This window comes from Schistocerca cancellata, chromosome 4 (genome assembly GCF_023864275.1).
Source record: "Schistocerca cancellata isolate TAMUIC-IGC-003103 chromosome 4, iqSchCanc2.1, whole genome shotgun sequence".
NCBI classification, from domain to species: domain Eukaryota; kingdom Metazoa; phylum Arthropoda; class Insecta; order Orthoptera; family Acrididae; genus Schistocerca; species Schistocerca cancellata.
In genome coordinates, this window is record NC_064629.1 from 799,918,783 (window position 1) to 800,207,140 (window position 288,358).

At 42.9% G+C, this 288,358-nt stretch overlaps 1 protein-coding gene across 1 annotated transcript; it reads right to left on the reverse strand.

Moving 5' to 3' along the window:
* Positions 1 to 3,669: 3,669 nt before the first annotated feature.
* On the reverse strand, positions 3,670 to 224,496 carry LOC126184438 (uncharacterized). Its single transcript, XM_049926830.1, has 6 exons — positions 223,797 to 224,496; positions 92,445 to 92,566; positions 79,862 to 79,950; positions 76,028 to 76,442; positions 3,991 to 4,127; positions 3,670 to 3,801 (listed from the first exon to the last, which is right to left on the reverse strand). Exons 2-6 carry the CDS (start codon positions 92,539 to 92,541, stop codon positions 3,670 to 3,672), a joined length of 870 nt encoding a protein of 289 aa, XP_049782787.1. The 5' UTR covers positions 92,542 to 92,566; positions 223,797 to 224,496.
* Between the last annotated feature and the right edge of the window lie 63,862 nt (positions 224,497 to 288,358).

The window sequence follows — 288,358 nt, forward strand, 5'->3', positions numbered from 1 at the left end:
TAATGAGGGCAAACAAGGTCAATAAGATATACCGTTAGGCAGCGGCGCTCGCATCCACGTACAACTGGGCCGTCGCGAAAAGCGCCTTCCGCAGACCGCTAGCTCCTGCAGGCTCTTTTTTATCGCACCTCTCCCACAATACCCGCGAATGCCGAACCTGAGCTGCAGTTGGCGCTATATTGTTGAAACTGAACTACAGAAGTCGTGAGTTGTTGAGGCCTACGAGAACAGTCTCTCTCGGCTTACGTATTAATATTCTGAAAGTCACTGATCACGTACGAACTTCGAGAAATTTTAGGAAAAAGTCTTGATAACAGAGTTTTCGTATTTATGAGTCCACTCCAGCACCTCTCTCGTATACGAGTCACTGCCTAAAGCGGTAGTGATTGCTGCGAAGTTCAGTTTTCCTGCTCGACAGTAAGATAGAAGAATAGTACATTGTAGCCATCAACACACGATAAAACCCAATTACAGCACGTAACTCTCGATATAGACGAGAGACGCGACGATTGAAATTTCAAATAACTTACTTTCTCAATACAATCAGCCATTTTTGAGATTTCACTTACGATAAACTTGACAACTCAGGCTGTCAAGTAACAAGTAAAGACTCGAGAGAAGTCCTGTTTAAGGACCAGTTAACACTGTTTCTCAAATTCTTGGGAAACGTGATAAATCTAATTCGGAACAGGCCGAGTGGATCATGTAACCAACTGCTCTCGTGTAAGAGTCGGTGCTACGCTATTATCCTCGGTTTCTTCCTGAGGAATCCTAAAACATCGTCACTATGACACCAAAGGAATTCAAACCTCATTCTGACCTTCTCCATCTCTCCCTCAGACGAGCGATACACACTAAAACCGCCCGGGAACCGGTCTTGGCACTGTTCTTTTGTGTGTGCAGTTCTTCAAAACAATACCTGTAAGGCGTTGTCGTGGAGAAACAACATTCCAATGGAACAGGCTCATATCGGCAGTCTAGGTAACAATGCAGCAACGCGCCTACTTTTCTCGGAATAGCACACTTCAGGACTGGATCGTCAGGAGCATGAAAGTCTGTAACTAAGACAAATGTAGCTGCAAGACTGGGTGTGTCTTTCTGAATGACAGTTGTCAGTTTGTGAATAGTAACGGTAGGTGACCTATTGCCATCACAACTATACCAACAATTTTGCAACAGTGCCAATGCTTCTAGTATTTCACACAAACGAGTTTGAAACAAGGTAAATTCGAAATACGTACAATTATTCACTAACGACACTGTGGTATGCAATAAAAGGTACTGGGAATGATACTCATTTTTTTTTCTTGAGGGTTATAGTTTCTACTTTGATAATCGTTATAGGAGGCAAATATTCTCGTTAAAAATAGGTAAAAGACAGTGTTTTGACGCTATCCACAATTAGCATACTCACTTGAGTCTTGGGTGCTTAAAAGAAAGATTTCTCAATCTGATTTGTTGTCATTGTTATCTTTATGTTTCATTTTCCTGTTATTCCAACGGTAAATGGAGCTTCAACGACAATACAAAGAACTGTTTGGGGACTGTGAGAAAGAAATAGAAGTGCTGACAGCATACACCATTGAAGTGTCGTGTGGCTCACGAAGTCTTCCAATCTGAAGACACTTTTGATAGGTTGTGTGTCGTCGTTGCGTATCGTATACGTGGTATCCTACACCTTTACGGCCAAAATTATATAGGTGGTAGGGAATCCTGAACAGAAAACTTTGAGATAAGAAAGTAATGGCTGATAACGGATATATAGCAAAGGCCTTTTGCGAGGTATTGGACTCAAAATGTCCATTGCATGCAGTTCCCTCCGCAATGTTCGTTCGGAAACTGTTTGAGGAGAAGGGCCTGTGTGCAGCAACAGCAACAATAATTCCTGTAGTGTCTGAAGCTGATAATCGTTGACAAGGCGTGACACTCGTCTCAAGTCCCTGTCAACTATATGGCTGCGAGTGCTACACCATTCCTTGTAGACACGTTGGATAGTGCATAAAGAAATCAGGCAACTTCATTCACGGTGTGGTCATGGGTACATCAAAACACGACAGTTTGTTTCTGGCATTCTGCCAATACTCTACTTTGACCCAGCTTACTGAGTTGATTCCACACAACCAACTAGCACATACACATCACTTCACCGCCTTGACTGACGTCAGTGTTGGAGGCTCAGACGACCTCCTGGTACCAGTTCCACACCACCCACAACGCTCCAAATTGGCCAGTATGCTCTTTTAAAGACGTCGGTAATATCTCTTGCGGTCAGCTTACTGGCGGTAACCATGATTTTTTAATTGTCACCATGAAAAAACAAAATTACTGTTCTTTGTGGAGGTAAATGTCTGCAGCACTGGTGCATTTGATAATTAAAACTTGATGACCACCCTTCGTACACGATCACCATAAGCTGTGACTGGTTTATCGACACTTCGGTGTTCAAGCACCCCAATGTCTCGCATCACAGATCAAGTACCAATCATCTCATTACAACTGCAACACTAGCTTCAAAAATGGGTTCAAATGGCTCTGAGCACTATGGGACTTAACATTTGAGGTCATCAGTCCCCTAGGACTTAGAACTACTTAAACCTAACGAAGCTAAGGACATCATACACATCCATGCCCGAGGCAGGATTCGAACCTGCAACACTAGCTCCCACTTATCTAGTATCCTAGCTGTGGCCATCAATACAACTAAAACATTTAGAAACTCTTTATCCATTGCTGGCGGTCGACTGTAGCATTTTAAGACAAAGATGAAGCACTTCGTTTGGGCAGTCTCTCGATTTTTCATTAAAAAAGAAACATACGAGCGGGCCGGCCGCTGTGGCCGAGTGGTTCTAGGAGCTTCAGTCTGGAACCGCGCGACCGCTACGGTCGCAGGTTCGAATCGTGCCTCGGGCATGGATGTGTGTGATGTCCTTAGGTTAGTTAGGTTTAAGTAGTTCTAAGTTCTAGGGGACTGATGACCTCAGATGTTAAGTACCATAGTGCTCAGAGCCATTTGAACCATACGAGCGGCGTTGAATAATTAATGGTACATATTTTTTTCTCGTCCAATTCCGGTTAAAAAAAGTGAGGAATCTATTGTGGGACATCGTCCAACATTCCTGCTTCAGGCCCAATAGTTTCATGGAGTTGCGATAGGTTGCGGGGCTATACGTAGGCTTCAAATGGCATCTGTAACGGAGGTGCGTCCCAAGCAGAGAGCTGTTCTTGAGTTTCTTTTCGTAGATATTCATAAACGCTTGCAGAACGTCTACGGAGACCTGGCACTGAATGGCAGTGAACAAAAGCACGGCGAGCTGTCGGGCGAGGCGTCTGGCATCATCGCAATAAGGTCGCGCAAACCTGTCCGATCTGCCGCGTGCACGCTGGCCGCACACAGCTGTGGCTCCTGCAGCGTTGGAACGTGCGGACACTCTCGTTAGAGGTGGCCGACGGATCACAAACACCTCGCTGTACAACTGGACATCTGTGCTGGTAGTGCTGACACACTCGTCCACCAGCAAAGGATACTCAAAGGTGTATGCCCGCTGGACTCCTCGCCGCCTAACCGACGATCAAAAATAGGGGTTTGTAGCCAAAAGAGTAGGGAATAATTGGTGTACTGGAATCGTGAATAAAAGCAACCTGCTTTTAGGGAAAAATGTGTTGCCTTAGTTATTTTGAACGCTCGGCTATACTGACCTGGGGCACGTGGTGGGCGTTGTTGGAGAGGCGCGGCTGCTGCAGCAGCGCCGCCTTGTGGCGCAGCGTGTCGAGCAGCGGGTGCGAGCCGGCGCCGGGCTGCTGCTGCGGCGGCTGCTGCTGCTGCGGAGGCGGCGCCTGCGGCTGCTGGCCCTGCGGCTGGCCCGCCGCCTGCGGGAGGTGCGCCGCCGCCGGCGCTGCCGTCGCTGCTGCCGCCGCCGCCGCTGCCGCCGCCGCCGCCGCCGCCTCGGCCGCCGGCTCCACTTTGCGCTGCCCGCAGCTGGACGCCGACGCCGACGACGAGGACGCAGACGACGCGGAGGTGGAGGCGGAGGCGGCCGGCGGCGGCGAGAAGGGCGTGCGCGGCGGCGTCGGCGGGCTCGCCTGCTGCGGCGCGGGCTGTTTCAGCGACAGTGTCTCCAGGATCTTGCCTGAAACACCACACGGCGCTGATATCAAGGCGTCGTCAAAACACTTCCCCGAGACTCCAAATCTCCCTGAAACAATTTTTGCTGTATCTGAGAGCAAATTTTACTTTCCTTGTTTTTTACGGCTGCGAATGAAATGTTTTGAGCTGCCACGTCTCTTACTACTGATTATTCCTAGTTCAGATAGGATTTACAGTTTTATGAGCAATTCTATAAGTTAATAAACTCTCCCCACTCGTGGAAATTCCTTTCTTGCTATCTTCGTCATTATTCCACACCATTATGCGACAACTTAAAGGATAAATCCTCACAGCAATACGCTTTGAGGCGCCATGTCACGGACTGCGCGGCTGCTCCCGCCGGAGGTTCGAGTCCTCCCTCGGGCATGTGTGTGTGTGTGTGTGTGTGTTTCTTAGCTTAAGTTAGTTTAAGTACTGTGTAAGTCTAGGAACCAATGACCTCAGCAGTTTGGTCCCTTATTAATTCACACACACACACACACACACACACACACACACACACAAATACGCTTCGAGCTGTCCTCACTGGAATATAATATCAATGGACTTCCATAGCGGCGACGCATTGTGTTTCAGATGGGATGCTCTTCGCACTACGGTCACTGTTCTTGAATCGATGGCGCTAGAATTCGATTTGAACGTTGCTCCTCTTAGTGGAATGTACATACGCCACTTCGCTCAGATAAGGTTACAGGCCTCCGTTAAACAAACTCAGCGCATTCGATACGATCCTGTGGAACATTCACAAGATGAAAAAATAGAGACGAAAAAATTGAGAGGAAATCGATTAAAATCAGCGCGTTAGAAGTGGACCTTCACTGAGTGCGAAGTCCTGTCGGAGAGCAGAACTCGAAAACGATCTCAGACCGCCTCCAACATGGGCGATTAAAATTGCTCTTCGGGGAAAACCGTACGCGCTTGTGCAACGTACTCTTAATGCTCGATTTCCGTTGTTCAGGATGAACATGAAGTGAGAAGTAGGGCAATGTGAAATCCGTCGCATAACCGTCAATTGGGTATGATTTCTCAACTCTATAAAATTCTTTAGTGAATTTTGGAGCCGGCCGGAGTGGCCGAGAGGTTCTAGGCGCTACAGTATGGAACCGAGCGACCGCTACGGCCGCAGGTTCGAATCCTGCCTCGGGCATGGATGTGTGTGATGTCCTTAGGTTAGCTAGGTTTAAGTAGTTCTAAGTTCTAGGCGACTCAGAGCCATTTGAACCATTTTTTGAAGTTTGGAATTTAACTGGGGCCACTGCTGCAGAATTCGGTCATCTGGAACTGATGATCTCTCTTTTCCAGTCAAGTTATGCTGATGAAAATTTCTTTTTCCCTCCGGGTTTCAATCCGGCGCGCTCTGGATCGAGAGCCTCCGAGATACGCCAGTGTGGCGACGTCAGCCACGAAAGCGGCTACAGAAATTTAAATTACAAAATTCTTTAAATGTATCCTTAAAAATGGAGGGCAGCGAATTGTTCCCAACTTCTTCTGGCTGTAAGTTACAGTTGATGCGATGCAAAACATACTACCTACGACGGCCTGTATCTGTATCGTGATGTGGTCTCAGCGGGGATAAGTTGTTAGCTGTTTTCTTCGGCTAGATCTCCACTTTACATCCACTAATTCAGAATCACGTATATGCTTGATGAATGCATTGACACCCAACTGGATTTAACTGTATGCAGTGAGGCTGATCCTCAGAAGGGCGCAAATGAACAGCATCTCGCTGTTTCATTAGCACAAAGCGCTGCGTCACGTGGAAACCTACTGTGACCTCCAGCTGCTTGCAGCGTTCCTTCCAGTCCCAGCTATCGCGACGAAAACGAGACGTAAACTAATTGAATAAGTGCGACACCGACAGGTTTGGAGCCGCTTCAGCAAATGCGAATTTCAGAAACAACGCTCTCTACCGAGGATTGCATTCGGTCGCAATTGCCAGCTGCCTCGCTACGAATTTGTTTATCGCCACGATATCTTGGGAGGGGCTCGCTGTTTATACTGCTAGGATAGGTACCCATTTCAAGAAAATTAACTCGTTTCTAGAATTATTTATGGGTGGGATTAGAACTACCTGAAAGTAAAGCTCGTAATAAAATCAACTTCCGTTACTGACACAAAACATGACCTGCCGTATCAGAAGAATAAAATAAGTAGAAGTTATAGCATCCTAAGAAGGAAAAGACGGAGACTACTCTTTCAGTTTAAGAAGATATTTTTTACAATGTAAAAAATAACGACAGATTTCTCCTCATGTGTCAATACGATGTTAAAGAAGTGTCCGAACGTGCAATGGGGGAGATTTGGCTCGATGTTGCAATATTTATATGTGATTTCCTTACACCACTCAATGGAAATGGTCGCACAACTCTTTTCCAAAAGCCATAACGGAAGATTCTATACAAATACTAACAAATTAAGCCATAACAACGTCGTATTTGTAATTACTTCTGCTGTGTGAAAGCAAACGTATTTGTAATTACCTCTCCTTTCGAAGGAGACATTACCTGACGGCTCTAGTGTAACTACACATGGATGTGCTTATCACTTTTACTGTTCGTTTCAGGCTGTTTTCCGCTGTGTTCAGCTCAGCTCTAATTTTCATATCAGCTAGTTAGTTTACAGATATACGTCATAACATGAGTATAAAAAAGACAACAAACCTGTACCTCATTAAGTTAAATTCGACAGAAGTCACTGTAAAAGCCTTGGTGCTATTATGTGTGCAGGGAATTGTCCTCCGAACCGCGTCGGCTACTTCATTCGTCGTTACACGGCGGTACGGGACTGGCAGGTGGTCAGCACACTGCTCCCTTTGCCAATGACGTAGCCTTTCGAAACACGTTACGATACGCGCTACGTCTCCTCAGTTGTTCTTACGAGGCTGCGTGCACCCCGTTCCAGTGCTTCGAGCAAGGAACCACCCTGCAGTACCGAGAATCGATCCCTGGTCCTCCACCAGGCAAGTCAAGTATCCTGTCAGTTCAGTTACCAAAGGCTTCCAATTTAAACTGACGGGAAAAAAATCGCAACACCTAGAAGGAGCTGTGCGACATAAACGGAAATTGGTAGGCGTGTTTCTACATCTGAAAGATGTCTATCCAAATTTCGTGTCAGTCAGTTAAGAGTGGTGCTAGTGGCGCTACTACCAGGATGCAAATCAGATTTGCTTTAAATACCCGATGTAACGGTAGTGAGCATTAGTTACGTATGAGATTGGACGTAGTGAGTTAGTGTTAGTCATGAATGCCTTTAAGATGACAAACACTCAATTATCATCACTTCACTGAGTTTGAAATAGCTCGTGTAAGGGCTATAAGAAGCTGGATGTTCCTTCTGCGATAATGCAAAAAGACTTGGAAGGAATGTAGCCATTGTACATGGCAGCGGTGGTTGCGGGAATGTACTGTCGTATGAAGACTGGGCTTCGGACGGCCACGTGGCACTACAGAGAGTGAAGACCATCATGTTCGGCGTATGGCTCTGGCGCATCGTTCTGCATCTGCAGCAGTAATTTGAGCAGCAGTTGGCACCAAAGTGACCCAACGAACTGTACAAATCGGTTACTTCAACGACAGCTCCGAACCAGACGCCCTACTGCGCGCATTCCACTGACCCCGAACCACCGCCGTCTGTGACTTCGGCGGTATCAAGCGAGAGCTCACGTGAGAGCTGGGTGGAGGTCTGTTAACATGTCTGCGTGCTAGACACAGTGATTTTACATATGATGTTGTGGTCTGTGGCGCGGTTACCTACAACAGCAAGAGTACTCTCGTGGTTATCCTGCAAACTTGTACGTCAATCTGGTGATTTGAAATGTTATGCTGCCGTTCATGAAAAGCATTCCAGTGGTGTTTTCCAAAAGGATAACGCTCGCCCACATACGGCTGTGGTAACCCAACATGCTCTACAGAGTACGTTGCCCTAGCCTGCCCGATCACCAGATCTGTCTCTAATCGAGCACATTTGGGACATCATCGGACGACAACTCCAGTGTCATCCACAATGCGTATTAACCGTCCCTATATTGACCGACCAAGTGCAATACGCATGTAAATCCGTCCCACAAACAGTCACCTGGCACCTGAACAACACGTTTGCATGCTTGCATTCAATATTCTGGTGGTTACATCCGTTATTAACGTACCAGCACTTCACATTTGCAATGGCTTATCTGTGATCTTACAGTCTTAATCACAAAAATATGTTACCTAGACAAGTGTATTCCCGAAATAGCGTTACTCTATATTAATTATATTTTTTGCGTTGTGATTTTTTTCCGTCACTGTATTTACTGAACATCTAACACACACTGAAGCGCCAAAGAAACTGATATAGGCATGTGTACTCAAATACAGAGCTATGTAAATAGGCATAATACGGCGCTGCGGTCGGCAACGCCTATATAATACAACAAGTGTCTGGCGCAGTTGTTAGATCGGTTACTGCTACTACAACGGTAGTTATCGAGATTTAAGTGAGTTTGAACGTGGTGTTGTAGTCGGCGCACGAGTGATGGGGCACAGCATCTCCGAGGTAGCGATAAAGTGGTGATTCTCCGAACGACCATTTCACGAGTATATCGTGAATATCAGGAATCCGGTAAAACATCAAATCTCCGACATCGCTGCGGCCGGAAAAGGATGCTGCAAGAACGGGACCAACGAAGACTGAAAAGAATCGTTGAACGTGAGAGAAGTGCAACCTTTCCGCAAATTGCGGCAGATTTCAATGCTGGACAATCAACAAGTGTCAGCGTGCGAACCGTTCACCGAAACGTCATCGATATGGGATTTCGGAGCCGGAGACCCACACGTATGCGCTTGATGGCAGCACGAACACAAAGCTTTACGCCTCAACTGGGCCCGTCAACACCGACACTGGACTGTTGATGACTGGAAACATACTGCCTGGTCGGACGAGTCTCGTTTCAAATTGTATCGAGAGGATGGGCGTGAACGGGTATGGAGACAACCTTATGAATCCATGGACCCTGCATGTAAGCAAGGGACTGTTCAAGCTGGTGGAGGCTCTGTAAATGGTGTGAGGCGTGTGCAGTTGGAGTGATACGAGACCCCTGATGGTCTGTATACGACTCTCACAGGTGACGCTTATGTAAGCATCCTGTCTGATCACCTGCATCAATTCATGTCCATTCCGAAGGACTTGGCCAATTCCAGCAGGACAATGCAATACCCCACACGTCCAGAATTGCTACAGTGTGGCTCCAAGAACACTCTTCTGAGTTTAAACACTTCCGCTGCCCACCAGACTTCCCAGACATGAACATTACTGAGCATATCTGGGATGCCTTGCAATGTGCTGTTCAGAAGAGTGTTCCACCCCCTCGTACTCTTAGGGACAGCCCTGCAGGATTCATCGTGTCAATTCCCTCCAGCACTACTTTAGACATTAATCAAGTCCCCACGTCGTGATGCGGAGGACCTAGACGATATTAGTCAGGTGTACCAGTTTCTTTGGCTCTTCAGTGTATATAACTATGCAGAGAGAGGGGGAGGGGAGATGTGAGATTTATGATACAGATGATACATATTATTCGAATGAATCATCTCGAATTATTAGTCCGGGAAGCTCGTTTTGCACAAGAACTTTTCTGCATCTTCTGTTATACCCGGATAGATTATCAGATGTTTTGGGCACTAATGAGTGCGTAACGTCAAATACGACAACCTCTGATTACTTGATAATGTCGACGGCAATGGTCAGACTGAAGCCTGTTCCACGGCACGAAATAGTGGGGTGACTACAGGTGGAGAATAATCATGCACGGCTTTCATTGTCGGCGCCCCGCCTCGAAAACCGACGACAGCGTGCCGGCAGCCGTTTTTGCTCACACACACACACACACACACACACACACCGTGCGGAGCGGCTGTTAACCTACTTGTAATATTCCGTAACGAAATCGAGCGAGGCACGCGGCACAGAAATGCTGCCGTATATTTCACAGTGGCGAGAAGATGTCTACTTTCTAGCGTGCACCCATTGAACTTGAGGAGAGGGAAGTAGGTTGCGAGCTCCGGCGGCGCATGCGCGCTGCACGGCCCCTCCGAATTCGCTCTTAAGGTGTTCCGCCGTCACCGTCGACTCCATTAATTTCTTTTGTTGCTACAGCTGATAAAAGAGAGAGCTGACTAATGCGTACCCGCCTACGAGGCCAGGGACGCTAACGCGGTGGCGATTGATACAGAGCTAGCTGGTTCGAATATTGGTGATAGAAGAAATTTTCACCCCCCCCCCCGCCCCCGCCACCCTCTGGTGAGGTAGGGGAGGATATATAACTATGTAAAGTCCATGATTAATTTATTTCTTGCAGTTTCTAAAGCATCACACCCATTTCGTCCATGTTATAGTCGTCTTTGAATACACATATTATACCTATTTTGCTCATTAGTAATGATCTTCCTTATCATCATTTCATATTCCATACCTATTTAGGACACACACAGCAATGTATCATTTAAAGCTAACAATCATGCCCCTGTTGGGACTCGACTCCACGACCTCCGCTTTACTTCACCACGGGCTGCGTTTCATAATGGTAAACAGGTCTTCCATTAGGAACCTCCACCCAACGTCGCTAAATATAATAGGTCAACGAGTGGAACTAACGTACGGTGTATAAAGTGTGTTTCATAGTCCAGGCGCCCGAAGCCGGAAATCCGGCTTATTGCCAGCGGATTAACACTTGTCATACAACCACCCCTTTCTTCTGAATGAGAACTAGCATGTTTTTCGGAACATCGAGAAATAGGTTTGATATGTATTGAAAACGAGTTTGCCGTTTCGTCTCGGTACGTTCCAGTCCCTAATGCCTTTCTAAAGCTACAGTAACGAACAATTTATCTTCACAGCACTATGACAACTTTGTCGTCCGAAAATATTCGTATTCCTCTTGGTGAGTAATAACAAAATATCTACTAGACGTTTTACTAACATTTTTTAAAGCAGAAGAGTTACAGGAGATCGAAATCAATGTGCGAACCTTCACTGACTCTGATTGTATGGAGCCTGGACTTCACAGTTTTTACTTTTTTGCATCTTTAGTACTATCTCCGTCTACAAGACATAAATCGCCCTAAGTACGTTAAATTTTCATGTCCTGGCATGTGGTCAGTGACCAGCAATTCAATGTAAATGAGCGCGGATTCTGTGTCAGACTTTATACAAACGTTTTTTGTCTTGTCAGATGGCAACGTGGCATATGGTATTAATCGACATATCGGCCAAAGACATTTAGGTTCAAAGAACTAATTTTCATTCCGGAGATCAGAAGCGAAGCAAAGGCCAGTCATCTTACTGTCGATGGTATGAGACACTTGCAGTGAAGGGCTAGAAAGACTGTCTACTGCTGCAGGTTCTTAAACGAAGAAATTTCCTGGATAAACTGCACTGCGCGTTGTCTGGAACGACGAGCCTGGTAAGTTTCAGCTCGCAGGCCAAGCTGTTACAGGATTAACAACGTTTCGGTGCGACCCCAGACGGATCTTGACAGCTAACCACCACCTGCCTTAGCTATCTGCCATAAGAGTTCCCACGGGCGCGGGAAGGCACGGAGCTTATTCGTGGGTTTGGTGTCTGGCCTCCTCTAAAACTCGAGGTCTTACATCGGACATGGACACTTGCATGACACTGAAGTAACAACACCGACATTCGCATGAATCATTTCGAGGAACATCGAAATCATAAGGAATGCGTTGGAAAATTGTCTCGGGGTGAATGACAATACACAATGATTCAGTTAACTCCGTAGCTTACATTTAGCTGAGCCAAATTATTGGAGTGCGCTCCTAAATGCTTGTAGAAAATCTCCTCTGTAGGAATATGTATTCCGACAACAAAGATCGTGTAACACAGCTTGCTCTGTTCGTCCATGAGACCCTGAAAGCGATAGATACGGCGCCCAGATGGATGCCACGTTCCTTGACAGTTCCGCACTGACGCCTAATGAACGAAGTACGAGCGTACGGAATATGAGACCAACTATGCGACTGGAATGAAGAGTTTCTAGCAAACAGAACACAGCATGTCATTCTCAATGGAGAGAAGTCTTCAGACGTAAAAGTCACTTCGGGCGTACCCCAAGGAAAAGTCATAGGCCATTACTTTTCAAAATACATATATAAATGACACAGTAGACAACATCGGAAGCTCCATGCAGCGAAATGCAGCAAGACCTGCAGGGGATCGACGCTTTCCGCAGCGAGTGACATTTCACCCTCAACATAAATAAATGTAACGTGTTGCGTATACATAGGAAGAAAGACTCGTATTGTACTATTCCACGATTGCAGAAGAATCACTGGAAGCAACTACTCCCATAAAATATCTAGGAGCAATTTTAAGAGGAACGACCACATAAAACTAATCGCAGGAAAGGCAGATGCCAAACTGAGATTCACTGGAAGAAACATCTGGAAACGTAGTTCATGACCAAAGGAAGTAGCTTACAAAACACTGATTCGAATAATACTTGAATATCGTTCGTAAGTATGGGATAGGCACCAGATAGGATTAGCCGCGGAGTCTGAGGCGCCTTGCCAAGGTTCGCGCGGCTCCCCCCCCCCATCCCCCTCCCCCCGTCGGAGGTTCGAGTCCTCCCGCGGGCATGGGTGGGTAGTGTGTAAGCCTACCTCAGCAGTTTGGTCCCATAGGAACATACCACAAATTTCCAGATAGGATTAATAGAGGAAATAGAGAAGATCCAAAGACGAGCAGCGCGTTTCGTTACAGGTTCATTTAATAAGCACGAAGACTTCACAGAGATGATCAACCAATTCAAGTGGTAGTCGCTGCAAGAGAGGCCATCTGCATCACAGTGTGGTTTACTGTTAAAGTTCCGAGAGCAAGCGTTCCTAGAAGACTCAATAAATACATTTCTTCCTGCGACGTATATCTCGGGAAAAGACAACGAAGACAAACTTAGAGAGATTTGGGTGCACACGGAGGCTCACCGGCAATCGTTCTTCCTGCGCAGCATTCGCGACTGGAACAGAAAAGGGAGAAGTGACAGTCGTACACAAAGTACCCTTCGTCACACACCGCAAGGTGGCTTACAGAATGTAGATGTAGAACAGGTGGTAATAACTTATAGTCTCGTCAAAGCAGGCGATACTTTAGATGGAATACCTGGTCATTTGGATACGAATGATATCACGTATTGTAGTGCCTCGAGAATTTCGGGGTAAATTCTAGAGACCCTCGTATTTCCACTGTCTCGAACAAGCGTTATTTTAGAGATGAGTGTGGTAAAGTAGAACTGTGTCTACTGCCCCACAATTACGTGTGCGCAGGACGGAGGTGTATCGGACGAATGATCGGCGCGGGCAGGTAGTCGCCGAGCCTGCCTAAGAAGTTACACGTTCAGCTCAAGGAATAAACGGGCCGTACTCTGTGCGACGTCAGGCATTATTGTGTGAATATCTGAATGTTGTTGACAGAAGAGAAGAGACAATTACTTATTCATTCATTCACTTACTTTCGTAAGGTCCGGATAGTTGCCTTGTTAAACTTGGAGAGATTTGCAGACTGTATTTATGGAAAAATGAATGTGATAGTTTCTGACGGACCGGAAGGTGTCGAGCTTACGAGAAATGTTTTGGTTGTATGAAAACTGTTATGTGTGATGAAAATACAGTGGTACTGAGTTCAAAGTATTCTCGAGTGTACGGAGTAGAAAATTCCTCCAAAACAGCATATTATCTTCGGAGAAAAAGTTGGGCAAAACATCGCAGCCGGCTATCCTGAAAAGAAGATCGGCGAAGTAACTACAAGTAAGTTCGATGGCCAAGGGGGAGTGTGAGTCTTGCACACCAGCACCATACTGCCACCCTTAATCACCGGAAACCACTACAGTATCAATAAACCCAAGCTCTTGCCTATTAATAATCGTTCTCTTCGTCTTACCACTGACAACAGTCTCCTTCTGTGACAAACGTGTTGCGATTATATTTTATCTGAACAGATAGCATAATCAGGAGCAAACGTTTGCCCTAGTACATGGAAGAGCCGGCCGGGGTGGCCGAGCGGTTCTAGGCGCTACAGTCTGGAGCCGCGCGACCGCTACGGTCGCAGGTTCGAATCCTGCCTCGGGCATGGATGTGTGTGATGTCCTTAGGTTAGCTAGGTTTAAGTAGTTCTAAGTTCTAGGGGACTGATGACCTCAGAAGTTAAGTCCCATAGTGCTCAGAGCCATTTGAACATCGAAGAGGCGATGTTTACGAGTAAATCCTGGTCTGACAAATCTGCTTGAGATGTTCCTCCATTTTCCTGAATCATTCTCCGCGGATAGTAGTTCACTTACGCTGCCAAATCTAAACTGGTCACTCCTAGTACTCTGTCACCGATACGTGAGATACTGACGGTTCTTCTACCGGGTACTTACTGTCGTTTACAGCTTTCGTCCAACAAAGTGGCCATACGAGAGTTGGCACTGGGACATTCCACTTAAGTATTTGTTCTGCATCTTCCTTGTGAAGCCAGACTGGATGTGAGTGGAAGCCTGAGCAGCGAGGGCAGCGGGCCACTGGAGGCTGGCTGATGGTACATAGGAGGCGCCGGCGGGCCCGCAACCGGTCCGTACCGCCCAATGAATGAACAGCCGGCCGATGACCCGGCTAATGCATATGTAATGCAGCCGCCAGCCCGCGCTCGCCTTATCGTCCCAACGGCGATAATGTGTCGCGAGAATTTCGCAAAACGCTCCGCCACCATTAAAGTGTCCCGGCGAGCTGATTTTGCGGCATTTCAGGTCGGACCCCTTATTAAGACGGTGATTGTCGTAAAGCTCGTGTGTATTGCTTCCGTACCCAGGTATTCAGATGTCCGTGGATTTGGACTTAAGAGTTTGTTTAAGGGTATACAGGGTGTTACAAAAAGATATGGCCAAACTTTCAGGAAATATTCCTCACACACAAAGAAAGAAAATATGTTAGGTGGACATGTGTCCGGAAACGCTTACTTCCCATGTTAGAGCTCATTTTATTATTTCTCTTCAAATCACATTAATCATGTAATGGAAACACAAAGCAACAGAACGTACCAGCGTGACTTCAAACCCTTTGTTACAGGAAATGTTCAAAATGTCCTCCGTTAGCGAGGATACACGCATCCACCCTCCGTCGCATGGAATCCCTGATGTGCTGATGCAGCCCTGGAGATTGGCGTATTGTATCACAGCCGTCCACAATACGAGCACGAAGAGTCTCTACATTTGGTACCGGGGTTGCGTAGACAAGAGCTTTCAAATGCCTCCATAAATGAAAGTCAAGAGGGTTGAGGTCAGGAGAGCGTGGAGGCTATGGAATTGGTCCGCCTCTACCAATCCATCGGTCACCGAATTTGTTGTTGAGAAGCGTACGAACACTTCGACTGAAATGTGCAAGAGCTCCATCGTGCATGAACCACATGTTGTGTCGTACTTGTAAAGGCACATGTTCTAGCAGCACAGGTAGAGTATCCCGTATGAAATCATGATAACGTGCTCCACTGAGCGTAGGTGGACGAAACTAAAATGAGCTCTAACATGGAAATTAAGCGTTTCCGGACACATGTCCACATAACATCTTTTCTTTATTTGTGTGTGAGGAATGTTTCCTGAAAGTTTGGACGTACCTTTTTGTAACACCCTCTATTAGTACAATTTCATCTATTCTAAGGTGCCCGCGCGCCGCCTTCATCTAATCAAAGCGAAACTGTCCACAACCAGTAGGCTGATTTGAACACCACAGCGCTTTACTTCGTGCGGCCTTACTGGTCGTCATATGATGTTGTCTTCTTCCGACCTTGGACTGAGTTACCCATCCACCTATAGGGGAGACTTCTCACAAATATTTATTATATAATTTAGCTACATGAGGAAGAGGCATTTTTTTAAAAAAAATGTGAACTCGTATCTGCAAACAGTCACTTTCAATTTTTGTTCGAACGTTCTGGTACAGGTTTTCAGTGTATTAACTTAATCACTTGTGATGAACGGTAGTATACTTTGTTGAAAAAAACTTTGTCGGAATCCTTGAAAAGTTTTTCTAAATATGCAAAACAGAATTTGATTTTAATCTGCTATGATCTTGGTGTCGATGTCATAACAAATAGCCCAAACAATTCTGACTAATAAAACTAACATTGTTTCCAGCTCCTAAGATTGCTTGCAATAGATATACTGTAATTTAAGCCAAATGAAAAAGAAAACTATAATACAGTTTCACTCCTCACAAAAAAAACAACTACAAAAATTAAATTGGAATTATGATTATCTCGCTTCAATTGAAAGAACATTTAACTTAATAGCAAACCTGGTGACGCGGTATCTAGATTCTGAATATTTATACTGACCTTACTGAAAATTGCAACACACGAAAGGAATGACCCGAAAGAATCACCGAGAGAGTTAGCGTAGTGTCTTAGACACTAGAATCGCAATGGGAGGGATGCGCTTCAATTCCTGGTAGCAAAATGTAGTGCATTCGAACGAGTCCCATTTTCACCCGATAGTCATGGTAGCGTAAAAGGGTTGCCATGGCATAGCAGACACAGGTATTCCCGAAGGGATCACTGGATTCAAGTTATGATCTCCACTAAGACGTATTTAGGGCAATCTTAACAGTAACGGGAAATTTCTAGTCAGAGGTTCATCCCTTCCTCCAGTGAACTCTTAGATGTCACATTACTGCAGGAAAATGCCAGGCGATGTACGTTCAGGAATATGCTAGCATACTACAGATACGTCCTGTATCTTACCTGGCCAGTGCACGGCAGGCATGACGCCAATCGAAAATGCTCCTTGTTTGCTCCTTGCTCCTTGTTTGCAAACTACGACTTTTAGTCTCCAATTTCAATACGTGCAGCTTCACTTTACATGCGAATATTTTAGGTTAGGCTTTACCGTGACTGTTATGACAGTATACATGTGATGTGTTACGACAGTGAAAGGAATCTGTGACCACTGGAGACAGTGCCATTAAGTTCCTCCAAAAAATCATAACACAACACAACACACACACACACACGCCATACTAAAAAATGTTAATCCACTTGATGATGGAGGTTTAAATCTTTGAAACGTGTCTTGGAGATAAATAAACAGTGACTGGTAACAGAAAACTTGTTGTTTCATTTGACGCGAAGCTTCATTATACTGACTGATCGACGTGTGAGATCATGTATAGTTACGTAATTCCCATCCTTAGTGTAACTGTCGTGTATGTAATCAATCTCGTGTAACTGTGTCGTGTATGTGATCAATCTGTGGTATTAAGTTCATTTCATTCACACGTATTCTCCTTGGTGCAGCAATTTCCACAAACTTAAGTATATTTTTATTATATCAGCTCCGTATGTGGCATGACAAAAGCCAGGGCCAGTCATGCTGTTTAGGATATATGATTACTTCTTCATGAAACTTTTACTCCATATCCGTATTCCGTCCGACAAACTACTGTGTTCCTATAGAATTACAAACTGATAGACATCGAAAGCTATTCAAACTTTGTTTTCACGGTGAGGTCAAGCTAAGAAAAATGAAAGATTTTTCATCGGCTATGCTATGCGTTTGACATGTTTATGGCACCTGGAATTTTAAAAGGTTACTTCTTCCTGGAAGCAACTTTAATGTGCTTCACACGTGGCTCTAACAGAGGGAACACTTACTTGAATCTCCCTACAGCTACTCCGGTGTATCCTTCGTGCTATTTTACGAAAAACTCATCCAGATGGTCAGTCCTTTCCCTCATTAAAGTCAGGGCCGACTTCTTCTGCATTTCTCGGTGAATTGTTCACAATGCAGATGGAGAGTTAACGCCAATCCACTCTCACCACGCCGTAAAACATGTTGTTTACTGCATGTCACGGCACGTATTTCGCACTTTTACGACAAAATGAATTGATGTAGCTACATACAGCGCACACACAGATGATGTTGCAACGTTGAAGGTCATCTGGACACGCGGAAATGAACCAGCGGCAGTTAAGTGCAACAACTGTGTGTCGCTATTCGAGACTGTTTGATATTCCATTTACTCTGACCTAGGCGGTTAAATGTTCGACGTTTTCTGTATAAGAAAATTGAGACAGATCAGACTTTATGTTGTGAAAACGATGTGAGAACTTTCAACCTTCAGTGGCATAAACTTTAGAATGCAAATAACACCGTGCTTGAACTTTCTTATAGATTAAATCTGTGTGTTTCAGAGGCACTCAAACACACTCCGTTTTCTTTCACTTGTAATGTTCTTACTAACAGGGCTTTGTAAGTACGTCGCACTGACTCACTCAAAACTTCAATTTGTTAAAACCTCACCCGAATTCTTCAAACTTCACAGAGGTTCTCCTACATATCTTACGGGTCTGTCCGCGTACACGGCGAAGTCTGGCACAACCTATGTGTAGCTTCGAGAGTGAATATTTGACTCTACAGCGGAGTATACTCCATAATTAAAGACTTATTATAGAGTAGATACCACTATAGAGTGAAAGATTCATTTTGGAAACACGGTATAAAAAAATGGCTCTGAGCACTATGCGACTTTATCTGAGGTCATCAGTCCCCTAGAACTTAGAACTACTTAAACCTAACTAACCTAAGGACATCACACACAACCATGCCCGAGGCAGGATTCGAACCTGCGACCGTAGTGCTCGCGCGGTTCCAGACTGAAGCGCCTAGAACCGCTCGGCCACAGTGGCCAGCAACACGGTACAGAAGTCGCCCTTCCTGTACGCGATGGGCAAAACCTCCACGAAAATGCCGATTAAAAGTAACTGTATTTATCCACTTAGAATGTGATCAAGAAACACTGTCTGGGTCACTCTGTACGTTTTATTTGGATAACCGGTTCCAACCTTTGATATAGGTCATCTTCGGAGCCACACATTTAATTGCTGCGTATCGCAGCGTGTCAGCAGGGTGAAGATTAATTTAGAATTGTCGTGACAGTCTGCGGTTGTAAAGCAATAGTTTCGTGTTAATCTTTTGATGATAAAGACGAAACAAATTGCAGGCAAATAATCCTACGGAAGCTGTGCTGTTGTAATTGCGGTGGCAGGCAGGAGCGGGCAGTGGCCAGCGGTAGCGCGGGGGAAGTGCGGCGAGGCAGCGGCGGCGGCGGCAACAGGTAGGGCTGTTTTTTTGCGGGCGACGGGGTCGCGACCGGTATCTGGCGCACCCCAGCCGGAGGGATGCGGCGATTTATTAATGCGGACCTCTAGCCCCACAGGGGAGGAGTTAGGTTTTTGGGGTGAAAAGTGGGAAAAATAGAAGCGTAACCCTCTTTTTCACGGGCGTTTGACTCACAATGCTAAATGAGTCAATGAAGGGTATCAACTGCGGACGCTCGATACCTGTTCCACAACAAATACGGAAGCGCACTATGTGTGCGTAAGGCCCCGATTGTCGGCGCACACGCTCCCGTGCTCGCGTTCTGTGCCGACTCAATCGTGCGGCGAGCGTCTTCAACCCTTCTGAAAGCGCCGTGAGAAAGAAACGTAACGTCTACCCAGCGGCACCTGATCAACCGCACCTAACGTGCCGACCGACTCCCCGCCGCTCTTCCCGAACGCCAGTTCTGATCAGCAACCCTTCGCTGAGTCCTTGTTACCCCAACAGCGAAACTCAAGAATAACGGTCACCTGTATGTTCTACGAAGCGACGGGCTTATGGCGTCGTCAACGCTGCGAAGGGTTCCCACCGCACAGGAAAAAGTAGCTACTCTGTGCACTCCGTCAGTGGACTTCCCACGTATTTCATCTGAGCGATTCGTGGAACTGAAGCTGCTCTACTGTGTACCTAATCCTTATCTGTAGTATATATATATCTAAAATTAATCGCAAAACTTGGACCGTGTACTTACTTAAGCAGTTCGTTAATTTCGGCTATTACTCGCACCGAGCAGCTCTGTGAATGTCACACTATTTCAAAGTGCGAAAAAACAACAATGGGACACTTGGAAAGAAACATGAGGACCACGCACCGTATTAATAGACCCCACTGATGTACACAGTGAACATATCACAACGGAAAAAGTCTACGAAACACTAATCGGAATTCGACCCATCTTAAACGGCAAGGGTTGCACATTTTAGAACCTCTTGATATTTTTCGTAGATAGGGTTTCCATAATTGGCGAGTCGATCTCTTCACGAGTTGCGGACTTCTGATTAGACACCATGTGGGGAAAAATATCTCAGCACCTCACAGGGAAAAATACGGTTCATGCGAGACATTTACGGAAAAAGTGGGAGAAATAAATAGCATATATGTAAAGATATTACTTAACCGGTCGTTCGGATATAAAAGCCTTAAACTCAGTCTAACAGCTAGTCAATACCACATGTTTAGTTAAACGCAAGTGCACTCAAGAAGAATAGTGAGAAACAGTTACAGAACGTAGCCTTAGGTAGCGGAAGTAATACAAAAGAGAAAGAAGACACAGAACGCACACTTACTGCTCCCCGGATATCGTGTAAAGGCGCAAGAACTAGGCTTCTAAAAGTGTACGTAGTTCGTTCAGTGCTCTTACTCTCCGGAAGGCACTCTCATCTACGGTATGCTTCGTAAAAACACGCCAGAAACTGCCAGGAAACCATTAGCTAGAGTTTGCGTTCGTAATGAATTGAGTTTCTCTCCTTGGCCGCGGCTGTCGTCTTTTTTTCTGCGCCGCAGTGACGAAGAGCAGGCGGCCCAGAGTAAGCACAGCGGCCGACCAGCACAAAACGGAATTCATGAAAAATTAACGCCGCCGCGGCAAAAACCGTTGAGTGCATTGCTGTGTGCGCCTGCGTACTAACCCTTTTTTCCTCGTTTTAGCCCCTTTGCTCCCCACATATCGCCGGACGTCCGTGAGATATTCTCTCGACGACCCCTCTAATTTATTCGTTTCGTGGCATTAAGATGTGTGATATCTGTAATATGGCTGCTTGAAACAAATTTTCAAATCTCGCCCGGACCCAGCGAGCGCTAGAAAGCCCTCTTTTTATACTCGAGTAATGGCTCGGAACGCCGGTGGAAAGAACGCGTAGAATAGTTCCCGATGTGAACATTCTGGCAGGGCAAAAAGCGGCCGACTAGAATATTTATACGGTCTTTCGCCCAAACTCTCGAAAAAGATCTGTTTTGTGTCGTACTGGTGTAATCCGGAGGTGGCGGAAAGCCGGCCACATGTTGCACAGACCACTTCTACGAGGCCAGGTGGAGCCCCTGCCTGTGCCAATACGGTCGTACTGCTTGCCGCCCAGTAACAACGATAACATTTCTGAAGATAAAATTGGGTTAAATTTCGTTGACAAAACTCGACTGATATTTTTCAACGATGTCAGTTCAATCATTAAACGGTGGACGCACGCCAAACTCCACCGTCTTAGCGTTTACCAGGTTTCTCACGGTCCGCTTCTTCAGATCCTGGAACGCCACTTAACCCATACTGCGTCCTCTGGGCAAAGGTCAACTATCTTACTGGATTTGAAGTGCGATTTTCAGCCTAAGAATATTATGAACTTGACCTTGGCACATATGAAGAACTTCTCGCTTGTCCTGGTGCCTTTTACGATCTTTGTCGACATGCATGTAAAGTATGATGTCTCGGGAAAATAAAATCGTGGTAATAATTGACGTATTGTCAAATGGAAGCATGCGACCTTATATGTGTTCATATAATAATTTGACAAAATAAATTATTAAATGAAATCGTACGTGAGCCCTGGTGTGCGTTCGTTGCCATGGACTTCCTCCCACGAGAAGTGTTACAAGATACGGGTGAACGCGTCTTATAGTAGAGGAGAGAGCTGTACCTTCGAACACTTTTCAAACTTTCGCCTCTATCCAGCCCTGTAATAGAAGTTTAACGTATCTTCTTAGTTCATTTTGAAATGATAGGATTCACTATGTGTATGTTGCAGTCTTTTTTCTGAAATTACAAAAGTAACTCCGGAGAAGTAGGGTTTTTCCGTATGTGAAAAACTGTTCCAACGTAAAAAGTGGTCATTTATCTATGAACAATGAATTCGATTCAAATTTAGTGCTTCAATCGAAAAAATCGTATCAGCACTGTATTTAATTGGCAACTAACACATATTTGCGCTTTCAAGATAGGAGTCCGCAGCTCGTAGTCGTGCGGTAGCGTTCTTGCTTCCCACGCCCGGGTTCCCGGCTTCGATTCCCGGCGGGGTCAGGGATTTTCTCTGCCTTGTGATGACTGGGTGTTGTGTGATGTCCTTAGGTTAGTTAGGTTTAAGTAGTTCTACGTTCTAGCGGACTGATGACCATAGCTGTTAAGTCCCATAGAGCTCAGAGCCATTTTTTTTCAAGACAGGAAAAATTGTTAATACATTAATGAAATTAATTTCATTTTCTGCCAATATTACGCGTTCCACGGTAAAACGACCTTCCGTTTCAAGGTACAAAATGGTGCATGACTGACGAAGCATGACTTAACTGTTCATACGTTATGTATCTTATTTTTAAAATAGTCAGAATTTTACCTATCATAAAACTCTGTAACTGAAGAATTAACAATATCCTCGAAATATTTTTAATATATTACACAGCACTTAAACATTTAGAACGGGGAATATTTACAAGCGCTGCACAAAACACAACGCTTCTCACAACAACAAATACAGTAGAAGATGCCGTAAACTGCTTTTGGTGGCCTCTAGAGCACGTTGCTTCAATGTAATTCTAAAATTCGGCACCAGACTGAAACACCAACCACGAAACAACATATGGTCCCAGGTACACTCTCTCCCCCAACTATACAGAAAATTTCAACCATAAAATGAACCCACAGCACATAAACCTCTTCTGAAATGGCGTTCTTAGCACAATAGCGCTGAATATATTTTGAAGCGTTTATGGCGTAGAAAGTAAAAAGTACTGTATACTGTAATGTGGTAAACCGCATATACGCCACACTTCAGGTTTTATGGTTCATAAGGAGGGCAGCGTGGCGGGTAAAAATCGTAGAGGGAGACCAAGAGATGAATACACCAAGCAGATTCAGAAGGATGTAGGTTGCAGTAGGTACTGGGAGATGAAGAAGCTTGCGCAGGATAGAGTAGCATGGAGAGCTGCATCAAACCAGTCTCAGGACTGAAGACCACAATAACAACACGAAAATTCAGCATCCCGGTTCCCTTTCTACACTAGAAAACTGCTCTGGATGATCTTTAATAGTAATCTGATCTCACTAGCTGTCGTGGGAAGAAAACAGATAGCAACAGGTTAGGAGTATATTCGTCTGCCTCATTGCTACTGAAGTTGACCGTTAACAAACCACACACATGAATAGAATACTTTTGGGCAATAGGGCGCATCATTCTGCAAAACTACATAGGAACTACTTTTTTAGAAACAACTTCCCAGTTTTGGACTGCTTGAAGTGGTCCTTCTTCAAGAGAAAATAAAGAACTAATGCTCAATTCGATTTCATTCAGTACCCGCGAAAGTCTACTAACTTAGAACAGTCATTGTCAGTATCAACTGGGAATAAAATGAATTTGCGACCACGCTAGCTCTTCGTTGATTTATTAGAGGATTATTTTCTGCAATAGATGTATTGGTTTGTGTTTTATCTCAGGGAAAACCAACTCTTAATTTATCGCAAATTCGTTGTAAGAAGCACACTAAATATTGCCGCTCGGAGACGATACTAATAGGAAGACTGCATGAAGATACTGAGGTCGACATACGTTTCACAGGAATAAGTGGGGGCATAAAAGTGAGCTGTTGTGCGTGGGGAAAACTGATAGTGAAAAGACACGCTGCGCTTAGCATTCGTGCCTAATCGCCAATGAAAGAATCGTGCTTGGCACGTATTCAACCTGCTTACTGGGAACGGCGACATGACGTCGCCACGAATCCACATTTGCTGCAACTCAAGCGGAAAGAATCTCGAAACTTACGTCATTTAAGTCTCTTCTTATGACAGATCTAAGATGATCGAAGGTCAAATATTCCACAGCGCTGCTAGTTTCACTTACGTTGAAATAATAAAGAATCGACTTCAAATGCACAGAAATTTGTTTTAGAGGCAATGACTTCTTTCAGTGACTTGAAGGTCAAAGCAAAATTCATTTACTAAATAGTAAGTGAACGATGGAAGTATAACCTTTACCTTGCTCTGAAAGACGAAGTACACATGCAGCTCTAACTAAACAGGCAAGGTATCAACAAATTTAAACGGAATTTTCTACACCACTCCAATAAAAATGGATGTTAATCCCGAAATTCTTATCCAAAGGGAGAGGCATATTATTGCTTCGGCGCGGCGTGAGGCGGTGAAGTTAACGAAGAAGCACACTTCGCTGTGAGCCTCAGTATCGCCGCTGACCTGATTAAGATCGTGACAATTGTTCAAGGCCGCAACTAATCGCCTCTGGGCCCAGAGTTAGCATGCGGCTCTGCGACGCATCGCGGGCAGCGCTCGAGCCTCTTCGGCGCCTGCGACCCCCCCCCCCTCCCCCTCCCCCCCCCCTCGGCCACCACCACGCCACGAGAAATAGTAACTTGACGAGATGTTCGCGACAGCAAGCCTTCTATAAATGCGAATGCTCGTTCTTTTTCTTTATTTCCATATTTCCATCTATGAAATGGGGGAATAAAAGGGCCCAGTGACCGAGCAAGTCCAGGGCCGCAGCACAGCCCACACCCCCCACGCCGCAGCTCACAACTCGTTTCGACATCCAGTTTCTGCTGATCAAAACGCTGAAAAGAATCCGCCGATTAATAACAAATTCTTCCGGCTGTTTTACTCGGATTTTTAATTAAAACGCGACGCGCCTCCAATTACTTACAATTAATAAAATTCAAAGCTCAAATTGCATCCGGCGCAATACAACGGAGGAAAGGGGGACCAATAACCAGCATTTCTTTGTTTCGGTGCCGAACTATTTCGCGTTACCCGAACACAGAGGGCAGGTCCGGCCGGCCTGCGTGGTATCTACAAGCTGACTATCGAAAGAGCCAAGTTGTTTATGTAACACAAAGGTCGATACAAACTTACTTGCCAGCAACATACACCTTCATTTAGTTAGACACCATCTTGGAAGAATAGGGAGTACGGTCGGTTTAGCTAGAATAAAACAATCCAGAAAAAATTAGCTTAGAGAGTTGCTTCTGGAATGTTGAATGGCTCTGAGCACTATGGGACTTAACATTTGTGGTCATCAGTCCCCTACAACTTAGAACTACTTAAACCTAACTAACTTAAGGACATCACACACATCCATGCTCGAGGCAGGATTCGAACCTGCGACCGTAGCAGTCGCGCGGTTCCGGACTGAGCGCCTAGAACCGCTAGACCACCGCGGCCGGCGGAATGTTGAAGCACAAGCGTATAAAAAGAAGTGAAATGAAGGAAAAGGGTGCCCTGACTTAGTTGTGCTTAAAGGAACGAAAAAGGAGCTTAGAGTTTAACGTGTCGTCGACGTCGAGGTCATTTGAGACGAAGAATCAGCACAGTTGTACAAGGACGACGGAGGTAATCGGCCCGGGCCTTGCTGAAGAATCATGTCGAGATTCCCTTGAAGTCATTTACAGAAACCTGGATAAGATGGCTGGGTGGAAACCTGAACCCCATCCCTTGTGATTAGGAGATTCGTGTCTTATGCACTGTATCGCGTCGTTCGGTACATTTTAAACGAGAATATTACAAGGGTGTACCGAAAAGTAATGCCTCTAAATTTATTATTCTGCGCTCAATATCAGCCTGGGTATTAGATGAATGTATACTACTCAGTCGACTTTCCCGCCTGGCTGACGTAAGTTGCAGTCCTCTGCCGGTAGATAGGTCGAATTACAGCGTGTAACACGACGTTTTTTAACGTACCTATGTTGATGCCTCAGGAACAGCACGCTGTAATCGATTATCACGAATTCGAAGAGTTCGTCCACATATGGAGCACCTGTTCTTCAGCATAACAGTACCAGACCACACAAAAGCGCTGCGACATCTGCAGTAATCCGACGCCTCGGGGCTCACTGTCATCGGTCATTCTCCATACAGTCGCAACTTGGCCACCCCCGATTTTCATCTGCTTCCAGAACTTAAAGTACACCTTCGAGGACTTCTCTTTGGTAGCGATGAAGCGGCGCAAGCACAGGTGACAGTACCAAATGGTCACTCGTTGGGAGAATTGTGTTCGTCGCCAGGCTTACTATGTAATAAATATGAAATATGGAATAAATATTAGGCATGAAAATAAAGATGTAGAATGTTATAAAGTTTATTTCATTTAAAAATCTCAAATAGTTTCCTATTAAAAGATTTGGAGGCATTACTTTTCAGCACGCCCTCGTACAGTGAAACTGAAACACTCGTGATAGTTGTCCAGTACACTACTACAAGCCGACGCTAAGTATCTCGGCAAACTAGAGAATATTCTACTGCACACCAAATACTGAGCGCCGTTATAATGAATGTATGTACTTGCTTGGATACGCCATCGAATAGCAACGAACTATTTTTTTTTAAATTGACAATATCAATTTTTTATTTTTTTAAAATTGAGATATTGTCAGACTGAAAGATGCGAACTTATAAATTTTTATGTAATAATTTATTGTCAGGTTCGTCGAGTTACTATAGTATTCACATTAGCGGGTTTCGGCAATTTATTTCCGCTGTCAGATGTGATAATGAATCCACTAACAACTTCTTAATGACACATAAAAATCAAGTTATGTAATATGTTAATGACATATACCATTTCAATTTGTTCGGAGTGAATAACTTGCATTTTTATATATCATGACGGAGCTGTTAGTGGATTAATTATCACAGTTGAAGGTGGCAATACATTAGCGAAGCTGGTATTGTGAGTATTGTAGTAATTAGGTGATCCTGACGTAATAAATTATTGAACGAGGGCTGTTGGGAAAGTAAGGTCCAATCGGTCGCGAAATAAAAGCCACAGTGAAAATCAAAACATTTTTATTCGCAACAGTTAGTCACACATTCCAGCTACCTCTCTAAATAGTCACCGGTCCGACTTAAGACATTTGTCGTGGTGTTGTACAAACGTTCCACTACCCTCGTCACAGAAATCAGTCGCCTGTGCTTTCCGCCAATTCTCTACGATGTTCTGCCATCTGTTGTTTGTACCAAAATGTCGTCTTCGTAGCCAGCGGTTCATGTGAGCAGAGATGAACAACGGAGGGAGCCAATTAAGGGCTGTATTGTGGGTGATCAAACACTATCCATCGAAAACGCTGCAGGAGCGTCTCCATTGCCCCTGCAGAATGCGACCGAAAATTGTCTTGAAGAAAGAATCGCATGACATTTATATTTTGTGGGGTGCATAGCTTCAGGCGAAATCTCTCACCAGATCCACATACTTCGCGGGAGATACTGTTGTTTTAGGCATTTCAACGTGATCACTTTGCGCTCTGAACTGAAAAGAGCGACGTCAAGCGATCGAAAGGCACACTAAAGACACTGCCCAACATATCTGTGCAAAGTTGCATCATATTTTCACAGCAGCTTCCATTTCGCGCCTAATCGGACCTTACTTTTCGAATGCGACTCGTAATAGCGATCTATGTCGGTATCAAAGCTGTCGCCCAGAACATAGACTTTTACCACGAAATATATGCCTCACGGGAATGTTACTACTCTGTCTACTTTATCTATATTTGAGAGTTGGATCAATCCATTCGTCACCTTCTCCCTAAAATTTATTAGTGAGATTCTACTCTTCTACCCACCCACTGAAAGCAGTGAATTTAATAGTGGGTACATGGTAATACTTCTGAACCGTAAAACTCATTCCACTTGTACTTCAGTCCGTAAGCGAATTCATGGGACAAGAACGGAGAGCAGCGACGGCTTACAACATGATGCCGTCTGGGTACTGTCATGTCGAGGAGGCACCGACAGTTAGCCGGACGATCCGATGCAGAACTACGAGTAGTCCTTGTTCGGTCAACAGTAGACGAGGCACTGGGCACGTACGCTACTCGTCGTGCGCTGCGCTCCCTGTTTCCAACGTAAATGAGGTTCAGAAGAACGGGGCGAGTCATGAAGAAGAGCGAGTGCTGGGGATTATTTTTACGGAGGTAATGAAAGGCTGTCATTAAATCCCGGATATTGGGCGAGTGTGTGGCCGCCATATGTTGGGGAAGTGGGCTGCCCCAGCGCCCAGCGCCTGCTGCTCCTATAGCCTCGCCACGCACTTCCAGCATGCAGCCTGCCACGAAAAATAACACACTACGTCTCATTTCAGTGTAGTCTCATCCTGCACACAAATGATGCGTGTTTTACGGTGAAAAACGAACTCCTGCTAAATTCAGTCAATGAACAGAGGCTATCGTGAGTTCGTCATGAGAAATTTCTCTGGTGAATTTCGCCACCGCCTCTCTCCGACAGACACTGAATAAATAACATCCAACGAAACTTCCTGGCAGATTAAAACTGTGTGCCAGACCGAGACTCGAACTCGGGACCTTTGCCTTTCGCGGGCAAGTGCTCTACCAACTGAGCTACCCAAGCACGACTTACACCCCGTCCTCATAGCTTTAATTCCGTCAGAACCTCGTCTCCTACCTTCCAAACTTCACAGAAGCTCTCCTGCGAACCTTGCAGAACTAGCACTCCTGGAAGAAAGAATATTGCGGAGACATGGCTTAGCCACAGCCTTGGGGATGTTTCTAGAATGAAATTTTCACTCTGCAGCGGAGTGTGCGCTGATATCTACAGATCACATTTAAGTGCCTGGCAGAGGGTTCACCGAACCACCTTCACCATAATTCTCTATTATTCCAATTTCCTACAGCACGCGGAAAATACGGACACCTGTATCTTTCGATGCGAGCTCTGATTTCCCTATTTTGTTATCGTGATCGTTTCTCCCTGTGTAGGTCGGCGCCAACACAATATTTTCGCACTCGGAAGAGAAAGTTGATAATTGACATTCCGTGAGAAGATTTCACCGCAACGGAAAAGGCCTTTGTTTTAATGATGTCCACCCTAAATCCTGTATCATTTCGATGGCTCTCCCCTATTTCGCGATAATACAAACCATGCTGCCCCTCTTTAAACTTTCTCGATGTACTCCGTCAATCCTATCTGGTAAGAATCCCACACCGTGCAACAGTCTCCTAAAAGAGGACGGACGGACAAGCGAAGTGTAGGCAGTCTTTGGTTAGCCTAGGTGTTTAGTTGAATTTACGGCCTTTAGATTTGACTGATTTATCGTGTAACCGAAGGTTAACGGATTCAAGTGATTTACGCAGACAGATGGGGTACACAGATTCAAGATTCCAAGATTCGATCCTGTGGGTGGCAAGGGGGGGGGGGGGAGGGGTTGAATAAGAGCCTGATGACCTTAGATGTTTAGTCTCTTTAAACCCATACTGGTTTCCACGTGATTCGTCACATGTGAATCTAATTTAGATGCGAGGATGTTACCACGTTCCTTTTAACGGACAGAATAAGAAGCCTGATATGAAAATAATACCATCTGCTAAGTTGTTAATGTATAGTATGATCACCACATATTACGTATCGATGGAGCTCGTATTAATGAGCATCATCAATAACATCAGAGAAGTTTTCTCCTAGCTTTATGTCTGTACAGCTGACGTGATTTTTCTCAGATGACTGCAAAGTATACTTAAGCTCAGAATTTATTATCTGCATCTTCGCAAGTACTCGGCAAATCACTAGTGGAAGTGTAACTGAGGGAACACTGTGAATAAAAGTCCGCAGTCCACCTTCCAATGTTTTCGTTAACTGTGCGTAGGAAGAAATATCTATGTAAATGTTTTTTAATTTACCGCTACCAGTCACAAACTTTGTTAACTATTGTACTATTTATTTATTTTGCTACATGTTTCGAGGGAATACCTCATCTTCAGGCTAAATGGCATTACAAAAACAATTTCACGATAAGATTATACTGATGTTACATAGTCTTTTCATAAATGCTGTGGTTATCCTCAGAAAAAGAGGGGAATATAAAATTAAAATAAATTTGATATTTGCGATTACAGAAAGAAATAACCTAAATAGGTTCCGTGCTGTGACAGAGCTAATTTATTAATTTTTGACCGACTTCAGAATGGTTCTGTGCAGGTGACACGCAAAGGAAATACAGTTGGAGCTGGATGCAATATTGGCAACTTGCACTCAAGTGTCCACCAGTGCCCTTCGCGCGGTCCGGGTTCAATAACCTGGTATTTACTCAGGCTACTCAACAGACAGACGACGTACGAGCAGCAAAAACCAAATACCGCATGCGTCTTGCCCGTACGCTCGCATACCGACCGCTTATTCGCCAGCTCACTCCACTATAGGGCAAGGCACAATCTTTTTTCCAAAACTTTAATGAATGATCTGTCACATGCATCAGACCGAGCCGGTCAATGTGGCGACTTCCTTCCAAACTGGACTAGCGCCAGTATTTTGGGTGACCGCTTATAGAATCAGACGCAAGTTTGATTCGATACTAAAGTGTGGAAACGCGTACCAGCTACGTCGCTTAGTGCTCTTTACGGCTTTCCGTCCCTGCAGCAAAGAACAAAAAAGTAGTCAGTCTACAGTGATTCTGAGACCTCATTGCGATTTGTGTGCTCCCGAAGTCATCCTGCCGAACCCAAGTCTGCATGATAATATGCATCTACTAGAGACAGAGTAGGCATTAGTAAGAGCTATACAAGCACAACGTTAGTACGGTCCTCATCCTCAATTTTATAACTGAGATACACGTATTAACTGTCTTAACATTTTACAATTTTGGTAGAATCAGTTCTAATTTCGATTTCATGTGTATTAGTGAAATGTTCTTCGCCAATCACAGATGTTGCGGTCATTTGGAGCTAAGTTTGACTCGTATCCACTGTACACTTATGAGACGCATATGCCCAACACTGCGAATTTCTGCCATGGTGGTGCGGTTTCTATGTAACTGACTTACTTTGTCGTTCAGTGACCTTTTAATCAAATCACAACAGATCAATTTTTCCCACGATTATGTACTTTGGTGAGGCTGTGGTGCTCTAGCTTGTAGGACACTGCACTCTGACACTGAAGGCCCCGGGTTCGTCGTTATTGGGGTGGAGATTTCTCCACGTTTCACTCCCTAAAGGTTGATGACATCTCTATTCAGCCTCCTACAGAATTAGTACCGGGAATCTTTGCCACGGGTAAAAGGCGGCCGGGGCAATGGGCCCGCCACCCTCCCCCTCCTGTACTCTAGATAGGGTCAGGCCAGTGACCCGGCCATGGGCTGTACGCCGCAGAATTCAGCTTTTACTTTACTTTTTATATGTACTTCAAAATGCAATATACACGTAAACTGACAAATTAATGTAACATCCCTCAGAGCATGTATCTGTAAATAAACATATACAGGCAGATGAATTTCCACAGCAAGCACGACGCTGTATTAACAAGAGAAAAGTAGCAGCATTCATTATATCGTCTCAGACCACGACCATGTTTAAAGCGTCTGTTGTCCCGCCACTGTTTAGTTCACACAATGTCGCCATGGCGCAACGTTTTTGCAAGGGTCACGAAGATCCATCAACTTATGGGCACGAGTGTGCATTCAGCCTCTGAGAACCAGTGCAGAACTACAATTATAAGTGTGGCTACCAGCATATCCCCCTCTTCTCCCTTTTCACTCACTCACTCACTTACCCACTCCATTCAGTGATGCTTTGCGGGAAGAATGATTCCCTTAGAGTCTCCACACATCGTAATCTCTCTAATTTTAATAATGTAACCTCTGCACGATGCGTAAATTGTAATGGGGAGCATGTTTTGTACAACCACGTTCGTTGATGTTGAACTATTCTTCGTGTACCTCTCTTGTGCGCTATACCACTACAGCTTTACTGAGTATTTCTGTAACGCAATCATACCACCGAAACAAACTCATCATAACTCTGCAGCTCTTCTTCGAACAACGCCTTGACGTAACGTTTCTATAACGTGTTGCTTTGAACTCAGCTTTCAATCTGCTAAAAGAAGAATGGTATTTCGACCTTCGACCACAGTTTCATTTGATTTCGGTGTCTATCGCCAACTGTAGCGAACGTGGACCGGTTTCGTTATGCAGTGTCACTCATCATGTTCCACCTTTCAATAAAACGAACAGTTTTCATTAACGTACTGCGTTACATACTTTTCCTACTTCAAGCGTTGTCGAACCTTGGTTTATTCCGTTTATAATTATCTCTATCTTGATGGAAGGATTTTGGATTAGAATCTGACGTAAAGTCAATGTGAAAATAATTAGACGGAACTCTACCTCTATTGAACATATAATAAAGGAACACTCGACTGGCATATGTGAAATGATTTAGGGTACACAGTAAAAATAAATCAACGAGGCCGCGTGGGATTCGAACTTCGGCCCTCCTGAATACGATTCCCGTGTCTGAACCACTGTACCACCTCGCTCGACAGGTGCTGACAGTGCAGCAAAGCAATCGACAGCAGGTAACAAATATGCTTCGTTTGTGTTTGGTCTTTGACCTATAACGATAGCTATTAAAATCGGAATGAACTGTGTTCCGAAAATGAAGCTAAGACACTCCGGGTGCCAGGTGCTGGCAAGACTACTTTAAGGGAAGATACTCTCGCAGACGTGAGAGTTGTTTGGGGAGGGACGGAAGATGGAAGACGGCGTATAGCGCCGGCTGCTCCCTAACCCTTCCCAACAGCTGCCCATCAAAACACACAAATCCCCTCAACGCGACTGGCGCGCAGGCTTTAATCAGGAAGTGCTTCCTCACTCGCTCCCAGAAGCACAAAAAAAAATCTCTACAAATAAAGGGGGCGCGCGGCTACACAAACGAGCGCCATTTACTTTGCTTTTTGAGGTTCCCAGATAAAATTTCTGTAAGTGACGTCCACGAACAGTCGCCTGCGCCGTGCGAGGGTGAAAACCCGTGGGTCGCGCCGTCATAAGAACCCGAGGGGAGTAAGACTAGAATCGTCCGAAGGGTCGTGCGTTCGAGTACCAGAGAGTGCATTCACGTTCTTGTGAATCAGCTTTTTTCATACAGCGGCCGAGATGTGTAGCTCTGGAACATTATCTAAATCCTACTAAGGGAACATTAGTCAAGAGTGAGGAAAAATCCTCTCAATGGTAATTATTGTGGATTTTGAAATCGTCGGTCATGAGAAGGCCAATTTGTGCTTACCACTTTTACTTTTTCTGTACCTTTGTGAATTGTACTCGCTTTCATATTTCTTTTGCAACCAAGCCCTTCGTCAGTTATCTGGTAATTGTTCAGCATTCTGGAATTCCATTTTTTTCTGTCAGGCTTCTAATATGGTCATATTATACGCCGAAAGAACTAGATCTTGGCAGTTCGTTCATTCTGTGAGAGTGGCATGCTTTCTGACCTGTTTTGTGAAGGGAAAGAAACCTGAGCACGGAGTTAGCGATAAAGCGTGTAGTCTGATATAGATGACCAAACCTGTGATCGCTACAAACGTATTTTATAAATCATTCTTGATGACTGTATGGCAGCCATTCCTTGAGAATTAACACCCTTTGGGCCCCTCTATGTGCTACGCAGCAACTTTTACAACACTTTTTTTTTTGCTAATGATGACTTACGTAAACCACCAAAAATTCGATTTTACTGTACACTTTTCGGTGCAGTGAGATGTATTCATTTCCACAAACAATTATTATTTTAATAATTGTGATCTCGTAATTAGGGCGTGGGGTTCTCATAAGTATTTTTTGTCAAATGGCACGAGCCAGGTGTTTCGAATTAACTTCACATGCTGATAGCAAATTTACTGCTCTTCTCTGAAACTTCGACCTTTCTTACGAATTGCATAAGGCCTCTGCTTTAATTGATCACCGATCAGCAGATATATATTGGGCGCATTTGGCAACTTTATTTTGACAGATTATCAGGTACGGTGGTCATGTGCGTCAGCGGAGCTGAGAGGGTTAAAAGAACGACGGATATACGTTCTTGTGACGACTGGCGACCATCTGCTAGCCGAATTAAGCTGCACAGGACGTCGGCAAAACTCTAAGGCTTCCCACTGCCGCCCTGATTGGCTTCGGCGGTTTCAATGCAGTTAAGCATGAATAACCAAATCCAACATCGAAGCTGTCAGCAATTACATAAACGCAACATTGGAAGACTAGTACATCAGAGACGGTGACCTCAATTTCTTCTTGGTTTATCCATTCATTATTACATGTCGTCTTGTCTTACAGGTGTGACACTTCTGGCATACACAATCCTGGTACAGATATTTATTAGATATCACGAGTAAACTGCTACCATATATCTTACCGACTCTTGGCTCACAGGGTAAATACTGTGTCACGTCTCTTTGACTGCCAGTAGTCCTGAAGTTACACCGCGAGATGTCTGCCTAGCGCACCAGTTACACTGAACAAGTAACAACTCTATGCACTATCAGGGCAAAAGTTGACAGTTTTTGCGGGAAAACGTGAAGGTAAGTCTCCAGAACGAGATATTCCTGGAAGTCCCAGAGGAACACAACAGACGCGACTGCCAGCGGCGCTTGCGTAAACACGTATTATTGCGAAAACGTCTCTCACGGCAGCGTGCTCCGCTTTCAAGTTTTACGCGGCAGTTTATTAAAGATCGCATCCTACACAAGATAGTAATCACACAATTACCTGAGGAGTATATTCGCAGTCAAAATGTGAGCAAATACACGGCACTCAAATGGACTACGCAGATCCACAGTTTTCGATTTATTTCAGGAAGTTTCTGAAGGGAGAAAGAAAGATTGACGAAGTAACGTGCCGATAATTTCGGAGTCTCTACAGGTTCTCTTGACGCAATATCTTACTTCCATACCCTAAACTTATATCAATATGGTGCGCAACAATAGTTACACTTTCTTGCCAAAACCTTTGTAATTACTGATTCCTACCGCTTCAGCTGTGCACGGCAGGAACAACTTTTGTCAAAGTGAGTTGACCAGACTAATTTGTTCTTCGCGGGAATACTTCCCACCTGCCAAGTCACTAACATAAATCTCGTATTTGATCTCAAATTATACAGTAATGTTCCGTACAACGTCTCGTGTAACAATTCCTACGAGATACATCTCTGCGGCAGAAAGCAAAGATGGAGCTGTACACGCGACGTTAATCGACGTCCCGAACTACATCAGAAAGTAAATGTGCGCCGTCACTGGAACTGTACTCCGCATACGAAGTACCAGTCACGTAGCGCTAAAGAAATACCCAAGTAATGTTTCCGCGCGACACAAGACAGCCACGAAATCTGGAAACGCATCTATCTTCTCGACCGGCCGAGAAAGAAACTTGTATAAAATAAAACGGGGGACACGTAATTTCTGTTTGAGGCACAAAAGGTGATAAATAGGTAGCACGGCGATAGCATCTGAGCACGCTGGAAAGAGTACAGCCCGTTATTTCCTGAGATGAGATGAGCTGGTAGCGTCCAAGCGGTGCTTGTGCTTGTAGCCACTTCGTTGCCTCACTGCCTGACCGTCACAACAGACCAAGTGCTCGAGCGGCGTTCTTACTTTGTTATTCTGAAATCGTACTTTTCTAAGGTCGGACTACTCTACTTCTTGCTACAAATGAATGCAGTCGTATGTTTTGGCTCCTCTATTTAATATCTACAAGGTCACTGTAGACTTTTCTTCATAGTTGCCTTTTCATTTCGTCACACTTTGCCAAAGATTTTTCCACTAAGTACATTCAGTCACTCGACAGTCAGCAAAACAACAATCCTAGGTTGTCACAGCCTTTTCATTAGACTCGTAAATGTTTTCCAATGACAGATTTCAAAAATTGTTAAAATGGCTCTGAGCACTATGGGACTTAACTTCTGAGGTCACCAGTCCCCTAGAACTTAGAACTACTTAAACCTAACTAACCTAAGGACATCACACACATCCATACCCGAGGCTGAATTCGAACCTGCGACCGTAGCGGTCGCGCGGTTCCAGACTGTAGCGCCTAGAACCGCTCGGCCACCTCGGCCGGCGACAGATTTCTTCTGATAATAATAATAATAATAATGGCGTGTGACGAGGGCCTCCCGTCGGGTAGACCACTCGCCTGGTTCAAGTCTTTCAATTTGACGCCACTTCGGCGACTTGCGCGTCGATGGGGAGGAAATGATGATGATTAGGACAACACAACACCCAGTCCCTGAGCGGAGAAAGTTTCCGACCCTTCCGGGAATCGAACCCGGGCCCTTAGGACTGACAGTCTGTCGCGCTGACCACTTTTTTTTTTTCATTTTGTTCGTTTTCGTTCGTTTCATCTGCTCGGTGCGGACGTCGCAAGACACCCGTTTCAGTTCGTTGTTGATCTATTAACTCAGTTTTTTTATTCCAGAGGGCAGCTAACCCTCTGACCGAACACGCTGAGTTACCGTGCCGGCAAACCACTCAGCTACCGGGGACGGACAGTTCTTCTGATGTAGAAATAGGCAATAATCTGAGGCGTGTGCTGGTTGTTCGAGCAGTTTGTACTTGATATCCCTTACTTTTACCTATATCAAATCAAGTTTTTGGAAACATGTAATAACCTGAAGAAAGATTACTTTTTCTTGTTTAATTCACGCTTCTTCTCACGAATATTTTCTTCATACAGTTGGTCCATAACACTTGCGCACTATTTGACAGTTACTGTTTGACCCTGTACAAGGTAGTTCATAAGGAGAATACCTTTGTCATATCAAAAAACACTGCCTCTACGGCAGACGAAATCGATTTAGCATTTTTTAGTAGATGGATATTGTCTTCTGTCGACTGGCTTCATGTTTGTTTCTTTGCGGCATGAAGTGCTGTACATACGTCTTATACATAGTAATAAATCAGGCAGTTGGGTTCTTCAAATATCGTCCAAACGCTGCTGATCAATCCATTTTGGAATGTTATTACGCCACTGGCTTAATCGAGTACTTGCAAATTGTGAAACTGACGTTTGCGTAAATTTTACTTAACAGTTTTTTGAATTTCAACAGCAAAAAATAAACAATTACATCGCCGTGTTCGTCAGGCCTTCCGACAACGAAAATACTGTGTTTGTACTGATTAAGTTTCGATCGAATTGTCAACGTAATTAATTTTAAGTTGTTTTTCTTTCACTACCTCACGGGCACTTTTAAATTAACAATGTTAACAAAAGAGCCGACTATGCTGGGATATGTCAATCAACAGAGACCAAAAAAGATCGAATATCGAGAATAGTTCGTGTTGTACTGTGGTAGGAGGGAGCGCCAAGAAAAACCTACTAGAAATCCCGACTAGTGACGGATGAGTGTGCGTTGGAGGTGCGTTTGAAAAGTCATTTTTGGACATTTCTCTCGAATAATTCGAAAACTAAGCCTCAAGCGAAAACGTATCCCAGTACAAAATTTAACTACATAAAATTTCCTACTAAAACGTCTCGTTCACTTTTACTGTAGGACTAATAGTTTGCACGTAGCAAGCCAGAAGTCAGGGAATATGAAAATCTCGCGCTGGGCTTTTGAAGGTCAGATATAACATTGCTGGTTGGGGCTGCTGAATCACCATGTATGTGCAAATAAATACGATTCTCAAGCACTTGTTGCGTTAAATTTCAAGTTGTTTCTCCTAGAAATATGTTGGAGTTTCAGAAAATTAATATTCAGAAATTTACGAAAGCTCTTCCTTTACACAAAGAATGAGACTGAAGCGGGAAATACACCGTTTTGAGATGAGGGCGCGACCGGCGTGCACAAAGTAGGCGCCTAGTGCGACTGAATGCCAGAGGCTCGCGTCACATTCCTCCGGCCGTCACTGCGGCAAAAGGTGGCACTAACGTGGCTAGCGACGTTTTTTTGAGATAAGAGGTTGGCGAGTGCCCCCTCCATTAACGCGGTCCAGCCGACAGCGAGAATTTACCACCTTGTCTCCGAGCTTCCTGCTACGCTTCGACGCCTAAAGTGTGTCGCTGTCTACACGATCGCCTTTACTAAGGTCTAAAAAAGAGCTCTAAATCCTCAATATTTATAGCCGCAAAATGAATGTGGGTTGAACTGTTAGTTTTGCCACTGCTACAGCCGTTGACGCCTGTATATACCGAAATCCGTTAGAAAGGCAGGTATTCTGTAAACACAGCGGTTACGAGCAGCACAGCAATTTTTACTATAGGCTTGCTACCATCCGGGTGAGAGAAAAAACTTATTCTATGTCTGAAATTATTTGTACTTCAACGAAGAATCGACATTAAATGATATGAACGATTGAAGGAAACGACACACTTGTGGAGCAAGCAACTAATCTGTACGTGTACGATACTTTTCTACGATGATTGCAGTTTTCATGGTACTAGCCATACTTGGTTAAAGTCATTTCTTCTGCTTAGGGTATTTTATTCTAGGAGCCGAGCTATGTGGGGCAGCTGTTAAGACACTATAGTTCGATTTGGGAGGGACTATTCAAATACCCTTCCAACAACCCTGATTTTGCTTGCCTGCGGTTTTCCTAACATCACATCCATAACGCTCTTCAGACGAATGCCGACGTGGTTCCCTCTACAACGTCACGTTTAATTCCCTCCCCTACCACTTGTCCGACTTAACTAATGAAGTGCTTCTAATGAGCTCGATGTCGCTGACCTGGTAAACTCTATCCTTCCATCCCCAGTAATTATTCAGAAAGGATAATTAGGGTTGAACGTCCCATCGATGAAGAGGTCATTATTAGAGACTGAGTAAACAGTCGAACACGGAAAAGATGGGGAAGGCAGTCGGGCGCATCCTGTCCAAAAGAAACCGTCCAGGCTTTTGACTTATACTTTTTAGGAAAACCACTGTAAACTTAAACCCGGATTACCTTACGAAGAACTGCACCATGGTCCTCTGTCGAGTGAGTCGAGTGTCTCACCACTTCATCACTTCACTCGGTTGTAATAGTAGGGCGCAATTCACACAGAAATGGCGTGGCGCGGACGCCTGGCGGCGGCGAAACTGGGATGTGGCGTGGGCGGGACGTGAGCAATGCACACTAAGGAGTCACTGTCAAAGAGACCCACGACTGTCGTGTTACCATTTCCGAACCATAAAATTCTTTGTTGCGGCTAAGAACAAGCGGAGCGCAAAAGCGTTTGAATAAAGCTAGAAAATATGAAGTTAACATTTGTGAGTGGAAAGCACAGAAACATGGTCGATGCCTTTATATACCGAGCAGATATGATCCTGTTCCGGAGAAATGGCCACCTGATAACGTGAGTGGAACAATGTTATAACTGCAGCTGGTAATGGAAAAGACGTTTCTCATGGTGCACATAAATAGATTATATCTAGTTGTTAAATATTTGTAGAATTAAAATGCATTAGTGTAACATCCATGGAAAACTGAAACGTTTTGATCTAATTCCTATTGTTCATATGGTTTTCATTTGAAAGTAAGGCAAAATATTGCAGATTTTGTGTGAGATGTTCAAAATATTAGGACACTTTTGCAAAATCTGACCGTCCGTAAACATTTCACTTCTGTAGACCAGAAATTCATCGATACAGGGTATAATTTCCTAACATGTGATAGAGATTTTACCCTTATAAAGAGGAACGAAACGTCCTTTAATGTGTATCACCCAGCCGACATGATTCCAGTCATTTCCAAAGCCAAGCACAACGGATTCCCTGTCTGCAAGATGAAACCAGAGGATTTCAGGAATCTTAGCGCACTAGATCAAGGTTTATACAGAAGCTCACTCAAAATATCTGAGTATGTCTGGCTACACAGTTCATCTGACAACCCTTCTACACTAAGGGAGAGGAACATTTATAACATGCTGAAAATAATATTTCAGTTTTGCTATATTGTATGATAAACTACTGTCAATAAAAAGTGTCAAGAAGAAAGCCCTACTTGGCATGTGGCAGTATACCCCAGCTTAGAAACGGAATTTCTGTTATCAACTACTACGCGGTAGTGGATTCTCACGTCTATCTGACAAAACGTACTGATTTAGGACAGAAAATCTAATGCTGACTGTAGGGGCTGAGTGTAATTGCAACAGGAATAGTGTTCAATTTTTCCATGTCTTCTGCTGTTCTTGTGCACACTTGTACTGCAATAAAGATTGTATTTTGACCTGTGTTTTTATACTTTCTCAAAATAAGCTTTCTACTTCTGCAATACGTAACACAGGAAAACCAGTGTATTTCAGAAGTGCCACGTTGTTACTCTGCAGATACAACACTGTTCGTCCAGGAAAAAGAAAAAAATAGTGCTAATTTGTTCAAAGATAACATAAGCAACTGTGTAATAACTGTTACAAAAAATATTCGTTTAATTCTCCAGCGATGCGGTGTCCATACGGTTTTTGTCTTGCACACTACGATTGCAATGGTCTGCACGAATATGATGGTATAATTTAGAATAGTTTTCTAGCATTTCACAAAACTTTACGTTAAATTCAATCATCTCGTATTTTAACACTTCTGATTAATGTAAACGCGTCACTTTAACGTCTCCGCCACACTTCGCATCTTTACGGTAGTCGCTGCTACAAACGAACGCCGTGCCACTTCTGTGTGAACTGCTTCCGGACCGAATCCGTGTAGCACCGTGAGGTGGTGCACCGATCATCCTGATGGAGGTTTCTAAGCAATATGCCGCGCTCCTTTACAGAAATTTCCGCCTCAGAAAATACGATACACAAACAGTTAAAATACGATCACACACGGACAGGGCATCTGAAACTGATTCCGTATTTCTGGATTCCCAGAAGGCTTCGGATACCGTTCCCCACAAGAGGCTTCTAATAAAATCGCGTGCCTGTGGAGTATTGCTTCAGTTGCGTGACGGGATTCCAGATTTCCTGTCAGAAAGGTCACAGTGCGTACTAATCGACAGGAAATTATCGAATAAAACAGAAGTGATATCCGGCGTTCCCCAAGGAAGTGTTGCAGGCTCTCTGCTGTTCCTAATCTACATAAAAGATTTAGGAGACAATATAAATAGCCTTCTTAAATTGTTTGTACATGACGCTGTCATGTACCGTCTAGTAAAGTCATCTGAAGATCAAAACCAATTGCAAAACGACTTGAGAAACGATAGTTGTATGGTGCGAAAAGCAGCAGTTGTCTCTCAATCAGAAAAACTGTGAGGTCATCCACATGAGCACAAAAAGAAATCAGTTAAATGTCAGTTACACCATAAATCACAAAGGCTGTCAATTCTACTAAATACACAGGTATTATACTTACGAACAACTTAAATCGGAAACATTACATAAATAATGTTGTGGTGGAGGCAAACCAAAGACTACGTTTTATTGGCAGAACGCCTAGAAACTGCAACAGATGTACTAAAGACACTGCCCACTACGCTTGTTCGTCCTCTGCTAGAGTACTGCTGTGCTGTATGGGATACCACATAGTACTTACAAAGGACATCGAAAAAGTGCAAAGAAGGGCAGCTCGTTTTCTATTATCGCGAAATAGGGGAGATAGAGTCACGGATATGAAAAGCGAGTTGGGATGGCTATCATTAAAACAAACGCGTTTTTCGTTGCCACGAGATCTTTTGACGTAATTTCAACTTCCTCCTCTGAATTTGAAAATATTTTGTTGTAGTCATCGTACGTAGGGGGATATGATCATCGTAATAAAGTAAGAGAAATCAGACCTTGTACAGAAAGATTTGAGTGTTCATTCTTTCCACGCGCTGTTAGGGAGTGGAACGGTACACAAATATACAGAAATGTAGTGTCTGTTCTGTCGGACATGCCCGACAACACATTTCTGCCGCGCGGGCGGTACAGCGGCTGTAGGTGGTAGAAAAATAGTCTGAAGGTGGTTCGAAGAACACTCTGCCAGGCACGTAAGTGTGCATTGCAGACTAGTCATGTAGATGTAGAGGAACAAAGATTACACAATTCACAAGCAGGTGGCCCACACAGCTTCCCTCCCTCTGGTAACTGAGGGCTGTGGCATCAGGCTGCAAGGTTAAATAAAATAAACTTGTCAAATCTTGCTGTGCACCCCGTACTACACGAGAGTAACGGGAAGAAGATTAAAATTTGTTTTTATTGAAACACCTTTACGATACGAATAACCTGTCGTATTCTCGCTACCGTAACGAGGACGACGTTTACCTGCAGGGATACAAAAATCACCGAAAAGGTAGATCGCCGGCTGGCTGTGAACGATGTACCTTGCTGAGGGCGTGGTACGAACTGAAAAGCAGATTTGCTCAAAGTACGAGTCATTGGTGCACGCGGCGCGATGGCAAGAAGGCAGAGGGCCGTCCGAAGAAAATCGACTGCGCGGAGCGGCCGCTCAAGTTCCCCCAGGGGACCGCATCCCATGTACGGCTTCTATAATCGCGCTTAACGAGAAAATCAATTGCGCAGATTGCGAATCTAAAAATCGTTGTCTTTTCATTCCCCACGGCAGCCGACGTATCCGAGACCGATTCGCGTCGTGCAAAAAATGACGTTCGAGATAAATTACAAAAGACGGTATCTGACAAGCGATATTCCGCTTTCTATAGCGAAGGCGGAGCGCCGAAGCAGCTACAGGGCTTTTTAAGAGAGTTTCTCGCAGTCATTGTGTGACGAGAGCGGTAATGAGAGCGCTGCGGGCCAAATCGGACCGATACGCCGCTGCGCGCCCAGGCCTGTCTCCATTCTGCCCGGCCCATGCCAAGTTATTTACGGAATGTAATATGAAAATAAAGCCTGCCGTATTGGCAGAGGCTCCAGGCGTCCTGTTCAAACTATGCCAAATTACAAAGGTATTCCCAAACAAAAAGGACGCGCTCCTCTTTCTTTTCCTCGTGTTTTTGAGCGCAGTCACGCGATCCTTTGCGCAGTTTCGTCGTTAAATGAAACGCCCCACTAGCTCGTTCGGCCGGAAGCTGTCTCCGCGGCTGCGTGCGTCACGAGAAATGTTCGCATAAAGGACGTTATCTGACAGACGCGCGTTGCCGATCCAATTCCTGATAGCTCGCGCTTTCGGTCCTAAATTAAAAGATAAAGCGAACAGAAGTTAGGTATTTTACAGCAACACACCAGCTATCTTGTGGCCACAGAGAGGCGTCACCGCCGGACACTAATAGCTCTTTAGTGCTTTTGATTAACTGAAAACCAATGACCGAACGAAACGATGTGGTTCACCGTACTTCGTTTATTTTCATTCCCTGAACTCGATTTCCATTGCGACGGCTATCCTTTAAATATTACCCACGCTTTCTGAAATACTCCGCCCTAAAGCCACAAATTACTTCCCTACACAGCAAACGATGTCACTTATACGAAGGTCATTATGGGCATTTGCGAGAAAAAGGAATAATCGCACAGGAAGCCGAAACAGCCGATTAGGATCCAGCTAATATGCTTAGAACGGAATAATAATGCTGCGTGGAACAACACAGTCCCATACAAAGAATGGTTATCTTACGTTACTTATGTGCAGAAGACAAAAACTATAAACAGCAAAGATGCCAAGGCCGAACTATATCATTCGCAAACGCCAAGATTTGTGCCCTGAATAAATGAATGAATGAACAAATAAATAAATCTATGAAGAAAAACACCGCTTAATGCCTTCGTATAGGCGCCACTTCTGCTTATTCCATTTTTATAAAGGCCTCAGACCACACATAATCAGGTTATTATGACATAACCCTAAACCAGCAGAAAATTACGTGTGAATGCTTGTAGCCAATGTAGTGAACGAAAAACAAATTATTCAAAATCCGGTAAGAAGTATCCCAAGGAGAAAAAGAAGGAACAGTCAGCGACTTTGGAACTAGAGACGGACCACAAACTAGGGAGGGAGCACAAAATAGTCTGTTTTGAATGAATTATCCTGTCGTTCACTTTAGTGATTCAGGGCAACCACGGTAAACACAAATCTCGGTGGCCAGATGGGGATTTATACCCCGCTCTTCCATTTTCTAGTCTGCAAAGGAGAGCCACGATGGCACTTTCAAATCATCTTTTTTCACGTCCATTATCTGCAGTTAAATACTGTTTGTTCACCGAATGTAGGGCATTATATAACTAAGAAAGTAGATCTCGTCATTTCTTTCAACAGCTGATCTTTGCATCGGTTGTGAAAATATAAACTATTTTATTTCTGAAATTAAACTGTACGGCACCTGCTGTGTATAACAGGGGAGATAGCTGTTTCCAGATGTTCGATCACTCTTTCGGAACGGCGAAGTGGTTCAAATGGTTCAAATGGCTCTGAGCACTATGGGACTTAACTTCTGAGGTCATCAGTCCCCTAGAACTTCGAACTACTTGAACCTAACTAACCTAAGGACATCACACACATCCATGCCCGAGGCAGGATTCGAACCTGCGACCGTAGCGGTCGCGCGTTTCCAGTCTGTAGCGCCTAGAACCGCTCGGCCACCCCGGCCGGTGGCGAAGTAGTTTTTATAAAAGAATGTGTAGACAGGAATAGCACCTTTTGGTACGGCTGTGTTATTATTTTAGGCTCTATCCTTGTTATATCATGAAGTCTCACATTTCTCGAAATTTCCTCAAACCACTCGTAAAAACTAGAAAATTTCCAGTAATGCGCCGGGACGTATTCCTTGCTCCAAAGTGAACTCTGGTGCTGACTCCAGTAACCTATTCGTCGAAGGTGCGGACGCGAGAGCTCGGCTTTCACTCATCTTGCGAGTATGTTTCTTGTATTCCGAAACGAGTGCGTGTTTATTAGCCATATGAAATCACCGCTTAATGCAGGCGCAGCTGGCAGCTGCTGCTGTGTCAGCAAATTGCTCTCGTATTTGTCGGCGCAGCAGCGCCATCTCTTCCGCGTCGCACCTGCCAGCTTTTAACGGAGTTTCAACATCCATCTGCTAGTTTTATTCCTGTGTCGCGACGATTCAGAAAGAGCCTGGAGACCAGGCACGAAATACTTGTGGGGGGGGGGGGGGGGGGATATACCATAATGTGACCGATAGCTCTGACGCTATTTGCTGTTCTCTATTGTCTTGTTATTCAGCGTCAGCCTGCGTAAATTGTGTCGTGTGAGCGTCACAGTTTTCAGCAAAGTGACACTGTCTTAGGCACGACTAAATGGAAATGACTTACGAATCAATTGGGTCACCACAGACGTCAGTATATGGAGGCCACTGACAAACTGAAGCACGAGCACTCAGACATCGTCCTGCCAACATGCGACTAGATGTACCATGAAACGCTACAGGAACATTTCTTTGACAGTACTCACTTAATGAACTGGGTTCAGTGAAGGTCATTGCTTGAAAATAAGTTGCAGGAAATTATTTTATTTTACTTTATATTTGATTATTATGAACTAACGATCAGTGGTTTCGACCACTTTATTCTAGCCATTTCCTCCACTTCGACGGGCAACCTACAAATGATGTAAAAATTTTTACTCTTTGTTTTGAATCTCATGTTTACTTCTGGAGATATTTGCAAAAATAGGCAATTATGCTGAATCAAACATAAGAAACAAAGCATCTCGAAATAAGTGATTCAAGTGGCTCTGAGCACTATGAGACTTAACATCTATGGTCATCAGTCCCCTAGAACTTAGAACTACTTAAACCTAACTAACCTAAGGACATCACACACATCCATGCCCGAGGCAGGTTCGAACTTGCGACCGTAGCGGTCACGCGGTTCCAGACTGAAGCGCCTAGAACCGCACGGCCACACCGGCCGGCTTCGAAATAAATGTTCCGGCAAGAAGTACTATCAAAGCTTTTGCACTAAATTTGTAACTAAAGATGTACAGACTTTAGATACTATTAATATGACTTACAAGTTAATCTTTTATGAGCAGCTGAGGCATTATATGTGCAGCTGAGGCATTATATGTGCCAGCACCATGATAAAACCCTCTGGGCTTTTACTCCACTGAGTGACCCGAATTCAAAACAAGTGAACAAAGGAAAAGTACAGACAGCAGCACAAAGCAATTATCAGAGAAACACGTAACATTGTATCAGCAATTACGACGAAATGTTGATAGAATATTTACTTTCCCATTGACAAGTAGTTTGTAGCAGTTCCAAAGTTATTGGCTCTGAGCACCATGGGACTTAACATCTGAGGTCATCAGTCCCCTAGAACTAGGGCTACTTAAACCAAACTAACCTAAGGACATCACACACATCCATGCCCGAGGCAGGATTCGAACCTGCGACCGTATCGGTCACGCGGTTTCAGATTGAAGAGCCTAGAACCGCTCGGCCACCCCGGCCGGCTAGGGGACGTTCACTTAATGTAAGAGGAAATGTTGACAACTGTAAGCATGTATTTCTATGAAATCCGCATCACATTGCACGCAACATTTCTCGGATCATTGTACTGTCATTCTTGGCTCTAACGGTAAGAGATCCAAGTACGAATCTCGATATGGCACTTTGTCGTTGTCGTAAATCAACAAGGGACAATGCCAGGGGACTTCAACGAGTTTACAGCTAATCACTGCCCCAATCTCAATCAAAATCGAATTATAACTTTTTATGGGGACAAACGCTGTAGCTTCGAGCAACACGGGTGGCTCACAAAGGCCTTCACTATTCCAATTACTGCTAGCGCGTGTACTCGGAACGAAAGATTTGGGGAGCCGCTGGCTGGGTGTCGTTAGCCTGGTGCTGAGTGGTGCAGCGCTGAGGCGGCGAACTCGCACGTTTCCGGCTTTCGTTTCAGCTGCGACAGAATTCACGGAATCTGCGGTAGCCGGGCCCCGTGCAAGCTGCGCCAGTTGCGAAACCAGCACACAATTGTCAGCCGGCCCATGTCGCAACGGTCGTTCGCATCCGACCATTAAACCCGGCGATCCGAGCAATGCGCGCAACATCCCCCCTTTTTTCCCCTTACAGTTTCTGTTAACATCGCTGGCCTTAAAGACTCTTGACCCTTGTTTCGTAAGGTCTGATTGGCCAAAGGCTTCGCCACGTGAGTATCGAGCGTACAGTTTTCACGTGGATTCTTGCGATCCTTGCCACTTGCGGGGCGTACAGGATGAGGAGAAGGGGACTGAAAGAAATACCTAACACTCCCTGCTGTGTGCATTCATCAGCGGTTTCACATGAATGATGGGATGTTTCAGGTTTGCTATTCACTGGATGCACGAATCGACGTGCCAGGCATGGCGAGTATGAATTTTAGGAATTCTGGGTATGTTCCCCAAATTTTATCTTATTCATAAACATATACAGGGTAATTTATATTTCACGGAAACCACCGTTAAGCAACAAAGCAGCAATATGAAATTTTTGTGACCTTAGCTTGGTACTGTTCATTTAAATTCTTACAAGTAACAGGCCATCATCTTTATCTACATTTACTCTCACCAAACGACCATGCATTACATGGTAAAGGTAAAAATCAGTCTTAAGTGGAAAGATCACATAAAACAAATAGTAGGAAAAGCAGAACCGGACTGAGATTCGTACGAACAGTAAGGAAATGTAACTCATCCACCCAGCATGTGGCTTACATGGCGATTGTTCGACCGATTCTTGGGTATTGTTCATCAATCAGGAATCTTTACCAAGTAGGAGTGATAGACGAGATAGAGAAGATCGAATGCAGAGCGACACTTTTCGTCACGGGTTCGTTTAGTCGGCGCGAGAGCGTTACAGAGATGCTAAACAAACTCCTTTGGCAGGCGTTACAAGAGAAGCGTTGTGCATCAGGGAGAGATTTACTATTGAAATTTCGAGTGAGCACTTCCCGCGAATCGTCGGATTACATACTACCGCCTCCCACATACATCTCATGAAATGACCAAGACGCGAAAATTCGAGAAATTAGAGCTAATTCAGAGGTTTACCCACAATTATTCTTCTCACGCGCTATTCGCGAGAGCAACAGGGAATGTAGGATCAGGTAGTGGTACCAGAAGTACCCTGAGCCACACGCTGTTTGGTGGTTTGCGGAATGTGATGTAGGTGAGTCTCTGGTAACAATGTCCTCGCAACGCTTAACTATAACCCACATTTCTTATTGAATTTCGAACGATAATACATAGAAGTTGTCTCTAAAAAGCCTAATGGTTGTTTAGTATACGTGCTTAGCGACATCAAAGTAAGTTTAAAGTCCCGTCGGCATCGAGGCTATTAGGAACGGAGCACAAGCTCTTACTGGGGAACGATGACGACAGATATCTGTCGTGTCCTTTACAGAGGAACCATAGTGCGTTCATCTTAAGCGATTTAAGGAAATGCGTATGGCCGAAAATGGATTTGAACCCCGTCCTCCAGAACGTATGTGTACTGTCTTACCACTGCGCTCGATAACAATGAACACAACTAAGGACTGTTTATCTGACGGTTACAACAGCATAATAAATTGTAATTTGGAGAGTACAGGTATTTCGAATTTCGAGAGAACTGATTAAGCCAATGGAAAACAAATTATATTCGAAGCAACCCCCAAATCCGCTGCCTCACTGTAATCTTAATGGTACTTCAGTAGTACAACTATACTGCTGAGAGCTGTTGGTGGTGGATTATTTCAGCTTATTGAATAAGTGAGGGGCAGAGTGGCTTGTAAGACTCATATCGTTACAATACGGCCTACATGTAATGCATCAAACCACTCTCTGGATTGAAGACCACAACAACATGTAATACTCCGTGAAGCCGAGAGAAATATTGGCCACACCGAACGGAATACATATGAAACGTGGATGCGACTTCCCAAAAGCGACCAATATCTCAAAAAAATATACAGAAAGGGTTAAAGGTTTTAACTAAGAGTTGTTTCTAGATAACCTTCACTGTGTTGAATTTTTTAAGCCACGCTGATGTAGCGTACAGATTATGAAGACTACAACTGATTCGAACAAAAAAAAAAAAGTACTTAGGTCGTTAAACTTGACTAAGGTAATGACGTTCTGCTAACTTTCTAGCATTTCCAAATTTAAGGCAGATCAAGTGTGCCGAAATCTGCAATCTCTAGCCCGTTCTGTAAACGCAGTCAAGCAGCGTAACTTCAAACACAACGCACGGGTTTTGCAGTCGATGTCGAAGGTCACCGATCCCCCCAGCTATCTCACAAATTAAGGCACAGACGGAAAACACCACAGATGGGGGGAAACGATTTCGTGCAATGACTTGCATCTAGAAGACGAAATTCGTTTTCATTGAGGATGTGAAAAAAGATAAATACTCGCCGCCTTATAAATAAAGATAGCATTGTCTGGGAGGAAACCTACGTTATTTTTTCTCCGTTGCCTAAGCGAAAACGTCTGGGCATGTACGGTCGCGCACAAGAATTCTGCAATCGATATGCGTAGTCGGCAATTAACTGCCGCCTGATGTTTGTTTCTGTGGTGTTACGCAGAAACTGTTATATCTGAGAAAGAAAGATAATATTCTTTCTAACGTAATTCTCGATATCGTTTCGCCTGCTTAAAATACTGAGCGCAGAATACTTTCCCGGTCTAGATACATCAAGGCGTAGGGCGAAAACAGATTCACGCAATGAACAAGATATGACTAGGAAAACATTAACTTCCCCGCATAAATAAGAATGAAACTACTGAAAGTGTATAGCGAATTTCTTTCTAAGGGTTACTCAGTTACGGAAGTCTCCGAGATGAAGCACTTGTGCTCGGATTTCATACGGCTTCGGGACGGAAATGTGAGATGGTGTGCCCCAAACGGAGGGGTGTCTTTCCTCTGGATGGGAGTGCAGTTTCGCTTCGGCGTACTGGCAATACATCCTCTACCATATTTATAAAAGGCTATTATTTTCACAAATGACAAGAGATTATTCTGTTCTCGCGAAATAAACTCTGCAAGCAGCGGTGCCGTGTCCCTTATACTTCTTAACACCACAAAAAAGAAATTATACAGTACTCTTTCTCGGTAAGATCTGCCAGACCTGTCAGATGTGTTAAGTAATCTGTTCCCGAAGCACTGCAGGGGAGAACTTCGCGTCGCATACTGGGTGCCTTACATGTCTACTTATGAGTAGGCATACGTTGAATTTGCTTCTACTTCCTTCTGCAGCAAGTCTTCACAAATTATACTGAGGCAGTTAATATTATCAGGGAATTTTGTGGCGCTGTGTCTTTCTATTTAGTACATAAGTTATGAGTTTCACTACACGACGTAACACATGACAGCAGTGTAATCTGCATCACATAATCATGAAGAAGATACAACTGCCACACACACTTACACAGTCACAAAAAAAAGCAAAATGAATTAAGAATCCTTGTGACATTGTACTTTCTAAAATTTCCTTTATATGTACACTATCTATCCGGACACTTATGATTGGACATTAATATGGGGTATGTCGACCCTTCGCCAATATGACAGCTTGAACTTTGCTGGGGCACTTTTAGTGAGGTGTCTGAACGGCTGTGTAGAAATGGCAGCCCATATTCCTCGAAAGCCAAACCAGAGAAGATAGCGATGTTGGGAGTGGCGGTCTGGAGCGAAGTCGACGTTCTAACTCGTTCCAAAGGTGTTGACTCTCCGGGCAGGCTAGTCCATTTCAGAAATGTTATCGTCCTTAAGTCATCGCCTCACAGACGCTGCTTTATGACAGGCTACAACGTCATGCCGATATAAACAGTCATCGTGTCCGAATTGTTCCTGTACTGTTACGCAGTGCATAACGCTGTAAGATGTGTTCGTATCCTTCCGCATTTAGCGCTTTCTTGAGAGCAATGAGGCGACCACATCCTAACTACGAATGACACCTCCACGCTGTATCACCACCTGCTCCTTTCTTAATTGTTGGTACTACACATGATGGCAGGTAACGTTATGCAGGCATTTTCCAAACCCGTCCCTCTGCCACAGGATATAGTGTGCCTTATCTCTCCAAATCACTCGTTTCCAGTCATCCACTCCTCAGTGGTGTCGCTCTTTACACCACCTCACGCTTCTTTAGCAATGATTGCACAAATGATTAACTGGACTGCCGGTAGCACTTTGGAACTCACGCGTGATTCCTTGGGCTGATTTTTTACATCCATCCTCCGATATGCTCGACGGTTCATGTCCGTCAGTACATAAGGTCTGTCCGTTTTTAATGTAGCTGTTGTTGTTACTTCGCGTTTCCACTTTACAATCACATCGCCAAGAGTCGACTTGATCAGCTTCAGAAGGCTTGAAATGTCCCTGACGAATTTGTCGCTCAGGTGACATCCACGTTCGAAGCGACTGAGCTCTCCTGGCCGACGCAGTCTGCCGTTACTGCTTCTCTACTGACAACAGAATACTCCCCGCCTCTCGTGATACCTAGTGCTCAATTCCGCATTACCTACAACTGTCGGGATACTTTTGATCAGGTACTGTATATCACGTCCGTGTAAATGGATCAATGCTCTTGTAGTTTAATTTTTGTCCTGAGTGTGTTTGAAGTACTTAAACTAATTTTTGTAACATTTGGAGAAACGAGAAGAATTGCAGTCGAAGGTGAACCACTGGCAAAGCAGAACACAATGTTTTCTGACAGAGGAATGAAGGCTCTCCAGTGGGACGCGAATACTAAATCTCCCCTCGTGTCTGGAAGGAACGTGCTGGCGACCCGAAGAAGGATAGTACCGAATATCGCCGCTATGCGTCGCATGCCGTCAAGTTGTTAGCCAGCCAGGAGAAAAGTTCAGAGTTTGGAAACGGCTCGAGTTGAGGGATCACGGCCGCTCGAGAGGGCTTTGACGTCAGTAGGCCAACTTGGGAGAATTGGTTTTAATGGTCAAATTTCGCTCGCTTGTCATTTTTCAAACACTTAGCGTGAATAACGGGGCAAAATGCGGAGCGGCGCCAGTGCGTCTGGCGCGCGGGCCGGCCTGTGGGCGGCGCAAAACCGCAACAAAGCCCGCCATGGGGGCGATGACGCCGCCTGTTAAGAATATCGGCCGAGATAAACTGAGCGTGCGTGGAGATGAGGCGCAAGACGAGCGCAATAAATCACGCCAGCGGGGGAGGGGCTCGCGGCGCGGGGGCGGGGGCGCAGCGAAATCGATACCTGCAACGCTCACCGCCAACCAAATAAACCACATCTCACTTACTCGCCCTCTAAATTAAACGAGAGTCAAGCGCAAACCATCACCTACGCCCCGAAACGCGATGTTTTCAAGTTGTGCAACACCGACTTCCTTCTCACAGGGATTCAAGCAGGTAGTTGGCCCCTACTTTGTTTATAGCACGTAATGCTCGGCTCTGAGCACTATGGGACTTAACATCGATGGTCATCAGTCCCCCAGAACGTAGAACTACTTAAACCTAACTAACCTAAGGACATCACACACATCCATGCCCGAGGCAGGATTCGAACCTGCGACCGTAGCAGTCTCGCGGCTCCGGACTGAGCGCCTAGAACCGCTAGACCACCGCGGCGCACGTAATGCATTGGATAGTTTAGCAGTTATGCTTACTTTCTGAAAAGATGTCATTTTCCTCCATGGGATGTAGAACCATACGTATAAAGACTAAGAGAGTTACTTCTGTGTCTTTCTGATCCGTATAATGCCAAAAAGCTGTGGTTCTCATAAATCAAGTACTTATCACAGCGGTTTCTAGAGCAATTAGCAAAGAATTTTCTATTCCAACATTCCCTGAAAACAGGATGTATGGTACACGCAACTAGAAGAAAGTACATTGGCGTAGATTTGAGAACAAAAATCCTTCCGTACCACTGCTCCTGGATTGTTGTCTCTACAACTGACTGTAAATACGGAAAAGGAAAGAAGGAAGATTACGATTTAACGTTCTGTCGATAATGAGGTCATTAGGGACGGAGCACAATCTCGGATTGTTTCAAGGACGGGGAAGGAAATCGGTCGTGCCCTTTCAAAGGAACCAACCCGCGTTTCGCCCGGAGCGATTTAGGGAAATCACGGAAAACCTAAATCAGTATGGTCGGGACCGGATTTGAATCGTCCTGCTCCCAAATGCGAGTCCTGTGTGCTAAAGACTGCGCCACCTCGCTCTATCTGTAAACACGATGTGACGCGTGTGGTCACACTGAAGCATCTCTGTAGTTCTCTTCCACAACTTACAGCATTCTGCAATACCATGACTATGCAACTAGTTTCAGCTGCACGCCATCTTTTTCAGTTTTAGTTTACACCCGTAATCTTAATAATGTACTAACTTCTGATTTCGGCCGCTTAGAGTATTAGCGTATTGCGTGATATAATGGATAATAAGTTATTTTTATAGTTCTAACAGAGAAATCCGGCGTTTCCCGGGCATTTATTTATTTCAATCTTCCATTAGTCCGTCTCCTCCTCCTCCCCCCTCACTTTATCAATTTCCTCTCCTCTCTCTCTGTCTATCTCCTCTTCCCCTCTCTCTGTCCATCTACTCCCCATTTTTTCTGTATGTACATCCCCCATACGAATCCACAGAGACTGTTAAATCCATGAATGCTATTTAGCTCTATGCCTTGATCTTAGATCTAACAGGTCATTTTCGAACATTTTTACGTCACCCCTCCTCATCCACACCGGACAGCTGGTAGCATTGGAGAACCTTACTCCCACAGTATATTTATAAAAATAATAAATAATGTACCATACACATTTGGTTGGAATCGCTCCAACTATTTCTGAGTTATGCTTTAATGTATATCCCCCCCCCCCACCCTACATTTTTAATTCACACCCCTAGGAGACAGTAGGTGGTTCTTACCTGCACAGTCATTCTTTCCAGGTAGTAAGCAACCAATTAACTCCAGTTCCTTAAAGAACTGAACTGCCCTTTACAAAACAGCTTCAGACATCAGATTACTTTACAAAACAGTTAATGCGTGGAGCAGGAAAGCGAGAAAAAGTTTAGAATTATAATTCGGGTAATTTGCGCTCTGTTTTAAGAAAAACTAGTTTTTCACGAGTCTCAGTGTTTATGATGCCATATCTACTGAGCTATGTGTCATAAAACGATATAATTTTGTAGGTATATTCAGTGATATATATGGATCCCGTCTCCAAAATACGTTGCGAATAGAATTCTAATAAAGACGTAGGAAATGAAAACGTCATTCCTGATTTGGCAGTTTTTCACGAATCTCAGTGTGTCATGTAGTCATCTGCTAAGTACGTGTCGCACAGAGACATAATTTTGCAGGTCCAGTCAGTGGTGTATGAGGATATTGTCTGGTACGAAATAAGTGTGTGAAGTTTGTTGCAAGTCATTAAGTCCTCTCCTCAAATATGGAATAAATGTGTTTGTGTGCTGTTAGTTACGCTTCTATTTCAGTCTCATCGCACCCCTTTTCATAGGATGGTGGCTCTTAGTCACACAGCGCTGCCTTCCAGACAGGAAGTGATGCACGTACAGAGTTTGTTTGAAATCGATCCAGTGGCTTAGGAGGAGACGTTTAACATACATACACAAACATATTTTATAATATATAGAGGTTGACAACTTGGTGATAATCTGTATTGAATAACTCCTGCTTTGATTTTGCGAAACGATATTTTAGATTTAACGGCTAGACCATAGTCGTATGCTGTGATGTATAGAAACTGTCAATGGGAGTCGAATGACTATAACAGGAAATGGAAGGGAACTCGCAAACACTAAGTCAGGCAGCACTCTAGACGGACCACCAACGCCAGCTGATTTAACTTCCGACAGGTCTCTTAACTACGTTGGCCATTGACTGCAAGATACCTCATAACCTGACAATGAATCAGGAAACTTTTCGAACATTGCTTTTGGAGCTAGGGAGATTTAACGTTTTAAAGCGATTCGAAATCGAAGTCTTAAGTTACACATACTAGCTCAGATGAACCAAAGACACGGGAGGAAACTGGCCATGGCCTTGTTGCTGTAACCTGAAGGCGGCTGCTCAGATTGTCTCCTAAATCGTTTATATAGATAAGTAAGAGCAGAAGGTCCATAACACTATCTTGGGGAACGACAAAAATCATTTCTGTTTTACTCGATGACTTTCCGTCAATTACTATCCTCTTGGGTAGGAAATCACGAACCCAGTACCACAGCTGAGTCCATAGGTAAGAATTTTGATTCGAAGTCGCTCAAAGGTTATCTTTGTCCTTCTTCTTGCACCCACTTGACGGTAAGTCTGATATAATCGAATCAAGTCATGTTAGAGACGTGGCGGAAGGCAGACGTATTCGGCTGGAATTCGTAGTTGAAAGGAGCAATTGGATGTTAGATTTTGTCAACCTAATATTCGAAAAGTTCAAAATAAAAACAGTTGAATATTATTTCATTACGTAATTCATGATTCATAGTCCTGGAATCAATTTATTTCCTTCGTACAAGCAAGGCCTGTAGATATTATCATAATCCTGAAGATACGCCAACCGAGCCAACTTCAGAGCAATCAGCTAGGTAAAAAATTATATTTTAGTAAAGTTAACATGCCCTTCAATGACACTTGCTTCAGAATAATGACGGAAGTCCGTTCAATGGATCCGTCACCGTGTAGTCGTTACTGAAGTGTTGGGTCACTGTATGAAATGTCCTACTTACTATGATTCTATGATGGTGAAATCTAATGATCTTCAATAAGCGACATTGTAGAGCCATTGATATATGCAGTAAGCACTCGCTGTCTTGGTCCCGTGGCCACCAAAGTGCGACACAAATAGAAAACACAAGTAACCTGTCAGCAGCTCTGAAACTTGTTCGGTAGGAGCACGCCGCCCACCCCTCGTTCCAAAGTTTCACGCTTGCGGACTAGACGAAAACCTAGCAGTCCGTTTGTGATATTAAGCCTGTGCAAGTGCCCTGTGTTACTGTTCCCAGTACCAGCAGCAGCTGCTGCGGCGAGCGCACCTCCACCTAGGTGCTTCTCACCGTTTTCCCCAGGACCCCCAGCTGACCACAATCGCGCCTCCAGCGCCGAGGATCGAGAGACCACTTGATACCAAAAGCGACTGTACCGTATTCCTTTCTATTTCGGTTTTTGAGTGTTTTTTGCCTGCACGCACTTTAGTAAGATCATTAATCACGAGAGGAATAACAAATGAAGGCGGCGCGCCGGAGGCCCAGCTACCAGAGCGCTGCGCGAAGCCTCCGCCCGCAGCCCAGCCAATCAGATCGCCCAAGCACGAGAGGCCGAGGGCGCTGCTGCTCTCGCTCCGATTCCTGAATTCGAGTATTGCGACAAATGCGCACACTGTTGCTACATATAAAATATAGTACTACCACTCGTGTTCTTTTGCACGCCACGATCACGTCCAGTTTTTCACTGATTTATTTTTTTCCGCACGGCACGGGTTTCTCGTAAATGGCTTAGCAGAATATTGAAAGCACAATTTCGCGACGCTTGTCTGGCCATCATTGTAACCCGTAATGATCGAGGGAAGTGGCGCGGTGGACTAGCATCCGAGAGAGCAGCCGGATTGGTTCCTTCGGCAAGACTAACAACATTTCCCTCAAAAATCTTCTTGCAAGGAAGCCAACGTTCTCCGTCTCCACTGAAGTCATTGCCAAGAAGACGTCGAAGTTTACCCCTTCTCCCTTCCTTTTGCATCAGCAATGATACATCTCGTTCAGAAACACAACTCGCTACCAACCTGTGCATCACTGCTTTCTACTGTTCTTCGTATGCACAGACGTCAATGAGTCTCGCTCGTATTAGAGCATGCGCTTTGGAGAATCGTTCAGGACAAGTGTCATGTGCAAATCACCATCGGCGATCTCTGCAGCTACGACCACCGGGTACACTCTTCTGCAACCTCGAATTTGTAAAGGCCACATTTACGTCCGAGACACTTTTCATGCCATAACCAACCACGTTTCCCGTGCACCAGGTCTGTCACTAGCTGCTGTCGCCGCGTAGACATATTTGTTTGAAATTTTAGTCTAATCTTTGTGTCACTACTTGCCTTTTTTGGCAGAAATTATATAACTTTCTGATGATTGGCGCTGTAACATTTCTTTCTGTCCTTTCTCTTTTTTCTTCCGTTATTTATGTCCTACTGTAAACGCGAAAATCACGATCAAAAAGCTAATAAAATCCATCAATATTTCGACTGAATGACTTTTTTTCACTTTTTTTTGTAATTTCATGACAAAGAATTGGAAACCTGGACTGCATCTGAATCAACCCAACATTGTCCAGTTTGTGACCTTGAAGTTTCTTAGTCTCTGCTCGAAGATGAAATGTTGATAACGGCAATGACGCGTAACTGGCTTAACGACAAAGACGAGGAAAATATGGCGAACAGGCCCGACAGGAGACACACTGAACTATTCTCCACGAAATCTTATTTGTAAAAATAAGTGACATATAGAAAAAGTGATTCATGGCTTGAGTTTATAGTAGGCACATCATACCATGTAAAGGAATGTCCGTTACTTAAATATTACACACTAAAATGAGACACCGCCGGTTAAAAGTAGCTATAGAACAAATTCTTCCACACCAAAGTAAACAATTTACACTCCAAGCAAATCGATCGCAAGGAGAGTTAGAGTATTTTTATAAAGCCTGGGTTCTTCAGCTGCAATTCAGCACGTGGCACCTTGGTAGCTTACATCACAAACAAAGTCGCAAGTTTTAAATGTGTGTTACTCAGAGTCGAAGCAGAAAGGCCATTTCTTTCGGGCAGTCACACAGAAAAACCCGACGGCTTAAAACGAGGTTTTGGCAGACGTTAATTAGCAAGGAGCAACGTTCCGAAACGAGCGTGGTTTATTAAATGCAAGACAATAATTTGTTACACTTGACTTTTTCTCGCAAGAATAATTGTGGCCTCGCCGTGATAAGTGATTTATAACCGGTGCGAGGTCGGTTGCATAGCCTCCACGAGCAAGGCGCTAGACAGAAGCGTCGCCGTATCCGCACGACTCGCATCCGGCACTCAAAACGGGAGAAAGGTAGCCGCTTTCACTTCCTGTGTAGCTATTTGGGGTTAAGGAGTGCGCTGAAAAATTAACCGGAAACAGTGCAGAATTGTGAGTTGTATTATTACGAGACAAGCTCTCGACATTTAGAAATGCCCTCCAGACTTAAATAAAAAGTTCGAAACCAAAACGAGTGATGCTGACGCAGAGAAAAAATAATTATTATGACCTCTGTTTGTGCATCGGATAGCGCCGCTCGCACAATATTTGCTCATAACAACAAAAGTGCGTGTGTATTCAATTACACCTCATAAAGTACGTAGAAAAAAGAAACCTGTAGCGTTTTCTTTTGTATTCTCGAGCATCTGCCTTAAGCGATTCTGGAAAGCCACGCAACCAGGAATGAATTACGCCAGCAAAAATTTCTGCTCTCCCACCGAACAACCACTAGTTACTCTCTTACCTATACTACCACGACAAACTGGTTTAGAATAAAAGTAAATGAAAGAATACGAGGAACTTTTGCTCGAAATTAAAAATTCTATTACCATATATTCTGTAAGCATTCTGTGGCAATTTTTGTTCAAAAAGGTGGTAAATATTACGTTTAATGCTTTGCCTATGGTAGTTTATGATATGGATACTGAGGAGACATGTTTAGCCAATGAAACTCAACGAAGCCAATATAGCAAGACATAAGATCCAGATTTCTTTTAAATAATTGTGAAACATATTATTTTGTCTTCTTTAACTGATGCATCTGGTTACAGCTGGCTAGTGATAAATGTGAGTGAAGGAAATACATATTAATCAAAATCGAATTCTCATTATTCTGTGACAGATGTACAGATAAAAATAATCTAACTGTGAAACAAAGAAGAAACAACAAAAATTGTGAACGAAATCAGGTATGCATAGTTTACCTAATGGAACTGGAATGCAGCAGAGTAACAGAGTAAAAGTTCATTGTTTTTCTAGAATGGAGAGAAGTGGCGGGAATGCTGCAACCAAGATTGCACCCGGCTGACAAGTGTGATATTCACGCACTTCTAAGATAATTTCTGAGCAAGCCCACAGATTTCTGGGGTCGAAAACGATTGTAACGCACTGAGAGTAATGAAAATTCTCGTCCAGACATACTGAAGTAGGGCTTCCGTGGTTTTCCTGAACCACTTCAGACTGCTGACAGAATATTTCCATAACCACTGCCTTGTCAGTTACCTTCGGTGTCTTGACCAAATGAAGAAGTGTTCCCTGTCTCCATATCACGGCACTCTAAATTACAGTTTCCCTTTACTCCAAATAATCGAGAGTTTTCCCAAGTGGAGTTCACATACAAAATGTATTAGGCTTATAATGTGAACGCCTCCTTAGAAACACACCTCATATCTAACAAGGGAACATTCCCAAGTATAAATAAACGAGCTTTACGAAACTTGGCAGGTGCACAGAGGGCACAAAATAATGCAATACATATTTTTTTGTTTGTGCCCAATTTCACTTTTACGGGGTGAAACACTCCACGAAAGATGTTTTTCATATGAAAGCTGATATATAATTACATTATTGAAAACTGTATAATCAACTATTTTTACAATTTGAAATTTTGCAAAATACCTCACCATCATTAATTAATTTTGAAAAATAGAAACTGTTGTCGCAACATAAATTAAAGAAACTTTCAAACCACATACATCCACAAGTAATAAAGCTGGTTTCTGAAATACCCTGTGTGCTGTCAGAGCATTTTCAACATACCCAATTAAAATAGCTACCATTCACTGTTATTCTAAGTATATATTTTACTAATATTTGTTTTATGTTTTAAATTTAAAATTTTACGTTTTATATTCACGTCTCTGTTGTTTTTTTTAGTTTACCAATTCACATAAATGTATTTTGTTAACTGAAAATAATAAATAACTTATTAATATGATACAAAACCATGATAACCAAGATGAGCTGTAAAGAAATGCTTAAAACATAGCTTTTTTTCTCCATGCAGATAAAATGAACAAACTTTCTTCACATAAACATGACTGAGAACACAATATTCAGCAAGATTTCAAACTGTCACAGGTGATCCTCTAAATATCCTGATTTGTATCAGGCATTATTTCATTACATTAATAAGCCTTGGGGAAGATAATTGATTATATACTAGTGACTGCAGCTTAATTACATTGTTTCTCATGTGGAGATTTACATTATAATCATTCAAAAAAACTATATCCGAAAATCTTCTCCCAAAGTTCTTCCAACATCGAAATCTGCATATGTCGCACAACTGTACCTGTACCGTCTAGCGCTTTGGGATCACCTGATGAACGAGTTCTTGTTCTCGGGCACAACACTAAAAGCAGTGTTTTTCTCACTGACCATCTGCATTTTCATAGTTTTAAAAGAAATTAATGGTGAGTTTGGGTCGAGAATTCGAAAATCTTTTTTGAATCCCCGAAAGACCTTTGACAGCATCAAAATCTGATAAACAAACATGTGACCAGATCGAAATACATTTGAAACATGTTTTCTTTCCCAGTGAGGGAGAAGAATCTGTATTATCCTTAAATTCTTTGGGTGGTCAGTGCTGAAGAACTGTTTAGATCTTTGCACCTGAGGGCAGGGAACTTGTTTATCCAGTGATCCTAAAGGGCAGTCGTGGGACATATACAGATTACGATTGTGGAAGAACTTTGTGAAACAATTTGCAGATATAATTATGCTGAATGATTATGATGTCAATCTCCACTTGAGAAACAATATAATCAAGGAGTAGTCACAAGTACTTAATTATATCTCTTTGCCAAGGCTTACCGAGGTACTGAAAGAAGCCTGATACAAATCAGGACATTTAAAGGCTCAGCCAAGACAATTTAAAATCCTGCAGAATTTGTTTTTCATTCTACTCTCTGTCATGTATATTATGTGAAAAAATTTCATTCATTTTATATGTATGGTTGAAAAATATGTTATGTTTTAAGCATTTATATACTGATTATAATCTGTATATAAATGCTATCATTTAATACTGTATCATTACTGCTTACAGTAATGATAATTATTATTGTTGTAATGATTTTGTATTGTAATAATGATTTACTTATTATGTTCAATTAACAAAATAAATACATGTGAAATGGCAAATTGAAAAAATATGTAAAAGCAAAATAACAATTTAAAAGATAAAACAAACGAAAGTAAAATAAATAGAATAACAGTGAATGTTTAGAAACTTTAATTAGGTATGTTGAAAATATTCTCACAGCACATTGTGTACAGCTTACTTCCAGAAAAGGTATTTCAGACACCAGCTTTATTACACATGGAAGTATGTAGCTTGAAAGCTTCTTATTTGTGTTGTGACGTAAGTTAATGGTAGAATAATTTGCAAAATTTCAAATTATTACAAAATTTGATTATACAGTTTCCAACAACGTTAATTAAATATCAACATTTATATGAGAAACATTTATCATGGTTTCGAAGATATTCTCTCTAAACCTAAAATGGCCTCGTGATGACTGGGTGTTGTGTGATGGGGACTGATGACCATAGATGTTAAGTCCCATAGTGCTCAGAGCCATCTGAACCATTTTTGAAACCTAAAATGCACATTACAATTCAGGGTATGTTGTTCACCTTAAAAGTGAAACTGGGCACGAACAAAAAAATACTTATTGCATTGCTTTGCCCCCTCTACACACCCACCATGCTTCATCAAGATCATTTATTTACATGTTTGGGAATGTTCCCTTGAAATATCGGAAACATGAAATATACAGTATTTATGTTAGTAGAGATGGACAGATGAATCAGAATGTCACAGCATCTATATTGAGAGCATATTTTGAACGTATCGTTCTGTTGCCTAAATATAGGACGAATTAATGGGTTTACGAATTTTTTGACACATTAGAGACCACACTACGACAGTGCTAAGAAAAAGAATGTCTACGGACCACTGCCGTCACAGTCTTGAAGACGGGTCTTCAAGATTTATAGACACGCGGACGTACTGAGCTAACGGAAGCGCCTTCATCCGAATCTGGGAGAATTAATGGAAAGGCAGCAGCCAAGGACGCGCGCGTACTCTCGCGTGTTCTGCCTCTGAGGCTGGCGCAGATTTATTCGTCGCTATCCGAGCATTTGCGCAGAAGGCGCCTTTCCCCGGAACAGGTTTTCCCGCTCGCGTCAGTGTTAACTGTGCACTCCTCCGGTTGCACCAGGGGGTCGTATTACTCCGCTAATCGGCGCACGGTTGGACTCCAGTTCTAGGGGACGAGTTCCCGTGGTCGCCTTGTCGCACATCGCTATCCAGCTTTTCCGACCAAAAGAATGATAACTTTACATACGTAACGTGCAGTGATGGGAACATGCACCCATAGCAATCTCAGCTCTCTTGCGCACTCCACATACGGCTGGAGCCCAGTGAAAGAGACAGCGTCAATGATTATACAGCTGAAATCCATACAGGCGTCATTAAAGGACGTAAACGGAAGAACTGTATGTACCAAAACCTACTCCACATTAATATGTTATTAAATGTGACACGTTCCCTCCAGAGTATGCCATTTACGATGCGAACTGTAGTACGATGCTCCTGTGGGGTCTGAATGAACATTTCACGATCGTGCTGTTTATTGGAAGTTTCTATACGATTTTGGCATTTGAACAGCGCCCAAGATAAGGCCACGTAATTAATACGTGCCATTATTAAAGAGTACTACTTTACTCTCAGTTAACCTCATGCACATAGCAAGTTTCACAGTGTTTCTCGTGGTTCGTTTACAGCATTTCCTAAAAGTTGTTCACTGCATTTTCGCGTCGTTAATTCTGTGACTGGAGACAATTCATCCTTCTGACCTCATATGTATCTAGAAATCTCTACTTTCCTGCTTTCTCCGAGCGAGGTGGTGCAGTGGTTAGCACAGTGGACTTTGCAATCTGAAGGACGACGGTTCAGATAACTGTCTGGCCATCCAGAGGAAGGTTTTTCTTGATTTCACTAAATCACTCCAAGCAAATGCCGGGATGGTTCCTTCGAAAAGGTCACGGCCGTTTTCCTTCGCCATTCTTTATTAATCCGAGCTTGTGCTCTATCGCGAACGACCGCACTTGTGGACCGGACTTTAAACTCTCACCTTCCTTTTTGTTTGTACACCCGGTCTCTGCTGCATGTAGTGGTTTAGCGCCAATACAAATCTTTTCCCATACACACCATCTCCGTCAACAGCAGATGCGCTATGATATACAGGGGTTGGCCAAAAATATGGCGCCGGCCGCTGTGGCCGAGCGGTGCTAGGCGCTTCAGTCTGGAACCGCGAGACCGCTACGGTCGCAGGTTCGAATCCTGCCTCAGGCATGGATGTGTGTGATGTCCTTAGGTTAGTTAGGTTTAAGTTCTAGGGGACTTATGACCTCAGATGTTAAGTCCCATAGTGCTCAGAGCCATTTGAACCAAAAATATGGCAACAGCAAAAACACAACGCATTATCATGCATAATATTGTGTAGCACACCCGTTGGCATTCAAAACCACTTTCTCGGAATGGATAAATGCAGGTCATGTATGGTTTTCAACGGAATCTTATACCGTTCTCTGCGCAAAATAGTGATAAGTTCAGGTAACGATGATGGAGGTGGATAGCGATCACATACCCTTCCCTACCAAGTAGACCATAAAGGCTCATTAATACTGAGATTGTGGTGGCCAGGGGAGATGTGACAGTTCATCCTCGTGCCCATAAAACCAGACCTGGACGATGCGAGCTGTGCGAACAGGGGGCTTGTCGCCTTTTAACACAGCATTACCGTTGGGGAACAAACACTACACCATGGGAAGAACCTAATCAGCCAAATGGTCACACTATTCTTGACGATCATGCAACCTTGCAGAGTAACCATGAGGCCGATGGAATACCACGATATGGCTACCCAGAGTATCACTGAACCCCGTCACGTTTCACTCTCAGCAGCAAGTAATCCCCATCGTAGGCTTAGGACGGTGTAACCCAGTCGTAAACTCGAAAATAAGTTGGAAGCAGCGTGAAAAGAAGACTCATCCGACCAAATGACCTTCCTCCATTGCTCTATATTTCAGGGTTTATGGCTTCGGCACAACGTTTCCCTGTTAGGGGAATTCGTATCACTGCTGAGTGGTTTCGGAATTCCAACACTTGCTGCAGTCTCCTGCTTACGGAGCTCGCTTCGTATTGTTTTGGTGCTGACAGGGTTCGCGAGAGCCACATTCATTTCTGCAGCGACATTTGCAGCTTTTCGTCACTCTCGTCTTCAATGACTATCTGTCGCCATCTTTCAACACACGCTTTTATCTGTGTTGTGAAAGAGTGGCTGTTGTTCTCCGCTTTCCCTGTATGCGGTATAAATCTTCGATGCGGCGCCTCTTGGAACATCAAACACTTCGACTACCTTGAGTACGGAAGTATCCACCATACGAGTACCAACGACTCGCCCACGTTCGAATGCGCTGAGCTCCGAGCAGTACACTCAACTACCACGCAGAACACTTTTCTGATCACGAGTGACACTTGCAACGTACTTAGCGCATTGCACAGGTGCCTTCGCGGTCAAATACACACCACACAAGCAGCAAGCTTGGCTAGCATCTGCATATATGTTCAATCATGCATTCTCACGGTACTTCCATATTTTTGTCCAATCCCTGTACAAAACACAGAGTTTAATGCATCGAAAAGGCATTTCGGAACAGCAGGAATCAAATCCTATCCAGCCAATAAGCTGTACGTTCCCAAACTCATTTGAGGCGAATGTTTTCACGTTCCTGTGATAAAGTCACCATCTGGACTCTATCCCTCATCCTTCTCCAACGAAGCAAGTGGTCCGTTTCTTAAGGTATCGCTATGGACGAGACGTCAAACTGCAATTTCCCGTTGTTTTGTTAAGTGTGCCCCCTCCAACGCTTGTGACCTCCCAACTCTAGGTGAGAACAGGATTTGTGTTAAACATTCTTGTGACACCAAACGCAGCCATGAAATGCGAAGCATAATTCACATCGGCGTACTTCACCTGCCGTACAGCAATACTACACCACGACACGCAGAAATGGAAAATATTGAAACCAAGTCGTTATTATCCAGTAGATAGAACACGACAGTACTTTACTGTCAAAGTCCTTTTGGGCGGTGTGCTATTCTCGTGTCAGTTTATAGGGAGGAAAGGGGGGGGGGGGCGACTTAAACGTATAAACCTAAGTCATAATGTGAACTGAGATTTTCGAGCATCATTGTTTGGGTGGCCAGCTGGTAAAAAGCAGCAAAATTTCCTAAGGCGTATTAGTACAGGATATCGAACCTCTTGACTTTGCAGACTGACATTAAACCTCTTAATTCACACACAGGAACGGGAAATTCTCAAAATACTGACGTCGGCGTAGGAAGTATTGATGCCTGTTTTCTATAAGTTCAGATCTCACTCTGCCTCTCTCTTTCTCTCTCACACACACTCTCTTGCAGTGACCGAGCGGTTCTAGGCGCTTCAGTCCGGAACCACACGGCTGCTCTGGTCACAAGTTCGAATCCTGGCTCAGGCATGGATGTGTGTGATGTCCTTAGGTTAGTTAGGTTTTAAGTAGCTCTAAGTCTAGGAGACTGACGACCTCAGATGTTAAGTACCATAGTGCTTAGAGGCATTTTTTGAACACACACACTCTCTCTCTCTTCCTCGAATTATATACCTCCATATAGTTAATTCAGCTACTCCACGTTTAAGTACACAATATTCAATAAGGCATACCATTGTTATATGTGAACGGAATAAAATCCGCAAATTACAAAATTGCTATGTAAAGTTAATTTTGTCGCAGAGTCTCCCGGGAATTACACAACATATCGCGGAAAGAAGATTCCACGCCTTTATAATTGATGTGTCTTGCTGCCCAAGTAAAGGGAAACGAGTTTTGCGATATTACAGAAGCAAGTGGTCGAGAATTTTACTTGGTTATACCATTCAGAGAAACGCAATGAATTCTGATAAAAGATGCTATCAATTTATATCTGTAACATACAACGCCCCTATGTTCGGCCTGTAGCACAGCACAGCCGGTGGAGGGAGTGCTACCACTGTGGGGAACACGCGTGTAGTGTGGCTACGATCCTATTCTGCGGAAGAGTCGCGAGAATATAAATTACGCTCATGTCCGCGGCACAACTCGCGGCTGAAATGAACAAATCCATCTTGTCGCTATAAACGACAGGTGAGGCAGAAATATAGCGGGCATTTAGAGCGTCCATTTAAAATGGACTCGCAAATAACTTAGGGCGACGTAGAAAAAGATAGCGTATCGTGGAGGAGGGCCGTTTGCAAGATTAGGCCGCGTCGCGCGAGATCCGGCTTCGTTCCCCGAACACACTCTTGCGTTTAGCGAATGCAAATCTGGCAGAGCGGCGCGTTTCCACGGAGGCGAGAAACGCCGACACGACGGCCAAACTAATACCCTGCCCGCCACACCGTGCCGAATAAACTTTTTCCAAATTAACTGACAAGTATTGACTAAGATTTATTACGAGATCCATTTAGCCTTGTGGTAATTCAAACAGGCTTGCCAGTGATGAAGAAAGAGGGAGCGAGAGAGGAAAACAGAAAAATGAGAAACGCAGTGAGAGTGAGCGAGAGAAAGAGGCAGAATGAGAGAGAGGTAGAGCCGAGCAGCGTTGGAACTTTTGTTGTGGCAATAAAAAAAGGGAGAATGTCAGCAGAGAGAAACGAAACGATTCAAAGAAAAATAGGTCTTGAGAAATGAGCACGCATTTATTTTTCCCCGTTAATTTCAAGATGGCGGCGGCGCGGGCAGCGGGGGTCCGGCTCAGACAATGCGGCGGCGGGCGCGCCACGCTGGCTTTTCTCTCATTTTCCGCACTCACGGCCGACACTGACCGAATGCGCCCCTCGCTGAGAAGCCTCCGTCCCGTCTGGCGCTTACTGTTGCCATCGGGCACGCGCTAAGCAACTCGCCGGCATTCCTCTGACTGAAGCGTGTCATTTCGGAACAGTGCGCTCGAGCTTCCGACGATTATCTCCATCCTCATCGGCACGAATGTAACCGACTGCCCTGTCCAACATAATAGAGACAACCTGAAAACCTCGATTTTATATTTCCACGTGACACAGATTAGATACGCGTATTATTTTATAAACTGTATTTTTTGTGAGAAAATAATGGACTGGGGAAACATAGGCTTCCGGTTCTAAATACGATGCTCTGTGGTTTTTAAGATTTTTGGCATAACTGAATAAGTGCGCCACAGAGATGCGGCTATCCGCCCACAAAAAGTAGGTGCCATGTCAAAATTTCCCAAAGTTGCAACACTGGCATACTTTGGTTATTACCGCAAAAGGCCGGCAGTTGTGCTTCCAAATACTTCCTGAACAAAAAGGGGTAAATTTGATCTGTATATTCTTCTACAGGGTGTTCCAATCCAGCAGAGAGATGCGCGACATACGTTCTTCACAGTGCCTTAAATCAAACCAAAACTGCTATGTAGTTCCCTCTGCACAATCCAGTACGGAAGTAATACAGTCGTTCATGAATATTAGTAATGAAGACGCAATGATAGCATAGTACAGGGTGTCCCACTCAAACCTCTCCGATTCCAAAGACCCAGGAAAAAAAATCATAGTACAGGGTTATTACAAATGATTGAAGCGATTTCACAGCTCTACAATAACTTTATTATTAAAGATATTTTTACAATGCTTTGCACACACATACAAAAACTCAAAAAGTTTTTTTAGGCATTCACAAATGTTCGAAATGTTCCCCTTAAGTGATTCGGCAGACATCAAGACGATAATCACGTTCCTCCCACACTCGGCGCAGCATGTTCCCATCAATGAGTTCGAAAGCATCGTTGATGCGAGCTCGCAGTTCTGGCACGTTTCTTGGTAGAGGAGGTTTAAACACTGAATCTTTCACATAACGCCACACAAAGAAATCGCATGGGGTTAAGTCGGGAGAGCGTGGAGGCCATGACATCAATTGCTGATCATGATCTGCACCACGACCGATCCATCGGTTTTCCAATCTCCTGTTTAAGAAATGCCGAACATCATGATGGAAGTGTGGTGAAGCACCATCCTGTTGAAAGATGAAGTCGGCGCTGTCGGTCTCCAGTTGTGGCATGAGCCAATTTTCCAGCATGTCCAGATACAGGTGTCCTGTAACGTTTTTTTCGCAGAAGAAAAAGAGGCCGTAAACTTTAAACCGAGAAATTGCACAAAACACGTTAACTTTTGGTGAACTGCGAATTTGCTGCACGAATGCTTGAGGATTCTCTACCGCCCAGAATCGCTCATTGTGTCTGTTCACTTCACCATTAAGAAAAAATGTTGCTTCCTCACTGAAAACAAGTTTCGCACTGAACGCATCCTCTTCCATGAGCTGTTGCAACCGCGCCGAAAATTCAAAGCGTTTGACTTTGTCATCGGGTGTCAGGGCTTGTAGCAATTGTAAACGGGAAGGCTTCTGCTTTAGCCTTTTTCGTAAGATTTTCCAAACCGTCAGCTGTGGTACGTTTAGCTCCCTGCTTGCTTTATTCGTCGACTTCAGCGGGCTACGCGTGAAACTTGCCCGCACGCGTTCAACCGTTTCTTCGCTCACTGCAGGCCGACCCGTTGATTTCCCCTTCCAGAGGCATCCAGAAGCTTTAAACTGCGCATACCATCGCCGAATGGAATTAGCAGTTGGTGGATCTTTGTTGAACTTCGTCCTGAAGTGTCGTTGCACTGTTATAACTGACTGATGTGAGTGCATTTCAAGCACGACATACGCTTTCTCGGCTCCTGTCGCCATTTTGTCTCACTGCGCTCTCGAGCGCTCTGGCGGCTGAAACCTGAAGTGCGGCTTCAGCCGAACAAAACTTTATGAGTTTTTCTACATATCTGTAGTGTGTCGCGACCATGTGTCAATGAATGGAGCTACAGTGGATTTATGAAATCGCTTCAATCATTTGTAATAGCCCTGTAGATACGACAATGAAAAATGCACCACATTGTAGAGCATCTCAAAGAATTTATTTATTTATCATCAATACATCTTTACACTTGAACCATTTGCAACACGAAGAATATTGAGTCTATATTCAGTTTCTTGCCAAGTTATTTGTAACATTTCCTCTGATATTGTTGCAATCGCATTAGTGATACGATGTCGCAATGTAGGAATATCGTCCACTTTGTTCTCATACATGCGGTTCTTCACGAATCCCCACATGAAGAAATCAAGCGGCGTAATGTCGGGTGAACGTGGTGGCCAGGCAATGGGTCCTCTGTTCCGATATCCTATGCCAGGCACTTAAATGTGATTTGCAGAGTATCCATGTAGATGAAGATGTAGAACGATTGGGAAATTTCCTATCCAGGAACTTGTAAACAGCCGTTGACCAATGCAGCGGAGCTCCATCTTGTTGAAAAATGATGTTGCGTTTCAAGTCTTGTATCTGAGGGTACACAAACTGCCCCAACATGTCCAGATGCACTGACCCACTCACTGTTTGTTCTGCAAAGAAGAACGGTCCAACAATCCTGTCGTACATTAGCCCGAACCAAACGTTTAGTTTAGGGCTATCACGAAGATGTTCAACGACAACGTGCGGATTTTGCGAACCCCAAATCCGAACATTATTCCTATTAACCCTTCCTAATATATGAAAGGTTGCCTCATCTGAGAATAAACATCTTTCTAGGAAGCTGGCATCCATATCAATATGCTGCAGCATATCCACAGCAAATTGTTGTCAGTGTGGTTTGTCGTTCGGCGTTAGATGTTGCAGAATTTGTACTTTGTAGGCACACATACTAAGACGCTGGTGAAATTCACGATGCAATGCTTGACGAATTGACTTACGTGGGCTTCTGAGTAACGTTTGTCTGATGCCCTCCTCTGTCTCTTCTGAAACTCCGTAACGTGCACCGCCAGAATGTTTCAGAACACTTCCTGTTGCCAGAAACTTCCTATGCCATTCCTTAATTGTTTTCACATCAGGTAGATAACATTCATACACACGACATTAATTTCTTTGCACAGTAATCGGCGATTCTGTTTCTGCAAACCACACCACTGCTTGCGCGCTGCTGTGAAGTCGCCATTTTCGCTTCATGCGACCATGCTGCACTCTGGCGACGTTACTTGGCACTTCTGACGCGGGAATATAAATTCTTTGAGATGCTCTACAATGTGGTGAATTTTTCATTGTCGTATCTACTGTGGTTTTACTCTCCCGGGTCCTTGAAATCAGGGAGCTTTGAGTGGGACATCCTGTATTTTGGCAACAAACTAAAACTGACATTTTCTCACGATTTGTTTTGTTCAGACTGATGTGACTTTCACCATAAATACAATGCTTGAGAACTGGAGGAAAAATACCGACTGAATATCAGATAACCCATCACATTTTACGACTACAGGAACACAAAGGTAATTAATACATAGAATGAGTACATCACTTCCTACCATCGCTCACAACTTGTGCGAAGTTTCAGGCTGGTCGCATAAACAGCTATCGGGCGCTCGCTCCACTTGAAATGCTAATTGCAGTGCTGACGGAAAGAGATGATACGTCTTACGCCGATCACACATGTGTTCATTTATGATGAACAGTCCCGCCAGATGTGCTCATGTATTTGTGAATCAGATGGCTGTAAACCTCATCTCTGCAAACAAAAAAAAACAAAAAAGCGCAAGCCTCGAGAACATCTCCGTATCTTTTTCTGAAACAATAATCGTGAATACGTTTTTGCTTTGCAAGCTGATATTCTCAGGGGGCAGAAGCTGCATTCCGGACATTGCTTTCCCATGTTTCTCTGTCCCCATTCCATACAACACTGCTCATAAGAAGGATGACTTGAGGCGCACAAGAGCTCAATGACAGTATTTCGCCACAGTTGTTCATAGAAATGACACGAATTTGTACGTACGCGGAACATTTGCTTGCTTCCTCACGATCCCGCAGAACACAGGCTGTCAACCGCTGTGTTGCTCGCATAAAGACGAGTTATCCATTGGAATGAAAAGTGCTCATTGTAGTCCATGACCAATACTTCAAAACTGAGAAGCACAGTTCTGGAAGATAGGGCATCCTGTGCCGGATTAATAGATAGTGACCGTTTCTAAACCTTTTCTTTTGCGAAATTATTCGACCCACAACAGCGTAGAGACTGCGCAAATATATAGGGTGGTCAGGAACAGTTTGAAAAGTTGTAAGGGTGTTACCGGGTAGGTTGTGCTGAGAAATAATTATTAAGGAAAAATTTCGACACACTGGACCATTTCCGAGATAAGTGGCCAAGTTAGCCAATCAGGCAATTGCGTTCGCGAATTCAAGCGGCCCTCCAGAGACGTTGTTGCCAAACGTGTATTCCGTTTTGTTTCCTAAAACGGAACAACAGAGTGATCAAAAATTGGGCATTAGACCATAGTAAGGATCGAACCCGAGCCAAAGGCTAAGCAGTTTCTTGCGCTGTCATCTACGTTATGACAACAAATGACACTAATTGTATTTGGCGGGCCGCTTGAATTTGCGTGATCAACGGCTTGATTGGATAATTTCAATGCTAATTAACTCAGAAACGATGCAACGTTTCGATTTTCTTTCTTAACAATTATTTCTCAGCACAACCTATGCTGCAACAACGTTAGAAGCTTTTCAAACTATTTCTGACCACCCCGCTTGTGGGGCAGTCATTTGAAGTTTTGGTTCTTAGTGTTTGTAAGATGTATAGTCCATAAAAAGTGGAACTGGGAAATCGTTAAACAATGGTTGAATAACATAACTGACACAACTAACATAATTTACACAAGTGAAATGTGTGCTCTGTCCACTTTACAAACTTTCAAAAGACGGGCGTTTCATTCTGATTAGCAAAAAACAATGTTAAGAATCTCTGTGTGCTCATAATATCAGTGGAAGACACTGAGCAGTTACTAATAAATGCTCGATTAAATTGCCTTATTCAGGGTTCTCTAAATTTTTCACGACCACACACACCGATAAGACACGTGAAACTGGTGCCGATTTTAAAAACATTACTTTTAAAGAAACATAATATTCTGTAAAACTGATTTAAACTGCGAAGTACAGAAAATTTAAAGAAGTTTCATTTATATCCAACCTGCTACAGAAACACCGCCCTACTGTCAACAGAAGTGACAGCGCTGAAGATGCCCATGCCAGAAGTGTTAAAAACCAGCCTGTCGGTGAGTAAAAAAAAATTGGCAAGGAATTCCACTGTCGCGTAGAAGAATGAGAGGAACTGGGGTTAGGAAACAAATCTTGTTCGTCTTTAAATCCGTTAACCACCTATTTCTGGGAATAGAAAACGTTTGTAATTCCGTTAGCCACCTACTTGTGGTAATGGAAAACGGATATTTACGAAGTTGAATACTCATGCAACCAACGATGATTGTATACGAGAGATCCTTCTGGGCGAGTGCGTCAGTGTGTGGGACGCTGCAGCTGATTCAGGTGGTCATCGTCAGCCGCAAAAGAATTGTCCTGAGAAGTCTACCGCCCGCAGGGATTCGAGCCCAGGGCAGCCCTGCAGCTGCTCATTTCCTCCATCCGCCTAGTGACATTTTTTCTTGTTTTTGCATACTTTATTACAGCAGAAAGAGTGTAATTCGGCATTTCGAGGTGTATGAAATACAACGGCGTTCCAATTACAACCAGTTATTTTCCTCTATAAAGAGAACGAATAGGCTCGATCAATTTACATTTTTTGCGGCGGATCTAAACACACCTTAGAAACAGTTTCACCGAAATATAGTCCAGTTTAAAAGACTAAATTAAAAGGATACGGCTGAAAGGAATATTAAGTTAACGTCTTTTCCCATTAAGCTGACAACCTAGAGATTAAAGAATGCCCAATTAAATAACATAAAAGCGAATGGCGCGCTTTTTGCTTTGAGGGCATAATATCACGCGACACAAAAACAATTCCGTCTGCTGAAATGAACAGGAGATTAAAATTGCCTGGAATAAGTAAATTGGGGTGGCCGACGGTCGTATTCACTGGGCACAAACGTTCTAATATCCAATGATATACTTTGTGCCGGCCCGCCAGGACTTGGACTCGGGCTTTCCTGGGAACACAGACACAATCACAAGGTCACCAAGAGCTTCTAATTATCCTGCAGTGCTACTGTAGCTTAGATCTAACACAGAGACGACATATTCGAGATATTTGTTACTTCGTGTCCAAGTACTTTTTCCATATGCGCTCTCAAAGCAACATTAATATTTCAGTCGAAAACCTACGTGTTCAACATTCCACTGAAACAGTTTTTCGTCGGTTATCATTTTAGCATTGAGGGGAGCATTTTTAAACTAAATTATGAGTAGTAATTCAGACAGAAGTAATTTCAAAGCATAACGTTTCTCAGTAAAACGAGGTTATTAGCTTTTGCACCAACCACAAAGGCACACCACACAGGCTGCAGGTTTCCTACACGTACAAAGTGCTTCGCGTGTTTTCTCTCTGCCACTAGTGGTCGGGTTTTGCTATTTCTATGTTTTTAAATAATTTCTAATACTAATTACACAGCGAAGATAATGAAGCTGCAACCGGTAACTGCTTTTATCAAAAGTACAAAACGCAACGACTTATTGGATGACATTAGTTTCTTTGTGTTATTAGTCAAAACTTATATCACGACAACGGTCTACAAAATATTGTCATGTTTAATGCTTCGCTAGACTTAAGGAAATGTTCGTCTCAATTATCTGTTATTATTCGATACAATTATAATGGAAGATGATAGTACACTTTTCACATGTCACGCTGCTAAGACTGACATGACAGATTGTAAACCGAAAGCGCAAGCTCCACAACAGCAAAAGCCTGTTAACGTTCTACAGTGGTATGACAAATAATGCTAAAATCTTCGAGCCTCTTACTAAACATGCACAGAGCAATGTTTATGGTTTATGTGACGAACCGAACAGTTATCCTAGCCCTTGGCTCGCCATGTGTGTTTTGGGTGAGTATGTGGACATACGAACACCAACAAGCTCAGACAAAAGAAGTTGGCATCCAACGAATTTTTTACTTCTCTTCTTTATAAGGGCTATCTAAAAAAGTTGACTTTTCTTCGGCAAGAAGATCGTTTCATTAGAAAACAAGAAAGGAGAAACTTGGACTGTTTGGCAGTCTGAAATCCCTGAAGAATCAGAGGCAATCACGGATTCCTTATAACAGCGCAGAGGAGCGAGAAACAAATACCGTCATCATACGAAAACTACGGCCGTGACATAGCTGTGAAAAAAATGTGAAGTTCGTCATGGCAGGCACGAACGTCAGCATCTGGCCAAACAAATTCTGTTACGGAGCAGCAGAGAAAGGCACATGTAAGAGATCGTAAATTTTTCGTATATACAAGTGAAGTAACTAGATGTGACGAAAGACCATCAACGGACATCGCAAATACAGGGACGTTTGGACACTAGGGACTATGAAGTTGTTGCAAAAGATCAGAAGCGCATGAAGTTGTCGTTCCAGTTAAGGAAGTTCTACATTTGCTGGAACATGCCGTCGAGAGCCTTAAAACTTTTAAACCAGGTTTCTTGGTCAGTAGCGTCAATGGGAGTGTCTTTGGTTATCATTCCTTAATTGGCTTGAGTTTTTATGTGAAAACGAAAGTGCTGCATAACAGAGGATTGCAGTCGGTATGTAACATTAGTAGTGAACATTGTAAGTTACTGCAGTTTCGATCACTCAGCTCCTACTTTCTCGCTATACTTAGTTAAAATACAATTTAAGTTGTGACTAGCTTTCAAATTACGTTTTGTCAGTAATCTGAAGGCCAACTGATTCTACCAACATAAACATATGCTATTCTTCCTTACAAAATAATAGCTTAATATCCGAAGTCCGAGTACTGAATTTGATTTCTTTACTAAGAAAGGAAGTTAATACTTTACTCTATACCTCAAAACTCTAGATTTAAGATAATTTCTTTCAGCTGAATCAAAAACATTTCTGTCTCAAAATGGCTATTAATAGGTCATAGTGAGATCTCCACCTGCGATAAAGGAAAATTTAACATCAAGTCGTAACAAATATTTAAGTTTCATTATAGTGATAACTTGTACAGTGATATATGTTGGATTAATCTTATATCAACAAAATGAAAGGGGGGGCGGGGGAATATTTACTTATCTATCGTCTAATCGGCAAAAGAAGATTCCTGACAGCCTGGCAGCGCTGTAGCCAGCTTCCAACTGAGAAGCAAAAACTTTTGCAGTCCTCTATGGAGCTGCGAAACGACTAACACGTTGCCATCGCGACGTATACAAAATTGCGTTATGTGATTGGCTGAGACAGATGCGCGAAGCAGCCTCTGCAACTGTCAAGGACCTTGTTTCGATCACTTCATTGTAGAACATAATAATAGAGAAATACGTAGTATTTTTCGTAAATGAAGATCGTCATCACAATATCAATCTCGCGAGCTAGGCCATCAGGCCATCTGTCGTGTTGTAGTTATATTACCTACCTCTTTCTGGGACGTCCAACTCTGGGTCTCAAGGTGTATAAAGTAGGGATTTAAATTATTACAGATGTAAGTTTCAGTTTAAACTGTAATTCCAAAACCGCACACGAACGTTTTCAGTGCACCTCAATCGACAAGCTACGGGCTGTGAAAGACGTCATTGCTTTCATCCTCCGGTAAGCGTACCTGAGCTCAATACTTCGTCAAAGTCGGTATCACTAGCTAAGTTTGAGACAAACTGGGGAAAGTAGCGTACTTGACCTATTTATGGATCCAAGCCTGCATTAGCATGACCTGACTTAGGGAAAGCTCGGAAAACTCCAGTGAGAATGGCCAGACGGAAATCTGAATACTGGTCCACACAGAAGTACGTGATAACATTACCTACCAAACACTTTATGTCAAAATTTTGTGAAAACTTAATAAAAATGTTTTTAAAAACCCTAACGCCAACCGCCTACCATAAAAGCTGGAAAGCCCGACTGGAAGGTAAGGACCATTGACTACCACTGTTCTAGAAGGACGCCAACACTCTAAAAGGTATTAGCCCGATCTTCCCGCTAATTTATAGTGGTAGGCGGGCAAGTAGTTGGCATACTGATCTTCCGGCAGTTCACAATCTCTCGCGAGCTGCGCGACTCACCCGAGGAGAAGTTGGCGATGGGCACGTTCTTGGTGATGGTCTCGGCCATGTCGGCGCCGCTGAGGCCGTAGATGCTGAGCAGCTCCTTCATGGTGTTCTCGGCGTACTCCTTCATGGCGGGCGCGTCCTCGGGGCTGGTGCGCGAGCAGCTGAGGTCTAGCGCGCGCCGCTGCGCCGCCGGCTGGCTGGGCGCGCCGGCGCCGTCGTCGTCGTCGTCGTCGTCGTCGTCGCCGTCCACCTCGGCTTCGCCGCAGCCGGCCGCGGACGCCGTCGGCACCTCCGCCTCGCAGTCGCAGTCCGACTCGGGCGCGTCGCACACGATGTTGCGCGGCTGGAAGTTCTTACGTTTGTTGCGCTTCGGCTGCGGCTGTGCCGGCGAGAGCGACAGTTGCTCGCGCGCTGTCGCCGCCATCTCCTGCGAACACAATACATACCTTCGTTTCTCCGTTTGCTACCATTTTACGAGCAGCACCAGCTCGTATTTGACTGAGCCAGAGATGGAAATCTCCTCCTCCCTCCAATAAGTAACACAACCGCCTTAACATCATCGAGCACTGTAAACAGTTCCTATGCTGTATACGGTTCCTTGAGTAACGTGAACAGTCGCACACTCCAATACTTTGTAAATAGTTCGAGATACAGTAATAATGCTTTAGGCATGTAATAAGAGACGACTACCTTGCCAATCCATTAGGTTTAGGACGTGGAGACGTAGAAACCCATGTCACTAATATTTGGGAAGTATACCTTTCTACCAAATTCGAGGAGTGCCGGCCCACTGACACGCTTCCAACCATTCGAAACTGCACCACCGCGGACGCGGCCTCATATGACCTATGTGATCAAAAGTATCTGGATACCCCCAAAAACATGCGTTTTTCTTATTAGGTGCATTGTGCTGCCATCTACTGCCAGGTACTCCATATCAGCAACCTCACTAGCCATTAGACATCGTGGAGAGCAGCATGGGGCGCTCCTTGGAACTCACGGACTTCGAACGTGGTCAGGTGATTGGGTGTCACTTAAACGTCCCTTGGTCCACTGTCTCCTATGTGATAGTGAAGTGGAAACGTGAAGGGACACGTACAGCACAAAAGCGCACAAGCCGACCTAGTCTGTTGACTGGCAGAGACCGCCAACAGTTGCAGAGGGTCGTAAGGTGTAATAGGCAGACAAGGTGTAATAGGCAGACATCTATCCACACCATCACACAGGAATTACAAACTGCATCAGGATCCACTGCAGCTACTATGAGAGTTAGCCGGAAGGTGAGAAAACTTGGATTTCATTGTCGAGTGGTTGCTCATAAGCTACACATCACACCGGTAAATGCCAAACGACGCCTCGCTTGGTCTAAAGAGCGTAAAAATTGGACGATTGAACAGTGGAAAACCCTTGTGTGAAGTGACGAATCACGGTACACACTGTGGCGTTCCGATGGCAGGGTGTGAGTATGGCGAATGCCCGGTGAACGTCATCTGCCAGCGTGTGTAGTGCAAACAGTAAAAATTCGGATGCGGTGGTGTTATAGTATGGTCGTGTTTTTCATAGAGGGAGCTTGCACCCCTTGGTATTTTGCGTGCCACTATCACAGCACTGGCCTACATTGATGTTTTAAGCACCTTCTTGCTTACCACGTTGAAGAGCAATTCGGGGATGGCGATTGTATCTTTCAACACGATCGAGCACCTGTTCATAATACACGGTCTGTGGCGGAGTGTTTACACAACAATGGACTGGACTGCACAGAGTCCAGACCTGAATCCTATAGAACACCTTTGGGATGTTTTGGAATGCCGAGTTCGTGCCAGGCCTCACCGACCGATACCTCTCCTGAGAGCAGCACTTCGTGAAGAATGGACTGCCATTCCCCAAGAAACCTTACAGCACCTGAATGAACGAATGCCTGCGAGAGTGGAAGCTTTCATCAAGGCTAAGGGTGGGCCAACACCGTATTGAATCCCAGCATTACCGATGGAGGGCGCCACGAACTTGTACATCATTTTCAGCCAGGTGTCCGGATACTTTTGATCACATAGTGTATCTATACCTTAAGAGATATATGCTGAGCGACAAATAACGTCACCGCACGTTTCTTGTAACTGGCCAGCGAAGGGAATCCAAGGAAACAGACCATCGCTAACGAGGACAGCCTTCAGGATCAGTCTGCAATATAAAAAGAGTTTTCGACGCAAATGTATGTTTTCTACAACATATTTCCTACGTGCAATAGATACAACCTCAAGTGGTCCTATGGCATCAGGAAGTTGAAGTAGAGGCGTTCAGGTAAAGGGATTTTCCACCTTGCATAGGAAGTCTTTTCTCAAAGATAAACAGAATCCTCACAAAGTAGAAGCGATATTCCATTCTCTATTCAAAGCGCAACTTTCCTTGGTTCCGTCAAGAGTAATTTTAAAGCTGGGATTCACAAGAGACCCTAAGACAACTGCTCGTAAAGCATTGGACGGATGACGTGAACAATTCGTGACAGACACGCTGAACATCAACGTTACTCCTGGTTCTTACATGCCGATGAATCAGCAGCCGAGGGACATTTCATTTATACTGGCCATTCTATGTATCACGATAGCATCAAGATTCTAGAATTCAGTAACTGCTTTTACGGATCGTTTGTAAAATTTGCAGTACAAAATTGTTATTCGAATCACCAAACGAACAGGTATAATAGTTTGAACCTCATAAAATCGTGGAATCCGGTCCTTGCTTTGAGTAGCTCTCAACGACGACGCTACAGTGGCGCGTATCTATGTTGCGGCGTAGTTGGACTGTGAGACCACGTATTCCGCTTCTCGGCCAGTTAGGAGAGCACAGTGAACTTTGTTACCACCCAGAAAATATCTTTCAGGCATGAGTACTTGTGCCCACAAGCGCCGAGGCACGGCCCAAAGATTTAAATGGATGAAGACGTGTTCTGTAGCCTCAGTCAGTCGCTATATGGTCTAAAGGTGGAATGCTGAAATATCACTGGAAGAAAAGGAGTTTCTACAGTTGCACACTACAAACACTACTGCGCCGGGAAATATGTAGGTACACAACCATGTTAAATACAGTGAACGCGTGTAGCGCCGTATCTATCAAAACAGAGAAAATATGTTGCTCTTAAAATAAATTTGTACAACAATATAATGTTTTGGTTAATAAAACTACTTCGAGTTTCCAGCTGCGGCGAGTGGTTTGTTATTGTTTTCAGAGATCCTTTTCGAATAAAACAGGCAAGAAATATGTACCACGTAAGACCGAAGTTAGCTGCAGTGTGCAATTTTAGCCCATTATGTTATTTAACATGGTCGTGGAAGTGGAACTGCGGCGTGAAGGCAGCAAATAACTGGGATATTTTTGAGAAATGTTTCACTAGATTGAGTTTACTAACGTACCGCTCCTTTCGACTGCTAACGAATGCCAATAAGCAAGTGCCTCAGTTACTAGTAAAAAAAGTATTTCGTTCAGTATCATGCTAGACAAAATCATCCTGCTGCTTAAAAGTTTCACAATCGCTATCCGTCTACATCTACTACTTTAATATTGTCGAGTTGTCCCGCAACAGAATTCTGTGACGCTGAAGTGATGTCGCTCCTAGCTCATTCCGTACAGGAATTGCACGATACGAACCTGAAATTCTTGAAATCAAACTGTGATAGCTCGTATGTTACACATTTTTTAAGACCCAATGTCATAAACGCATTGGAAAACATGTTACCGACTACCTTTTTTTAAATTTATTTAGAACCAAATGCTTTTCTTCCCTCTATTCATGAAACGATAAATAAGTTGTTCTATGGCAATGGAAATGCATAAAAAATATTCGGTACTTACCGCATCGGAGTCGTGGAAATAACGACGTTCCACTAGCATGGGTAGATCTTCAGCGTTGCCTTGCATCGCATCCCGCGCCCGTCGCAGATCTGCAGAAGATGTCGAACTTTCAACTGCCGGACATACTCTATACGTAATACACATTAACAAGCAGAAAATATACATACACTGTCTCTCAAAAGCTATATGGTACCAACGTTACCCTGTATATCAGGTTTACAATATGTCACTGCGGAAGAAGTCATTTTTCTCCGTACGTTGGAAAACAGCTGACGTTAATAACATGTCTGTCTTCAGTTTCCATTTTACGCTTATAATCGAGTAATACTGGCTTGTGCAGATAAAATGGATTCACAACTAAAATGTTTGACGCCCTGGTCACATAGAAATCGTTGGAGTGAAGGACTGTCTAGTCTGGACAAAGAGAGAAGAGTGAAGAAGAGAATCAGCTGTTATTGCAGGAAGTACCTGTCATTTGTGAAAAAGCCAGAAAAAAATAACCTAATTTAGCTGCTCCGTCTTTCACCGAACTTCCCATGGAGTAGAAGTTCATTGTCCTATAGCCATGCATCTTGCTAGTTAATGTCATAGTTGAAAATCAGAAGACGACTGTATTTTATTGATTAGGGAGTTTCTTATTTGGTTCCATTTAAATTGTTTATAATTTTTACTGTGCTATCTACCAGTCTGGTTCAATTTCATGTAGAAATGAGCTGGGCGAAACTTGTGCTGAGTAAGATAAAGGAAACAGTGCCCCGGTCCTTCAAAATCGGAAAATTCCCCCGATGTATATAGTTTTTTACTTCAATGCCATTAACTGAAATCGTTTTCATGTTTCAGATTATGCTAATTGGCTGCCATGAATTATCAGTGCTCCCAAGACAGGCAGAGCGAGGGCAAAGCAAGCTGAGCCATTCCCTTTTCCGACCCAACCTGGACCACTCTTTATAGTCTTTCATCTTCGTGGGATGGTACCAGGCTTGACATACAGCGTCTTCGCGTTCAGTTCGTCTACGGGAAAAAAATTATATCTACACGAGTATTACTCTCATGAAATAACTGGATGCAAAATGCCATTTGTAAACCTTGCGAGTGTGTGTAAGTTAACTGAGATCCAAAGTGCCACTCTAGTTGTGTATAGATTTATTGGGAAAAAGAACGAGTTCTGACAAAGAACGAGTTATGTCACAGGAAGTGAGAAACTGTATACGTAAATTAGAAAGTTTGTATCAACAATGGAGGTAATTACAAAAACATTTGTAAGGTGGCAACGGTCTTGCCCTTTACATGAATCCATTTAACGTGACTATAATCACTTTGCGAGCACTTTAGGTCAATATAAACGACTGACAGCGGCGCGATCGCTTTGTAGATAATTAATTGTTGTTTGTTGGAGTAAACTCTCGATTACGGTGTATGAAATGTCTGTGGAAACGCATCGACACACGGACTGTGTAATACAGGAAAATTACGCGATTTTGTAATTATCAGATTTTGTGTCAATGCATTATATGCGAGGCACGGGGGACATCATTCGGCCAGCAGCGTGACAGCGCGTCTCCAGGTGTGTAACCTCAAGTGTTTACAGAAAATTTTTACACCCTCGAGTAATTGAAGTGGGGCAGGCCAGTGGCTAGCTGGATGTGCTCTTGCCTACGTTCCACTAATTTTACGCCTTCGAGTAATTCAAGTGGGGCAGGCCGGGTGTCCCTTAGGAATCGGAAAAATTGTTGTTGCCCGCAGCTGTGGATCTTCCCAGGTGGCTTGGGCGGAGTTTACTCGTGGAATTTGGTAGGAAGGGAAGAATTGTGAAAAATAGTTCGATTCCCAGGCCATACATTGGTCGGCGCTGGGAAACTGGGTATTTTGAGCGTTTCTAGGGATGTAAGTAAAGTTTTGGTGGGGAAAACAGAGGCAAAGAGCGATCTTGCTCGACTCTTGGGCTTCCGTCTTGGGCTTTGGTTCTGAAAGGACGTGAGCCGTGTCAGCTCTTTTGCTCATGGGAAGGTTGTCGCAATTTGAGAAGTTTACGGACAGCATTCTGTTGTCCAAGTATTGCAGGAATGTAAATTCCGAGGCTCCGCTGTCTCTAAAATTCCATTGGCACAAATTGGAAATTTGTGGTAAAATCTTATGGGACCAAACTGCTGAGGTCATCGGTCCCTAAGCGTACTCACTACTTAACCTAACTTGAACTAACTTACACTAAGGACAACACACACACCCATGCCCGAGGGAGAAGTCGAACCTCCGACGGGGAGCCGCGCGGACCGTGCAAGGTGCCTCAGACCGCACGGCTACCCCGCGCGGCTTCGCCACAACTAAAAATGAGAAGAGGACGTCAAGCAGTAATGACTTTCACGCTTTATGCTGACTTTGATAAATGTGAGGTCTGTGACAAGGAATACAAGGAAACATATCACATCCTGATAGCTACAAGCAAAGCACTAGGACAAGATACCAAAAATCTTGCAGTCAACGGTAGTTCTCCTCGCGATCCTGGGACAAATTTCGTGAGAAAACGGTTGCTGCAGTCAAGATAAGAAATTACAGACTAGTATAGTCCAATGGGATGGTAAATTAGTAACAGCAATGAAAGTAACTATACGGTCGAAAAACTTGCTGGAATTCTTTCAAATCGTGGTACTGAGCAACTCCTCAGAATGTCTTCACTGCAGTCGCGACTGGAACATAGCAGGCTATCTCACTGAATAGGGGCTTCAGTCCAACGTTAAAGCATCAGATACGGCAACGTTAGAGGTATGCATTTTATGACTGAATTGTTTTTAAAAAATCCCTCGTCTTGTATTTAGCTTGCAGTCGTCACTTCCATGAAACCACTGTCAAACGTGTTCTCTTGAGAAAAAGATGTGCTGTAGAAGCACAGGTCCGACTACAACACTCTTTAAAAAACATCAAAAAGTTTGGTCTGGAATCGATTTTAATGAATTCCAAACTGGAATTCAGCATGGAAAAGTCAAGAAATACGTGGGTCACGTCAGTGTGTCTCCATTTCTCGATCTTGTTCAAGATTCTTTTTAGAGAACAGCGACCTAAAGAGAATTATGGAGTATTTTTAAGAATTAACTGATATCTCATGCGATATCTATCCCTACTCAAGGTGCTATCTATCGCTGAAGTGGATGGTGGAAGCCATTTACTTCTTGAAAATATTTGTCTTCCGTTATGAGTCTGAAATATCACTACAAGAAGAGATTGCAGTTTGTGATATTTGTATTTTCTTTGTCGGTGTGCACGTAGTTCTCTGTCAAAAGCAGACAAGGCACAGCATATAGATTTCAACATTCTTTCCAATCTTCATAAGTGTGAGGTTGTCGATTGTGATATTTCTCATATGGCTTCATAAAAACTGGAAAGTCATGTATGGTACCCGTTTCCTGAATCTGTCGCCTTTGTATTCTTTGATGGTAATTTGTCTTGATTCAAAACCGAAAATGTTCAATGAAGTGGATCTTAAAAGGCACGACCATCAGACGAAATTATTGAAAGGGTTCATGTAGGAATCGATCAAATCCCAGAAACCATCAATAACTGGACCGAACAGTTCGTTTCTAACAAAACAAGTCTTTTTACCAGAGCTGACTTGAGAAACGAGTTCCTTCAGATAGGATCTTCGCAGAACCGTGATGATGAAGATTTCATCAACGCTCTGCATCTAGTCAATAAACTGAAAGTTGCAAATAATCTGACAGAAAAATGCGTCAAGTTCATGGAAAAGTACAAAAAAATATTTACAAAAAAGGAGAAACAGAAGCAACTTCATGCTGTATCCGAGTACCGCCTTAAGTTTGCAGGACATGGAAAAGAGACTTTATCAAAGAATAAAGGTTTGTAAAAGGACACATGAATTATTCATCATATTTACCCCAAGAACAATGTAGTTAGTAGAGTTATAGGTTGAATTATTACAATTAATACAATAAATTTAATAACTAAGTTGAAAGTAATTAGTTAATCAGTTAGTTCTGTGCAGTGTTTTTGAAATAACAAGTAAACAAGATTTCTATTGATTTTCCGCTTTTTTCAAATGTAGGGGCGTATGTGCCTAAGGACTACGGCTCCCCCTTTTACTTTCAGCCGAGTTTACACACAACTCAGTTTTCCGTGCAATTGAATCAAAGAAAAAATGAAACGTGAAAAATAAAATTTCTGATTTTTACGAAGGCTGCTAAGTGTAGAACACTTGTATAAATGATTGGCTTGTCGGAATCTGAAATGAATGTGGAATGTGGGGGAGCAACAAGCTAACTGACAATGCTGTATGAAATAAAAACGCTCCTGACAAAAGCTGTTACAGATAATGGCGCCCCACTTAACACTAAGAAGAACAACTAGTTGTTGGTAACCGTCATGAACTGTACTTAATAGAAGCAAGGAAACACGCTCTGCGAAGACTGTACCAAAAACTATTTTAAATTACATGTATACGTTTTCACTCGTTACCATGAAGATGAGGAAAGTTAATTAAGTTTTCTCTTTACCTCAGGATAGTTATCTTGGGTGTCATTCGCCTGTTATATCAGCCAAACCTCTTCGGCTTTCAACATTACAGAATGTTTCAAGCTTCTACGGTTTACTAACGAGGTGAATAACACAGCTTTAAAATCAGGCACGGACTCAACAAAAATAAGCCACCACTGCTGTATCAGGGTCACGTTAGCATAGTTTGTAATACAATTCACGCTGTTTCGATGAATTTAAATTTATGCCTTACCATCTGGCTGCGTCCCTACGCCTGTATCTTATTAGGCATGTAGTGCATGCCGCGCTGTCTGTGCCACTCAGCAAATATTATCATGCCCAAAAGTACCCCGGATTTATTCGTAGTGAAGGAAATTTTTAATATTCTAGCTGCTTCAAACGGGTGCCTCGAGTCACCGATACTACATGCACTACAAGCAAAATCTGTACTGAAAACAAGTAAGAAATCTTTTCTGCCTCCGACTTTTGATTTGATCGTAGCAAACAAAACTGCTTCGTCAGTGGTAGAAGGACAATCACTGACGGAAAAAAATGTTATACCTGTTTCTTAACAATGGAGTGTGTCGTTCTGCGTGTATTATAACACCATATTGGGCAATTTACATGGCGTGGATAATAAAAGAGTTCAGGTATGTGTTTTTCGGGATCGTTAAGATAGTTGTAGCTAGCCATTGGGAAGGCAATCGAGTCTCTTCGCAGAATGTATATTTTAATTTTCTAACTTTGTCTATGTTTTAGCGTCTGTCTTTTTCTGTTGATGTCTCCGCCTGGAATATTGTCTTGGAGTCTTTTTTGTGTTTCAGAGTAGAGCAAGGTCCCAATAAAATAAACTCCTCCTTTCTGTCAGGTAAAAAGTAAAAAGTGTCTAGTTACGTACAGAAATTTTCAGGAGAAAAGGTCAGCGTCAAAAAGCCTGAAGGATATTTGCGACGATTTAAACACACGACTTCTTTAAAAATCGTTTCTTGGACTGTAGATACACTGTGCCACCTGTGCAGTGACGTAGGTCTTCAAAGTTTGCACTTTCATAGAGATTTTCACACAGATGAATATTATATATAATATGGACTACTGAAAATATTACTGTTCATAAAGTAGGCTTGATGACGTTGATCTCAATTTGTTCAGTTCTAGTTGAATTGAAGATACTAGTCTCACCTCTAAATGACATTTAGGAGTGAGATCATTGTCATCTTTGATAGTTCCCGTACCCAGCAACAGATGGCAACACTTATCTCTAAGATTTTTACATCTGAGGGTTAACCCGATTTTCCGCACATGCCTTCAATTAACATGTTCAATTTAAGTTTAGTTTTCTGCGCTCCACAGAGTCATAGACGTTTTTGGCATCAGTCGACCGTTTATTGATGCCACTATAATTTGGAACGTGCCCTTGCAATTTCAAGAAAATGCTTTTAAGTTAAACAAGCGTTTAAAAAGGTGAATATATTTTACAGTGCAACCAACTAACAACAACCAGCGAACTTCCACCAGCACGCTGGAACAGCTGTGGGTCAGCAACTTCTGTTAATCAGTACAACGAAAAACCAGCCCAAAGTTGCAAATTTTACTATTTTATTCATTCGATGAATAGTTTCGGACGGAGACCTATTTTCAGATCATCGTAACATAGTCAAAAATGATATTTCTGAATATGTGAAACCCATATCGAAAATGTACAACGTACAGTTACAGCGCATACAAGATATATGTACTGTAATTATTCGTTGCATATTTTTGAAATGGTTTTCACATAATCGGAAATATCATTTATGACTATGTTACGATGATTTGAAAATAGGCCTCCGCCCGAAACTTGTTATAAAAGTAAAATATGCAACTCTGGACTGGTTTTTCGTTCTACTAACAACAACTTCTTGATCTCAACATTTGGTATGGGTTTTGGGCTACAGTAACAGCAGGCTGAGAAGACTGCAAGAGTGTACTCAGGTGTTTCCTGATGACCGTGTACTCAATAGTATCCATGTTTTCGTAAGAAACAGGTGACGCCAAGCTCTTGGTTTCTCTAGGTCAGAATACGGAAAGAACTCTGAATACGACTTCGAGACTCTTAGACATTGTATTTACGGCATGTATGAGCAGTGCTCTCCCCCACTAAATCATTGCATAATATCGTTTAAAGGACTCTAATACGTCTACGACTTTGCATTAGATTCTATAAACACGCAATTGTTACCTGTAGGCTCGGTGTATCACAAGAGCAAAAATGGAAGAGACAAGAAAACAAAAAAGAAGGACGTACATGCGTATTTCGACACTCATCGTGAAGGTATTTTGACAGTCACTGACATTAGATTCAGTTTTAATTGGGGTCTCCAGTATAGACATTATTTACGAATTCCAGACTGGCGTAGTAAACTGCTGAGGCGTGTACCTGCTCCAAATTAGCATAAATACGAAGAACAACGTACAAACAAATTCTGAACAGCAAATATGCTTTTACGGAGGGAAATGTGAGATTGTGTAAGCACTGCAATGACGAGATAGCCTCGGACACTCGAGCAACGGCTGACAGCTGGTAACCTAGAAAGGCGGCGAAGAGGCCGTCTGTACAAATTACGGGAAGAGTACGGTGCAGGCAGCCGCATAGTGTTTACCCAGAGGCCCCGTTACCACTTAGCACCTAAAAATCTGCCAAGCGTGCGCCCGTTTAACGTCTTTTTCAACGGAACAGTAAGAAGGCTGGCGCAACGCGAGCGATGGCCGCCGCCCGCTATTCTGCAATCTTAAAATAATCTCATTTCTTCACTCCGGACAAAAAAGGAGGACAACGTAATGCCGAGCAACAGTGCGAAAAAAAAAATTATAAGACGGGTCACTTACATGAGGGCAACGGTAGGGATCGTGGACGAATGAACTCCTAAAGGGAAAGCAATTTTGGTATGTAAATCAGCACTGCAGATGCAGTTAACGGACTAGGGCTCAGATCGGACGTCAGATATTACTGTCGAATTTAGTGTCTCCGGCGGAAAGGGCAAGTAGTAATGCAGCTTTCGCAACATTACTGTCTGGCTGTATAACCGTGTGTCGCTTAAAACTGCTTTTGGGCTTCACTTCGGGAACCCTAACACTGGCATTCTCACCGAGAATTTGTGACGCATGTGCGGCCATGTATAGTGTTACACAGACGCGAGAACTGAACAACGTGAAGGTTATGCCACTACAAATTACTCCTGTCAAATGTCTAAAATACCTCTTTAACTATAAATCCGTATGTATATGTACGTATTTTCTCGTTTTTATTGTTTTCTGAACCCCACAGGAAAACAGTTCTATTTTTGCCGGCTGGATAAGAAAATTGCCGGCCGTTGTGGCCGAGCGGTTCAAGGCGCTTCAGTCTGGAACCGCACGACCGCTACGGTCGCAGGTTCGAATTCTGCATCTGGCAAGGATGTGTGTGAAGTCCTTAGGTTAGTTAGGTTTAAGTAGTTCTAAGTTCTAGGGGATTGATGACCTCAGATGTTAAGTCTCATAGTGTTCAGAGCCATTTGAACCATTTGATAAGAACATTCATCTTAATTGCGGTATCACTAAGCTGTGTCAAGAGTAGGTAAGTTGATCAATAAAAATTGAAAGTTGACCAGCAACCAACGAGTAACACGATAAATTGTGTGACTGCGTGGCTAAGTCAGTAGGCCCTAGGATTTTTTGTCATTTACCCCTCAGTCCTCAGTCTACACAGCGGCACACATAAAACTGTATGTCCTCCTGTAATTGCCTGGGTCGGTCAGTTCAAAGGACGGAGGAATACAAGGGTATGCCATTCGAAGTAGCACTATGACCACCAGAGAACTGAGGTGCACAAATCAGTCTTCGGATTGAAGGCAGCTTTACTTAATGATAATTTGTCAGGGTGTGTTACCTTGAAAACTCATCCAAAAACGCATCAGGAGTGAAAGCTGCCAGCATTCGTAACAATACCATTGAGAAAATAAAATAGTGCAATTACATTACACACACTAAAAAATAAGAAGATTGCTTCGCTCCAGTCCCGTTAAATTCACACGTTAATGGTCAGTGATCCAGTGCAGATTTCCCTGTCTGCTGAAAGCTATGTTCGTCGCTGTCTTAACATTTCATAATGTGGAGTTAAGAAGTCCCGGCACTACTACTACTACTCCAGATTCACTAAATGTGTGATATGGCTGTATGTGTGTAACTACATGACAAGCCACCTTCAGACTGAACATGGTTCCTGCTTAAGACAAACAGGACTGAAAAACGAAACAGCACCCCAGACCAATGTGTCATCAATGACGATGATGTCTGGTTCGTGGGGCGCTCAACTGCGTGGTTATCAGCGCCCGTACGAATTCCCAACGTCTGCTCAGTCCAATCTCGCCACTTTCGTGAATGATGATGAAATGACGAGAACTACACAAACACCCAGCCATCTCGAGGCAGGCGAAAATCCCTGATACGCCATGGGTCGAACCCGGGACCCAGTGCTCGGGAAGCGAGAACGCTACCGCGAGACCACGAGCAGCAGACAAGTGTCAGCGACTTCGCTACAATATGACTGTAGACTTTCAACAGAAAAAATCACTGCGAAAATACGAATGCTGCCAGCTGTTGTGGTTTAGGTCAACAAATGTTACCTGCAAAGAACCGCAGCAGTTCACTCTAGCTGCTACACAACAGAGACGTAGAACATTGAAATCTATTAGTCTTAAAACAAACTGTGATACCGCCATCTCCGTGACAACCGCTCGACGTAAGAATGTGCAAATTTCCATTCATCCGGCAACTGGTTCCAGGAAGCAGCATAAGGAGGAAGCAGCCTGGCCGCCCGCCACACGCTCACGGCCCCAGATTTCTCACACGTCGCATAACAAGCCATTTCTACTCGTTGTATCGCCCCGCTAGGCGCCACCATCTTATTTTTCGTGTCGGCGCTCGACCCACATGCACAAACAGTTCTGAATCTAGGGCTAAAGCAGCCGCTGTCGTTTTTGAACGCGGAGTCTTTGGGTCTGAACTGCGCATTTCCTAGTAGAATCCAAGATTACTAAAACCTCGTAAAATGTAGGACTGCAGTGGGCATCTCTTCGGGATTACCACCAATCTGGGCACATTATCAACATGTGGTCTCGAGTACCTTCATGGAAAACATAGTTTTTAACAATGGCTGAATTATTTATTGCCTGACTCCAGCGATTTGCTGACTATAGTTCCCCCGTCGTAAATATTAGAAATGTTTAGCTGAGTGATGGTGTGCCTGTTTTCTAATAATCAGGATATTTCTTTTATCGCTCACAATTTATCCAAATGGAGCAGCGCACGTGAAATATCAAGCAGTCACAGTTAGAAGAGTATTAGCTTGTACGAGGTGCATTCAAGTTCTAAGGCCTCCGATTTTTTTTCTCCGGACTGGAAAGAGATAGAAACATGCCCGTTGTTTTAAAATGAGGCCGCGTTCATTGTCAATACGTCCCAGAGATGGCAGCACCGTACGGCAGATGGAATTTTACCGCCAGCGGCGAGAATGAGAACTGTTTTAAATACTTAAAATGGCGACGTTTTCCTTACTTGAACAGCGTGCAATCATTCGTTTTCTGAATTTGCGTGGTGTGAAACCAATTGAAATTCATCGACAGTTGAAGGAGACATGTGGTGATAGAGTTATGGATGTGTTGAAAGTGCGTTCGTGGGTGCGACAGTTTAATGAAGGCAGAACATCGTGTGACAACAAACCGAAACAACCTCGGGCTCGCACAAGCCGGTCTGACGACATGATCGAGAAAGTGGAGAGAATTGTTTTGGGGGATCGCCAAATGACTGTTGAACAGATCGCCTCCAGAGTTGGCATTTCTGTGGGTTCTGTGCACACAATCCTGCATCAGGACCTGAAAATGCGAAAAGCGCCATCCAGGTGGGTGCCACGAATGCTGACGGACGACCACATGGCTGCCCGTGTGGCATGTTGCCAAGCAATGTTGACGCGCAACGACAGCACGAATGGGACTTTCTTTTCGTCGGTTGTGACAATGGATGAGACGTGGATGCCAGTTTTCAATCCAGAAACCAAGCGCCAGTCAGCTCAATGGAAGCACACAGATTCTCCGCCACCAAAAAAATTTCGGGTAACCGCCAATGCTGAAAAAATGATGGTGTCCATGTTCTGGGACAGCGAGGGCGTAATCCTTACCCATTGCGTTCCAAAGGGCACTACGGTAACAGGTGCATCCTACGAAAATGTTTTGAAGAACAAATTCCTTCCTGCACTGCAACAAAAACGTCCGGGAAGGGCTGCGCGTGTGCTGTTTCACCAAGACAACGCACCCGCACATCGAGCTAACGTTACGCAACAGTTTCTTCGTGATAACAACTTTGAAGTGATTCCTCATGCTCCCTACTCACCTGACCTGGCTCCTAGTGACTTTTGGCTTTTTCCAACAATGAAAGACACTCTCTGTGGCCGCACATTCACCAGCCGTGCTGCTATTGCCTCAGCGATTTTCCAGTGGTCAAAACAGACTCCTAAAGAAGCCTTCGCCGCTGCCATGGAATCATGGCGTCAGCGTTGTGAAAAATGTGTACGTCTGCAGGGCGATTACGTCGAGAAGTAACGCCAGTTTAATCGATTTCGGGTGAGTAGTTAATTAGAAAAAAAATTGGAGGCCTTAGAACTTGAATGCACCTCGTATATATTGGCCTTTTTCAGTGCTGATCTCGTCTTTTGCTACTGAAAGTAGAAAGATGTGGGTGGTACTGAGTTTGATTTTGACATTAACATACTGTGGGATTTGCTTCAAAAAGCTGATAAAGATACAGGCAATGGATGTTTTAGAGGAGAGAATGATTTTCTTCAAGAAGATAGTATTGTGTGTACAGCTGACAGTGACGTAGACCCAGACGTTGAATCAGAAAATGAAGGGGATGAAGAATCCCTGGGTGACAGTGGAAGAGAACAAAAGACTTTCTACTTATTTTGTGTGTAAAATGCTCTTGGAGTCAAAATAATTATAATAATTGGTAACTAGTACATAGCATAAATTATGACGTCTTTTCTCATAACTTTTTGAGCAGAATAATTGTCATTGTAGGATATAAAACAGGGCATATTGTACTTATTTTGTATGTAACACATAACTGGAGATCTAATAACAGTAATTAATTAGTGTTTAACCCATAAATTGTGACTTCCGTTGTTTAAAATTTGGGTTAGTAAAATTTATGATGGTGTAATAATAACGTAAGATTTCCCCCCGTTTAATGCTCTAGGATTAATAACACTGACTAGTAAAGTTACTAACTCCATCCCGCATCTAACTACCCGCATTTTTTTCGAAGCATTTACAGCATAATCGACCATGGTCGATCAAAGCGTGGAAATTATTACAAAGCATATCACTTCCATCACTATTTTCCGTGTTTACGACCGTTTGAATTTTCTGGACTTTTGATATCTACAATGAAAAAAAATTCTCGAGGAGCTCTATAAGCTGCGCTGGCTTTCCAGATTAAACCCGACACCAATTAAGTTAATGAAACAGCCCCTACCGTTAGCCCACTACCGTTGGTACGTGGAATAGGTGTGTGTTGTTGTTTGCTCTTGAGGTCTTCAGTTTAAAGACTAATTCGATGAAGCTCTACCCCCTTGTCCATGCTGTGGATGCCTTTCCATCTCTGCATAACAACTGCAACATACACCCATATGAACCAGCTTACTGCATTCCAGTCTTGGCCTCCCTTTACAATTCTTACCCATCATACTTCCTCGAAACCTCAGGATGTATGCTATCAAGTTGTGCCATAAATTTTGTTTTCTCCAATTCGGTTCTGTCCCTCCTCATTACTTATTCGGTTTCTCCATTTAACTTTGAACATTCTTCGGTAAAACCATATTTCAAAAGCCACTATTCTATCCTTGTCTGATATACGTATCGTCCACGATTCAGTCCATGTAAGGCCACATTCCAGAAAAATACCTTCAAGAAAGATTTCTTCCCACTTAAATGTGTATTCGACGTGGAATATAGCGAAAAGAAGAAGGTAAACAAAAAAATAAATTGGCAACACACAGGCAATAAAATAGGAAGAGGTGCTAGCGGTGTACCTGTTGGACTGGCCGGAAGGTGCGTGTCGTCAGGTTGCAGGCAAATGTAGACGGGAGCTGGAGGCGACAGCAAGCCGGGAGACGTGAGCGTCGACATGGCGCGGCCTCACCGCATGCCTAGCCTGCAACAAACGAAACGAAATGATCATATGGGATTATTGGCCGTGGGTTGCTCGGTCGCCTCTTGTAAGACATTCTACTTGACGCCACTTCGGCGACTAGTGTGTCGATGAAGAGGAAATGAAACGATTAGGAGAACATAAACACCCAATTCCCGAGTGATGAAAATCTGACCCGGTCGGGGAACGAACCCGGGATCACGACATACAGTGGCAGCGATATCAACCACTTTTTGTCTTTTTCCTTTCGACACGTTTCTTTGTCGTTTTCCGTCTGTGGCTCTGTGCGGAAGTCGCACGGCATCTTTCTGATACCATCGATAAAAACTTCACTCAAGTTGTTTTTATTACCGAAGACGCTGAGCTACCCGACAGTGCCCACTATTGCACCGGTACACAGTCATCTCTCCGCGCGCCAGGGGCATGCTGAGGATAACAACTACAATGCGGTGATAAAAATCTCTTATAGTCGAAACACCTCCATTCCACATGTTTCGCAGGAATTCTGCTGTTTTTGCTTATCATGAATCTTGCAGTTTACCATCTAGTACAAAACTTGCCTACGCACAAAAGTACCGAAAGGAGAGAAACTAGTTTCAGTAGACACGTTACAAAAATTTGTGAGAGAATGGTAATGCGCTTATGTGTACTGAATTTTTAAATTTGTTTGGTAAAGAAAATACCGAATGTAAGAATTCCACAAAGACTTTACGGATGGTTCCAATCACTGAGCAGATCGAACGTGTAACGGAAGGGAACTCTCAACGAGCAACGACAGTGGGTAAACTATAAATCGTTTATACGAACCTGGGAGTTCTACGTCTTCTTTCTCGAACGTAAGTTTCTTAGCACAAAATCATCTTAATCTACATTACAGGTAATAGGCATGGGTCCTTTAGGGCAGCCATCCTTTTCTCGGTCTTTCAACACTACTTCGCCTTCATAATTTGTAGTTCCTCATTTTAACAGACAGTCATTCATTCATCATTCATATGTTCGTCACATTTGTTGTGTTATGTTCAGTTTTCAGTCTAAGGCTATTCTAACGTCGCTATTCCTAAGTCGTTTGATGTAACATTACCTCTGATGTCTAAATGTGGCTCTCTTCTCGTCAGCCTGTGACCCATCATTAGCTTCCACATGAAGGTGTAGGTCCGCCATTGTTTTGTAAAATTTCAGCCTTGTTAGTTCCTGTTTTTTTTTTAGGTACATGTTTACTGTACTTGACATAATGCCGAGTACTGATAGCTGTTATTCTAAATCTTTGCTCAGTCGTACGTAACGTCGTAGTCTAAGTAATTAAGATGATTAACTTCTCAGTATTATTAGGTTATTCGCAACAATTTTTGTTCTTTCAGAGTATTTTCGGATAAATGACACAATTTTCGTTTCCTTCAACAACATTTCATTTCATATTCCTTAAACATTTTCTCCAGAACGCGGATTCCTATTTGAAGGTTGCTCTCTTTTTCTGTCAGTAGTACGTGATCGCCTGTATACCAAAGATATATTAAAACTTTGAGTGCCGCGCGGGATTAGCCGAGCGGTCTCAGGCGCTGCATTCATGGACTGTGCGGCTGGTCCTGGCGGAGGTTCGAGTCCTCCCTCGGGCATGGGTGTGTGTGTTTGTCCTTTGGATAATTTAGGTTAAGTAGTGTGTAAGCTTAGGGACTGATGACCTTAGCAGTTAAGTCCCATAAGATTTCGCACACATTTTTTTTTTTTTTTTTTTGAAAACTGTGTGTGTGTGTGTGTGTGTGTGTGTGTGTGTGTGTGTGTGTGTGTGACTAACTTCAAGCATACTTCGATGGAAAGTTATGTACTTTCTTAAATTACTTCACACGGATGCGGTAATGGTTCCTTCAAAAAAGTGCCATCCCATCACTTTCACCATGATTCACGTAACTCATCTAGTGCCCCGTCTCCTATGACCTAGATGCGGAAATGACTTAATCTCTACATACATATGCACCGAATGTCCTGCATTATCTGGACACTGCAAGATTGTTCAAACCACTATACTACTGAAAGGAAGACTGAGTATTCTAATGGGGCAGCTTGTCCATAAAGACATGAAGGTCATCGCAGACGTAATTATGCACATGTCGACTCCTTTTACGGTAAATTTCCATCAGTGTTGGCAGTGTGATTTGCAGTCGTTACACAGCTGAGCTACGGGGTTTCGTAGCAAACTGCGCGTTCATCGGCGATTCACGGAACTGACAGCGTCCTCCACTTCTCTGGAAGAACCGTGTCCGGCTTTCCGGAGGCTCTCACGCTCGGCAGCGGGGACCTAGTGGCGAAACCGTCATTTCGTTTTGGAGAAACAGAACGCTTCCGCCCATAGCTCTGGCAAGTTACGAGCCATATAAGTGAATACAAATGACTGATTTCTCTCAAGGGATCGGGGTCGGAGAAACTAGCGAGGAGCCGCGCGAAACTTGACAATCAGTGTGGGCCTTATTAAGGAACGGGCAGCCGGAGGACGCCCACGTCGCCAGCTGAGGTGGTAATCAGTGCCCAGCCCGCGCGTATTATCACCTAATGGCGCCTAAAAAACGAAGGCTCCACCACGGCAAACAATGGAATTGGCTCTTATTAGACAAACTGATATACATACGCTGATCGGCGGGGGGACGCGGGAGGGAAACAGCGACTAAAAAGCGGTCTGTAAATGTGTCGACTGTATATCTAATCAAAACTGAGTATACGCTGTAAGAGGATTTAAAATTAAAATAGAATAAAGAGAGGAGGCGATTATGCGCAGCGGCCGCGCGAATGCTTAGCCGATTCCTAATCCCTCGCGAGACCGCGCCGGCAACGACGCTGATTGTACAGTTAAACAGATTCAGAGAGACTGAGCGGGGGAACAATGGAAACCTTTGCCGTGCGTGAATAATATACTAAATACGACGGAGATTGCAGCTACAAATATGGAAGTGCCTCGGTCTGCCGGGGACGAGATGATGGCCTCATTGTGAGAGGATCGAAGCAAAGAAAGCAACAGAAGGTGCGGTAGTGAGTGGGGGGGAGGCAGCTGAGCGGCGCTCAGAGAGGAGTCACGACGTGCCGTTAATAACCCGCCGCCCCGCCGAGCGCACTTCTCTGCATTTCGGCGCCGGCGTCCGGCGTCCTTCCACATTTCCCCAAATCTGGGTGTAAACTTCCTAGCTATCGCCCTTCACTTCCACCCAACGGGCGAGAGAAGAGATAACTTGCCATGCACACAATCAATTCTTTCCGGTATGATCACCTCCCACAACACTGATAAGGGTATTTGTTGAAAACGTACTTATTATTTACCTGGTTGGTGTACTGGTTAAGACACTCGACTGCCGCTGGTGAGGAGCCCATTTCGAATCATCGCCCAGCCACAACGATGTTAGGTTCTCCGTGCTTTTCTAAAATGACTTCAGCGCATGCCAATAAATTCCGAGACAGTGATCTCTTTCTTCATTTCACGTAATGTTAAAATTGCTTAGAAATACTTCTGCGCAACAGTAAACAAAAGTGAGCAATTCTTTCACCAGTTAGACCTTACACAACAAATGATATGACATCGAACCACTACGCATTGTTTTGTGGGTTTCTTAGAAGGAGTGACTGCTACGGTCGCAGGTTCGAATCCTGCCTCGGGCATGGATGTGTCTGATGTCCTTAGGTTAGTTAGGTTTAAGTAGTTCTAAGTTCTAGGGGACTGATGACCACAGCTGTTAAGTCCCATAGTGCTCAGAGCCATTTGAACCATTTTTTTTCTTAGAAGGAAGTCTATTCCGAAGTTTATATTTAAGTTTCACGGATAATAAATATCGTTCCTATAATCAGAGATAAGCATATAGCTCGCAATATACTTGACTTCCTGACTGCGTCCGTTCCGTAGGGTTCTCCAGAAAAAATTTAAATTACTCTCTGGAAGAAGTTGCTCTCCCTCAATTTGAAGCCTTTCGTTACCTACATTTCTGTCTTAAAATTCTTATACTACACATCAAATGACTCTGAGCACTATGGGACTTAACTTCTGAGGTCATCAGTTCCCTTGAACTTAGAACTACTTAAACCTAACTAACCTAAGGACATCACACACATCCATGCCCGAGTCAGGATTCGAACCTGCGACCGTAGCGGTCGCGTGGTTCCAGACTGAAGCGCCTAGAACCGCTCGGTCACTATGGCCGGCTATACCACACATATATCCTTTCAGTTCAACCTACGCTGTCTTATGAGAAAGCTCTCTTGCAAATCATATTACAAATTCAATGAACCATAGTGTTCCTTCCTATCTTATACCACGAATTATTAACAAACGTGTTAAGAAGCATCTTTGCTTTGCTGTCTTCTTACGCTCGCCACAGGTTCGTGTAAGCACAGAGTTCTCTTTCACAGGCCAGTCCGTGGTTCACGTAAGTGATCAACATCAAATCAGCACCAGTTTCATCTTTCGTCTTACTTGTCACATTTTCACCTTCATAATTACTTCCGTTGTTACACAGTAATATATTACCGGCGTCTCCCCGGCCTTTCATGCATTTATCAATTACCTTCTAGCGTGCTTTCTCTGTCATATCTTTTTGTTTTTCTCGTTAGTTGAAACGTTTAGGCCATATAATGCGTTATCCGAGCTAGGAACTGCCCCGTGTGTACCTTCACATCTTTTTTCTGCATTTTGCAGTTTCTTGCATTTTTCAACCTTTGCTCTTCGAAAAGATCTTTAATAATAATCCATTCCACTTTGCTATCATTACGTACATTATTACGTTTGGATATTGGAATTTACATAGTACGCCGTCTGACATTTCAAGCATAAAGATTGTAAATCCTCATCGAGTCCCGTGTTTGTTGTCCTTATAGCCAGGAACAAGTAGGGAAGAAGAGTGGATAAAATTCATTTCAACAGTAACGGATGAGGGCACTATCAACAAAAGAAACTACTCTTTTTTAATTTGAAGAGTCTATCGTTGAGATGAGTGTCAGAAGTTCACAGATAAACCTTCGAAGCGCCAAGCATCATGAAATCGTTCCTTCTCACATCGTGACTGTCACACACTTGGAATAAAAATTACATATACTTAAGTTGACTAATTATATTGCGCGCCAAATGTGTCGGTTATGAAAGCAGAAGCGCGATACGATTGGCGGGTGTATGGGTAGCCCCTTCCCGGTGGACTCTTCCCATGTAGGATATTAAAATTTATATATGGGAGGCGATGCGCTATTGTATGCAGCTACCTGCTCGCCCTACAACAGTTAATAGCTTGTAAACGGCAGCGCCACCAATGAAAGCTTGCCGTCGGCATTAAAGCTGATCTCTCCGCGAGCTGCCAGCTGTTGCGGAAACCGCAGCCGCACTTAAATGCTCGCATTCATTCTCCCACAGAAGTCTTTTACTATAAACACGTCGTGCGGCTCTTCTGAATAGTAATGTCCCGCCGGCAGTGACCCGAGCTCAATTCGGACAGCTACGAATGAATCTGTGAGCAGAGGACACCCAGTCAAGCTCAACCAGCGTTGCAGAACACGCTTTACTTCTGACGTCGCTACCACAGTTTAGACTGAAATTCTGGAATGAAGTTCTGGTTAAACACGTACGCCTATGGTTTTCCTTGTTTCTAAATGAGATTTAGTGCTGTGTGTGCCTGTTCCTGGAAAAGATTAAACGAGCGAGGTGGCAGTAGAGAGGGCTCAACTAGCACGCGGAAGAACGGCGGCTCGAATACCCGTTCGGCAATGCAGATATACGTTTTCCTAAATCGCTTAGTCTAAATGCTGGCACGGTTCGTTTGAAAGAACGCGGCCAATTGCCTTTATCAGTGCTTTCTACTTCTTATAACATATAACATTTTTTTACGTAAATACCTTCTTCAAATGGGAGTTTTAAGAACTGCTGCATGTTTAGGTGCAGGATTCTGGTGTAAGAACAGCAACTAATTTGTGGTGTCGTGAAGGACGAGGCAGCAACCTCCTAGATGAGGTAGTTGACCGTAGTATCGCGGTAACCTTAGACCTCGTGGTAGCCGGTTGTAGAGCTTTCTGCATTTTCGGCGAGTGTCCTCAGTGCAGTCTGACATTTCTTAGGAACACTACGCCGTCCTCTATATATGGTGACGCGAGACTAACCTGTTTTTGTTGCATTTTCTGGAAATATGTATTTGTGCCAAGTACCGTTTTTAATCTCTCCATTACTTTTATTCTATATCCACCCATATCAGCACAAATACAATATGTCACGACACAAGCAGTCATTAGATTTATACAAGGGGTTTAAGGTCCCTTCGACGACGAGGCCATTAGAGATGGACCACAAGTTCGGACTGGGGAAGGAAATACGCCTTGCCCTTTTCAAATGGATCATTCCGGAATTTGCCTGAATCTGTTTAGGGACACTACGTAAAACCTAAATCTGGACAGTCGGGTGGGGATTTGATCTGCCGTACTTCATAATGCGTGTTTTGAGTCTTACCTCTGCGCGCATCTCGCTCGATACATTTAAGCAGTTTGCACAATATCGACACGCTAGGGAGAGGCAATAATTAGTAACGCGTCCACTAAGCGCTAACTCAGGAAAGACAAATGAGATTCCGCATTGACCACAGGCTGCGTTGAGTTTTGGAACTGAGTATAACAATAAGCTAAGAGAAAACATGTGATAGTATGTAAAAAGAAACGCCGTGCGGTTCTAGGCACTACAGTCTGGAACCGCGAGACAGCTACGGTCGCAGGTTCGAATCCCGCCTCGGGCATGGATGTCTGTGATGTTCTTAGGTTAGTTAGGTTTAAGTAGTTCTAAGTTCTGGGGGACTGATGACCTCAGAAGTTAAGTCCCATAGTGCTCAGAGCCATTTGTAAAAAGAAACAGTGATCGCTGCTAGTACATCATCAAAACAAAACAGTCAGTTGTTATTTAGGTGCACAGTTGCTGAAGACACATATACGATTTTTGTAATTTCCTCCAGCGTGTGAGAGTGAGGAGATTCAAAATGAGATACAAATGCCTTTCAAAGGACATAACTTACATTGCAACATTTTATGATGATCTGCTTGGTTAAAGCTATCACAACCTTCGTACTAGGAACAGTTACTGTATTTTACGGCTGCAGGACCGCACATTTGCCTTCGTCTGAGAGTAGAACTTCTCCATAATGGCGCAGAGCGAGCGAAGCATTTAGCACGTACTGTCACGCCTGCATTGCCCACACCTCAAGGACCGCGTATTTGCAAGTAATTACTAATTACTGACCGCTAGTTGCTTGTTAACGCGCTCCACCATTTGGCCACAGTTCCGCCCCGGTTGCGTTTCTGCGAACGGTAGCGTAGGTGTAACGCAGACCGGAGACTTCCAGGCACTGAGGGCTTGTTGGAAATGGCTCACAACGACACACTAAAAATACCGCTTAAATCACTAAAGCTGTTGAAATTTCATATCTGATGTGTGCTATTTCGATTTCCTTTTTCGCTCTCTGAGAAGAAGCAGCAGTAACAAGAAGGTATGCGCTACCACTGTAGCCGTTCGATGTTAACATATATTTCGGTATAGATCTCTGATCAGATATGGGGCATTGCAGAATATTCTTGACAAATCTGGCTACGTCTTTGCAGTAAGATCAGCCGACTTAGAAAAAAATTATGTTTTCGAACACGAAACCTGATGCTCTGCTCTCTCTCTGGGACATTAGAGTTCAACGCTACGTCTACGGTGCTGTCACTAGTATCTAAGTTGAATGAGGATGCGGCAGTGGCCATATCAAACGAGTCAGCTCAACATTCGACATTAAGAGAAATAAAGAAAACACTAAGTCGGGATAGTCAGGTGGTGGTCTACCTGAAAGCGAGAGAAGGGAATTAAGTTTTTTACCACTTCAGTCCGTTGTGTCCCCTCCGGAAAACTTATTTCTACCAGACAAATGAAGAATGATCAGTTTTTGCTGACAAAAAAATTTGGCTGGATGAATGGAGTGGAGTTTGCCCATGACAGGCGCAGAATAATATGTGAAAATGAGATAACATATAATTATTTCTTCCCTTGTAAGCAGTTTCCTGTATGAAAAATAGACCTACAATCACATTGTATAATTTGTGACCAAATGAAAAGGAGACTACACTTGTTTGTAAAGAAATTTTAATAACGATATTATAATTACAGTTCATGTGGAACAGTGCAACTATACGTAGCACGTAGGAAGAGAGTGGAGTTCTAGTGCAAAAACGCTTAAGTTGCTGATGGACCCAACTCTCCACGATGTCCTGCATTTATTGGTAACAGGTGAACCTCCGACATTTCAGAGATTGTTTAAGAGACCAAAGACATGCGAGTCACATGGGGAGGTATCGGGACTGTAAGGAGGATTTTCCGGAACCTCCCAAGCTCGAGGGTTTTTCTGGTGGCCACATGAGGCTTAGCGTTGGTCTGGAGATGCACTATCCCATTCGAGAGTTTGCCTTGCCCCTGTGCTTGTTCTTGATGGCCTGTTTGAGCCTCATCAACGTGTTGCGATACTGCCCAGCATTAACTTTTGCATCCCGTGGTAGTCAGTCGACAGTAGGGGCTCTTCTTCGTCGACAAAGGAATGAACATCACTTTTCCGGCCTTCGGGGCAGAGTGGGCTTTTTTTGGACGAGGGTTTGCCTCAGTTTGGAGGCAGGGTCGAAGTGCTGAAACCACATTATCCACATGCCACCAATAGCAGCGGCCGGCCGCTGTGGCCGAGCGGTTCTAGGTGCTTCAGTCCGGAAGCGCGCTGCTGCTACGGTCGCAGGTTCGAATCCCGCCTCGGGCATGGATGTGTGTGATGTCCTTAGGTTAGTTAGGTTTAAGTAGTTGTAAGTCTAAGGGACTGATGACCTCAGATGATAACTCCCATAGTGCTCATAGCCATTTTTGAACAAATATGAGCAATGAGATCCGTTCGTTGCTTCGTGTATCTCAAGAGATGGGTCAGGCAAAAACTCATTCATGCCGTCTTCTGATTCTCTGTAAGATGCTTGGGCACCCACTGGGCACAAGCTTTGACATAAAGAAGCTTGTCGCGGATTATGTGATGCACAGTTCCTTTCCTTATCGACAGTTCAACAGCAATGTAATGCGTGGTGATGCGACGACTCGTCCGTATGAGCTCCTCCATAACGAAATCGTGGCACCGGCGATGGTAACGTGCGCCCGGCATGTCCTTGATGTTTACATATCCCGTCTCATAACGCTGACACCACCAAAATATTGCGCACCATGCGAGGGACTGCGCTCCGTACAGATCTTTATCCCGCGATAAATTTGAGAAGTCTGTTCCGCATCTGCGCGAAGAAATTGGGTAACCGCTTTTTGTGCTGATAGGGAGAAATCCATCATGCAAAGAACTGCAGAAACAACTCGCCAGAAATGAGGAAATTGCTGTGAAGCCGTTAACTTCACTTGCGCAACAGGAAATACCCACCACCATGTCATCTCTCGGGAAACATATTCACCAACTGAGATTACATACAACGCCACTACAGCGAAGCTACCTTTTCAATTGAGCATACCCTATACATTTGGTGCTAACTCAGGAATATCTCACTCAATTAATTTATCCGTTAGTACCTTCTGTTAATGTAAAGTAAGAACGTGCTGTCGAACTGAAAATTAGCAAATGAGGATCTAATTCTGTATTTGTTTTGTAACGTTTGCCCCAAAATCAAAGTCTGATCACGATTTTTTTTTACAAAAGAATGTCTAGTTGCTCGTCACACTGAAATAACACGATTTCTAAGATAAACATAAGACAGAGCGTAACAAAATAAAGAGCGGGATAACTCACTTTACGGTGTACATAACTACTATTAACCAACGTTTCTACATCATGCTCTCATTTCATTTAGCAGAAGGTATCGGAAGAAATGTTCAAACGATTTACTTTCTGTGTTGGGTTCGCTTCACACTCGCCGTGTTTTCATTTACACGATACACGAGCAGGTGTATTTTATGATCTTATCTTTTTGATAAATTTAAAAGTACTTAATATTCGTATAAGCTGCAGCACTGTAGCTAATGGTATACATATTCTTCGAACAAAAATATTTTAAGGTCTGACATCTCCATCTTATTCTTCACCACCGCACGCACCAACATCGTCTGTTGATCATGAAAAGAGAATCGCTTCAAGATATTCGCTAATAGCAAATAAGTTCCCAGAGTAGGTAGATAATTTACCAAAAAGTCATAGTAGTAGTAATCAACTCATGAAAAATGGATTCTAAATATACGACTGCAACGGACGAGCTTATTATGCGTGGCCCTCTTACTCACTGAACATTGTGAAAAATTTTGCCCTTCAGCTAAAGAAAATACTGAGGTCTGTCGGGATACAAAGCAACTGGAAGTCAGGTAATTTGCAGACTCGAGGCTGAACAAACATCAGCACTCATGTCTTCCCTCCCACGCCCGTATAAGTTATAATCAGCTTACTATTCAGTGTCACGCGCTAGAAATCAGCTGCCGATATGGCCAACACCATGTACGTACGTAAGGATCCATTGCGAGCTTCCTTACAGATACGGCTGCTATCCTTCCGACATGGCATACGCAGTCCTGTGACGACTTTCCCTATTGTTCGTTAGCACCATAAGCGTGCTCTCAAGGAAACAAGCATTCCACGACGCAGTCCGCGACTCGCATAGCCAAGCCTAACGATTTCGTACGCAACGCATGACGTCCAAATTTATAGCCGCGTAACACAGGCGTGTTGGATTTTGAAAGTAGCGTATGTGTCGTCCCCTAGTCGAAGCTACGGACGCCCATTTCTGACTGTCATTGCTAACGTTGTCAGCGCGAAATAAGTGAGTCACATGGCCGATGCCAAGCCCTACAGTCCAGGAATTGCATTGTTCGTACACAATATGGTCTCCGATGCAATTTTCCCCAAGACATTTTACTATAACAGTGACATTGAAGATGTAACGCGCCGTAACGGGTCGAGAGATCGTTACCATATCGCCAGCCAGAAAATAACGAGCATACACAAACACGCCGATAAAGGAGGGAAGGGTAGAGTTTAGAGCGTCATCGGTATTGTGCTCATTAGAGACGGCTGGAAAAGATGTGCAATGAGAGGCAGATGGAAGGAATCGACGGTCGCCTTGCCAAACGTCCCATACACGCATATGTTGTAAGAAATGGAGGGAAACTACGGAAAAGTTAAGAATCATGGAGCCTGGGAGGAGATTCGATACGGGTTGATACAGAGAAAGACAGAGAGAGAGAGAGAGAGAGAGAGAGAGAGAGATGAAATGTGTTTGCTCCGGTGAAAATGTCTCATTATTCTTGACGTCCGCTCCCGGTAGTTTAGTGGTCAGCGCGACAGAATGTCAGTCCTAAGGGCCCGGGTTCGATTCTCCGCTCGGGAACTTGGTGTTATGTTGTCCTAATCATCATCATTTCATTCCCATCGACGCGCAAGTCGCCGAAATGGCGTCAAATCGAAAGACTTGCAACCGGTGAACGGTCTAACCGACGGGAGGCCCTAGTCACACGACATTTATTTTTATCATTCTCGACTATTCCACGACACTGGTTAATGTAGCGGTAACCACTTGTATGAGATTCCAAAATACAGGCACTAACTCGTAATCATTATATCAACAAGTACCAAACGTCTTGACTTGTGCCTGTTCGTCGAATTAATAAGGTGGCATTTGACAGAGAATAATTCCATGGAAGAATAATTGCCCCTTACGAATGCAACATGCCTAGGTACAGAAAATAGGACAGGACAGCACGCCTTCTTTATATTACGATATTTCACTACGTCAAAATTGTCTGCAAAATAATTTCGACGTAGTGCACACGTTGTTAATTTTCCTGAATACAAAGAGCCGTTCTGAATTTCTCAGGTTGGTTTCCGGTAGTTTCCACAGGAATTTTCAAGAAAGTGAGGCTTGCGTCCTTAGTTCTGCCCCTATTACTCAAACCATAAACATTATAAGTTTCAAACACGTTAATGTAGGGGACCAATCGATAACATGATACACTACATCCTGCAGTTCTGTGCGTTCGGTTCAGTATGTGTGTCACTGGAGCTCCTCATACGCTCTTTGCAAAACGACATGGATGCTTGTGTCTGATAATTTTTCTTCTCAGGCGACCGAAAAAGATGTTTATAAAACCAATCCTCCTCATACGCACTCAGGAGATAAACCTGAACGGTGAAGTTTGACACAACATACCGCGCCGATATCATCACAATGCAGAGGAACGCGCCATCCCGAAAAAGGAAGAATGCTCTATCTTCAGTATTAACAGATTTCCAAACGCTGCACATCATTAGTTTCAATATTTTCACTGTGGCATCAGCACAGAAGTATAAGAGGCAGTCAAACGAAAACGAGAAAAATGAAAAAAGTAAGTGAACTTTTTATTATTTCAGAAGGAATCACCATAACTGTTACTACATTTTATCCCGCTGTTAGACAAGATGATCAACGTCTTGGTGGAAAACGTTTGCAGTTGCCAACGGAACTACGATAGCACCCAGGGGTGCACCTTGTCGTCCAAAGCAAATCGACAACCACGAAAGTCTTTTCTCAGGGCTCCTATATATGGAAACCGCATACTGAGAGATCGGGACTGTATGGGGGATGTGGGTGGGTCCACATGTTACCAAGGTTGTTTCCAGTACGCTGCAGAAGTTCCGCTATGAAGCCCTAACACATCCTTCATACAGTCCCGATCTCTCCCCATGCGATTTCCATATTTTTGGAGTCCTAAAGAATGACATTCGTGGCCGTCAATTTGCTTCTGGCGAAGAGGCGCACGTCTGGGTACAATCATGGTTCCGTAGGCAACCACGAACATTTTTCCATGAAGGCATTGACCGTCTTGTCTCATAGTGGGATAAAGGTACCAACAGTTATGGGATAGCTTTTGAAATAATAAATAGTTTACTTACTTTTTCCATCTGCCTCGTTTCCATTTGACTGTCTCTCACACGATGTTATCACTTCTTTCTCTTAGTGCCGCAATTTTACAAAATATTAGAGACACATTTCCTTACCGAGCGAGGTGGCGCAGTGGTTAGCACACTGGACTCGCATTCGGGAAGACGACGTTTCAAACGTGCGTCCGGCCATCCTGATTTAGGTTTTCCGCAATTTTCCTAAATCGCTTCAGGCAAATGCCACGATGGTTCCCTTGAAAGGGCACGGCCTATTTCCTTCCCCATCCTTCCCTAATCCGGTGGGACCGATGACCTCGCCGCTTCGTGCCCTCCCCCAAATCGACTAACCAACACATTTCCTTCCTGATTCTACCACATAGAACAGAAAAAAGAAAACAGAACACACTCAACTGAATACTTTCCTAATGATGACGATGATGATGAACGATGTAGCGATGATAAACTGTTAATCTTTGCGAAGTGGGTTAGGAGATTTCTTCCAGGGTATTTCATCAAAAAATTCGTAAACGTTGGGGAAATGACGGATCCCATCATCCCTTTAACCATCCTCATTGGACCACTAAGGCATACTTAATAAGTTATGTATCAAGGATATATCGTAATATTTATCCCCTAAGTTCTTTTGTTGCTCAAAGTGAAAAGGTAGTTTCCGTGAAATTTCTGTTTAATATTCGCCTGACAAATCTTTTCTTCCTAAAAACAAGTTCACCGTAAATTCAACAAACCTTAAACTAGGCCTGCAACATCAGTTTGAGAAATGGGAGTAAAACCTTGCGCTCAGCTACCTCAAGAAACATAAAGGTGAATGCAAGAAGCAAGAGAGAACAGTCTATTAATAATTAGAATGTGCCACCTGTGCGTCAACTTCCACGTGCAGTATGCCACCATTAGTATCCATAAGGTACAAAAACAGTGCATGTACTTCTGAGCACCGCAATTAGACAAAAAATATATCTACCAGCAAATTCTATCATTCGGTTACCAATAACCTAGAATTTCAGTTCGCTATTTCGTCATTTTATTATGCAACGGACCCAAGAGCAGACACAAACGAACAGGTCCTCGTAGCAGACACTATGGCTTTGTCCTGAAGCACAGCAAATTACCTTCGGTAAAACGCCTCCGCTTACACTGCAGCGGGACAAAGACTAGTTACTGACAGAGGTAAGCGCTTCATAACTACAAACATCCCTGATAGCGAACCCATCTCCTGTACTGTCAAGGATCCGTAAATGCAGCGTCTGTTTTACTGCGCGAGATAAGGGATTCATGGCTTAGTCACCGGATAGCACAAAAAGACAGTGGCAATTAACGAGGCACAAAGTTTATCATACTTACCAACTCCTCTTCCTCCACTTCACAAAGGTGCTAACCGATAGTCACATATTTGCTGTTACCCAAGTACGCGTTGCGCTACTGAACAAGGTACAATTATTGTTGAATCTTGACGTTTGAAGGATTTCTGAACGTGTCAGTGATATTTGTAAAACCTCTCTTTATGCTCGACTTAGACATTCGAGAAGATCAGAACGTAAAACAACTTCCAAAACAAGCTCTTGATGGGCGTCACACTTAGATTCCATCTTTAGCCTTATGGCGAATGCCTCTGCAGTACAGAACGTCTCTAAATTAGCACAAAACTGCTCTGTTCCCCTCCCCTCACTTGACAAGCTCGCACACATACACACTAATATTTCTGTGTAAGCGTGTACGGTGACCACCGAAACTCTTTTTCTTAGTACTTTCCGTTTTTATGTCTCGGTTTACATCAAGAACGGCAGACATTTAAGCGGTTTTCCTTGCGCAGTAATTGCTCCGAAATTTCGGAGCAAGTTGATTGCAACAGTCGTTAAGAACCGTTTTATTACCTTAAATTGCTGTTGTACAAGTTTTCAGGGCAAAACTCTTGAGTGATTAGTATCCTTGAACATTGCGATAGATTTGCTTTAGGTCAGGTGATTTTATTCATCTGAAGCAATACATGTAAAGCTCGTTCTAGGAAACAACGTTATTTTACAAAATACGAACGAAAGGGACGCATTTAAAAGCAACAGCGGGAAGTAACAAGTTTTAGCAGCAACTATCCGCTCTCTCTAACAGTAAAAAAATGAAGAAAACCGGTTCGAAACACAGCCTTACGGCGTCTGTTTACAGAATTTTGTGTGTCACGTGCCGTTCTGTATTCTTTACTGTTTTCGATTTACCGATAGCACTCGAACAGAGACTGATATTCTTGAGTAATGCAGGGCTATGGCCGTTTCCTACTGCTGCTTCCGAATTAAAACCCAGTAACTGAAAAGAGTTCCGTGAACATTAGTTACCAACAGAATAGGAGATGTGGTATGTCGTTTGTCATTACCGAATGTGTGCGCAAAATGCGATTTACGATGTGCACAGTACGCTTTTGTTACGAGTCCTCTTGACAGTACAAATACTTATATGGATATGTCCGAAAGAACTGACACCATTTATGACCTGCAGTCGCCTAGAACGAAATTAGAATTATATTAATACCTTCAGCTGTTTACGGGCGCTGATCTATATCAACGGGGACATGTGAAAATGTGTGCCCCGACCGGGACTCGGACCCAGGATCTCCTGCTTACATGGCAGACACTCTATCCATCTGAGCCACCGAGGACACAGAGGACAGTGCGACTGCAGGTAATATCTCGCGCACGCCTCCCGCGAAACCCACATTCTCACCTTGTATGTCCACACACTACATTCGTAGTGTCCCACCCCAACACACTCATTGCTTGTGGAAGACACTCTTACCAAGTCCCCTAAGAGTTCGGGGAATATGTGTGCATCCGCACAGAAGAAGAAGGTCATGGCCGGTATTGCCAGAATGATATACTTATATGGATATGGTGTATGTTCTTTCGGACATGTAATAGCAACAAAAAACCAACGTCATAGTATGGCCCCCGTTGTCCCATGCAACTTTTGTCCCACAAACTTTTCAGCTACTACCATACTTTCGGAGTTGTTCTAGATGGCAATAGTTAGTGGCTCAACCTGTGTAGCTGGTCCCACGCACGGTCTATCGTGGACAGACCTGAGAATCCTGTTGACCACGGGAGTACCTCAACATCATGCAGACATTTCACAGAGACACGCGTCTCGACGTGCGGACGAGCAAGGACCTGTTGAAAAATGGCACCAGGAGGCTGTCGCGACGCAGGTTGTCCGTCACGTACCTCTGTGCAGTCAGTGTTCCCTTAATCACTACCAGCGGTGGTCTGAAGTCGTACCAGATGGCTCCCCGCACTATGAAGCCAGGAGTAGCACCGCTTTGATTCTCGAAGTCACTGCACTTATAGGACCTCCACCCACGTCCCCGCCATACTCGTCGACTATGGTCATTCGGCATAGTGCAGTTCCGCAGTTCACCACTGAACTCAATGTGACGTCATTCATCAGCAATCTATGCTTCCGGTGTTAAAGGCAGCCTACGCGTGGACGGTAGTTCCCTTGTCCGGCTGCTGTCTAATCCGGCTGCTGCTAGTCTCCGACCAATGGTGCGGGATGACACAGAATTTTGTAGGGAATCCATTACTTGTTACTGGAAAGCAGGCGCAAATGTGGAGGGGTTACGACGTGCTTGGAGCACAACACGGCGATCCTCCCCTGCAGTGGCCAGACGTGGCCGACCGGAACCTTGATGACCAGTGTGCCTGCCCTCACAGTCCCATGCAGTCCAGCATCTTGTCAATGTTATATACCAATGACCCATAAATCTGGATACTGCACAGTTCTACCAGCCAGCCAAAGAAAGATCAGCAATGGGGCTCCTTTCAAACTCCGTTGGATGTGGATAACGCTGTCTCACACGTGTACGCGGCATCTCCGTGTCCCTGGCGGTGATCACTAAACATTTGACGCTATTCACGCTCTATGGTAGTGACACTAAACACGTGCAACACTAATGCACTCTGGTGGCCGTTCTACACGTCACAGGGAAATGCGACTCTTTATCATTTACATACTCGCCGGTGGTGTGAACGAGTACGAAGTTACACTGACATTCGACCGTGACTTCGCTATGCTTCACTTTTTTGGCAGGTAACGTACACTGCTCTGCAAAACTTACGGACGAGATAGATAAAGTAACATAAAAAATTAACAACTCAGTGGAAATGAATGAAAGCCTGGGAGCATGTTGCCAGATGCCTCCCTGACTATAGCGCCTGAGTTCACACGGGGAGAATCGTCGGGAAACTGGAAGAGACTAAGTGTGACGAATGTAGTCCAGGAGTTTGGTATTGCTCGCAACTGTGTTTCACGTGCACGGGGAACATTCCGAACCACAGGCACTGTTGCCCGAAGCAGAGGAGGCGGTCGACCACCGTCAACTACAGCAGCAGACGACTGCCACGTAATGCAAAAGGGAAGGGACCCACGACAAACAGCGGGTGCAATTGCATCCACATTTAAGAAGCCTGTAAGTATCGTGATCTCACGCTCCACAGTGGCGCGGCGACTGCCTAGGAGTGGTAACTTTGTCCGACGTCCAGTACGTTGTGTTCCGCTGACACCTGCAAATGGGTGGCGTTTGCGATGGTGTCATGAGCATAGCGACAGGACCAACAAGTGGTCGCGTACTTTTCTCGGATGAGAGAATATTCAGTCTGGGTAGTGATTCTAGACGTGCCCTCATATAGTGAGACGTGAGAACACTTAATGCAGCCTGGAACACTGTCGAACATTATCGCTTTGGTGGTACACTTGTTATGATGTGTGGAGGCATAATGTTGTAAAGGTGTATTGACCTCCAACTCCCTGAGCACGTACTTTCACAGGTCACTATTATTGTGACACTGTACTCCTCCCCATGTGCGTCTTCTCAGGGGTGCATTCGGCCCTGATTTCATTTTTATGGGTGAGAATGCACGACCACATCGAACAGCGCAGGTGAAGGAGGTCTTGGGACGAGAGGATATTCGGCGTATGGACTGGCCTGCCCGTTCCTCCGACTTAAATCCCATTGAAGACGTGTGGAATGAGTTAGGGAGGTGTATTGCAGCACGACCAGATGCACGTAGGCCCATCAAGCAGTTGTCAACCGCTGTGGGGGAGGAACGGAATGCCCTACCAGAAAAACTCCTTACCAACCTTGTGGCCAGCATGGGAGCAGGTTGCAGAGCATGCACTGATGTGCTTGGTGATCACACACCCTATTAACAACTATGTCCCGCCTTTTGTAATCTCCAGGGGACCATCAAAACTGGCTGTGACATTTGTGTGATTATTGTTTTGAATAAAAGCGTCATTTCTCTTCGTCTCATTGCGTATTTCTATCAGTTACCTTGTGTACCAGTTATTTCTACACGTGGTCCAAGTTTCATCGAGCTACTTTATTCGGCAAAAAAAGTGGTTCAAATGGCTCTGAGCACTATGGGACTTAACTTCTGAGGTCATCGGTCCCCTAGAACTTAGAACTACTTAAACCTAACTAACCTTAGGACAGCACACACATCCATCCCCGAGGCAGGATTCGAACCTGCGACCGTAGCGGTCGCGCAGTTTCAGACTGTAGCGCCTAGAACCGCTCGGTCTCCCCGGCCGGCTTTACTCGGCAGTGACACGTCAAGCGGAAGTTACTTTCGTCCTTACGTTTTGCACCCCAGTGTACATATTCATACATTTCTTATCATCCCACGACATTCATTTCGGCAGCAGAAAAGACTACTGCTATATTTGCCAACTCACATATTCCAACATACGACGGCAGACACATCCACTTGTCCTCGTGAGGGGAAAATCCCTTCATCGAATCCGAAATTTGAGCGTCCGCTGGAGCAATGGCAGCAGCCTGGCGGCTTTAGGACTAAATGGTGCCGCGTGGACGACTCGGCATATCACGCTGCTAACTGTCGAGCGCGAAGAAATGCAAAATTCCTCCTCGCTCGCGAGATCCGCATTGCTGCTTGCAAGGACACAGCAGATACTGCGCCTGGCTCGGAGAAAACACGCCTATAAACGCGAACGAAATCTATTTAAGTCAGTCGAGGCAGCTGACAACCTGTTGCTCGAGACTAACGAGTTCCTTCTCTTTTTATTCCTGCTACCACTGACTTTAACGAAAATGTTCTAATGGCGGCGCCACTCGGAGAAGCTTTACGAAGAGTAATGCTGGGTCACCAAGTCACTTTAACATGGAACATTTAAAACATGCTGACTGATTAAACCTGTGTGCAGGACTGGAATTCGAACACGGATTCTTCTAAGGTCCGTCCCACTGCCGCTTACACGAAAACCGGGTTAATGTCTCATGTGTTCCGAATTCACTTTCGAGAAGCAACTGAGATACAATGAGCACAACGAGGTAAATCCCTCAAAACAGTGTACACGACACACACACATGTTTCTGAGCAAGATTAGACTGCAGGACAACACGCAAGAAGCACCACAGATGTGTTAATACAGTGATACACAAGGAACGAGTACAGGGACAAAAGAACCGGAAATTTGTCAGGCGTTCCTCAATCGACGAATAACCGTTACGGAACAAAAAGAGGAAAGAAACTTAAACGGAACGGCAACCGTGTCACACAAAACTCAGTGTTTTCTAAGAGAGTTTCATTCAGGCCCTCTCGGCTAACTACCGTACAGAATGATCGCTTTTATAAGTGAGGTTGGGTGCAACAGGGAGGGCAAATAACACTGCTATTTGTTGATAAGATGCGACAGGACCTTGGCAGATTTCCCGCTTTATTGTTCATTGATGGCCGATCTGCGCTTGTGCTCCGTCTCGAATAACCTAGTTATCGACGATATCCTTCCCATCCTCCCACAACCGAGTAGTATCACTCGTACTGGCCAGCAGCGCTCACTAACTGAAAGCATATATCAACATTTCCCCCCCCCCCCCCCCAATTTTCCTTCAACGAACATCCCATCAATTAACATCCCCGACTACATTTGCAGATACACGGAAGAAGACGTAAGACGACTGTTTCAGAGACATGCTGGTGTGTTCCCCAACAGGACACGTTTTGCTGACGATGCGTACGCAGCCTCAGCACAAACAGAAGCGAGAAGGTGAAACATATGTTCTCCAGCAAATCAGCGGCGAAGGCCGATATTTGGAAACCAGCTCTTTCGCAACAAAAAAGGACAACACCTGTGGTTAGGTTATAAGGCTAGTAATAAATACACTGAAACGAAAAACGTGAGTTCATTCAAGGGAAATTCCGCAACAAACACGTTAAAAGAAGAAAAGGAGAAAAAAAAAAGGATCGCTGACGTCTGTCCCTGCCGTCGCAGCAATTATTCAGGAGTATCTTACATTTCCACACACTAGTTATCAGCAAAAGTTAGCAACAGAATTGATAATATTTTATATAATATAACAAATTTTTAATGTGATGAGGATACTGTGTCATCCCACTGAGATTGTCATGCCGCGCTTGTTTAACTGAAAATAACTTGATACCGGTGAAGAAGAAGTCCGTAATATTCAATAACTAAAACGTATAACGGGCAAAACAAGTAATGCAACAGCCCTCAGACACCAAAGAACTGTGATGCGATTGACGTCGGCGCGGGACCGGCTCATCATAGCGTCGTTGTGTAGCTCTTCCATTGCACTCGGCGAAACCATACACGATGCGTATATTAGGCAATTCTTCTTCAGTAAACCTATTCACAATACTGCTGTGTATCGCTGTAAATGCAGTACCCACGCTGACGGATAAGCATTAGACATAACCGAGCTGTACTGGATGCAAACTTGGGGAAAACGAGGTAAGGAGGGAAATACTGTTATCAACAGTAGGTACGGTGAGCGAATGTAAACGAAACACACTGTGCATACCATCGACATCTGCATGGTTGTGCACTATCTTCAGTGCAATACAGATACAAAGCTAAATGCTGTAAAAAATGAAACGAAATACAACGAGCCGCCGGAAATCGTGGGTCTTTTATCCCAAAATACTCAGAAGGTATGCCTGAACAACCTTTGAAAGTTTTTCAGTGGAGTTCTGGTTCACCCTGTACATTGAAATTAGAACACAGAGTGGGAGAATACTATAGCTGGTTGTGAACATTAGTAAAGAAATGATGAAGAAATGTGATGTGGGATGGGTTCACAGCCCTCGTGTAATTATTAAACCTGTCGTTTCCGCTTACGGTTGTCCAAAAGCTGTTTTTTTTATTTCAATTATAAACTAAAAATAAAACAATTTTGGACAACCGTAAATGGAAGGCACCATGTTTAAGAAATGATTGCCGGCCGGGGTGGCCAAGCGGTTCTAGGCGCTTCAATCTGGAACCGCACGACCGCTACGGTCGCAGGTTCGAATCCTGCCTCGGGCATCGATGTTTGTGATGACCTTAGGTTAGTTAGGTTTACGTAGTTCTAAGTTAGGGGACTGATGACCTCAGAAGTTAAGTCCCATAGTGATCAGAGCCATTTGAACCATTTTTTAAGAAATGATAAAGGCTATACACGGTGATTCCGTGTCAACGTCATTAGACAGGAGACAAGAGCTTTGATTGGACTGGGATAGGGTAAAGTGTGAAATCGGCGGGTGGCTTGTTAAAAAACACCGTAACGGGGTCTTCCGAATTTATTTAGAAAAAGCATGGAAAACGTAAGACAGGGAGTCTGTACCCCGTTCTTCCCGTGTGTATCAACCCTTGAGCCAACTCGATCGGCAACGTGATTTCAAATCTAATTGAAACACAGCAGTAATACCTTATCTTAAGTTGCATGATTATTTTATAACCACATGGGATTATCAGTAAAAATCACAATGGGTTTCTTTTAAACATAGGGGATGAGTTAATTTTAAGCATTTAGCAGTTACTTTAGGGGCTACCGAAATAATATTGCGGAACGCACAAATTATTGTAACCTTGCAAAGTAATGGTTCAAATGGTTCAAATGGCTTGGAGCACTATGGGACTTCACTCCTGTGGCCATCAGTCCCCTAGAACTCAGAACTACTTAAACCTAACTAACCTAAGGACATCACACACATCCATGCCCGAGGCAGGATTCGAACCTGCGACCGTAGCGGTCACGCGGTTCCAGACTGAAGCGCCTTTAACCGCACGGCCACACCGGCCGGCTGCAAAGTAATGCTGTATTTATGACACAGAAGTCTTTGCTGAGATATCAGATCAGTAGTTTTATCTTCCAGACCAATGGGCGACAGTCTGTCTCGGAAGTATATCCTCATGTTCTCCTCTGCAAATCCAGAAACCTGACCCTGACCTCTCTCCAGAGAGGCTGATTAACCACATAGGGTGACAAAAGAACAAAAATCGTGGTAACGTAATTTATACAACGCAGTGTTGATTAAAGGCACGAAAGCGCGCCCATAAACTGTCTAAATATTCGAGGGCAAACCGGTCACGGAAACGGAAACTTTGGAAACAATTAGGCCGATTCCGAGTCACGCGTTCGGAGGCGAGTCAAAGTCAAGCGCTGCAATCGGGCAGGCCGAGTGCGCAACACGTCCTGCCCAAATGGTAAGCATTCGCTTGCGAAACCTGGCACAAAGAAAAGCCTCACATCACAAGTGCCAACGCACCTATTTGGTGTCGGGCCCGGGTAGTCGGTCAACGTTCTGTAATGTGATGAGCTGGCAGCTAAAGTTTTTCTTTCGAACACTGCCTCCGTATTATGCTGCTGATGTGCGAAAACTAGTGACGAAATTCGCTGCCGGTAGCACGAAGAATCCCACGTCTAGACTTCGATGTCCCTTCTAGCCGCTTTAGCAAAGAATCAGAGGGTAATTGGTTGTGATTACGATATAGTATCAGTATTCAGGATACATCGGCAGTCTTAATGTGTGGTTGGCAAGATTTCTGTAAAAAACTTCAGATGTATGCATCGATAATTTGAGGTCGTCGAATAAAATGATATGTATAACCTTAAGATTCTTTGAATATATCGCATTACATACAGCGGGTTGGTATTACATCAGCTATGCGACTGTTTCCGTAAACATTTCTGAGTGTCGCATCAGGATATAGGACCAAAATGTGTAACAAAATTGAGCAATATTTGATGCTGAAATATTCGGAAAACTACAAGCACAATTACTTCGGACTGCCCTGTCTGATATGGACACACGACACCAAGAATTCCATGAAGATCGATCAAAGTTTAACGTTCCGTCGTAGGTAAGGGAACCACTTCTGTCCTATCATTCGTCTGAAGCTATTCAGGGTAGCCAGATAAAACACAGATAATGACGGCCAGACGTGGATTTTAAGATTACAGAATCCAAACTACGACGTCGTCTTACCCACTGCAACAAATTTACGCAATTCCAGCAATCTAACATGGCGCAGTTTCCATCGGTACCATGAATTTTATCCACTGCAACTGATTTACGCTGATGATGCTACCTTCTCTGAAAACATTTTTTTTTGTTGTTAAAGCTGACTGTTATGGTACAATATCACGTAGAACTAAATTCCTGACGTACAGCATAGATACTTTTGCCTTTTTTTCTGAACTGTGCTTTGGTACTCTTTGCGATGTACTGACAAATAATGTTTCCGGCGTTTACGTTGACAATGGTAGAGCTTTCATGGTGTATGATAATCATTACTAAAGGTTTTGTAGCAGCAGGCTCCTCACGTAATGTCTTATTTTATACATCTTCTATTAACACCCTGCCGAAGTGACGATCTTTTAACACAAAACCAATCCTGACGTAGGTCGTCAAACCTGATAACGGCCTTTACAGAAGTGTTAAAATGCCAGATATTTATCATTTTTCAGAATTAGATACAAATAAATTTTAAAAATCTTCTACAACTTCACAATGGCCGAGGCAAGATATTCTATCTACACCCGATTGTTTTTGTTGGACACGGGTGCTGTTTTCTGAGGTAGCCACGCAGTTGACGTTGCACCGAAGTCCGGTCGCTGTTGCTGGCGCCGGAATATTGGTTTCTCGTTAAAACCATGTAATCTCGAGGGTTGCCATTCGATCTGCGCTCGCCGTCAGACTGCGAGTAAAACGCTGCGCTTAATGCATCTCTCCGGTCGCTGTCATTTGCGGTTTTGGAAAGGTGCGTTCTCCCGAGAATCTCTACCTCACTTCTACTGACACAGCATGCCCGTTTTTAGAGGGTTATATTCACAGTATAAAAATTATTCCGGCCGTACTCCTCAGCACAAGTAGTCCGAAGCTTACGGAGTGCACGACTTTCAGGCGATGGACAATTCCGTCATGATTTCCTATGGCATCCAGACCGTATGATTTGTGCTTCTTGAGCAAAACTTCACTGACGTCTGAGTAGGGAATCGTATGTTTCGCAGAAATCGGATAAGCCATCAGCGTCGAGCAAATCGTGGTATAGAAACCTTTACCATAAAGTTAGTACCGAGAAAAGAAGCACCAGCGTCCATATTTAAGACCTTTCTGTAACGCCCTACATGGTTAGAGATAGATCAAATACATAGTTATGTTTGCCTCCACATATTTTTGTGAACTTCATTTTCAAAAATGAAGTTTTTGAACCAATATCGTTCAACATTAATCGCCGACCACTTTGATAACACTCATCACATAAGCTGCTCCCCACGTGAACTTTTATTTAAAAAACTGGCTCAAGACTGCAATGCAACTTCTCCCATTGATTTTTAAATACAATGGTGCCTGTCTATTGCATTTCATTTTCTTTTGCGACTGAAAATAAAAATAAAAATTGGTAATGAATATGAGCTCTTTCTTCTCCTCGATAAAAATTTCCAGAATTATCCGGACCCCTCCTAAAAGTACTTGTTGATACCTGCCCTACACTGTAATATGTAAGTTACTGTAGAAAAAAGTATCTTAATGTACCACGCTTCTGACTATACAGGGTGGTCAGAAACAGTCTGAAAAGCCTGTAAGGGTGTTGTAGGGTACGTTTACGTTGTGCTGTGGAAGAACTGTTCAGAAAAAATTCGATGCCTTGCGCCGTTTCCGGGATAAATAGCACCGAAGTTAGCCTATGAAGCCGCTGCGCGCGCAAATTCAAGCGGCCCGCCAGATACAATTAATGCCAAATGTTCTCATAGCGTAGAGCGCAGGAGACTGCTTAGCCTTTGGTTCGGGTTCGATTCTTACTACAGTACCATGTCCAATTTTTGTATCGCTATGTTGTTCGGTTTTAGGAAACTTAACGAAGAACGCGTTTGGCGACCATCTCTGGCGGCCCACTTGAATTTGATCGCGCAACGGCCTGATTGGCTTACTTTAATGCTAATTAACTCGGAAAGGGTGCATCGTATCGAATTTTTTTGTTAACAATTATTTCTCTACACAACCTACCCCACACAACCATTACAATCTTTTCAGACTATTTCTGACCACCCTGTATACGAGAAAACTGTACCGGAGCGTGGCTTACCTCCAGCTAGACATATTTTGTCGGCAACGCCCTTAGGAATTAACCACCCAGATAGGCACCACGGTCCAACTGAAAGGTCCTAGTTGTCGCTGTCTTCTCTTCACAACACAGAGGCTCAGCCACAATGCCACGGGTCCTACATCTCCAACAGGATCAATACGGCCGATATTTGCTTCTACGCAGCATCAAGGTTGTTGCTGAGATGGAAATCAGTGGCGAGTTACATCTTTGAGTAGATTACACACGATGGGGTCGCGTAACTGCTAAGAGCATTGTCTCCCTAGACGCAGGTACGAGTCACTGTTCTGCACGCTGTTTTAATTTATTAAATGAAGTCGGTATAAACGTATACTCCGCAAAGGGCAAATGAATTCCATTTCACAGTGATAATACGTTTATTAAGATACGAGACGTTACAATACAGGACGGTTATGCACAAACCTTGCTCAGAAAGGAGGTGATAGTACAATCCATCGCATGGGGTGGTACAGGGAACAGACTGCACTGCTGGCATACAAACACAATTTATTAACGATGCACAAACTATATTCTAAACTGAGAGTAAAACGTTAGATTCGACTAGAAAGTAAAACAATCAGTGGTCCCGACATGGTTTAAACCAAAAGCATAAAATATAATTAAACATTTACAGCGGTTATTGCAGAGTAGTTGGACCCCAGGTCGTGTACGCTAGTTACCAATAAATGTGTGTCACTGTCTTCTGACATAGCCGGAGACAGTGTGTGTGGCACTATTTTGTTCCTGTCATTGGGTTTGGTTTGCTGGCTTGCTCCCAGCGTAAGAGCTGTTAAAACGCGTCTACAGTGTATTTCCGAGAAGAAGCGCGCTCGACAGATCATACAATCGCGGCTGCTTCCTGCAGGTATTTACTGCACACAATCGAAACTATTAACAAAAACGCGCCGCCTCGGATGTAGCCGGAGGCGCCGCGAGAGCGGTCATGGAACAAAGGCAATGCGGGCCACCGTTTTTCTTACCGCCGCGCTGATTCGTGTCATTTAAAGCGGAACTCTGCGTTAGGCGGGGAATTCCGCTACCTGCACATACACGCGCTATTATAAGCAGCAAGAGTTGTGATACAGTAACGAGCAAAATGGCTCTGAGCACTATGGGACTTAACATCTGTGGTCATCACTCCCCTAGAACTTAGAACTACTTAAACCTAACCTACCTAAGGACATCACACACATCCATGCCCGACGCAGGATTCGAACCTGCGACCGTAGCGGTCACGCGTTCCAGACTGAAGCGTCTAGAACCACAAGGCCACACAGGCCGGCAGTAATGAGCAATGCAGAGACAAGGAGTGTACTATCAGTAGTAAATGGAAGGTGCTGTGAACTCTCCATGTGAGGATCGGCTGAGAAAACAGGAATAGTACCTTTCTTGGGAGCGTATTTGTATCATACGACATGCTGAGGTGGTGCAGTGGGTAAGACTCTTCTCTCTTATACAAAAAGAGTGGAGCTCACATGCTCGCCCGGGTGCCTAGCTGGGATGACGGTTTAATTTTCAAGAATAGTATTTTGACTACCAATCTAGTTGTTTATTTCAGATGATGCGGACGATGGTTTTTGTAAACGTGTCGTCTGGATTCCAACTCCAGCAAGATAATCCATTACTCACAGCATCTGACACAACAGGATGAGTGAAAATTGTTATTCATTGCCGGCCGGGGTGGCCGAGCGGTTCTAGGCGCTACAGTCTGGAACCGCGCGACCGCTACGGTAACAGGTTCGCATCCTGCCTCGGTCATGGATGTGTGTGATGTCCTTAGGTTAGTTAGGTTTAAGTAGTTCTAAGTCTAGGGGACTGATGACCTCAGATGTTAAGTCTCATAGTGCTTAGAGCCACTTGAACCATTTTTTGACTGGTCGTTTAATTTTTTTTTTGTTAGTTGTGGTCTATTCCTTATCTACGCACAGCTTAATGTATCCGTGACATTTTGCTGATACTGTGGCCTTCGCGAGTCTCCATCTTCCGTCATCCATAAATCAGATGTACGAAGACACGAAGACTATATACTAGTCTGAGGCAGATGGGCACCAAATTCCCATCTCGTACGCAAGCACATTGTTGCAGCCGGTTACGTACCACGTGCTGAAACAGAGGACGAGCACGGAAGCATGGAAAGGTGTCCGGCTATGTGGTGAAGGCATATATAGCTGCGGTGCGTCACGGGTAGTTCACTCTTCGTGGCCGCAAAGAGCGGGGCTGAGCTGGAGGGGCGTTGCTGGCGCTAAAGTCCTTTGCCGCATCTCTTCTACTTGTGCCTCTGCCAGCATTTACGATCTACTGTTACGAAATTGCCTTTAGAGCACTTTAACACTTATTTGCAAGGTTCCGGGGCTAGCACTGTATTTAACACTAAATTATTCTAGAATCTTCACATGGAAATGATGCTCTAAGCCCTCCTCCTTTTCTAACTCAGACTTTTGCTGTTGCACATGGATTAAGAAGAAACGCGAACTGACTGTAATCGACCGTGCAAGTGGAGCAGAAAAGAGTTTGGCACCTGCAATAATTTAATTTGATAGAAATTAATTTGATAAAGGAAAGTTTCATTAACGTAGTGAGAAATGAGAGTTGCTCTACCGATCAACAGAATGAAAGTCCTGTCCAAAATAACAATTTGATTTATTATTACTAAACTCAAAATAATAAACAAGAGACATGAAACATTTACAATACATCAAATTGGATACTCAAATAAATGCTGTGAAGGTGAAGTTGTCCATAAACTAGATTGTGACATTTATGACCAAGTGGTATGTGGAGCCAATTCCTTGCAACTCAAATCTTAAGAGAAACACCCAGCCAAACCAACATTAATTGCTGCTACAGTATTGAGAAATCAGACAATGAACACCCAAGACAGAACCACGTTAGAAAAGACGGGAAGAGGCGCGCTCTGCTGAGCTCTGATTGTCACCTAGCAAAATTCCCTAATCTGCCGGTGCTGCGGACATACATTAACAAGCTGTCTTCTTAACTGCAAGGACACAATCTGAGCCGGCCGCGGTGGTCTAGCGGTTCTAGACGCTCAGTCCGGAACCGCGCGACTGCTACGGTCGCAGGTTTGAATCCTGCCTCGGGCATGGATGTGTGTGATGTCTTTAGGTCAGTTAGGTTTAAGTAGTTCTAAGTTCTAGGGGAGTGATGACCACAGATGTTAAGTCCCGTAGTGCTGAGAGCCATTTGAACCATTTTCACACGATCTGGCATACCGGAGGCGATGCCTGGTTGCTTCGACGTCCCGTCATGGTGATGATAATATCGCGAGTATAGCTCGAAACAAATTATCCTTGTCTGGTTGTTTCAGACTAAAGACTTCCTAGCAACACACATGCGCCTCTGAGGGAGACGAAGACGGCTCGCTACATAATCACTGACGGTACAGTGATTGATTTTAACAAGCTAAGTCACACAGTAACTCCGATACAGTCAACGTTAGCCAAAACTGCTTAAGACGGACAACATAGGCCGCTTGTACGCAGAACGCTCAATTGCCAAGTGTACTCAGAAAGTTACGTTGAAGTCGAAACTTCAGCAACTTCGTTAAACAGTTACAATTAAATGGAAATATATTAGACAGCCAATGGAAGGCAGGCTGTCCTGAGCAGCAAGAGCTCTGTCTTGTAACCTACTCCGACCGGAAGGCGAGAGCCGACACTCTCAAGAGCACCCGTACAATCCGAACACAGAACATTACCGCCCCCACGACAGTGGCCGTGGTTAAACGTTCCAATCAGCGACTCGAAAACCGGCGGAAAATTCAACTCTATTGCCGAAGCACTACTATTCCACCAATGGAGATACTTGGCGCCAATTTCTGCGCCGATTTTGCTACGTCACGGAGCTATCCCCTGAGCAAGCCAATCACTGTTATGATTTTGCAGAAAACGCGGGAATTTGCCCGCCAAGACTGCCTGGGAACACAAGTCATTCCGATGCCTCGCTGGTAGCCTGGCAGAAAGTGTTTTCACTACGTTTCTGCGAAGTAACGGAATCTCTAGCCCCAGCCGTTCCTTCAGGCCCCTGTGGGCGTGTCGCCCCCGCTCTTAGGACAATGTCGATGTCTGGACGGCATCCACTCGACTCCCTCACACCCGTCGGCTTAACCCTTTGAAGATCAGCAGGACCCGCCTGTCACTGGACCACCCGGGTGACGAGAGACGCTGCGTGGGAAGTCCGCGTGTGAAGCAATAGCAACTTTTCACCACATGCAATTAGAGACGAAAATATTCGTATCTTCTGAGTGTCAGTACTAGCCTTGTAATGACAATACTCGGCCATACTTTACCAAATCGAATTACTCAGAAAAATATTCAAATGTGTGTGAAATCTTACAGGACTTAACTGCTAAGGTCATCAGTCCCTAAGCTTACACACTACATAACATAAATTATCCTGAGGACAAACACACACGACCATGCCCGTGGAAGGACTCGAACCTCCGCCGGGACCAGCCGTACAGTCCATGACTGCAGCGCCCCAGACCGCTTGGCTAATCCTGCGTGGCGAATTATTTAGAGTAAGATATAAATATGAGAGGGGGCAAGTCACTGCGTGCATCTAAAGGCATGCCACCCCTCATATTTTTTATATGTTGAAGGACACTCCCGTTTACAGCAATATATTGCTGTGATCACGATTCGTGTTCTTGGAAACAGCCCGTCAGTGACTTACAATGAAATCAATTAAGCTGGTCAATTGCCCCAAAATTTTTTTTAGCTATAAAATCAGACGCGAGATGCGATTACTTTTTTCAAAAAATGCCTCATTTTTATCATTTCGAGACTACTTGATATTTTTCGTAGCTACTCAGTGCTGTATTGAAGAAAATTTTTCAACCCAAACGTTCAGTGTTAAAAATATTCGTACACAGTAATCATTCCACACACCCATCGAGTAATCATTATTGTAATCTCTAAATAGTGCACTAGTGCAATGTCTTCAGTTCCTCAAACAGAAAATGAACGTAGCAGCCCTGAGAATTCCCGAGTTTTTCTCACATGACTTTCCCCACAGGATTCCATCAATAAACCATCAGCCTCAAAATTCTGCAGCGATGTATTCAAGTTCTGCCATGTAATTAATATAGGCGTTGTAGAACTTAAGTCTTCGCTAATCTGGTAACAAATGGTGAAGAACGGATTCCATATTGCCTCTAATATATCACCAACCACATAATTATAGTTAAATGGTGCATTAATACAAATGCACCAAAAAACAAGAAATACGTAGTTTGATTGCGCGTGACCTCTCTAAAGAAAGGACAGTGTTATTTGCTTGAAGTGTCAGAGAAATACGTCGCGAGTCGTAATCAACATGGCTGGAAGTCGGGATTATCACGGACTTCTGATACGTTGCTGGTAGCACTGATTGGTTTCTTCGGCCTTAACAAATTTAGACTCGATACTTTTGCTCGTATGGAACAACTTCGGGAGAAATTACTAATCATAGCTGTCAGTGACGGAAGAACTTCTTACTGGCGTACGAAGCACAGTTACTCAATATGAATCGCACATTTCTGTACGCTCAGAGACATGAAAAAGTCATTCTGCTTCATAACAATGCCAAACAACATGTTCCCAACAGAGTAGAGGAACCAGACATTTATTTCAGTCCATGCACCATGGCCTTTCTGAACAACACTTCGCATCTTTTAGCGATTTCGAAATTGGCTGCGTGAGTGGATAAAATTGGCTCCATGAGTGGATCAACTCGAGAGAACCTTAATTTTTTCAATCGTGGAAGCCATTTGTTACCCGAAGAGTGGGAAAAGGTTGTAGCAGCCGAACGACACTACTTTCCGTAAATTAATTACACCATTCTATTAAAATAAACATATGTTTTCCGTCCAGTAAGCAGCCAGAATTAATTCACGTACCCAACATAATCATGTACTGTCTATTGTTTAGTTTATTTTACGATTTTAAAACTTTCTACTTAAAACATTTCGCGTCGTAAGTGATGTCCTTGCTTGTGGATTTATACAAACTTGTTAAACTAAATTTTGTTTCTTTTTATCGAACATCTTACTAAAAACCTCATCATGGACCCAGACGATTTATGTCGATAACGCATATCTTGCAAAATCTGTGTTGCCGCAGTTTTCCTGCATTATCTAAACATGTCAGGATTCTGGCGAAGTACTGAGCCTATGAAGGATATAAATCGGCAGGAAACTGGAGGGTATTATCAACTATCATATCGTTTCTTAATGGGTACTTTATATTTTACACACTTACGAATTGAAATTGTTAATTAACTCAGTATTTGTCTAATCTGAGCGTTTAAACCTGCTTAAAATCCAAAACTATCACGTTGAGTGTAAGATCCTCTGAACTAACCTTTTTCTTTTATCTGGAGTATCGGGTAACAAATGACACCTATTCTTGCAACTGCAATGCTCATGTCCATTGAATGCTAATCATAATAGTATGAGTGACTAAGCCCAGAAAGACACTTATGTAGCCCACTTGAAAATACAATAAGCAAAATGTCCAAAAATGTCCTTTGTCACCCACAAACAGTGAAATACGAGACAACCACAAATAAGCAGAACATGTGGAGAATGTCACAGAAGCCTAGAAAATGGTGATATTTGAATACAGGGCAGGATAATGAACCAATGTCAAATGAACACACGCTGGTATTTCACTCGCGCAATTCGTTCCCCCTTTACCCTCGCTAACACTGAAAAAGTGTCGATTCGCTGGTGGAGCTGCGAAGGCATTAAAGCGAAGGAATTCAGTACCTATTCGCACAAGACCAGATGTACGGGAACATGTGATGCAAGTGTAAACTGTTTTTGAAACTGAATATCAGTCTCGCAGTTTTTACAGCTCCGCGCCACATGCCACATGACTGCGGCTTACGATTTCACAAGCTCCGCCGCCATAATGGATCACAAAAATTTGCTTATTGCTGACGAAAGCAGGCGGCATACAAGTTCACAATCTTTTAAGTAGCAGGAAACTTTTTTGTTGAAGTTTATGCCGGGTCTTGTGAGCAGCTTATATACGCACTGCATAACACAACGTCAGAATCATCACTAGAAGTCGCCGTCTAGACGTCAATACGTTACGGCAAATGGTGAGACAGTAATCAGAAAAAGGAATATGATGGGAAAGAGGATAGTTTCAATCGCATAATTTTCAGCTGCCAAAGAGCGAAAGGCATAGAGAGCTGGCTGACTTCAGGTTTATAGCTATTCTCAACTAGCTCATACACATCTAAGAAAATCAGTAGTAGTTGCAGCTTTCTTTAACCAACAGCTTCCAAAGATAGTGGTCTCTAGAACTTAAAATGGATGGTTTTTCATAGACGGACTGCGTTTGGACAAAAATATAGGAAAACTGTGAGAAATGCATCGTTGAACATGATTTCTTTAATTTCTTTGGCCTCCAGAATTTGAACATAGATGCAGATGCTAGGTAGGCCCTCACGTGGCGCTGTTGTATTTGATCACGAACGGCACTTGGCCAACGCTCTCATTACGTTCAAGTGTCAACCGTGGTCAGAACAGTGTTCTATGTAGTTGTGAGAGCATTAGTTCGAACTAGGTGAATTCGACATGGGCAAATTGTTGGTGCTCGTACCGTCGGTGCTTCTGCAATTAAGGAAGTATTTGGTGTTACAAGAGTCGTCGAATCAAAGATTTATACTGCAGACAGGGAAAATGGGATAACATCGTCAGCTAAGTCATAACGCGGACGAAGGTGTGTGTTGGTAGATCGCGAGACACGGTCATTGACGAGGACTGTGATGAAAAATAAGAGGGCGACAGCTGCAAAAGTCACTGAAGAACTGAATTTCGCACTCGCGAACACTGTCTGCACCAAAACAACACGAAGCGAGCTCCATAAGCTGGGCATTGCAGGGGGAGCTGAAATTCCAAAACCACACATAAGTGATCCAAATGGCCGTAACAGGAAAACGTGGTGGCGAAGCCATAAAACGTGGGCTATGGAGCACTGGAAGAAAGTGCTTTGTTCTGATGAGTCTTGTTTCACACTGCTTCCAACTTCAGGTCGAGTTGAAGTGTGGCGCTCACCCTTCTAAGCCTACGGTGCAGACAACTCGCTGCCAAGAGTGAAAGGTGGAGGAGGTTCGGTGATGGTTTGTGCAGACGTATCGCGGTAATTCATCGGCCCATGGTTACTCAGCAAGGTCACATTACTGTCAAGGATCACGTGACCATTTCAGCTCATCAGGTCCATGCCATGGTACAATGTTTGTTCTTCAGTGGTAGTGATGTGTACCAAGACGACATGGCTCCCATAAACACAGTTCACGTAGTCCACGACTGGTTTTGTGAGTACGAGGATGAACTGTCGAATCTCCCTAGCCACTACAGTCACCATATCTCAATAACATTGGGCCTTTGTGGTCTACTTCGGATGAAGGGTACGTGATTGCTATCCATCTCCATCATAGTCACCCGTATTTGCCACTATTTTGCAGGAAGAAAGGTATCAGATTCCCTTGAAAACCGTACAGGACCTATATATATATATATATATATATATATGTCCATGCCGAGACGACTGGAAGCTGTTTTGAATGCCATATGTTTTCCTACGCCGTATTAGGGACGGCAACGTTTTGTGTTTTTGATGTTTCCATTTTTTCCATCCACCGTAAGTGCCGTGTAAGGAAGAAGACTGCCGCTGAGGTAAATATGAGCTAACAAAACACGCCCGGTTATGGAGTTTACCTAGCTTACGTCGGACTGTTGCCTTATGTAAGAATCTTTGTATCAGGTGCCAAGACCGCAGGCAAGGCTGCAGTTCCAGACACTGTCTAGCCACACAAGTAATAAGCGCTCTGTTGCACAACTGCCATACGAAGCTGTAATTTTAAAACCGATCACAACAACGGCATGACATTAAAATAATTTTAGGTGAAATTACCCAACGCATAATGTACAAGACGGCACTAACATCAGACTAGCGTGAACAATGAAAGCCCTGTTGAAAAAGACATGTACTTAAGTCAAATATTGGTCTAAATTACGAAGAAGTATAAAGGTACAACGCTGTATGGCAGTGAATCGTGGACAAGAAGAGATAATCAGTTTTAAAAACAATGTCAAAAATTGGTAGGTAGTTGCAGCCAGATGTAAAATAACTTGTTATCATATATGCGAAGACAAAGACAGCCAAATTATTGAAATCCATGGAAGAGCCACCCACGTCAAAGCTGCTCCACCTGGTATGTAATACATATGAGACCGGCGAAATACTCTCAGATTTCAAGAAGAATGTAATAATTGCTGAGGACGAGCAGTGTAAAATTAATAGAGTGGTACGAGTAAACTGAAAGAAAAGGATAATGTTTACGCAGGTTAGCTGGATTTTTTCCTTACTGAGCACGTTTTACCACAAGAAACTTTCAAACTCCTTCCATTGGTCGTTTGTTATTACAGCCTGAATTTTTTAATAAGATGTGTACTTTTGCACCATGATTTTGTCATTTTCAGGATTAGGTGATGATCTCTAGGAAGAACAAAGGAAGGTCAGTCGAGAGATTCAGGTACATTTTTCCACAGATGGGCAGGTGAAACATTTGCGATGAAATGAAAGACCGTCTACTTACTAATTTCTGAGTGCTAGGAGTGCTGATCCAAATCAGTGAGCCGGCCGAAGTGGCCGTGCGGTTAAAGGCGCTGCAGTCTGGAACCGCAAGACCGCTACGGTCGCAGGTTCGAATCCTGCCTCGGGCATGGATGTTTGTGATGTCCTTAGGTTAGTTAGGTTTAACTAGTTCTAAGTTCTAGGGGACTAATGACCTCAGCAGTTGAGTCCCATAGTGCTCAGAGCCATTTTGAACCAAATCAGTGACGGAGATCTCCTGTATAACCTCACAGTCTAACTTGCAGAAACTAAACTGTTAACACAAAGGAACTAGCAAACAGCATGATTTCTTCTCAAGAAGCAGCTACTACAGTAGAGGTTATTTGCCGTATCATACGTCTAACTTCGAAAGTTTGAAAATTAATGATTCACTTTCGTCTGTGCTGGAGCTGGTACCACCACTTTCGACAGTGAGCTAACGTCTTTATGAACATCGTCACAATTTACACTGTAATTTAGGTAAAATGTTTTCAGGAGCTAGTAATTTCTCTCAAATATTGTTCCCATTAGCACATTTTGTGGCGTTCGTTACCTATACATTTCTCTAATATGGTTGTGTGTATCTGTGAAGGTCTCCCAACATAAGGGAAATGCTTGTGAACTCTTATGCGATTGTTTTGCATAACATGCATTATTCAACAGCATTTTATCAATGTCTATTATATTAAATCAATCGCGAACCATTTTCAGATTTTAAATCTTTCTTTCTTTTTCTTTGATTCAACTCAATAGAGCGTTCGATTTGTTACGACGTTACAGTTTGTGATGAGAGCCATATTTGAAATACGTTTTGTCAAATGCTTGCTGTAAATTCTTTTTTCGAAGAGCTCAATGTAACATTAATTGAAACACAATAGACTCTAGTAACTGATTGTCAGTGTGCTCTATGTTGACAGATGGTGCAATATGGTTAAAACGCTGTGACCCTTGGCGTTTGTGCTTTTTATTTATTACATCTATGTGACTATTCTGCAATTCACACTTAAGTGCCTGGACAGGAGTGGTGCATGGCTAGCTGCTTTCGAAACTCCAAAAACCAACGTACTTTCCAAACAAGTGCCACGATTTCATTAGAACAGTAGATCATTCTGTGTAATGCAAGAATTGTTCTTGAGAGTATCCAGCTGACAGATACCCTCCTTAACACGTCCGATTTTTCATGAGCAGGTCCCGCCGCTGTTATTGCTTAGGCGTTTGAAAACTCAGTTTTTCGTCGGCTTGGCTATTGCTGCCACAAGGGAAGTATTCATGGCGACGTTGTGCTCCCTATACGCTTAAATTGCTCGACATAATGTTGTGTTCTTAGGGTAAGGATGCAGTGTAAACACAGTGGAAATTATATGGCAATGCTCTATAAAGAAGGAGCTGCGAGGAGTGTCGGACGGAGTAGTAACGAAGGGCTGTTGAAAGGACAAACTGCGTTGCTCCACAAATGCTGCGTGCCAACGATCTCTGAAATGTCAACGACGCTCGGCTCCGCCAAACGATCAAAACAGCAACAGCGCCGCGCACACACACACTCCGCGCATTGTTTTTTAAAGTAAAACATCTGCTGAGTGTACAGCTAGGTTGCTTAATAATTTGTGGTTTGCCTTCTCGCTTTAGCTTTGTCGGGTCACCATTTAACCTCGCAACGCAGATGTTATTTGAGAAGGATTATCTAGAGGAGCAAACACCAGTCTTAAGCTATAATGAAACCCATAAGTTGTAAAATCTGCGACGTGGTTCCTCGACATAACCATCGATCTCCACCTACATCACTCTGATATAGTAGATTTTTTAACTTTTTTAAGTTGGAAGGACCGCATGTTACGAATACTTCAAGAAACCGAACTAAATATTAATTCTTGGTAGGCATCATTGTAAGAAGGAAAGGATAAGAAAACCATCTAGGAGATAGGCGTAGTGTACGTACAATTAATCTTGAAGGTAGTGTCCTGGAAACCGATTTGCATTTGTATCGATCGCTCATTTATTGATCTGGATAGCATGTAATTTTAAATTCTTCTCAACACGTATTAACCATATGTCACTTTTTTGTTCATTTCTACTCTATACAACGCGTCGAATTATTAATTTACGTCATAGTCCACGCAAAATCTGTGATACTCGGTTGGTGCTATAGCCGATCAGCACAGTTCAGTTGAAGTAAGACTGGCGTTCCTTCCGGCACACAACTAGCTGTACGGTTTCTTCACGTTTCGTAACTTTTTGATTTCAATATGTCTCATGTGTTGTCACTTGTTAGTATCTTTCCGGTGGTTGTATAAAGATAATACAAGTTCCTAAAACGCAAATATTTCTTACAACTCGACAGAGAGAATTTCCATTTAATATTGTTCACGCAATACCTGAGCTATTACAGAACATAGTCAAATAATGAACAAGTGATGGTTAATTCACTCATCACAGTTTTCTGTAAGCATTTGGCAGCTATGACGATTACGATTTTGTTATAAACCTTGACAAATTATTCGTCTGAATATAATGAAGTTACAGTAGTCGAACAGCGAAGAAAATGAGCTACGTGAACACAAAATATGCTAATGCAAGAAAAATTTCTGAAATTAAAAGTAACAAAAAAAGAAAACACAAAATTCTGCAGATCAAACAGGTAAAAGGGAATACAGGCGTCTAAAGATGAAATTGACAGGAAGTGCAAAATGGCAAAGTACGAATGGCTAGACGAACAGTGCAAGGATGTACAAGCATGCATCACTAGCTGAAAGATAGATACCGCCTAGAGGAAAATTCGAGATCTTTGGAGAAATGAGAATCAGTTGTAAGCATATCATAAGATCAGAAGGTAAGCCACTGCTAATCAAAGAAAGGAAACAAAGAAAGGAAAACAGAAAGCTGGAAGACAAATTAACTGGAGGACAATATTGTAGAACGGGAAGAGGGTAGGTGAAGATGAAAAGGGAGATGCTGCGATACGAATTTGACACAAGAGTCAAAGACCTAAGTAGAAACACGATACCTGGATTAAATTATTGAGATTCTTGGGAGAACCAATCATGGCAAAACTATTCAACCGGGTATGACACAGGCTAAATACCCTCAGATTTCAAAAAGTAATGTAATAGTTCCCATTCCAAAGAATGTAGGGGCTGACAGGTGTGAATACTACCAAACTATTAGTTTAATAAGTCATGGTTGCACAATACTGACACGAATGACTTCCAGAAGAATGGAAAAACTGGTAGAAGCCGACTTCGGGGAAGATCAGTTTGTGTGCCAGAGAAATGTAGAAACACGCGAGGCAATACTGACCCTACAAGGTATCTCAGAAGATGAATATTAACGAAAGTAAAACAATCGAAATGGAATGTAGCCGAATTAAACCACGCGATTCAGAAGGAATTAAGAGTATGGAATGAGACACGAAAAGTAGTAGATAAGTTTTGCTGTTTGGGCAGCAAAATAACAGATGATGGCCAACGTAGAAAGGATATAAAATGCACACTGGGTATACGCCAAAAATCATTTCTGAGAAAGAGGAATGGTTTACGTCAATATAAATCTAAGCGTCAGGAAGTCTTCCCTGATGGTATTTGTCTGGAGTGTATCTTCCACGGGAGTGAAACTTGGACAATAAGCAGTTCAGACAAGAAGAAAAAAAACTGTAAATTTGTGGTAAGATCTTATGGGACCAAACTACTTAGGTCAGCGGTCCCTACGCTTACAGACTGCTTAATCTAACAGTCCAAATAAAATGGACAAATTGTTATTAATCTAAGTTAATCTAACTTACGCTATGGACAACCCACACACACCCATGCCCGAGGGAGGACTCGAACCTCCGACGAGGGACGCCGCACAAACAAGAAGAGAATTGGAGTTCTTGAAATGTGGTGGCACAGAAGAATGCTGAAGATTATGTGGTATACCGTGCAACTAATGAGTAGGTACTGAACTGACTTTGAGAAAATACAAATTTTTGACACAATGTGACTAAAGTGGGGATCGGTTGATAGGACACATTCTAAGGTATCAGGGAATTGTCAATTTGACTATGGAGGGAAGTCTGCGGGGGCAAAAACTGTAACGGGAGACGAAGGGATGAATACAGGAAGCAGGTTTAAATGGATGTAGGTTGCAGTTGTTATTCGGAGATGAGGACCTTGCACAAAGTGGAGCAGTGCGGAGAGATGCATCAAACCAGTCTTTGGGCTGAACATCACAACAACTGTCTGATTAACAAAAACTGCAATTTAGCGCGGTGAATTCTTGAAATACAAATCTCACTAGACGAAGTCTTTGTAATCAACGGAAAGTATGTATTCAACAATTTTTCGCACAGCGAAAACGTCTCCTTTACTCCTATTCCACTAACGACGAGCAAGAGCAGTGGGAGAAGGTGGATGCAAAATCCACCATCTGCCCATTGGCGTCGCATCGATTCTGCGAGAAGAACAAAAGGCCCGTTCGCAGGACAGCGGCGCGAATGAGTAGCCGGGATAGAGACGAGCGGATGATCGGTTTCAGAAAATGAGAACGCTACCCGCGCTCTGGCCCGTAACGCATTATTAAAATAGATTTCCATTATGAATAGACGGACGCATTTCGGGGACTGATTTATTAGTACGGGATTTTCTATGCATACGAAATACTGAATGTGTCATTTAGAAGCGGCTGGAGGGGAGCTGGACGGGCTAACAAACGCACTCATTACGCAGCCGGGCTGTGGGAACGGCCGCCTCGTGTCAAATCCCGCCGCTGCCGACTTGTGCCAGTAAATAATTGGTGCGCGCACCGGCCAATGACAGTGGCCGTAACGTACGGCTAGCAGCGTCGCTCCCGCGTTTGCACTGCGTGCCTTACTGACCTACCCACATGAATCTACCCAGGATGTTGTCGTTCTTACCTCCAGCGTTGCTGGTACAGAGTTACTATTCACAATGCAAATGCCTCGGTAGATAGTGTCGGTAGCTCACTGAGGCTACTGGCCGACAACACACTTTGTTATACCGAGAGGTCGAATCATTGGGAAATTACTGCGAAGTGTAGGAAGACGTGAAGGCGATCAACACTTTGTGCTAAAACTGGCAGCTAACCTTTAAACCTAGTGTAATGCGAGTAAATAAACGATAAGACTTGAAACTGTTTGATAACGCCATGGCCGACTAATTAGTGAAATCGCTCAAAAACGTCAAAAATAACATGAATCTAGCTGTGAAGAATGTAGATGCTACGCTGAGATTCATTGGGGGCATCGACACAACGGTGCATCAAGGTGATTTGCACTAAATTTTGGTCGGCCCATCCCTGACAGTTCGTCAATCTCCACTCGGTGGTCTTCGTTCTTTTTTAAGACATCGCTGTTGATTCTCTTCTTTGTGATCCCTTTCTTAATGCTGAAGAGGCTTACTCTAAAAAATCCGCAGGCACGTATTCTACAAATCACGACGGTACAGATCCGAGGATCGCGGGGAGGTGTTCCGACGTCCACCCTGGAATAGAATCGAAGAGAGATGATAGTGTACATATGTACCCTCCGCCATAGACCGTGCGGTGGCTTACAACGTACACAGTGACGACTATACTTCTCAACTCTGCTCCTCTGATGTAAGTTCCTCTGTCCCGCTCTAGAGACTAAATTGAACGATAGGCAATGTCCATAGACGTATCACGGCACTGCACTGAACAGGTATTTGAATGTCGTGCAGTGGCAGTTGAATTTAGTGAAATTAAACTTCTAATTGTTGTTCTGTATAGGTCCCCTAACTCTGAATTCAGATCATTTCTGCACAAGCTAGAGAGGTTGCTTGATTCATTTTATACGAAGTACCAGAAATAAGTTATATTGGTGACTTCAATATAAATTTTGTGTATGACGGTGTAAGATAAAGGATGTTGTTGGATCTCCTAAATTCATATGATCTGATGCAGACTGTGTTTTTTTTCCCAACTAGGGTGCAGGGGAACAGTAGCACAGCCATAGACAATATCTTTATTCATTCTTCATTACTAGGCGGGCATTCTGTTAGTAAAAGGGTGAATGGGCTTTCAGGCCTCGATGCACAAATTTTATCCCTTAAAGGTTTTCGTACTCAAACAAATGTCACATATAATTACAAACTATGTAGGAAAGTTAATCCAATAGCAATAAAGAGTTTTCTAAACCTCATCAAGGAACAAGAATGGCAGGATGCTTATAGTGCCGATGACATAGATGACAAATATAATGCTTTCCTTAACACATTTCTCATGCTCTTTGAGAGTTGCTTTCCATTAGAACGTTCTAAACTGGGTACCAGCAGTAGGAGGTAGCCCGGATGGCTGACTAGAATAGCTAATTCACAGGATAAAATTAAAATCATATGAATAGTTGTGAAGGAAGTGTCTGGTCAGCAGCACAAGGTCAACGATATAAAGTCAATTTTTAGTAAAAATATTTATGTTACTGATAAATCAGATATATGTACAGTATTTAACAATCATTTTCTGAGCATTGCTGGTGAATTAAATAAAAATTTAATTTCTACAGGGAATCATATTACTTTCTTGGCAAATGCCATTCCGAGATTGATTTCCGGAATACTCCTCTGTGATACAGACAAAGGGGAGATTGAGTCAACAGTTAAATCACTGGAGACTAAGGACTCTCATGGGTATGATGGAGTGCCTGGCAGAATATTAAAATACTGTGCTGCACATGTTAGCCCTGTATTTAGCCATATTTGTAACTTTTCCTTTAGGAATGGTCAGTTTTCTGAACGAATCAAGTATTCAATAGTAAAGCAGCTTTATAAAAAGAGAGAAAGGTAATGGTTGCCAATTATTATTATACTGTAGACACTCTTAGACCTATTTCTATGTTACCAGTGTTTGCTACAGTTATTGAAAAGGTTCTGTATGTAAGGATAATTGATCATTTTGTATCACACAATTTGGTATCAAATGTACAGTTCGGCTTTAGAAGTCGTTTAACATCTGAAAATGCTATATTCTCTTTTCTCTATGAGGTACTGTATGGGGTAAACAAACGGTTTCGAACGCTAGGAATATTTTTTGATTTAACTTAGGCGTTTGATTGTGTTGATCACAAAATATTGCTCCAGAAGTTGGACCATTACGGAATACAGGGAGTAGATCACAATTAGTTCACCACTTACTTTAGCCTCAGACAGCGAAAGGTCGTTATTCACAATGTTGAGAATAGCTGTGATGTGGGCTCTAAGTGGGGTACAGTCAAGTGGAAGGTGCCCAGGGATCAGTGTTGGGGCCACTCCTGTTCCTTATTTATATAAATGATATGCCCTCTAGTATTACGGGTAACTCTAAAATATTCCTGTTTGCTGATGACACTATCTTGGTAATAAAGGATATTGTGCGCAACACTGGCTAGGTTTCAAATAGTGCAGTTAATGACGTAAGTTCATGGCTTGTAGAAAATAAACTAACGCTAAACCACAGTAAGGCTCAGTTTCTACAGTTTCTAACACAAAATTCAACAAAACCTGACGTTTTAATTTCAGAGAATGGGCATTGATTAGTGAAACTGAATAATTCAAATTTATAGGTGGTCAGATAGATAGTAAACTGTTGTGGAAAACCCACGTTCAGGATCTTGTTCAAAGACTTAATGCTATTTTTATTTTTGGAACGGTATCTGAAGTGAGTGATCGTTCGACACGAAAATTAGTCTACTTCGCTTATTTTCATTCGCTTATGTCGTATGGTATTATATTTTGGGGTAACTCTTCCCATTCTAAAAGGATATTTTTGGCTCAGAAACGGGCAGTTCGGTCAGTAAGTAGAGTTAAGTTCACGAACCTCTTGTCGACCCCTGTTCACGAGTTTGAGTATTTTGACATTGACCTCTCAATATTCCTTACTGTCATTTCTTGTTAACAGTATGAGCTTATTCCCAAGAATAAGTAGCTTTCACTCAGTTAATACTCGCCAGAAATCCAACCTGCATATGGATCGGACTTCCTTAACTCTTGTGCAGAAAGGTGTGCAGTATACTGCTGCATCCATTTTCAATAAGCTACCACTAGAGTTCAAAAAAATCCTAGCAGTAATCCACGCACTTTCAAATCGAAACTGAAGAGTTTCCTCATGGGTCACTTCTTCTATTCTGTCGAGGAGTTGTTTGAAAAATTAAGCTGATTCTTGTTGTATTGTTGATTGCGTTTACTTAAACTTATGATTTGACTTTTTTCGGGTTCATAAACATTTTATTTTGATCTGTTATTACTTTCATGTTGTAATTTCATGTATTGACATGTTGCATGGCCTTGAAGATTTGCTCCTCAATTTGTTTCTACGGAACTGGATCTCTCACTCATTCTCGAGGCAGGTTTAATTTTGTATACTGTAGCCAGTAGTTGACGAAACCTATAAGACTTCCTTCCTCTCAAGTTGGAGGATGGTAAGATATCACCGTCTCCAAACCAGCTATTTCTTATCAACCACTATGGTGTTCAAATCAAAATTTGCGTTGGTTGCTGATTTCTTTTCCTTTTTTCTAAATGTTTGCTACCAGAGTATATTCCGTGAAGTTGGCTGACATTCTAAACCCACAAAAACACCAACGGTTACATTTGTCCCCAGAGCGTTTTACAGGGTGGGCAAACTAAAACTGGCCCAGAAGACATTTAAGGTAAGAGCGTCAGTCATGCTGTAAACGGCCACTGTTGACGTCGATGGAGCCCTATGCTCGAATCATCAAACTGTGAGACACGCTTAGTAGACATGCCCGAGGAGGGATGGCAGCAAGACAGTTTTCAGTGCTCTGCTGTAGCTCTTCAGTGTGTGAGGATTATTTGGGTGCTCCTGGCCCTACAGTTTACCCCACAAGTTAAAATCACAGGGAAAGAGATCAGGCGATCTAGGTGGTTAGGAGATTGCTCTGCCACTGCTGATTATCCTTTCCTCACCTAACACCTCAGGCACTCGTGACGAAGGTTGTCAAGACGATGTGTGATGTTGGTCTGTCTAGCTGATGGTATAAATACGGTCATTCATCTCCTGTTAGTTGATCCACATATGGATTAAAAAGTTCCTGAATATGTCGTTTAGCATTAACAGTTTCGCCAAAGAATCGCTTTACGATGCGGACACCACACTCTGCGAACGAAACAACAATCGACATTTTGCAACTGAATTTCAAAGTACTAATGCGGATTTTCTAATGTATAATGGTACACGTTCTGCGACCCCACATACTCTTAGAGTCTCTGCTAGGCCTCATCTGAAGAAGTGGAGAACAGAGGAGAAAAAAGTCCTGATACTACTTCACTCGGAAACTACTCAACACGTCGAAGTTCATCTGGACGCTGTAACTCATGCACAACAGCAAATCTGTAAAGATACAGAGCAAGTACTTTTTGATAACGTTTCGGCACGACGATCTCTTCATTCCTAATTCCACCCATGAAAGGCGTTGCGATTTCGTCCGAATTTGTACCATGTTTTCCCTCACTCGAGCAATGTTTGCTGGTGTTTCTTTTCGGATAGTTACAGTTTTGTTCGCTACAGATCCAGTTTCACGCGATTTTCTCACTAAGTTTTGCATTGCAGACATTGCTGAAAGTTTGACGAAGGCATGTCCAGTCTGAAACTCTTGTGAAAACATTTCCGCACAGGTTTTCCACGAATTGTGCTGTGCGCGACACTCGACAATGATTAAGCGGTGTTTTATTGTGAGTACAATTTTATATTGCACGTCTTCTCCTCTCACTCACTCAAATGTATGAAACGGCGAGGTACTCGGGACAGAGCATCTGGGAGACGTGGATGTGCAGGTAGTGGCGCTAACCGATTGATGCACTGAAATCACAGTTTCCAGCATTTTCTGCGATGAGTAGTTTTCCCGAGTCATTTCCGCGACAGTCCCATAAATATTTTTTGCCCACCCTGCATATGACGCATAAATTTAATACAAGAGCCGTCAGTCTCGTAAGAGCTACTTACACCTTTTATCTGTAGAAAAAAAATCTGGATGCGACGTAGCGAAACTTTTCAGAATGAATTTGGACACCTGGCATGACGCACTGGTTAGAATGGCAGGAGTGGCTCTGAGCACTATGCGACTTAACTTCTGAGGTCATCAATCGCCTAGAACTTAGAACTAATTAAACCTAACTAACCTAAGGACATCACACACATCCATGCCCGAGGCAGGATTCGAACCTGCGACCGTAGCGGTCGCTCAGCTCCAGACTGTAGCGCCTAGAACCGCACGGCCACTCCGGCCGGCTAGAATGGCAGGAGATCCTTTCGGGCATAACTGCCTCCGCCCTGTAAGGTTCAGAAAGGCAGTGCGTTACAGAAGGCCACTTCGGTGAATAGTGTTGCTATTATGTGGCACCGTATAAGAGAGGCGGAGCGGGGGGAAGCTTTCTCGGCGCATCGCAATGCTTCTAGAAGCTGGCGGTGCGCCGTCACCAACTCCAAATGCACCTCACAGGCTGGGGCCCCGAGCGCGTCCGCTCATGCTGCATCACGAACGCTACAGCACAACTGACTTTATACGTTACTCGCCCTTTATGTGACGCTCAATGCTAAACAGGGGCAAGACGTGCTTAAAAACTAGTCTGTCGTGAGTTCTTTGGGCTACAATGATATATTCATGTCATGCTCATACATAAATCCGAATTATCTGGAAACCGAGAAATGCAAATATTTGGACTTACGCCTGAGTGCACAATACAGCCTCGACGTCACGCAGGTTAACATTGCCGAAAACTTCAATAATTAGTGGAAGCTTCATTCCAACCTGTCAGTGTCTTATTCCAAGTTTCATAAACTGTTTTTGCCTGTGAGGTCTATTTTTTATCCTAAAATGTATGGTAGAAATCTGTCGATCTTCGTTAATATCTGTAATATTTCTAACACAAATTTTCATTCAGAATTCTAAAGCGGAATAAATAACGTCTCGCTATGTACAATCACGTGAGTTTTTCTTTCAAATACAATACTAATTATCTTCAGACGCATAGAATAAAACAAATACAACCTTCAGTTTGAGATATTCACATTCTTCTAAGTTTGAATACGACCAGTGTCCTTCCTTAACGTACTCTCGTTATCGAATATAAGAAAGCCGGCCGCGGTGGTCTAGCGGTTCTGGGCGCTCAGTCCGGAACCGCGCGACTGCTACGGTCGCAGGTTCGAATCCTGCCTCGGGCATGGATGTGTGTGATGTCCTTAGGTTAGTTAGGTTTCATTATTTCTAAGTTCTAGGCGACTGATGACCTCAGAAGTTAAGTCGCATAGTGCTCAGAGCCATTTGAATATAAGAAGAATAAACAAAAACAACTTAAGTTGGCTAAACCCAACTACTCGTATTCTTCTCACACAAGGTACGCCGCCTTCATTAATCCGCCAGTATATCGTCAAGATATACCACTTAAATAGCAAACTTGTCTCATTTGCCTAACAAATTTTTAGTACAGAACTTTTTGAGGCTGCGATTCTCTCTAAAACAATGGACTGGTGTCAAATGCTTCTACTTAATGGTTCTATTACGAAGGACTCGCAGGTTACGGCAACACGTAAATTTTCTTCACTAATTTAGGAACTAATCGATGCTGAAACCACAAAAAGAGGTTCTAATGTCATTACCATTCAGTTGATTCCGGTGGGCAAATATAAATTGGATATTTATGGATACTGGTATAGCGAATCGGCAGAGAACGACACTGTGGAAGACGAATGTGGCGAATGCTTCCCGATGCATCCGATTTGTGAGACAGATGTGTGTGTTGTATCGTATTAGAATAACTCTACGGCCTGTTACCGAAACCGGTGTTCTGCGAGACTTCAAATTGCTTGCACAAGCATCATCATAATAGCAGCATTTAGAGGTGCGTTAGATGAAACGACGTTACTCGTATTGTACAGCAAACAGGCAAAGGATAGCCTAAAAGTGCTACACGATAAGGAAAACGCGAAATGAGGTCGTATTGCGCAGAAGTTTGTAGAATTTGATGTAATGAGCTGTGCATAGAGGCACATAATGCTTGCATTTAACAGGATATGCATCCGTATAAAACGACCTGACAAACCTAGCGTGAAAATGACTAGGATTTTCCGTTTTTGGAGGTACAATCTATTCGAAGGCTACCGTTTCTGGACACGTTGCCATTTAGTACCACTTAGCATAACGATTAAAAAAGCGACGCGGCTGACACTTCGCGCGCGAGGCTACGCTAAATTCCTCCGTCGCCAGCAGACAGCAGCGACAGCGAGTTTCAAACCAAGTTGTTAAAAGCAGCTTATTATATTTCGAAATTTATGGAAATCGCATTACTTCCAGCAGTTGGCAACAAAGGACGCGCACATGGCGGCCGTGTGGCGCGCGTTTGGAGCGGGGAAGGATAAAGCAGCGACGGATTAGCTTGGGAAATCGATCCGTCCCACGGAAATGGACGAAATACAAATAAAACCGTGGGGCTAGACAAAGAATTGACCAGTATATGCAAAACGCACGCCGCGCGCAGCCCCATAATACGTTATTTGCATGTGACAGGCGACCTGAGCGGGCAGGGGCTGAGCGCCAAAGGGGAGCGCCTTGCCAGTTCTTTTTGTTTCGTCAAATACAAAACGACTCGCACGACCATTAATTTTCGAGTAAAATGAAAAAAGTATTACGGCTAAAAAGAACAATGAGACTGGACGAATAAGGAATGAATAAGAAAAGCGGCCCCGTACGGATGAGGGCATTCTAAAAATTAAAATATTCCTAACAGGGAGATGATATATGGGCCACGTATTCAAATGGTGCAGGGAAGGGAAGGGATCTGGCATGAAATGGGAAACACACTGGTGGCGCTCTATTTGCATACGAGAGAGCGCATTACCCTCTCTCCCTACCCACGGACCGCTCCCGAATTTTGCCAGCGCTATCTCATCTAGCCCGTGTTCATCTTTCAGCTATGTTAGTACTATTTTCTCTTCTATACTATAACACGACATCTAACATTTCATATCCTCTAACGATCACCAACCTTTACCAACTCTAACAATATTATTTGTCTCCGTGTACTTCATATTCGTCTAGCTATCATCTCAGCCGGATGAACGAGCTCTTCGTGTTCTTTCTTCGATACTCACTAGAAATTTTTCTTCCGAACTGCACATCAACGCTTCTGCATCGTTCTTTTAGCTGTGAAAATGTTCATAGGAGCATTATGGGACGCAGATGCGTAATCAGAACATCAATGCTATTTCGGTACTGATGGTAGCTCCAAATCCTGCCTCGTACGTGCTGCGCCGTTAGTAGAGGCGAAAATTAAGGAAAGCAGATATTTTCGTTAGTTATATTATCGGTGTTACACCTGTAATTCACGTAGCAAAATTTTCGTGTTTATAATAAGGAAGACCGTAGAAGAACTACTAAAGACAGGCGATATGGCACGAACGTCTTTTGGTCCTATTCTAGCGTACATATACTCTACTTTCTGTTTCTTCTGTTAACGTCTTCTTCACTTTATCTCAAATCAAATTAAAATAATCTTTACGCTCAAATCAGTTGGTTACTTGAAGCAGAGAGCAAGAATAAAATAATCCTTGAGTTTAAAATGAAACGCTTCGTTTGAGATGACCTTATAACATGCACAATGTCAACAATTGACTCTTTCCCACCTTATTTCCTGCCTCGTTGTAATGACTAGAAATGGTACTTGGTAATTATTCTATGTGTAGCAAGCAGGAAGACCTGGGATGATTACCGAGAGCACAATCATAATTCAGAACAGCATATGATGCCAAGAAAGCCTAATTTCCGCTGATGACTCGTCGCTTCCAATAACAGTAGGTTCTATCAAGCATATTTTCTTCTAGTCAGTTTACGCAGGCGACGATTCGTTACATGAGCAACAATACATCTGTCAAACAACACAAAAATTCTACGAATCGTAGAGACAAATAGTGGAAACGCTAAGACCACAATTTAGTACAAAATCTAAACGACGTTTTCTTCTTTGAAAATTCTGACATGCGTACCTTTTCAATTGACTACGGGTTAAAACTCTAGAGGCAAATACTGTCCACAGTCTTTACTTTGTCCCGTAGTACACATTCTTCGTCTGAGTTTGCTTGTCGTCTAATTAGCAGCTACTTTCTCTTGCACCGCAAATTTAAATTGTTACACTGTACTTGAACCGTGTGCTGCTACTTCCGAATCTGCACATTCAGTCATTCACTAGTGTGAGTGACATTTAGGTAGCTCGTTTCACCAATTAGCTTTATTAATTTTGTTCTTTGTATTACGTTACTTGCGCTCATACCTCAAATAACAAATCAATCCGGTGACCGCTTTCTTCCCAACAGAAGTTCAATACAAGTTGTGTTTCGTGTTAATTTTTTTCTTTCATAACACAGCTGACAGGAAGCGATTTATTCGTTTGTCAGCCAAAAGATACAGTGAGTACACAGATAAAAATCCCAAGAACCGATGAACAACTAATTAATTACAGATATATGCTTTAAATGAATGGGACAAAGACATGTACAAGGAGTTAACCTATTAATTAAAAAGAAGATATGTTGAAATATTGTACCCCATGTTGTCGCTACTACGTGTACGATCACCAATTTCGACGTTTAAAACCCTTTATAGGGAATTATTGGTGTCCATGGAACACTATAAATATCATGCACACAAAATAAAATCTCAAAATCAACACAAATTGTGGCTAAAAGGATATCTAGGAAGGTGCCTATACTAGACCTTCTTGTTTTCTTTTAGCATCTACATTTCATACACTTAAGCCAGTGCGTCACGTCAAATATTCGCATTCTATATGGTACTCAACAGTCTTCAAAATTTAGAAGATTCCTTCACTTTTTTCCGTCGAGTGTGCACACAAGCGCACGCGGCAACGCATGTAAGACTTATCCGTAGTTGTTCCTCCATCCGCGACGGCAGAATTGATGGTCGAGAATAGGATCGGACTAGTGTGAATCTGAATGGCAGTGACAGGTGTCCAGGCCATTTTATTCCACAAAGTGTTTGTTTCGACGCAGTAGGGGTCTAAATATAAACACGGCGGCAGCTTCCAATTTAAGTATTCCAATATTTTTAGGCGAAAGTTCCTCTAAGCGAAGTAGCGGCGACCACGCGCATCGCCAACGAGGGTCCTGGGACACAATATGTATGTACTCAATTAATTTTATACGAGCGCAAACGACTGCTGAACGCGAGTTTTCTTTCTGTCTCACAAGAGTCTTATTTATAAAACGGTGAGAACATCTCGCGTTCTTACGAAAAGAAAGAAAGACTGAGGAACGAGGCTTCTTTTTCCTCGCTTTCTCTCACGGACACGTGCTTAACTACAAATCTCTCCGGGCGGACTTGCAACGAGTGTTTATGAAAATTGCCAGCGCCGCGAGCTCTACCGGTAACTGTTGACCGTCACGTGACCGGGTGTCCACTCCGGGTAGTTCTCTTTAATTCCTCGACTCGCGGCTTCGCCTCCAAATTTCAGCATCGATCTTAATAAATTCGGGGCCTGCCTATCTCGCGGCCGGCATCAGGAGGAAAAAATGAAACAACTATCGAGCCGAGTTAAAACTCCCGAGTCAAATAAATTAGATTTTGTAATTGTCTTTGTGCTGTGGGGGTAGAAGACTTATGTGGAGGTCACATATTTCCAACAAGCCGAGGGCACCCACAGGCCTACAGTAATTACTTCGATTAGTCATGTCTGCTTCGTGAATCACCGTTCCTGGCGATACAGGTGATAATTATACAGCCAAATAAAACGTTATTATTTTCCAGTTTTTATTTATATTTTCGGAACGCGGGGAAGAGAGCGAGGCTAAGGTCCGTTGTTTATTGGCAGTGCGCGGGATCTCGTTAAAGTCTGATTGTTTTGTGTGTTGCCGGAGGCGAGGCATTTCTACAGCGCAGGGTATAATTAGATAAAACCCCAAGTACGATATTTAATCCAAAGTTGGGCTTCACTAGCGGCGCACTCCTTTGCCACTGTTACCGTATTTCCGACTCTCCGCCAAAAGTTAAAAACAAAAAAAAGAAAAGAGGAGCATATACTTCATTAACGAGACTTCCAAGTTTCGGCTTATTGCCGCGCAACTCTTGTAAAATTAATAAACGCTGCCTCTTCTGAAATTAATAAACGACGCTTGCCGAATTATTACGTGACTTCACGTTTGTTTTAAAATAAGGATTTCTCGCTGTATCAGGAACACATAGTTTCCGTAAAAACTTAATTTTCTGTTGTTTTCATTCATTTATTGGGACGATGATGTTACGTATACCTGCCTCCCACGTTTCTGAGAAAATCATATGGCTTATGCACGCCTCACAAACTCCTAGACATATTTTCGTTGTTACACAAACATTTCAGATTTAATGATTAATGGACGAAAACGCTGTTTGTATCGGTATTACATATCTTGCAACGAATTGCGGTAAGAATACGCTTAGCCCAGACAAAATTAATTCCTGACACAAACATGTAATTACTACAGTAATGGAGGTTGAGAAATGTACATCGGTATTACCACGGGAAAATGATGATAACAACGAAATAATGATTGAAATTAGTAACTGCAGAGCTGGTAGCCAATGTATTTCCAATACACAGCTGTAGACGGGGAAAAATCCTATAGAAAACGCGGCATGAGACTAAAACATTAGCCCTATTTGAAGTAAAACGTGACGATTTACATATCTTCTGTGCTATCTCCAGCATAATAATTATATACTACGCTACCCTTTGGAACTGTGGAGTGAAAAGAAAAAAACCCACTGCTAGTAAAGCAGTATGTGGACGTTCATGCACACAAAGATGAAAAACTTATCCTACTGTGCGAAATTCGAGTTCACATACCCTTCTTACAATTAAATACATCTAAAAGACGCCATAAATTTACCTTTCCCATACTAATGAGTTACAGCAGTCGTTATTAATGGCATGAACGTCAATAGGCTATATTTGATAAAAATAACAAGAAAACTTGTGTCAGAACAACAAATGCGTATGAAGGATTAGTCTCCCTTTTCTTTATTATTTATAAGCTTTTAGACTAATGCGACAGCAGCACAGGAGGGTTTAAGCATCACTGTTGAAGCTTCCGTTCGTGAAAAATGACACTCGTCTTATGGCCCGTCCTAGCACACAAAAATGTAAACTTCACTGCCTGCCTCAACGTTTACAGAAAGAGTCACTCGCGATTGAAGTTACAAAACAAACTTCCTTTTGGCAACGTGAACGTGACACGATCCACTGGTGCAACACGGAACATAAGGGAAAACAATAAGTTCACAATCAGTTAAAGAATCAACGAACATTAAGCAAGAGCTTTTGTACTTGCGTGATGATGACTTACACACAACACGTTTCACCGTCATTTCATCAAAACACATTGGTCTCTTTGTGAGAACGTGTCCATCGATACGCAGAGCCAAACACATGGCGAAGCAATTAAGTTGGATTGCGAAACTCTCGTTCGTTTGTAGCGAGCTTCCGTTCCCGACACCGCCAAACAGAGGATACGAAGGCCACAACGATGGCAGGAACAGCAACTCAAAATCTACGACGCGTATCGCAGCTGTGATGTTATAAATGTCGCCACAGCTTGCCGCAGTACCGCATACTGATACGAGGCACGTCTGTCACAAACTGGATACTTCATGATACCAAGCACCCACACAACAGGGGAAGTACCTAGCAATCTGTCAAATGTCATGGCCCTAGAATGACATGTGCTGAAATCAAATGCACTAATAGCTATCTGGCGTCGCTTCCCTGAGTATTGTCTATACGACATGTAATATTAATAATAAAGTAACAGGACAATATGGCTCACGACAGTTCTTTCAAAGGTTTATGACGCTGTGAAATTCGAGAGACTGCACCCTAATTGTAAATAGATCGTGACTGTGACTCCTGAGGAAGGCGCAAAACAGTTCATAAGTATCGTCGACACAAAAATACCAGGAATTAAAATTCTCCAAGATGATTACAAAGGGTCTGTAAGCTAAATTTTTAAGTTTCATATCTTATGAATTAGACTAGTTCTGATGAAAGAACGTTAGTGTGGGCTTCACAGAAACTACACTTCTTCGCTTTCCTCACACCCAACAAAGTGAATCAAGTGGCAATACTGAACAGAAGGTTACGACAATGTAAGTTTCTCTCTCTCTCTCTCTCTCTCTCTCTCTCTCTCTCTCACACTCACACACACACACACTCACACACACATACACATACACACAAATATGTGATCATCCGCTTAAACGTCAGTGAGGAGAATATGTTACTAGTTTATAAAGACAGGAAAAGAAACTGAGAATGAAAAAATGTATTTAATATGCAACACGGATTATAAGGTTGGCCTCTGAAGTGTGATCAGATTTTGCTTGAAAAACTCTGTACCGACAAAACATTTGAAGGCTTACAGAACATGCGCTATACAGCAAATAAAGAAGACATGGCACGTGTAAAAATGGGAATGTGCAGCGTGAGACGAGACAGAGATTTTATGACACAGTGTGCGAGAACGAGTCAGCTAAGAGTATTACGCGAAACGGAAGCCGTGGGAACGAGAAAAGTGAGTTGTCTCAGTAACCTTCTGGATGATAAAACGCCGACGGCGGCTGCTTTATCTTTTTGTACAACATTTGCCAGTGAACTATATTATCTACGACAGACTGCCACCGGTTCTGGTTGCAGTGCGATTTTCAAACTTACATGGTCCTGCTCCGTGCTGAACATGTGTGCTAATGATATGAACATGTATTCAATTAGTTATTTGTTTCTTTATAGCATCAACTTCTGTTGACAAAGTGGTCTTTAGGAACGAAGCAATACCTCCTTTAGGTGGACTCGGCCGTGGCATGTTACAAAGACATCTCCAAATTCGCATTTCAGGCAAGCTACAGAAAACATAATTTTTTATGATCAGACTGGTATGTGAGCGCAACACCTCTGGGGCACAAGTGCTGCATTTTATGAAGACCTCCTCATATGACGACATTATTTTTGAAACACGGAAAGAAACTGACTGTGTCGATTTCGAAGGAAGCATCACGACATTCGTCTTAATCGGTAGAGAGAACCCGCGGAAATCAAATATGGTCGCTTGGGGACTGTTTTAGCACATTTTCCATTGCTTGAGCAATCCAATTAAGCCTTATCGAAAACAGGTTTTACATTTTCAGCGAAAAGTTTATGCTCAAAACGCCACTTTATTTAAGTACGTTCTAGCTAAGTGAATTCGTTCCTGATTATCGCCATGTTGCAAGAAGGTAGAACCACTCGGAAGAAAGAAATGGTGAACGCCCTGTCACGCGGTGAAGAACAAAGGCCTCACATTTAGGGAACACGCAGATCCTGAAAGAGCATATGAAATACGTGAGCGGGCAGACGCGGCAATACCGACCCCGTTTACTCACTCCTGATGACGCATCGCAAAAGCAAACGCCATTTTGCACATTTGACGCATTCTACTTGGCAGAAGAATGCTATTGAAAGAGAAATAGGTCTAGAAGGTTGAAAGCTGTTGACTTTAGCGAAACCCGCGATGTGAACGAACTGGCGGGCCACGCCGTTATTCAGCTGACACGGGACGTCATTAACTTTATTTGCAGAGTCATAGCTACAATTTCTCCCTGGGGAAAGCATCGGATAAAAAGCAACACAAGATTACGCTGCATTAAAACATAAAACGGCAGAGAAGAGAAAACCGTGCGCGTTAACGAGCTGCGCAATGTCACAAACGGAAAAAAGTAACAAGTGCGCCGTACGAAAATTAACGATAATACGTCAACTTTCTGACTAGTCAGCACTTTAATGGTGCCAGTGAAGTTTCCTACTTTATTTAAATATTTGGAGACGCGCGTCGGGGACAATTTTCCTACCAGAGTGGTTTATACTCATTAATAAATACCGGTACGAGGCTAAATGAGCTGCTCCACGAAAATTAGCTATGATAAGAAAATAAAATTCCTATCTTCCTTGCTTCCTCTCTCTCTCTCTCTCTCTCTCTCTCACACACACACACACACACACACATACATACAAACATACCCATGTCATATTTTGAAGTAGTTTTTATTCGATTGTTCCAAGAGTATAAAAGCTTCTGCTAAGACTGTGAGAATCAGTGATATTGTTGAATAACTGTTCCAACGTTCAGCTGTCGCTATTTACGAAACTAACCTAAAACTTTTCGGGCAGTGATTTAGTTCTAGTACAGCGTCATGCTGCACCATCCACTTTCCTCTTACCCAATTTTGACGGAGTTTATCGTTCCGTCGATCATTAGAGAAGAAACACTGGCCAACTTTCGGCCATCTCTAAACACTGGTCTTCCTTCGCCGTTTTGGGAATGCTGGAATTGCGAATAGGTAACGATGTAGTCAAAGGCACCATGCAGGTTGCCGGAGAATAGTGGTAACTTGAAGTGAGGGTTGTCAAACGTGGCCTGCATTCAAATCCTCTGCAACGCAAGCAGAGAAATCATCGCGCCATATCGTTAGTCCGGCAAATTTTTGGTAGGGCGATATTTGTTCACCCATCGGCAGATCCTTTTTTGGCCGCAATAGCAACGGTCTTAGTGTGAACGGCTCTCCGTGGTTCTGTAGAATAAAATCATCAGCGTTCAAGATCGAATTACTAAGCATTTAATTTGAAAGAACTGACGACAACGATATGTACATCTCTGATGACAAAGCCCATACTACACACTCACTGAGGATTGCGAGAAAATTTTTAAATTAGAAGTGATAGAAGGTAATTTCATCTGTAATTTTGTTCTTGTTTTGTATTTAGTTATTTTTGGCTTTGATCAACAAGGATCATACAATCAACAGTAGCTACAAAAGTAGCATATTAACATAGTTGTAATTTACACAGCAGAACAATAAAAAAGAGTTCGATGTACAAACGTAAGTTCTTAATGTACAACACAAACACTGAAAGACGAACACCAGACAGCCAGCAGTACGTACAACGCTGCCAAGTTAACATTAGTGCAATTTTTACAACATAACAATGATAAGAGTGTGAAGTACAAAGAAAAGTTCGAAATACAAATTAAAAGCACACAATTACGTCCACGGTTTCGAACATGACCTGTTCCAAATTTGTAATTTAGTTCCCTTGTGTTTTACTATCCCCTTTCCTGTCTCTATGGTGATTGGATAATAATTCGAAACTGCGTGATGTGAGGCTGAAACGTATAACAATGTTTCCCTACGGCAGTAACCTAGTCTGTGTTGTTTAGTTGCTGTCTGTTCGTCAGCTCGTTTACAATACAGGGTAATTTACTACTTACTACGAAGAATAAAAATCCCTGTTAATTTGTTCACGAAAAAAGTAGAAGGTTGGCGGCCATAAATCGCCAGATACTTACCTTACCTACTAATTTGCACAAGATATTTATTTCCTTTCCACTGCGATCATTGAAGGTTAACGGCAGGAAGATTCCTTACGGCAACCTCTTCCGCATCGTGATCAAAAATTGCGAAGTTGTATAGGGACGGCAGAGCACGGCAGTACTAGGTGTGGGTTATTTTGGAAGAGCAGCTCCCAGAAGACATTTGACGAGAGGCGGAAGAAGAACGCGGCCGCGGCCGCGCCAGCCGCCAGGAGCCAGCAGCCGGGAGGCGCCCTCGCCAGAATGCGGGCGAGGCAGCTCCCCTTTAAAAGTGGCCGCCGGCGCCGTCACCGCCGCTGGACACCGCCCCCGCCCCCGTCCTCGCCCCCGTCCACGCCATAGCAGCCTTCCAAACCGTGCCAGCACACCGCGTACACACTACACGTGCATTCTATTCCTGCTACGGTTTTCCTTAATGACGAGTACAACACCTAGAGCCTCGCGTGTCATTAATGTCTCACTTAATATGAGCCACCACCGTATCAAATTTATTTATTTATTTATTTATTTTTGTTTCTAGTCGGGGTGACAGGCCGCTGACGGCTGGGCGCGAAATTAGTTCAGAAGGAACTAATAGGAAGGGGTGAGGGATCTGAAGCGATGTAGCAAAATTTCAAAACGTTCGAAATCAGTAGGTTATGGCCCTTACTTCTCATCGGCAATGAGACCATTTAACTTGGAGAGCAAACTTGAATAAGACACCAACGGGCCGAAACATAAAAGACTCTTCCGAAAATTATTGCGTTCAATCGAGAGCAATGATGGCAATCGGGCTTAGAGTCTAAATTAGGAAATATATTAATTTTGTCCTAAAATTACAAATGAGACCAGGAAAAGGCGTGTTACACTTTACGGACGTCTAGAGAGAATGAGCGAAGACAGATTCACGGAGAACATTCTTTCAAAACAGGAAAACAGACAAAAGAATGTGTGGCGAGGCAAGACAAAAAAGGACCTGAACGGAATGCAGATTGCACAGGAGACCCTACTCAACACAGACAAATTCAGACTAGAAGTCAAGAAATTCAAATGTTTTCATGAAGATAAAACAAACAGAAAAACAACTGTAGTCGAATCGACCGAAGAGAGGAAAAGAGCTCATTTCGAGAAAGTGAAAGAAATTTTGAGGAGGATGAAAGAAAAGAGAAATAAATAGTTATCTTGACGTGGTCCTTGGCTGGCCCGAATGAAATAACAAGAAGAAACTTTTGGAAAGTAAAGTAGCGCGAAAACTAGCAAGTTTCGAAAATGACGAGGAAGTGTAGAAATTGCAAGCTACATTTAACACAGTATACTTTTCAGATGGGCTTGCGGCTTGCATGAACATTCCAGCCAGGGAAAGGCGCATATGCACAGGCTATCAGCAACAAATGCGACCCGGTCCGTGAGTTCACAGGCAGAACCGGTAGACCACAGGAGGAAAGCAGGCAAGTAAAAACCCTCCACTAACAAAAAACGTAACAGGAAAACTGACTTCCCGAACGTGGACAGAAACGACTGAAAGGAACAGCATCCATCCCCTCCCCCTCTTATGTTGCTCGCACACAGTGCTAAGCGAAACACTGTTAATAGTGAGTGCACACTTTGATTTGTATTGTGTAAATTACATTATCAAGCATTTGAGAGATGTTTTGTTATGATAGTTTTTAAATTAATTCCGTAACACATGTACTTCTGACGTATGCGGTTCAAAGTCTGCTCTTTTCTAAATTAAACTGCAATTTCTTCGACGTTATGCTAAATTAATGCATCATTATTCACTGAAGTAAACAAGTTATTATTACTATTATTATTACCGTTACAATACAATAACATATATTTATTATTTATTTATTTATGATTTATTTTACCTGGCAAGATTAGGGCCTTCAGGCCCTCTCTTACACCTAACCAGGCATACTCAGATTCAACAAATTTAAGTTTCTACAGAACATTAAGGACATATAACATGTTATACAGTATTAATGCTACAGAAAAAAATTAGAGATTATAAAAGTAGTACAATGATAATTATAACAATCAAAAAATAATTATAATAATCAAGAATAATAATAATAGTAATGACTATGTATAGGAAAGTAAACATATTTTTTCTTTTATGAATGTCAGTCCTATTGCTAGTTGGGAATTTTCTCGTTATATTCTTGCAGCTTGTGAGTTATTCTCATCAAGCAGAGACATAAGACGATAGAATGGGGTGAAAGAGATATAGAAGAGGTAGATAGGTTAGAGGAAGAGAAATAGAATGGTAAAATTCGAAGCTATGATGGAGAGGAGAAAGAAAAAGATGAGAGGGGCACGACAATGGTGGCTATACCGTCCCTAATATGTAAGTCTTGAGTTCCCTCTTGAATGTTAAGTGGTTCTGGATAAGACGCAGATCACAGGGGAGCGCGTTCCATAGTCGTATGGCTGAGATGGAGAATGACACAGAGAAAGATTTTGTGTTATGTAAAGGTACAGCCAAGATGCTAGACGTATCCGATCTGGTATTGCGGTTGTGGAATGATGATAGGTGTTTAATGTGAGAAGATAAGTATTGGGGGCTCCAGTGGCTAAGAAATCGATGAAGTATGCACATCGTGTGGAGATAATCGAACAATTTTTCTTCTAATAACATTTTATATATTGTATTGTTACTATTGTTCATATCGTACACGTCTGTGATAAGTTATGTGCAAAAGGGATTGGGAGGGGGGGAGGGTGAGAAACACGAACACAAACAGTGACCCTCCCCCCTCCTCACCCCAAAACCAAATCCTGCATCCGCGCCTGCGGAAGGGGAATGAAACGACTATGACCTTTTCGAAAGAACTATCCCACAATTCACCTTAAATTTACGGAAAACAATCAAGTTCGTTTGAGCACGGTGGTGTTTTACTAGGCAACGATCTGCCCCTGCCTTTCTTCGGGCCGACAACGAGCTCACTCAGCCAGCTGTATGGGGGGCGTAATACGGAATCCGAGTCGTGGAACAACTTTATTTGGTTTACCTACACAAAGCAATGCCACGAATGAAAGTTGCGTCGAATGTCACAAAGAACCTATGCTAAACTAATGTTTCGGTTTACTGAGTCTGATTCTACACAGGCCTGTATTAGCTCCAATAAGTAAAACAAATGTGTGTTCTCTTAAACCACTCGTAGCTGTTGACGGTGTGATAACGTTGCCACGCACTTATTCTAAGACTATGTTACAGGTTATTGTGTATAATACTGCATGCATTTCTATCATATTCATCCACTAATGACGTGGTACACGTCCGTAAGGGTGAGTCATACAGATTTCTAGTCACTTTTGGACGCCTCCTTCAAAATCCCAGGGATGACTTTTCACTGAGGTAATATATCTGCATCAGACCCACGTAGTTATTATTTTATGTTATATTTTTCACTTCTATCGGTGTCACACAACTTGCAGAGTTACAATGTTACTTTTTTTCGGTAGTAGCAAAAACAAAATGTTGCCAATCTTTCAGTGTTCACACATTCACAAATTTTCCCAATATCACTGTAGGAGTGTTTTAATTTTTCTGCGTAAATTCTTCACTCTTGTCTAATGCGCATTTTAAAATTATAACTCAAACTGAAAATCGAAACCAGAGATCAGAATCACAGAATATTATGATGAGTAAACTAGCAGTTGCCATCTGTTGCAGGTTCTGCGCAAGCACTACATCAATACTATCTAGTTCACTCACGTTACAGAATTTCAATGTAGGAACATACATTAGCAGAGTTATTAATTCGACACAACCAGTGAGGCTGAAGTATACTATGGTTTCCACTTAACACTGCAGTAAACCAAAGCATTACACAAGGCATGACGTATGTCAAAAAAAGCACGTGTCCTGAATTCGGACAGCAGATGAAAGTATAAAGTACGTGCGAGGACAGTCGCCGGAGTGTGAGTGAACTGACAAAGTGGGGATGGCAAATTCCAGCTGAAACGCTGCTTAACAACGGCCATCACTTGATATTTATGACCTATTTTCGTCCACCGATGAAAGTGATCATATTTTCCCAACACGATTTCCCCGCCAAACGAACTGCGCCAAATACGTTTTGTCAGTTTTTCATCAAACTAACCATTCGGCAGCCCGATAGTTGACTTCATGAGCCAATACGGCCAACACAGATCAGCGTCATTGCATTTGCGCGCTGTTTCCACTTCGGTAATAAACGTAGAACTGGGGCCAGTTTCAAACGACACTGGTGTTTGTGTCACGCCATTCTGAAACAGACAACTGCGATACTCTCTGGAGTTGCAAAACTGGCAGATTGTTTATAATATTCTCACGAAACCTCATCTACATGTCTCACAACAAGAAGCCGTATTTGATTTAGATGTCTGCGACACACACACACACACACACACACACACACATATACAAAAAAGAAAAAACATTTCGCAGAGAAAAAACGAACGCATTTTCGTTAATATCTCTGATTCCCGAATGAAGAAATAATAGTTGTGAAGCATCAGTATTACAAATGAAAAAACAAATGAAACCGCAGTTTCTTTAGTCAGTTCCCGTATTTCTTTTGGTATTGCCTGCGGATGAGTATCGAGTCTTAATCCTTTTACAACAAAAATAAATGGAAGAAAAGAATGTTCCGAAAATACCATCAAGTGTAAATCTGTGTCGAACAACTCAAGTATAATTTTAATTTTCACCCACTTGGTATAAAGTATTCTGAGACGGAAATATAAAATGTGAATATTGTTACAATAAATATTCATATTATTCTCCACGTAATACCGTTGATACGAAGAACGTCTTGATTATCATGTACACTTGTCACAAAAAGTTCATTTTGTGTTCAAATTCCTACGTTAGTCACAGAAGGACGTACAATTAAGCGTTTCTACTAATATAATACATAATCAAGACGAAAAAAGCCACGAGTGCAGAATAAATGTAATAGGAGAAATGATCATTAAAGCACAAGCTGAAGGATTATACTCTTCAACTGCGATTTAATTGCGCGTATTTTAAGATTATTACCGCCCGCAAGTGAAGCTTAGCGGTTATATCACCACGAAAATGAGAAATTTTTTAAATGCGTAATTGTGGGAAGTGATAAAACGCGCAAGACTAGTAGCTGTCAGTAGCCGCGGCAGGCCGAAGGCGAGCGCACAATGCAGGAGCTGATTTTTGTCCCTAACTAACGTTAACTAAGCATCCACGATTATCCCATATTGGTATAAATGAATGCTAATGGAGAGAAGCAAAAGAGCCTTGCCGAGTTTCGTCAACAAGCAACAAGAAAATTACGTGCTACAGCTAGTCCTTTGTTCTACATTCGGAGCTTAGGTAAAACGTTTCTCGCCTCCATTATCAGCCAATTTCCTGTCGCCGCTTTCGCTTATTAATCGATCACAGAGCGAACTTGCGAGTCCACCGCAGAGCGGCCGGCGCGCTCTTTCCTCACTTATTACGTCCCAGCAGCGACATCTCCCTGCACGACGCACACGAATTTATCCTATCTACTGACACAATTTCACAGATAAAATACCGCCATCAGTTACCAACTGCTTTCCAATTAACCTGCGCAGTGGGCGCCTGACAGTCACGGCCTGGCATAGACCGTCCGTGAGCATTATTGAAAACGCTTATCACACAGCAATTTCTCGGTCAGTCCAATTTTCAGTGTCCGTGTAGCAAATTTAACGTGTAAGGCACAGACACAATGTTCGATGGAGAGTAGCATCGACGAAACCGATAAATTTTTAGAAACGGTTGTCATATCTCTCTGCTTCAATTTACAGGTTAATTTTCGATTCAGAGAATTTGATATTTTGGCTCATAAAATTTTGAAGATTCCATCTTAATTTCACATTTCTGCATCAAAATCGCATCATTTACCACTTACAAGGTCCCCTCGTAAGTTTACTTCTATCCTCATATCAAAACAAAAACTGCTAAACAACAATTCTTAATTGGTGTGAGGGAAGGGGAGTGGGGTGCAAGTTTCTTCCTGCGCTGTATGAAACCGTGTATAAAAGGGCAGGACCAAATACATGGTTTGATTAGTGGAATAAGTTACGCCATTGCTGGACACATTTTAAAGTGCCTCACAACCATTTCCACTGTTGTATGGTTCTAGCAGACTGCTGAGGATAGCACACTGTTTGTCCTACATGTCTCTTTGTTAACTATACCTGGTAGTTTCCACGTGTCCTTGTCACTCTCACTTTAGTAAAATTGAAAACAGAACGTGAATGTTTAACAAGGATAGAAACATACTTCTCAGATGCGAATTTAGAACCTTACTCACCCCCCCCCCCCCATTCACATATCCAAATTATAAATCTGTAGGACACACAGAATACATGTATATTGTTAAAAAATTTGCTGTTAACGTAAAACTGTTTACGTCATTTGTACTTGTAACAGTATCTTAGTCGAGACAGTTCTCTTGTCTAAAGCGGTTAGGCAGGACTACACTGACTGTATGGTTAAAATAACATGGAAAAAGGAAGAACCGCATAAAGTAAAGATGGGAAGACGCCCTTGGGAGCTTCACTCATGGAGCTGTGTAGGAATATTATGCCTCCAACGGAAAAAAAGTTCGGGTTCCTCTGAATTCCGAGATCCAAACAAGACATTGGCTGACTATCTACTGAACGATATTTTGCCCTGCGGTCGACCGCTGTGATCGAGATCGTTAAATAATACTAACATAGTAGCGCTCTACCCACAGGTAGGCGATGTGCATTCAGGAAGTGGAGGGAACATTCGTCACTTGTATTTTACCTGCAATGGAAGCAGGATTGGAAGTGTAGCAAGATTGGAAGTGTACTGCACTTACTAGCAGTTTGTGCGCAAATGTCGTTGATTCAGTTCCAAACCTTTGCCCGCTGTCAGAAGTGTATACTGTTGATGGCGATCCGTCATTAGGACGACGACGTTATTCGTGGGGTGCTAAGACAGAAGATTAACTTGTGCAGGAACTATATCTCAGCCTCTCCTGTCTCCTCACCCGATAAACATACATAACAACGCAATCATAATGCGAAATGCCAATCTAGCCGAACCTTCCCTCTGGAATGGTTTCGTGATCTGCACGAAATCGGCTGCTGAGAGACATGGTTTCTCTCCAGAACTCAAATGTTAGTGAAAAAAAGTTATGTAACGGATTTTAACTGACGCAATTAATGAAAAGGAATGGCCCTAGAACTGAGTCTTGGAGTTGACATTTCCATAATTCAGTATTAATAACTGGTTGAAGGGATTCATTAGCTATGAAATCAAAGACGTGGCCAATATGAACACGGATTCTGTTACAAGAATTCAGTGTGCACAAGTCATAAAAAAAGCATTCCACGAAATTAAATCACAGTAATGACAAAGACCATTTGATTAATATGAAATTAATAGTAACAACACCAATAGGTTAGGCAAAGTTAGGCGATGGTGAAGCAGGATGATAGAAATCACCTTCTTAACATAATTAATTTATGCCTCACAGCCGCAGAAAACGAAGAGTGATTGTGTAATTGTACCAGAAAGAGGAAGGAAATTAGCTGTGCAACTGTGCCTGTGGGTCTGGTCACAGGTGAGCCTATCTGAATTTAATAAAATGGTGAAAAACTCCAAACGCCGTTCCGTCCTAACAAGCCAATGCCGGCAAGATATTCTCACTATAGTTGCCGAACGTGGGCGAGCAGGCTGCAGACGATACATATCAGGGCCGGCCACAGCGTGCCAAATCTCACGCCTCACCCGTACCAGGCGTGCGGGCCGGAGCTCGGCTGTATCAGCTTCACACCAACCTCGGAAGTAGTCGTTACAGCGCGACGTTTCATTTAGTATTGGGATACGGCATTTTCGGCCTGCGCAGGTCTCTTTAGTTCGGCAGAATGGTGGTGCCAGCGTTCTTTACCCTTCTTTATTTGTTCGTCCTACGAAGGACATTCATTGGTAAAACTTCCATTTGTATCGTCACGAACCTATAAAAATGAGTGGGAATGGCGGAAGAGAGGGATCAGAATTCTCAATATCTAATATGCAGTCGCATAGTCGACGGGTACTACAAATTTACGATGAAACATCATTCCAGTACCATGCAGAATGATTCAGTTGACAATAAAAAGCAAAAAATTACAACGATTTACAGGTGGAATTCATTGTTCTCTACATCTAGAAGCACTCTGTGCTAAATTTGCATACATGGAGCACGTGATAGGAATGGTGCTACAAATAGTAAAATTTCTATAAAGTCACACGCATTATTCTGCTGTCAGTTGCAACAGCTTTCGATGTAACTGAATGATGAGTCCAGTGGCCTACCTAGCTGGTGTCTGGATGGGGTACGTGAGGGCTCCACCCTGCGCGGCTGGAAGTTACCTTTCCCAGGATCCTCCACTCACAAGCGAATCAAAGAAAAACCACCACTACATGCATAGAGAGCCAATTAGAATAACGATAAGAAAAAGGTGGTTTGGCGTCTACGATCTATAACTCAAATAAGAAATAAGTCTGATCAGCCTACATGATTTTGGTCGATGCTTGATTAGATTAACATATGAAAATAACGAGAAGCGTCCAGTCGAAAACGGCTTGACGTTTTTCAGTAGCATTACAGCACTTAACTGGATTATTCACATGCAACGGACAACAACAGAGAAGAGGTAACACAAAAAATAGAGATATGGCATCAAAATTTATTCGGAAACATTTCACAGCGACCTGGAAAAACAAAAATAGCTTTCCCAACATAATTTGCTGTTAATTATTAATCCTGCCTTACCTGTCAGAAAAATTTCTCTTTAGATAAAGACTTCTTAAGGCACATGTTCACATCAGCATCAGAATGGAGAAGATAAAACTGCTGTTTTGAAGACTGAGTTGGGAGGGCAACACGTTCGTGGTGCTCCTCAAAAACGTGAAACCGGACGCAGCCGCAGAGGCGATGTCTCTCTATCTCAGGAGTGTTATTGATTCTTGCCTGTCTTGCTGAACGCCGAGCGGCTTTTAGGCGGCCGAAACAGTAGAAAGCCGAACCCTCGCTCCTCTTTGCTCAATGTGGGTCACATGGAAGTGCTTTTGTCTCGGAACAACTTGCAACTAATTACAGGCCGGCCCGCCTGCGTGAAAGCTACGTTAAAATATATTAGCAGCGTGTCCGCGGGCTCGCTCGGAAATTATTCCGTTAATTAATTCCATCTAATCGCCTATTTACAGTGCTAATGCGCTTTCGCCGAATCGTACATGTATACCGAGGTCACGGTAGTTGTCACCACGTTGAGGGCGCGACAAAGATGAAATCGCCGAAAATTTCCGACCATTAAGATGCATACCGCGTGCGGAGAGATTTTTTGTCGATCGCCGAGTTTATTAGGGATCGACAGGATATCTCGAGACGGTGCTTTGAAGCAACACCCAATAAATTCATTTTAACCTGGAAAGCACGCTAAACGCGGGCAGAAACGGCCATCGAGCGATTAATGAGGGAGTGTGTAGTGGGTACTTTTAATTACTACCAGACATAATTACCGTGCTTGTTTTATGTTCCCCTCCCCCGCGGCCGGCGGCGGCCAGAGGCGGATACACAGGATGATCCAATAGCCGCGCTCGCCACGTGCTGTCCTTCCGGCAATAAAATCCTCTCCGCTGCCCGCAGCAGACTTACACTTGCGAAAGAGAATCGATGGCTCCCCCACACTTCACCGAAGGTACAGTCCCATAAGCAATGCATACGCACTTCTGATAATGATAATTATTTCCGTTGAAATGACTATGCGACCACGTGTGACCTTGTGTTCTTTATCTGTATTAAATGTGACAACATTTCTGCAGATCGCAGAACTCTTGAGAAGGTTTTTCTTCCCACGAAGTCAGTAACATATCTTTTGTGCCAAGTTCAAATCTGCTGTGTGGGCTTTTGATGAGTGACATTTGAATGTAGTCGTATGTAAAGTCAAAGTGATTTATTGTACATACAGGGTTACAACTAAAAGCGAAATACCACTCACATCCCCATTTGGAATTTTCCACACAGTCGAATTGTTAGTCGAGATCCCGTTATGTTGCAAGCATCATCAGACTCCAGAAGAGTCAGAGAGCACTGTGGGATGGCAGTCAGAATGGTTCTCCAGCTACTTCCGTAAATTAACAGTGTATAGATATTCAGGCAGCATACAACTGTGTTATTATTTGTTTCACCTGTACAATGATGACAGCACACTGTGTTGACCAAATATAGCATAATTCCGTATTTCTGTACATAAGTTCTTTTTTAGTATGTGGTTCTTGCAATGACAAAAATGGAAACAAAGGTACTATTTTTGTTCTAAAATAGTGAAGATAAGCAGTCAACTCGCAACCAGATAAGTTTAACATTTTTATGGTAGGAAATAAAATCTCACAGGTGTGCTAAAAATTTATTAGTTAAAATTATGAAAAAACTAGGGTTCTAGTCGTCTAGTCACTAATTAAGAAGCGGCGATCTTGCCTGTTTAATTGATTTAAATAATGCTATAGACGCCTACAAAAACTTGTGGGTATGCCTGTTATTGCGTATACTAAGCGGAAACGTCTATCCGCTGAGTGAAGATTTGTTTCTCAAGCTACCGAAAAAACAGTTGGTTTATTATTATTATAATTATTATTATTATTATTACTATAGGCACTATATGACCATTACAGACTTGTGAAATGAATTTATCATTGGACTAGATCTTTCTGCTGACGTTAAATACCCCGAGTTACGTTAGTGATGGAATACAGTGAGAGCTGCGCCTTTCCACGGACGTCAGGGAACATCCAGAAACCTTCGACGTTACTGTACAGAACATTTCTTTTCCTAAATCACGTTCTCCCTGCAGTAAGCAATACGGCTATACTTGGTGCTGCTGTACAACGGCTGCTTGTGCGTGTGTAAAAGAAAACGTCATCTTCAGTCTTCCCATGTGTCATGTTTGCGACCTATTCTGTCAGGCAGTCCTTTAAAATGTAGCACAATATATAACTCAGGAATGCGACACACATTCCCCATCACAAAACACTTGCGTCCCCACCTCGCACCTACAGCGGTGACACAGTGATTAAGAGATCTGAGTCGGATCTGAGACAAGCGAGATATACTTGCCCGCAGGGAAATTCTGATTTCAATTGTCGCTTGTTCCTCAAAATACTTCAGGCTAATCAGGACATGGTTGTTTCCGTAAGTTACGTTGTAGTTTTGAGGCGGGGAAAATAAAGCTTCGCTGCAATCTTGCTACTGTGTAAATCTGTCGTAACGGAAATTTCAACACATTGCAAAACCGTACGCTCAAAAGTTGCAAACAGACCTAAACACCACTAATTAGCACACGACCACTGATTCGTGACGCCTTGGAAGCCTAACACGAACAAGATAATCTTCCCGCTACTAGGGTGCGCGACAAAACAAATTCTGAGCCGCCGGCCGTGGTGGACGAGCGGCTCTAGGCGCTTCAGTCTGGAACCGCGCGACCGCTGCGGTCGCAGGTTCGAATCCTGCCTCGGGCATGGCTGTGTGTGATGTCCTTAGGTTAGTTAGGTTTAAGTAGTTCTAAGTTCTGGGGGACTGATGACCTCAGATATTAAGTCCCATAGTGCTCAGAGCCATTTGAACCATTTTTTTTTTTTTAAATTGTGAGCCGACCTTTGAGTGAAGGTGATCACTTATTTTCTGATTCAGGTCTGCAAGGAGGTCGAGCTCCCACGCTCACACTGTCACTTCATAACATTCTCCGTGAAGGATGTCGATGCTGCTTCTGCACTTCTGTATCATTGTTTTCCCGAAAAGACATTGGTTACTAGAAGTAGAGCTATAGACTTTGAAGGAAGCTTAACCTATCCTTATTAAGACACGTGCTCAAATTCTTTTTCTGTAGCGTACGCCAATGCACAGCTGCCATAATGGACGGGAATAGCTATTACACGAAAGGTAAACGATCATCATGTTGTGGCCATCAATCATTCGGTACACAGAGTTGTTTAAACAGAGTTTGCGCAGAATGTTTCAGTATGTATCTGTCCCAAAACGGCAGATTATGAGTAGCATGTGGTTAGCCCAGTTCATGAGTTGACGAGCTTGTTGTCACATGGTTAGGGTTCCATCAAAGACAAAGGCAGCTATATTTATTTTTCTCCAAATCGTTTTCAGTGATCTCGAAGATAGTCTCAAATCCCCAATCATACGAGCACTACGAATGTTTGCAGTCTATTGTGTTACGTGCACAAGGTTCCTTCGAGTTTGTTCGTGGCGGAAATAGCTATTTAGTTTTGCTCTGCCTCGGTAGTGTGTGGAAATGTGCCGATGGCTGAGTGTAACCCGGGCACTAGCGAGGTCCGCTCGAGACTTTGTGCGGCAGTGTTTTCCTTTTTTGCGCGGTAAAGCCGTTGTTTACAGGCGTATTGGGCGCGGCGCAGATGTCGCCTGTGATGTTCCCGGCGATATTATCCCGGGAGGGCGGACGCGAGCCTTGCCATTACGCCGGCAGTCGGGAGATGCCGCCATCGATTTCCCACGGCGCACCGCCGCCCCGAGATTTCAGAAGCGCCGACCGCCCCTCAAAGGGGAGGGATGCGCCACTGTCTCAGCCACGCTACGGCAGCCCGCAGGATTCCCCAACTCTGGAGGTTAGCGTTCGCCTGCTTGCAATCAGGTTACCCTTATTATTTCTAAGTACATGCAAAGCCTTTCTCAAGAAAGAAAATCTTTAATGCATTTGTATTCCTCTATGGGTCAGGCTGCTCAACTGCCGTGGTGTGCCGCTCGATTCCGACTTCAAATTCCTTCTCTGGTAACACTTCCTCGTGCCGAAATTTGGTCGGAAGTATAGGAGCAAGAAAGAGTACAGATCTTCATCACCAAACTGTACATCAATGTACTAGAGCAAAACCCAAAATTTCCGTCCATCCAGATTACGATACTCGTAGTCCTCGTGTGTTACATCAAGAGGGAGCCGACTCATCACAAAAGGAAAACAATACACTTGGTCGAGTCTTACGAAGTGTGATAGTGGATTGATTTACGGCGTCATAATCGTATCTGGGAGGAGTAGGGTTGAAATACGTATACAAATATGTGTGAAATACATGTGAAATGTACGTGGCATGTGCGTATGCTTCAAAAGCCGTGGTTTAAGAACTCTTCCTAAAGCCTTGGAGCAATATCAGCCGAACTTGGTACACATTTTGCTTAGTGTCTCGAAGGAAATACTGCGGGGGTAACAATCAGCAACCTGCTATTGGGGTGTACACATTTTACTTAGCGTCTCGAAATAAATACTATGGAGGTAAGAATCAGCAACGTCCTATTCGGGTGGGGGTGATAACGTGTAGAGGGAAAGGGCGGAGGAAGAGATGGACAGAGAGAAGGGGAGAAGGAGACAGGGAGAGGGGGAAGTAGATTGAGGTGGTGAGGAGAAAACAGAGGGAGAAGGGGGAGATGGACTTAGAAGGGGGAGGAGAAGATGGACCAACGGGCGAGCAGATGGACAGACGGCAGGAGGAGCACATGGACGGAGAGGGTGGAGTGGGACAGATGGAGAGAAAGATGGTATGCAGCAGATGGGCAGAGAGATGGGTAGGAGGAGATGGATAAAGTCTGGAAGGTGGAGGAAGTGGACAGAGAGAGGGGGGAGAAGGAAATGGAAGAGAGGGGGGCGGAGAAACGGACAGAAAGAGCGGGAAAGAGGAGATGGACTAATGGAACTGGAATAAATACATACCGGGGCAATATATACCGGGGCGATGCCGTTTCTCACCTGGTATTTTCATAAAAGACTATATACTTGTCCGTATAATGGTTACGGTAACATTTATTCTAATTACTTATTAGACGACAGCGAATCGACCGCGGTTTCGGGTGAAAGAACTATGGATGATCGGATCGGGATCGGAAGGCTGTTTCTTCCATAAACCAAAGCAGAAAGCAGTATTTTCGAACTTCGACCCGCAAACTGTTATCAACAGAGTTGCTGTCTGCATGCTTCCAGTCCATTACAAAGACGTACGAAGAGGTACGTATGGTGTTATTTTACAGTTCGACCTACTGCCGCCAGCAGTTCCGCTCTACAGCATAGTACATCGTGTAAAGTAACGCGAATCCAGAAAACTGGTGCGGGAGAACAAAAGGACATGCTGGTGGGTGTGCGTGTGTTCGCCACGCGCCCAGCAAAAAGCGAGCTGCCGAGACTGATGGAGGGCCGAATAACAAGCAACTGTCAGCGCGCTAAGAGTTTATTACCCACACAACTGTCATCGGAACATCGGCCCGGGGCACACAAGCAAAGAAAGCCGACTAAATGTGCCATTTAGCTGCGTCGGAAGCACGTTTCACGGACGTTTCCAACAAGGATTACCGAACTCATTTTCCGAGGACTAGTTATAAGTCTAAGGATCACTCAGAAATGCATAACTACTTTCAGAGGGTTTCTAGCCACATTTTTGACACCATTACAGAAGAAAGGCTACATGATGATGCTTGGATGAGTGCTGATATGCGTACTGAATCATTTTCTTAGAATAAGTCAATCAGGGCAACAAAACGGCCTATACGTCATCTCAGGAATATAAGAACTGTTAATAATAGCTAGACGTATCAATTTATGAAAAATAACCAACTTGTTGAAATAGTGACAAGCCTGAAACACCAGTAAAGTATTAAGAATAGTAAAACTGGTAATTTTTTAACATAGACCCAAAACCGGAACAGTAAAAACCAGCTCGCTAACTATAAGTTTTCACACGTCATATGACGCGCGTACCTAGGCCGACGTATTGTCCAGTGTTAAGGGAGGGAGAACTCCCATTCGGCTGACAGCGTTGCCGGACATGTCGGTCCCTCGAAATGTCTTCAATGAACAACAGAAGGAATTCATTGCGTGATGATGGGTTTTATGGCTGGCAGGTACCGCCACGTTAGCAATGATAGCGATCTCTTATGAATGGCTCTAAGCACAAACGTAATTTCGGCAATATAGTCCAATGACCCGTAAGATACACAAAGCACTTGCAGAAGAAACTTTTGTGAGTTTTTATCGTCATTCTGTGTCTCAGTTAGCAACAATTGTCTGCACTAGAGCCTAGTACTTTCTGCTATGACACGTGATTTGGATCATCAGCTCGTTAACTAGATGATAAGGGTTTATCCTCTCTCTCTATCATATACAAACACACACACACACACACACACACACACACACACTCACACTCACAGACTGCTACAGCGTATTTCTCCTGTGTCAAAAAATATGTACTGTGGCAGTATTTATTAGGCTACCCGTTAGCAGCAGTAATCATAAGTACTCTGAATTTCCATAACTAAAGAACATCAGCATTAACTGGAATCTGGCGATGTCGTCACAGCTAATCCAACAGGAATATAAGTAAATTATTTTCCTAAAATTTTTCAGCGAACTGCTTTTCTATATACTATGACCTCGATTTTTGCGGGTTACGTTTAGCGGCCTCCAGCTTTAGGGAGAAGAGCGAAAGCCAAAAACAAAATGCCGTGGGTACTCTAATCGTTGTTTCTTGCTGACTCTTTTGCAAATATGATTTCACATGCCGTGTTTAGGAAGGGGCAGAAAGAAAGATAAAACTTGTACGATGCTACACCATGATAAGTCCAAAATGATAAAAAACATGGTTATCCAAATAATTTACCAAAGAAATCGGTCCCGACCAGACGAACGGCAGCTACATTACCTTACCTTTATCTAAACCTGGTAGATAGTAATCTGCTTTACGTTCGAATAAAAACTGCCATCAACGTACGGATGCTCGGCAATGACGCAATCACGCCGTACTCCCGTCATCGAACAGTAGTTGGACTTTACTGATGCAAGCAAGCAGCCTTTTTTCCTTACACAGTTCATTCGCAGTGTGGCTCGCGCGTAATGTTATAGGCGTCAGCACACAAGAACAACGTGTCTGCTTTCGTCATCAGATCTCGCCAGGGCCTTCTTCTGCAGCGGCTGCGTGTTGCGCAGTCAAGGACTGCGGAAACAATAAGAAAATTGTTTTCTGTCGCTTTTACGAACACTACAGCAACTGCAGGTTTTATAAATGGAGACAGCGATGTTCGTATGTAACACAGCATACGGTCATTTTCTTATGGTTCCTGTCTCGCAATAATGGTAGGCTGAGGCACCCTATGTATAGCAATGTCGAAGCGGTCAATGTACCGGCACCAGGGAGAATTAAAAACGCAAGAAAAGTAGGACTGTGGTGATTTCTTATTTTTTTCCGTTTTTTATGAACACTTGTCGCCGTACATTAATTCGAATTGCCGTTCTGTTTGACGGATTAGGCATTACGGCTGTTCTGACTGGCCGACTCCTGCCTACAAGGCAGTACGGGGAGAATAAGTGATCTGCGTGTCGCCAATCCCTCCAGATGTTACTGCTAGTAGGTGAACGCTCCAGCTCCTCATTAGACCGCACAAGGCTGAGTAGACCCTGTTCCCGACATCAGTACCACAAAACAATCGAAGGACGTAGCGGGAGTCGAACCCAGGTCCTTCCGGCTGTGGAGACGGACCACTCCCTTTGAGATGAGCAAAATTATGTTCCAGACTTTTGAGCATACATATTGCGCCCACATTACGTTTGGCATTTGTTGTTGTTGTTGTTGTGGTCTTCAGTCCTGAGACTGGTTTGATGCAGCTCTCCATGCTACTCTATCCTGTGCAAGCTTCTTCATCTCCCAGTATCTACTGCAACCTACATCCTTCTGAATCTGCTTAGTGTATTCATCTCTTGGTCTCCCTCTACGATTTTTACCCTCCACACTGCCCTCCAATGCTAAATTTGTGATCCCTTGATGCCTCAAAACATGTCCTACCAACCGATCCCTTCTTCTAGTCAAGTTGTGCCACAAACTTCTCTTCTCCCCAATCCTATTCAATACCTCCTCATTAGTTACGTGATCTACCCACCTTATCTTCAGCATTCTTCTGTAGCACCACATTTCGAAAGCTTCTATTCTCTTCTTGTCCAAACTAGTTATCGTCCATGTTTCACTTCCATACATGGCTACACTCCATACAAATACTTTCAGAAATGACTTCCTGACACTTAAATCTATACTCGATGTTAACAAATTCCTCTTCTTGAGAAACGCTTTCCTTGCAATTGCCAGTCTACATTTTATATCCTCTCTACTTCGACCATCATCGGTTATTTTACTCCCTAAATAGCAAAACTCCTTTACTACTTTAAGTGTCTCATTTCCTAATCTAATTCCCTCAGCATCACCCGACTTAATTTGACTACATTCCATTATCCTCGTTTTGCTTTTGTTGATGTTCATCTTATATCCTCCTTTCAAGACACTGTCCATTCCGTTCAACTGCTCTTCCAAGTCCTTTGCTGTCTCTGACAGAATTACAATGTCATCGGCGAACCTCAAGGTTTTTACTTCTTCTCCATGAATTTTAATACCTACTCCGAATTTTTCTTTTGTTTCCTTTACTGCTTGCTCAATATACAGATTGAATAACATCGGGGAGAGGCTACAACCCTGTCTTACTCCTTTCCCAACCACTGCTTCCCTTTCATGCCCCTCGACTCTTATAACTGCCATCTGGTTTCTGTACAAACTGTAAATAGCCTTTCGCTCCCTGTATTTTACCCCTGCCACCTTCAGAATTTGAAAGAGAGTATTCCAGTTAACATTGTCAAAAGCTTTCTCTAAGTCTACAAATGCTAGAAACGTAGGTTTGCCTTTTCTTAATCTTTCTTCTAAGATAAGTCGTAAGGTCAGTATTGCCTCACGTGTTCCAATATTTCTACGGAATCCAAACTGATCTTCCCCGAGGTCGGCTTCCACCAGTTTTTCCATTCGTCTGTAAAGAATTCGCGTTAGTATTTTGCAGCTGTGACTTATTAAACTGATAGTTCGGTAATTTTCACATCTGTCAACACCTGCTTTCTTTGGGATTGGAATTATTATATTCTTTTTGAAGTCTGAGGGTATTTCGCCTGTCTCATACATCGTGCTCACCAGATGGTAGAGTTTTGTCATGACTGGCTCTCCCGAGGCCATCAGTAGTTCAAATGGAATGTTGTCTACTCCCGGGGCCTTGTTTCGACTCAGGTCTTTCAGTGCTCTGTCAAACTCTTCACGCAGTATCTTATCTCCCATTTCGTCTTCATCTACATCCTCTTCCATTTCCATAATATTGTCATCAAGTACATCGCCCTTGTATAAACCCTCTATATACTCCTTCCACCTTTCTGCCTTCCCTTCTTTGCTTAGAACTGGGTTGCCATCTGAGCTCTTGATATTCATACAAGTGGTTCTCTTCTCTCCAAAGGTCTCTTTAATTTTCCTGTAGGCAGTATCTATCTTACCCCTAGTGAGACAAGCCTCTACATCCTTACATTTGTCCTCTAGCCATCCCTGCTTAGCCATTTTGCACTTCCTGTCGATATCATTTTTGAGACGTCTGTATTCCTTTTTGCCTGCTTCATTTACTGCATTTTTGTATTTTCTCCTTTCATCAATTAAATTCAATATTTCTTCTGTTACCCAAGGAATTCTATTAGCCCTCGTCTTTTTACCTACTTGATCCTCTGCTGCCTTCACTAATTCATCCCTCAGAGCTACCCATTCTTCTTCTACTGTATTTCTTTCCCCCATTCCTGTCAATTGTTCCCTTATGCTCTCCCTGAAACTCTGTACAACCTCTGGTTCTTTCAGTTTATCCAGGTCCCATCTCCTTAAATTCCCACCTTTTTGCAGTTTCTTCAGTTTCAATCTGCAGTTCATAACCAATAGATTGTGGTCAGAATCCACATCTGCCCCAGGAAATGTCTTACAATTTAAAACCTGGTTCCTAAATCTCTGTCTTACCATTATATAATCTATCTGATACCTACTAGTATCTCCAGGATTCTTCCAGGTATACAACCTTCTTTTATGATTCTTGAACCAAGTGTTGGCTATGATTAAGTTATGCTCTGTGCAAAATTCTACAAGGCGGCTTCCTCTTTCATTCCTTCCCCCCAATCCATATTCACCTACTATGTTTCCTTCTCTCCCTTTTCCTACTGACGAATTCCAGTCACCCATGACTATTAAATTTTCGTCTCCTTTCACTACCTGAATAATTTCTTTTATCTCGTCATACATTTCATCTATTTCTTCATCATCTGCAGAGGTAGTTGGCATATAAACTTGTACTACTGTAGTAGGCATGGGCTTTGTGTCTATCTTGGCCACAATAATGCGTTCACTATGCTGTTTGTAGTAGCTAACCCGCACTCCTATTTTTTTATTCATTATTAAACCTACTCCTGCATTACCCCTATTTGATTTTGTATTTATAACCCTGTAATCACCTGACCAAAAGTCTTGTTCCTCCTGCCACCGAACTTCACTAATTCCCACTATATCTAACTTTAACCTATCCATTTCCCTTTTTAAATTTTCTAACCTACCTGCCCGATTAAGGGATCTGACATTCCACGCTCCGATCCGTAGGATGCCAGTTTTCTTTCTCCTGATAACGACGTCCTCCTGAGTAGTCCCCGCCCGGAGATCCGAATGGGGGACTATTTTACCTCCGGAATATTTTACCCAAGAGGACGCCATCATCATTTAATCATACAGTAGAGCTGCATGTCCTCGGGAAAAATTACGGCTGTAGTTTCCCCTTGCTTTCAGCCGTTCGCAGTACCAGCACAGCAAGGCCGTTTTGGTTAATGTTACAAGGCCAGATCAGTCAATCATCCAGACTGTTGCCCCTGCAACTACTGAAAAGGCTGCTGCCCCTCTTCAGGAACCACATGTTTGTCTGGCCTCTCAACAGATACCCCTCCGTTGTGGTTGCACCTACGGTACGGCCATCTGTATCGCTGAAGCACGCAAGCCTCCCCACCAGCGGCAAGGTCCATGGTTCATGGGGGGGTTGGCATTTGTGTTCAAGCAAAATACAGTTCGTCATGAGATGGTAGGCTACTTTCACTAAGAAGTTTCTTCCTCCTTTTTTAAAAAAATTACTGGCTTTCAGGACGTGTTCATACAGCCATTTAAATAGTGGAATGTCAATTACGACGATACGAACGTGAGGACAAGACAGCACTCAGTCCCCTACCGGAGAAAATCCCTGACCCGGCCGGGAATCGAACCTGGGCCCCTTCGGTTAGCAATTGCACCGGTCTTTCAGGCATGAAGAGGAGCATTCGTATCGGAAGTGGACGGTGGCGACTGGGGAAAAACAGGAAGCGCAGTGGTGGCGGGGCGCCGTGACGTAAGTTGGCGTCTGATGAATGGCGGTGGCGCGGCGGCGGCGGCGGCGGCGGCGGTCACAGGTCGCAAGGTAAACCGCATTCCGCGCCGGGGAGGGGCGCTGCTCCTCTCGCTGGGCCGCCGCCGCCGCCACTGCCGCCCACCGGGGGCGCTCGCCGCCCGACACTAGGTCAGTTTCTCCACAACAGGTGGCCCCATAGCCCCCATTCCCTAAAAACACCCACTATGTCTTCTCGGCCGATTCGTTCTGGAGGTCAACGGAACGGAAAGCACCTAACCGTCACAATAGACGGAACTTTCAACACGACGTCACTTTGCTTAGCCCAGTGCCGATATACCGTACAAAGCCGGCACGTAGGAGCAGAATTGAGGATCTAGGAACGATAAAGCTTCTTCCAGAACGAAGTTTCACTCTGCATCGGAATGTCCGCTGATCTGAAACCGTGTGCCGGAGCTGGACTCGAACCTGCGATCTTTGCCTTTCGCGCACAAATGCTCTACATACTGAGCTACCCGAGAACGACCCACGACTCGCACTCACAGTCCCAGTCCAGCACACAGTTACAATCTGCCAGGGAATTCCATAAAGTTTCTTAATGACAAAGCAAACCGGATGTTCTTGACAAAGTTTGTACGGTAAACTGTCGACTTTTAAAACATTCACATTTCGTTGCCAGACAACATACGTACACTTGAACATATCAAGCAATATTTAGAAGGCAATACATAGAGGATTTTTCCATGAGGATTTTCTTTCTAAGTACCGAATAACGTCAATAAAATCTGTATTTTTCTCCTTCGATACAGATGACTTTTTCAACGTTAACTTCATTAATAAAAATTCTTTCAACTGTTTATGTTCTTATCTGGGAATAGCGTAGGCTCTCTCTTTGCTGGAATATCGTAAAACCTAAATCAGTTTTCGATTTCAGATATCTAGCCCCTTTTGTGGAGGAACAACCGTAGGAAAAATTTCCAGGTCTTCACGGAAACAAAGCAAACAAATTCACTCGTATACGTTGTGTGAGCACAGCACTTCCCCACCAACATCAACGACAAAACTTTCTTTCTGAGAAACATTCACGTTAACGTCCCGTATCGTTCAGTCTGTGTGGAAGCTGCCACTTGAAACGCACTATGGAATGTATTGACGGTCGATTCCTTTCCGTGAAGTGTGAATCGACCTTCAGACTGTGCGCCAGACAGGGACATCTTCCAGGGTGGTGCTTTAGCACGAAACTCTAACACTCGTGCCTTCCCTACACTACACGTCCGACTTCCATGCGATATTTTCCGAGAAATGTCGTACCCCTCGGGACGGAAGCGTACAGCAGACTCGCATCGCCGCGTATTCCGTTAAGCGACAGCCTTTCCTCTGAAACTGGCCAGAGATTGCAGGCGAGTCACTGTTACATCCCAAGAGCGGTCGATCTTCGCGGAACGAGGAACAAATTCTACGGACTAGCAGATAAGGGAAAGCAGTGAACTGAAGTTATAAGCCTACGAAGCGTAATCTAGTAGTTCACTAAAAGGGCCCTGTCCGAGGACTCTGGATTTGACTGCTTTTAACATCATGCATGTCTTAATATGTTACAAAAATTTCTACTTTCATATTAATTACTTCCGTCACAATAGCGTCCGTGCATCTAATGACAACACACTCTTCGTCTTCCAGTGCTTCCATTCCTATTAGAGAAAGTGCTGCAAACAAACTCCTGCAAGTAGGCAGCCGCTTGGAATAACGGCCCGACCTGATCTGATGATGAATGTGGACATGGTGTACTTGTCCGCTGACACCTTGAGCACTGTGAGCCGCGATGCGAATGAAATGCTAAAGTAAAAGAAGAGCTCCTCCTCGCCTAAGAAAAATTACATGTCTATGACGGAAGTATAGAGTACTTTCGTCACTCTCGCACAACTGTACGTAGATAACAATTTAATTCCGTGTAGGCCGTACTCTGATATAACGGCCTGACAAAGAAAATACCCGGCGTAATGAATGGTCGGCTACGCTGCGGTTACCGAATATTATAAAAATATCAACGGATTTTCTACAGGATTTTCTAAAAAAAAAAAAAAAAACAGCGCTTAAGAGAAATTTGTCAACTAAAGTGGCAGCCACGAGTTATTGAAGTTCGGGTGTTCACGTGAATCTGTCTCTGAATTTGAACTTTTTTCGTCGGTGATGACATAAACCTAGCTTGACGATGGAAGATTACTTGTTACTTGTCGACACGTAAATATGGCTATCTCCTAATGCAATGGCACTTACACGATTTTTTAAAGGCTTCGATAATATGATACGCTGATGAGACGGCCAGAATCCTGTACGAAACGATCACATGACATTCTCTCAAACATGTCGCCCTTGCTGATCAGTGAGTTTTCGTTTCTGAATTCCTTACACTAACATCCGTTACTATTGTAGCGTGAGTTAGTTTACCCTGAATTGTTCATAGTGACCAAGATATCTGAGTTACCGGACGCAAATGCATACCACATGTTTTAGATGATCTGAAACTGACCTTTACTGTTCAATCGAATGAAACCTGGAAGATGCGGGAATGACGATGTCTTCGTCGACCGCACTCGACGCTTCAGCTCCGCAGAAGAAACTTTTAAATCGGCCGCCGCGAGCCGCTACAGGGCTCGCCACACGAAGCCGGGTGGTGCTCCACACGCCACCAGAGGACGCCGAATTCTCATCTCCTCACTGTCTCTAGTTGTGATTGGCCCGCGAGTCTTTTTAAGCCGCCACGGAAGAGTTCCGTCTCCTAGACAGCAAGCTGCTTTTCAAACCACATGTCAGCAGGAACCGGGTGAAACTGCTACAACTCTAATTCCAACTGTTCGCCAGCACGCAACTGCACACCAGAAGCCAGCTGCGAAAGTACTCTGCAACGGTCCTACTCGCGCTACTGCATGGCTGCTCAACGTGGGGCACTGTCAGCCCCACAAACTTGAAACGTCTTCATACTATCCATAACATGTGCTTCCGCATATGCACTCACGTGGGTTAGGATCCGAGACCTTCGCAGAGAACTCAATATGTCAACCATAAAGGAAAAGATTCCAAGCGTCAACCAGACGACTTTTCAACAAAGTTGAATATCTTCTCCTCACATCAAGGCACCTCGAATGCGCTGGTTCTGGTATCAGAACGGTCACACAGGCAGAGGTACCTGGTGCTATTTTCGAGGGCCCTCAATAAACGGAACTAATATAAAGACAAAAAAACCACCATCTAGTAGGGTCTAAGAACCTGTGAGCCCAAGACCCTACTCAAACACGAACAAATAAAAAAAATTATTCTGAATCATTCACCTGCACACCCCAGAGGTCCGGCCACACAGATAGAACTATGGAGACATCACACAACACACACACACAAAAAACTCGGTCTCAAACCGTCCTCGGATTATCTTGCAGATTATCATCAGACTACTCTCCGATCACACCGAGCATACGGACGACAATACAGTGTGATCTTACGAACATCGTACGAAGTAGTGAGAACTTTACAAACCTAGCTCAGCGCTATTGCTATTCAGACTGCTAATGAATATTCTAAATCCAGTGGAACAGAGAGAGAGAGATTCAAAGATACAAAGATATTTATGCTTCTTCATACACAATATATTGTGAATGAAATTAATTATGTTTTAATCCTATAGTGTTTGATGTGTTCTAGAGTGTTCATGCATCTCTCTACGACGACGGACACAAGAAAAGTGAATCGCTGGGACATAATAATGCCACCTCCCCTGAATAGTTGTGAGCAACGATTTAGTAAGTGCACGGGTAGGATACCCGGTGCATCTTAACGTGACAGACGTGACAGCGAGCGCGACAGCACCTGAGCGGCGGCAGTCCATTATCGGAAGACCTCCCAGGCGATCCGGCCGACGCCTCCCCTTTGGCCTTTCCCCCTTGCCCGACCACAGCCGGCTCGGGCTCCATGCCAGCAGAAAAAAACAAAACACTTTGAGTCGTTATTTTCACAAACCGCGTTTGTGTTCACACTCGCGCCATTCTGACAACAACTTTCTCGCACGCTAACGGGCGGGAACCGTTACCGCCGGCAACTAATTATATTTGTTAATATGTTGCTTATTAAACGCATCGACATTTGCTCGATAACGCTCGCTAATGCGCCTCGACCGTGTCTGCCTGACCTCAAGTGCTGCCGCGAATAATACGATCACAATGGTGACTGTAGTTAAAGCCGCTCCAAAATTTCCAAAACCACGCGGTAAAAGTTGTTCACGTAGGGCAATTACCAATCTTCAATGCCGCCGTTATGAGTCTACCTAATAAAGTAATGTAACGGGATGTTCGCGTATATGACCGAACGGTACCCACTTACAGCACATAGTTACGCAGGCAGAGGTACACAATTTTCGAGAGCTGACAAAAAAGGAGGGAAGATTCGGGTTGAACGTCCTGTCGAAGATGAGGTCGTTAAAAAGCCTAACACACGCTCGCATTGGTGAAGAATTGGGAACGAAATCGGGTGTGTCCTTTGCACAGAAACCACCAACGCATGCGCCAGCGATTTGAGAAAACTACGGGAAACCTAAACCTGGATAGTCGGACGGGCATTTAAACCCCACACTTCCCACTGTCCCGCCTCCTTCAGTCAATAGATGATGGCTTACATAACGAGCATCCTCGGGACTCTGAACGTCGTTGTCAGCTTTGCATAATGAGTGGAAGTGATACCGTATGGAATAACTCATCAAATGCATGATAGAATATCGGAAATATTTTAGGTTCTTTATCCGAAAGTAAAGCTGTAATCAACAGAAAGGGTGGTCTCAACACCTCAATGCTTTAAGACATGTTCCTACTTAAAGTGCTTCACTCTCCACTTCCTCCAGTCTGAGAAGCGACTCATCCAGCCACTTACAAGAGGACCTATTGCTTACGGGCACCTATTGCTTTATGTGGAATCCAAACCACAGTATAACCTGATTTTTTTATATACACATCGCAACTATAGACGGGAACATCACGTTAAATCTTATGCTAAATGTAAGAATGTTATATATAAGAATGCATTTATGTTATACGAACAGCCAAGAAAAAATAAACTGAGGTGACGAGAGTCATACGATACCTACTAAATACTGCGTTGGACTTCCTTTTATCCGGTATAGTGCAGCAACTCGACGTGGCATGGACTCAACAAGTCGTCGGAGGCCTCATGCCCAAATATTCAGCCATGTTGCCTCTATACCCGTCCATAATTGCGAAACTGTTGCCAGTGCACGATTTTGTGCACAAACTGGCCTCTCGATTATGTCCCATAAAAAATCCATGGGATTCATATCGAGCCATGTAGGTGGCCAAACCATTCGCTCGAATTGTCCAGAATGTTCTTCAAATCAATCACGAATAATTGTGGCCCGGTGACATGAATCATTGTCATCCATACAAATTGCATCGTTGTTTCGGATTACTGCAAATGGTCTCCAAGTAGCCGAAAATAACCGTTTTCAGTCAATAATCTGTTCAGTTTGACCAGAGGACCCAGTCCATTCCATGTAAACACAGCCCACACCATTGTGGAGCCACCGCCAGCTTATACAGTGCCTTCTTGACAACTTGTGTCCCATGTCTTCGTGGGCTCTCTGCCGCACTCGAACCCTACCATTAGCTCTTACCAACAGAAATCGGGACTCATATGATCAGGCGACGGTTGTCCTGTCCTCTGGGGCCCAACTCACGTGGTCACGAGCCCAGGAGAGACGCTGCAGGAGATGTGCTGTTAGCAAAGATACTAGCGTCGGTCGTCTGCTGCCATAGCCACTGTCGTTCGTTGTACGTCCCATATTGATTTCTGCTGTTATTTCGCGCAGTGTTGCTTGTCTGTTAGCACTGACAACTTTACGCAAACGCCGCCAATCTCGGTCGTTGAGTGAAGGCCGTCGACGGCTGCGTTGTCCGTGGTAATAGTTAATGCCTGAAATTTGGCGTTCTCGGCACACTCTTGATACTGTGAATCTCGGAATACTAAATTCCCTAACGATTTCAGAATTGGAATATCCTATGCGTCTAGCTCCAACTACATTTCTTTTAAAAATTCACATCGGACGGCTGCAATCATGTTTAAATCTTTTCGCATTATCACCACGACAGCTCCGCCAGTGCACCTTGTGTACGCGATACCACTACAATATGTATATGTGCATATCACTATCTCGAGACTTTTGTCATTCCCGTGTAGAACTCGTAGTACTGGTCAAGCGTAGCACCATGTTTCCTCTGAATTCACTAAATCTGTTAATGAAAGGTTGCTGTACGGAATTATTCCCTGAATTCACTAAATCTGTTTATGAAAATTTACTGTACGGAATTAATCGCACTGCTAAAATAAAAGCAATTCAAGGATACGGCAAACGTAGCGTTATCGGACTGTTCGTGAATTCTAATGGGAAATTAAGAGCATATTATGCGTCACTTTTTAGCATTTTCTCGGTTGAGATACTAAAATGGGGGTGATGCTTTTCTTCCCATCAAGCATGTTTAGGAAATAAAAAAAAAAAAGTTACCCAACAGCGGACAGAAAGCATACTATAAGAGGAATAAACTAGCGACAATTAAAACAAACATCTATCGTTTTTCTCTCACGACATAATTCTGTGATATACTCGGCTGAGTTAGCGCGGTCTACAAATGCAATTACCTTTTGATAATTTGGGCTAATACTGAACAATTATTGACGTTAGCCGCGCGGGGGTAGCCGTGCGGTCTTAGGCGTCTTGTCACGATTCGTGCGGCTCCCCCCCCCCCCCCTCGTCGGAGGTTCGAGTCCTTCCTCAGGCATGGATGTGTGTGTGTTGTCCTTAGCGTAAGTTAGATTAAGTAGTGCGTAAGTCTAGGGACCGATGACGTCTGCAGTTTGGTCCCATAGTCCTTACCACAAATTTCCAATTTTTCCATTGACGATACCCTTAATCGCGCTTCAAATCACTATTAGTATTCAGCGGAATTTTCAAGGACTTGTTCTTTCTTTATAATAGAGAAGAATGACTTATGTATTAACGTGGCGTTAAGTACTAGTCATTCTACGTATTAACACCACAACAATGGGTAATTTTCATACTCGCCTTGTTTCTTCACGAACAATGATCACAGCGTAATATACACATTAGCAGAGTAAGAAGGAAAAACAAAGTAGCATTAGTGATACACTTTTGGTGTATCACAACCATAATATTTCAGTTAAAATCAGCCGTAGGTTGAGGGATTATCAAGACTTGGAATTACTGGAAGTACAACGCTGGAATGCACGCGCATGTGACGGTAGTGTGACTTATACTTGAGGACACCCATCAGCGAAAAGTTGTTTCGTAAATTTAGGTAATCAGCATTCGAGGTAAGTTGTAGAACGATTCTGCTGTCTTCATTGCATATTTGATGTAAGGGTACAAGTATATTATTAGATTTGGGGTACAGACATTCCTTTTCGTCACTCTGTCTCCGAACTGAATGAGAAAGTAGAGCGAATAAGCACAGTAAGAACTACTCCCGGGTACGTACAGTCCAGCAGTTTGATGAATATATAAGTAGATATAGATCTGTTCTTCCATACATGTCATGATTTTCGCTCTGTTCGAACAATTCAAAAACTCACCTCGTTGGAGCGGGTCTCTGGCATGTAGGCGCACCGCTGGCATTTAAAGTAGGCTCTCTCTCTCTCTCTCTCTCTCTCTCTCTCACACACACACACACGCACACAGACACACACACACACACACACACTCACTCACGAAAGAGCTACTAACAAAAACAAAGAAAGGAACGGGTGGTACAGAATTAAAGAAAATATTCCAGCCAGATAAAATCTTAATATGCACCGGAGGGCGGCAATTTTCGATTGCCACGAAGCGCAAAAGAGAAACGTCGCCGAGCGCGCGAAGAACAAAGGCAGCTGGACGGCTGCCAGGCCCAGGATTCGAACCAAGACCGGGCTGTCATCGGCGGGAGGGGGAGGGCGTAGAGAGTGCTTGGGGGGGGGGGGGGGGGACGCGCGTGCTGTCACGTCCAGCCGCATCGCGTGGCGCCATCGCAAAAAGTGGCAGGACTCACGAGTGATCGCCTGCTGCTGCTGTTGCTGCTGCTGCTCACTGTTCGCCCCGTACGAACCACCAGGCGGAGTACATCTTCATTAGCGACCGTCTCCAGCAGCGTCAGTGGCGTACCGGTCTAGTTGATTGCCAGGCATTGCCTACCTCTCTTTAACTTCTCTGGGTCGCTTGCACGAGTCAATCAAAAAGCAGTAAGCCTAAAAAAATCCGAATGCTCGATCTCTTCCACACATTCTCGTTTTGATCACTATCGTCAGCCCCAGCGTACGGTTGCGCGAGCAGCGCCGGCTTAGCAACAAAATTATTTTTTTTTATGAAAAGATTATAGCACAACGGTGAATACCGACTACTGTGCACCCACTTATTTAAGGCTAATAATGTGGATGGTGCTACGGGCTTTATGTTAACGAGAGTGGTTCAGATGTGAGATACATTTTATTTCAGTTAAATGCGAGTGTGACACCTTAAGAGAAGAATCTCCAAAACCAGCATATTGGCGTCAAATGGCACAAATTTCTGCCATTCGATAAAACCATTATCGTAATTTATGTTTAACATCATAGCTACTACCTCATTTACCAAGGATTGTCCTTGCATAAAGAAATTAAATTTCTGATTACACTGGAGACAGTACGACTCGACAGCTGCACGATAAGAGGATACTCTTATTCTTAGCTTCATCTTTCCTTCATAAATGTAGCCCTGCGAATAGAACTATCAGATACGGAAAAGCAGTGAACATTTTACCACGTTTTTTTTCACCTTAGAAAAATATAAATTCTGTTAAACACTCATAAACGAAAGGGCTAAAAGGGCATTGGAACGTGGTTGGCATCAGACTTTCCTGTAGTCTTTATGTAAGCAGCCTTGTTTTAAGAGAGAGAAAATTAACTGAAAGGGGCAGTGAAAATAAGAATCGTTTATGGCATCACCTACTTTTAGTTCTTTGTTTACCTTCTCTAGGTTTTTTTGACTGTGATTTCTCAAAACACAGATCAGACTTGTTTTAACAAAACACTGTCGCGTTCATTCGAATACCGCGGCATACAGATCGAAACAGATTCACAACGCTTATCAATAAAAGAGCTATGAATATATCGTGATGCATGCAGCAGTTAATTAACTGCAGATAGCGTCATGCGCTTCTTAAATTACGCTTTTGCAATTGCCATTTTGCACTCTATGGGAGTACAAAACGTAGTTTGACCTTCGGCTCTCTCATTTCGCGTCTTACAATATCGTACATAATTGTCAGTTTCCAAGTACTTGCAGTTTCCTTTTCAAAGAAACCTACCGACATTCGCCTTGACCAACTTAAAAAAAAATCAAGGAAATCCTAAATTTGGATGGCCAGACGGGAGCTAGAACCGCCGTTCTACCGAATGATAGTTTAGTATCGTACACTACACCATCTCGCTCCGCTGACTGAGATTAGGCAGGGCAACAAGCAGACGGCTGACAACGAAAAGTGGAGCGTTGCTCTGAGAGGTGAACTTGAGATCTGACACATGCACACAGAGAAGGTCGTCGGTACAGAATGCCAAACCACACCATAAGGCGATGTGGATTACGTACAACGTAGGCATTGGAGTCGATTTCCTTCAATAAACGTCTCTAATATCGTCTGAATTAAATTAGTACTTAATTTCATAAAATTTTAGTAGCAATTAATAACCTCAAATTTAAACTCGGGAGCAGCTAGATACGGGTTCAGTAAATTAATCATAAATATGCCTCCTATGAGTTGTCAGGTGCATCTTCCCCGGTGTTTCAGCAGATATTTGCAATTTCATTTTTGCAATGTGTAGTAACAGTCAGCCCTACAAATACTGCTCATCGCGTGTTTCACGCAACAGTCAGTGTCGACGGACAGAGTCGGTTTACTTCCCGTTACAAACAAAACGACTTTTAGAGCAGAGTTTTATGTGCCCATTCGATAGAGTGGTCCAAAATTAGCCTAATGTGACATTTGTTTTAACGATATGTGTTAATATGGACAGTAAAACGACGGAGAATAACCCTGCCCCACTCAGAGTGCTACCATCGTGCAAGCAGCGCTGTTCAGTCGCTGCTGGAGTACTGATTATTTTTCGTATTTGCTGTCCCTGTTAATACTTTCCGCTAAAACAAATATCACACTAGACTAATTGGAGACCGCTCTATCGAATGGGCACGTAACATTTCGCTTTAAAAGTAATTATGCTTGAAACGGGAAACAAACTGACGCTCTCCGTCGTCGGCAGTGGGAGTCGCACGAACGATGCGGTGAGCACTATACATTTAGGCCTATTCCAGCTACATACTGCGAAAACAAAATTGCAAATATCTCCCGAAACACCACAGAAAGTGCGCCTGACGACTCTTAGGAGCGACACCCGGTATATACAAATCTGGGACGTATGACAGAAAAAAAAAAAACGAAACGTTCATTCGCGACAGTTATTAGAAGTTCGCAATATTTATCAAAGGTGTCCTTGTCCACAACTGATTTCTCTGTGTTTATGTGCGGACTGACGAAGAAGTCAGTCAGAAAATGGATACGTTGAACAGTCGCTGTAATCCTTCACTCTAACCTGCCTGTCGAGATCTGCCGTAGAACGATACAACGTAGGTTTAAAGACGCATATTTATTTTCTCTTCCGTTGCATCACCCTTTCAAGAAACTGCGCTCGAACTCAATTTCGTAAAGCGTGTTGTCGCAACCGGAATTAGCTTGCACTATTCAAAGCACTGTTCGCAGGAGTCGTCCTACAGGCTAAATACGACAAAAACCTAACTATTGGTTGACGGATTATGGAGACAAATAAATATGTCCAAGTATTAAACGAAATGGGCAAAAATCAGTATGCACAGCGCACGCTTGCGTAACTAAAAATTCTTTACTCAGAAAACAACCGTAAAACCGGTCGGTAGAATGAAAAATTCTATAACAAGCCATCGTTTGTGAGGAGTCAATATATTTATTATGATGGCAATGGTCGATCCCCAAGACAACACACACACACACACACACACACACACACACACACACACACACACACACCAGAAATCACACACAGAAAATACAAGCGCAGACGAAAGGTACCCAGTCAGTTCATTGCAGGACACACTTCCTATGGGTGGGGCCGTTTACAAAGGTAGTTGCGTCTGAACGCTATTTCACAACAAATGCACGTCGCAGTAGTATCGAGCCTTTTAATAAAATAGCTACATCAACAGGTGACAGAAAGTAATACTGATAGTTCCACAGTGAGCTCAATGTGCGTTACGAGAGGAAAAAAACCCTTTTAGATCTTACCTTGCCTGACGAGAGGGGCCTTATCTCCTGTGAAGGGGTATGTCTCAATTATTGTAATAAAACGTCATTTATCGGTCGGAAATACAGCGCTGCTTGTTTGGAAACACGAGCAGCATTGATTTTCGGATTATTATTGCTGCCTCGTATAGCAGAGGCGTTGGCTCGATATCCGCGTCGGACACGATGTGGGTTATATATCTGGCGTTACTAAGTGCATCTTTCAGAGTGACAAAAAATAATGGCACAAAAGACTCTTATGTGTGTGACAAATACGAGAATATAGAAAAATGTGAACCGTGATCACTGCAGAATACGTTCGTGCACAGGCTGCAGATTACTTTTCGAGCTAGAGTTCCTCGGAGCGAGAGCTCGGAGAGGACAGACAACGCTGGAGGAGGAGTCCGCGAAAACATCCGGCTTAGCGCAGAAACCCACGCGCCGTGTTATATACGAGACGGATAATATCGGTAATGGTAGTGACAAGCCGCACGCCTTGTAGCTGCTAACATATTGGCGGCCGCGGCCGCGAATTGGCACATTTTCGCCGCGCTGCCATGTTCCCGCGAGCCTACTTCCCCGCAGCGGAGACCGTTAACCCTCGGCTGCTACGGCTTGCCCTGCGGAAAATCTCTTCTAACATTAACACACTTGCCGTAATGTACAGACTGCCTGGCCGACATACGTCGCTAGTTGGACGATCGGCTGAAGTCGGCCAAAAAACACAATAAACTACAAAACGATTATGTTATCCATGATACGTCCTAATCGCACTCAACCGTAGCCTTTCCAATTACTAGCATATATTTAATGTCAGGTTTATCGATACAGATTTAGAACTGTCGTCTTGGGCTCGAAGCTCCTTGCACGCAGTTGTCCTGTTGCATGGGTACATAATTACCTAGTGCCTAAGATGCTTGCAAAAATGAAAAGATCCCACGTCATATATACTCCAATTAAAATTAGTTTATGATTGACAGATTGTACATCTACATCTACATTACTACCCTGCAATTCACACTTAAGTGCCTGGCAGAGGGTTCTTCGACCCACCTTCACACTATTTCTCTATCGTTCCACTCGCACGAGAAAAATGAACACTTAAATGTTTCTGTACGAGCTCTGATTTCTCTTATTTTATAATGATGGTCATTCCTTCACATGTAGGTTGGAGACAGAAAAATATTTTCACATTTAGAGGAAAAAGTTGGTGATTGAAATTTCGTGAAAAGATTTCACCGCAACGAAAAACGCTAATTGCCATCCCAACTCGCTTATCATATCCGTGACACTCTCCTACTTCGAGACGACACAAAAATAACAGCCCTTCTTTGAACTTTTTAGTTGTGCTCCGCCAGTCCAGTCTGGTAAGAGTATCATAAAGCACAACAATACTCTAGCAGATTACGAAAAAGCGTAGTGTAGGCATTCTCTTTAGTAAATCTGTTGCATCTTCTAAGTTTTCTGCCAATAATACATAATCTTTGTTTTGCCTCACCACAATATTATCTATATGTTTGTTACAACTTAAGTTGTTCGTAATTGTAATTCCTACATATTTAGTTCAATTGGCAGCCTTTAAATTTGAGTGATTTATCGCGTAATCGAAATTTAACGGATTTTGATGTGGATGACGTCACACTTTTCCTTACTTGAAGCCAATTGCTACTTTTCGCGCCATTCATTTATTCGTGGGGGGGGGGGGGGGGGCAGTGGCAGCCAGTTACACGAGGCAAGACCTGGATGCAGGGTACCTACAAAACTGGCAACACAGTGAGCACATGATGCTCGGAAAAGAACTATGATTGGATGGCGTCTCGCCCCGAGAACTCGACTCGCTGAAACGTCGATCACAAAATAATTTTAATCGGAGTATAATAATGTTATGAAACATTAATGGCACGTTCAAATTTTGGGGAAAATTGCTGAGTTAGTACACTCTCACATGATATTGGACGCGGTCATGGAAACGAGCAGAGTGGTCACTACTCATGTTGAGTGTGTGGATGCCTTCTTAAGTGTGTTGACCCACTCTTCCCGTAGGTTATTTTCAGGATAGGTTAGATTGGTGGTAGTAGTACATTACACTTAGATTTTAGTTTCCAGTTATAATTTTTATTCTTAAGAAGTTGTCAGTTTTTGTGAAAACATGAGTACTATATACGATCGCTACAGTCTCTGGATGGTGGATCCATTGATACTGAAATAAATTAAATAAATATTTGGGAGGACCAGGGTTGATATCTAGCCCAATTTGATTTAGCACTTCCCTGGTTTGCCTACTTTACTCCAGACATGCTAGTCCAACTGAGGAAATTTAACTATAGAAACGTACCGTGAAATGTGTGTTAAGAATGGCGGAATGTAGGCCAGATGGTCGCCAAGAGGAGTATCGCGAAATGCTGCTTAGAAATACAAAAAATATTATATAACACGTGTGCAGATAATTGTACTGTGTGAGATGCCTTCAATGACTTCTGAACTAATGCGCGTAGTCTTTGTATATGTCCTCTTAACAATTTTATTACTGTATCCATGTTGTCAGAGAGAAAAGGAATCGGCCACCTGCATCCATTCGTTTTCATGAACATAAACGAGACAATTAACAACACAAGTAAATCCAGCGCCATATTTTCCATCCACCGTGATGCTGGCTGATATAACGCCGTTAAAAACTGCTCGTTGCTTTCTTTCTTAAGACAGTAACAAATGTAGACTGCAATTGAAAGTGGATTTCTTAACCACTCACAGACATTGTTGAAGTGTTTCCGATACTGTATGGCGAACGCTAGCAATCAGACATATCTCTTACGACGGCTATTAAAAAATATGCGAAGTTATCGGTTTATAACAGGGTAAAAAAGGTAGTAACTTAATCGTATTTACGAGGTAAATTTCGACAGAAGGCCGGAAGTTATATTCAAATTTCATGATACACTTCGTAATACTTGTCATATTTCCTTCTGAAAACGATACCTTAAGCTGAGATAGGAAAACTGTAGCTCATCAATCCAGGACAAATACTTTCACGGACAACGCCATTACGGCAGCAAGTGAAGAAGTGCACGGTAATACAAGGAAAAAGCATATAACGTATTAGATATTCTCAGTCTTAAATTTCTTGTGCAGGAAGTTGATGAGGCAATTTACCTCATTAACTATGAGGAATTTACGTGGAGACAGGCACGAACTTTTTTGTAAGCTTAAGCGAATCTAAGTAGCTGATACCACAAGTTGACGAGCTGAAGGTGCCACACCCACTCTCATACCGCAATGGAGCGACTGCCTTTAAGTACGATCTGGAGATTACTTCAGCATTGATCTTTTTAACTTTACTATATACATTCTGTTGTAGCAAATTAACCACGCTTCATTACTTAGAACAATAAGTAGACTGTTAATGAAGACTGTTTCAGTTACTCGAATCCTGTTGTAAAGCCGTTAGTATACATGTAATACAGCGTTAAGAAGCTCACCTCTTGAAGAATCAGTGTTTCGATTTCACACTTCTTGATACGGATGAGTAGAACAGGATTCTGTTTTGGTACCTTTCTGTTGGTTAGTACAGCGTCACGATTCGCACGAAATTTAATATTATGTAAAATTGACGCCGTTTCATTAGCTCCAAATGGCTGGCGTTTTACCATCACAGTTCCTTCCGGCATAAAACGAGGTTACTGTTTCGCACAATAAAGGTCGAAAACGGGTAATTCTATTATCTATTACATTTCTTCTTTCGCCAACTTTTCCCACGCAAGAAAACTTTGAGTATCAGCAATACTGCGCAACAGTCTTCAAAGGAGTAAAAAGTCTTGAAAATGCGAGATTAATAGTGCTATAAACAGAATAAATCGTGTTCAATCAGAATCGGGTAAACTGCCGGCTACTTCGCTACCAAAGCGATCCCACTGTACGAGCAGAAAATATACTTCAGCTTTAGTTACTAACACAGGGTGGTCAGAAACAGTCTGAAAAGCTTGTAAGTGTGCTGCAGATTAGAGTGTGCTCACAAATAATTGTTGAGAAAGTAACCGATACGTTATGCCGTTTTCGAGTTAATTAGCATTGAAGTTAGCCAATCAGGCCGTTGCGCGCGCAAATTCAAGCGGTCCGCCAGAGACGGTGTCGCCAAAAATGTTCCTCGTTGGTTTACTAAAACCTAACACGAGAGCGATACACAAACTGGACATGGAACGGTAGTAAAGGTCGAACCCGTGTCAGAGGCTGCGCAGTCTACTGCGCTATGAGAACAACCGACACTATTTGTATCTGGCGGGCTGTTTAAATTGCGTCCAACGGCCTGACTGGCTAACTTCAATGCTAATTAACTCGGAAATGGCGCAACGCATCGAATTATTTTTCTTAACAGTTATTTCTCAGTACAACTTACCCTACAACACCCTTAAAGCTTCAGACCACTGTGTATAACAGGGCTTTGACTGATCTTACTCCGTGATCGTCATATTTAGGTCGTCGGTCTCGTTACAGATAAATGATAAGCTTTCGTGAAAAGTAAATGAAGTGTTCATAAGCATATCCGGTAACACCTTTAGAATTTACTGTCCGCTAGGCAATCCCAACACTGACACGTGAATTTTACTTTCTGTGCTTTTATCATCACTATCAGTTTCAGGAACTAGAGTGAAATGTAGAATTTCTCTGTGGGGCAAGAAATTTCCGATTCCACCTTTTCCCTCGGAGGGACAGTGAGGGGCCTAAGACGGCCGGTGTGGCCGAGCAGTTCTAGGCGCTTCAGTGTGGAACCGCGTGACCACTACGGTCGTAGGTTTTAATCCTGCCTCGGCCATGGATGTGTGTGATGTCCTTAGGTTAGTTAGGTTTAAGTAGTTCTAAGTTCTAGGGGACTGATGACCTCAGATGTTAAGTCCCATAGTGCTCAGAGCCATTTGAACCAATTTGAGGGACCAAACGTACAACAACCAGCCGAAACAGATATTACGGAAACGATATTAAGTACGATTACTCCACAAAGGCACGAAAAAGAATAAGAGATGATTCAAAGCAGTAAGAGTTTTGTATGGCTTTGCTTTAATATACAGTGTGACTGCGTAGCACCGCAGCAGTAGTGGATCACATAAGCAGTGATTACAAAGGCACCAACCGAACAAGGTGCTCAATGGTTTAAGGCATTGGACTCGTATTCGGGAGGGGAAGAACAAAAAAAAAAAAAAAAAAATTGGTCGGGCCATATTCTTTCTCTGTTGTTCCCGCGAATCGCTCCAGACTAACCCTGGGATGGTTCTTTTGCCAGCGGCAAATGTCATGAATTTTACAACGGATAAAATAGTCTCCACGCTCTTGCAAGAAGCTACCTACGTTATTACTATGCGTTATAGTGAAGGAATCAGCCCTTTCACACTGTTGTTACAAATGGGATAGGAAACGCTCCGGATACGAAACCTTTTGCGCTGTTCAAACGCCGAACAGAATGTAACTACCCACAGGCCGAGTAATTAACGAAATGGGAAGCCAGAGAATGCGAGTGCTACAAGAAAGGTGGGGACGTGCAGAAATATAAGCGATTAGGTGTAAGGAGCGTGGTAGGTGCTCGCGGCGCCGCTTGGGGAGCGTGTGATGCGGGCTGGCCCAGGCTGCCCGCAGGCGGCGCGCGGGGCGGCTCACCCTACACCGCCAACAAAGAGCGCGCACTAAAACGTGTAACGTACAAATTTCTGACGCGGTATATCATCGGACATCCAACCGGGTTGAAACTTACATGTTGACGGCTCAAATGAAACATTAAAATGAAACTGTCAGCCGGTCTGGACATCCGAAAACGTTTCTCGTAACTCTGGATAGTGTCGGGTTCTTTTTTCCAAAGTTTATTTTATACATCTCCGTGTGCGAAGAAGTAGTTCGATGGCGGAAACGAGCGTAACTTCAGCACATATCCGGCTCAGAATTAGTTAGAAACCTGGAGTTATTTATTTGAAGCAGCGATGCTTAAAAAAAACAGCATGGAGTGTCGATGGCCAAACAACTTTTTAGAAACAGTAGAAACGATATGCTATGAATCGGTCGACAACGTTGAAGAGAAGAAGTTTCGATCTTATAAACAGGTAAAAAAACAAAGCAAGTTTCTGAAATGGTGGGAATTGAGGCAAGCTTGCCCCTGCAATGACGAAATACTGGGCTGGGAAAAAAAATGAAAATATCAGTTACAACAGTCGAAGAAAAAGGGAGACGTGTGTACTTTAGTAACACAGTAAAAGCGAAACACGAGACATTTTACACAGTTTTTTTTTGTACTCCGGCGAGACATTTCAGCTACTCTAGGGAAAGAAAGTTCCGAAGGATTCAGAACACGCAGCTTCAGATGGTCACCTCCAACTTCAGCACTGGTAGGAAACGTAAACCATAGCACCTATCGTGCTTCTGCTCTTAATGGTGGATATATATAACTTTAATTTGTCAAATTATTGTCTAATTTCCGGTTAAGAATATAATTCTCTTCATCATGTACACTCCACGTGAAACTGTGTTGGCATAATATTTCTAGACGAAACGAAATGCTTCAGGTTCAGCAATATGAGTAATCAATATTTTATGAAGTAGCTCAACTGGGGATTTTGAATGAACTCAAAATAATTTTGGAATTAAAGATCGGTTCAACGTTTCCAAATAAAAACAATCGTTATTATAACCTAACGAGCGGACTTATAAAAGAGTCATGCGAAGAACTAGTACAAAATGCATACTTATACCTACCTAATAATGTGTCATAAACGTTGCCTCTGACGTTTAATGCAATAATGTTGAAGAGGAGCATCCTTTACAATAACCCTTATAATACTTTGTCATAGACAAGACTTATCACAGCGTTACAGGAAAGCCTCAAGAGAATGTAAACACATCGACGGGGCCGAGCACACCTCATGAAGCATGACGACACTACTTTGTATCTTGATATCTGACCTGAATTGTGTGTACCTTGTTTGTAGTAACTGATGGAAAGCCATCGAGTAAAATAGAAGTGATATCTGGCGTTCCCCGTGCGTTTATTGCTGTTCTGGATCTATATAAAGGACTTAGGAGGCAGTCTGAGCAGCTCTCTTAGACTGCACGCAGATGATGCTGTCGTTCACCGTCTAGTAAAGTAGTCAGAAGATCAAAACCAATAGCAAAATGATTTACACAAGATATCTGTATGGTGCGAAAAGCAGCGATTGTCTCGAAACAATAAAAAGTGCGAGGTCATCCACATGATAACTGAAAGGAATCCGTCAAATTTACAGCACACGACATATCACACAAATTTAAAGCGCTTCAATTCAATTCAATACTTGAGGATTAAAATTACGAACAGTTTAAATTGGAACCATCAAACAGAAAATGTTGTGGGGAAGGAGAACCAAAGACTGTTTTATTGGCAAAACACAATAAAGATGCAACAAATCTACTAAAGAGATTGCCTACATTAAGCTTGTCCGCCATCTGCTGGAGTACTTCCGTGTGGTATGGGAGTCTTACCAGACGGAGTTGACCGAGGACATTGAAAAAGTTCAAAGAAGGGCAGCTGTTTCGTCTTATAGCAAACAGTAGAGAGAGTGTCAATGATATGATACACGAGTGGCGGTGGCAATAAGTGTGAAATGCAGAGTAGTCATGTAGACGTTGACGTTCTTGTTGGCGTCAGTGGGTGAAATTTCGGCTAGTACTCTAGGTCACCCCTAGCGAATAACGTACAGCCCCAGTGTAGTGTTACTATGTCTACAGTATGCATAATGACTTTTATGTGTCTAAAGTGTCAGAATACATGGATGGCAAACATATCTTAATAAATTCTGAAAGCGACCCGGGTGCCAGCGCTCAAGGGATGATTTCCTCAATGCGTATGCAGGTTATGCGCATGAATTAAATTTTATTTACTGAGTTTTTGGTCACAATGGTGCTGTTATAAAAAGAAAACTTCTTGTGGCCGCACGTCCTCGAATCGGCAGTTTTCTCCGCAGACAAGGTAACAAAATGTCACAGAGCTGGTAGAGGGTCTTAGAATTTGGGCGAGCCAGAGCACGTGTAACGCGGTATCCGCCAACGGGATTGCCGCGGCAGGCGTGGTGCCCTCAAATATGTGTGTAGAGGGCGTGGCTGCCTCGGCACTCACGTGTATTCTCATCTTGTATCGAAATGGTCCCCAGCATTACTTTGTGTGTTCATTCCGTATATGGTACATGGGCGCCATCCCAGCCGCATGTTATAAGTGACTGCCCTAAATCGAGTGACCTCCTACAAACGTATTTAACTGAAGGCTTCAAAGATCCAGTGTTCTCGTGGCCTTTGGGAAAATCAAGCGGAGATGACGGTGTTGTAACTCGAGGGAGCGAATACAATACCGTTCCTAGCGCGGGCATCCGATACGTCCTTCCACGGAGCAATTCGTCACACGAGTAACGCTGTATGAGGTTGATATCTCATCCAGTAAAGATGATGATGATGACGATGATGGTCTCTTCAGAACAGTGCTTACAGAGAACAAGCCTCTATCTGCACTGCGGGTGCTTCACTATCAACAAAAATACTTCTTACAAACATTACAGGATAATGACATTCTTTATTAAATGGCGCCAGAATCACGTTTACTTGTTGGGAAAAGTAGACCTACATACAATACCTACAATAAAGATTAGTATGGCACTACCTCCAGAATAGAACTACAAAAGGATGAATAACATGAAAATATCTTTAAGGGCTACACTTCTGCAGTACGGGTGCCACTGCAAAACCAATTTAGTTTTCGCCCTTAATTACAGTCTACGACGCGGTTAAGTACCATGAATAAGTTTGGCAAATAGCCTCTGTCGTCAAGAAACTTCTTTCTTCACTTAGGATAACATGATACAAAATTTTGGCGTTGCGTCGACCTGCCTACCACATCATAATCAATTCTATAAATCCAACTCCCTTCATCCCTGCAAAAACAGCGTATATCGTGGTAATCGTTTAAAGTTACTTCCAGAATGAGACAAATACTGGAACGAAAAAGAGACCCTAAAATGTATTTTGATTATGTGCTGCAGATGAAATTACAGTGATCTTCAGTATGCTCGGTGAAATGAATGTGCATGGAACAGTAACCCAATTGTGAGAGCAAGTTGCAGAATACCTGAGGAAAAAGTTAAATATCTTAAGATTCGTTCGTATATCGACTGACTGAAGTATAATACTAACGTTCTGTTCGTTAATTGTGGTTTTCTTATCAAGTATGATAGTTTGGACGAATTTTTGTGTGTATTTCAAACAAAAATTATTAGCCACATGTTATCACTTCCGATAATAGACCGATATGCATTAACACAGACGACAATACCGAATTTTCCTGTCCTAAATAATTCCACAAGTTTTGCTTTAACTGTGAGAATTGAGACACAGTAGATTTATAAATAGCATTTATATAATATGGTAGTTTACTGAACGGTATTTATTGAACACATTGAGACTGACTCAGATGCAGAATCTGCCGGAAACAGAACAAAATGTGGTCTCAGCTACGCCGTCCCGCAATAAACCATCGCGATAGTTTTTGCTCATGTCACTGTTACTTTTTAATTTTAATGGGCTGATAAACTGTAACTAAAATTGAATCTACTTCGTATCTAAGATGAAACTATGGTCGTATCCTGATTCGTGACGTGAACACAAGTGAGTCAACCCCACAGAAATAGGAATCATACGAAACGTACACTTTTGAACAAAAAATGCGTGAAATATACTTTTCTTGTGCTGAAAAGGTCTGCAAAATGTTGTCATAGAGAAGCATCTTTCGTTTACGGTTAAATGGAGAACTGTGTGGCTGAAACTGCATTAATTATACGATGATGCGTGTGATTTAAGAAAACTAAAAGATCTGTAGTCTCGATGTGACGTGATGCACTCACGCAAAACCTTCAACGGCATCACATGTTCGTTAATGCCCAGGAAAATAAGTTTGTAGGCAGGATAAATAAATGATTAATAGCTCTAAATAGATAATACTAGAAAATTAGCTGAAATGTCGTGACAACAATGTAGGCTACACATTTTCCAGCGGTTCACTACAACGTTTGTTTTGGATATGCGGAGAAGTTCGAAACCTAATTAGCTCTCTGCACTCGCACAGCACCACTAATAAAAGAAATTAAGCTAAAATGGAATGTTGATTCAATCACAAAGAATTCTGATTTAATGCAATGCCTGTTCGGAAAGTTTCAAGTTTCTGGAATTCTAGCGCAAGGTTTCATGGAGAAGGATATAACGCTGCAAGCGAATGTTTCTTGGTTGGAAGGCGGTCTTTCATCGACAAATACATCTGGAATCCAGCATGTATGTGAGCTGTCTCTCTCTCATGGCAAGACGCTATTCCAATAGGCCTATCCCAGATCTCATTGTTTCGACGGACAATGGAGCATTAATGGATACCTATTGTTTTCTTTTCAGATAGCTCTTTTAAAAACGAATTCCTTCCTTTTCCATTTATCAAATTGTCTCAACTCCATTTAAGTATTAAAAGGAAATCAGGTAATGCATTGATAATGAACTTGTTCGTAGAAGGTAGGAGGTCGGAGATGAAGACGGCGGAATAAAGACGTTTGTGAGAAACTTCATACAGTACGGAAAGGCGGGCGCACGCACACACACACACACACACACACACACACACACATGCAGAGAGAGAGAGAGAGAGAGAGAGAGAACCAGAGAGAGTAGATATTCAGATAAGCCAAAGGAAGTGTGATGGTGAGTGATGGAGTGTGTGTGTGTGTGTGTGTGTGTGTGTGTGTGTGTGTTGTTGGGGGGGCAGGAGGAGAGGAAACAAACAGTGGTTGAGAAAGGAGGGGGGAGGGTAAGAACAGAGAGGAGAGAGAGGGAGAGGGAGGGAGGGAGGGAGAGAGAGAGAGAGAGAGAGAAAACACTTACCAATTGTTATTTCCCTCGGTGTGAAGTAAAACGAGAAGTTCGTTATATTAAGAAAATGTTTCCCTTAAGCATAAGATTATAAAGCTAATTGTAAGCGTTTTGAGGTATGCAAACAACGTACGGCATGCTCACATTTCCGCAGCGGTTTCAAAGAAACGGCTTCTCTTTCAGCAACAAACTGCCACTGCGTTTGAGCTGAGTTTCAGCTGAGACAAAACTCTAGAATTCAGAATATTTCACTCATTCCCCTTCTTCCCCATCCCATCTCCAAGCGTACTGGAATCTCGGATATTTATAATTTTAGCTTCACCACGAAAACTTTTAACGGAAGCCGGCAGACCGTGCAATTAAACCTTAAAACTGAAGACTCAACTTAGCGAACCAGGTCAGTCTGATGTAAAATGTTCGAATTTCAGACGAACAGGGAGAATCTGTACAAATAGATTAGCTTTTCATATTTAGGTTGTGAGGGCACAGTACGTTACCTTTGTTTACAATGGAACAGTTTCTTGGATATCGGCAGGAAAATTGTAAGACTTATTTGCTGAGGCTAATAGACCGCAAAATCATCGGTCAAAAGTTTCAACATTATCTTCATAAACTTCATGAAGATAACAGGCAGAGAACGTTGTCAGAGAAGATCAATTTTTACTTCACTGACCTGTCCTATTGTTGACTCGAGATAAGAAAGGCATTTAGTATTACATTAACTATTAATTTTTTATTACTGTTATTTGCTAATAAGTTCATTAGGACTACGCGAAGCACTTGAAGGTGGGCATTTGCCTTCATTTGTGCGCATATTTCTCTTATTCTCTTCTTGTGGGATTCCTTTCTCTCTTCATATCATGCTGTACCAGTCGTCTTTGATTTTTCCTCTTGGGCAACTTACCATTTGTTAATTTTGGATCTGCAGATTTCACGGTTTTCTCATATCTTGTGGAGAAACGCTATCCAATTTCAGAACAGTTTTGATCTAGCCAACCCATTTCGTTATGTTCGATTTGGCCTCCCTCCAACTGCCAAAAAAATCAACTACCTGTTTTTGTAAGTCTTCCTGGGTTCATACTTTTGATGTGTCCATAGAGTTTTAACCTGTGTTTTCTAATGACACTATTGATATTTGTGTATTGTTTACTTTCCTGACTGATTCTGAGTCGGTATTTTTCGTCTGCAATTTTTGGACCTGGAATTTGTCTTACGATTTTGTGTTCCTATTTCTCCATGTTTTCTATGTCTGTTTTCTCGTTCAAATGAAGCGTTTCTAATCCATAGGGCATTCTGGTTTAATTGCTGTGTTGTAATGTCTTAGTTCTGTTTGCTTCACGATACATTTCCTGTTGTGGATATTTTGAGTAAGTCGGTATGCAGTTCATATTTTGGCGTCTAATTTTGTTTGTTTTTGTATCGATTCCATTTTCCAGAATGGTTTCACAAAAATATTTAAATTTTGGAACGCCTTTAATTTGACGAATTTCGTCTCCATGAATTTTGGTGCTTCTTTATTGCAGAAAATATATCTGGAGACAGACTTTTTCTGCATGTTCTTTCAATAGTTCAGTTTGATTTTGTGCTGATGGAATGTCACGAGTTAAAATTGCTAAATCGTCTGCAAATGCAAGGCAATCTATAGGTAACTTTCCCCTGCCTAAAGCGACTAGTTGGTCAACTTACAGGACTGACTCTGTTTGCGCCATTCTTCTATCACTTGCTTAGGGACAGAGTTGTAATAGAGGCAGCCCATCTCGTCTTACTCGGGCTTTGATTTGGAAAGTTTCTGAGAGTTCCGTCATAAATTTGATCTTGGGCTATGTATTTGTTAGCGTTTGTTTTATGATTGCAAATGTTTCAGATCTAGACCTTGTTTTTTTTATATTTGGAAGAGAGATTCGCGATCATCTGAGTCATAAGCTTTTTTGAAGACAACAAAAGTACAGATTAAGTACTATTATTAATTTCGGTTTGTTTCCAGACATTTACGTATCGGTTTTCGACGTGCATGCAGCTAACAAATAACATACTAAACACAGTGTTCCTCTCTTGTGTGGTAATGGTTGAGGTGAAAGCTGAACTATTTACAAGTTTTGCTACATGGCGATGACGACGATGCTATTCGGCGTTTAGCACCAAATGTAATCGTTGTTAGGCCAGAGCACAAATAGCGTGTGAACTATTTGCAAGATATTAACAGTATTAAATCAGTTTAAGAATCCGGTTGAAATTTTTACCCTTAAAACTGATTTGCCAGAAGATATGGAAGTTTCTTGATATGAAGGACTCGATCATTCCTCGATACTGTATCAAATTTTAAAAGTCTCACGTTTATTTTATCGTATGAGAGAGCATAAATACAAGGAAAAGGACTGAACTCATCTTACTCGTAACATTTATTTCTATTTATTGTACACTGTAACAGAAAACAACGTTTTCAGGATATATAGTAATTGCCTGAATAACAGAAAAAATAATAAAGACACAAATCTAATATAGTTGAACCTTGGGAGATTTTACTAACGGGGGGCTTATAATAAATAAATGAACAGAATTTTGGTTCCAAATTTCTTTCCTACGGCGTCGAGGAACTCACCACCTATTTCTGACAATCTGAAATAATTCCCGCAAGCCTCGTCGATGTTCTCCACGTTTCAACACAATAATGTAGATGAATTTTAAAGCTACCATCAAAGAAAAATGAGCAGTGCGAACAACTGAATGCCTACACAGAGAAGTGTTTCCAGTAATGGTTAAGGAGAAATACTTAGCGCTTTGCACATGCCAATGTTTCCACGTCAATTACAGACAGAAACAGCTTGCGTAAACAAGCTCTTCTCTGTGGCAGGTTTGTTGGAAACGCGCAGTGCGTTAAAGGGTAGGCTGAAATTTGAATTAAGCCATCTTCATTCGGTTTCATGTAGTTCAGCCGTATCTAAAATGTCGTAATCTGAAGAAAGTGATGCTTACGAAATCAGAACAGCACGAGATGACCAAGATACCCTGAGAGACAACAGCAAGAAACACATCGTAGCGTTCTTACACACGAAAGTATTTATATAGTAGTCAAAGGGATTACGTCATTCTTAACTGTACGTTGAAGTTTTCGAAGCTGTTTGTTTCGTAGATAATGGATTCTCCAACGTCTACATAGAATATTTACTTAGAAGAGTACTTGTTTGTTCCGTCTCTTGCTACACATGTGGTTATACAGTCAAGTACAAGAAGATTAAGTAACTTTTTTTTTTTCTTTCTTTAAAGATTTATTATGAGTTGTACGGTTTCTAAGCACGGCTAGACGCTGCTGGAAGAAGAGAATCGAGTAAATTGTTACATACGTGAAATGACACATATATTTTGCTTGTGTGGATTTACCAATGCTAAGGGCATCCACGAGTTCACGTAACTACTTATACCGTCAAATAAATTTTAATGTAAACGTATTTGAGAACCTTTCGGAATTACATTCTCTGCACTGTTTATTTTGGCAACGAAATTTATTTTAACGAAAACGTACAGATCAAAGGCATAATGTAGGTTAAGATTTAAGGTTACGAGTAACAGATATGTAATGGACACTAAAAAAGTGAAATATATTGCGCTTGTTAACAAACTAACATAATAATTACTGTCTCCAGTCACAACGAAGCAAACGAAGCTTTTTTTTCTTAATATACTTCTATCAGAGATCGGTTACTTTTATGTTTTGTCAAAAGCTATAGTATTCCTTTCGTGACTTATGCTGGGGCTGGGATGTTATAACTGTGTTGGCGTTTTTCTCGTTAAAAGAAACCATTCCTCCACAATGGAGGCAACCTTGTTTTCTGGCCACGCGACAAAAACAATGAGGCGGGCGCACAGTTGTGGCTCCGCTAATACAACATCGTAACGCCTCGTTGTAAAGTTAATACCCGGGCCGATAAGCAGAGTTGAAACACGGCGAATATGCATTAAATAAAAGGCACTTAATTATGCAAAAATTATATTAAGAACACAAACAGGCGCGGATCCTTGGGAGCAACAGTAGCGAAACCAAACAGTGCGATAAGAGTAAGCAGCGCAGTGGAGTGGCTGTAATGTGGCACTGGTTATCACACAGGAGTTCCGCGCAGTCTGCTGCGAGGGCGGTAAACGCTTCGGCCTGTCTAAACCATCACTTCACGCCTTTCCCACTGACAGATACTGACTGATACTTGGCAATTAATACTATTGTATAAGATGTATCCTTCTATGGTACAAACCTTTGCGCTTTTCTTTCGTTTGTGTACTGACAACAGTGCAGTAGCTGGTCTGACGGAACGCGACGGCTCAAGACTTGGCGAATTGTTAGAGAGATTGAATTCGTTATTATTCAACGTAATGTAATAGCATGGACGCGAAAACAAATTTGCAACGCCAATGAGCTTCGCATGACAAGAAATTTTACCCGATAACTTCCAAATACGAGACATCCTATTGGATTCCGCCCAGCGAGTACGCTGTATCCTCTTAAGCCGGTTAACTCACACTCCAATGTTTCGTCGGAAACCTTCGTTTGTTTGCAAGTAGCTACTCCTAAGGAACAAGAAAAATGTGATGGCAGGAGACTTCCAATTTTTCTCTCTGTATCTAATGTCTCTTCGACAGCGACAGCGATGGAGACGGAATACTATGGAGGGCACAATTTAAGTCTAAGAATCGACCATGTCCTTCTATGATGGATTTTTTTGGATACCCAACGATTTTTCGGTAGGACTCATAAGGCACTGTACAACCACCGAACTCGTTAAACTCAACTTGCTGTATTCGTTCACGAGATATAGAAAGATGCACACAGTGGAGTTCTCGTTGATTCCCTGTTTTCTCATTTCTGGATAGCCTTCTATACAGTTCTGCACTGTCGCTTAATTAACGGCTCACTGAGTATAGGAACAGAGGTGAAAAATGGTAGAAAACTTCATACCAAACATAACGCAGTACAGCAGTTTTAAAGCACAGATAGTGTCAGAAGCGAAAGTAGCATCCGGTACGCATCAAGGAAGTGTGAAAGGACTATTATTGTTTTTTATACACATAAATGACCTGGCATACAAAAGTTTCATCTCCGTGAGTGCTTTCACCTGATGCAGTTGCGTGAAAGGCAATCAAACTGTCTGAAATATGTTCAGAAATGCAGGAACACCCGAAAATGATTTGTCTCTGACAGTTGACCTTAATGATGTCATATAATGCAAATAAACTGACCAAATGGCCAGATATCGTTTGAAAACACGATCGGCTATCTGTCACTCGAATCATTCACAACTGCCCAGAATCTAGAAGCATCTCACGAGCTATTTACGGCTGAACTAACCTTGAGAAAGGTAGCGTAATCAGCCACTAAGGGGAAGGCTTAAAAGCCCTTGTTCCACCAATTCGTGGGTGTAGTTAATCAGCTTGGGACAGTTACAAAATATTGGGACAGAGAATATTCAAAAATAGTTACACGCTTCGTCAGATGTTGGTACAGTCAATGCGAGATCGTCATGGGTCTCCAATGGCAGATGCTATTGCACTTCGAAGAACCTTACTTTTAAAGATCCGAACCATACGTTCCAATGCGACTGAAGAAATATATTGTATACTCCAACATTACACATTGTGTAATGACATTGAAGGTAAAATTAAACAACGCCGGGTGTACGGAGAGGGGGTTCTGACATTCTTTTTCTCGCGCACTACCCATGAATTGAACTGGAGTACAGAGCAAATAATTTTGGTACACTGAGTGCCCTTCACAATACACAATACTGTGATTTACTGAGCACAGATGCCGATGTAAAAACAAAAATCAGTGATCATTTAGGTCTACTGCGCCCTTCTTCTGACATAAAACACACACATTACGGAATTAGTTCTCAATCGTTAGTAATATTTATTCTGCAGAGAACACATTGCATACAACCACCTTAAGTTCATCATTGTTCGAAAGCAGTCGTAAACAATTGATGGCTGACTATGCAATGTCCAGAATTTTAACGTTTGCAAGTAATGCGTGACAAACACTTCACAAATGAATTATCATTATATTACCGATATCTTGTTCACATATTGGTAACATAACAATATTAAGTAATATTTATGAATAAAAGAAAGGGAAAATACTCTAAAACAACTAAAAGTATAGGCTGCAGGTAGCTTCTTGACACGGAATTGAGAATGAATAAGCAAAGCTCGTTAAGTACCCCAGCGCTACTAAGCGGAGGAAAATCTTACGGCACCCTTGTCACCGCACAGCGAAGAAGGATTCTCTGAATGAAAAATAGAAATGTTCAGTATGTGGTTTGTACATACCGTCTCGCTGTTCACGCGACGCGGCCCGCTGCCACCATTAATGTCTCTGAAACAGCCATTCGGTGCAGAGTTACAATCGTTTGACAGTCACTCAAGTTCTAAATCTTGCCATAAATGATTTTACGTGAAAAAGTTTGAGTATAAGATAACTTATGCTGGAAAATCGCTTGATGTTTCGCACTGTTTTACTAGAATTACTTTGGTAATCCTTGGAGATCTAAACATCAAGAAATTAAACTCCACCCCTGAAAGTCCAAAATTGAAGTTATGCAACAGGTTCAGATGTAACTATTGGATACTTGTCGGTAGTATCCTTGCTACTAAAACAACTTTAATCTCCTTGTTACTGGTGCTACCTTGGACAATTGTGACGTTCTGAATTCCACGAATATCAGTTCTCTTCTAAAATATTCACAATAGAATAGTACAAAAAACTAACGTATAGAAACAATCGCTCCAAAAAGTACTTAAAATTGGCAGAACAATATGTTACCTTATAGAACCATTTCGCGCTTGCTTCATTTTTACTACTTCATCTAAACGATTGTAAGTTATTTGGTAATACGGTAACGTGAAATATAAAAGATACACACTTATTTCTTGAGTCGTGATCAGAAATTATAGAATATACCTGCACGCCACACTAAATACCTCTGAGAATTGCAACCGAAAGTTCTCGTATCAGATTTCTGGAAGCGATAATAGGTAATCATATACAGATATATTTACTATTCAAATTCAACATTTTCCTAGAAAATACATTTTACTTCGATACAGAATCGTTTTTGTTCATTTAGGAAATACTCTGCAATATCTCATACTATCGCAATGGCTGTAAGTTGGCCATTTAAGCACAGACATTACCAGGTACTACGTATGAGAAACAGGGCGCATTTTCTGTGTCTTACGCACCACAAGTGAAGACTGCATCTCTAACTCCTACTTTGAACAGACCACATAAAACAGTGTACGGCAAAGAATGGTACTTAACTGCTTGATGTGTTTCGTCTACATCTCAGGAAAGACAACTAAAGCACTTGTATATTGCACTGGAAAACGTGTGCAGTTATAGCTAGCGGACGCCTTAATGGGTCGTCATGGCAAGAGTTTAATGCGTTATGTTACTCGCAGAATTCAATCGCAGCAATGAAGACGTGGTTTTGGCTTCGACGCTGACGACACGACGATTCCACGTAACTCCTCCCTCGAGAGTTTTGCACTACGCTGGATCGATGATCGTGCTTGGAGGCTATTTCGGTACTTTGAGCAGTGCGTTCGCGTTCTCAAGAAGCAAGTCCGCCTAACAGAGGGTTCAACGGTCATCTGTAAGTAGCGCTAGTCTGTACAGGAGGTACTGGAATTTTCTTAATAAGTCTCTCCCAGAAGGCAACAATATTTTTACTAGCACGCTAACAACTTGTCTGAGGATGTGTGCGATGGTTGTGCCTAGTGACTACAACAGCACCCGCAAAGTGCGCGCTGAAACTTATGTGAACTCTGTCAAGCTCTCGTTACGAAAGCTCATCAGCCACTACTCTGTACTTCCTCATTGCTGAATCGCAGCTTCTTGTCACAGGATACGCCCTCACAGGCGATGAAAAACAATATCATTAACTGCATTACAGACATAATGCAAGAATAACAAATCTCAACAATGCCCTAATTTAGCATAAATTGCGACTCCGGACCACTACGCACTGAAGTAAAATGAGGTAATGACACGTGAGTCTGTGTTCTCAACTAGTGGGCATGTGCTCAAGATTGTAGGGCATAACAGTTCTAACCAAGCCCGTGTTGTTTATATACAATTTTTGTTTCTTTGGGGACGAGAAATTTCTGGGAAAGCTTATTGTAATCAATGCAAACTTCAGTTCATATTGAGGCTCTATAATCATGGTCCATTTATTCTAATTTAGTTTCTTTCCTTGAATTCCTCCAGCCGTCTTGGGATATTTCAACGTTATCATGAAAAGCTTAGTCAATACTCCGTTAATTTTCACCCTGTTCTCAACAAATCGCTAGTCTGGTACCAAAAAGGTGACAAAACCACACATCGTATGCTAATTCTTCGATTCCAGTGCAACATTTGTAAACTGATGCAATTATAGATGATAAGACATGTTTTATGCCACGGTTATAAGCAGCTATTTTTACTTTAAAAGAAACGGACCACATTTCGATAAAAAACGAGCGCTACACCCTCGTCTTACAAGTGTCTGTATTGTCGTAGGCGATGTGCTAGGCCTCAAGGGAATAAGCAGTACATTTATTGTAAATCTAGCGATTAATAAATTGTGTTATATTAAGAAAATCCAAGAGACAAACATCGGTACTGTATAGCTGGAAACAATGTTAATATATTCATTAAAATCCAAGAATCAAATAATAATTATCCTTCCCCAATATTACTGTGGTATGTTTAAGTCGTGTCAACTCGATCGAAAATTGCATACTAAAGGAAATGTTCGCGCGAATGATCTCATGGAACAATGGTAAAGCACGAATGTGTACTAGGCAACTTGTTCGGAAAATAATATTGCATTAATTACTAACTGATCAAACCAGCGAACAAACGCTTCCTTTAATCATCAGTTCTTCGATCTGATGTTGCAATGACATACCCTGGAAGCCTCCGACTCTTAGTTTGTGTCTTGAGAAACTTTTGTTCCTGCAAATTCTTTGTTAACGTCCTTTTCGTCATTTCTGCCTGTTAGTATTACGGGCGGGATTCAAGTTGCAGTGAAAATTTTGAGAACACAGTCAGCATGGAAACCTCTACAAGACTGTAAGCGCACAGCGTCTAAAATTTTGTGACTAAACAAGATGCGGAAATAAAAGGACTCACTCTATTTTTCAATGTTTGTCATTTATAATTATAATGGCTTCTTCGATCCTCTATGACGATTTAGCAGTCGGGATTTGGGGGCAAACTATATGCCGCTGATTGGCCCCAATATTTCAGAGCGCAAAGTCGATTAGGTATGAAGGGAAACAAGGAAAATTGTAGCGGATCGAGGCTTCAGTGGGCTGAGCGTAAATTTAATAGCCCAGTAAAATGGAACCTATTCGAATACAAGTAGTTCTCTCTTTTCCAGAGCGCATTACGTGAAGACTGGCGCGCATATTCAACACGTTACGGTGGTGGTGGAGGTGGGGGAGGGGGGAGTCGCGGAATTTGATGGGTTTGTCAATAACCGCGGCCGCGGCTGCAGACCTACGAACAAACGTGCGCGATTTCTGAGCTAAATGTCAGCTCGAGCTGCAGCATCCGGAAGCTCTACTATGCCCTGCATAATCCAAGAAGCGTGGCTTTCATGTAGAACCACGCGACATGCTCCCCAATGGAAATTGTCCATACGAATACGATTCTAGACAGTTTTCAGAGAGATTCTCAGTCGGAAATGTTCACTACACAGCTTCATGTTGAATTCCATAATATCAAAGCAAAACTTTTTTTGCACAAAGAGCTGATGGCGCCTTGCCTTACGTTGTTTCAAGAAGACAATACTCAGTCCTACGTCGTAAGGCATAGGTACTTTCGCACTTGGCACAAAATTTACAGCATTGTGGGCACTGGCAAATTTTATGATACTGCATATTCAGTGAACTTGCGACTTTATGCACGTAGCTGATAACTGAATGGTTACGTATTCTCTCGTCATTTCGTCAGGGGCTTCTTTGTAACAGTTTATTTCAGTAGCGGATATTTACCTCTTCTCCTCTCTGAATTTTACTACAATATGTGTCATATTACATATTTCTGCACCACTTACATCCATCATAAATACAGGAAACATCGGAAAAATTGAAAAAATGTAACTAGTTGCTCGAGGTAATCATCAACAACAACAACAACATAAACGCAGAAATAATTGCGCGAAATAATTGATCAGTACAAAGTCAACATTTTTCGTTTGTTGTCATAAAAACGCAATGTCTCCCTGTTATAGAACAGACAAATAAATTACGTTCTGACAGGTACGGTAAATTCGTACACACTTGAACCGATTACTGTCAATTGCTCTGTCCTGGAAAAATTGTTTCGGGCGTGGCGGTAAAGAAGCATCAGTTTCATTTACTGTTTAGATCATCGAATGGGTGAAATGAAGAGCACAAACGTACTTTTACCTTTTACTCTGACGTTACTGCAAATAGCCTGCCTATTGAGGAGTTCCTTAACGTAATTGTCTACGTTCTGTGGCTTGGTTTCGATAATACTTACAAGAAAAATAAATGCTTCTTTTCCTTCGCATTTCTTAATGCCTGAGAGATAAAAATAAGATCATATATTGAAATTAACGTGAAAAATATCCCACGAAGGTTTCAATATTACCTTTCTATTTAGTGTATAGGGAACCATGAAACGTTTGTTACAAACAATCCTCGATGTTTATATTTCAGATCATGTGTGACTATGAGTAAATAATCACAAATACAGCCACAAAGCTGAAGCAGCAACCATGGAGCGGAAGTTGATAGTTTGGCCGTAAACTCGCACATGTTGTTTAGTGGTTAGTTACTCTTGCAGAGCGAATGATTTTCGCGTAAGCCACTGAACGGGAAGCTTTCGCTTCGGAAGAATTTGGACACACATTGGAGCATACTGTTGAAAGGCTCTGAACACCATGGGACTTAACATCTGAGGTTATCAGTCCCCTAGAACTTAGAACTACTTAAACCTAACTAACATAAGGACATCACACACATCCATGCCCGAGGCAGGAATCGAACCTGCGACCGCAGCGGTCGCGCGGTTCCAGACTGAAGCGCCTAGAACCGCTCGGCCACTTCGGCCGGCATACTGTTGAAAGAATATGCTATTATATGAAAGTCTACATATTCATTATTTACGTCAAAAACAGGCAAAGGCACTGACATGTGTCACAGAAATATGGAAAAAAGCGTTCGCGGTGTATAAAGACGATTGCTGAATGACAATCTTCATTGAATGTTTCCATGTTAGCGAAAAAAAGACTTCTCTAATGATCTCATAAATTCATTTCTGGCTTCGGGTCTGCGGTGCGCACAGAAACAAAACGGGACGTAGAGAGAAGAGGAAGAGACTTACAAGAACTTTCAAAATGGTTCAAGTGGCTCTAAGAACTATGGGACTTAACATCTGAGGTCATCAGTCCCATAGACTTAGAACTACTTATACCTAACGACATCACACACATCCATTCCCGAGGCAGGATTCGAACCTACGACCGTAGCAGCAGCGCGGTTCCAGACTGAAGCGCCTAGAACCGCTCGGCCACATTGGCCGGCCTTACAAGAATTAAAATGGTCTGTTCAGTTGGATCACTGGTCCGATTCGAGTTGTTCAATACAATCTGGCAGTTAATTTTTTATAACACGGTTATGACATATTGTTGTATTGTTGGTTTTATGTGTAACACATATATGGTAACTGTTCTTTTCAACTTCGCGAGTGTAACAGCTGTGCGAGTTACTACATGTTCATCCCGAAGAACGATTAACACATGCAGAATAATACACTGAGTTGAAATTTTTCTTTCACGTACAAAAATCGTCATCTACGATCTGTATAATTCCGTAGGAGGCGTCGTCGCACGTTTGTCACAGCTCGAAAGGTATGTGAAATGTATAATCTGGAAGACACTCAGGTTTCAATAAATACGGCTGGCAGTTGTGGCCGAGCGGTTCTAGGCGCTTCAGTCCGGAACCGCGCTGCTGCTATGGTCGCAGGTTCGAATCCTGCGTCGGGCATGAATGAGTGTGATGTCCTTAGGTTAGTTAGGTTTAAGTAGTTCTAAGTTCTAGGGGACTGATGACCTCAGATGTTAAGTCCCGTAGTGCTCTGAGCCATTTGAACCGATAAATACGTTTAGGGAAAAACAGCTACTCCGCTGTTTGCGAATGTTGTCGAATACCTTAAAGAATTTCACTGTAACTTTTATTACATGCTATTCACACTGCACAGGAATGACTCTGGAGTTATACTGGTAAGCTATAGTGGCAAGTCCAACAAAGGTTCTGTTCATACTTAAATACTGTTAGGCAAGGCGGGAACTTTCTTACGAAGAAAATCAGATCAACAGGAATTAATTCGATCGAACTGTTTCTATCCTAAGACACACCATGAAATATTTCCGTTCAGTGTTCCAATACCATCTAAATTACACATAAAACGAGTTCAAAATTATGGACATCTGTTTGGGAGGTTATGATCCTGTAAGTTTTTGAGATTTAAGGAATGTTTTTTCATTAGTTCGGACACGCAGTCACATCAAACCAACGTCATAAGAACGTGATGAAAACTGTGTAAGGCCAAAACTTCCACGGTCCGTTGAACATTCTACATACTGTATCGCGATAACGTACGGACACCCTATTATAAACATTGTTTCCGAATGGATTTCCGAAAAGCTTTTTGAAACGTGCTACTTAGAAACCAGTTAATGAAGCTGTGCCTAAGTTCCACATTTCTTTCATTTTGAAATAAACTTTACGAGAGACATTTTGCATCAATAGAAAAAAAAAAACAACACAGAAGACTTTGGGGACTATTCTGAAGAATCACTTAAGGGCTAAATATTTCAAGACTCCTTTGGATGGTGAACTTGTCAGACTTAAAGAAAGGCCTTCACCACCAGCGGCGAGCCCCGGCGCTGCTGGAGCTAGCGGTGGCCGCGCTCGCCGGCGTGCAGATCCTGGAGAGGCGCGGGCTCGCAGCGTTCGCCAATATTTACTTAGCGCAGGCGGTCAGCTGTCGCTGGAAAACGCCAGCGAATGTCGCGGAATCCGCGAGCAGTTTGCAGGTCGCCTGTAATTGCGGTCGCGCGTCGTCCTATTGAAATATGTAGCGCGCGGCGGCGGACGGCGCGGGCAGGAACTGGGCCGAGCTTCGAGAATTAATCTGGCGTTTGTTTCCTCTGCCCCCTTCCGGCTCCTTCTCCCTTTCTCTCCGTAATTCACTTATCCGTAAAACAACGAAGAAGCGATAACACTGTGTGAGCGCCCACGCGCAACAGGAAATTTGACTCAACGATACGCCGCCAGCTGCGACGCGCAGCCACAGGCGTCAAACGCCAAAATACAAAATGCTTCTCGATCAGTTATTTTAAAACTATTTAAATACGTTTCTCGATAATAACACTCTTTAAGTTAGCAGGTGCTACAGTCACGGGTATAAAACCAAACCAACGTGACTTTATGACTGCCGTCATTGTCAAAAAGGGAAATGTAACAGTTTGGCCAAATCTTTTCCGACAGTATGTCTGCGGTTCGTTATCGCGAACTTTAGTACGCGTAACACGTAGTCTGCGCTGTGCCCACAGAGAGGCGTAGTTAGCGGACTTGGGAATACCGAAAGGGTGTCGCGAAATGTAGCCCTTTGTTATACTGCTAAAAGCTGCCGATATAACGTTTTCATCAACTGCTAGAGCACTGGGAAAAGTTTTTAGTTACGAACTTACTTTTTTTATTACGTTTAAATCGATTCGTCTGCAAAATTCCCTGACGACAATTTTTATACATGAAGAAGTCTTTAAACTATGTATTTGTTCAAAAAGAATGAAGGCCTAAACTCGAAAAATTTTGCAGTCCTGTGTGATACTGTAAGTGCTCGCCATATTCCTGGGTTAACAGTCAAACAGAGAGAAAAAAATACTCGCTCATAGGTAGCACTCTCCTGCACCACCGCCTCTGCGCTCTACAACTTCTTTTCATTACGAGAATAGAAACAGTCCCTCAGTAAAAACCGCGCCCATGTGACATAGTACCAATACCGTATTCGCTGCCGAATTCACCGAGGAGAAACGTTAAGCTAATATCACAGCTGCTTTCTCACTGTGAAGACTTCTACGATTTACAGATGACGCTTCTGTATGGCGAGTAAGAAAAGTAAACTGCTGCTTCAAACAAATGGTTAGTACCAACAAATCCCACAGTATATCCTAGTCGATTTAAAATTTGAAACACATGATTTTTTTTTTGTTTTATCTGAATATAAACCAGCAGGAATGGATGCTTTTCTATAGAAGAAAATGGACGGCACATCGTACTATGAAGCGAAAATATGAACTGTCTTCATCGCACGCTCTGTCTGTTCTACTATCTGATAATATTTCGCTTTAATTAATTTCTGTTACAGGTTTATAGTCACTATAAGGATTACCGTTTTCCCTTACTGTCTTTCGGTGAGTGCTGAGGAGGTTTTTCCGGCAAGACCACACAGGTCATTTAGCCCTTCTTAACAAAACTTCAGCTAGTACTTTTGTCTTTACGACCACACTGAAAACACGATAATAAATCTTAATACAACACAAATAAAAAGACTCATCACAACAACTTAAACACATATGACTAGCTTTCTGTAAATCATTGGAACCTTCGAGGAATCTAATTCTGTTACTGTGTTAACGAACAAAGCTTCCGCGTCGAAATCTTTGCACTTCCAGATGGTATCACGCTAAATTATCCAAGATAACTTGGAAACAGACATGTATGTTTATAATCCATCTCTACTAACATCATCTTAACATACCATAAGCCGACTGGTCCACAAACTCTGAAACAGGCAGCTTGAGACGGACTCATCCGTAGCGTCGTTTTAGCCAGTTTCAAGTCAAAATGTGACGCCGTTTCCCATTAGTGGTAGTCAATTAGATATGAATAAACGTGATCTTCTGTTTTATCGTTAAACGTCAGCACGGTTACTGTAATGTTCCGAGATCAGACTTGGCTGGACGCCATCATACCGCGCGAAGAAATCTTTGTCTCCAACCCGTGGAAGGCCCGCTACAGCCAATCTGGATGTGGGAAGTGCTTTTAAGTAAGGTCACAAACGTAGTTCATTGTTTCGCAGTGACGGTCTACGTACCGTTCGTTGACAATGGGCCGACTGTTGACAAAAATGTTCCATTATTCATCAGTACTCGGTTTGTTCTTCTTGCGTATACAGAGGATATGTAGCACGGAATGAGACCGCAGCTCACCTTCGTTCCGAGAATTGTGCCGATTGTACTTAATATTGGATGCACTATCAGAAACAGCTCTGAATTTGTTCCCGCCTAAAAATAAAACCGGAAATCAGAAGCTGCAGTAACGTGGGAAACGTTAAATACATACTAGATCAAGTCCGGCGAAATTAACAGAACTGTAGGTCTCCTTTGGAGCCGCTATATGACTGAGCGAGAAATTTGACTAGCAATTGTTGGGTATAGGTTTACACACGGGTATCGTCAGAAGTACCCCACGGAAGTGTGATAGGACCGGCCTTGTTCTTCATATACATAAAGGATCTGACGGTTAAGGTGAGCAGCAATTTGCGACTTTTTGCTGATGACACTGTAGTATACGGAAAAGCATAGTCGTTGAGTCACTGCAGAAGCATGGATGACGTAGAAAGAATTTCTGTTTGGTGTGACGAGTGGCAGCTTGCTCTGAATGTAGAAAAATGTTGGTTAATGCAGATGAGTAGGAAAAACAATCCTGGCATGCTTGGACATAATATTAGAGGCAGGCTGCCTGACAAAGACAAGGCGATTAAATATCTAGGAGTGATGTTGCAAAGCGATATGAAATGGAACGAACTCGTAAGGACGATAGTAGGGAAAACGATTGGCCGACTTCGCTTCATTGGGAGAATTTATAAAGGAGACCGCTTATTGAAACCCTCATTTATGCACTCCTCAAGCGTTTGGGATCTCCAATAGTTCGGATTAAAGGGCGATATGGATGCATTTCACAGTCTTGCTGCTACATGTTTTACTAATAGGTTCGATCAATACGTGATCATTACGGAAACGCCCCGTAAACTCATATGGAAGGAAGACGGAGTTCTTTTTGCAAAACACTACTGTGAACGTTTAGAGAATCGGCATTTGAGATTGACACCAGAACGATTCTACTGCCACCAATATGTCTCTAAGAAACGAGATAAAGAGAAATTAGGGCTCGCATGGAGACATATAGACAGTCCTTTTCCTTCGCTCCCCTTGTAAATGGAACGCGAAAGGGAATGACTAGTAGTGAAACAAGGTATCCTCCACCATGGATCGTATAATTGGTTATGGTTTATGTATGTAGATGGAGATGAAGTATTGCGATCGTTTAACAAATAATAATCGAAATAACAAATACAGAGGGCGTGCATGCCTTTGTTGTTGTCGCACCATTGTAGAACTTATGAAACAACAAAGTGCAATACAAATTATATTTCTGGAAGCAAAGCTACAGGTTAAACCATCTCATACGACATTTGCAATGAGAATGAAATGAATAAAAGTATTAGATCTGAATCGTTTACTGAAGTGGATAAATGAAATGAGGAACATGCCAAGTGAAATTCACTGTGAGGGCACACAACTTAAGAAAAGAAAATTCCTTTTTAAGGACCATACTGCAGTCTGCCACGTTGCTGGAAGTCATCCGTTAGTTTTAGACAATGTCTATTAACATCTCGTTGTATAATATGTCAGAGCGTACAGATTACGTAGCTGTGTTTCATGAAACAAAAATATACATCGTACTCACACGCTCAAGTAGGCTGTGCACCATAATGTGTTTGTTGTTCTCGGTATCCAAAACCGTAACATTACTTCCAAAAGCAAATATTTCGTTCAGTGGAAATTCACTAAGATATGTATATCAAATAACGGCTTATCTCTCAGAACTTCTTCATCCTCGCATTTTAAGGACCGTTTTTTGATCGTTGTCTTGTGATGTTGGTATGATCTTCTAGTTATACCATGTTTCCGGCCGCACCATATTTCCGAAGTTGATGAATCAACTCTTGCGTATTAGCTTACTGGTTTGGAAGGAAGGAAGATTATGCCAACGTCCTGTCGACTGTGACGTCATTAGAGATGGAATACAACCTCAAATTGAATAAGGATGGAGAAGAAAATCACTCGTGTACTTTCCAAGAGAACCATCTTGAACGATCTCGAAGTCAAAAATAGTATTTCCGAATATGCAAAAACCATGTCAAAAAGATGCGATGTAATGAAGCCAGGGAAAAGCATAAGTTCGTTAAGGATTTGAACCGAACCCCCTCTTTCATAATGCGAGTCCAGTGCCTCACGAGTGTTCGGAAGTTGCCGCTAGTTTAGAACTGTGGAGTACAGAGGAGTTGCGGGCACCCCAGTCACTTCCAAAATTTGCCTTACACTTCCCGGCGAACTATTACGAATCCAAAGAAGACTATACATCTACGGATGTCCCCGGAAAGACGAGGATCGGCTGAACCTTAACAAATTTTGCCCCCGAGGGAGAGCAGTTTGATGCGGAGCGTCCTGCGGTTAGAATCGATCCCAGTTTCAAGGGCGCACCGTTTTCGACTGTTCGCGGGACAGCGTGGCCTATCACGAACGAGTCCACCGCGCAAATTTCTCTAACTGGCAGTGCGACCGACACCTTCCGCCGACGACCTTGGAATTCCAGGCTGCAAAATCTGCGACCGATGGAACCGCTGAAGATCTGCCTGGCGGCCAAATGCCGGGCTTTCCGGTACGCACAACAGCCGTCTGTGCTACACTGGACGGTCGTGAATTGGTTGCATCAACATAAATAGAATTTTTCGACTCAGAAGAATTACTCCAACGAGTAAGGGAGAGGTACAGGAACACTGTGACCTGAGCGACTTCATTAGGGGGAACTAAATGTTACTTTGTTTCTAACGCGATTTTGCACTTGCTAGGCTTTGATGCTGCAGGAAAATCGGATTACGCTCTTTAAGTGCATTAAGTCAGTTACTAGGAAAGTGATAAAAGCAGAAAGGGCGGCGAGGTGACTGCCGTGATAAGCGCCCGTTCGCGTCGAAAATCATCTGGAATCTGTCCGCCTCAATTGATAACCATATGCGAACCGCAAAAATTACACAGTGATCGAAACTTGTGCGCTTTACACGGACGACCTCGTTCATCTATGGCACATTCGAAGCTGACAACGAAGCTCAGCGATTCATCACCTTCCGTGTTAGTTGTGTGTGCGTGCAAGAAGCAAAGTACGTAAGTAGTGTCCCACCAGAGCCTGCTCTGCGAGCTGCATCCGCCAAGTCTTCGCTAACTCCCCTGCTGGAAAGAAGGGTACGAAAATTTCTGCCGAGCAATTAGTCTTTTTATCGAGAATGCGCCAATACGTTAGTTCGCAATTACGACGTCGGCGTTAAGCCGTTCTTAGCGCTCGTTCCGTGGAGGACGTCCTAACCGCTTTTGAAGTCAGGGCGGGTACTTTGGAAACGCAGGCAGCTACTGAGGAATCGGTGACGGTCGTGTTCTCCATACTAAGAGTCTAGTCCGACTTACATGTCGCTGACAAAACTGGGAGTCCGTTAGAATTTAACTGCTTCGAACGAGTAAAACAGTGGCAGTTTCTGCTTATATGAGATTACTCTTTTACGCTGTGTTAAGAAACTGGAAAGCGTATACGAAATTCACAGGCTTGGTTAATGTCACAAAAATATCTGTTAGTTGTAGACAAGTAGCGATTTTTTGCCAAATCTATCAGCTGTGTTTGATTGACACTGAGACCAAGAAACTGGTGATTTCGGAGCAAGAATTTGTGAGATGTGGTTTAGTCAATAAAAATTCAGAAAACTGAAATTCAGAAATTTCTTCTGAAATACCGAAACGGCTGTTTCTCAGCAGCTTAACAGGGTCGTACTTCCGTTCAGGTTCTAAGCAGGTGATCAGATTTTCATTCATGTGCATCACAACGGCAAGAGACTGACTAGACACTGTAAACCGTTAAGTCTCCTCGACATGCGAAAGAATATCATGTACCCCCGAAAACCGCGTGAAATTGCACTCCGATAATTATATTTCAAGATTCTTTTGCATACACTCAAACTTAATGAGCCACGCCTTTAAAATGAGGAAATAACCATCTGGCTCAGTGAAAGGAGACAAGTAAGTGCTCACATAAGATTGCATATGTCTACAGATACTTGTGTTAATTAGCGCATGAGAAAGTGACGGCATAGTGACATCGCCATGGGGGGGGGGGGGTACGTATGTGAACATATTTCAGAATTACTTCGAAATAGCGCGCGAGAATGTATGTGTGTGTGAGTGTGTGTGTGTGTGTGTGTGTGTGTGTGCTACCAATTCGACAGGCAAGACAATAACATGTCCCTACTCCCCGAATCTACTAATGGTGTCACGATACAAAATGAGGCTTTGTGTCTCTAGACCGTGAAATATATCCGGCAATACGTTTATGCCACACAACAGTAATTTCTCCGAAAACAGCTCTGTACGCCGAAGTCGTGCCGTAACCTGTCAACCTAGCTAGAGACAAGATTCAGAACGGATGCGATACGTAGGGTCGCGAGAACAATGCCAATACTTGCTGTACTGTGGAAATATTCACGCAATGCAAATTCTAGCGGTGGGAGCTTCAATGAGAACTAAGGGAACTGTCGACTCAGAAGCTCATAACCGGAACAACTGAGAGCCTTTCCTAAGTGAGTCAATCAGACTGCCGTATGTTACATATGATAAGGTGGCCACAAATTAGAATAATTCTACAATGACAACAAGTGATGCTTTATGCGAGAGAAAAAGACAGCTTCCAGTGTCACCATAAGATGAAACTACAAACTCCTGACACACCGTTGTTGATGTTATTGAGGATGTGTCAGTGCTACAACTATTTAAGTATGTCTGACTTCTGCCTATTTTGATAGACCTTGTGTTTCAAGTTCAAACTTTTGGTTTTTGTACAGTACACTGAGCCATGACTTTCATAACCTTTTTCCACTGTTCTCGACCATTTTCGCCACTTATCTAATACTACGCCACAGAGGCTTATTAATATATGAACATCAAAATTGTACAAAATTTCGTTTGTCGTCTCACACAGATTTCGAAGTCGCAGAGAAGGCTCTAGCAGCAGATCTTGCACAATCTGAGACACAATGTCTGAAGCAGTCGCAGCAGTGACAGCGATATTCTGCAGCTCTCTGCCGATCACCGAAAACGCGTAAAAAACGAAAAAACCCTCGATTGTCGCACTTTCTTCTTTATTGCGAAATGCAATCATGCTAAACAATGTAACAGAAAACATCGAGACGATGGTAGGTACTTCGACGTGGTCTCAAACTTGAAAATATTTCGCTGTGCTGAGGAGTTTGGGACTGCTCCATAACAAAAAATTTAGGCTGCGTCTAACGTCGCACAGAACAGGCGGTTGCGGGCAAGTGAAAACGGCTGCGTTTCATTAATCATTCACAAAAGCCACCGAAAGCAAAGCCGACACCCGCGAGAGAAAGGCCACGGAAGGGGGACACGGGCGCCCACCTGCGCGATAATCAAATATCCCAAACGGCCGGCCGATCCTCATTACGCCTCGCCTCACAACTTATAATTTTGGGAAATATCCATGTATCGAAGGCCGGTCTCTTTCCCTGTTTAGGTGCCCGCGGAGCTGGCAAGAGCTACCTACACACACACACACACACACACACACACACACACGGTCTTCTTGTCGTCGTGTAATGAGGCTTGGCCGACGTAAAGGTAAAATGAGAGGTTGGTGGGAGGGAGAGAAAAAGAGAGGGAGAGAGAGAGGAGAGCAAGAGGATGTAGAGAAATCGGTGCTTTCACTGGTTCGCTCATCAAAGAGTACATGTAGAAGTAGTGAATGCGGCGACACTGCGTTAAGTTGTGCAGAAGAGTGACACACATATTCCGTTCATACGGGATTCAGCAAATTAAAAAAGAAAAAGAAAGCTGAATCCGTTCACATTGCCTTACGGTTTTACTACAAAGTAAGTGACGCTCCTGAGAAATGACTTGACCGTAGTGTTACCTATTTCCGTGTATATGTAGTGGCACCTGCTCTCTCTAGCTGCTGAGGAGGAAAGCCCATTGTTTACCGTCGTAACACATGCTGCGACGGCACCGGTCGCCCTCTGCGAGTGACGCACTTTTGTAGTTGTGTTCCTACCGCTCCGACTGTGCTCTCTGAATTCACTGACGAGCCGAGCTGGAGAATGCTCTAGTAGAATTCCTACGTAAAGGTACAAAGCAACAGAATGACCATCCTGCCTACATCTCTGGAATGTCTTTCACGGCTGTATTTTCTTTCTGGTTTAGTGATTTTGCGTAGCATGTATAACTGCCAAACGTATTGGTGCTAGACTTGTAATCTGCCTCTTTGGCGACTAAGACAGGTTCTTTTCTGCTAAATTACTTCACAAAAAGTCAAAAAACCCACTTAAGGTTATTTTTCCTCTCCTACACTTGTCTCCTCTCATTAACGTTTCATCAAACACGTTTTAAACGATCAGGTTCCACTTGTCACAGAACTACTTGAAATCCGCCAACTTTTTGGAGTTAAGTTTCATTTAACTACACGCAAAGTCGACTCGAATTCACATTATTCCGAAACTCTGCATGTGCCATACTGCGAGTGACTCCTGTACTGGCCGAAACATGTTCAGGTATTGGAATAAGCAAAATCCAGTGTGTCGTATTTTTACATATCGTAAGTCCGAAGAAAGGAAGGTAAACTGCACGTATGGTAACTCTCGTTTAGCTGCTTTCAGCACACGAAGAGTGTTACTGCCTGCCATACACCTCAGTGACAAAAATATCTGACTAAGTGGCTGCCAAATGTTTTACCACTTCAAGGTATGCTGGCAATGAGTACTTTATCCAAGCCTCTGGTGCGACCTGACTGTTCTATTAATACTTAAAGAAAGACGTAGACAAAAACAAATCCAGTAGTTGTACACACAGTGATTACTCCTCCAGGCGAAGTGTGGCCGAAATAAAAGTGAAAAAGAGTTTTAAATCAATTTGCTTAAATGATAATTATAGTATTGGTTGTTCAAAAATGGCTCTGAGCACTATGGGACTTAACATCTGAGGTCATCAGTCCCCTAGACTAACAACTACTTAAACCTAACTAAACTAAGGACATCACACACATCCATGCCCGAGGCAGGATTCGAACCTGCGACCGTAGCATTCGCGCGGTTCCGGACTGAGCGCCTAGAACCGCTAGACCACCGGGGCCGGCTATTGGTTGTTTGGCAGGAAAATATTCACTAACGGATTCACTTAGAAAAACAATGGACTTCGGCATAACTAATAACGAAGAGAAACGCTATCAATTTCCACAGTTCGTCGGGTTAAAACCACTAAAAATGAATATTGAATTAGACACTGAAACAACCAATACAACATACCTTCTTTTCGGACCGTGTAGCACCACAGGCAAACCTGATTAATATTCGTTTTCCTGCTAGAGACAAAAATATGTTATTTCTATACCCACAAAACTAATTGAAACGATCTGTTTGAATTAACGAAAACTACCATTTTACGAAACGATTGCTTCAGCAGGCAGTTAAGTGTGACGCTTTCCTGTTTGTCTGTTAAACAAAATATTCTCAACGGAATTAAGCCTATATACTTACATGAATACTTTGGCGTGTCAGTACATCAATCTAATAAAAAGATATAACACTGCAAGATTCCACAAAAGCCTCTTTAAAACGACCATTTGAACCGCGAATCTTTTTATGGTTGTCATGGACTGAGATGTCATATTTATATATAAGGCTTGTCGATTTCACTATTTTTCCCACTTTCGTAAGAAGTGAGAGTCAACTGGTAGTTGTGTACATATATGAGTCCCCTTTCTTCTTGCCAACTTGAGTCAAAATGGAAAATTACTCGTTTGGATACGGATAGATAAAGCAAAGGAAATACTTTTTTTGTGGTACACTCGTTCGTTCCTGTTCTAAACGAAGGACGTTTTTTAAAAAAAAACGAAGACTAGAAAAGCTTCCGGGCTCCTCTCACAGACATAGGCAAAACATTTTGGAGACCTTTTACGTTATAAACTAAGAATCTATTTAGGCAAAATATTATCAACAAGCATTTCAGCGTGGCGTTCTATTAAAGAAAATCAGCCTTGCGTAAATTGCAGTTGAATCTACAAAAGATAACGTGATCTTAAATTTAATGCGGGAAGAAAAATTGAGATCAGTACTAGGTTCCTATTTTTGGTATTATATATTTTAATCCAGAATGTAGCCGCATTTTATGTTTGTATAAAGAGAATCTGACGTTAGTGTGCTTCATTGCTGAAAAAAAACTGTAGTATTGCAGACAACACTTGTCGATATGCGTTCTTTAATAATAATGACTATTGTTGATAATTGCAAACCAATGTCATTATTATAATAATTACAAACCAATGTTTTATAACAATCAGTGAACACATGGTGTGTTTCTGAGAACAATTTCTTCATGCAAAGTATAACGTCGAGTTTATCTGATTATTATTTACACAACGTTATGTTACTGCTGTATATAGAGATCATGGCGAATTCTTAATCGTTCTGTAAGTTTTTCTATGGATATTGTACAGATTACACTAGTTACCAGCAGATTCAGGAACATTACATTACTGAAACTGACAGGACTCCAGCTGTGTGTCCTATAAGATATAAAAGCTGTACCCTCTACGTGAATCTGCCAATAGAAATCGCATTTCTGTACCTTCCACAAAGAAGTGTGTCAGCGACGCGAGTGAGGAAATCGGACGGCACAAGTATGTTTGGCACGTAACAACGCACCTTCTGAACGCAAAAAAATGCAGAGTTTGATTTTTGACGTTCTCAGTATAACTCTCATGTTGGAAAAAAATGCAGTATATTCTGCGATTCCCCCCCCCCCCCCCCCCTCAATATACACGTTTTCAAAAGAACATATGAGGTCAGTTCCGAAGCTGCAAGTTATAACCACAAATGCCACCATTGCTACATGTATAATTTCCCGTCTACGTTGTCAGTTCGCGACAAGAACTTAACGCAATATATATCCAACAAAGCGGCCGAAATTCGCAGGCTCACAGTTCTTGAAATAAGGGTTAGAAAACAAGACTGTGGCACGACGGCTAGGAGCAGCTGTTGTTCTCTCCGGCAAGCACAAAAGAAAAGCAATGACGACGTTAAAATTTGTATTCCCCAGCTTTGGTAAGCGGACATTACTACTCCGACATGTGACCAAGCTCCGTACCGGATTGTGGCAGACCTCAAGTCCTCGACTCTCAAACAAACAGTTCCCTCGTAATAAACTAAGATACTGGCGAGCGCAGAGCTGTACAGTTTATAAGATAAAATATTACTGGCTCATATTTCTCGGTGGATTCTCCGCTAATAGCACCTCTCGATACAGCTACGAGCACTAAATTCTTCTCATTAAACCGACGCGATCTGCTACTTTATTATACTAGACCTCAAGTATGGTCGGTCTTTGCTTAATCTCGAGGAATACGATTTTAAATATGCAGAAAAATTCCTGTTGCGAAGTAAAATTCGATTTTTATGCATCCAGAGGCCACCTTGCATCCTTGTGATACCAGCCGCTAACCAGTAAGAAACGATGGCTGAGTACAGAAAGAAATGCACCATCTTGCTTACCAGTTAATTAACGCAAAACCATCTCTTTTTATTTACTACGTACGTTTTCCAAATAAATGTTACTGACTTAGAGAGGAGTCAGTCAGTAAAACATTTTAATAAGAATTGCACGAGCAAAATTTTCGCTGTCAGCAGCAAACGAAGGAGTTCTCTAAATAAATGTATGCTATGAATACCGCAAAAAAACAAAAACTTCTTTTCGACTTGTGTTGAAATACCTAAATCGTCCTAGTCTAACTTTGACTAAATTCGAAGCGTGTGGATTATAGATATGCAATACCATAGTACATCTATTCTGCAAAATAATACCATCCACAGTTAGTCACTGATTTATCAACGGCATCCTTGGCTCTCAAGATTTTGTCGTGAACTCTGTCACGAGTTGCAAATTCAGAAACAGAACGAGATGGCGCAGTGATTAACACATTAGACTAATATTCGGGAGGAGATTTTACTGTACAGTCGTTGCCTTAAATGTAAGGATTTACGCGACCGATTTATTTCCTCGTCATTGTAGTAGTCGAGGTTCAGCTCCCTCTGTTAACTACTTTGTCGTCTAATTAAATCCTGTCTTTTCCATTCCTTGATTTTGAAACACAAATTTCAACCACAATCGTCTCAAGAAACGTCTATTTCCAAAAGTCAGGTGAAATGTTGTCGATTTTAATTCTTTCACAAACCAAAACCTCTAGAAATAAACGAATCTGAATAGCTGTTACAACAGTATTTTCTCGCGTGAGTGAAAAATGCTAAGAAAAAATTTGTAACGGAAAGTAGAGGACACAAACGTTTATTAAAATCAGCTCATGCCTTTTCAACATCAATATTTGAACAAAGTCGGACAGGAATTAATAAAATAGCTTGCATAGCTCTCATCTCGGTGCTAAGCACGCACTTCCACGTTCTTACGAGGCCGTGCTGAAAAGTAATGCCTCCGAATTCTTTTATGTGAAAATCTTAAATCTTTTTAAATAAAATACGTGTTATTCGTATTCTACATCTTTGTTCTTCATTTCTACATATTTATTTCTTAATATAGTCACTTTGGCGGCGAACTCATTTCTCCCAACGAGAGACCAGTTTGTTGATACCGCCACTGAAGAATGTTTGATTTTGTTGGTGGAACCACAACCTCGTCTCTGCTTGCACCGTTTCGTCACTATCTACGTGAAGTCCTGGAAGGTAAGTTTACGAAACAGATGAAAATCGTATGGGGCCAGGTCGGGACTGTGTGGAGGATCATCGATGGAGCCAAGGCGTCGGATTGTTGCAGATGTGGCAGCATCGTGTGTGGCCTGGCACTGCCAAGCAGTAGAAGAGGGTGCTCCATTTGTGGACGAACTCTTCGAATTCGAAACTCGATTACAGCACTCTGTTTTTCACGCACCGACAATTACGTTATAAAGCATCATATTATATGGTACAATTCACAGCCCTCTGGCGGCAAAAGGCTGCAGTTACGTATACAAGAAGAATAAAGATGTAGAATGTTAACAACGCTAGTTTCATTTTAAAAAATTTGAGATTTTTCACATAAAAAATTCGAACGCATTACTTTTCAGCACGTCCTCGTACCTAACATTAAAATCATGGTTCCGCGTGGACTGTGAACGTTTTGAAAAATATTAACATTTAGTCACGTATAATTATTGGTCAATATTGTCTGTTGAGACCGTTTTCAAGTGATAAATGTATACCTACGAACATAAACGACGAAAACAGTTACGTACATGGACAGTAATTTTGGCAAAGGCGCACGAGATGATACTCCAAGAAATTGCCAATAGATCAGCCACCACGACGATAGGAAAGAGAGAAAATCACACGATATCAACTCATTGCCTTACACTTTCCATTACACGACACAATACGAACGCGTCTTCGACTGACAGGCAGAAAATACACTATATTCGAGCAAGTCAGTTATAAGAATTTACAAAAGAAAATGGCTTGCGAAAGCGGGAAGGGTCTGGAAACGCCGAACGCTACAAACCACCCCATGACTGCTACTTAATTTACAACAACGAATACCTATTTTTTTAAATGGAAGTAATGATTACCAGCAGCACTACTTCGTCAAGGTTTATTTCACAATTCATTTAAGCGCTTTGCCTGTAGCTACCTCTGATGAGGAGAAACTCCTAAGGCAACAGAAGGACGCCGCAGCCGTACAATACCGGAAAGACTCTACAGTAAAGAAAATTTGCTAACTCGAGGTTCGCTTTGATGGAGAAGACAGCGTGGACCATGCCATCATACTCTGGTAAAATATAATGCCAAAAATGCCTGTGGGTAACAGTGGGTACTGCCAAATGTTACATCCGTGTGGCAGGCCCACGAGACGACGAGTCTGACCAAGTGCGGCATGGTGGGCTCCCAATTCCTGGGCGCGGCCATCTTGGAGGCGATCACGGCATCAGTAAAAACGCCGGCCGCCTGTCCCAACACGTGAACTTGATTTTCGTCGATAGGCTCACGCTCAGTGCGATGATTAAATTTTAATTAAGAATGGTAAACTATTTCACCGACACGGAAATTGCTGTCACGAGGCGGCTAGGGAGCCCGGAGTAGTTCTCGTGTGGAATTCTCTGGCCGTGCCTCCTCACGCATCTCGCTACACGTTCCCGGGTAGACGAGATAGCATCCCGGGTAGACGAGATAGCAGCTTAAAGTCAAGCTTAGTTATATTCTGTGAGTCACACGGGCACTAGTTGACACATCGCGTAAATGAATTCTCGAGTCCCGATAATAGGATGCGTGGAGCATTCACAGTTGCCAAAAGTGACTCACGGTACATTGCTTTTTTTATTTTAATCTTTTTTGAAGTAGATATCTCGTGCTCATTTTTTCGAATGCGAGCACAAAAATGAACTATTGTTTCTAAGCCAACACGACAAAACAATAAAATCTTCTCCCGTCGAATGACACCTGAAATGCAGAATGAAGGTATATTCGACAGATACACTTGTTTATCCTCCAGTTTAAAACGTGAATATGATATTAGTAACTTAACTGTGCTTCAGTGCTTTCACAGCATCAAAATGTAAGGAAGTAATCCATCACTTTCACATTTTACTGAGCGTCATATTCGAAGACACACTTTGTTTCTAACGTTAGCGTAGCGAATGCAAGGATTTTCACATGGAATACCGATAAAATGAACTGCTTTTCGTCAGTGAGTTCTCCTTTGTCTTGGGAACAGACTTCAAAACTAATACTCTTAATATGATAGCCGTAGGCAAGTGCACACTTGCAGCCAATAACGCAACATTGCAATACGTTATCCAGGAGTTTCACACAAAAATATACTTAATTCAATATAAAACTGGTGTTCAAATTCATTGTGAATGTGCTGACATGTATTTAAAAATGAATGGAGTTCTTTACCCGACACTTAACGTGACGCTATTCCTATCTGCGTTGCAGAACGTAAATAAATTCTCAAAAAGCTAAGTAATGAAAAATGACAGTTTCATTTCTGGTTTACTAAAAACTTCTGCTGTTGAGATCTGCAGTAACGTCACTCAAATGAAAATAATAAAGGTGTCATCCATTATTCTGATATGTTGGTTGTAAAATAAATGAATTTTCGACGAAGAAGCACGGCATGTTGAGACCTCAACTTTCAAACGATACTCACAAAGTCCCCAAGGCTTCTGGGTTTACGCTCATCACGGAACTAGAAAACGATGCAAAAGATTCAAAAGGACAGTGAAACGACATAGTTCGAACGACTGTTGCTACCCTTTGACTTTGAATCGTTCACCGGAAAATGCCGGCATAATTATAGCGACCATCGGAAGTGACTAAAATTGTAAGTAAATTTTCGTTTATGAAATGAAAAAAGTAACTGCCTTGTTTACATCGTTTTAACAATACTCTCCCCTAGTACATGCTAAAACTATCGCAAAGGAATGCACGTACCTTCAATTTTCTGAATCAAGTGCCATAAGAATTTGGAAAATGTTTCCACAGGCTTTGTAATTGAATAAAATAGCAAATACTACGGCACAAATTTGAATTAATGTGTTACTGTGTATAACATTTAAACTGATTATAAACCATAGTGGTCCACAATACATTATCACATGAAATTACATGAAGCGTTTTCCAAAAGAAATAACTGCCATACGTTTTTCTTAACGCAAGGCGAACGTAAGTAATTGGAGATTTTCGATTCCACGACGGTATAGATAAATATTACACACAAAGAGACGCGGATCGTTTTCAGATTCATTTAGCTAAAGGAACAATTGTCGTTAAGGTCAGACTTTACAAATTATGTAGGCTGAAAGCTTATGTTAACTAGATGAATGACGGCTTCTCTACTATAATTATAAAATTGTTGTTTCATGTCATGATGCCAGAGAAAGAACAACATGCGATTTCTCTTCCATTTCGATGCGAAAACGAATGAAGTAACGTACAAATTCACCCAAACTGTTATTTTCAAGTCTGGAAAAAATTTCTAAGCACATATCCCACTATCCAACGGAAGACAGAAGTTTCCAGTGTGTTGCTCTTCTCACACACTCCCACAAGGTTAAAGAAAATGGGATGCCGTCACATTATACATGGAAAGAGCAACTAGAGAAACAATTTATTTGAAAAGTCCTTCTACTGCAAAACTTCCTGCTTCACCAAATTCACATAAAAGGGTGCAGGACGAAAACCAATACTTACTAATTACTTACAGTTACCAATTACATACAAATCAAAATTGCTCACTGTTTCGCAGCGAAAATCGTGGTGGCAAAATTACGAATATTTGTTTCACTATTCTAAAAAATTACGAATGTATACTTAAAAAAGCGTTCCTTCAATTTTAACAAACAGACTATTTAATCGACGTCATAACGTCAGCTCAAGTTTTTGGTGATCAATGAGTCTTACGTTTTTTCATGTAAAAATCTTGAGAAGAGATCAGTGTCGTTTCGCATATTATGTTAATACTTCAACTGCATAATCGCACTTATTTTTCATTGTTTATAAATTAGGAAAGGTAACGGACGAATTATAATTCGCCAGGCTAACGAAAATATGAGGACTGCTGTGTTTTCTTACTTCTCATGAGTAATTCGGTGTCCGTTAAAAGTTGGTAAACTATTGAGTCACGACTTTTCAACCATTTCAAATCTTTATTTTAAATAAAAACACGACAGTTTATAGTAAAAATGTTAACATCATACAATTCGACAAAAAGGTCGAAGAAATAAAGCCACAAAATGCCTTTCACAGCATACATAATAAATATGGACAGAGTAAAATTACTGTCGCTCTCTTAATGAAATGTTTACAGTAAATAAAAATTGCGGCTTCGTAGCCTCGATCACGAATTCTTCGTAACTGTGCAATATGCGCTAGTGCTAAGTAATTGCTATCATACACGGAACATAAGCGATATGAAAAATCAGTTTTTATTATGCCAGAACAAGCGACAACGTTGTACGACATAAAACGAATTACGAATAACAAACTGTTTTATCCTCTTATGTGTTCCGAATATTGAAACATAATTAACATTTATTTTTCGTTATTATTCCATGGGTTTTCTTACTTGACGGCCTAAGACTGTACTGACGTCTCCACGGCATTAAAATAAAATATAACTTTACTGAAAGGCGAAAGTTTATTCGTGTCTATTAATTTATCCCCTTCAACGCCGCTATCTTAAAACTCTAAAACGGAAGACGTTCTTATCTTTCTTCTCGATGCAATTCTTTGACATGACAGACGAATAAGTAAGGAAAGTAAAAGAATTAAATGATTGCCTCATGAAGCCTTGTTATGTAGTATACAACTTCGCGAATTCACTGCCTGACGTAGTTCTTCGGAGAAATGTGGCAACGGATTTCCGTTTTCGTAGGATTTAATGAGATAAATGCAAACAGTGTCTCGATTTCAGAGTACGCAAAACATACGCTTATGACTTATTGCGAGTGTATATAACTTATTGTTAGTGTTATGTACCTCATTTGTAGCTGGTTGTCGTTTACTTTGTCAAAAAGCCATTGACAACCCTTGCCGTCGGTTTTAGTGACAGTAGCACACGAAATACGATCTACTTTTTATAAGTTGACTTTGTATACGCGCTTAAAAAAAGGATTCGCGTCGGTTGCCAGGCAGCAAGAATGCCGCGAAAGTAGCGAGGCTGCAACGCATTACCTGACAAGCGGGCGTCGAGGGGGCCGTACTCAAGATGCGGGACCGCCATTGCCTAAGCTCGTGAGCAACACCAATCAATATGTGGATGTAGGCCTACGACGATACAAATTGTGTGCCAGGGGAGCGCCGTTGCCAAATTACGTCGCAAATTGGCGTACGCCGAGCCGGCGTCGCTTCTCCGCGGGCAAAAACAAAATAAAAACAGAAAAAGGGGGGGAGGAAGGGGAGTGAGCGCATGGCGCGCGCGCCGCCCGCTGGCGAAAACACGCCAAATTCGGGGGCGGCGGGGGTGGTCGGCGGCAGCCACGCCGGCCGGCGCGCATTGTTGCAGCCGCACTGTTGCACGCCCGCTCTCGTCGCTTTCCGGCGTTTGCTCTTTTTTCCGCGTGCTACGACTGCCGCCAAAGTACAAACGCCCGGCGGGATCTGCCTCGCGCGTTGCCTTGCATCGCTAACTCCCAACTCGCTACTCCTCTTAACTTTACCCTACACGTATTTTGTGTTCATATTTCTCCCACAATCGAATAAGAGCTTCTTACACCTTCAGCGTCACCACGACACAGGGCTACAAATTTATTTTCTTATTCCACTCAAATGTAAAGACTCTCTAAGTCGTGATACTTCACAGAATATACACACATCCGTTTTTTTTAACTGGACCATATGTCAGTTTTTATTCCAGTTAAAAGTTTTTGAATGTGTTTGATTTCAAAATAGTGCAACTTCAGCTAAATGTCATTTAAATCATCAGTCTTTAGTGATTATTAAATAACAGGACTAAAGAAGTATCGAGCCTTCATATTCACTTCACAATACAAAAACGTGTTATCAGGTTATTGGAAAGAGTTGCGCTTTAAAATATTTTATACGCATGTACTCAACAGGTGTGTTGAAAGTACGCGCCAAGCAAAAACACTCCGAGTCGTGTGATGCGATCGCAAAGTTTTTATTCGCTCCACGTACACATAAACCAAAGACAATTAAAAGATTCGTATGTATTTATTGGGTTTTCAATTCATTTTCATATATACTTATGATTTACCATTCTGTAATTTTAAATTCCACTCGACAGATTTTTCAAACATCGTTTGTTCGAGATCTTCTAAAAAACATTACATGCGCTAAAAAATTTATGCAACCCTATCATGCACAAACACAAACATCAGCTGCTGCTCCCAAAATTTGTTTTTCCTATTGCTATGAAGAATACACATGAAGAGAAGTGTCACTCTAATATAAAGAGTTACCGAAAATTTCCCTGGGTTCCTCTGCAACACGCACGCTATCTTTTGTCATCCTCTTATTGATAATTGTTAGCTGTGACAGTAAACAACAGAAATGCAAAGTTTGGCAGGGCATATTTACACTCTTCGGTAACACACAGCGTTAAAAATAAAAACAACACTGACATCCGTAGATATAAACAGTATTAACTGACTACAGACGCAGTTGCAATCGAAACAATGTAGCACGTCGGATTGTTTTGGAAAAGAATGTCACTTACCGACTCGACAGGCTCTCAATTGCTTGACACACAGACGCCTCGCTTCTTCAGACGCTCTGAGGATAGCGGGATTTTCGGACAGGACGCTGAAATTTCGGAGCGAAGCCAAGTTCAAAACCGGGTGTTACTGAGGTACACTACTTCACATGTCACTAATGTCATGTCGCAGTATCATCACAACAACCAGAACTTTAAGGAATCACATACGTCAACACAATACACGTAACAATGCAGCAGGCGGACGTGTAACTTTTCGCAAAAAATAGTGATTTGCAAACTGGCGCTTTTCTTAAAAATTGACAGTAGCTTCGCACTGTACGCGACGTACTCCAAAAAGCCTTATTTCACGAAAGGCACTACGATTTTTTCGACAATTTAGAAAAGTCAGTGTATGTCCGGTTCGGTGTGAGGAGGTGTGCAGGCGGCCAGGAGGAGAGACCGACTGCATCTGCGGAGACATCTACTCCCAATAATGCCCCGGACAATCCTTTCTGTTCCTCCTCGTTACCCCTCTAGGCTTGAACTGAGGCAAACACGAAAATCGAGTGAAAAAGCGAGGTCCGTCTCAGTTGGTCCTCCCCCTCCGCCGGTTCTTTTCTTCCAATTCTACCTTTCCCCTTCCTCCGCGCTCCTTTTTTTCTCGCTCCTTTCTAACCCTCCCAGACCATCCGTTCGATCCATAACCGTGCTAAAAACCTTACTCACTCAACCCATTCCAATTTGAAACTGCCAAGTCTCGGGCTGCGCCGGGTGTGAGTGCGCAGGCGCGAGGCATACCGTGGCCCCCCCACCACTGCGCGCACCGCCCCTACCACGCGGCCGACCCGACACAGATCCTTCCTTTCCCCTAAAATCTATCTCTCCCCTCCTTTTTTTGTGCCAGTTTTCACTGGCGCATCACAGATGGCGTTGCGGGGCGCCGCGCCGGCGAACTTCGTGAGCGCTCGGCTTACGTCGGCAACGCTCGAGTCGACACGCGGTGATTCCCCCCACCTAGCCTCCACGCGGCCCGCCCCGCGGGAACCCGCATTCATTCATAGCCTGCCCGCCGGCGCGTCATCGCACGCATTTACGTAACGAACGCGGTACACTGCTCGTCGTTCGTCGCACCTTTCTCCACGGTCTCCAGATTCCCTCTGCCGTGTCGTGGGCGCGATCAGAAGCTTCCTGGCTGTGCGTTGTGGCCAGTCTTCCTCGCACCCTGTTTTTAGGAAATACACACTACACCATCTTCCTATTCGATTGAACTTCACTTTTGTTTCGATTTAGAACAATCTGTACATGATAAAAGGAAATTAGCTCAGGTGGCGATGTTAATAAATTATGTTTATTTTTAGACCAGCGGGAACTTTATTAATGCAGGATGATCACTTCCGGGTATGGAAATCGGCAGACACGCTGGGGTGTTTCACTTTACTATATTTGCCACGATCCACCTCTACCACAATAATATTGCTGTTTCACCACCTACCTCCAAAAACCCATTCCTCTCAAAAGGTTGCTGCAATACTATGCCTGCTTCTTCTTTCCTTCCCTTTCCTTCCTCTTCCAAATGCGTCCTTCAGCTAAGCAATTCACTTAGAGGCCTACCTACAGGTACGTAGATACCAGATAGTGCATGAATGGGCTTTAATTTGTTCCTCCTTAAATCATCTTTCGTTTTAGTGAAGTTCCAGGATCCTCTGTGACAAAGAGATTATTCCTATTATAAAATCTTGCTACTACTTGTTAATGGGGATTTAAATTGTCACAGACAATGGCGGTAAAACAAATGCACACGTGGGCGTACCCTTACGCACATATGTCACTGAGCTACGACCGTGCATTTGATAAAAGTGATTATCAGGTACAGGGCCGGTTTAGATGACTCGGGCGTTAGCGTGCGCTTTAGTTCTGGAACATTAACAGCCAGATAAAAAGAAAATTACGATGCCCCTGCTGCATGTGTGAGAAGAGCTGCGCTTGCGACGTCGACGTCAAGGCGAGAGCCAAAGAGAGAAAAAGGCGACGGCCGCTCTCGATTTCTCCGCCACTCCCACTACTCCGGCCCCGGATTCGAAATGCGATATTCTCGTACATCGTGGGATTAAGGGACCCGGTTGCCTTTTCCCACTGTCTCTTTCGCACTTGCTGCCCGGGAAGCACGTAGGCAACAGCTGCCACATATGCTGGGTGCGAGCGAGTGTTTCTCTGCTCGGATCAACATTTTTTCCGAACGATTAGAAAATGGCTGTGCATTATTTATACAGTGAGCACTGGTCTTCTAATGCATAGTTGAGCAAAAGCTATCCCAGTACAAATTATTGATTTTGACTCAGTCGAACTACGTATCCTGTGCCCTTGAACGACAGTAAACACAACACTTCTCACTTGTTACGTCCCTTTCTTGTAAAATACAGCGAACTTTAATTAGGGTGGAATACACCTGAGACGACAGCATCTAGCGCCGACTTAGTGTTATGAGTTCTCCTTTTTTGACGCAGTAGAATTTTGTTTCACTTTTTTCAGCAGATGTTTATCAGAAGCAATGACTGCTGTTCAACCGTGCTACCGTATGGCAATATCAGAAAACTGTCTATCATAAGTGTCGATTGCACTTTTAAAGTATTTCTGTGAACTATTACATTAGAAAATATGTTTTCAGTTACCATCGTTTTCACATTCATTCCTGTAAAACCTGAGTTTGCGAGGACAGCATTATAGGCTACTCACCCTTTGTACACAGTGAAAGTTCTACGAGTGATGTCTGTTCTGTCGGACAGCTATATATAAAATTTAGCTATCATATCAGCCAATACTCTAAGAAACACTTTTGAAACGTGTGCATTTTGAACTCCTCGCGGCGTAAAGAGTAATCCATTAGATTTCGGACACGCAGCATCACAAATACTACTTCCTTCACTGATATTTCGATCGCGTACGGTCCAGCTGCATGCCCGAAATGTAATAGATTACTCATTACGCCACGAGAAGTTAAAAATGCACATCAAGTACTTCTTCAAGGAGGAGATGGTTTATGGGTCCACCGTTTCGACAAATTACAATACCAGAGAACAAAATTTTCGAGCTCCTTGAGTTTCTAATTGAAGCACCAGGACCACGGAATTCTTCCAAAATTTTCAAGATTGGAAGCCGGACGGTACGTGGCCGAAATATCAGTGGAAGAAGTAGAATTTGCGCAGCTGCATGCCAGAAATGTAATGAATTACTTTTTAAACGTATCCATAATGACACCAAGATACTGTTTCCAAATATTCTTCCCCGCACAAATCGGATCCCAACCAGAACAGTGGAATAGTTTTTAAGTTCGTGAAATCTTCATAAAGACGTACCCACAATTTTTTCTGTATAATAGCGATAAAGCAGGTACAGTTTTTATTAAAATATGGAGTTTCAGTCTTCGATCGCTATTCTTTATTTTCAATTACCGGTTTCGGGCTAGCTGCCCATCTTCAGATCATATGTTGTAGTTACAGAGTAACTTGTCCGTACAGAACACACTGTTCACTGTCATAAGTAAAGTAAATTTACTTTACTTTACTTATGACAGTGAACAGTGTGTTCTGTACGGACAAGTTACTCTGTAACTACAACATATGATCTGAAGATGGGCAGCTAGCCCGAAACCGGTAATTGAAAATAAAGAATAGCGATCGAAGACTGAAACTCCATATTTTACTTATTGAACGATCGCGGAATTCCCAGTGAGACAACTATGTCTAGTTTTGATAAACAGTTTTTATTGTTCTGTAACTAGTTTCAACACTACAGAATTTCGACGTTTTAGAATTTTAAATGGTGTATATCACATACCCAAAATTTTAAAACACTAGTGTGTTTAACATATTTTAAAATTTTGGACCTGTAGTATACACCACTTAAAAATTTCTATGTCTGCCAGATGGTGACATGTTGTCAAATTAGTGCAGAAAATACTAATTTTAGCATATTTGTGGTCGTTTTGCATAGAAACAACTTTTAAATTTGACTTGACGATTCCAAAAGGAAATTACAGGCACAATAAAGATTTTTCTAAATAAATCATAGTTATTGCTAACAGCGGCAGTCCTTAAAGCACGGAAGAATTTTTCTTGTCGAATGTTTTATTTAGAGATGTCTACAGCCTCGACGCAATTCGAGACAAGGGCGAATGACGCAGTTGGCCCCAGTGCTGTGCTGGAAGTGGTCAGTAGTGGAATAAACGATGTGACTGGTTGGGCCCCTTGCATCACAATGGGCTGATGGTTTGCCACCCAGGCGGGCCGCTTGCTGAGGCGAAACGCGGACGGCTGTACACTCAAGTCACAAGCGGACGACTACGGACGCCTCTCGCACTAGTACAATACGTGTTAGGAAGCTGCCGACGGAAGGCTAACGGCTATGAAACGGCCCCGATGACAATGTTTGCAAGATCATGTCGCGTTGGAGTAGAGTAACTAAACACAATAAGGCAAACCGAAACCGAAAGCAGCTTATCAGCCGTAGCATGGCGAATGAATGCTTGTCACCCGTACAGTTTCAAAACGTAGAACACTTGGATTAACACAGCTGAATTACAGTAACAGATATATGTAGCAAACTAATTCAGTTCCTGTTCTCTTAACGTCTAGTGACACATGAAGAATGATTCTTTCCTCATCGGTAAATTTCAGTGTCTCATGCTCTTCTTCTTTCCAGTACCACAAACATGCATTGTATTGGTTTCTCGAGGTTCTCTAGCATCATATTTTTGTATGCCGACATTCAACTGTGAGTCCTACGTACACTACACATAGGATCATATACAGTATTGTGTAAATCTCTTCGTGATGAGAATGCACCGACTGCATGAAATAATAGTCATTAGGTGACGCGGTATCTAGAATTTAGATTATTATTAGTTATTGGATCTAGCGAAATGCTCGACGATGGGTCGGTTGTTATCAAGCAAATACCAATCCACACGGCCTTTAGTCGAAGCATTTCATCATCATGACTTTCTCTAAATATATCCTAACTGCTGAGTACAAGTTCCTTACGAGTTTTGCATATGTTGTATTATAAATAAGCACTGAAAAAAGCAGATGGGAAGAGTAGGGACTACCTATGTATCGAACTAAAATTAGTTTAGATCAGTAAATACCTGTTTCTTATGTAGAGATGTATCATGTTTCTCTTGTTATGGCAAAAACGTACTGGAAACACGCGAAATAGACCGTGACATTTGCGCAAAGTTGATGTAATATAATGTACACTAAAATTCTGTATTTTTTAATTTTTGTGTGAATTTCGAATTCTTCTGAATTGTAGCCACAACAAATCTTAGGCCAGTATGACGAAACTGTTGCTGACCTTGGAGAACTGAGTGGTCGCATAACAGCTGCAATAACTTTGAATTACAAGTTTTGCTTCTGGGAACAGCTGGGGTGGGGGACACGGTGCGGTGGCTAAGAACAGACACGAAGATTGAAAACAGAACACAGGCTGAGGATTCGACTAGTAAGACCAAGAATTGTTCTGGGCATCCTTTCTGAGTCTCGTTCGTAGATACCGTAGAGTTAACAGTACCATTAGCGCGTAATACGTGTCTGCCCAGTTGTTTGGTTCTTTTTAAAAATTAATGGCACAGATATTTCAAGTCATAACGTTTGCAACATTCGATGGTAAGATGGGCAAAATGAAGATAAAATGAGAGACAATTAGTTGGTGAAGAAACTGCATATCCAGATGCTGATTTACGATGGGTTCGTACACAGTGTCAAAGAACGGGATGGAAGGTCAAAACGTTCCACACTGCATTTCAAATGATAGCATTCACAAAGACCGTCACCGTCAAGGTTTACAGGAACCGAAGTTTTGACGTTTACGGTGAAAGGTGTAGTCATCGGCAAACATCGGAAATTAAACTATTCTCGCCACACTAATACATGTAATGACAGCGGATTTGTGATTTTACGTTAACTTAATCTTCATTTTATTGTTTTCGTAGCACATTGCACAAGATCTTACAAGTGTTTACCCAAAGAGGAGAAATATCTGAAATCGAGAAATGATTTAGATTTTATAATTCCTGAACAATGAAAAATACTGTACTGCACATAAGAAAGCACGTAAACAGATTAAATCAGGTTTTAATGAAAATTACTTATAGCGAAAAAAATCCGTTCTGTTGAAAGAGAAAAAACTTTTTGTGGATACTATTTGGCAGTTAGGAAGAAAAACACGTCACAAAGGATAAAGTAAGGCACTATGTAATGCCTTAAAAATATTGCTCGAAGTTTTTGTACGTGTGTATTTCCTGTAGTAAATATGAAATGTTTGGAGGTCGCTTTTTCTATTCGTTCAGTTCCCCGTGGTGAGAGGAAATCCCCACATGAATTTTGTGAAGAATATCCGTTGGCTCTGCTATCACTACTAGTTGCTGCATAGGGACAGTCCGTAATAACCTCAGTACTGGGCTGGGTTCCCCCTTCCCCTGCAGAGGCTGCAGTTGCCGGAGGCGGCAGCGGCAGTTACTGCAGGCAGGCAACCCGCGCAGCACCACGCGGACACCGCATCATCTTTCTCTCTCTTCACTCAATATTTACTCATTTTCTTTCCACTAAGGCTTCACAATATTCAACTTCTACTAATGCTACTTGCCAATTACAGTCTTAACACTTGTCTATTCGGCCTTGATTCTATCACTGACAGGCAGCAGGTATATCTGACCACGTGCTGAAGAAGTCACAACGCATTTTGTAATGGCAGCAACTTATTCCTAACTAGTCTGTCGCACGGTTCAGCAAGTTTTCTTCCTGGACAATGACGTGCGGCAGACTTTGATCAGCTCCATGTGAAAGATTAACGACCCTCTGCCTGGAACGCACACCTCTATATCGTAAGTGGTTTTCCAATTTCATTTAGGCGAACAATTAACTATTGGACCTTGTGCAGTCCAGAAAGTATGAATTAGGCATACTTTTCTCTATAAGGTCAAATAATCATTGTAACTTTCAATTTCTGTTGTTTATTGGTTCCACAGAATTTGCTGTAGGAAGGGGAAGCTGTGGAGCAGCTGTAGGTTTGTTAACTAATCTGATGCTATGCATTGGATGTAGCTTTATTTCAGGGAGTATAAAGAGAGGATATTAATTCTGTCTCCTGTTTTTACTGAGATTGTTGCATGAACAGGCTGGGAGAGGAGCAAAAATGGAAGGAAGATGTGTAACTTTCCGGCACAGTTAGAAGGACGGCAGGAAAGAATAAGGCTTAGAAAGAACCAGAGAGCAAAAGTGCCGGGAACTGACAGCTGGAACAATAGGGTGTGTAAATAGACCTATGTTAAACAGCTTCGTAATAACAATCAAAAACAGGTCCTAAAAGCTCTCAGTGGGCAGCGGAGAGGAATCAGCGGTAGACGATGGCCCGCCCGGTTGGCCGTGCGGTCTAACGCACGGCTCTCCGGGCGGGAAGGAGCTCCTGGTCCCCGGCACGAATCCGCCCGGCGGATTTGTGTCGAGGTCCGGTGAACCGGCCAGTCTGTGGATGGTTTTTAAGGCGGTTTTCCATCTGCCCTGGCGAATGTGGGCTGGTTCCCTTTATTCTGCCTCAGATACACTATGTCGGCGATTGCTGCGCAAACAAGTTCTCCACGTACGCGTACACCACCATTACTCTACCACGCAAACATAGGGATTACACTCGTCTAGTGTGAGACGTTCCCTGGGGGGGTCCACCGGGGGCCGAACCGTACAATAACCCTGGGTTCGGTGTGGGGCGTCGGAGGGGTGAAGCTGACTGCGGTAGTCGTCATGGGGTTGTGAACCACTGCGGCTGCGGTGGGGACGGAGCCTCTCCGCCGTTTCTAGGTCCCCGGTTAACATACTATACGATACAATATCTGTAGACGCACCTGTGTAGCAAACTTCGGCTATAGTGAGATGGTAGTAGCCATGCTCGTGATGCAGGTGTTCAGTTGCAGTAAATGTTAAGAGATGAACACGAAGTTGCTAATGTACTGACACCTCGTGCTGGGCTAACAGAAAGTAATCTATACTACTATACTAGTACAATGACTAGTCGTTAAATATCGAAAAGTACTTGACTTCAATTTTTTCACGGTACTCTAATAAACTCTCGTACAGACACAGGTATATATTTTTGAAGGTTCATAATATATATATATATATAATATATAAATGGGGTACGTTGTTAGCAAAAATCACGAAAATCGCTTGATCTAATTTTCTCATGTTGAGAAATGAGAAGGCACGATCTGTTTTATTCGATAGAAGACTTTTAAAGCCAAGATCGCATAAATATTTCTTTACTTTCAATGACCAGTTGCGACGGACTTTGCTGTCATCTTCAGGTCTTTAAAAATTTTTTGCTACAAAACGTATTCATTGTTAGTTGGAACCACACTCTAAGTTGTCATATTAGTGGATAATGTGCTACATCTTATCCTCTAATTTGGCAACTAGGCATGATGTTTCAACTCACAATGAACACCTTTTGCAACAAGAAAGTTTTGAAGACCTGAAGATAACAGCGAAGTTTGTCGAAACCAGCTGTCAAAAATAAATATTTATGCGACCTTGGCTTTAGAAAGTAATTACCAAGCAAACCTCTTTACCGATTTACTTCAAATTTTCACACGATATACTCTAATATACATTTAGACGGATCAAAAATTTCTAAAACTACTTGACCGATTTGCTTCGAATTCTTACACGAAACGCTAATGTCTAATGAATATTTGGACAAAACTAGGCTATATACTTTTAAAAGTACATAATATATAAATGCATATAACACATAAGGGGAAACGTAGTTACCAAAAATCTCGACAAGTTCTTTCCGATTAAATGCAAATTTTTAACGTTACTAAAATAAATGCGTGGATGGACATAAGCTATATATAAATATATTAAGGAAACGTCGTTAGCAAAAATCTTTAGAAGTTCTACATCGATTTCCAAATTGTTTCTCTCGTACATTTTCTTTCTCATTATACACATTTTTGAACAGAAGCTGTATACCCAATAACGTGTTGTTTTGTTTTCCTCCTCGCATTCGGTTTTAACAGGAAACATGAAAGTTGTATTTATGGTTTATCGGCTTCTGATTAAAATACTACTACGAAATCTGAATTTGCAATAACAATAAACAAGGCTCAAGTTCAGACAGAGGCGGGAAGACGAGATGGAAAGAGTCGAGGGGAGAATAAATGGAGAGAGGGGCGAGGAGGAGATGGGCAGGGAGAGAGGAGAGGAAGTGATGGACAGAAAGAGGGAGAGTGGGAGTGGACGAAGAGGGGAGGAGACGGACATGGAAAGGAGGAGAAGGAGATCAGCACATATATCCAGTTCCCATACATAGTCAGCAATTGCGAAACATTACCGGTTTCTCTAGTAGATTACATAGGGCCACTGTGCGATGGTTCTTCAGAGACGGTGAGTAATCATAGGGAAGATGGCGAGCAAATGTGTGGTTTGTCGAGATGTTTTGTTACCGTGACCAGCCTCTGCTGGGTAGCGAGTTATACGCCGTTGGAAGTTGCCCACATAGATTTGGTGCCCTTTCGAACAATCAGTAGGTGGGGCTTTACACAGTATGGCCTATACCTAAATAAGCCTCGGATGGGGAATGTTGTGTCTCTTGTACTGGGATAAGATTCTCGTTGCGATGGCCAACAGTTATTTCCGCCTACGAAAGGCTTCTTAATGTCGCCTTCAGAGAATTACATGTATTTTATCAAAATATTTGGGGACTGCAGGTAACAGATAACTATGTTTATCGAAACAATATCTTCGAAGTGAAGATATTATGAGGCTTCCATTGCAGAGATTCACGTTACTGAATTTTCCCTTGTATCCTTTGCAGATGGAAGGAGTTGCTATTTATGTCAAAAATAACATTTCATTCAATCAGACTGATATTCTAAAATTTTTTAGTCAACATGTGTTATTTTGTAGTCAACATGTGTTAAGAGTGCTGTGCAGTAATGTTTGGATTTACTGTCATCAAAATTTTAGTTATGATGATTTCCTCAGATTTAACCCTACAATCTTCCTGAGCACACGTTAAAAATATTAACTTCAGCTACATGAGAATAATAGTATAATTGCATGTAGGTACTTCAATACTTATTTTTTTTTAATTTTTTCGACTGTGATTTCCCAACAAGAACACAAACTAGCAGAAGTACAGCAGCAAATGTTTTCATTTAAGTCTCGTTAATGGAGGTGTAGAAGCTGTTACTACAAACGTAGACGCAGTGGTCTCAAGGTTAGAAAGTATTAATTGAGAAATGACTAAAGGAAGGACAAAGAGATAGTGTTGATATTATTGCGGCCCATATTTTCCATAAATTTCATAAAGGCAGAGTACAAAGGAGAAATTGCCTGTTTCTCTTAGCATAATTAACTGGCAAGATTCCTAGTCTAGTTGCAGGACTGGCTCTTCAGTTGACCCGGTACTATATTTCTTTCTTCATGATAGTAGAAAGCATCGATGAAAAACGGAGGCCGGCATTAAGTAAATTAGAATATTAGGTCCTAGCAGCAAGAGATTCGGTTGAGTTCAACAATTTCTGAAAAGTAGAAAGCAGGTTACTTTACACTTTCATATTATAGCGTATGAGCAAGTGTCTCACTGCTGTAGTCGAAGGTGAGGATTTCTACAGGATTACACAATAGAACCGCTTCTTTCTTTGATTTATGTTAATGAATTGCTATCAGTTATAGCAGTTAACTCTAAAGGTGTATTGTTTTTGGAGATACAAGTAATATTATTACAGATACATGGGAGACACTAATATAGCAACTCACATTCTGGAGAGAAAAAACTCATGGGTTAGAGGTAATGGACGCAGTGTTGGTTGAAAGAAGACAGTACATGCCGTTTCGTACATAAAAGTCTGTTTGCGCTAACGTCTATATTTATTACAGTGCTGGCATGATTTGTGGAACAGAGGACACCAGATTTCTGGAAGTGAGGATAAATGGTAAGCACTTCTTGGAAGCATCTATTCACCATCTCCAGCACAACATAAATGCAGCTGCCTATGCAACTAGAGTATTGTCTAGTCAGCACTAATGATACACTGAAACCTACGTACGCTACGTAATTTCATTCCTTGATTCCTTATGAAACAATGTTTAGGGACACCTCAATTTAGCCCTTTAGTGACCACATTATTTCCATAAGTTGTACACTTTTTATGAACACTTTATTGGGCTAAGGAACCATTCATAAAATCATAGTATAAATCTTAAAAGTGAGAGTTTAGCCTAAGAGTATAAAAAAATTAGTGGGAACTATTGTTCCCACCGAACTCTGGAGTAACTTCTCTTGCTAATTTAAAAAAATGTATATCCTTTTTTTTAGTACAAAAAGCATGTTAAACGTTACATTTATATCAGTATTTGTTCATATTGTCCTTAGAGTTCACTAAGGTGTTGTACTATGGAACTTAGAGAAGCATGGTACTACACACAAAGGTACCCGACAGTTGCTGCACATTAGTTTTGTTCTTTTCTTTGTTCTTGGTGCTACATTGGCTGCATCTTGTGTTTGTTGTACCTTTTGTAGGCAAATGAGTTCCAACTTTCTCCAGACGAACTTCATCTGGCACTCCAGACCTGTCACCATTCTGGTGTTTGAAAATGAACAGGCCTTCCTCTTCGCTTATGACCTGAGATTCCAGAGATAAGCTGCCTCGCCAAGTGCAATCTAAATGTTAGCCGGTCTGATTCTGTCTTCTGTAGCTTCCACATAATGTAGGAATTGACAGCTGCCAAATCTACAAGAAAGGAAAACAGTCTGTGCCACCACTTCCATGAACGATAGCCTACAGCATACCGTTCACGCAGGTGATCAAATCTATCCACTCCTTCCATTATTTTATTATACTCTGCCATAGCCAATGGGCAGAATACTTACTTCACTTCTGCTTCCATCTTCGTTTCTTCTCAAAACAGTTGTAATGTGTTTGGATTGTGGTAATTTGGTAGTATACAAACAGGTTTGCTATCCTGCCACTTCACTGCAGCAACATATGACCTGACAGAAAATTCGAATTCTCCCCTGCTAAGTCTAGAATTCTTTTTCAGCATATCTGTGAAATATTTGGTGACTCAAAATCATCATCAGAGTCAGCATCGATATCTGAATCTTCTACATCTTCTGGTAAAGCATACAAAATTCTGAAAACATCTTCTGCCATCAGTCCAGGCCTTCTAAACAATAAGAAACAAACAATAACTACGATGCCAATTACGCAGCCATATGCATTGCACTTCACCTAAGTTCAGTGGGAAAAATAACTCCCACTAACTTACCTTGTAATATTTACGTAATTTTCAGTCAAATCCAGCAAATATACACGAATACTATCTCCCTCACAAATGTAAAAGTAGATAAATACGACACAAGTCATTTCACACGCAAAAGGAAAGCACACTGTACAAGAAACGCTGTGGCGGTCGAAACAGTGGCTCGTTTTCACGCGGAAACTGCGCTTCTGCATTGATTGACTAAAAAGGTAGAAATACAACCGCTTTCGCACACCCGTTGACAATTTACATGTAGTTACCATACTCTAACAGAGCTGACAGCACAAGTTAGAAGTGGGAACAATGGGTTACCACTGAACTTACAGCGAAAACAAATAAGTGGGAACTATAGTTCCCACTGGTCACTAAAGGGTTAGGCAGTTTAGCCCAAAAGCGAGTATTCGGTCCACAGGTGGTGTTAACCAGGGCTCCAGGTAACGAGTTACCAGTTCTCACATCAGCACCGCAGCACACCTACTCGCTTATGAGATTTGTGGCTGATAATATGAACTTGCTTAACAGGAACACCGGATGGCCTTCAGAGAATACAAGACAGAAGAACTATATTTATTACCGCTCAAAAATTGTATTCCACTCTACACCACAGTTTTACTACGCTTCCACAGGAGTGGAAGACTGTTAGTGACAAACTATTTGTATTCAAATCCAAGATACACCTTTTCATCTGGTGAATTACTACTATTCCCAATAGTAGTTTATTGCATGCAACTTTGCTTGGTTGCGTTAACTGTTATATCATTTAAATGAATGCAATATGGGTGATACTGTGCAAGTATGAGTACTTTACGTTTGCTTAAATGTGTTCAATTGTAAGTAAAAATGTAGGGGTAATTCGAAACTGTTCCTGCTGAGTATACAAGTTTGGTTACCGGATCCAGTGATCCTGATGTGGATGTACCTTGGTGAAAGACATGATGGGAGGCTGCTAATTAAACCATGGTCAACACCTCTATCTTTCTTTACACGCTACTAAGACTTAATGGTGTAGTATTAATGTAGTATTAATATTATTGTTTTGAAACTATCTTCATTTTCACATTTCAGAATTCCGAGTTTTATTGTCGTGTTTGTTTTTCTTGCAGTTATTTGCTTGTGTGTTATGACTTATTCTATGTTGTGTTCCTGACCCATAAGACCAGCTGAATAAAATATAACAACTGGTGTGTGAGGTCATCTGTTTGTAGTTCGCACATCTTGCAGGAACACGGCGTACAAAACTTGCTCATCCTCCTTTGCGCAATGTAAGATGAAAATATGATCTCATGAAAGGTATTCGATTTTACAAACTTACGCAAACTCTTGTGTCCACCTACAGTCAACGATAAGAATGACCAGTTAATAAAGTAGGTAACGATGAATCGCTGAGTATAAACAGCAGAAAACGCAAACACTACAAGTCACAAACGTGGATTTTAAATATATGCAAACGGCGTGGGTCGGACAATGTAAAAAAAAAAAAAAGTCGAAAAACTAATTTCGATCTCTTAACGGTTTCACTTCATAACGGAACACTTTCTAGTGAACAGTTGACGATTTGGCTGAAGACACTTCAGTCACAGGTATTATCTGACGTACAACAATTCCTTGCGTCCGATCTCGCTTTATGGGTGAAGAGTCCATCTACATCTGTACTAAGCGATTGAATATAAAAGTTTGTTGCAGATACTACATTTTATTGTCGAAAATGCCGCCCTGAAAGGAAGACCTTGGCGTTTTATAATCAAATTTTCATGAGATATTCAGCATCTTTCTTGCAGTGACTACAAGGTCAGTTTATTTTTTACCAATTCACTTTCATTCTTCTGCTGGTCGAAAAAAGCATGTGATCATTCGAGCCAGCCTTCCTCGTAAACGACTATAATTACTAGTAGTCCTTCCCCTATGACTAAACGCATACAAGTAATATTCCAGCATGAACCGAATACGTGTATTGAATGCGATCTCTTTTGAAGACACACTAGTTTCCCAGTATTATGCCAATAAATTCAAGTGTGTCATTTGCTTTACCTCTAAGTAAACTCATGCGAAGTTGATCCTTCATAAATCTATTATACATTGAATCTCCTAGGTAGTTGCACGACATAAATTCTGAATTATAACTTACACATTCCAAGGTCGTTACATTTTTACGTTTTGTAAAGTGCACACATTCAAACTTCTCTATATTAAGAATTAGTTTAATCGCTAGTCTTGGTACCAGGCTACTATTATGCCAAGCTGGCTCTCCACTTACAACAATGCAGCGAGTTTTGTCTTCCAAGGAACAATAAATCACGTTGTAAATCAGGTTACATATTCCATACAAACGTATTTACTTCAACAAAGTAAGATTAGGTTCAACGTCACGTCGACATCGAGATCATTAGAGACGGTGCACAAGTTCGGATTGTGTTAAGGATGGGGAAAGAAATCGGCCGTGCCCTTGCATCCCGTCATTTCGGGAAATCTTCGAAAACCTAAATCTGGATGGCCGGTCGGCCGGCCGCTGTGGTCGAGCGGTTCTAGGCGCTTCAGTCCGGAACCACGCAGCTGCTACGGTCGCACGTTAGAATCCTGCCTCGGGCATGGATGTGTGTGATGTCCAGAGGTTAGTTAGGTTTACGCAGTTCTAAGTCCAGGGGACTGATGACCTCAGATGTCAACTCCCATAGTGCTTAGAGCCATTTGAACCATTTTTTATGGCCGGTCGCGGATTTGAACCGTCGTGTTCCCGAATGCGAGTCCAATGTGCTAACCACTGCACCACATCGCTCGGTGTATTTTCTTAAGTAGGCAGCATTGTGTGGTCAAAATCTATACCAAACTGGAGAAACACCAAATCCATCTGGCTTTTCTGTTGATGGGACCTTCTATATAATGTGAGAAGAGCGAAGGTTTCGGAAGTCCATCCCGGTTTTCGATGGAACAGATAATTTTGCTGCGGGTAGGCCATTAAGTTTAAAATCAGAATAACCCTGTCAGTCCACAAAGTTTCGAGATTGGATTAATTAAAAATACGGAAAAGCTGAGATGGTGATTTTAATGCTTCGGGTGTTCTACATAGTCTCCTCGCATGTGGGTAAAATGCACATACGATTCATACTCGTACGAAGAAACGTCCTTCTTTGGGATGTTGTTCATCTCGCGCGTCACATTGGCCTGAATGTCGGTTATGTCGTCAAACCGTTGACTCCCTCAAGTGAATTTCTGTAATTTGTTCTTTTATGGTAGGTTCGTATTGATACCACCGAGTCTCGTCAACGGTGAAGATTTTTTCCAGAAAAGAATAGCCCGCGTTTTGCAATTCAATCAGTTCACGGCAGGCTTCCACAAATCGTTGTTTCTTCAATAGTCAAGGTGTGCGGGACAGGCTTTGCATACACTTTTCTTCATAACATTCAGGATAATGTCTTGAAAACCTGAATTAAGAGATGTCGCTCCATTGCGACTTGTGACACAACAACGTTGACACACGGCGGCCGCACGTCCACTACTTCACACTGCCTGCTCACAGCTTACTGGTTGAATGCACAGCTGTTGTTTACAGTTGTTTGTTCATGCTGCCGCCGTAGGTACTGCGCTAACGCCTCTTACACGTCAGGAATAAAATCGCTTCCTAACTTTTTGGACAGACGTCGTATTTTATAGAAATTTGCTGCGAATAAAGGTGAGTGATACAGGACGCGAGTAATGGGGATCGGTTCTGTTGCCCCCTTTTTTTTTATAAATGGATGTGACCTGTGCTTTTTTCCAATCGCAGGGAACGGATCTTTGCTCAAGAGATCTTCTACATCTACATCTACATCCATACTCCGCAAGCCACCTGACGGTGTGTGGCGGAGGGTACCTTGAGTGCCTCTATCGTTTCTCCCTTCTATTCCAGTCTCGTATTGTTCGTGGAAAGAAAGATTGTCGGTATGCCTCTGTGTGGGCTCTAATCTCTATGATTTTATCCTCATGGTCTCTTCGCGAGATATACGTACGAGGGAGCAATATACTGCTTGACTCCTCGGTGAAGGTATGTTCTCGAAACTTCAACAAAAGCTCGTACCGAGCTACTGGGCGTCTCTCCTGCAGAGTCTTCCACTGGAGTTTATCTACCATCTCCGTAACGCTTTCGCGATTACTAAATGATCCTGTAACGAATCGCGCTGCTCTCCGTTGGGTCTTCTCTATCTCTTCTACCAACCCTATCTGGTACGGATCACACACTGGTGAGTAATATTCAAGCAGTGGACGAACAAGTGTACTGTAACGTACTTCCTTTGTTTTCGGATTGCATTTCCTTAGGATTCTTCCAATGAATCTCAGTCTGGCATCTGCTTTACCGACGATCAACTTTATATGATCATTCCGTTTTAAATCTCTCCTAATGCCTACTCCCAGATAATTTATGGAATTTGTCCTTGAACAATGGAAGAGTACTGAGATTTTGGAAAATTGTAAATACTGGTAAGTACTTACATTACTGCAATTATCCTCTTTAAACAACTTATAAAGATTTATTATTCGAAACGGAAGACAACAATTTAGTAATCTAGGCACCAGAGGCAACTGCTTGAACTGCTCATAGTTTTGCAAGAGCAACCACTAACAAACACTAATTATACATTTTGAAGTAGTTCATATTTCTAAATTACGTTACTGCATCTGAATGGAGACTTGCTTGTGGTGGGATAGAAATTTAAGTTACAAAGGGGGAGTTCTTTCGATTAATGACAGTCTGGGGAACCTCGTTCGTGTACGTTACAGAGATGCAAATGGCTTTGAGTTGAGGCGACGCAGTTCTCTGGTGATATGCGACGCCTGTGATGTTATTTCTGCGATCGTCACGAACGTAGGGTCCATTTTTCCATATACGCTACGTGTCTTTTAGCTTCGGAGAAACACTCCCGGAAAGGGATAATATCCAGTTATGGAGTTACCTGAAAGGCGTTGAGAGTTTACGCAAGAATCTCTTTCTCGCGTTTTGTGCCTTTGTGCAAGAAACTTAGAAATTTTCTCTCGGCCTATCGCGTAGGCGCGACGTGCAGCAGTTCCTTGCTGTTGCTCGGAGTGTCCATTAGCTAAGCCGAAAAAACCACACCTGCAAACAAAATAAAGTACAAGGCACGCGAAATAAATTTTGAGTGCCTCGAAGCACGTCTTTTCTACGTTACCCTTGTATCGCCATCCTCAAAATCTAATCAAAATCCCCCATGACCACTTTTTAATATTAGCTCACGTCCATACTTCGTATGGTCCAATCACAAATACAGTTTATAACCTGACAGGAAACCCTAGTTGAGTGTTATCAATTTCAGCTGCCTTTTCGCAACATTCCGTGGTTTTCCTTCCTTACAGTACACCGAAAGACATTTCGGCTTTGGTTTTTCTATTTCTAATATTTTAAATTTCTGCCCTGTCTAGTATACAAGTTTCTTGACTCTCCATTTTTGTCTTACTATCAATCTTTACATCTGACCCAAATTTAAAACGGTTCTGGAAGAAATTCTGGGAGAACATAATACTGTAACAGTTACTGTTGGCTTTGCACATAGCCCTTCGCGTAGCTATGTGCATTTCAATTTTCCTATATATGATTTTGTGCTTTTCTTTGTAATCTGAAATTTCAGATGTTTCCATATTAAAGTTTGAACAGTGGGGAAAATACTGTGATTATTCTAAGCATATTGCTCGTAACTGGTAATTAAACAAAAGTGTATTTCAGAGATTTTATACTTAAATGTCTTAAGTTTGAAATTTCAAGAAACCTGTCACCAAATGTTTATTTAAAATGTGTTGGCTCAAATGGCTCTGAGCACTATGGGACTTAACATCTCAGGTCATCAGTCCCCTAGAACTTAGAACTAGTTAAACCTAACTAACCTAAGGACATCACACACATCCATGCCCGATACAGGATTCGAACCTGCGACCGCTGCGGTCGCGCGGTTCCAGACTGTAGCGCCTAGAACCGCTCGGCCACATCGGCCCAGCTTAAAATGTGTAATATCTGATATACTGTTATACAAATAACAATGTTATCAGATATTTTGTTAAGTAATGAGTTTTGTAAAAGTCTGGATTTATGGTTTACTACTCAGTGAGTGTATAATAACTGATATACTGTTTGGGATGTGCAACATTATTCGATTTATATCGATAATAATGTTATTATATATTTTGCTAAATAAAGAGTTATATAATTAGTATGGATTTGTGGTATACTAAGCAACGAATGTGAAGTACGGAAATGGAAAACGGTGGCTCGGAGGGAAGAAAAATAAAAAAAAGTCAGCAGAAACATAACAGGCTTTCTGCAGAACAAAGTCAGTGTAAACTGACCTTTCGAAGTCTGTAGATATTTTTATGTTTTGTTTTTGTAAATCGCGGATTATTTGCAGTAAAGAAGGAAACTGCTATAACATAACGTGAACCAAGTCTGCAAACTCTTCGACGCCTATATCTAATATGAGAACAAGAGACTACATGAGCGCATGTAGTTTGGCCAGGATTTCAGAATTGTTTGTGAGGTTAGGACCTGGAATATGTCGTGCACATTGCGATGTCAGAAGTTTGTAGTTCACAGTAATCATCGGAAAGTATAAAAATAGTGTGTGTGAATTGTTGTTAATATAAAGACATTTTTTTCACGGCGATTTAAAGTTGTATGCTGCTGCGATGCTCGCCCAGTCTGTTATTTATCAGCAGTTTCTCAGTATCGTGACCTGGAGATCTGACTAGCAGAACGAATGAGAAAGATGAATTCAACGAGTCATCAAAAGAGTTTAGTATAGTCGTTACACGCCAAAACAAGCGCGTAGTCCTTGTTCCATCACGAAGAGCAAATTAAGCATGTCAGTGGAATAGAAACAGCACTCTATGTAAATGTTACGGAGAGCTTAACTTATTACAACTGATGGCCTATGAAATGAGTATCTAGCAAAACTGGCATCCCCTACTTCTCTCTGAGTACAGAGGGTAGACATGAGAAATTGTTGCCGGCCGCGGTGGTCTAGCGGTTCTAGGCGCGCAGTCCGGAACCGCGCGTCTGCTACGGTCGCAGGTTCGAATCCTGCCTCGGGCATGGATGTGTGTGATGTCCTTAGGTTAGTTAGGTTTAAGTAGTTCTAAGTTCTAGGGGACTGATGACCACAGATGTTAAGTCCCATAGTGCTCAGAGCCATTTGAACCATTTGAGAAATTGTTGTTTCCTGTTTCGAGTAGGAAAAAGTAACCTTTAAAACGTGTGTTGTTCGAGACGTGGTGACAGAGTGCTGTTTTTGATATTCGTCGCACTCTTTTGCTATCTACTTCGTTGTATTACTTTTTCCGGACAATTCACATGTCAAAATTATTGTCATCCACATTTCTGCCAGGTGCCCCATGAAATTCGCCCCCCCCCCCCCAAAAAAAAAATCTGGTTGCAGCACAAGTAGAGATTTCCAACAAAAGGACTTTTTTATACGCTGTCATATGAAACACCTTAGGTTATGAAATTCATATCCAAAGTAAGTGTAAACAACAACAAAAAAATCTCGAGTGGCAATGGCTCTGAGCACTATGGGACTTAACTGCTGTGGTCATCAGTTCCCTAGAACTTAGAACTACTTAAACCTAACTAACCTAAGGACATCACACACATCCATGCCCGAGGCAGGATTCGAACCTGCGACCGTAGCGGTCACGCTCCAGACTGTAGCGCCTAGAACAGCTCGGTCACTCCGGCCGGCCATTCGCCAGTACTTTCCCTTATATAGGCCTGCATCTTTGCTATAACGTACGCGCTATATTTCGAACTTCTGCAGAACTTTGCCAATCTAGGGTATTTTGAGTTCTTTTAAATTTGGCGTGGTTTTTTCGTTGCTTCTGCAACAGCGATCTGACCAGTTTTGCGTACCATGGGGGATCAATACCATCACTTATTAATTTATGTGGTATATATCTCTCAACTACCGACGATACTATCTCTTTGAAAACATTCCAGATCTTTTCTACGCTTACATAATCAGATCGGAAGGTGTGAAAACTGTCTCTTAAAAGGGCGTTAAGAGCATTTGTATCAGCTTTTTTTAAGTACATGTACTTTGCGTTTCTTTTTGATGGTTGTGGGTGTTACGATATTCAGCCTAGCAGCAGCTGTCTTCTGGTCGCTAATCCCTGTATTCGTCATGAGACTCCCTATTTGTCCAGGATTATTTGTTGCTAAGAGGTCAAGTATGCTTTCACAACCATTTACGCTACGAGTGGGCTCATGAACTAATTTTGCAACATAGGTTTCTGAGAAAGCGTTCGCCGGCCGGAGTGGCCGAGCGGTTCTAGACGCTACAGTCCGGAACCGCGCGACCGCTACGGTCGCACGTTCGAATCCTGCCTCGGGCATGGATGTGTGTGATGGCCTTAGGTTAGTTAGGTTTAAGTAGTTCTGAGTTCTAGGGGACTGATGACCTCAGAAGTTAAGTCCCATAGTGCTCTGAGCCATTTGAACCATTTTGAGAAGGCGTTCAGTACAATTTCGGATGCCATTTTATGCCTGGCGCCGGCTTTAAACGTATAATTTTTCCAGCATATCGAGGATACATTGAAGTCACCACTGACTGTAATTGTATGAATGGTATAACTACTTGAAATGATACACAAGTTTTCTTTGAACTGTTCAGGTGCCGAAAACCCTCCGATAGAAGTTTTCTGTTCTGAAATGTCTCTAAATCCTTCGAGTCGAGGTTGTATGTCGTATCTAGTGGCGCTCTAGGCTACGGCCACTGCATTGGTGCATGGCGCGTATGCGGCTGTCACTGTAAGACAAGTGAAGCGGAACTCTACAGTTAGCCTCTCAGCACCCAGCACGCCGGCGACGGAGTTCACGTGCCTATTGCAGTCTGAGGCGTTTGTGGTTTCTGGACAATGGAGGCCTACGCAATGGTATGCGTGCCACCAGCCCAGCCCGCAGCAGACAGCGTCGTACAGATCCACGCCCACAGCGGTGCTCCACCTTCGGGTCAACATTGTGGGCCAATCTGTGCGTTCCGTTACAGCTATGCAGAAAAAGTGGTAGTTTTCCTCGACTGTGGTCACATTACTGGACTCAGTACCCGCACCAATGCGAACGACCAATTTCTATCTCACTCCACATACGTATTATAGTCCTATCAGTATTCCCTATACCAAATTATGTGTGAAAATATGACAAAGCCACTTCCCGGGCTCGATTATTTTATCCTGTGCAGACGCATTCATATGCTAACATTCTGTCCTTGGACGTCTTGCAGGTATACTGGCACTTGTTTTACGTTTTCAATTCAAACAGTATCTGCTCATAAATAAACTCTCCTCATACACAAACCTTGGTGTAATAGTTATCTTTCCGCTAACACAGGAGAGTGCGTTGATGGAGCGCTGCGTACACCATCTCTCAGCAATCTTACTCAGTTATTGTTGGCACATTGTCAAAACATCCTCAGAGTTTGGATTTACTCACGCAGTTCTTTCCAAATGATACAATTTCCACAAAATTTGATATATAATGCGAGGCGCCGGGACTAGCAGTGTATTTAACACTAAATTCTTGTAGAATCTTCATATGGAAATGATGCTCTAAGCCCCCCCCCCCTTTTCTAACTCCGACTATTGCTGTAGTACATGGATTAAGAACAAACGCGAACTGACTGTAATCGACCCTGCAATTGGAGTGGAAAAGAGTTTGGCAACTGCAATAATTTAATGTGATAAAGGAAAGTTTCATTAACGTAGTGAGAAATGAAAGGGTTGCCCTGTCGATCAACAGAATGAAAGTTCTGTCCAAAATAACAATTTGATTTATTATGACTAAACTCAAAATAATAAACAAAACACATGAAACATTTACAATACGTCAAATTGGATACTAAAATAAATGTTGTGAAGGCGAAGTTGTCCATAAACTAGATTGCGACATTTATGACCAAGTAGTATGTGGAGCCAGCTCCTTGCAACTCAAACCTTAAGAGAAACACCCAGCCAACCCAACATCAATTGCTGCTACAGTAGTGAGAACTCAGACAATGAACACCCAAGAGAGAACCACGTTTGCTCTGCTGAGCTCTGATTGTCACATGGCAAAATTCCCTAATCTGCCGGTGCTGCGGACATACATTACCAAGCTGTCTTCTTAACTGCAAGGACACGATCTGGCATACCAGAGGCGATGGCTGGTTGCTTCGAGGGCCCGCCGTGGTGATGATAATGTCGCGCGTATAGCCCGAAACAAATTATCCTGGTCTGGTTGTTCCGAACTAAAGACTTCCTAGCAACACAAATGCGCCTCTGACGGAGACGAAGAAGGCTCGCTACGCAATCACTGACGGTACAGTGATTGATTTTAACAAGCTAAGTCACACAGTAACTCCGATACAGTCAACTTTAGCCAAAACTGCTCAAGACGGACAACATAGGCCGCTTGTACGCAGAACGCTCAATTGCCAACTGTACTCGGAAAGTTACGTTGAAGTCGAAACTTCAGCAACTTCGTCAAACAGTCACAATTAAATAAAAGTATATTAGACAGCCTACGGAAGGCTGGCTGTCTAGAGCAGCGAGAGCTCAGTCTTGTAACCTACTCGAACCAAAAGCGAGAGACGACTCTACCAAGAGCACCCGTAAAAGCCGAACACAGAACATTACCGCCCGCACCACAGTGGCCGTGGTTAAACGTGCCAATCAGCAACTCGAAAACCGGTGGAAAATTTCACTCTATTGCCGAAGCACTATTATTCCACAAATGGAGATACTTGACGCCAATTTCTCCGCCGATTTTGCTACGTCACACAGCTGTCCCCTGAGCAAGCCATTCACAGTTATGATTTTGCAGAAAACGCGGGAATTTGCCCGCCAATACTGCCTGGGAACAACAGTCATTCCGACACCTCGCTGGTAACCCGTCAGAAAGTGTTTTCACTAAGTTTCTGCGAAGTAACGGAATCTCTAGCCCCAGCAGCTCCTTCAGGCCCCTCTGGGCGTGTCGTCCCCGTTCTCATGACAATGCCGGCGTCTGGAAAGCATCCACTCGACTCCATCACACCCGTCGGCATAACCCTTTCAAGATCAGCAGAACCCGCCAGTCACCGGACCACCCGGGTGACGAGTGACGCTGCGTGGAAAGTCCGCGTGTGAAGCAATAGCAACTTTTCACCACATGCAATTGGAAAGGAAAATATTCATATCCTCTGAGTTCTCAATACTAGCCTTGTAATGATAATACTCGGCCCTACTTCCCCAAATCGAATTACTCAGAGTAAGATATAAATATGAGAAGGGGCAAGTCAATGTGTGCATCTAAAGGCGTGCCACCTCTCAATAAGAAGTAATAATAACACAATTATCACATCTTCCTCATATTTGGTATGTTCTAGTATCTTAAATTAACAAAGCATTATACGTAGATCAAGCATTCCCTTCATATCCGGATACTGCACATCGTTTCTCAAAGTAACTTCAGTAGCCTCCCCCTTTCAGACACGAACTCATTTCCGAGATCTAACTTTCGTATCAGTCATAATCGTCTCTTCTCCTTCCACGCCAATGAAGGCTACAGCGCGTCTTTTCTCCACAGCTGCAATGCTAGCTGCTCTATAATACCTACATCCCATTCGCCAGTAATGGTTCAAATGGCTCTGAGCACTATGGGACTTCTGAGGTCATCAGTCCCCTAGAACTTAGAACTACTTAAACCTAACTAACCTAAGGACATCACACACATCCATGCCCGAGGCAGGATTCGAACCTGCGACCGTAGCGGTCGCGCGGTTCCAGACTGTAGCGCCTAGAACCGCTCGGTCACTCCGGCCGGCCATTCGCCAGTACTTTCCCTTATATAGGCCTGCATCTTTGCTATAACACCCTCTCCAAACACCCAAACTTATCCATTCTTCCCACCTAGTATGACCAGGAGCCTATAGTTTTTCCTGTAAAACATCGTCACTAATAACCACTTCAGTGTGAATGTAAATGACCAAAAAAGCGAAAAAAAGGTCAAATAGAGCTGTTATTTCTGTTCCCAATGTTTTGTACGTAAGATGTTGCTGTACACTTGTGATGTCGATCTGTTATCTGTGTCGGATCGGAAAAGATAGTGATGAACAGGAGTATAAAGTGACAGGGGAGAAACGTTAGTTTTACAAAGTATGCCAGTATCACTGTCTGAGAAGTGAGGAAATTTAAAAAGCCGTCTGATTTTCTTTTACTTCCTGATAATACATCGAGCAAGTGCTGAATGAGGGTATTTCATTCACCTGTATCACCAGATGTGAATATATATTTTCCATTATCGGCGTGAAAGATTGCACAGTATAACACGATAGCTCCCATCCTAATGCAAGGAACTGTGGGCGTGTAAATGGGTTGAAGGTCTTCGAGAGGTGTACAAGATCAACTTTAAAACATTTTAAGAAAACCCAGGGAAACACCTGCACAGAGTTTGTTGCTGTTACGAGTGAGATTGTAGCGAAGACATCGTGTTGTGCCTAGTGTGCCTGAATGGCGTCAAAGACATTTAGATAGGTGTGAGCACGTGGAGGACAATTAATGAGCAGAGCGCGCCATAAGCTCCTTAATTGATGGGAGTGTCTAAAGCGGCGGGACATTAATGCGAAGCGACCCTTGTTTACGCACGTGACGCCCAAGTCAGAAGTGAATGAGTTAAAAAACTGGCAGACGGACGAGTAGGCCATTGCAGTGAAGAACACCACCACACCCAAGGAAGCTTATGACAATCTCACAGTAAATCGTAGACAGTGCGAGCAATGCAGAACTGCCTAATTTTTCTCGTAGCTATCAAGAATTACGTTTTGGACACGCGCAGATTTACAGTAAAGACAAGAACGAGAAGCAGTAGTCTTTGTTGTACTTTTCACCTGAATGATGAACAGAGGCCTGTGAACTGACCAGATGATGCGCGTCTTGCCGTCAAGCGTAGATTAACCTTTCAGTTCCCAATGAAAAATGTTATGCACGACTTTCTGTGAAAAGCTGTTTGTTCTTCTGCGCCTACCGGTGAAGAAGTTATAGCTTACCAACAGAGTCGCTTTCTGATCATCTCGTTCTCTTTGCACGTGTGTTGAAATATTTCTACCGCGGTCCGTTTACCCATTATACATACTTAAAAACGACACGGCCATAAACTTCTTTCATCTAATCCTTTCACTATTTCCTAGATTTAAAATGCAGAAACTAAGATTCACTAATGAACTGTGACGTCAACTATGTGCTTAAAGCTAGGTAATTGTGATTATGTATCTGAAATACCTACGAGTGCAACTATCTTTGGATTTCGGTGCGACTGAGTTCACATATATTTTTATATACTTTTTGTGAAAGCCAAGATCACTTGATTTTAAGATCTTTATTCCAATTAGTAGTTTCGACAGAATCGTGCTGTCATCTTCAGACTGGTATTACGGTTTGCGTTATGTTCACATACATCTGTCGTCGACATTTCAATAACACAGTGTAAATACATTTTAAAAATTCCACATGGTTTGCTATTTATAAAACAGAATGCACCAAGATGGGTTGTCAAATGAATAAAAGGTAAAATGACAACATCCATAGCACCAATAGAGTTAAAGCGCATAGTTTTAAGGTCTTAAAAGCAAGAATTTTGGCTTTCACAAAAAAATCTATAAACAGAGATCGCCCCAACAACATGTTTTAAGTTATATTAACTGTCACAGTACGAGAGTGTCCCATTTATCTTCACCACCCAAGGTAACGTTTTGTCCAGAAGCAAAATAAAACGTGTATCAAGAAAATGTTGTTAGCTACCAGGGGGACATTAGCCAGCATAATGGTCTTTCAGGTGCCTTCGTCCGTTACGAGGATATCACCAGCAGTACGTCTTTTTAAATAGTAGCCTATATTTTTTATTCTGTAATCAACTTCCTCTCCTCAAGACCTGTTCAAAAACATATCACAGCCGGCCGGGGTGGCCGAGCGGTTCTAGGGGCTACAGTCTGGAACCGCGTGACCGCTACGGTCGCAGGTTCGAATCCTGCCTCAGGCATGGATGTGTGTGATGTCCTTAGGTTAGTTAGGTTTAAGTAGTTCTAAGTTCTAGGGGACTGATGACCTCAGTTATAAAGTCCCATAGTGCTCAGAGCCATTTTTGAACATATCACAGTGTACCACTCATGTAAACATGACGTTATTATAAATGTAACACAGAACTGACTTCGTTCTCCCGTACTAGCATACAGTGCAGGTACCCGCAGCAGCGTAAGTCGTCCACTTGCTGGAGTTGAGAAAGATGTAAGTCCTCAGCTCGTGGTCGTGCGGTAGCGTTCTCGCTTCCCACGCCCGGGTTCCCGGTTTCGATTCCCGGCGGGGTCAGGGATTTTCTCTGCCTCGTGATGACTGGGTGTTGTGTGATGTCCTTAGGTTAGTTAGGTTTAAGTAGTTCTAAGTTCTAGGGGACTGATGACCATAGATGTTAAGTCCCATAGTGCTCAGAACCATTTTAGAAAAATGTAATACTGTTCATATCTTCGTAACGAACAAAGTTACACAAAAGGTAGTCATGATGGTTAATGTTCCCCTGGTAGCTAAACAATATTTGATTAATACATTTTTTTATTTTGCTTCTGAACAAAACGTTATTCGGGAGATCAAGATACATGGTACACCCCATATACCGACAGGGGCCAAGCACAATATTCCATAGAGCAATTTTATGTTCAACATTCGATCGCGGGAAAGATCTATCATTCTAGAAACAGATGTCTCATCACTCTTACGTCGAGTCGTACGCACTGTCTTAATCGTCTTCATTACTTTCATTTTCATAATAAACCACAAAAATAAAATCAACGCTATATTTAATTTTAATGTGATTGATGATGTTGCATTCTTACAACTTTTGAGGTTTTCGAGTTGTACATGATATTCACGCTCTCATATGGTTCACCAGTAACAGAACTGACAGCTATTCACTACCTTGTTTCGAATGTAACACGTTCAGGTTTGATGCTCCTGCATGTCAGAGCGTTCTGTTCTCGGTTCATTGCACGTCACGTGACGCATCGCAGGTCCTCGCCTGTCAAAGGCCGCTGCTGGCACAAACCACTAGCGAAATATGGCTCCAGTCAGCCTCTAAATTCGATTCACAATTTCTAAATATGGTTTACTGCGTCGCTAAGGTGAAAGAGAACCAAGATCATTACAGACTCAAACGGCCACAAAAACGTGAATTCTGCACAACAAAATAAAGGATTTATGCCAAATATGTACTGGAAAAACATATGATAACATCAAACTTTACATCTTTATGGAGAAATATGAAAGCGAGGGTGCTTATTATAACTTCCATGCACAAACTACTTTACCGCACTCGAGATACATAAAGGTGTGAGAATAATAAACGAAAACTACAAGGTTGAGTACGTTGACTGTAGTCTCGTGTAAGAATTAATGTTGATCGTGGTGCGCTTTCTCCAAAGCCAGAGGCTTCATGCCTTGGACTCATAAATTAGAAACAACATGGCTCTGAGCACTATGGGACTTAACAGCTGTGGTCATCAGTCCCCTAGAACTTAGAACTACTTAAACCTAACTAACCTAAGGACATCACACACATCCATGCCCGAGGCAGGATTCGAACCTGCGACCGTAGCAGTCGCGCGGTTCCGGACTGCGCGCCTAGAACCGCGAGACCACCGCGGCCGGCAGAAACAACATGTTCTGGTAACCTTACTGACCACCGAGATGCTGGCATCAAATTCGCTATCTTATATCCACGAGTTCATGTACAGTAATGTTAAAACCGGACACTCTTGTACGTGACTGTCACATATCGTTTAGCTACTTTGTTTCAGCTCTGTCATATGTACCCCATAATTAACTGTGGTTAGTCTCTTTTTTTTTTTTTGAGTGGCAAATCTTCAACTTTTAGCCAGAAGGGAGTGGGTTCAGAGGACCCGGCAGTCCTGTAAGGTCGCAGAAGGCTCTTCGCGGTGTATCCGTAGCAGGGAACGAGCGTTTCCTGCATGATAGCCAGTTTTCGCACAAATGGTTTCGTTTCTCGAAATGCTTCTTGCGGACACATCCTGGCGCTAATCCGCTTATCACAGGGCCGGTGCTACACGTCGCAAGTCTGTGCGTGAGGGTGGAACTTGCCTCTCTGTCCGCACATCAAAGAGGAGGCCGCCTACCAGTACTTCCCTGTCATGAGAAAGTTTGTTGCTTCTCTCCAAAATTACGGACTGCCCAATCCAAAGTAGCGCTCCCGCTACCAGATGCGGTGCGGTCGGTGCTCAGCAATGAGACTGTTCGAAACAAGTACCAACATCATGAATCGTAATTATGATCTTTGCAATGTTTGAGTGGGAAGATTCTGCTACTTTCCCTTGTTTTTATGTAGAAATGGGAACATGTTCGGTCGTCACTATCAGCATTCAATTTCTTCTCCAAGTCGAAAAGTGCCCTTTCGCTGTACTTGAATGTAAGTTTCGCTCAGGCAGTAGCGCAATCCATCTCCTCAGCAGCTCGTATTTAACTCATTTAGTTATGCATCTCGTATGCTCAGTTATTTGTGTTGAATATATGTTTAATTTGTCTTGCTTTCGCTAGCTGCCCAGGTGTGCAAGTCTTATTCATTTTTGCTTCCTTCATTCTTTCAATTAAATGTGGGTCCCAAAGAGTTTAGCCACATTTAGTCTAGTTTGAAACAGTTTTCAGAACAACGCTCTATATTATCCTTTGTCACTTGTTTATTTGATTAGAGTATGTAAAAGTCTTGTATTCTTCATCTGAGTTAGATCCCGATGTCCTACAACTTCCCTATGATTAGGCGACCCTTACGTAATAAAAACACTCTAAGAAAAAAAAAAGATGCATCATTAAGGAAATAGCCGAATGGGACGGAAACTGGTAGATGTGATGTATATGTAAAGACAAACAAATCAGAAAAACTGAATGATTTTTTCAGCGGGAAGAGCTTCACAAATTGAGCAAGTCAGTAACGCGTTGGTCCATCTCTGGCACTTACGCAAGCAGTTATTCGGCTTGTCATTTATTAATATAGTTGTTGGATATCTTCCTGAGGGATATCGTGCCACTGTCCAACTGGCGCGTTAGATCGTCAAAATCCCGAGCTTGTTGGAGGGCCCTGCCCATAGTGCTTCAAATGTTCTCAACTGGGGAGAGATCCGGCGACCTGGCAGGCGTGCACGACCTTGCCGAAATGCAAGCCCAGGATGGGTTGCCATTAAGGGGCTCCGGAAAGGCTCAAAATCATGAAAAGTTCAGTTTTTACTTTTTTGCGTTTTCTGAATCTGCAGACTATTACCTTTTAATAGATATATAATTTATTCAATTCCGAAGACTACAACTATTTTTAAATTTTTTTTTGAAATGTGTTCTACATGGGCGTGACCCACTGTGGCGCTGTTAAACTGCTGTCAAATGGTGTTATTATTAACGTCCGTGTTCATCAGGTACATTTTAGTGATGTGAGATAAAGTATGTATTGTGGCTAACCTATTTTCAGAGACTTAGCAGCACCTGAACTGTTGAAAAAGTGTATTCACGGAAAAACTCAAAACCCAAATGAAAGTGTAAATAGTGTTATATGGTCGAGAATCCCCATGACTGTATTTGTTGGAATAGAAACACTTCACTTTGGTGTGTATGATGCTGTTGCAACTTTCAATGATGGCAACATTGTAAGGTGCAAGGTATTTAGAAATTCGGGCTCTGTCTCAGGCTGATACTGATCTTCAGCCTGACATGGCTGCTTGTCCTGTTCCAGAGGTTGCCCCTCAGTCTGCAAGATCCGGGCAGTCGCAGAGGGTGGGCTTACTGGTAGTTGGGAGCTCCAACGTCAGGCGCGTAATGGGGCCCCTTAGGGATATGGCAGCAAGGGAGGGGAAGAAAACCAAAGTGCACTCCGTGTGCATACCGGGGGGAGTCATTCCAGATGTGGAAAGGGTCCTTCCGGATGCCATGAAGGGTACAGGGTGCACCCATCTGCAGGTGGTCGCTCATGTCGGCACCAATGATGTGTGTCGCTATGGATCGGAGGAAATCCTCTCTGGCTTCCGGCGACTATCTGATTTGGTGAAGACTGCCAGTCTCGCTAGCGGGATGAAAGCAGAGCTCACCATCTGCAGCATCGTCGACAGGACTGACTGCGGACCTTTGGTACAGAGCCGAGTGGAGGGTCTGAATCAGAGGTTGAGACGGTTCTGCGACCATGTGGGCTGCAGATTCCTCGACTTGCGCCATAGGGTGGTGGGGTTTCGGGTTCCGCTGGATAGGTCAGGAGTCCACTACACGCAACAAGCGGCTACACGGGTAGCAGGGGTTGTGTGGCGTGGGCTGGGCGGTTTTTTAGGTTAGATGGCCTCGGGCAAGTGCAGAAAGGGCAACAGCCTCAACGGGTGCGGGGCAAAGTCAGGACATGCGGGGACCAAGCAGCAATCGGTATTGTAATTGTAAACTGTCGAAGCTGCGTTGGTAAAGTACCGGAACTTCAAGCGCTGATAGAAAGCACCGAAGCTGAAATCGTTATAGGTACAGAAAGCTGGCTGAAGCCAGAGATAAATTCTGCCGAAATTTTTACAACGGCACAGACGGTGTTTAGAAAGGATAGATTGCATGCAACCGGTGGTGGAGTGTTCGTCGCTGTTAGTAGTAGTTTATCCTGTAGTGAAGTAGAAGTGGATAGTTCCTGTGAATTATTATGGGTGGAGGTTACACTCAACAACCGAGCTAGGTTAATAATTGGCTCCTTTTACCGACCCCCCGACTCAGCAGCATTAGTGGCAGAACAACTGAGAGAAAATTTGGAATACATTTCACATAAATTTTCTCAGCATGTTATGGTCTTAGGTGGAGATTTCAATTTACCAGATATAGACTGGGACACTCAGATGTTTAGGACGGGTGGTAGGGACAGAGCATCGAGTGACATTATACTGAGTGCACTATCCGAAAATTACCTCGAGCAATTAAACAGAGAACCGACTCGTGGAGATAACATCTTGGACCTACTGATAACAAACAGACCCGAACTTTTCGACTCTGTAAGTGCAGAACAGGGAATCAGTGATCATAAGGCCGTTGCAGCATCCCTGAATATGGAAGTTAATAGGAATATAAAAAAAGGGAGGAAGGTTTATCTGTTTAGCAAGAGTAATAGAAGGCAGATTTCAGACTACCTAACAGATCAAAACGAAAATTTCTGTTCCGACACTGACAATGTTGAATGTTTATGGAAAAAGTTCAAGGCAATCGTAAAATGCGTTTTAGACAGGTACGTGCCGAGCAAAACTGTGAGGGACGGGAAAAACCCACCGTGGTACAACAACAAAGTTAGGAAACTACTGCGAAAGCAAAGAGAGCTTCACTGCAAGTTTAAACGCAGCCAAAACCTCTCAGACAAACAGAAGCTAAACGATGTCAAAGTTAGCGTAAGGAGGGCTATGCGTGAAGCGTTCAGTGAATTCGAAAGTAAAATACTAGGTACCGACTTGACAGAAAATCCTAGGAAGTTCTGGTCTTACGTTAAATCAGTAAGTGGCTCGAAACATCATGTCCAGACACTCCGGGATGATGATGGCATTGAAACAGAGGATGACAAGCGTAAAACTGAAATACTAAACACCTTTTTCCAAAGCTGTTTCACAGAGGAAGACCGCACTGCAGTTCCTTCTCTAAATCCTCGCACCAACGAAAAAATGGCTGACATTGAAATAAGTGTCCAAGGAATAGAAAAGCAACTGGAATCACTCAACAGAGGAAAGTCCACTGGACCTGACGGGATACCAATTCGATTCTACACAGAGTACGCGAAAGAACTTGCCCCCCTTCTAACAGCCGTGTACCGCAAGTCTCTATAGGAACAGAAGGTTCCAAATGATTGGAAAAGAGCACAGGTAGTCCCAGTCTTCAAGAAGGGTCGTCGAGCAGATGCGCAAAACTATAGACCTATCTCTCTGACGTCGATCTGTTGTAGAATTTTAGAACATGTCTTTTGCTCGAGTATCATGTCGTTTTTGGAAACTCAGAATCTACTATGTAGGAATCAACATGGATTCCGGAAACAGCGATCGTGTGAAACCCAACTCGCTTTATTTGTTCATGAGACCCAGAAAATATTAGATACAGGCTCCCAGGTAGATGCCATTTTCCTTGACTTCCGGAAGGCGTTCGATACAGTTCCGCACTGTCGCCTGATAAACAAAGTAAGAGCCTACGGAATATCAGACCAGCTGTGTGGCTGGATTGAAGAGTTTTTAGCAAACAGAACACAGCATGTTGTTATCAACGGAGAGACGTCTACAGACGTTAAAGTAACCTCTGGCGTGCCACAGGGGAGTGTTATGGGACCATTGCTTTTCACAATATATATAAATGACCTAGTAGATAGTGTCGGAAGTTCCATGCGGCTTTTCGCGGATGATGCTGTAGTATACAGAGAAGTTGCAGCATTAGAAAATTGTAGCGAAATGCAGGAAGATCTGCAGCGGATAGGCACTTGGTGCAGGGAGTGGCAACTGACCCTTAACATAGACAAATGTAATGTATTGCGAATACATAGAAAGAAGGATCCTTTATTGTATGATTATATGATAGCGGAACAAACACTGGTAGCAGTTACTTCTGTAAAATATCTGGGAGTATGCGTGCGGAACGATTTGAAGTGGAATGATCATATAAAATTAATTGTTGGTAAGGCGGGTACCAGGTTGAGATTCATTGGGAGAGTCCTTAGAAAATGTAGTCCATCAACAAAGGAGGTGGCTTACAAAACACTCGTTCGACCTATACTTGAGTATTGCTCATCAGTGTGGGATCCGTACCAGATCGGGTTGACGGAGGAGATAGAGAAGATCCAAAGAAGAGCGGCGCGTTTCGTCACAGGGTTATTTGGTAACCGTGATAGCGTTACGGAGATGTTTAACAAACTCAAGTGGCAGACCCTGCAAGAGAGGCGCTCTGCATCGCGGTGTAGCTTGCTCGCCAGGTTTCGAGAGGGTGCGTTTCTGGATGAGGTATCGAATATATTGCTTCCCCCTACTTATACCTCCCGAGGAGATCACGAATGTAAAATTAGAGAGATTAGAGCGCGCACAGAGGCTTTCAGACAGTCGTTCTTCCCGCGAACCATACGCGACTGGAACAGGAAAGGGAGATAATGACAGTGGCACGTAAAGTGCCCTCCGCCACACACCGTTGGGTGGCTTGCGGAGTATAAATGTAGATGTAGATGTAGAAGATAGGTTCTAACATGGTACGAGCGATGCTTGCTTTAGACAAGGAACGCCTTCGGGCTGCAGACAGGGCTGTAAAGAGTCTAGAAATACAAGCAAGAGTAAACAGGAGGAGGAACAAGAGGAAGCTGGAGGAGGAGTTTGCAGAGGATGAAGATAATCCATCCTATGGACCTGGAATGCACTAAAAAGTTAATCCAATCTTTGTCGCTCGATTCCCAAAACTTTTATTTTCTCATACTAATTACATGTTTTCTAAGGATCTTCCAAACACATTTGTTTCAAACTTTCAGTAAATGTTACACAGTACCTTCTGCATAATTTAACACAGCCTTTTTCCAAAAAACTGTATATTTTTGAATATATAAATAAAAAATTGCAAAAAAATGTTGTGAATTTTCATTACAATTGAAAAAAAATCATCTTTAATAACTGAACTAAAATTTTGTAAAATCCCTGTGTTAAGTTGTAGCCAATATTCCAATAAATAATCTGTAAAAATTTCAACTTCCTACCTCAAATACTTTGTGAGGAATGATGTAATTTATAAGCGTTATTTTAACATTGCAAGTATAGGGCGTTCCGGAGCCCCTTAAGGGCAACAAAACTGGGGCTGCAATATCGTCGATTTACCGCTGTGCTGTAAGGGTGCCCCGGATAACTGCCAAAGCTATGAAAAGAAATGGCACCTCAGACCATCACTCTAGTTTTCGGGCCGCATGGCGGGCAACAGTCATGTTGGTATCCTACCGCTGTCTTCGAGCTGGAATCTGACTGACTGCAGAAAATTTTTCTTCAGTGATGAGTCCCACTTCGAACTGAACCCGCTGACTAGAGATTTTTTTTATGTCTACTGAACAATTCATATTCTTATTTTGGTTTACCAGATATTGTGGAAAATTAATAGGCAAATACACAACGTTTCGGAATATTTGCCGTTTGCATCATGTCTCGTTCTGACAGGCCACTTTGTACACACTGTTCTTTCACATGATACATGTTTTACAAACTATCTGTGTACCAGGCAACTTTCAATACCAGCTACACGATCATGTTGACCAGATCGGTCAAAGGTTTTCGATCACCCGTGATAAAAACTACATATTTATTTCAAAGTAAAAACACAATGTAAGAACTAAATAGACCAACCAAATAAATATTTTCTCTCTCTCACAAAGTACAGTAAAATATGGTTTAGATTTTAGCCTCTTCAGAGTATCCACCCTTTGCCCCAGGAACAGCTGCACAAACTCTTGACATTCTGGAGATAAGATTTTGTAGTGTTTTTCGAGATATTAGAATCCAACACATTTGTAAATTATTCCACAGATCTTTAACATTTGACGACCTCAGTTTCCTTACACCCGGTCAAGTTCATCCCATAATTCAATGTGATTTAAGTCATACATGTTTCGTAAATAAAACTGCCTTTTCCTGCTGCTAGTTACTTTATTTATCCCATACGCGTTTCGCCTTCTCCTGTTCTACGGCATCATCAGTGGGATCTATAACAATACAGTTTTGTTAGTTTTAGATTATTAAACAGTCCACTTCGTGATTTTTTTTTGTAAAAAAAGTGATTACTCACGATTTGCTGATCTGCGTTTCCTCACATCTGGTCTGGAGGTCACACTACCACTTTTATCACTGCCATATAATCACATCTTTGTGTTCTCGCCTTCCACACACCGTTTACCATGTTTCTCAGTGTGTGGAAGACAAGAACACAAAGATGTCGAAGATGTGATTATATGGCAGAGATAAAAGTGGAAGTGCAACCTCCAAACCAGATGTGAGGAAACGCAGATCAGCAAATCGCGAGTAATCACTTTTTTTACAAAAAAAATCACGAGGTGGACTGTTTAATAATCTAAAACTAACAAAACTGTACCGTTATAGATCCCACTGATGCTGCCTTAGAATAGGAGAAGGCGAAATGCGTATGGGATAAATAAAGTAACTAGCAGCAGGAGAAGGTAGTTTTATTTACAAAACAAGTATTTATATTCTTGCTGCGGAGGATGGCCACACAAACAAACTTGTGATTTAAGTCAGATGATTGGGTTGACCAAATCATATTATACAGTTCCCTACATTTGTCATGTCGACTGATATATCCTCTGTACAATTTAGAAGCATGTTTGGGATAACTGTCCTGCTCCAGAAAAAACCCACGACCAATAAGTCTCTTGCCTGATGAACTGCATTGTTCATCAGTGTCCTATATTATCCTTCCTTCTTTAATGTTCCATTCATTCTCACTAGATCACCGATTTAATCACCCGAAAAACATCCCCACGCCACGACCGACTCTCCACCATGCTTCATCTTCATACGTTCCCCATGAACGAAAAGACATACGGCGATAGGTTCCATACTCTTCAAACTCAGATTCGAACGTGAATAGCACCTTGAACCATTGCTGCACGCTCCTGTTTATATGCTGATGTGGCCTCTGCAGTATTTTCACCTTATTTTGTTTGCACAATAAAGGTTTCTCGTACCATGTACCATGTACCTTGTACTATGTACCACTTCAAATCTTGTTTCCGAAGAATGGGTTGCACTGTTGGGACAGATGTTGGAGATGCTCATGTACTATTTACTTCCTCATGAATTTCAGGGGCAGTACGAGTCCTCTGACATTTACTCTGTACACATATGAACTGATCCTCCCTGTATGATGTTACTCGTGATCTTCCAGATCGCGAAACACTTGCTCTGGCACCAGTTTGCTTGATCCGCCGCAGTGTATACACCACTGTAACGCTAACTTTTGTTGCTATTGTCCAACTAGAATAGCCTTCCTGATGCAGGGCTACAATTACATTCTCCCGCTTCCGTCCGATTAGGAGGTAATGTGGTATGAACCTGGTCAGGTATACAAATACACTGCTAGGTGCACACAATGTACCTAAAACTAATGCGAACTGATTGCTACACAGACAACGGAAGGATTGGGGCCTACTGAAGTGGAACCGTCTTCGGTAAAAGCAAGTCAGTGATTTTGTAAATACTCATCAGCGCCCCTCTATGTGAACAACCAGTCAAACACACAACTGAGGTGCTTAGCATTTACATCTTTATACTTGTTTTGTTATCAGAACGAGCGTATGACAATATTCAAAACGAAATAACTGTTTTAATCACAAATCCGAAGGTGTAGCAGGGGATCGAAAAATTTTGAGAGGTAGTGTATGTGTCCCGTTATTCCAATCCAATGACGTATGACGTCTTTTCTGAAACCTGAGCTCTCTCACTTCTTCTTTTTACTATCGCGCAGGAGACGCCACATCCTGGGGTCATAAAATTTTACGATCTTTGCTGTGCTAACGGTTTTTTGTCTTCTACCTTCCCATCCAGACTTCCCATATTTTTTACGACAATTCATGTAATTCTAACACACTTTTCCACTCACCGTGTTCTACGGGTCAGGTGAATGCTGGAAGCAACCACGGCCTTCGTGCAATGAAATTAAGCCTTCCCTTAGCATCCACGAGTAGAGTTACTGGGAGCCCCCTGGCAGTGTAGCTTTTGGGAGTGCTGAGGCGAGAGGCAGGTGAATGTGCGGCCGGCGGCGTATGCGCCATGTGCGCGGGGTCAGCGGCACCCGCACAGGAAGTCACGGCCGCCGACGCCTGCTGGAATTGGATAGCAATCAACGCCAGCCGCCAGCCCGCCACAGATCACCCAGCTGCCGCACCGACCGCCTCCCTACACATTTTTTAACGCCCGACCTTACCTTTCGCGTGTAACACTCCATTTTCCGAACGCTACCGTCTACTATACGATAGGTGGAACATCACAGTTCCTCTCTACGGCTCCTGGATAATACAAGCAGACTGTCGAGTCATTTAAATTTTTCAACAATGATCTTTCAGAGCAGAAAAGGAGCGTTCTTCATTTCAAAAATGCCGATTCTAGAGTGTTGCAAGCTGCGACGCTGTTCCATTCGAATCCGGGGCCTCAGAAGCCAACGAGGGCCGTCCTCGACAGCTCGTTCTAACATATTTGTCACATATATCTAAGCAAAATTCAGACATGATCCCTTTATTCTGCTTCCTTCTATCATATACATAATTTAATGACTTCAACAAAAAGTGACTCCATATCTGAGAGGTTACCTCCATAACTTAATGATTTCGAGACTTCATTAACCGTGGTACCATTCGCTTCCCCACCAAAAGTGTTAACCACATTCTCAACATTTTCGTACTTTTCGTCAGCTGAACTTAAGACTCATCGTGACCTTTGGTCACCATCTTCTATGGTCGCAAACCCTTCTTACTCAACTCCATGGCCGAGGCCGTTGAAGTACATTAAGGAGATGACGACTGACTGGATGTAGCCGGTTCAAATCCTGCTGATTGAAGAAATTTTCATCACCAATCTTTACCGGCAAACGGAGGAGACGTGGTGACGTACAGATCTTGATCACCAGACTTACGCGCATTTTCTAATAATGCTCGGACTGAGGACATGAGACGCCGTTAATAGCTGGGGAAGGTAAGCTCCGAAGCCATTTTCATGCTGTTCGGAAAGGGAACGCGCTATATCCAACACCGTATTTCCACCTTTCCTTTCATTCCGTTATACAGAAATCAGTAAAACCGAACACACTACTAGCGGTCAACACAGTTTTCCACGTCTCAGTATACCTAAATAGATTACTATTTTCGTCGAGGACGCACGTAAATTGGTCACGGCGTTCGGGTCAAAATAATGAATACGGAAATATTGCTTCCGTGATGCCTTTTGCCCTATTGAGGAGAAGGGTCGTTTATAGTAGCTGGGTGGGAATGGTGTAGTTTCAGGTCTTGTATTTCCACAGTTATCTGCTTGCGTGCAATTTGCGTGAGTTGGAAATGGAGGAACATATCGTAATCCACCAAAACGGGAATCGCCGAGAACAATGAAATAACATTCGATTTCTTTAAAATCATTGAACAGAACTGCCAAGTCAGTGAAAGTCCTTTTAAGGCAATATAGTTGATTTTCTGACAGTCTACAGCGACTGATAACCCCAAGCTTCAAAAGATAGTTGGCGCATAAGAACGAAAGGCATTACAGTAATGGAAATAATCACTCGTCATCCGCGTTTTGAATACATATCAGTTATTGAAAATACGATATTTTAAATTTATTTTGAGCAAATAGAATTGCTAAGTTAGCAGCAATAATTGATTTTCTGCACAAACTTCCGGGCCAGACTTCATCCAAATTTCAGAATGTGGTTGGAGCACGAGAACGACTGACAATACAATAATGCAAACAATTACTCATTCCCTGAGTTATAAATATTTATCAGTAGTTGAACATGATGTTTTAAATTAAGTTGTTTTGTTCATTGTACTCGTTTTACTGAATAAATGCTTTCCCAAATCTCTTTAATATCCAAATATTTTGCTGAAATTGATGAAACATACACTAGAAGAAATTAAATTCTTACAACAGGTTATTTTTCAGTATGTTGCATGTATGTGGTTCACGACATAGACAAATCTCAATTCCTGCGCTGAAAATTACCGCTGATCAAGTGATTAGCCCAAATAAAGCTGCTTTGTTCTTATATACAGGCTCCCTTACCTACGTAGCGAAAAAGATTCGATCATGAGAATTAAATATGTACCACAGCCCTATGCACATCACACATGTATGTATACATTATGTGTATATTAGAGTAAGATTTAGGCATTTTAATGGATTAAAAAAATTGTATTAGAATACTGTAAGTCCATTTTCCATAGAAAGTAAAATACTTCCTCTCTCTTGGTCAACCGTATGTGCCGTTCCTGTGCGCCATCGTAAGAAGGTATCTATCATTTATGAAAATAGGAGCTACAAAATACATCAAGACAAATAAATCTACTCTAGCCCGACGGCATGCTGGGAATGTACATTTGGAGCAGATGTGTCTTCATGTTCTACGCATATTCTCTAGTGAGGAGAGTATACATGTATAAAACCTGGATTTTTAATGACGTAGATGGAAGAAGGAATGAACTGCAGAAATCTGTTGAAAGAACAATCCTAGTACAAAGTTACAAAGGTATAGGGAATACTTGACAAAGCTAAACCCTAGCAGAAATACATTAAGAGGCTTCAGCCTGAGGCTGGACTTCCTCTTCACATTTTTGCCATTTATTTCTTTAAGTAATATTAATTTTAGCACCAATCAGTTTTATTAACACGAGTTTGATTTCGCGGGGGTAATGAGTGATAACGAGATTCATCTGTACTTAATTCTTCAGTTTATTTTATATACTTATTTCGTTTTATCTCGAATATGTTCTGTGCATAGCTTTGACGCCACAGTTTGCATGGTTTCTGAGAAGCTCTGTGTGGGGCCCGGTATTAGTGGAATAAAGAGGTATTTGCAGCTGAAGCTTACCCGTTCCAAGGGCCGACCTCGCAGGAAGCCACACATCTAAAGATCCAGCCTGGGCCCAAGTTTGAAGCGACGTTGGGGTCATCGGGTAGCTTGCTAGCGAAACAAGAGAGTTGCTGACTCCAGGACGGAGGTTTTTCAGGAATAGCGATTTCAGACAATACGAGGGCTCCATCTGTGCAATATAATCTCTTATCAGAGGACGCCCTACAGCGAGAGAAAACAGGAACACCTCTATGTTGCTAAAAAGGCGAGTCTCAGAAATGTGACTGAGGACTGTTTTGAACACACAATATCATACCTACACTATGTGATCAAAAGTATCCGGAGACCCCCAAAAACATACGTTTTTCATATTAGATTCATTGGACTGCCATCTTCTGCCAAGTACTCCATATTAGCGACCTCAGTAGTTATTAGACATCGTGAGGGAGCAGAATGGGGCGCTCCGCGGAACTCATGGACTTCGGACGTGGTCAGGTGATCGGCTGTCACTTGTGTCATACGTCTGTACACGAGATTTACACACTCATAAACATCCCTAGGTCTACTGTTTCCGATGTGATAGTGAAGTGGACACGTGAAGGGACACGTACAGCACAAAAGCGTACAGGTCGACTTCGTCTGTTGACTGACAGAGACCACCGACAGTTGAAGAGGGTCGTAACCTGTAATAGGCAAAAATCTATCCAGACCATCACACAGGAATTACAACTGCATCAGGATCCACTGCAAGTACTATGACAGTTAGGCGGGAGGTGAGAAAACTTGGATTTCATGGTCGAACGGCTGTTCATAAGCCACACATCACGCCGGTAAATGCCGAACGACGCCTCGCTTGGTATATGAAGCGTAAACATTGTAAACACTGGACGATTGAACAGTGGAAAAACGTTGTGCGCAGTGACGAATCACGGTACACAATGTGACGATCCGATGGCAGGGTGTGGATACGGCGAATGCCTGGTGACCGACCGACATCGGTACCTCTCAACAGTGCAACACTCCGTGAAGAGTGGGCTGCCATTCCCCAAGAAACCTTCCACCACCTGATTGAACGTACACCTGCGAGAATGGAAGCTATCATCAAGGCTAAGGGTGGGCCAACACTATACTGAATTCCAGGATTACCGATGGAAGGCGCCACGAACTTGTAAGTCATTTTCAGCCATGTGTCCGGATACTTTTGATCACATAGTGCATGTCTCGTGGAATCGAAGAGCAGTCAGGGCTACATGATTTTTCTCTGGTTGTGGGGGAGGAAAGTTTCACCTTGGCGCAGAGCCTGGTAATAGATTTGGGCCTACTTTTGCTATTCGCGTGAACACTTCTAATCGGCTTTTCCCCAGTTTTTAAGTCGGTGGGAGTTGAAATGTTACTGTAAAATCTTTTGTTAGTGGTAACTTTTGAGCCAGCGCTCCGATCGGCTCTGAGGGTTGTCGAGAAGTGCAGCACAGATTCTAGGAGGGGAGAAGTTGGCGGTCTATTTGATTACCACCAGAGTTGGAAAGAGTTTGGTCTATTCGACGATAAGCAGTCTTGGGCTTGGCTTGTGCACCTAATTCGGTACTTTTTGCGCTGACGACTCCTGGAAATTTAGGGAAGCAGCTGACGATATACATCTGGCTGTCTCATAAAGGATGCTGATGCATCTTCAATGACGGCAACGCAGCACCAAGTCAGTAATAAACTTTGGGAATTTTCTATTTACGGTTTAGATCACGTGGGTTTGTTTGATGGTGGATATACGTGTTTGTGAGATTCACCAGTGTAGGATCTTGGAGTCTGGGCTATGTTTCTTCCTTCGGAAAGAGTTCTTACGGGCCAGCCGCAACTGGCCAAGTCCATTTTGTAAAATGAAGAAACCAGACAACAGTTGCTGAATCAACATTCTTTTGTTGTATACACGACAGATTTCAGAACAGTTTAAGTTCCTTCATCTTGTGTAAACTGTAATAATGAAAATATTGTGTTAGAAGACAGTGGGAGGGGATCATCAAGGTTGAAATGTCAGATAAGGAACTACGTGGCTAAAATTTCTAAAATTAATTAAAGTAAATTAAAAGAGAGAACAGGAGCTTACTTACAAATAATATCACTTAACCATCTGAGGTCATCCTCACTCCAATGTTGTCATGAAGCTAAAGTTCCGTGTCAAAATGATAAAAGGGTGACCTAGAAAAATTCGAAAAAACCGACATCATTTCTTTATTCCTTCCTACTTTGTTCTTACCTAACAATATTTCAGTCGAACGTTAGTATAATTATTTTTTCTGATTATGGTGTGTTCTCGTGTACGGTATACTTCTTTTATAAACTGCATTTGCTTCAGTTTTTGCAAAGTTGAGGGAGCCTTTTGGAACATTAAAACTGTAATATTCTGGGCAATGAATTTAATTTCGTAGTTAGTTTTCACACTTTTTTTCTGTACATGAGGACTCCAGGGTCTTGATTTTCATTACATTAATTTCTTATCAGCTGGGGTACTTACTAGCAATTCCGTCGCAGGACAATTTTATGGTTACTGGGTTCATAGGAGCAGTCTGTTTCACGAGGTTCGTGCGTGGCAGGCATTTTAATCGAACTTGGCTTCGATGCTCAGACGGCTTGTCGCCAATGTCTGACAAAAGGTGCACCAAGCTGGTGGCAAATCTATAATAAAATAGTTGCTTAAATGAAATCCGAGCTCTCATTTTAATTGTGTATTTGCATAATAGGTATAGGAAGCGCAATTGTAACAGGGACAGCTACTGTTTGGAGAGGTTAATCGAATAGTTTAGCGACTCTCCTGTCAGGGACGTCGTCACACCTTGAGCTGGCTGTCGGCTTGACAATGATGACAGGATGGGCGGGGTGAGCACTATCAGTAGCCAGACTGTGGGTGCCCGACGTGTGGGACACTCCACTTCCGAAGTCATGCCATTGTGTGAAACGTGTACCTTCATTTATTTCGTTTTACGAAAATCGCCGCCGCTGTCACGGTTTAGCCGATGGCCAGTTCAAGGTGTGACGACGTCCCTGACAGGATAGTCGCTAAACTATTCGATTTGCCTCTCCAAACAGTAGCTGTCCCCAATTACAATTGCTCTTCCTATACCCAGTATGCAAATACACAATTAAAAATGAGAGCTCGGATTTCATTTAAGCAACTATTGTATTATAGATTTGCCACCAGCTTGGTGCATCCTTTTGTCAGACATTGGCGAGACGCTGTCTGAGCATCGAAGCCAAGTTCGATTAAAATGCCTGTCACGCCTGGACCCTCGTGAAACAGACTGCTCCTATGAACCCAGTACCCATAAAGTGTCCTGCAACGGAATTGCTAGTAAGTACCCCGGCTGATAAGAAATTAATGTAAAGAAAGTCTAGACCCTGGAGTCCTCATATACATGTTCATGACAAGCGTCACCCTCGACTATTACAGACATGACAGCCAATAGAAGGGCTGCATAGCAGAAATTCACAGCCACTTCATCGACATACAATCACTGACCAGCCGTATCATGCAGAAACTTTCCCACGTTACCGGATGCAGAAGTCCCAACACGTGTACTTTTGCTCACTACACGTCACAGCATACAGCAATTAGCAAGGGTGCAATTATACGGTCGTAGAATTGAAAAACGTCTCCCGACTTATAAGTCCCAGTACGTGTTGGTATACACTAATGGCAGAGTACTCGTACATCAAAAATAATATGAAGCGATGTATCCAACTTGCCAATAGGAGCCCGTTCATGAAGGTGATGGAGGTATTCTCGTATGGGGTATGTACAGACGGGATGAAATGGGCCCTATAATATGTCTTTTATCGTGCCTCACCAGCGAAGGATATAGGAGAATACTGTCTGATCATGTGCATCAATTTGTCCACCTGCCGCACCCCACTGATCATCTGTACCTTCAGAAAGTACAGCCACTATCTCAACGCTCGCGAGCTGTGTGTGAATAGTTCGGTTCGAGGAACACACCTTTGGCACCACAGGTCACCTGACCTCAGTCCTACTGAGCAGCTCTTGGATGGCACCGAGTGACATATGCGCGCCATGGAGCCAGTTCCGATAAATCCACTAACGTTGCGGACGGTGGTTAAGCATTGATGGAGCTGGATGGCCCTCCGACGCTTTCAGTCTGTTAGAAATTATAGTACAACAGCGTGACGCAGCCGTGATGAGGATGAACCGGGAGCTAGACTCTGCTAGATACATGCCTCTAATTCAGTTGCTCAATTTTCATTTTCTTTACCGTATTTGTCACACACACACACACACACACACACACACACACACACACACACACCACTGCGTCACTTGCAGTGTCAATGTTTCGAAATTACGCTGGGTAGAAAGCTATATTGGAAAATCCGATCAAGGAAACCTATTTGTCAGCAGAGACTCACGAAATAGCCATTTCCGAATGTTCATTGGGTGTCGGCCATGATGTTTAGTGACAGGAAGGGAATTCCGCGGCGGAGCGGTGTATCTGACAGCTCTTCCTGGGCTTTAGGAACTGGAGCCGATAGCAGCGGCCTTATCTGTCAGCCACAGCGCGGAACTGGAGTGATTTCGTATCTCACGGGCAGCCGCCACTACAGAAATGCTGCCTTAATTACGGCGATCACACCGGCGTCTTCGCGATTACACCCACGCAGGATGTTCTTTAACACTCCTACTTCGTAATTGGTGCAAGATAGGCTGGGAGGTCTCGAATCACTCGACGAATTCTGTGCGGAGGTCTTGAATTCAGTTACTACGAAATTCGCTGAACGCGAATACTGCAACATGTACGACAGCATGATTTTTGACATCATACGAGAAAACAATTTTTACCTGCGCAATTGACGGCCCAGTCATAGAACTTAATTCACTAACTTATGATATGACAGAATTCCTTTTTGTCTACGTCTTCGAGCACTGACTAACCTGCCAGGTGGATAAATACAGTGTTCACGAGTCGCGGGTACATGTTTTTTTTTCCGATGGCGTCGTTCGCACGAAAACTCTGATTGCGGATGCGTAATTCCAAGTAATTCAGATACTTAATAAAACTTCTTTGTTTCATCCTCAAATTGTTCAAACTGAGCGAGGTGGTGCAGTGATAAAGATATTGAGCTCGCATTCTGGAGTATGCGATTCAAATCCCTGTCCCGCCATCCACGTTTAGATTTTCCATGGTATCCCCTAAATGTCTTACGTCAAATGCAAGGCTGGTTCCCTTGACTAGGCTACGATCGAGTTCCTTCCCCAATCGGAGTTTTGCTTCGTCCCTAATGACTTCGCGTCGACGGGACATAACACCTTAATCTGGCTTGATTTCTTTTGCAGACTCCTGATGCATTTGACAACAACGTTCTGTAGACTAATGTAATGATACAGCTTTGGTGATATAAATTAGAATATCAGACGAATGAAAGTTAGGTCTGCTTTTGATTTCACCTACAGAGGCAGGTCGGAGAAGCAAACTGGACGATTGTAGTATCTCTGTCTTCCGCGATATTTTCCTATTGGTATTTGAAAAACCTGCAGCGCATTCACAAATGACGAGAAAAATATAATCTCTAACTATCTGTTTCGTGGAGTCTAGATGCATACTATTAGCACATTTAGGTTCCATTAGAATTTGAACTGAAATTTTCTGACAGTGCTATGAACGTTATACATACACAGGTTTGTTTGACTGCTTATCTGTGTCATAATGGCCTTGATTCAGAGGTTATTGCCCCTGTTTCTTGCAGAGTATTGTAATAATATAGGGCTCGGTCTCTTATTGAATTAGTACTGATCCACTATATGTCGTTTTACCGAGCGACGTTCCGCTGTGGTAAGACACTGGAAACGTGTTCGCCCATCCAGATTTATATTTTCTTGGTTTCCATAAATCTCTTCAGGCAGAAGTTGGGGTGGTTCCATTGGTACATGGACTTTTACCTTTGTATTCTTCTCCAATCCGAGCTTGTTATCCGTTTCAAATCACCTCATCGTTGACGGGACGTTCTTTCATATCATTTTCACTGATGTATTTCTTCGTTAGGGTGTACGGTACCGCCAACAGTGATACCATCTGAGGTATTGTGATATCATTTCACAAAGATATAACGACGAATTGGCTCTGTCCATATACCAAGAACCATGTTCTAATTTGTCTGGAGTGATTTAAAGGTAACTATGGAAGACCTGAATTAGGATGGCTGGAACGGGAGTTGTGTCGAAGGTTACCAGCAACGACTGATATCACTCAATACAAAGGTCTGAGAAGGAGCACAATTTCGAATAGGGGAAGAATGTCAGCTACATGCAAAAAATCCCGGCACTTGGCTAACGAGGAGACGTAAGAGATTTTGGGAAACCACGGTAAATCTATAAGATTTGATGCATGAATAGGTATTTCAACCACAGTCCTTCGAAAAGTGAGTGAAGTGCACTAACCGTTGCGCCACCCTGCACATTCACTCAACAACAGAGATGGTAGCTAAAAAGTGTGAGCAGAGATGCGAATGAAACTTATCGATGTTATCTCATGAATTTAATATTCACCATCAGAGGACAAGAGAACTCGCGTTTTCTTCTGAACAATTACCCATTCGCTTTGCAATATACAGAAAAGTTAGAAAACATTTACAATTTTGTATCTATTAGATCCCGTCAGTCCTTGGTTATACTCAAATAGGTTAACGGGTTTCTGTTAGCCTAGGATTTGCTCTCACCATTAACACTGAAGTACAAAAAGGCGATAGTTACGGACTACCAGCATGCACATCATGAAATAGCCATCTCATTGCTACAAATGTGCATTAATAAGCAGAGCGATATCAGATTCTTTCGTAAGATTTTTATGTGTCTTGTGAAATAACCTCTGATGTGAAGGTCATTATAGGAAAAGAACGACTGGAGTTTACAAGTGGAATCCTAGTTGCAAGAGACGCTTTATTTTGGAAATTGTTCGAAAATTCATCACTCTTTACCTCCCTCGACTGCGTAGTAGATCGCGCCTGTTAAATTATCATGGCAAATGATGGCCGACCAGAATTGTCCGGGTTGATAAACAAACAGTACTGGATCAGGTACCATCAATCATAAATGATCGCTATTACAATGACGTCATTTTATCTACATTTAGTGTTTACAGGATACGATAAAGTACAGCAACAACGCGACTGACCTTACAAACTAAGCCACAAAGGAAGACATCCCTCTCGTAGAAATAGTAATTGCTAAATACATGACTAGAAAAATCTAGCTTGAGCAGATGAACCTAAATTTCGACTGTTGCACGCTGATGACGGATTTAATTACGACACAGATGTCTTACAGTGAGAGGACTCATCTGCTACCAACATAGCATGGAACATCGTACTGGCTGGCAGTGTATTGGTAAGGGATGTATTTGTATTGAATGCTTTGCCCCGTAAGATGAAACTAAAATCACATAAAGGAAATCACAATGGGGGTTAGGAGTATTTTGAACAACGGAGACGAATGATTTGGTCACTTAAGACCGAAGACATAAATTCTAAGCAACTTTCGTTTTATTCTGCCGAATGATCCTCGTATCCTTGATCGTACCTTTGAATAAGCACGTTTTTCGGCAGCCATCGAGACGGTACGCCGAAATTATCTTTTGAGGAGTTCGATTTCATGTCATCCGATTCGGCTGCATTTCACGAGCAGCTGCTGCAGATCGACGGTTACGAATTTTTTACGAAACTACGCAATGTAATAATATCCCAAGACTTACGAGACATCATTGGCGAATCAAAATTAGATTTTTGTTGCTCCTGGTAACTTTCATACATGACTGAACATGTGAATGAAAGATTATTCGTGTACTGTAAAAATACGGAACACTAGTGTTCGCCCACGTGCCACTTCTACTGCAAGTTTCCATTTGGTCACTGGCTGATTGGGAGTTGCAACATTTTGATTGCAGTATTTCTATGTGTCTGTCGTCTTCTGGGAGTAGTTTCTTCTTGATTTCTCTATAATAGTGACAGAACCGAACAACGTGTCATATGTAGTCCAGTGCACACGGTGTTCCAATGGATACCATTCTACAGAACGTCGAAAACCATCTGCCCAGTACGATAACACCACGCTAGTTCCTTTGCGTCCAAAGATTCTGGCCGCTCATACACCCCCTCATCTGCGACAACTGTTCACAAGCACACCATTTTTTACCGAAGAGTTGCTGTTGATTGTGTACAACAAGCATAACAAATCTTGCGTTCTCAAGGACAGTGCCGTGAACTGCAGAAAATTCCCCTGCTGGCATTGCAGTTTGTGGGATGGACTGGCACGACACTTTGAAAGCAAATTGTTGCTAGCTATGCTGGAAAATGAAAACTTTTGTAACCGTCGTTGGTATAACTTTAACTATAGGAAAAACGCTGTTAGTCGCGGAAAACGTTTACATAGCGTAAACAGTCTTAATTAAATGACGAGTAGTTTTATGTACCTTCACGAGCGAGGCGTGGAATTGTCTTTTCTTCTAGTGTAAAGCTGTCTCTTACCTTCTACTGTAATTTATATCATTTTGCCTGTCTTTCTGCTACAAATACGTGGTGAGATGAGTATTTCGATGTTTATTACTTTCGCAGTACCACCTGTATCAAAATCGAATAACTGTAAAAGCTTGGAACCCTAGAGTCATCAGTTTTTCCCTCATACTGGTGTTTCCATTTAAGGGAATGGGGTAAATAATGGAAATATTAATCTTTAACACTGTACTATAATACATACATATTAAAAAATCTTGTATCATATGTGCATTTCTTGTGCACTTGACACGTTCCACATCATAACGGCTTCCGTACCGTGACTCTGATCAATGGAACACGCAACCAGCTACCTAACTAACTGAGCGACAGCGAAATGCCAACGTAGTATTATTACCCATCTTTCAAGTACATCACAAGCAACAGACTGAGATCAAGTACATAAGATCCAGTCACAGGCAACACTTAACCACAGTAGTTACTCTTTTATTTCTGGACGTGGCTACTGCGGAGGGTTTCTTCACCGACTTCGTAAGTGCGACAGTATGTCTTTAATTGTAGAAAATATTTATAATCATTTCGCTTTTTGAATCTTCTCTTAATTCTTATATTTGAATCTATTCAGTATTCATCTTTAACACCAGATGTTGGTCATTTGGATTTAATTAAAGATGCAGTTCAAGACTTTCCTTGGACGTGAGTGATGTAATCCTATTCGTTTCGCAACGTCGGAGTAAATATTACGAAGTTCGGGCATGTCACTTTACTCATGTTGGCATTTTCGGCACAATTCAGCATGCTGCTATTCTCATTCCTTATGTCTAACCTCCTCCGAACAAAACCACGACACGCACGGTAACATTTCAGACAAGCATACAGAGATCAGAAAAGCGTTAGCAAGCCATCGTACGCCGGCAAAAGTTACTGGTGATCCGTCTCTAAGTGAGTCCGCTGCCGACGTTATACAAGACAACCGTTAGCTCCACACACCGGCGGATTCATACGCATACCATTATTACTAGGTGCCCGGGGCCTTATTTGCATAACGGTTAGCGACGTGCACAGTATAATATTTTAAACCTGTGGACGTTTGTAAGGAAAAAAAGTGGAGGCTAAATTTTGGATTTTTTATGCAGAGCGGGAGGTGCGCCTGCAAAGGGCGCGAGCGCTGCCCAATAACTGGCAGGTGTCTCGCGCGCCGCTTGCGCGTATTTTTAGATATTGTTCCGCAGCTCATAATAGTCGCAAAACTGTTCTTTCTGCGACGAGCTGCGCTTGGCGAGCATCCTTGGCTGACATTTGCGCCTGGCTGCTCTTCTCTCCTGCCAGCGGCGCGCTTCACCGCCACTTCCCTCGCTTCAAGTTCCCGAAACGAACCGGACAGGCCACAGTTACCGCCACTGCTTCATATTACCATACCTAACTCAGTTTCTTGCAACAGGTGCGGGCTGGTACCGTATGTACAACTGCGAATTCCAAGTGCAATATTTAAAATACCTGCGTTCGCATCATTTGGAATAGCTTGCCTAGCGAAACTGATGAACTTCTCAGATATTTTCTCTTTGCCTCAAACGCTGTCCATGCTTTACTAATGCTATTGTTTTCACGCACCGTGGAGGACTGTGAGGGAGAACCGACGATGAGCGTCACTAGGTGATATTAAAGGAGGAACAGGATTCAAAGCCCCGTCGACCACCTAAATAACTTACGGTAAACATTCAGGTGACTTCTTTGAAACTACACGGCTGATCTCCATCTCAGTCCTTTTCTAATCTGAGCTTATGGTCCATATCTAAATATCACGTCGCCGACGGGACTATGAACCCTCATCTTCCTTTCTACCCTTAGAAACTAAAAGGAATTTCTGATTTAGGTCATCTACGGACTTTCTAATTTACTTCAGGGTTAATTTGTTTTCTAAATTTTATGTACATTCTGAGCGTGTCTCGTTTTTAGGTATTTCACAGCTCTCCAATAAAATCTGCCTAAAAATTCTGTCTGCAGCATGTCCTTACAAAAGTATCTTATCTGAATGTAGGTTTTGGCTCCAGAGTACCGGTATTGTAATAATCACCCGTTGTAAACTATCACACCTGTGGTGAAGCTGTCCTCAAGTAGAAAACAGCGCAGTGATTTACTAGGCATGGTCCTTGTTCGGTGATGTACCGTACGTTGTCTTCCTCAGACTCGACAACCGGCTCAGTCAGCCAGATACAGAAAGTTGGATGTGGGACCCAAAAAAAAAATGTGCAACTTCATATTTTTACATATACGAAGCATACCAAGAGGTGAATGGCACATTTAACTAATAGAAAAGAAACTAGTACTAACTGGTAAATAACTAGGGAGACATCGATTAGCAGTCGATACAACCAGCATTGGTTCGAATGAGAGCAGTGAGTATGGTTATCCAGAACAGACTGGTTTACGCATAACTACCGTCTCAATAAGACCAGAAAATATGAACATACTCTACCGTCATACAGATTACATTGTTTACAATCTAGGTTAAAATGTCTCTTTCAGACTCTTCCGCGTTCTTACTGATATACTCTTGTTCGGTGGTCCTATTTCACACGATCAGAAACAAATAAAACGCAGTCACAGACGAAAGATAAGGCTTGACTGGCAAACTGGAAATACTACTTGGGAGCAAGTAATGATGTGTTACAAATTGTACCCCTGGTAGTTTAGTACCTCCTCACTAAATCTCTTTATATTATCTTGAATTTTCGAAAGAAAAAAATATCAAGTTCGCTCATATACATCTTAAATCTGTGACAGTAAGAGTTGAACTGTAATTAACCGACATGACAGTACACACAGATCAGAAAGGAACTGGAAATTTGTGCACTGCATAGACGAGGGCCACATAGACGAGTGTAATTTAGTTTTACGGTACGCGATAAAGAATCATCTTCGTTCTTTGCTGAGAGCAACACAAGCTGCCGGGTTCTTAATATACTGAGACCGTAATAATTTTCTGGAGTTCAGATAATGTTGTAACACCCCACCAGTCTCTTAGCTGGTTTTGGCGTGTGTTCACCCCAACTAATTGACTAACAGATCAAAAGAGAATGCAAAACTGCCGCAATATCGGATAACGCAAAAAAGTAATATGGCCCTGTGACTCCTTATTGAACTGCGGTGACGGTGTTGACATTAATTTATTCAGAATTGATCACTTTTAATTAAAAATGGGTGCACATTAATGTTATATTCAGCTATTGAACACCAGATGCAAATGTTGAACATAAAATTAATTAAGAAAGTGACTTGGGATTTCAACTACTTCATTGAAAACAGATGCAGTCGATTAGCACAAATTTATTTTAACTCCCGACCTTCAATCATCACATTACAAGACTCTCCTATCAGGCAGTGGTAATAAATTGCGTTTGCGTGGAGTAAAGCGCGATAACTCAAAAGTAATTCCTATCGACTGACCCAGGTGTAATGCGAAGTGCGAGAAGAATTCTACAATACACGGCCCATGAAACCTTCGTGGAAACTTTGCCGACGTGATCCAACAAATTAATCAGTGGCCGGAGAGGGCGCAATTTCACCGAATACAGCCTGGAGGAGCGGCGTCGTTGTGCAGACGTCGGCCGACCTCGTGGTGCTGCAAGGCTGCGCTCGTCTATTCACTGCTAGCTATCTTGCTCAGTATATAGCTGAACCAAAACTTCCTATCTCCAAGCTCAATCGTTCCATTTGCTAGGTCCTAAACTGCAGAGATGCTCACTCTTTCCCAAGCAAACTGAGTAAAGAATGGCACGTCTGCACTCTAGGCAAGCTGGGAACGGAAGACCTCTACGGAGACTTCTCACAGTCCGCTCTTCGCCTCGGTTTCCCCTACAGCAAAATCACTTAAGCCAATTGCAGTGCAAGTCGCGTTTATTATGCTTCGCTTCCCAGCGCCAACCAATCCCTGCTTTGGGAAGTGAACAAATTCCCACAAAATTTCCCTTCTTCTCAGCTTCTGTTATTTAGCTCCTCCCAGGCCACCCATAAAGGTTAGCGTCTGCACAACACCAAGTTTTCCAAAATTCTGACTCCCAGGAGAGTACTTCAAATTCCTTGGTCCTACGTTCCCATTGGAGGCCGGCGTATTTCATTCTGTCGCTCTTCACCTGATTTGCTTCAGACTCTGCGGACCGTGAATTCAGCGTGAAGTTGCTATGCAAAACTAAATATGCGAACACGCATATTTTGACCTCTGTTGACCGCTCCACCGTAGCTTTGCACGGCTTTCTCGCATGTTTCACAGAAAACGGGACAACGGACATTTATCAACAGGCGTACAAGTTCTCCGTCTGTTTCCCGGTACACCAGCATGGAGTCGGGGTCAACCACCCACTCACTGTCACTCATCTTAAGGCGGCTGGAGGCCGCGCCCCGTTACTGCTTTCTCAGAGCTTGAGCCGCCCTAAGCTGTCTATTGTCGCTTCCCTTAGCCGCTCCCCTGGCGGCCACGGTCAGTTATGAGTACTTCCCTGGGGTAAACTAGCCTCCAGTAAATCGACGCGTTTCCACAAAGTTTTCAAGTCGTGTGAATTACTTTAAAACCATCACCCAACATTAATTATTCCAATACGTCCATACTATACCCTCTACAAGATGCATTGTGCCTTGTCAGTCATTTTTGTTCACCCCTACTGTTTTCTCAACGTGAGTTAGGTGATCTTTAATGACTTCATGTAAGGGGCATAGTTCTTGCCATCTTACAATGTAAATCACGTGGCAGACAACGTCGCGATAGCTAGGAAATTTTCTATGGTGTTGCTTCTGTCGCCTGTGTGTACTCAACGATTTTCCATTATCTACACTCTTGGAAATGGAAAAAAGAACACATTGACACCGGTGTGTCAGACCCACCATACTTGCTCCGGACACTGCGAAAGGGCTGTACAAGCAATGATCACACGCACGGCACAGTGGACACACCAGGAACCGCGGTGTTGGCCGTCGAATGGCGCTAGCTGCGCAGCATTTGTGCACCGCCGCCGTCAGTGTCAGCCAGTTTGCCGTGGCATACGGAGCTCCATCGCAGTCTTTAACACTGGTAGCATGCCGCGACAGCGTGGACGTGAACCGTATGTCCAGTTGACGGACTTTGAGCGAGGGCGTATAGTGGGCATGCGGGAGGCCGGGTGGACGTACCGCCGAATTGCTCAACACGTGGGGCGTGAGGTCTCCACAATACATCGATGTTGTCGCCAGTGGTCGGCGGAAGGTGCACGTGCCCGTCGACCTGGGACCGGACCGCAGCGACGCACGGATGCACGCCAAGACCGTAGGATCCTACGCAGTGCCGTAGGGGACCGCACCGCCACTTCCCAGCAAATTAGGGACACTGTTGCTCCTGGGGTATCGGCGAGGACCATTCGCAACCGTCTCCATGAAGCTGGGCTACGGTCCCGCACACCGTTAGGCCGTCTTCCGCTCACGCCCCAACATCGTGCAGCCCGCCTCCAGTGGTGTCGCGACAGGCGTGAATGGAGGGACGAATGGAGACGTGTCGTCTTCAGCGATGAGAGTCGCTTCTGCCTTGGTGCCAATGATGGTCGTATGCGTGTTTGGCGCCGTGCAGGTGAGCACCACAATCAGGACTGCATACGACCGAGGCACACAGGGCCAACACCCGGCATCATGGTGTGGGGAGCGATCTCCTACACTGGCCGTACACCACTGGTGATCGTCGAGGGGACACTGAATAGTGCACGGTACATCCAAACCGTCATCGAACCCATCGTTCTACCATTCCTAGACCGGCAAGGGAACTTGCTGTTCCAACAGGACAATGCACGTCCGCATGTATCCCGTGCCACCCAACGTGCTCTAGAAGGTGTAAGTCAACTACCCTGGCCAGCAAGATCTCCGGATCTGTCCCCCATTGAGCATGTTTGGGACTGGATGAAGCGTCGTCTCACGCGGTCTGCACGTCCAGCACGAACGCTGGTCCAACTGAGGCGCCAGGTGGAAATGGCATGGCAAGCCGTTCCACAGGACTACATCCAGCATCTCTACGATCGTCTCCATGGGAGAATAGCAGCCTGCATTGCTGCGAAAGGTGGATATACACTGTACTAGTGCCGACATTGTGCATGCTCTGTTGCCTGTGTCTATGTGCCTGTGGTTCTGTCAGTGTGATCATGTGATGTATCCGACCCCAGGAATGTGTCAATAAAGTTTCCCCTTCCTGGGACAATGAATTCACGGTGTTCTTATTTCAGTTTCCAGGAGTGTATATCCGGTAGCCCGCCTTCGTTCGGATAGTAGCTGGCTCCATCGTACACACAGGCGGCAGTTTTGTCTCCATTTCCATGTACTCATTAAGAGGAAAAGATGTCGTCTGAGAAGAGCTGCAGCGTATTTAGTTTCGCATCTGTTTTATTGCTGGAGTACGTGTTTCTTGTTCATAAACATATTTACACCATCACAACTGGAGTACATGTTTCTTGTTCATAAACATATTTACACCTTCACAACAAGTATTGTGTTTTCGCGACGAAATTAATTGCAGTATATAACAGGATCGCTCATCCTATAGTTTTCAGAGAACAACAGGTATTTATGAATGCTTCCATCTGAACTGAAATAGTTAGGCATCAGTATGTTGTTTTATTCGGTTACTTGACAAGATACCAAAACATACTTTCATGACCGTCTGCAACGATTCTAGCTTTTTCAGAGTTGAGAAGAGATATGAAATACTGCATAATACCTCTTTTCCTTGAAGTCACGGCTGGTCCCGGTGGAGGTTCGAGTCCTCCCTCGGACATGGGTGTGTGTGTTTGTCCTTAGGATACTTTAGGTTAAGTAGTGTGTAAGCTTAGGACTGATGACCTTAGCAGTTAAGTCCCATAAGATTTCACCCACATTTGAACAATTTTTGCTTGAAGTCAAATAAGGAAATGTAATAAGCGATTGCTATCAATAACTAATGAGGAGGTACTGAAAAGAATTGGGGAGAAGAGAAATTTGTGGCACAACTTGGCTAGAAGAAGGGATCGCTTGATAGGACATATTACGAGGCATCAAGGTATCACCAATTTAGTATTGGAGGGCAGCGTGGAGGGCAAAAATCGTAAAAGGAGACTAAGAGATGAATACACTAAACAGATTCAGAAGGATGTAGGTTGCAGTAGGTACTGGGAGATGAAGAAGCTTGCACAGGATAGAGTAGCATGGAGAGCTGCATCAAACCAGTCTCTGGACTGAAGACCACAACAACAACATCAATTCAGAAAGGAAAATCTAGACAACAAGGGAAATTAAATAAAAACGGTGGCAGAAGGAAGAACGCCTACAATTACGAAACAAAATTACAACGCAGCGGGCGTTGACACAAATAATGAAGGGAATGTTTTCAAAATTCCGCATTATCAGTCATCGACTTCATTTAGAAAACGATTACTTACGCCAAAATGTTGTAACTGATCTACTTAGACCAGATAAAAATAAAACACGCTACAAAATTTTAAGAATTTAGTGCTAAAGGTCAGAAACAGTACGTAGAAACTTAAAAGCCAATAAATAAAAGAGAATGGGATAACAGAAAATACTTCATCTATCTAAGAATGGAATCCATTCCACGAATTGTATTTGTAGACGAAAAACATTGCATGCGGCCAAATGAAGTGTGATCATCCTTCTTTATGTCGACAAAATAATAATTCAAACTGCGGTACTAATTTTCATGATGGTTGGATACGTCTGACAATACTAACAAATCGGAATTTCTTGTGGAAATGTGCGGTCCGAGTGAAGTCGGACTTCGCAACACTTCCATCAGTTGTGACAGTAGGCCTACTATACTTTCTGTAAAGCAACCTTCGGTCTCATACCAGCAACAAGATACAAAAATGCTTCGAATACCTAAACAAAAATGATCTTCAAACGATTTCAACTATTGCTTTGAAAAGCCGTTCATTATGCAGGGTGTTACAGGAGCAACGGTCAGTATTAAGTGATATGACAGAAACAGGATTCGGTGAAAGAAAATTTGGTAAACATGGACTCTAAAACGGGCGCTTTAACAGCTATGGGGACGTCTTCATCTTCGATGAAGGTTATAGAAATGTCTTCTACTGCAAGCTCTTTGCTTTCTATATTTTGGCAGGTGGTAGTATGGACGAAAACAAGGAAAAAATGTCCAGTAAACATGGGCTCTAAAGAGCATAACGTTAAGTTCATGAGCACCTGTTCATATTCGCTAACGTGATACATATCTCTTCTATCGAACAAGTGCTCATAGCTCTTAAGATATGTATTTTAACGTCCATGCTTAATGAACTTTTTTGCTTCGAATGATCGTTCCTGTTATATCCCTGAATACTGACCATTCCTCATAGGACACCCGGTATAACACCTGCCTCTAGCTAACTAAATTCTTTACTTTACTGTTAAAACAATACAACAGTTTCTTGAGCAAAGTAAGTTTCGTGATCAGAACGAACCATGCCAGATCAGGGTTGCTGAAGATTATCTAATTCGGATCAAACGGAGTTCTTTGTTGCCGGAGCTCGGATATTTTATTTCCGGATAAGGTACAAAAAGTAAAATGAAAGTTTGTTCGATTGACAACCTCCTGACATTGGTCGGCCACCACAAAGGAGGAATTTCTTTTTTTCGTGCATGTCAGCAGCTTCCCGTCACAATGTGTCAGTGTCGTGCTACTAGCGTTTCTCTTCAATGTAGATGAGTGTGATGAGTGCTTGAAGGGTGTTGATGGCACAGAGGGATTGTGAATTCTTGAACATAACCGACAATTCTTAAAAAAAAAATTTAGTCACAGATGTTCTTCAAATACTGATCGCCGATAGTTTTTAAGGAAAATAAGGATGTTATAAAAAATACGAAGCGAAAAATTAGAGAATAGTGAGAAACTGCAGACATCTGCAACACATATTACGGAAAAGGTATCCACGCAGGTTCTCAAAGAAACGAGCCAGCTGGTGAAGCCGTGGGGCACCCAACATTTTTAACAATACAGCGGCCCGTCTCAAGCAGGTAGGTAGAGACGCGGGAAAACCCCTTCCGCTGGAGGAAGAACAGGGACCCTTGCGAACGGTCGCTCCCGTTCCAAGGAGTACCGTACACGGAATTTCTATACCACAGGTATATAAGTAAGAAAAAACTGTGAAGTGTACTCTCTTTTGTAAGTAACGTCACATAATTGTACACGTAGTGTCATTTCCATTTCAGAACAGCAGATAAGTTTCCCCTTTCGAGTGATAAGAAATACCGACCCTTTCCCACGCAACAGCATTGGACTCTGGCAAGATGCGCTACAGACGCTTCCGTCGCCGTGCGAGAAAAACAGTCTACAAAACAATTGAAAACATCGAAATGACGACCTCATCCGCAGATAAAAAGAAAAACACTATTAAAAACGTAGCAGCAACAGCACTTCTTGATGGTCCTAATGTGTTTGCTGGGTGCAGACTGAATTTCAGCATTGACAATAATGACACATTTGCACAAGGTAATGGTTGGCTTACAGTGGCCATTGTGCGTGGTGGTACAGGTGTTCCTAACGTACCAGGCCTCGAGTGTTTCGTCGACAGAGACATCATCGCCTACCGCACTTACCATATTGTAGAATTAGCTAATAAAGATTTTGGAAAGTCCTCATATATGTCTACCTCTGCCTTATCCTTGTATACACGTAGTAAGAGAAAACTGTCTGTAAATGAATCAGTGTTCATTTGGATAAAAGGTAAAGGTGTGTGTGAGTACATGAAATTTGTTGGTGATTGTACATTGTATTTTTATAAATAAAAGTTATTGATTTACAAGACACATTGACCTGTAGCGTAGCCCGGGCGAACGCGTTATGCAGGAAATTTTTTTTTGGCGGGGGGGGGGGGGTCAGCGGGGGGGGCGCAGCCCCCCCCCCCCCCCCTGCAACGCATAGAGTCTTAGCGCGCGCCTGTAGCAGCCGCCGCAGCGGTTGCGCAATCGGCGCATACGCTTCGCGAGCACGGCTGTAATGAATATTTCTTCTGGCACCTTGAGTAATCTTTACTTTCTGTTTTGACAAGCATTGAGCAAAGTGTTACTACAGGGCGAGAAGAAAAATTCGTAAGAGTTTCATACTTTTTTCAGGATATCTAATGTTAAACAGTCTTCTTATAATGCAGCGTATACCAGCAGTATAAAGCAGTTCAGGAAATAGTGGCTATGTTACCACATCCCTATTAGGCCAATAAAACTGAAAAAGGAAAGGAATCTATATAATAATCAATGCGAAGTGCAGTATTAGAATGCGTAACTACAAGAAGTACTCGTTGTGTAGGACTCTTAATATACGCGAGTATTATCGCGCTTTACCCCAGAAGAACGCTGTTCGAATCCTAGTGATGGAAAATAGTTTACTACTACCGTATGCTTTAAGGTATCGTGTTGATAAAAAGTTTCACCGTAGTGTCCCACAGGTCGAAAGATTGTGAAAACCGGTGACAGGATCTGGGTACTAAAACTGTCTTTTCCTTTCACATTCATAACTCATACAACAGCCGTGTTATTAGTGGCACAATCATTCATCATACTCATAACCTGGATGAATATTTAATTTAAGACGCCGGAGGAAGCACGGACACACTTCAGTATTTCAGTATGTGTCGTGAACAACTTTACAAATGGGCCAAAGAGTTCTGATTGTAATGAACGACTACGCATTGGTATATATACAACAGATGTGCTAATTCTGGATTATAAGCTGTCCGCTGTGAAAATTACACCATCAGGTAGTGGATACAAGGGAATAACAGAACCAATGAACTTTGCAGACGCCAAAAACTGTACACTGGAGTCCAAAATTAAAGCAACAAACTGCTGTTTCCACGTCCTGTGTCTAATTCACGATATAATCATACAAAATGTCAACAGACGCCGTTCCGATCGTGTTTTGCACGGAAGATGGCATTCCAATTAGCGGACAACTACGCCAGCAATGACATCTGGGCACCTATCAAGCGGGGTAGGTTGACAGGGTAGTCCCACATCCACAATCGTTATGTATACAGTCACAGACGGTGCAATATGGCACAGACAAGTCGCCTACAGACTCTCTGCTGTGGAGGGCTGTAGGAGGAATGGAAGCAGGAGAGTCGCAAACTGATGTGGCCCTACGGTTAATGTGAAACGTTCTGTTGTTTCTCGGATGTGGCAACAGTTTATAGAAACCGAAACTATATCCCGGAGACCAGGACAGGGCCGACCACGTGTGACATCAGCAAGAGTGGGCCGTTATTTGGCTGTAAGGACATTACGGTACCGCCTTAGTACTGCACTGCAGCTGGCATCTGACCTTGCAGCATCCCCTGGACGTGTTGTATCGAGGCAAACGGTGTACGGAAGGCTTCCGCAAAGTGGCCTTTATTGTTGGAGACCTGCTGTCTGTTTATCTCTGCCGGGTCTTCACATAAGGGAACGTCTGGAGTGGAGCCGTCAACATGCCACCAGGACTGTCGACCGGTGGGCCTATGTTCTTGTCACAAATGAGTCCTGATTTGGTCTTGAGAGTGATTCTCGACGGATTCGCATCTGGAGGGTACGCGGAACACGATTTCGGGAAAGAGGTCGATATCGAGAAGTCTCCCTAATGGTGTGGGCAGGGATTATGTTGAGCACCCGCACACCTTTTCATGAAATTGTACGGGTGAATTAGCAAGATTTAACTGCTGTCAGACATCGCGAGGAAATCTTGGGATCTCATGCGCGTTGTTGCGGGGTGCTGTGGGACCAGACTTTTTTTTCCGGAAGATATTGTATGCATCGCGTGACCTGCTCGCTCTTCCGATTTGAATCCCAGAGAGCATGTGTGTGATGCACTAGAGAGACGGGTTGCATCACGTCAGCATCCATCAACCACTCTCTAAGACTTGTGAGCAGCTCTGCAGGAAGAATGGGCGTTATTGCATCAACATGAGAATGATGATATCATCGTTGTCAGGCCTGTATCGGTGCCAGAGGTGGTCACTACCCGTACTGAGCACATTAATCAGTAGTCAGAATGTGTGTTCAAATCCGTGAAGTTGGAAAAAAACGAAGAACGTGTTTATCTACCGTTATGCCTGTCGCAGTTGATTACATTCGGTATTCTTTACATTGTTTCTACTTTACTATCATCTGTTTATACTGTTTTGTGACAAAATAAACGCTTCCTTGCGTATGTTGCTTTAATTTTGGACACCAGTGTACTTAATTTTATGACCAATATTAGACAAACTCCTGAACTGGCAAAACAGTTAGTGTGAAACCCCCCCACAGCAACTAAAAGAACTTATCGAGGGGCGACACAACTAAATACATCGTGAATTTAATCCTTGGGTAGTCAGTCTGAACGCTTCAGTGCAAATCTACACTTCACGGCAGTGCCTGCGGAAACGGCTCTGTGCAACCAGCATATTTTAAAATTTTGTTTACATATACTTTATAATCCAAGTTACTTACATGTCTAAAGTGTCCTGTCCAGCTTTACTTCACATTCTAATACGTCGCTGGTACATGTGGACAGGTATATAACGTACTTCTGTGTGTATGAAGCACAAGAACACTACAGTAGTATATACGATTTCGTCCATTTTTTGTGCCACATACACACAGAAATACGATATATACCTGTCCACATGTACCAGCAATGGATTAGAACGTGAAATGAGGCTGGAAGCTTAAATTACGTAACTTGAGCTATAAAGTTCATTTATATGCGAGAGCTTGTAAACAACTGATGTATAAAGCAATGTCACAATTTCTGAACGTATCACACTTTGAAACTGGCTAACTGCACGGGAAATAAAAACAATACAGCTTACTTGGACCATGCTTTCATTGTCATAACCAGTATATAGTTAAATATTCAGTCGCCGACGTAACGGTCGAGGATGCAGTGTAGTCCCATCACTGCATAAGATATCTAGCGCAATCTAAGTATCGTGGGACCGGCCATTGACCTGCTGCAGTATCACAAAGGACAGCGCTGGGTGCTGGGGATGTGCGTCGCAAGTTATTGAACATTCGCGAGGCTATTACATGTTACACCTTCAGATGGTTTGCTGGAAATCTGTACAATGCCCGGATTGACGTCCCTCATTGGAGCCAAAAGATTCGGTGGTTGATTATTTGTCAGTTTTAGGTTGCAGTGGTCAATAATATTTACAGCAGTGGACAACAGGCATGTTATTCTGTTTTCTGAAGAATGAGTGAAACAATGCTGTCGGTTATCTTATGATATGTAATCGCTCAGTGACTGCATATCCACATCGTTTTCCTCACTACTCTTCTCCCAATATTTTTTTCTTGTCCTAGCGTTTTCCCCTTTGCATAGTCCACATCACAAAACGTTTACGATCAGTTATATCCTAGTATAGGAATGCCATTAAAGCAACATGTCTGCTAATTGTGTAATGTTTTAACGGTGTATGTCCTTGTTCTCTGGCACCAATATGGGGAACTAGCACACCAATCACGGCTGTAAGTCTGGGTATCTGCCTGAAGATACGATGTGGTTCTGGTAACCTCCTGACCTCACACAATAACGCTCTACACGATTCGTTAAACGGGCAGGTAAGTAACGTGCAGTTATTCAGCGTCAGAATAAACTGAGTGCATCCTAAGAACTCTGCTGAGTCCGAACTTCGACAATTGTTTGCAGTAAAATACGTTCAGCAGCGAAGCACGGTGTGATTCAACGAGAACTCCAGCAACATGGAGTCCAGCAATCTCTAAGTTTTTTCTCTGATCGTAACTTCCACAGATGTCTTCGTCGTCGTTGTTTTTGTTGTTATTGTGGTCTTCAGTCCGGAGACTGTTTTGATGTTGCTCTCCACGATACTCTACCCTGTGCCAGCCTGTTTTATCTCCGAATAACAACCTCGATGTACATTCCCCTGAATGTGCTTACTGTATTCATCCCTAGATCTCCCTCTATAATTTTCAAATCGCACACTTCTCTCCATTTCCAAACTGCCGATGCGTTCATGTTCCAAGAGGTGTCCTAGCAATCGATCTCACCCTCTAGTCAAGTCGTGCCATAAAAATATTTTTTCCTCAATTCGATCAGCACCTCCTCATTAGTTACTTGATCTAATCATCAGAATTCTTCTGTAACAACATATTTCAAACGCCGCTATACTCTTCTTGACTGAACAGTTTATCGCCACATTCCACTTCTCTACAAGGCAACACTGCAGACAAATGCCTTCAGACAAGACTTCTCAACATTTCAATTTATTTTCGGTGCTAGCAAATATCTCCTTTTCAAAAATCCTTTTCTTGATTTGCCAGTCTGTATTTCATATCCGCTCTACTTCAACCACAGACAGCTATTCTGCTGATCAAACAGCAAAACTCATCGACTACCTACAGAGTCTCATTTTCAAGTTTAATTCCATCAGCAAAGTCTGATTCAAGTCAACTATATTCCATTACGTTCGTTTTACTTTCGTTGATGTTCATGTTATACCCTGTTTTCAAGACGAGCGGTGATAAAGCCTTCACTATGTTGTACGTAACAGCTTCATCGCAATTCCATTTTCTTATTCATTATTAGACCTATCCCTGCATTATATCCATTTCCTTTTGTGTTGATAAACCTGTGTGAACCGACCAGAAGTCCAGTTCTTCTTTCCATCGCACTTTACTAATTTCCATCACATCTACCTTCAGCTTTTCAAATTTTTTCTAGCTTACTTACCCGATTAAGGGATTTAACATACCACGCTCCGATACATAGAATAATAATTTTGCTTTCCTGATCACAGCATCCGTAGGCCCCGCCCGGAGATCCGAATGGGGGACTATTTTAACTCCGGAATATTTTATCCAAGAGGATGCTATCATCATTAAGCAAAACAGTAGCGCTGCATGCCCTTGCTTCTCCTAGCTTTCAGGCTATGTTGGCTAATGTTACAAGGCCAGTTCAGTCAATCATCCACAATGTTGCGCCTGAAACTATTGAAAAGACTGCTGCCCCTTTTCACGAATCATATGTTTGTCTGATCACTCCACAAATACTGTTCAGATGTGATTGCACCCACAGTATGGCTATCTGTATCCCGTCTCAGAACTGTCACAGATCGTGCGGGGCTTCCGCAGGTAACCACTTTTTATAAAATTTGAACCGCTGAGGTTGCTGTTGTGCAGATACCTTATCGGTAACGTTGTTGTAATCATCTGGGAATCTCAGCACCATATTCCCTGAAGCAAGGTTTGCGCCGATACCTTGCTCGTCGAAAGTATTGCATCGTTTCCGAACAGCACTGCGTTTTCGTTCATAATAGGTCACTACTGTACTTTGTAGGAGGTCTGATACATACTAACTGCTCCATAATTCGATCCTACAAATTACCACCATTAGATGACTTTAGACAAAAAATACCCTTTCAGGGAGACGACTTTGAATCTCACACATTTATGTTTCGTTAAATCTTTGGTTGCAAATCATTCAGTGAACGTACGGCTTTAGCGAACTTCATTAACCGTAGTTTTTCTCGGTCCTTAATTCCATGCACTTCTAAGATTGTTCAACACTTTATTTGAAGCTTAGGCAATGCCACTAACATTCTTTGGTTTTGTGACCACGGTAAGACATGAAATTAAATTGATGCCGTAAGTGCATAGATTGAGGTCATGTAGAATGTTGCAGCAAGACCGACACGCTGGTTTCCATTTCGCAACGTAGTGTACTGACACAATCAGTAGAATTTTACTGTATATGACAGGGCACATTTCATCGTGTCATTTATCGAAAAGATGCGCCCAAATACCTGAGCTTTGAATTTCGAATTCCTGATTGGTTATCGAAACCTGATCCCTTTATCAAGCAGATGAATTTTAATCTTACAAGGTGAAAATTAAAAATCTCTGTATAAATCACCTGTATAGAATATTCCTGGAAGATTAATAATATGTGCCGGATCTAGACATGGACCTGGGTCCAAAGTTCGAGTACAGATCCGGCATATAGTTTTAATTTGCCAGTTTTCAAATCACCGCACACTGCTCTATAGAGTTCATTCTGGAACTTTATAGACCTTCCGAAAATTATGGCGATATTATGTTAAGAAGTCATTCTTATAGTCTAACTACTATAGTTCCACATTTAGGTTCATCTAGTTAATATTTAAGGGACCGACTAAGTGCTGTAACCAC

Coding starts and splice junctions, on each gene's coding strand:
- LOC126184438 (XM_049926830.1), bottom strand. CDS start 92,541: ATGTCGACGCTCACGTCTCCCGGCTTGCTGTCGCCTCCAGCTCCCGTC. Junction 79,951..92,444: donor CCTTCCGGCCAGTCCAACAG/GTACACCGCTAG, acceptor CATCTTCTGCAG/ATCTGCGACGGGCGCGGGAT. Junction 4,128..76,027: donor CATCGCCAACTTCTCCTCGG/GTGAGTCGCGCA, acceptor GTGGTGTTTCAG/GCAAGATCCTGGAGACACTG.